The sequence below is a fragment of the Macaca mulatta genome, chromosome X (assembly GCF_049350105.2).
Source record: "Macaca mulatta isolate MMU2019108-1 chromosome X, T2T-MMU8v2.0, whole genome shotgun sequence".
In the NCBI taxonomy this organism is placed as follows: domain Eukaryota; kingdom Metazoa; phylum Chordata; class Mammalia; order Primates; family Cercopithecidae; genus Macaca; species Macaca mulatta.
The window spans coordinates 80,906,625-81,194,982 of NC_133426.1; the positions used below are offsets into that span (position 1 = coordinate 80,906,625).

General features: G+C 42.3%; 2 protein-coding genes and 4 pseudogenes across 6 annotated transcripts; 3 read left to right on the plus strand and 3 right to left on the minus strand.

The window, feature by feature from the left end:
* Positions 1–50,840: 50,840 nt before the first annotated feature.
* LOC100429938 (small ribosomal subunit protein eS6 pseudogene) lies at positions 50,841–51,633 on the minus strand (annotated as a pseudogene).
* Positions 51,634–60,312: 8,679 nt separating this feature from the next.
* Positions 60,313–67,856, plus strand: LOC100430135 (52 kDa repressor of the inhibitor of the protein kinase pseudogene; annotated as a pseudogene).
* A 23,039-nt stretch (positions 67,857–90,895) lies between these two features.
* On the plus strand, positions 90,896–91,582 carry LOC703128 (small ribosomal subunit protein eS7 pseudogene; annotated as a pseudogene). The gene has a single exon (XR_013413135.1). The product of XR_013413135.1 is annotated as a small ribosomal subunit protein eS7 pseudogene (transcript).
* A 10,306-nt stretch (positions 91,583–101,888) lies between these two features.
* SLC16A2 (solute carrier family 16 member 2) lies at positions 101,889–202,250 on the plus strand. 3 transcript variants are annotated; one of them, XM_077989443.1, is made up of 6 exons: positions 101,889–102,390; positions 188,692–188,836; positions 192,395–192,845; positions 193,785–193,928; positions 197,568–197,833; positions 199,591–202,250. In XM_077989443.1, exons 1-5 carry the CDS (start codon positions 101,967–101,969, stop codon positions 197,823–197,825), a joined length of 1,422 nt encoding a protein of 473 aa, XP_077845569.1. In that variant the 5' UTR covers positions 101,889–101,966; the 3' UTR covers positions 197,826–197,833; positions 199,591–202,250. The 3 variants fall into 3 exon arrangements, with proteins under 3 accessions (XP_077845569.1, XP_028698246.1, XP_077845570.1); XM_028842413.2 differs by having other exon boundaries at positions 197,568–197,796; positions 199,679–202,250; XM_077989444.1 differs by having other exon boundaries at positions 192,677–192,845; positions 197,568–197,796; positions 199,679–202,250.
* Positions 202,251–253,815: 51,565 nt separating this feature from the next.
* Positions 253,816–254,614, minus strand: LOC144338763 (polyadenylate-binding protein 1 pseudogene; annotated as a pseudogene).
* Positions 254,615–256,659: 2,045 nt separating this feature from the next.
* RLIM (ring finger protein, LIM domain interacting) lies at positions 256,660–285,149 on the minus strand. Of its 2 annotated transcripts, XM_015127695.3 has the most exons (5): positions 284,964–285,149; positions 283,116–283,179; positions 267,056–267,248; positions 265,487–265,570; positions 256,660–264,248 (listed from the first exon to the last, which is right to left on the minus strand). In XM_015127695.3, exons 3-5 carry the CDS (start codon positions 267,222–267,224, stop codon positions 262,627–262,629), a joined length of 1,875 nt encoding a protein of 624 aa, XP_014983181.1. In that variant the 5' UTR covers positions 267,225–267,248; positions 283,116–283,179; positions 284,964–285,149; the 3' UTR covers positions 256,660–262,626. The 2 variants fall into 2 exon arrangements, with proteins under 2 accessions (XP_014983181.1, NP_001253768.1); NM_001266839.1 differs by lacking the exon at positions 283,116–283,179 and having other exon boundaries at positions 259,597–264,248; positions 284,964–285,138.
* Positions 285,150–288,358: the final 3,209 nt, after the last annotated feature.

Here is a 288,358-nt window from a genome sequence, read left to right on the forward strand (position 1 = left end):
AGCCCCCTCTTTCTGCAGCATCTTTGTGGCTCCTGGTTGCTAGGAGCAGGCGCTTCTGTTACTAAGCAACGGGAGCCCGTTGGATTAAAACCAATTTCCTGAGCTCTCTAAAAGGGGGAGGGAGAAGAGGTGGAATACAGATGGTCTAGGGAATATCATGTTTGCCCTCAAGCTTAACTGGATGTTGGGGGTGGAGGGTGAATATGTACCAGGTACTTAGTATAAAGACTGAGAGTCAGAATGGAATTAAGATGCTGATTAGAGCAGTAATGAATGCTAATGCTGCTCCTTTGCAAAACCCCAGGAAAGGCATGTGGTCCCTGGGGGTGTTTCTAAACTCTTATTATGTCAAAAATCCTAGATGTCACCTGACTTGGCTGGACAAAACTGGGCAGAGTTCCTTCTTCAAATACAGAGGATCAATGCATTTTAAGCTCAATGGGCCCCCAAGTGTCCTGGAGTTTAACCACTTGCTGAATGACAAAGGACCCCCCACCCCCCATCTCTGCTTAGATATCCTCTTTGATGACTGGGTGCTTACTTCCTCCTGAGACAGGCCTTTCTGTATCTCCTCCCCGCCGCTCCCCCACCCCCCCACCCCCGACCTGGTGGAGTCTGGCTCTAGTCACCCAGACTGGAGTGCAGTGGCGCGATCTTGGCTCACGGCAACCTCCGCCTCCCGGGTTCAAGCAATTCTCCTGTCTCAGCCTCCCGAGTAGCTGGGATTACAGGCATGAACCCAGCTAATTTTTGTATTTTTAGTAGAAACAGGGTTTCACCATGTTGGCCAGGCTGGTCTCCAGCTCCTTACCTCGTGATCCGCCCGCCTTGGCCTCCCAAAGTGCTGGGTTACAGGAGTGAGCCACTGCGCCCGGCCCCTTTCTGTTTCTTATCAGTAGAAAGTACTTTGTTCTGTGGAATCCAAGTCAGTCTCCTTGTGGCTCCTTCCGGCAAGGAGCATTGGGAGGAAGGAGCGAGGTAAGGGGAGGAGGGCAGCCACTCCAATCTGCTTTGCTATAGAGATCTGTAACCTCTAGTTTCTGTGACCCCCCAACCTCCATCACTAGCCACCTCTCAGGGGACAAGCCAGGCTTGAAGGGTAGGACAGCCCTCACCACAGTTTGCAGGCCTCTGATCCCCTACTTTCCATTTGGTCTTTATGTGCATAGGGGTATATTGTAATCTCCTTAAAGGGTGAACTGCTACTTTTGATGAATTTGCAGAGTCCAGGACACAATTCTTGTCTCAGACTTCTTTCACTGCCTTGCTCAGACAGGGACCTCCTGGCTCAAGACCATGTCAGTGGACAGGTGTTTCTCCCTCTAGTAGGGTTTCTGTTTTCAGGAGGACTGGCTGGGTCAGGAGGAGAAGGCAATGGGTCCTCTCCATGCTAAGTACTGGTCTTTGATCCTGAAGGTCTTCAGGTCTTGGCTCCTGATTTCTGAGCAGGACTCTTTCCTGCTCTTGTGCCTGTCTCGGCTTCGGCAAGCTCAGCCCAGGTGGCAGACCACTTTTCCTCTGCGGGTACCCCACAGTGATCAAGGATACATTCAGTTTGGCTGAACAAACATTTTATATTTCTCTATAACACTTTCTACAATGTAACATATGTTTTACCTATTTATTTTGGTTCTTTTCCTTCCAACTGTGACACAGTGTCCATGAGGGATGAGATTTTTCTGTGTTTTGTTAGTTGCTGTATTTCAGTGTGTAGAACAAGTGTGGCACCTAGTAGGTGCTCAAGAAATATATGCTGAATAATGAATATATGTTTACATATGTAATTAAGCTTTTTATATTGTTGGGACTCAGAAAAAAAATACCCCAAAATGAAGGCCTCAGGTGCTGGGAAAACTGGCTATCCATATGCAGAAGAATGAAACTGAACCTCTATCTCTCGCCATATACAAAAATCAAATGAAAATGAATTAAAAACTTAACTCTTATACCTGATGTAAATGATGAGTTGATGGGTGCTGACGAGTTGATGGGTGCAGCACGCCAACATGGCACAAGTATACATATGTAACAAACCTGCACATTAGGCACATGTACCCTAGAACTTAAAGTATAATAATAATAATAATAAAAAACAAAACTTAACTCTAAGACCTCAAATTATGAAACTACTTAAAAAAAAAAAAAAAAAGCACTGGGGCCAGGCACGATGGCTCACGCCTGTAATCCCAGCACTTTGGAGGCCGAGGCAAGTGGATCACCTGGGATCAGGAGTTCAAGACCAGCCTGGCCAATATGGTGAAATCGCATCTCTACCAAAAATCCAAAAATTAGCCGGGTGTGGTGGCAGGCACCTGTAATCCCAGCTACTCCAGCGGCTGAGGCAGGAGAATAGCCTGAACCTGGGAGACGGAGGATGCAGTGAGCCGAGATTGCACCATTGCACTCCAGCCTGGACTCCATCTCCAAAACAAAACAAAACAAAAACAAACAAATGAAAAACCATTGGAGAACTCTCTGGAACATTGGACTGGGTAAAGATTTCTTTTCTTTTTTTTTTTTTTTTTTTTTTTGAGACAGATTCTCGCTCTGTCGCCCAGGCTGGAGTACAGTGGCACAATCTCGGCTCACTGCAACCTCGGCCTCCCGGGTTCAAGTGATTCTCCTACCTCAGCCTCCAGAGTAGCTGGGATTATAGGCATGAGCCACCACACCCGGCTAATTTTTTTGTATTTTAGTAAAGACAGGGTTTCACCATGTTGGTCAGGCTTGTCTCAAACTCCTGACCTCAAGTGATCCAACTGCCTCTCCCTCCCAAAGTGCGAGATTGCAGGCGTGAGCCACCATTCCCGGCCGCTGATTTTTTTGTTGTTGTTGGCCAGCTGGTCTTGAACTCCTGACCTCAGGTGATCCACCTGCCTCAGCCTCCCAAAATGCTCGGATTACAGATGTGAGCCACTGTCCCCAGCCTGATCTACCTTTTTGAGTGTAGGAGATAAGACCCCCATTCCAGAGAGGGTCGTGTCCTATACCCATAAAGAAGGTATGCTGCATAAAGAAGCCAAGAATAAGCTGAATGGACAGGCCTTGCTTGGTGTCCCCTGCCTCTCCTCAGTCTATTACTATTAGCTCACACCATTTTGGCCAATCATATTTCTACATGGCTGTCCATGCTTCATCACACCTAAGGATAAAAATATACTGTTTACCTTGGGTCTTTGGATCTGCAAGCTAATGACTCCTGCGTCACATAAAACTGTAATCAAATAAACTTGTTATGCTTTTCTCTTGTTAAACTGTCTTTTGTTATAGAAGTGTCTGCTGTGACCCTTACGATGGGGACTAAAGGTATCACACCCTTTCTGCTCCTATAGTATACCTATATGGCATGATATCCAGGCCAAATTTCTGAATGAAAGAAACAATGTACAAAACAGTATGTATTATATGGTAACTTTTGGGTAGGAGGACAAAAGAGAACTATATAAGAGAGATTTATTTTTGTAACTGCACAGGATATCATTGGGAAGATAAACCAGAAACTGGTAATACTGGTTGACTCCAGGAAGGAAAGTTAGATGACTGAAAGACAGGTATAGAATACCTACTTTTCATGATGTACCTTTTTGTGCCTTTTGAATTTTGTACCATTATCATGTATTACTTTTAAAAACATTTTTATTAAAAATGTAAGGCTTAGAAAGAACTGTAAAACCTCAGAAATAAACCTCAGAAATAAAAGCCAACTCACTGTATCATCTCCAGAAACTCCAGGCACTACTATTTGTGAGTCTGCTTCTCAGACATTAGTCATATAGACCTATGTTATGTGCCCCCTCAACTGCCGTTCTTCTAGGCAGCCTATATTTATCACTGATAACTTATAACTTGCCACTACTGTAAGTTGTTATGCTAAAACAGACAAGTTCACATTATATGCCAAACATGTCCAGCCACATTAGTTTCAATCAGCAAGACCTCATTCCATCATTCTTTCTTATCAAAAGCTTAATAACCTTTTCCCTGTCAGCAACATGAAGATATGTCTATCTTTGGTGAGATAAGCCCTCTCATTCACTGCTCTCAAGAGTGTAAATTAGTAAAGTTTTTTTCAGAAGATGGTGTATGAATATGTACTAAAGCTCAAAAATATTCATCTTCATGAACATCCACTTCTAGATAGCCTAAAAAAAAATTAGAAATGTGCATCATGTTTTATGCCTAAAGATGTTTGTCATGGGCTGGGTGCAGTGGCTCAGGCCTGTAAACCCAGCACTTTGGGAGGCTGAGGCAGGTGGATCACCTGAGGTCAAGAGTTTGAGACCAGCCGACCAATATGATGAAACCCTGTCTCTACTAAAAATACAAAAATTAGCCAGGTGTGGTGGTGTGCGACTATAGTCCCAGCTACGTGGGAGGCTGAAACAGGAGAATTACTTGAACCCAGGAGGTGGAGGTTGCAGTAAGCTGAAATCGTACCACTGCACTCCAGCCTGGGTGACAGAGCGAGTCCATCTCAAAAAAAAAAAAAAAAAAAAAAGATATTTATCATGGTGTTGCTTATAATGGGAAAATATTTGAAATCATGTAAATGTCTAACAAGAGGAAAACAGTTTTAAAGTAAATTGTGGCATGATATTCTATCATGGAGCCATTAGAAAAAAAATCAACTTTTGTGGGAAACTGGATTTAATCTAACCTTACTGAGGAATGTTGAAGGATGTGGTTAACCATATGCACTATTAAAGAAAAGCAGAGCCAAACAGTAAAGTAGTAAAAACAGATTTTATTCAGAAGTTACTGCAGTAGGAAAATAAGACCTTGATACAGAGCTGGGCTCAGTTCTGAATAAAGAAAAAGTAGGGGTTTATAACCAAGAAGCAGGGTAGGGAGTGTCACTTGGTATTTGTAAAATTTTTTTTTTTTTTTTTTTTTTTTTTTTTGAGACGGAGTCTCGCTAGCCCAGCTAACTTTTTGTATTTTTAGTAGAGACAGGGTTTCACCATATTGGCCAGGCTGGTCTCTAACTCCTGACCTTGTGATCCGCTCGCCTTGGCCTCCCAAAGTGCTGGGATTACAGGCATAAGCCACCACGCCCGGCCTGTAAAATTACTAAGAGAAGACATCCAGGGTAGAGGGAATTCTTGCTAAACTGACCTAACACATTCCTTGTTGAAGGTAGGCCATGGTGATCAGATATCAAAGTGTATGTGTTGGGGGGATTCTCTTTAAACTAAATAAGCAGGATTCTTGCTAAAATTGGGCAATGCAGGCCCAAAAAGAATGGACACTGAAGTCCAAGGTCAAGGACTAATTGACAAGAGGGCATAGAGGAGACTAACTAAAGTTTGGTCAAGGAGAGTTACATTGTCATTCCCTCTTCTTGTTTAAATAAATAAGATACATTTTCTTTACTTTGAATAATCTAAATCCATTTTGTTCATTTAGGACTAGCGAATAGTAGAGGGTATTTACTGGGTGGTCCAAATCATCATTAAACAACGGGGATTTCTCTGGGAAAAAGAAGGAAAACAGGCCAGGCACAGTGCCTCACGCTTGTCATCCCATCACTTTGGGAGGCCGAGGCAGGTGGATCACCTGAGGTCAGGAGTTTGAAACCAGCCTTGACCAACGTGGTAAAACCCCGTCTCTACTAAAAATACAAAAATTAGTTGGACGTTGTGGCATCCGCCTGTAATCCCAGCTACTAGGGAGACTGAGGCAGAAGAATCGCTTGAACCCAGGAGGCGGAGGTTGCAGTGAGCTGAGATCCCGCCATTGCACTCCAGCCTGGGCAACAACAGGGGAACTCCGTTTCAAAAAAAAAAAAAAACAAAAAAACAAAAAAACAGAACAAAAAAAAAAGGAGGAAAACAAAGACTAATGGGTGGAACAGACACTAAACTCAGTTTCTGTGTCCAGAGGGCAGCAAGTTAAGATTCCTAGATGTTGGTCTCAAAACATCTTTAGATTATGGAGTGAGGATAGCAGTGGCAATTCGATGAATTTCCTGGTTTGCAGTGTGAATGTCTTTGGTGATAGCATACATATCAATGTCACAGTCATGGTTATTTCCTAGAATAGAGCATGGAAGCATCCAGCTTTAGCTTGCAAGGCTTCTTTAAATAGTCTCGATGAAGATCTAGGCTTTTAAGTTTTAGTTCTGTCATGACAAATCAGGAGAATAGGGGAAAAAATGGAAATGTTAGTTTGGAGAATTGTAATCAGATGTTGGTGAAAACTGGAATTGATACTTTGGTAACAACTAACAAAATGTGTGATAATGGTAGGATCCGGTCTAATTCATGGAAGATAAAAACGTAGAAAGTAAAATGGAGTTTAACAAAAGGTCAAAAAAAACATAGCTCAAGGACAATGAACAGGACTATAATAACCCACAAGAGTGTGCCATAGTTTTCCATTGAAACATAAAATTTCTCTCTATAGTCACCCCTCTTCTGTTTCTTGTTTACAAAATAAGTCTGATCTCATGAGATTTGGCCATATTACTCACATAAATGAAGCAAGAATTGTAACTCACCACATAGGTCTTTTTTGGTTTGTCTTGCTGAAACTTAATAAGAAATCTTAGAATGGACTTTTAAAAGCTTCTTAAGGCTATGAAGCCAAGCCAAGATCTTGCCATTAGACTTCAACTATAATACCTATAGATTTGGGTAAATTTTTCTCTTCTTGAGGTCTCCAAAATATCCTGAGGTTCCCAGACATGCCAGGAAGTGACTTTCCTTACTCACCTGAAAGTCTGGGTGCCTTGTAAGCCAGGTAGCATGCTGATTTTTCCAAGGGGGCTTTGTAGGCACTAGTTTCATAAAGTCAACCTTAGTTTCTTAAAACTACCTGATCATAAGCTAATTCTAAGCACATCATTCTCAAATATGAGATTGCAATAAAAGTTTTGGTAATATAACCAACTTTTCCAATTGTGTCTTGTTACAAGGAGAACAGATTCTTGCTGAACTTATACAAATAACTATGTTGCCATGAACATAAAAACATTCACTAAGAGTTTCTGAATTCTGGGGGATCAGGTAGGGAGAAGTAATTGTTTCATCTTTGTTCACAAGGTATACTTTACCAAATTGCTGTAAGTTATAGATAGCTTAAGAGAAAAGAGAGAAAAGGTTTTCTTTAAATCTGGAAAACAAAACATTGAACTGGTAATGTTTCAAACAAAAAGTCATTAAAAATGATAATCATCGGCCAGGCACCGTGGCTCACACCTGTAATCCCAAAACTTTGGGAGACCAAGGCGGGCAGATCACAAGGTCAAAAGATCAAGACCATCCTGGCCAACATGGTGAAACCCTCGTCTCTACTAAAAATACAAAAATTAGCTGGGCGTGGTGGCACATGCCTGTAGTCTCAGCTACTTGGGAGGCTGAGGCAGGAGAATCGCTTAAAACCAGGAGGTGGAGGTTGCAGTGATCCGAGGTCACGCCACTGCACTCCAGCCCGGTGACAGAGTGAGACTCCATCTTAATTTTAAAAAAAAAAAAGATAATCACCCTCATCAGTTAATTCAGTCTCATGTCATTAATTATTGTTCTGCTTAATCTTGGGTTAGCAGTTTTACAAATCCATCAAGTTCTTCATTAGTCCTGGAAATTCTTACTCAATGGAATGGCATGGTCTCAAATTATCAGAGGTTTATATTTCATAGTACCTGTCTTTCTCTTGAGTTTCTTTGAAGATGAAGCATTTGTTCTATAATGCATTCACAGAAGAATCAAAGTAAAGTAAAAACTATCTGTGATGACAAAAGATTTAAAATAGTCAAAGTTAAAGGTCTGATGAGAGTTCACTTGATAAGCAAATTTAGTTATTTCTGTAGTATACAATATTTTAACATAAAAACTGGAATTGTGACTGATAACTTAATTATGCTGGACATATAATAAAGAGCAAGGGTATTGACAAATTTCTATGAACTTCATACAGTTTCTGAAACATTTATATTACTAACAGATACCCATACAAATATAAAGAAGGTTAAACACCATTAAAATTTTTTTAAATATCATTTTTATTTGACAATGCTTTCCATGTAATTTAACATATCAATAGCCTAATTAGTTTAATATTTTTCTTTTTTCTTTTTCTTTTCTATGAGAATGACTTGTTATTTTTATTTATTCATTTATTTGTTTATTTTTTTATTTTTTTGAGACAGAGTCTCACTCTGTCGCCCAGGCTGGAGTGCAGTAGTGCCATCTTGGCTCACTGCAAGCTCCGCCTCCTGGGTTCACGCCATTCTCCCGCCTTAGCCTCCCAAGTAGCTGGGACTACAGGCACCTGCCACCACGCCTGGCTAATTTTGTTTTTGTATTTTTAGCAGAGACGGGGTTTCACCGTGTTAGCCAGGATGGTCCCCATCTCCTGACCTTGTGATCCGCCCTCCTCAGCCTCCCAAAGTGCTGGGATTACAGGCGTTAGCCACCGTGCCCGGCCTTATTTTTGTTATTTTTGAGACAGGGTCTCACCATGTTGCTCAGGCTGGAGTGCAGTGGTATGATCATGACTCACTGTAGCCTCAACCTCCTGGACTCAAATGATTGTCCCACCTCAGTCTCCTGAGTAGCTGTGACTACAGGCATTCACCACCATCCTTAGCTAATTTTTTAAATGTTTGTAGAGACAGGGTCTCCCTATGTTACCCAGGCTGGTCTCAAACTCCTGGGCTCAAGTGATCCTCCTGCGTTGGCCACCCAAAGTGCTGGGATTACAGGCATGAGCCACCGTGCCCAGCCAATATCTCTCTTTTTATAAGGAGAGAGAGTAAGTCTTTTGAGATTTTTCAGAGCCCATCTGGAATATAACAAATTTAGCTGGAGGTCAAAAAGACTTCATTTAAAATTTGATTTTTGGAAGTTTGTCAAAAATATGAAAAGGTTTGAATGCTTGATTGAATAGGATCACAGATCACTATAAAGCAATACCTAGTTATCTATTTAAAATATCAAAAAATATTTTAAAGGGCTGGGCATGGTGGCTCCCGCCTGTGATTCCAGCACTTTGGGAGGCCGAGGTGAGGGGATCACCTGAGGTCAGGAGTTCGAGACCAGCCTGGCCAACATGGTGAAACCCCGTCTCTACTAAAAATACAACAATTTAGCAGGGCATGGTGGTGCATACCTGTAATCCCAGCTACTTGGGAGGCTGAGGCAGGAGAATCACTTGATCCCGGGAGGCAGAGGTTGCAGTGAGCTGAAATCGTGCCATTGCACTCTAGCCTGGGCAACAAGAGCAAAACTCCATAACAGAAAAAAAAAAAAGGAAAGAAAATGAAAAACAAATTCTAGTTTAGCATCATTGTACTATTAATACTAAAACTATTTTTTACAATAAAGTTATAAATAAATGTATTTAATCTTAGCCAGCCTTGATCACACAAGATAAGACTCCTTTTCCACAAACCTCCTACAATTTTTTAAAAATCCATTCAGCTTTTTTCCTACTCTCCTACCAGTCATTCTACTTTAAGATACTCTTCCCTTACCAAAAAACGCGACCTTTATACCTCACATATTTTGCATACAAAATTGTTTCTCTTCATCCTTATTTTTTCTCATAGTTTCATTTACATATATTGATTATAAGTTTTAATCCTTAGTATCCTAATTTTCAGTGAAAACTAGGAAGCAGGCAATTGTGAACTCATATATCAGCATCCTGTAGTAGATCAATAACTTTATGAATAGACCATTTTATAATTTCTGGAGGCATATGCTTCCTCATAGCATAACCTTTCAATGTGGCAAAGGACATGTTTATTAACAGACCCAAATATTTTCTGTCTTTTTTTTTTTTTTTTGAGATGGAGTTTTGCTCTTGTTGCCCAGGCTGGAGTGCAATGGTGCGATCTCGGCTCACCGCAACCTCTGCCTCCTGGGTTCAAGTGATTCTCCTGCCTCAGCCTCCCGAGCAGCTGGGATTACAGGGATGTGCCACTACGCCCGGCTCTATAAGCCACGTGAACGCAGTGGCTTATGCACGTGATCCCAACTACTCAGGAGGCTGAGGCAGGAGGATTCCTGGAGCCAGGAGTTCACAGCTGCAGTGAGCTATGATTGTGCCATGGCACTACAGTCTGGGTGACAGAGTGAGTCCCCATCTCTAAAAAATAAAAATAAAAAATAAAATACAAAGAGGTAAACATGAACTTTAAAAAAATATTTTCCCTTTACTTTTAAATCAAAGGTATCTATCAAGTGACTCAAAACCAAAGCCAAGCAGCTTTTTATGACTTGACCCTGAATGCAAGACTTGTCTCCAAAGAGAGTGCAAAAGATGTAGCCCTCCCAAGATTCAAAACCGCTCCCAAAGATAGCCAAAAAAAGGGGAAGATTTAGAAAACCTCCCTGACAGTTGGCAATGGTCAGGAGAATGTTAGCCACAAATGGGGAGTGCAACCCACATTTTTATCCAGCCATGTTCTTAGGCCCCCCAACTTAGCAGTTATTCACTTGCATGCATAACAACCAACAATTTGCATGCCTGAACAAGCAGAAAGCCAAGTCAAGCTCTCAGGACTCAAAATGAGAGAAACAGGAAAGTAATAGCTGTTCCTGTGTTGGAAAAGGATCAATAACTAATGGATACCTAAAACCCAAATTTAATCAGAGTCCCAATCAAAATAACTAATTTTTACAAATATTTTTCTCCTGCAAATCCGAATTTGGAAATGAAGGGAAGGGACAAAGGGAAATTTTTACCTTTCTCTCTGAACCCGGCACAACAGATCTGGAAGCGCTGACTTTGATAAGAATTCTTACTTTTCACTGACTTTTGTCAGTTTTCCCATGATCCCGTCTGCAGGCTCCAGAGCAAGCAGGGCAACCCAGTTGTATCTTCCTGGTTATGAGAAACGGTAGAGAAGGAAAAATATCTTTTCCTTTTACCCATTTTAGGTTCATTGGCTGGGGCCACTGTAACAAAAGACAGATTAACAAGAGCAAAGCATGTAAATATACTTAATATAAGTTTTATGTGACACAGAAGCCTTCACAGGGAAATGAACACCTGATGAAGCAATTAAACTTGAGTGGTTTTATGCTAGATTTGATGAAGAGTGGAGAGTTATGGAGAAATGTGATAAGACAAAGTGTAATAAGCTCAGTGTTATAAATTGGGGAAAATCGCAAGATCTGTTTGTTCAGATTACTCTCTGTGTCCCTTCGTCTTCTCAGATAAGGATGACCCTTTCCTCCTCGTATAGGGTAGGATATCTCTCACATGAAGGTATTATGACCTGCTTCAGGGAAAGGTCAAAAGTCATTCCTGTACATCTGTACAGGCTGCTTCTCAAATCCTTCAGCTTAAAATATTCAATATACCAAGGTTTCCTATTTGGGGTAGGGTGTCCTGAGCCCCACCACCTATTTACTCCATTGATATTGTCTCTTTTTTTTCTTTTTTTCTTTTTGCTGTGTCGCCCAGGCTGGAGTGCAGTGGCATGATCTCGGCTCACTGCAACCTCCACCTCCTGGGTTCAACAATTCTCATGCCTCAGCCTCCTGATACTGTGTTTTGATGCACAAAAGTTTTAAATTTTCATACAGTTAAATTTTTCTTTTTCTTTTTTTTTGCCCGTGCCTTAGAGGTCATATTCGAGAAATCATTGCCAAATCCAATATCATGAAGATATTGTTTTCTTTAAGAGTTTTATAGTTGTCTGGACGTCGTGGCTCATGCCTGTAATCCCAGCGCTTTGGGAGGCCGAGGTGGGCAGATTATGAGGTCAGGAGTTTGAGACCAGCCTGACCAATATGGTGAAACCCCTTCTCTACTTAAAATACAAAACTTAGCTGGGCATGGTGGCATGCACCTGTAATTCTAGCTACTTGGGAGGCTGAGGCGGGAGAATCGCTTGAACCCGGGAGGCAGAGGTTGCAGTGAGCCGAGATGGCACCATTGCACTTAAGGTTGTCATAGGTCTTTTCTGAGTCTGTAACTTTCCCTGGGTGTGCACAGTCACTTTCTACTTTTCCCTATGTATGCAATTGCTTTTGAATGTCCTAGTCCCCAAAAAAAGGAAAAAGGGAAAAGAGAGAAATGAAGGGTAGAGAAAAGAGAACCAGACCTTAAAATGCCCTGGAAGTCACTTTAGACAGAGTGGGAGGGACTTGAAACAATACTGGGAAGTGAAACAGCAATGGTCACCCACCTCTTTGTCTGCACCTCTGCAATTAAAAGCAGCGATTAGTGATCAGAGAGCATGAATCCCTAATATTTGGAGGACAGGGTCCATTGTTGCCTATCCCGGCTCCTACAAGCTGTGTGTAGGTTGCTCCAGAAATATTTGCACACCTGCCTGCCACGTGGCTGGGAGTAGGGGATGGGTAGTTGCTACTACGCTAAGAACTGAAATTGATTGGAATTAACCACAATTTACTATCTAAGCCTTTCCAAGGAAGTTCCAAGTATTCACAAGTCTCCAGACTTTGGAGTTTCCAGAGTTCCGAAGAGTTACATCAGACAGATTCTTCCAGTGCGATTATTGTCTATGTGGGGAGATAGGTTCCTGGGACTTTCTTTTTTTTTTTTTTTTTTTTTTTTTTGTCTGGCTCTGTTGCCCAGGCTGGAGTGCAGTGGCCTGATCTTGGATCTTGGCTCACTGCAAGCTCCCCCTCCCGGGTTCATGCCGTTCTCCTGCCTCAGCCTCCTGAGTAGCTGGGACTACAGGCACCCGCCAACACGCCTGGCTAATTTTTTTGTATTTTCAGTAGAGACAGGGTTTCACCGTGTTAGCCAGGATGGTCTTGATCTCCTGACCTCAGGATCTGCCCACCTCGGCCTCTCAAAGTTCTGGAATTACAGACGTGAACCACCACGCCCGGCCAGTTCCTGGGACTTTCTTTCTGCCATATTCCCAGAATCTCCTCATGAGGTTTTAGATGCTTATCCTCTGCAAACATAAAATCTGCCCAAGAAGTAGAACTCATAGTTCTTGCACAAACTTTTAACTTAGCCACCAATCTTGAAGTAAATATCTATACTGATAGCAAATATGCATTTGGAGTCTATCATGCTATGAAACAAATATGGAAGAATAGAGGCTTTTCTAACATCCATGTGAACTAAAATATCACATTGTAAACTAATTCTTAATCTATTAGAGTCGTCCCAGTTTCTCCAACAGATTTCTGTAATTCATTGTGGTGCACATACCAGACACAGTAAAATGTCTAAAGAAATTTAATTTGCACACCAAGCTGTGAAAAAGGCTTCTAAAGTTTTGACTGGATGACTGGATGAATTTAATCCCCATTACTTATATCCAGGGATTCCTATTCACAATTTCAGAAACGTGCAACTTCACAGGATTTAGAAAATTGGAAACCAAGGGTATCTAAGAACACCATAGGGCTTTAGGAATTATACAATAAAATTATTCCTGTACTGCAATTGTTGTATGCTTGGATGGCTTTTTCATATTGTCAACAAGCTCATTTAAACAAAGGAAATACACTGAACTCCTTGGAATCTTATCACACTTGGAATAAAGATCAAATAATTCAGGATATAATACAAAGGTATGTTGCTTGTCAGAAAAATTGTTTACAGGGGGCACATAAGGAAGCTAAGGAAGCCTATTGAAGGCATTATTACCTGGGATCCAGTAGCAAAAGGTTTTCATAGAGTTTCCGTCCTCAGAAGGTAAGAGATACTGATTAGAATAATTGTGTATGATGTCTGAATTACCAGAAGTGCTCCTATCAGCTAAAGCAGATGCTCAAACAGTGATCAAGGCCTTACTGAATTTTATCATCTCAACCTTTGGAATTCTAAATATCTGGAATCTGTTGGGAAAAGCCATTTCATTTCTATGGTAACTTAAGAGCTCTGAAAAAAAAAATGCCAGTAATTTACAATACTCCTTATTATTCCCAGTCTTATGGACAAGAATAATGAATGAAGCATATTCTAAATAATTTTTTTCAAATAAAAGTTTTCACATATTTATTAATGAACCAACCTACTAGTACAGAGCATAGAAATAAAGATAAACATAATTTTCCCAATAAAACATGTCCAACTGTCCAGATAGTGATGTTTTCAGTTTTATACAGTAAGATAATTGTGACCTTGATACAGCATAAATATGTGTGTTATCTCATGTGCAATTCCTAATAAGGGAGGAGACTACCCCTCATATTGTCTTATGCCCAATTTCTGCCTCAAAGAAAAAGTAAGAATTATTTTTTATTTTTTATTTTTTTATTATTATTATACTTTAAGTTCTAGGGTACATGTACATAACATGCAGGTTTGTTACATATGTATACATGTGCCATGTTGGTGTGCTGCACCCATCAACTCGTCAGCACCCATCAACTCGTCATTTACATCAGGTATAACTCCCAGTGCAATCCCTCCCTCCTCCCCCCAAAAACTAGGAATTAAAGAAATGACAGAAGTGAAATCAGTAGTCAGACAGCCCGGTGCTGCATTCCGGGCCTGGTAGTTAAACATTGACCCCTGACCTAACCAATTATGTTATCTATAGATTTCAGACATTGTATGGAAAAGCATTGTGAAAATCCCTGTCCTGTTCTGTTCTGTTCTGATTACTGGTGCATGCGGCCCCCAGTCACATACCCCCTGCTTGCTCAATCGATCACAACCCTCTCATGTGGACCCCCTTAGAGTTGTAAGCCCTTAAAAGGGACAGGAATTGCTCACTCAGGGAGCTTGGTTTTTGAGACGTGAGTCTGCTGATGCTCCTGGCCAAATAGAGCTCCTTCCTTCTTTAACCCGGTATCTGAAGAGTTTTGTCTGCAGCTTGTCCTGCTACACTTACAGACTAAGCTTGTTTCTTAACCAATGTATCCTCCAGGAGTTTTACTTGATTTTTATTAACAGTTTTCATCCAAATTCAGAATGGGATGATTTCATACTTGTTTCTTAGCTAGGACTCACTTGATCCTAAGTGTCTTGTGAGACGACAAGGAAAGGAATAGACTTGACTGCATATACCGTGATGGAAGAGTAAGGCCATACTCTAAAGAATTTTTTTGCTAAATAATATCAAACCACTGGCTTATGATAGCCCAGAATCTTATCACACTTTACCATTGATTTTATTAAAAATAAGGTCACCTGTTTCAGCAAGTGTGTTATTTCTCCTTTTGAGTTTTTGTTTGGAATATTTATAAACTTAGGGTTTAATTCTAACTCCTTATTAGCTACAATGAGAAACTTTATGATATCAGATACAATACTCAGAGGGTTTGCTGATTCTTTGGCCTCATTACACCATTGCATGGCCAGATCTGAAACAATCCCTCTGAGTAGGTGTGTCACTGATATCCACCAGGAAACAATGTCTATAATCAAAGTGCTCTAATGACCAGGAAATAAAGTCTATATTAAAGTGTTTCAATTACAAACTGTATGGCCACTACTGTTACATAATTGAGGTAAAGATTGCCCCCATATTGTTACTTCTTCACAGCAGGCTAGTACCTTTAGCTCAAAAGCCTAAAATTTTTACACATCCAGTTGTTTTAAATATAAATCAACTAAGCAGATTCTGGTAGATTCGCCAGTTAGAGCCAGCCTGCTTTACATACTCCACAAAACTGTACCTAACATCTGCTAGACATAGATAAGACAAACCCTGTATCTATAAAAAATCAAGCTAATGCTGACCTTTGATGCTGTCTGACCCAGAAACTCCCTGATACAGTTTGGATAAGCGTTCCTGCCCAAAGCTCATGTTCAATTGTAATCCCCAATACTGGAGGTGGGGCCTGGTTGGAGGTGATTGGATCGTGGGGTGGTTTCCAATGGTTTAGCACCATCCTCCTACTCTGCCTTGTTGTAGAGTTTTCACAAGATCTGGTTGTTTAAAAGTGTGTGGCACCTCCCCAACCCCTCTTCCTCCTGCTCCAGCCATGCAAGATGTGCTTGCTTCCCCTTCTCCTTATGGCATAACTGAAAGTCTCCTGAGCCCTCCCCAGCCATACTTCCTATGTGGCCTGCAGAACCATGAGCCAATTAAACCTCTTTATAAATTACCCAGGCTCAGGTATTTCTTTATTTCAGTGTGAGAATGGACTAACACATTCCCCATCTTGCTGCTGAGTAATATTGACTAATATACTCCCCATCTTGCTGCTGAGTAATATCACCTACACAAATAAACTCCATCTCTGATTCAGTTCTCAGCTCTCCCCTGGGAGTTCCCTTGCCCTTTCCCCTTCTGGATAATGACCCGGTACAGTTGCCTCTGGATAGTCTCCTGCTGTGAAGGACTTCCCCTCTCACCAACCTGTCCAAGTGCCACCCAAATAAAGCTTGTTATGTGCTACTGTCACCTTGTGGTCATCTTTTGTGGCTCAGCCTCAAAATCCTACAAGTGAGTTCTATAGCATCCTAGTGATCAAGCAATTGGCAAGAGGTCTATTCCCATCAATAGGACAACAAATAGGCAAATTGATCTTGGAAGGCCTTTAAGTGATTGGGATTCAATATTTTGAATACCTCTGCATCAGTTGGGCATGGCATCACTCTTTGTTGTACTTCATTCTATAGTTTTTGTGGTCTCCCTGTATACCTCATTAGCCTGGCCAAATTGTAGCACCAGTATTTCAGTGAACTCACACCATTAGAACTAACTTTTATGGTCAGAAGTGCTAAACTGCCCAGGAAAGATCAGCCAGCCCACTTGGTCCCTTGCTAGGCAGGTGCTAGAAGTTGTAAGACCCATGGTCCCAAATAGGAAAAGGAGAAGAGTTCATGTTTCTGGACCAAGGGTGGGCTGCCCCTGATCCCATAACAGCTACAGTGAAAGGAACTCCCTTGGCTCAGCTAAGGATTTGAAGTACTCTGAGATGAGAGGACATCTTTGTCCTTGGGGACCACTATGGCGGGCAAGGGAGCTAATTAATAAGGCAGATGAGTCAGATTAGGGTAGGTCACCTAAATGCACTTGGGAAAGATGCCTTTGCAAGCAGTTAGTATGCTTCTGCTGTTGTGACACAATTATGTTGTTGAGAATGTTGTCACTCTATCCTTTCCTTGGAAGGATGTTGAGATCCCTCTTGGGCTGAACTGGCTAAAGCATTTTCTTTTCTTTCTGTTTTTTTTCTTTTTCTTTCTTTCTTTTTTTTTTTTTTTTTTTTTTTGAGACAGAGTCTTGCTCTGTTGCCCAGGCTGGAGTGCAGTGGCGTGATCTCGGCTCACTGCAAGCTCCGCCTTGCAGGTTCACGCCATTCTCCTGCCTCAGCCTCCTGAGTAGCTGGGACTACAGGCACCCACCACCACACCTGGTTAATTTTTTGTATTTTTAGTAGAGGCGGGGTTTCACCGTGTAGCCAGGATGGTCTCGATCTCCTGACCTCATGATCCACCCGCCTCAGCCTCCCAAAGTGCTGGGATTACAGGCATGAGCCACCATACCCAGCCTTTTTTTTTTTTTTTTTTTTTTTTGAGACGGAGTCTCGCTCTGTCACCCAGGCTGGAGTGCAGTGGCGCAATCTCGGCTCACTGCAAGCTCCGCCTCCTGGGTTTACGCCATTCTCCTGCCTCATCCTCCTGAGTAGCTGGGACTACAGGCGCCCGCCACCGCGCCCGGCTAATTTTTTGTATTTTTAGTAGAGACGGGGTTTCACCGTGGTCTCGATCTCCTGACCTTGTGATCCGCCCGCCTTGGCCTCCCCAAGTGCTGGGATTACAGGCGTGAGCCACCGCGCCCGGCCTCCTTTTTTTTTTTTTTTTGAGACGGAGTCTCGCTCTGTCCTCCAGGCTGCAGTACAATGGCACGATCTTGGCTCACTGCAACCTCCGCCTCCCGGGTTCAAGCAATTCTCCTGCCTCACCTTCCCAAGTAGCTGGGACTGCAGGCGCATGCTGCCACGCCTGGTTAACTTTTTGTATTTTAGTAGAGACGGGGTTTCACCGTGTTGCCCAGGCTGGTCGTGAACTCCTGAGCTCAGGCAATCCGCCCGCCTTGGCCTCCCAAAGTGCTGGGATTACAGGTATGAGCCACTGTGCCTGGCCCCAGCCTTTTTTTTTTTTTAATCTTTTTTGAAACAGAGTATGGCTCTGTCACCCAGGCTGGAATGCAGTGGCAGAATCTCAGCTCACTGCAACCTCCACCTCCTGAACTTAAGCCATCCTCCCACCTCAGCCTCCTAAGTAGCTGGAACTGCAGATGCACACCACCATGCCCGGCTAATTTTTTTATTTTTTGTAGAGACAGGGTTTTGTCATGTTGCCCAGGCTGGTCTTGAACTCCTGAGCTTAAGTGATCTGCCAGCCTCAACCTCCCAAAGTTCTGGAGTTACAAACGTGAGCCACCACACCCAGCCAGTCTTCCCATTTCAAAGCCCTTTTACCTTCCATACTTGTTCTCGATCTCCGTCAGTAACAGAAACTCACTTCCACATAGGGATCCAATGGTCATGGAAGTGAACCCCTTCTGGTAGAATACCACTATTTACCACATTAACTGTGGTTTGAGCTCCAAAAAAGAAATAATGCTGACTGGCTTTGTTGTACATGGGTACCCAAATCTCTCTAATCCCCCAAATCATGTTTTAAAGAGACCTCTTACCCAACTTCTCCAAAGAGGATTAATTAAGTGGGAAATTACTTGCTTAACTATTAAAATTGGCCCACTTTCTGCTCAAAGATGTGTTTGTCCTAGTTCTTCTCCACCCTCACCCCTTTTCCCCATTAATAGAATGGACCTCCTCAGTTAGCAGGTAACCTCATGGAACAAGCTTAAGGCTTTTACACTACTGATGGGTGCTGCCCAGTGGGAATCAGTTAACCTTCCCCTATTGGTGTGGAAGGTAAATATACCATAGTACTGGCTAAGGCAAGACACTGAAGGATTATGGCCTCTCATAGCTGACTTAGTTAAAGAAAGGCACTGATTCCTACCATCTCACCTTTAAATTCTCGAATATGGGCTGTGCTTAAAACCACTACTAATGAATGGTGGCCAACTGTAGCCTAAAGAGGGTTAACAAGGCTGTTCTCTTTATTAGAGCATCCCCACCAGATATTGTTGCCTTAGTAAACAACATTCAAAACAACAAGGGTAAATCGTTTGTAGTTGTAGACTTGGCTAACATGCTCAATTCAGTAAAAATTTCACAGGAAAGTCAATCACAATGTACCCTTGCCTTTGATGGTCAACAGTACGCCTTTTCCCAGTTACCTATTGGAAACTTAAATAGCTCTGGAATTGTACAGTCTTTGCAAACAGAACCTAAATGCGTGCCCTGCATTTCCACCAGAAACTTGGCTTTGGCTGAGTTACATATATGACATCCTCCTCACTGTACTTGACCAAGACGGTCTCACAGTCCATCATAACTGTGAATAAACACCTCACTGAGAAAGGATGGGCAATTGTCTTCCATAAGGTACAAGGCCATCACAGTCTGTTAAATTTGGAGACTATATCTGGAATTTAGGAGGGCAAACTATTCCTGATCTGGTAAAGGATAACCACCTAGCACTCCAACCTCCCACATTGGTAAAGAAGGCTTAACATTTGGTATCAATGTTTGGATTTTGGTGCCAACACGTTCCTTACCTCCAATATTGGTTGGTCTCTATATATTGAGAAGCCCATAGTCTTTCATTTTTCAGTAGGGCTCTGACCAACAACATACGCTAAACTAAAGGAGGCTATTGCTTTGAAAGTTCCACCAGTGCCTTGAGAACAGGACTTAACAATCAATTTCAACCATGTCTTAGTTCATTTTGTGCTGCTATAACACAGTAACAGAGAATGGGTGATTTATAAAGAAAAGAAATTTATTTCTCATAGTTCTGGAGGCTGAGAAGTCAAGATCAAGGTGCCAGCATCAGATGAGGGCCTTATTGCTGTTATGGCAAAAGGCATCACATAGGTGAGACAGAGAGAGGGAATTAGGCAAAATTTATCCTTTTATAAGGAACATAGTCACTCTATAATGACATCAATCCATTCATGAAGGCAGAGCCCCCATGACTTAATCACCTCTTAAAGGTCCCACTTCTCAATACTGTTGCATTGGGGATTAAGTTTCTGACACATAAACTTGGGGAACACATTCAAATCATAGCAGACTACTTAAAGATTTGCCTTCTGGAGGCTCTGAACCAAATAACAAGTAAATGCTTATATACACATGGACTTTTGATGTGTGAAGCTCCCTGACTCAGCCCAAAGGTATTCACCACTAGAGAGGCAACACCTGGCGGTGTATTGAGCACTTATTGAAACTGAAGCCTTTACTGAAGCAGAGTCAATTACCATATGGATTGAGATTCCTATTTTTCCCTGGGTAATGGAAAAATCTCCCTGTAAAATTAGATCAGAAACAGAGGACTTCCTATTAAAGTAGATATGGTCTCTATAGGATAGAGCTAAACCTGTCCTTATTGGAGTGTAACAACTCCGTGAGGAAATAACCACATACCCCACCTCAGAGGTTAATGTACCATAACCTCCAGAAATACCTTCGCCTCTTGCTCAATACGGAATAAAGAGGAAGGTTAACAGTCTCAAACCAAGAACAATGGCTTGTCTTCCAATGAAGTAAGCACGGGGTATAAGGGAGCCAGACTGGATAGCTACAGCCTATGATAGGCTATGCAAATACCCTGATTTTCATAAGGGGGACAGACAAAGTGCCCAATGTGCCCTGATTTTCATAAGGGGGACAGACAAAGTGCCCAATGAGCTGAGTCATGTGCAATACTCCTAGCAATAGACAATGTCCTTGACAAACATTTTCCTAAGGTTTTTATTTTCACTGACACTTGGTTGGTGGCTAATGGGCTAACTACTTGGTCAGAACTTTGGCAAAAATCACAGCTGGAAAACACAAGGCTAAGACATTTGAGGTCAAGGGATACAAGAAACAAGCAGTCACGTTAGTTTCTGTTTTGCCCATCTTAGTGCACCATATCTTTGTTAATACCAAACAAGACACAGAGAAGTGATGATAAAATCCTAAAGCCAATGAACTAACCAGGTAATCAAAACAGGTAGGTCTCTTAAAGGAGGGAGAGTTCCCAGAACTTTGAGATGAGCCACCCCTACCCCTTCTTTTGGTGGGTACCCTAGAGGTCAGGGCATTTGGACATCATGGGGTTATGAAAATGGATTGTTAATATAGGAGCTGATGGAGTACAGAGACATTTACAAAAAGTCACTAAGGACTATACCACATGCCAGAAATGCGGACACTGGAGAAATTTACAGAGGAGGAGGGCCATATCAGATCTGGCAAATCAACTTCATTGGGCCTTTCCCTGCAATAGTAGGAGCCAATAGATATACCTTAACAATGTAGATTAGCCCTTCTATTGGCTTACTCATGTAAGGCACCAACCTCTCCTAATGTTATTGAGTGGTTAACAAAACAGTTTTTACAGACTTTGGGAGTACCACAAGTTATACAATTGGATCAGAGCTCCCACTTCACTGCAAAGGAAATGCAACAGTGGGCTTTATGAAAGAATATTGCTGAAGTTTTTCACCTGCCCTATCATCCTAGAGCAAGAGATATAGAAAGTTGCAGCCGGGCGCTTGCCTCTCGCTTGTAATCCCAGCACTTTGGGAGGCCGAGGTGGGTGGATCACGAAGTCAGGAGTTCAAGAGTAGCCTGGCCAAGATGGTGAAACCCCATCTCTATTAAAAATACAAAAAAAAAAAAAATTAGCCAGGCGTGGTGGCAGGTGCCTGTAATCCCAGCTACTCGGGAGGCTGAGGCAGAGGCTTGACCTCTGCAGGTGGAGGTTGCAGTAAGTCGAGATCACGCCACTGTACTCCAGCCTGGGTGACAGAGTGAGACTCTATCTCAAAAAAGCAAAACAAAACAAAACAAAAAACAAAGAAAGTTGTAATGGGGCAGGGTATAGTGGCTCACATTTGGAATTCCAAAATTTTTGGAAGGCTGAGACAGGAAGATTGCTTGAGCCCAGAAGTTCAAGACCATCCTGAGCAACACACTGAGACCTTGTTTCTACAAAAAAGTCCACAAATTATCTGGGCATGGTAGCATGTACCTGTGGTCCCAGCTACTAAGGAGGCTGAGGTAGGAGGATCACTTGAGCCTGGTAGATGAAGCCGCAGTGAACCCCATTGTGCTACTGCATTCCAGCCTGGGCAACAGAGTGAGACCCTATCTCAAGAAAAAAAAAAAGATGTAATGGGCTTTTAAAACAAGGATTACTGAGATATAACCATATTATTTTGAATTCAAATAAATTTTTATGCTAAGTTTTAAAAAAGCAATGGCTATTGAGAGCTTTGAGGACAGTGGTCCCGTAAATAGTTAAAAATACTATTCATAGTCTTGATTACATTAAATTCACACCCCTATGGCACAACTATTTCATATTTAAATTTACAACAAATCAGGAGACCACCAACAGAGATGTTGTAACTTCTGTTGTTGTACATACCCACACTTAATGCAACACAATTACCAGTTTTTACGGACATGGGCACCCCGACATTACCACCCACAGCAAAGGAACATTCACCTGATACTTTCACTTTTCCTTTCCTCTTCATAGAAAATGCAGAGCCTAGCCACTTCCTCTTCAGTCCCAATGAGGACCTGAAGTAAACCATCAACTCTGGAATAATCCTCAGCCCGTGCCTGCTCATCATCTAGCATAAGTGGAGAAAACCACCCACTACTGTCTGGAGAAAGAGAGACATACTCATCTGCGACTCACGTACTTTGCTCCTCTAAAGACACTATGGAACAAATCTGGATCTGCTTCCCCGGAGGTGAAATTAATTGCCCTTGGGCAATACAAAGGGGAAAAACAGATTTATTACTGCTGGCCACAGATGACTTCTAACTTTTTCATGTTCTCACTAGTGTCAACTACATGTCCATTGGTGGATCGCCTTAGTATGCCACGCGCATACCAAAGGGAGATATACAACACTGCTCAGATTGGGGACATTGAAAACCACTCCTTTGGTTATTCAGATTTGTTAATTCTACTAACATGATCACAGATATCAACACTCCAGCTAACATTCTACCTCCTATCTCTACTATTGCTGGCAACACTTATGTCAGCCAAGCCAGAGTCTATAATATTGCTGATGACCCATAGGTGCCTTCTAAGCCCTGTGAACCAATTTTTACTTCAAATCAAATGAAGCCCAATCAAGCAATTGGAACTACTGTCCACTCTCTATCAAATCTCATTTAAGAATTTCCTCATGATAGTATGCACCCAATATTGCAACTAGGAGGCTCATGATTGTTGCAATCAAATTAAAAACACTGTAATCCACAAGAAATACCAACAAACTATCTGGGATTACAGAAGTAATTATAATTCCTAATCCCTGGGATGATGATAAATGTAAACCCTACCAACAATGTATGCCCTAACAACTATTGGCCTGTTTTTCTATTAATTATTATGATCCCTCTCCTCCTCCAGTACCAGCCCCATTTATTGGGGTGGAAAGAAATTGGCACTTTACCATGAACCTTCTCTGTGATGGTTAATTTTATGTATCAGTTTGGCTGGGCCATGGTGCCTAGATATTTGGTCAAACATTATTCTGAATATTTCTCTGATGGTGTTTCTGTGCAGGTATTTTTTTTTTGGATGAGGTTAATAGTTAAATCAGTAGACTTTTGGATGGATATCAGCAAGATAGTGGAATAAGACTCTCCAGTGCTTATCTCCTGGTAGAAACATCAATTAAAACAACCATCCACACGTAAAAATACCCTCAGAAGAGCTAAGAAAACCAGGTGAGAGATTACAGTACCTGGGCGTAGCACAAAAATAAGAAAAGATACATTGAAGAGGGTAAAAGAACCAGTTTACATTACCCATGTTACCCCTCCCCTAGCTCTAGACAGCACGGCATGGAGATACCCTCTGCTTGGGGGAAGGAGAGAGAAGTGAGCACCCCACTTTGGTTTGGATCCCTGAACTGGGTCTGCCTCTGTAAAACCCAGTACCAAGCAGGCTTCCACAGATCCAGACTTCGGGCTGGTACCTATGGATTGAGCCTCCAGTCCTGGCCTGATACCAGGCAAGATCCCACAGCCTCAGGCTCCAGGCCTGCACGGTGGACTCAGTCTCCAGGTTGCTCAACCACTAGGATGACCTCAAGAGTCCCAGGCACTGAACTGCTCCTAGAACCCAGCTGGCCTCCATGGCTACAGGCTTCAGGCCCACCCCAGCACCAACTGGTCACCACATCCCTAGTTAGTTCATCAGGTCAGATTCTGTGGATACAGGATCCAGGCCCACCCAGCATCAAGCCAGCCATTGTGGCCTCAGGCATCAGGCCCACCCCAGTGTCCCCAGGCTTTGGAACCACTGTCCCTACAGCACTGGGCTAGTCCCCACGCCACAGGCCTTAAACCTACCCCAACACCAGGCTGATCCCTACAGCGTTAGTCATCAGGCAAAAAACCTGTGGACCCTGCATCCTGGCTGGCCCCTATGGACAGGCTCCAAGACCACCCAGCACCAGGCCAGCCCCTGCAGCCCCAGGCTCAAGGATGGTGCCCACTCATTGAGCCTCTAAGCCCACCCCAACACCAGGCAGGATCCTGCAGCCTGAGGCTCCAGGCCTGCCCAGTGAACTTGATCTTCGCGCCTGCAGTAGCCCTAAACTCCAGACCATCCCTAGCATGAGGCTGACCTCTATGGCCCTAGGTTTCAAGCCCACCACGGTGGCCCTGGCCCCTGCAGCTGTAGTCATCAGACCAGCACCTGTAAACTCAGCCTCTAGGATGGCTCCTGCAGATATAAAATCCAGGTCGATGCAGTGTCAAGCCAGCTCCTGCAGCCCCAGGCTTCGGGCCTGCCACAGCACCAGGTCAGTACCTCTGGCCTCAAAAACCAGGTGAGTACCTGTGGACATAGGCTCCAGGCTTGTCCAGTACCAGGCAGGTCACCATGACTCCACCCTCCATGCTGGCCCCTGCAGCCCCATGTTCTAGCAGACCCAGTGTCCAACACTGCTTTAGCAGACCCAGGATTTAGGCCTATCCCAGTAGACCCCTGCACTAGCATGGTCTCTATGACCCAGGCTCCAGGGATGACCCTATGTATCTAGGTTCCCAAGGCTTAAGGACTGAGGTCAGCCCTCGGAGACTTGGCCTATAGACCAGAATCTGTATACTCAACATCCAGGCTGGCACCAGCAGATAAATTCCAGTTTGGTTCCCATAGCTAGCCTTAGCAAGCTCCAAACACCAGACTAGCCCCCACAGACCCAGACTTCGTACTGGCCCAGCACCAGGCCAGTCCCAGGCTCCAGGCATGTTACTGTGGCCCCAGGTCCCAGAGGACCCAGGGTCCAGGCCTGCTCCAGCATACCCAGGTTCCAGATCCAACACAGCAGACCTGAGTGCCAGGCTGAACTTTATGAGTGAAGGCTCTAAGACCACCCCTTGCAGACCCAGACTCCAGGCCAGCCCCCATAGACCTAGGATCCAGACTTGCCCCATTGATTCAGGCTCTAGGACTGTCCTAGTGCCAGGCCAGCCCCATAGATTCAGGCTGCAGGCCCACCACTCCAGCAGCAGGTCAGCACCTGTGGACTCAGGCTTCAAGCTGGCTCCCATAGATACAGGTTCCAGGCTCACTGACATGAACCCAGGCCCCTGGTCATCCATGCACAACCAATCAACATTTCCACACCAGGGGACTGAGGCTTCAGGCTCAACCCTGTGGGCCCAGGTTTCAGGCCCACCCACCTACTGTCCCAGGTGCCTGGCCAGCCTGACCAAGGACTCTGATGGCAATCTTGCCATTGGACCGTGCCAGACGAACTGCCCAGAATCTCTGGGTGGGCTGAATAGTGAAGGGCCTCCCAAGATAAAGGCAGTCTGAAAAGACTGAAATAAGCCCCTACTTCCTTAAATGCACAGGCACCAAGGTAAATCAATAAGAACATGAAAAACCAAGGAGACATAATACAACCAAAAAAACACAATAATCTTCTAGCAGCTGACCTCAAAGAAATAGAGATATACAAATTGCCAGATAAAGAATTCAAAATAATTGTTTCATGAAAGCTCAGTGAAAATCCAGAAAATCGAGGGGAACAATTCAATGACGTCAGGAAAATAATAAATGACAAGAAGGAGAAATTTAACAGAGAGATTAAAATTTTACTTAAAAACCCAGAAATTCGGCCGGGCACAGTGGCTCACGCCTGTAATCCCAGCACTTTGGGAGGCCGAGGCGGGCGGATCACAAGGTCAGGAGATCGAGACCACGGTGAAACCCCGTCTCTACTAAAAATACAAAAAATTAGCCGGGCGCGGTTGTGGGCGCCTGTAGTCCCAGCTACTCAGGAGGCTGAGGCAGGAGAATGGCGTGAACCCGGGAGGCGGAGCTTGCAGTGAGCCGAGATCGCACCACTGCACTCCAGCCTGGGCGACAGAGCGAGACTCCGTCTCAAAAAAAAATAAATAAATAAATAAAAATAAAAAAAAAAAAACCCAGAAATTCTAGTGCTAAAAAATACAATAAATGACATGAAAAATGTAAAAGAACATCAACAGCAGAATAGATCAAGCAGAAGAAAGAATCTGTGAACTAAAAATCAGGTTATTTGATGAGACTGGGCTTGTTCAGGATGATATGGCTGTAGGAAATCAGGTTATTTGAAAATATACAATCAGAGGAGAAAAAAATGAATGAAACAGAATAAAGAAAGTATATAGGATTTCTGGGACAGCATTAAAGAGCAAATATTGGAGCTAAGAGTTCATAAATAAGAGAAAGACACAGGGGTCAAAAGCTTGTTTAACAAAACAATAGCAGAAAACATTCCAAATTTGGAGAAAGATGTGAATATTCAGGTACAGGAAAGGCAAAGGTCTTCAGTCCAAACAAGACTACACCAAGACATCTTATAATAAAACTGTCAATAATTAAGGACAAAAGGAGAATCCTAAAAGCAACAAGAGAAAAGAAGCAACTAAAGTATAAGGGACTTTCCTTAAAGCTAGCAGGAGACTTCTTAGCAGAGACCTCGCAGGCCAGGAGAGAATGAGATAATATATTCAAAGTATTGAAGAAAAAAACCCTGCTAGTTAGTAACACAAAAACATATGAAAGTATATGATTCACTGGTCAAAGTAAGTACATGATCATATTCAGAATAATACTGTAATGGCAGTGTGTAAATCATTTAAATCTTTAATATGAAGTTTAAAATTCAAAACTATTAAAAATAACAATAGCTACAATAATTTCTATGAGATACAACATATAAAAAAAGTAAATTGTGATGTGAAAAATTTTAAATGTCGGAAAGGATGGAGTAAAATTGTAGAGTTCTTTTTTTTTTTTTTTTTTTGAGATGGAGTCTCGCTCTGTCCCCCTGGTTGGAGTGCAGTGGCGCAATCTCGGCTCACTGCAAGCTCCGCCTCCCGGGATCATGCCATTCTCCTGCCTCAGCCTCCTGAGTAGCTGGGACTACAGGCTCCCGCCACCACGCCCGGCTAGTTTTTTTTGTATTTTTAGTAGAGACGGGGTTTCACCGTGTTAGCCAGGATGGTCTCGATCTCCTGACCTTGTGATCCACCCGCCTCGGCCTCCCAAAGTGCTGGGATTACAGGCGTGAGCCACCGCGCCCGGCTGTAGAGTTCTTTTATGCAATCACAGTAATGTTATCAACTTCAATTAGCCTGTTATAACCATAAGATGCTTTTTGTAAGCCTCATGTTAACAACAAAGCAAAAACCTATAACAGATACACAAAAGATAAAAAGTAAGGAATCAAAACATACTACTGGCCAGGCGTGGTCAGGAGTTGGAGACCAGCCTGGCCAACATAGTGAAATCCTGTCTCTACTAAAAATACGAAAAATTACCAGGGCGTGGTGACCCATGCCTGTAATCACAGCTACTCGGGAGGCTGAGGCAGGAGAATTGCTTGAACCCGGGAGGCAGAGGTTGCAGTGAGCCGAGTTTGTACCACTGCACTCCAGCCTGGGTGACAGAGCAAGACTCTGTCTCAAAAAATAAATAAATAAATAAAATAAAATAAAATAAAAATAAAAAAATAAACTACTACTACTAGAGGAAATATGTAATCACAACAAAAAAAAAGCAAGAGAGAAACAAAAGGGAAAAATCTACCAAATAATCAAAAAACAATGAACAAAATGGCAGTAGTAAGTCCTTACCTATCAACACTTACCTTGAATGTAATAGGATTAAATTTTCCTGTCAAAAGACATAGAGTGGCAGGATTAAATTTTCCTGTCAAAAGACATAGAGCGGCAGAATGAAATTTTTGCAAAACCCAGGTAAGATGGCGCGTGCCTATAGTCCCAGTTAGTTGGGAGATTGAGGCAGGAGGGTTGCTTGAGTCCAAAAGTTTGAGTCCAGCCTGGGCTACCTAGTGAGACCCCATCCCTACAAAACATAAAACATTAGCCGGGCATTGTGGCACACATCTGTCATCCCAGCTACTCAGGAGGATTGCTTGAGCCCAGCAGGTTAAGGCTGCAGTGAGCCATGATCATGCCACTGCACTCCAATCTTGGCAATAGAGTGAGACCTTGTCTCACAAAAAGAAAGAAATACATGAAAACAAAACAAAACAAACAACCAAAAGTTGTAGTTTTTTTTTTTAAATTGTACTTTAAGTTCTAGGGTACATGTGCACAACATGCAGGTTTGTTACATAGGTATACATGTGTCATGTTGGTTTGCTGCACGCATCAACTCGTCATTTACATTAGGTGTTTCCCCTAACGCTATCCCTCCCCCAGACCCCCACCCCCGACAGGCCCCGGTGTGTGATGTTTCCTGCCCTGTGTACAAGTGTTCTCATTGTTCAATTCCCACCTATGAGTGAGAACATGCGGTGTTTGTTTTTCTGTCCTTGTGATAGTTTGCTGAGAATGATGGTTTCCAGCTTCATCCATGTCCCTGCAAAAGACATTAACTCATCCTTTTCTATGGCTGCATAGTATTCCATGGTTTATATGTGCCACATTTTCTTAATCCAGTCTATCAATGATGGACATTTGGGTTGGTTCCAAGTCTTTGCTATTGTGAACAGTGCCTCAATAAACATACGTATGCGTGTGTCTTTATAGTAGCATGATTTATAATACTTTGGGTATATATCCAGTAATGGGATTGCTGGGTCAAATGGTATTTCTAGTTCTAGATCCTTGAGGAATTGCCACACTGTCTTCCACAATGGTTGAACTAATTTACACTCCCACCGACAGTGTAAAAGCATTCCATTTCTCCACGTCCTCTCCAGCATCTGCTGTGTCCTGACTTTTTAATGATCACCGTTCTCAAAAGATGTAGTTCTAAGAGGGAAGTTTATAGCAATAAACAAGTACATCAAAAAAGGAAAAAACAACACAACCTAACATTGCACATCAACAAACTAGAAAAGAAAAAGTATAAACTAAGCCCAAAGTTAGCCACAGGAAGGAAATATAAATAACAGAGCAGAAGTAAATGAAATAGAGACTATAGAAGCAATAGAAAAGATCAACAAAACTAAGAGTTTGTATTTTGAGAAGATAAAATCACCAATTTTTTTTTTTTTTTTGGAAATGGAGTTTTGCTCTTGTTGCCCAGGCTGGAGTGCAATGGTGCGATCTCGGCTCACCGCAACCTCCACCTCCTGGGTTCAAGCGATTCTCCTGCCTCATCCTGGTGAGTAGCTGGGATTACAGGCATGTGCCACCACACCCAGCTAATTTTGTAGTTTTGGTAGAGATGGGGTTTCTCCATGTTGGTCAGGCTGGTCTCAAACTCACGACCTCAGGTGATCCGCCGGCCTCGGCCTCCCAAAGTGCTGGGATTACAGGAGTGAGCCACCGCGCCCAGCCTGAAATCAACAAATTTTTAGCTAGACTAAGAGAAAAAATGAGGACTTAACTAAATTAAATCAGAAATGCTAGAGGAGACATTATAAATGATACCACAGAAATACAAAGGAGACATCTATGAACAATTATATGCCAACAAATTGGATAACCTAGAAGAAATAGATAAATTACTAGACACAGGCAACCTAACAAGACTGTATCATGAAGAAAAAAAAAAAAATCTGAAGATACCAATAATGAGTAAGGAGATTGAACCAGTAATAAAAATCTCACACCAAAGAAAAGCCCAGGACCTAATGGCTTCACTGTGGAACTCTATCAAACATTTAAGGAACTAATAACAATTCTTCTCAAATGCTTCCAAGAAAAAATGAAAAAGAGGGAACACTTCCAAACTCATTTTATAAGGCTCCCAATATAAAAGCCAGAGGACACTACACGAAAAGAAAATTATGGACTGACTGGGCACAGTCACTCACACCTGTAATTTCAGCACTTTGGGAGGCTGAGGCAGGAAGATTGTTGGAGCCCAGGTGTTTGAGACCAGCCTGGACAACATGGCAAAAACCCATCTCTACGAAAAAATACAAAAACACCTGTAGCATACACACCTGTAGTCCCAGCTACTCAGGATGCTGAGGTGGGAGGATCACCTGAGCCTGGGGAGTTTGAGGCTGCAGTGAGATGTGATTGTGCCACTGCACTCTAGCCTGGGTGACAGAGTGAGATCCTCTTTCAAATAAAAAAAAAAAGAAAAGGAGAAAGAAAATTACAGGCCAGCATCCCTGATGAATATAGATGCAAAAATCTCAGACAAAACTAGCAAACCAAATTCAACAGCACATTAAAAGGATAATCTATGATATTCAAGTGGGATTTATCCCAAGGATGGTTCAACACACACAAATCTATAAATGTGATATAGCACATTAACAGAATGATGAACAAAAACCATATGATCATCTCAACAAATGCAGAACAAGCATTTGACAAAATTCACCATTCCTTCATGATAAAAAATTATAAACAAATCAGGTGTAGAAGGAATGTACCTCAACATAATGAAGACCATATGTAACAAACCCAGAGATAACATAATACTCAATGGTAATAAGTTGAAAGTCTTTCCTCTAGATCAGTAACAAGACAAAGATGGCCACTCTTTTGTGTCTTTGTACATTATTGTAATAAAAAACCCATTGCTATGTACAAATATACAGATCTCAAATTGTAACATTAAAAAACAAAATACAATAAAGTGGCTTTATATGTTTTCCTCACTGAGACAGATATTCTGGTGAATCTAGACATTTATGATCATTAATACATAACAAGCAAGAGAAGTACAGATTTTCCAACCTCACGATCAGTAAATTCCTTTGAAAATGAAGGAAAGTATGGGTCATCAAAAGGGGAAACAGTTGGTAAGTTAGATGGCCCTGCCTACACTGTATAATGTAAGAGACACAATAAAAGCTATAAGAAACTACAGTTAAATGTTAGAAGTAAAGACAATATAGCTTTCTCAGACTTCTCCCAGTGATTATATATCTGATACATAAACATCTTCAAATGTGAAATAGTTCAATAGAGTTGCATTTGTTCCAAAATGACACTTTGCCAATGTATTAATCTGATCCATATTTTGAAGTACAATGATCTATAAAGAAATAAGAAACCCAAAAAAGAAACCATTAGTTCCAAGTCAAATTATATTAAAGGTCTATAGAAAAAATAAGCGTCGGCAGGAAACATTGGCTACATGCCAATTTTTATTTCAAAGAGTAATGCTTGCACAAATAATAGTCTTCTTTGTCTTACAAAACAAAACAAAAAATCCTAAAATTAATCTCACAAACCTAAATTAACTGAACATAGAGTAACAAAGCCAGTATTGTCATCTGCACATTAGTTTGATTAATCAAACTGCATCTTTAAAAAAACAGCATCTGCTGCTGTGCAGAACTGATAATTACTTTTCAACATATAAATGAAAAATCATTATACAGCTCTCTTTTTTTTTCCTAGAAAGATGTATACCAGGATAACCCAACAGAATTTGTTACTTGTTAAATCCCACAAAAGCTACAAGGCAACTGAGAGTTGATGGCACTTAAGGACAGCAAAGATGGCCACTCTTGCCACTTCTGTTCAGTATACTACTGGAAGTCTTAGCCAGAACAATTAGGTAAGAGAAAGGAATGCATCTAAATTAGAAAGTAGGAAGTTAAATTGTCCCTGTTTGCAGACAACATGGTCTTATTCATAGAAAACCCATATAAAAACTCTAAGAACTAATAAATGAATTCAGTAAAGCTCCAGGATATAAAATCAACATACAAAAGCAGAAGTGTTTCTATGCCTTAATAATGAACCATCCAGAAAAGAAATCAAGAAACAGTCACATTTATCATAGCATCAAAAAATACTTAGGAATAAATTTAAGGAAATGAAAGAGTTGTACACTGAAAACCATAAAACATTGATGAAAGAAACTGAGGAAGACATAAATAAATGAAAAGATATCTCATATTCATGGATTAGAAAAGTTAATACTGTTAAAATGTCCATTCTACCCAACGCAATCTGTAGACTCAATGCTCTCCCTATAAAAATGACTTAATGTCCTCCATGACATCAAAAAAAAAAAAAAAAAGAAAGAAAGAAAGGAAAAATTTCAATGACATTTTTCATAGAGATAGAAAAACAATCCCAAAATTTGTATGGAACCACAAAAGCCAAAGCAATCTTGAGCAAAAAGAACAAAGCTGAAGGCATCACAATACATGACTTCAAAATATATTACAAAGTGATAGTAATCAAAAGACATGGTACTGGCATTAGAACAGACAAATAGACCAATAGAACAGAAGAGAGATCCCCAGGAATAAATCCTCTCATTTACAGTCAGTTGATTTTTGACAAAAGTATCAAGAACACACAATAGGAAAGAAAAGCATTGGAACAACTGGATATCCACATGCGGAAGAATGAACTTAGACCCTTATCTCATACCATTCCAAGATCAACTCAAATGGATAAAAGGCTTAAATGTAAGAACTAAAACTGTAAAATGGCTAGAAGAAATCCTAGGGGAAAATCTGCATGACATTGGTATGGGCAATGATATTTTGGATATGAACCCAAAACCACAGGCAACAAAAGCAAAAATACATAAATGAGATTATATCAATGAAAAAACTTCTGCACAGGCAAAGAAACAATTGATAGAGTGAAGAGACAACCTATGAAATGAGAGAAAATATTTGCAAATCATACATCTGATCAGGGGTTAATATCCATGATATATAAGCAACTCATACAACTCAGTAGTAGGAAAACAAATAACCCAATTTAAAAATGGGCAAAGGCTCTGAATAGACATTTTTTAAAAGAAGACATACCAATGGTTAACAGGTATATGAAAAAATGCTCAAAACCACTAATCACTAGGGAAATGGAAATTAAAACCACCACGAGATATCACTTCACACCTGTTAGAATGTCTATTATCAAATAAGTTAAGTTTTGGAGAAGATATGAAGAAAAGTAAACTCTTATATACTGTTGGCGGGAATGTAAATTAATACAACCATTATGAAAAACAGTATGGAGGTTCCTCAAAAAATAAAAAATAGGGCTAGGTATGGTGGCTCATGCTAGTAATCCCAGAACTTTGGGAGGCCAAGGTGGAAAGATCACTTGAGGCCAGGAGTTTGAGACCCCCTTGGATAACAGAGTGAGACCCCCATCTCTGCAAAAATTTTAAAAATTGGCTGAACATGGTGGCACACACCTATAATCTTAGCTACTTAGGAAGCTAAGGTGGGAGGATTACTTGAGCCCAGGAGTTCAAGGCTGCAGTGAGCTATGATCATGCCACTGCACTCTAGCCTGAATAATAGAGTGAGATCCCATCTCTAAAAAGGGAAAAATAAAAATAGAACCACGTGACCCAGCAATCCTTTTTCTGGATATATACTTGAAAGAAATGAAATCAGTACCTCAATGAGATACCAGCACTCCCATGTTCATTGCAGCATTATTCACAATAGCCAAGATAAGGAATTAACCTGGTTGTCAACAGATGAATGAAGAAAATGTGGTACATATACATGAGTACTATTTAGCCTTAAAAAAAGAAGGAAATCCTGTCATTTGTGACAATATGGGTGAACCTGGAAGACATTATATTAAGTGAAATAAGCTAGATTTATATTTGTCTTTCTGTACAAAGACAAATACAACATGATCACCCTTAAATGTGGAATCTAAAAAGTTGAACTTAAAGAAATAGAAAGTAGTATGGTGATTATCAGGCACTGGGCTAGAGGGTATGGTTGGGGAGATGTTGATCAAAACATACCAAATTTCAGCTAGATAGGAAGAAGAGGTTCAAGAGATCTATTTCACAACATGGTGACCATAGTTAATAACAAGGTATTGTATTATTGAAAGTTGCTAAGAGAGTGAATTTTAAGAGTCCTCACCACAAAAATAAGTATGTGAGGTAATGAATACGTTAATTATTATGATATAGCCACTCCATAATGTATACATATTTCAAAACAACATGTTGTGCATGATAAACTATACAATTTTTATTTGTCAATTTAAAAAATAAATTAAGTTGGCCGGGAGCAGTGGCTCACGCCTGTAATCCCAGCACTTTGGGAGGCTGAGGCAGGCAGATCACGAGGTCAGGAGATCGAGACCATCCTGCCTAACATGGTGAAACCCCGCCTCTACTAAAAATACAAAAAATTAGCTGGGCGTGGTGGTGGGCACCTGTGGTCCCAGCTGCTCAGGAGGCTGAGGCAGGAGAATGGTGTGAACCTGGGAGGCGGAGCTTGCAGTGAGCTGAGATTGCGCCACTGCACTCCAGCCTGGGCGACAGAGCGAGACTCTGTCTCAAATAAAACAAATAAATAAATAAATATATAATAAAATAAAATAAATTGAAGAAATCAGTGGACTTTGACTAACGCAGATTAACATCCATAATGTGAGTGGGCCTCATCCAATCAGTTGAAGGCCTTAAGAGAGCAAAGTCTGACCTCTTCTGAGCAAGAAGGAATTCTACCAACAGATGTTGGACTGGAACTGCAACTCGTCCCTGAGGCTCCTGCCTGCCATCCTATCTCATCGAATTTTAGACTTGCCAATCCTCCAAATCACATGAACCAATTCCTTAAAATAAATCTTTCTTTCTTTTTCCATGCACACATATACACATGCATGCATACACACATACATCCTCTTGGTTCTGTTTCTCTGGAGAAACCCTGACCACTATACCCTTCCTCGACAACAGTCAGTATCCAAGGAAGGCAATGTCTACCACATATTACTTGGGCCAAAGCATTTCTAAAAAATTAGGAACAACCACCATCTTGGCAATGCTTCCCTAACCCAACCTCTCACAATATCAACTGCAAGTTTTACATAACCTTAAGTGGAAGCAAACTCTATAACAATTGCATCGCTGGCTGTTCACAGCAAACAATCATAGTTCTTAAGTGTTAAAGCAAAGCCAATTAATATAAAAAACATATTTGATCCCATGGAGAAATCCAACCTCTCTCTGGATGGAAGCTTATTTACCCAAATTGACCAACTACTTGCTTACAACTATTACAAAAATTGCTGGGTTTACCAAGACCACCATTAACAATGACTTGGAAAATATTTAAGCAAAGTGGCCACCCAATGCTACTCCTCTGGGGCACCTTATAAAGCAAATGCCCCATCTTACAGAAGACAGAAGCAGTAATCAGAAGCCTAGGAGTGAAGCTAAATTTATTGGTATAGTCACATGGCCACCTCCCAAGGGACCACCCCTGAGGCTAATAAAACTATATAAATGGCCATCCTAGAAAATTTTCCCCTAAAATGAAGGCCATGGTCTTCCACTGAAGCACAGCAATATTGCAATAAACAGGGAAGGGAATGGGCCACATGTGTAATATAATTGACGACTACTTTCCAAATCCTTACAGATCCATCTGTAAGGATCCCATGTGTGAGTGTTTCATAGTTTAAGATATAATTTGGTGTGCTGCTAAATTGACAATTTTTGTTTTGAACCATTGAGAGAATCTGTGAAACCTATTTCATGCCCATGGAAACACACTGATGCTATTTACTATTAGCAATCGGCAGGAAATCCAAGTACTGATACACACTAATTTGGGCAAGTAGAAACAGAAAGTTGCCCACCAAACCAAACTTGAACATAGTTTTGGCCACAGCAATACATAAGACAGCAAATGCAACCATGCTGGGCTTGCTTCCACCAACCTGATTTTAGTACATGTAGCATAATACCTCTCCCCTGGCCAAACACCCTTCAAAATCTCACTTACCAAGATGAACATATTCTATCATTATCCAATGACAACATCCAGAGGCTAATTTCACACAAATCTATGGTCAACGGTGAGCTGAGCTCATAACCAGTTTAGCTGATCTAGGTGCTGAGTGCAAGACAGATAACACACAAGCTTGTCTGACTCTAACATTATAAGCTCCTATTAACACAATCTGGGATTGCACTAAGTCACACAAACTTGCCTTCACAGGTATACAGATAATACAGGCAGCAGAGGGAACCTGGTGGACCTGTAAGGGAATCAGATGACTTCCCCTGCCACAAGGTTCCCTTGTCTGACCCTGGATGATATACCCCTCACTTGTGTTTGGCTCAAAATTCCAGTAGATTTCTAATGAGTAGCAACCCCCCATCCCACCCCCCTACAAAGTACTTGCCCCTACAAACTATGCTAAGTGCAACTCTCCAATGCTACAAATGAGCTTTCCCCACAGTCTCCCTGGTACTAGCGGCAACAGTATTGTTAATTTGGGGTGTTGGGGGGGTAGTGGGCAGAACAATGTTAAGTGCAGCGTACCACACAATAATTAAAAGATACACAAACAGTCATGTCCAAGAAATTATCCACACAAATTAAAGTCGCTCAGGTTGCATGGTAACTTGGTGGCCTATGGCTAAGTGTTCAGTCTCCACTAAGACCCAGTAAGGGCCTCACATGGTGTCTCACACTTGTCTCAGTACTTTGGCAGGCTGAAGCAGGAGGATCTCTTGAGGCCAGGAGTTTGAGATCAGCCTGGGCAACACAGTGAGACCTCATCTCTACAAAAGAAAAAATGTAAAAACATTAGCCAGGCATGGTGATGCACATCTGTAGTCTCAGCTACTCAGGAGGCTGAAGCTGGAGGATTGTTTGAGCCTAGGAGTTTGAGGTTATATGATCATGCCACCGCTCTCCAGCTTGGGCAACAAAGTGAGACACAGTCTCTCTTTCTCTAAAAAAAAAAAAAAAAAAAAAAAAGCCTACTAGGAAGCCAAAAACTGTTTCTCAAAAATAAAATAGTTATTCAGAGAGGATGGCAGGGCTTTGCTCCAAAATTCTAATGGCCTGAACTTGATTAATCTATAGGGGCCTTACAGAAGCTTCAAACAGCACCTTTACCTGCCACTGACCCTGCAAGTCCCACTAGATCAGCTGGATCAAGTAGCCCACATATCAGAACAGCTTGCGTGGCAGCCAAAACCTTTTGTGGAGCCTTCTCTTGGCTCCACTCGAAGCTAGCACCTTTTTAAGTTACTTGGCAAATGTGTCAGGAGTAGTACACCCAAGTGAGAAATTTGTGGCCTCCACAATCCAAAGAGGCTCACTAGGCATTGTGCCTCTTTTTTTGGATGTAGTAAGGGCCGGATGCAACAACTTATCCTTCACCTTAGAAGTGATATTTCAACATGCCTCACACCACTGGACACCTAGAAATTTCACTGAGTTGGAAGTTCTCTGAATTTTTTTCTACCCTCTGACATGCAAATGTCTCACCAAATATGTTTACAGTAGTTGCTACTTCTTGTTCACTAGGTCCAGTCTGCATAATATCATCAATGCAATGGACCAGTATGATGGCTTGTGGCAAGGAGAGGTGATCAAAGTCCTTGCAGACTGAATTATGATAGAGGGCCAGAGAGTTGACATGCCCCTGACATAGGATAGTGAAAGATGTATTGCTGGCTTTGTCAGCTGAAAGCAAACTGATTCTGGTGGTCTTTATTTTATTACTAAGTATCAATAGCTACATACCAGGTAACAGGAGATATATTAATTTGCTCATCGACAAAATCACATCTGGAACAGCAGCTGTAATTGGAGACAAATACCTGGTTAAGTTCATAATAATCCACTGTCATTCTCCAAGATTCATCTGCTTTCTGCACAAGTCAAATGGGTGAGTTGAATGGGATGTGGTGGGAATCGCTATCTTGCATCTTTCAAGTGCTTAATGTTTGTACTTATCTCTGTTAAACCTTCAGGACTGTGGTATTGCTTTTGGTTTACTGTTTTCCTATGTAGAAGCAGCTCTAGTGGCTTCCTATTGACCTTTTCTACCACAGTAGACCTCAATCTACAATCAGGAAACCAATGTGCCAACTCTGGCAGTTGCTGAGTATGTCTATTCCAATTATGCATTCTGGAACTTGGAAAATAACCACAAAATGTGTTTGGAGATCCACTGAACTCTCTGTGAGACAGAACTGAGATAAAACTACATTGATCACCTGATTTTCCCCCACTCTAATTGGTGGACTATAGTGACATTTTGGGTCTCTTGGAATGAGTGTCACTTCAGAGCCAGTGTCCAGTAATACCCAAAATGTCCGATTATTTCTTTTTCCCCAATGCATAACCACTTGATAAATGACCATAGGTTCCTTTGAGGAAGTCTATGAAAAAGAGTAACAGTATAAAGTTCTGGCAGTATAATAGGATTCTTCTTCAAGGGCTTCCCCTTCATTCAAGGGGTTCTGGGTCTGTTAACTGGCTGAAGTCTGGGAGTTGATTGGACAGTGAGTCTATGTTTTGTTGATTCAAGTTAGACATTGTTCACTCAAACTAGAATGCTCCTGCTTATACAGATCAAGGAAGAATTTATAAGACAGTCCATCTATTTCTTTTCTAGGGACATGATGATCAACCAGCCAATGCCAAAGGTCTCCGAAAGTTACACTATTTTGATTATTGCTTTGACTCCCCTGTCCATCACAGTAACCACACTCACCTTGTTTTTGGTGATTTAGTTCCACCATTTGGCCCCTGCTGCCCCAGGATCTGATTGCCTGTATTGCGTCCAGGGATCCCAGTTTAGAGGCAACAGTTCCCATTATAATTTCTGACCTAAAGAGAAAAGCAACCACAGAACTCTTCAAAGATGCTGGGGTTCCCCCTCACAAATTTATTTCTCACAATCATGTTGAAAGGTGTGTTCTCCCAATCTGGGTGAAGGGATCTTAAACAATAAGTCGACTCTAACATTCTAATCTTCCTAAGTCTTTAGATCCCTTCCTTTATAGTATACCAAGACAGTTCTATCATTTCAACTTCATTTAGTGTAGGCCACTTTTGATCCATGTTTCATCCAACCAACCAAACTGTTAGAGCCCTAACACCTTGAGCTAAAACATTCAATTCACTATTCCTGCTTAGTGGGCCTATATTAATAAAGTTAGCCTGATTCAACTTCGTATTCCTTCCAAAATTATCCCACACCCTTAATATCCACTTCCACAGATATTCCCCAGATTTCTGTCTATATAAACTGAAAAAAATCATGCAGTTGTCTTGGTGTGTAGCACACCTTTCAAGGTCTCCTGGAACTTGAGTCTAACTCTATGTCTAGAAGCAAAGAGGGGTTGTGGGTAAGTCCTGGTGAAACTCAGCAGTGCCTCAAGGAAGGTCATTGCAGGTTCTTCAGGCAAAGCAGGGTTAACCTTTTCAGACAAGACTAGAATGACTGGCAAAGAAGAGTCTGTAGAATTTAGGAGTCTGATGTCTCCAGCTTCATTGGGATCTTCTCATAGTCCCCTACTCCAATTTTCAGGATCCCATTCCTTCCCAACCAATGTCCTCTTTTTAACAGAACTTCTGCATCTTATTCCCCATTCCTCATCACACATATCCTTACAATTGCCTTTTTCCTGGATGCTAATTTGAAAACATACTACCTGATTCATTATTTTTCCATAAACCTTTGCTCTACTGGCAGAATAGAATCTTAGGTTGTGCTATGGTTTGAATGTGTCCTCTTTGAAATTCAGGTGTTGGAACTTAAAGGCAATGTGATGGTATTAAGAGGTGAGGCCTTTAAGAGAAGATTAGGTCATTGGAGCTCCTCCCTTTGTGAATGGGATTAAGTCCCTTATAAAAGAGGCTTCAAGAAGTGTTCACTTGTATGCCCTTCTGCTTTCTGCCATGTGAGGACATATTATTCCTTTCCTCTGGTAGATGCAGCAAGAAGGCCCTCATGAGACAATTGAACCTGCCAGCGTCTTGATCTTGGACTTTCCAGCCTCCAGAACTGTAAGAAAATAAATTTCTGTTCTTTATAAATTACCCAGTTTCAGGTACTCTGTTATAGAAGCACAAATGGACTAAGACGGGTTGTAAGGTGGGATATGGAGGGTACAATGTCCATCTCCAGACCCCAGTCCCCAAGCACCAACTAGAAAATTTCACAACCACTGGCCAAGTGTTCAGAGGGTTGGTGTCCATGACTGGCCAAGTGTTCAGAGGGTTGGTGTCCATGACCAAACCTTTTTCTGTTCTCTCTATGCTATATATACGTTGCAGTAGCTTGTCTAAAACACACACTCTTAGTAAGCTGGTAGGGGAAAAAAGCCATTTTTTCTCAGCCAGCAGATTATAGTTGGTACAGTAAAATTTCATTTTATAGTGAGGCCTGATTCTAAAGGGGATTCAAAATTTAAGGGAAAATGACATGTAGTCAAAATTATCCTTGAAACTCATTTATGAAGGCTCCATGTTAAAGATCTACATAATGCTTATCAGTGAGGTCAGTGTTGGAACAGATCCCTGTTTCTTCAATTAAGCAACAGATTAAGTAGCTGGCTTCTGGTTATGGCCCCTATTGCATGAAAAGTAAATATACTTAAACACCTAGTAACACACTCAAGATGATGAAATACATTACAAGAAGCACACAGAAACTGAAATCACCTGATTGAAGAGCAGGTTCAAGTCTCCCAACCTTCACTCATTCTGGGACATAGACTTACTTAGTGAAATGGTAGGCAGATTCACTCCCATTATTTATATTCTTATTTTGACATGTATGTATGATGTGACTCCACCATCAAGGGGAAGTCACAGGCCCAAAGGGTACATTTGGGGACAAGGTCAGAAAGAGCCTTTCCAGTTGGAATTCTAAAGAAATCAACAGAGAATGGAGATTAGCAAAAGGTCGTCGACCTGGAGGGATGGTGTGTGCTTATAATATTGCTACTTGAGTGTTTTCCATATTTTTATAAAGGAGACTATATGTCTTCTAAACATAATAAAAAAACACCAGGAACTTTCGACATTCAATCCGGATGATTTTGAAGCAGAAACAACTGAAATAGAATTATTTGGGTGGAGCGGGGAGTGGGATATGCAGAGAGTTGTCTTGGTTGGGTTCAACTGTAACAAGGATGAGGTAATTGTTGTGTTGTCATAACAAAACAAAAGTTTGCACAGAATCTAGAAAAAATAGAGCCCAAACCCAAGAATTTGTCATTGTTGACTAGCCCTGTACAAGGAAGAGACCATTGTGTGTAGCAACCTAAGTCTTGGATCTTAAGGAGATATATTCTCCTACACAGTGGAAACCTTTCTCAGGCTCCTTCATGCTCTGTAGCAACTACCTGCAAAGATTATCTAATCCCTTTTGCTCAGAGTCCAACTGCACGTAGCCTCTTCAGATTGCCATAATAATAGCTAACATTTTTTAAGTGTTTGCTATGTTACAGGCCTGGTTATAGTTAGGTTTGACTCAATCCACTAAACAGGCTGCTAGCCATTTTATTTCACTACTTTAACTTCCTCTTGCATTTAAATTTTGTTTTTGTTTTTGTTTTTGTTTTGAGACAGAGTCTCTCTGTTGCCCAGGCTGGAGGTCAGTGGCGCGATCTTGGCTCACTTCAACCTCCACCTCCTGGGTTCAAATGATTCTCGTGTCTTAACCTCCCAAGTAGCTGGGATTACAGGCATGTGCCACCACGCCTGGCTAATTTTTTTGTATTTTTAGTAGAGATGGGGCTTCGCCATGCTGGCCATGCTGGTCTTGAACTCCTGGCCTCAAGTGATCTGCCTGCCTCGGCCTCTCAAATTGCTGGGATTATGGGTGTGAGCTACAACACCCATCTGAGTTTAAATCTTTGTTTTCCTCACTCTTAAGGAACTGAAAACTGAGAGCAGTTACTGAGGAAGCAGAGCCTTTTGGGGTTTGTTCTCAGATGCATGCCCTCTGCTTGGCCACTGAGTAAATCCCTTTTGGAGTGGCTGTGTATTTCAGGTGACCCATTAAACTATCCCTCATTTTCTACTTCCATTCTCATAGGGGTGGGATCCCTAAAGTAAATGTGGGTTATAACTGCTGTCCCAACACTAGGGCTAACTTGATTGGCCCAAGGAGGAGCACCTGACTATTTTGAAGCTCTTTCCAGGAATTTGAAATTTCAGGGGAAACAGAGAGAGAGAGAGAGAGAGAGAGTGTAAGAAGTAAAAGAGTGACAGAGGGAGGAAGGGAGGGACTTTTTTTCCCTGTAGCTGAAGGTTAGAAAGTAAACAATACTGCCTTGGCAGTATGGGCAAACTATTTTCTCATGCTTTCTAAGGAGCAGAGAAAGCTGCTCATCACAGATGATGAAACAAGGAGAAACATAAAGAGAAGAATAAATGATATTGCCTGTTGTCCAAGTTTCTGAAGACTTTGAAGTTGCCTGTTCTAGTCCACTTCTGAGGTCCAGTAACTTGCTTAATCTTAGGTATTGTGACATACCCCAACTTACAATAAATTTTCCTATTTTGCCTGAGGTTACATTGTTCTCTGTTATTTGTAGTTGAAGACTAGTAGTACAGACACCTTATTCAGGTTGATCATTATGCCTAAATTCGTGGGCCAATTTTCTTTCCATTGTTTTTTGTCATTTCATCCAGAACAATGTCCAAGAAAGACCAATATCCTGTCTGCTTCAGTCTATTTCCAGGCCATTTCCTTCCACGGGCTGATATGCCACTGTTCAGTTATTACTCTTGCCTGCACCCAAGAGGTTGAGTCAGAGCCAAGCCACAAGTCAGTGCCAGCAAAGTAGCTGCATTTATTTCCATTCTGCAGCAGTAGATAATTTATAGATGTATTTAGCGTGAATTGAGAGAATTTGTGGAGAAAGTGGAAAGATGGGGAGTTCCAGAGTGAAAATAGACACCAAATCAGTAGAGGAATGAAACGCACTTATCTTATCTTTAGAATCTCACCCAGGGAGCTCAAAGAGGATAGAACAAGGAACACTAGGTCAGTTCTCCATATATTTGATATTGTGCTATCAAATTCTAGATCTTATTCATTCTTTCTATGTTTTTTTGTACCCATTAACCATCCCCACTTCTCCCACTAAACTCCCACTACCCTTCCCAGCCTGTGGTAGCCATCATTCTACTCTCTATCTCCATCCGTTCAATTGTTTTAATTTTAACTCCCACAAGTTGCTATGATAGGCAAAATGCTTTATGGTGCATAGGTTTGCTTCTGAGGTAGGGAGGGCAGAAATATAACAGAGCTAAAGAGTAAGCAACCAGACAAGATAGGCAGTTCAAGGCAGGGAAATGAGAGGGGAAGAAGTAATGGGGACTAGATGATAAGATGAGAGAAAAGTGAGGTAGAAAGCTCTAGAGATCAACCAGAGCATTCTAAAAGCACCAAGTTAAAAACCCGTTGACTCATTTGGAGGTCAGCCAAACCAGGCAGGGTAGCTGCATATTGTATTGATGTAGCTAGGAGAGTGAAGAGGCAGTGACTTGAGCTTTCCTGATCATTTCTGCAAGACCACACTCCCGCTCCCACACCCTCATCAACATTATTTGGATGAGCTCATTTCTCATTGCCACTGTAGCCCCTTCAACCTACATCAAACGATCCTGCATTCTATCAGAGTTCTCCACTTCCCTTTATCCCTGTTTCCAGGCAGAATATTGAGAGAAACATCATAATTGTGCTTGCAACTAATATCCATTATTACTTGATGCAAGTTTTCATATAAGTGAAATCCATATTTAATTTGGTCATTTTATCCAGGGTAAAATGTTCTATATAATCCATGAGAAATGCAAGAAAGAGCAGAGGGTCTATTCAGGCTAAATTGTTTGCAAGAAACCCATTTAAGCTAACTAAAATAAAGTGAAGTTTATTCTAAGACTATGAGTGGACTAATAGGATGGAAGGAATGGTGCAGAAATCTAAGAATAAAAGCTATAACAGAAGCCAGGTGTGATGGTACACACCTGTAGTTCCAGCTACTTGGGAAGCTGAGGCCAGAGGATCACTTGAGCTCAGAATTTCCAGGCTGCAGTACGTTATGACTGTGCCACTGCACTCCAGCCTGGGCCGCGGAGCAGACCTGGCTCGAATAATTCATTCATTCATTCATTCATTAAAAAATAACAGGTATAGACCACACCAAGATTGGAGTAAGGGATATTTTGGGCTTTAAGGTGGCCCTAGAGACTTATAACAGGAGTTTAAGGTCTTCGTTATAGTGACTTGGCTACGTTTTTAATGCATGCTTCTTTCCATTCCACTATTACTTGACTGCCTTTAATTAGTCATGATTACTAATAAATCTCTCTGTACATGGCCTATCATGACTTCTTCAGCCTCAACTGTACATCATGACCTTTTAGCTGTAATAATTCACTGTTTGTTTTTGTTGTTGTTGTCATTTTCTGTTTCATATTTTACATTTAAGAAAGAGAGAATCTGATTGATCTGATTGGGCCAGCTAATTTTTTCAAGCCAGCCCATACAGGCCAGCTTACATCCTTAGAACAAGTCTTTCTCCCTACCCTACCACAAAAATTTGGCTGTGGCAGGGGGAAGGAGGACAGGCAGAATCATATGGTAGAAAATGTGGCTATGTAGGCGGCATCGGCTTTGGGCAAGGACATTTTACTTAGAATAGAATGTGGGTAAAACTTGTACTTTAACTAATATGTCCATGAAAGAAAATTACAGAGGTCCACAAGAGCCTAAGACAGTGGCATCTAACATGAGATACAAAGAAAGAAAGTGGCTGAGGCACTGGTGCCCACAGCAAAGGAACACTGGGAGTTAATCTAAGCCTGAAAAAGGGCCTCAGATCTGTACAGTAGAAAGGCTGGGGCTCCCTTACGGGGATACTTATTGTACATCTACTTTGGGCCAGACACTTTACATTTACTCACTCATTTATCTGGTCTCATATCATCCTTAAAGAGTAATTATTATTATCATTATTATTATTTTTTGAGATGGAGTCTTGCTCCATTGCCCAGGCTGGAGTGCAATGGCATGATCTCAGCTCACTGCAACCTCTGCCTCCCAGGTTCAAGCCATTCTCCTGTCTCTACTTCCCAAGTAGCTAAGATTACAGGTGCCTGCCACCACGCCCAGCTAATTTTTGTATTTTTATTTTATTTTTTATTTTTTGAGATGGAGTCTCGCTCTGTTGCCCAGGTTGGAGTGCAGTGGCATGATCTTGGCTCGCTGCAAGCTCCACCTCCTGGGTTCACGCCATTCTCCTGCCTCAGCTTCCAGTGTAGCTGGGACTACAGGCGTCTGCCACCACGCCCGGCTAATTTTTTTTTTTTTTTTTGGTATTTTTTTTTTTTTTTTGGTAGAGACAGGGTTTCACTGTGTTAGCCGGGATGGTCTCGATCTCCTGACCTCGTGATCCGCCCGCCTTGGCCTCCCAAAGTGCTGGGATTACAGGCGTGAGCCACTGCACCCGGCCTAAAGAGTAATTATTTTTAACCAAATTGTACAAATGAAGAAACTGAAACTGGAAGAATAACAGCGAACTATCTAAACTAATGAACAAATAATTGACAGAGAAAATATATAAGCCTAGGGAGCATAAACTCTATTCTACACGTTCTTGTTAGTGAGCAGGAAGCCCCCATAGGTGGGTATAGATAGTGGTCTTCTTTGTGGAGATAGGTCCCCAACTAGAAAATCATACAAATGTCTTGGGGAGTTGAGCTAGTCTTCTGGGGTCATCTGAGTTGCCATGGGAAATTGGGCAATTCATATAAGCCCTAGCAATAAACCAGATATGGGAGGATCAGAGACTTGGGGAATGCATGCTACCAGGGAGAAGATATGTAATAACAATTATTTTTAAAAATGACTTCCTGTTTTCCCCTCCATTAACAGCTCAAAGAATCCTTCCTTTGGTAGCCTATAGGCATCAATCAAAGTCCTGGAAATCAGCCCTCAGTAATGATAATTTTATTGAATCGTGAGAGAAGGACTGAGGGAGTGGAGCACAAGCAAGTTCATTTTGGAGTTTTTCCTCCATGTTAAGGGGGAGAGGAATCCAGAAGACAATGATCCATATTCTCAGAGAGAAGCAGATCTGAGACTTCTACTTCCTCTTCCGCATGCTCTCCAAGGGGCAGGCCAGGGAGTGCGCAAGGACTGTGGCTCAGCTTCTGCTGCCCTCCATGCCTCCATCTTGGGGTTATAGTGCCACTCCCAATAGTGCTTTCATTGGGGGATAGAGTGGGCATGGGAAGAGCAGATGCCTCAATTTCCCCACCTGTAACCTGGCATAAGAGCAATTGCCTCCCACGGTTGGGGGGAAGGTCAATTGTGATGAGGGATATAGGAGCAACTGTGAACTATAATTTGTCCACCCACAGGTGTTTGGAGGGGATGTCCTGAAATGCATTTTTAATTCTTTTTATTTTTTATTTTTATTTTTGGTGGGTACATAGTAGGTGTATATAGGGTATATGGGATATTTTGATACAAGCATAAAATGTGTACTAGTCACATCAGAGTAAATGGGGTATCTCTCATCTCAACCATTTACCCTTTATGCTACAAACCAATTACACTCTTTTAGTTATTTTAAAATGTACAATTAAATTATTGTTGACTATAGTCATTCTATTGTGCTATCAAATAACAGATCTTATTCATTCTTTCTATTTTTTTGTACCCATTAACCATCCCCACTTCTCTCACCAAACTCCCACTACCCTTCCCAGCCTGTGGTAGCCATCATTCTACTCTCTATCTCCATCAGTTCAATTGTTTTAATTTTAACTCCCACAAATAAGTGAGAACATGTGAGTTTGTCTTCCTGTGCCTGGTTTATTTCACTTAACATAATGATCTCCAGTTCCATCCATGTTGTTGCAAATGACAGAACCTCATTCTTTTTTATGGCTGAATATTGCTCCATTGTGTATATGTACCACATTTTCTTTATCCATTCATCTGTTGATGGGCACTTAGGGTGCATCAAATCTTCACTACTGTAAGTAGTGCTGCAATGAAAATATATCTCTTAGATATACTAATTTTCTTTCCTTTGGGAATATGCCCAGCAGTGGGATTGTTGGATCATATAGTAGCTATATTTTTAGTTTTTTTGTGGAACCTCCAAACTGTTTTACATAGTGGTTGTACTAATTTACATTCCCACCAAGAGTGAACAAGTGATCCCTTTTCTCCAAATTATCACCAGCATGTATTATTGCCTGTCCTTTGGATAAAAGTGGGTGGATTGCCTGAGCTCAGGAGTTCGAGACCAGCCTGGGCAATACAGTGAAACCCCATCTCTAATAAAATACATAAGAAATTAGCCAGGTGTGGTGGCGTGTACCTGTAGTCCCAGCTACTTGGGAGGCTGAGGCAGAAGAATTGCTTGAACCCAGGAGGCGGAGGTTGCACTGAGCTGAGATCGCACCACTGCACTCCAGACTGGGCGACAGAGCGAGACTCCATCTCAAAAAAAAAAAAAAAAAAAAAAAAGCCATCTTAACTGGAGTGAGATGGTAGCTGATTGTGCTTTTGATTTGCATTTCTCTGATGATCAATGATGTTGAGCACATTTTCACCTACCTGTTTGCCATTTGTATTTCTTCTTTTCAGAAATGTCTATTCAGATCTTTTGTCCATTTAAAATCAGATTATTAGATTTTATTTTCTATAGAGTTGTTTGAGCTCCTTATATATTTTGGTTATTAATATCTTGTCAGATGTACAGTTTGCAAATACTGTCTTCCATTCTGTGTGTTGATTCTTCACTTTGTTGATTGTTTTCTTTGCTGTGCAGAAGCTTTTTATCTTGATGTTACCCCATTTGTCCATTTTTGTTTTGGTTGTCTATGCTTGTGGGATATTCCACAAGAAATGTTGGCCCAGACCAATGTCCTGGAGAGCTTCCTGAATGTTTTCTTGTAGTAGTTTCATAGTTTGAGGTCTTAGATTTAAGTCTTTAATCCATCTGGATTTGATTGTTTTTTGTGTGTGTGTGGGTTTTTTTGTTTGTTTGTTTGTTTTCTTTTCTTTTTGTTTTTTTGTTTTTGAGACAGAGTCTTGCTGTGTCGCCCAGGCTGGAGTGCATTGGTGCGATCTTGGCTCACTGCAACCTCCGCCTCCCGGGTTCAAGCGGTTCTCCTGCCTCAGCCTCCCGAGTAGCTAGGACTACAGGCACGTGCCACCACGCCCAGGTAATTTTTTGTATTTTTAGTAGAGACGGGGTTTCACCGTGTTAGCCAGGATGGTCTCGATCTCCTGACTTCGTGATCCACCCACCTCAGCCTCCCAAAGTGCTAGGATTACAGGTGTGAGCCACCATGCCTGGTTTGGTTTGATTTTTGTACACAGCAAGAGATAAGTGTCTAGTTTCATTCTTCTGCATATAGATATCCAGTTTGTCCAGCACCATTTATTGAAGAGACTATCCTTTCCCCAATGTATGTTGGAGCCTCTGTTGGCACCTCTGGCACCTCTGTTGAAAATGAATTTACTGTAGATGTATGTATTTGTTTCTGAGTTCTCTATTCTGTCCCATTGGTCTATACATCTATTTTTATGCCAATACTATGTTGTTTTGGTTACTATAGCTCTGTAGTACAATTTGAAGTCAGGTAATGTGATTCTTCCAGTTTTGCTCTTTTTGCTCAGGATAGCTGTGGCTTTTTTGGATCTTTTGTGGCTCCATATAAATTTTAGTATTTTTTTTTTCTGTTTCTGTTGGAGAATGTCATTGGCATTTTGATAGGGATTGCATTAAAACTGTAGATTGCTTTGGGTAGTATGGACATTTTAACAATATTGATTCTTCCAATACACGAACATGGAATATCTTTCCATTTCTTTGTGTCCTCTTCAATTTCTTGCATCAGAGTTTCATAGTTTTCATTATAGAGATCTTTCACTTCTTTGGTTAAGTTAATTCCTAGGTATTTAATTTTATTTGTAGCTATTGTAAATGAGATTATTTCTTGATTTCTTTTTCAGATTCTTTGCCATTGGCATATAGAAATGCTACTGACCTTTGTATGTTGATTTCGTATCCTGCAACTTTACTGAATTTGTTTATCAGTTCTAATGGTTTTTTGCTGGCATATTTAGGTTGTTCCCAATATGATAATATCTGTAAACAAGGATAATTTGACCTCTTCCTTTCCAATTTGGATGCCTTTATTTCTTTGTCTTCTCTGATTGCACTAGATAGGACTTCCAGTACAATGTTGAATAACAGTGCTGAAAGGGGACATCCTTGTCATTTTACAGATCTTAGAAGAAAGACTTTCCATTTTTCTCCATTCAGTATACTACCTGCAGTTCCGCTATATATGGCTTTTATTGTGTTGAGGTATGTTTCTTCACTACCCAATTTTTTAAAGGTTTGTACTATGAAAGGATGCTGAATTTTACCAAATGCTCTTTCAGTATTAATTGAAATGATCATATGATTTTTGTCCTTCATTCTGTTGATACGATGTATCACATAGATTGATTTGTGTACATTGAACCACCCCTGCATCCCTGGGATAAATCCCACTTGGTGGTGATGAACTATCTGCTCAATGTGTTGTTGAATTTGGTTTCCTAGTATTTTGTTGATGGTTTTTGCATCAATGCTCATCAGGATATTGGCCTGTAGGTTTTGTGGTGTTTTTTTGTTTTGTTTTGTTTTTGTTTTTTTCATAGTGTGTTTTGGTGCCTGATTTTGATATCGGGGTAATACTGACCTCATAGAATGGGTTTGGGAGTATTCCCTCCTCCTCTGTTTTTCAGAGTAGTTTGAGCATGATTGGTTTAGTTCTTCTTTAAATGTTTGGTAAAATTCATCAGTGAAACCATTGAGTTCCAGGCTTTGCTTTGCTGGCAGACTTTTTATTATGGTTTTGATTTTGTTACTTGTTATTGGTCTGTTCAGGTTTTGGAATTCTTTCTGATTCAATCTTGGTAGATTGTATGTGTCTAGGAATTTATCCATATCTTCTAGGTTTTCCAATTTGTTGGCATATAATTGCTCATAGTAGCCCATAATGATCCTTCTAATTTCTGCACTATTGATTGTAATGTCTTCTTCTTCATCCACGATTTTATTTATTTTGGTCTTCTCTCTCTTTTTTCCTTAGTATGGCTAAAAGTTTGTCAATTTTATTTATCTTTTCAAAAAACCAACTTTTTGTTTTGTTGATCTTTTGTATTTTTTTGATTCAATTTCATTTATTTCTGCTCTAATGTTTATTATTTCTTTTCTTCTCCTAACTATGGATTTGGTTTGCTCTTGCTTTTGTAGTTCTTTAAAATGTACCATTAGATTTTTTGTTTGAAGCTTTCTTTTTTTGATGTAGGCACTTACAGCTATAAACTTCCCTCTTAGTATTGTTTTTGTCGTGTCCCGTAAAGTTTTGGTATGTTGTGTTTCCGTTATGGTTTATTTCAATAATTTTTTTCAATTTCTTTCTTAATTTCTTCATTGATCCACTGGTCATTTAGGAGCATATAATTTAATTTCCATGTGTTTGCATAGTTTTCAAAATTCCTCTTGCTATTGATTTCTATTTTATTTCATTGTGGTCAGAGAAGCTATTTGATATAATTTCATTTTTTTGAGTCTGATCTTATTTACTTGTTACTCAAAAAATTTTATTCCTGACTGGATTCAGGCTTAGAAGTAGAAGCTCGCAGAGAGGAAAGTCTTCATCTCTTCGCAATTTGTTCTTGGCACTTCTCTTTAGCCTCCTTCATTCCCTTGGCCAAAAGTTTAGCATATTCTTCAGTCTCTTCCTTATTTTTCTTAGCACCCTGCTTCTTCAGAGCAATACATCACCATTTGTGTTGCAGGACACATGAATTAACAAGATGCTGAATCTTGGATGCTTTGGTCCTAGGTTTCTTACCTTCTTTGTTTAAGGGCTTTCTTACAACATACTGGCAGACATCATCTTCTTTAGAGAGGTTGAGAAGTTTGCAGATTCTGCTAGCTCTTTTGGGCCCCAGGCTACGAGGCACCATAGTATCAGTCAGTCCAGAAATATCCTTCTCTCCCCCCCCTTTTTTTTTTTTTTTTTTTTTTTTTTACAGTAACCAAGATGAGAACGCTCAGATTGGCATCCACAATGCAACCACAAACTGATTTTCTCTTTCTCTCTCCAGTTATCCTTGGTCTGTAACAGGAATGCCCCTCACTCAGTAGCAAGCAAGCCAACACAGCCACAGGTCAAGACACCCTGCTTCATGGGGAGACCTTGTTTGTCATTCCCACCACTGATTTGGACCACATAACCCTTTCATTCTTCACCCAGAGCATCAGCAGCAACTTCTGTGGCCATGCACTTCTCAAAAAGTATGAAGTTTGCATTCATCATCCACTTCAATGAGTTTCTGGCAGCAAGTGGCTGGGAAAGAGATGTTCAGCTTCATCTTGAAGCAGCTGAACGCCTCTGAGGCGCCACAGAAAATAGCTATAATTTCAGTTTTTAAAATGTTTTAAGACTGTTTCATGGCCTAACATAAGGTCTATCCTTGAGCATGATCCATGTGGTGAGGAGAAGAATGTGTATTCTGCAGCCATTGGCTGGAATGTCCTGTAAATATCTATTAGGTCCCTTTGGTCTATAGTACAGATTAAATCCAATATTTCCTTGTTGATTTTCTGTCTGGAAGATCTGTCCAATGCTGAAAGTGGGGTGCTGAAATCTCCAACTATTATTGTATTTGGACTTATCTCTCTCTTTAGCTGTATATATCTGGGTGTTGCAGTATTGGGTGCATAGGTGTATATATATTTAAAATTGTTATATTCTCTTGCTGAGGTGACCCCTTATAGTGATGTTCTCTGTCTCTTCATAAAGTTTTTGTTTTGAAATCTATTGTGTCTGATATAAAAATAGCTACTCCTGCTCTTTTTTGGTTTATATTTTAATGTGAACTATGGTATATCTTTTTCCATCCCTTCATTTCAGACTATGTGTGTCTTTATAGGTGAAGTATGTTTGTTTTAGGCAACATATCTTATTTTTTCATCCATTCAGCCACTCTATGTATTTCAGTTGGAGAGTTTAGTTCATTTACATTTGATGTTATTATTGATAAGTAAGGACTTTTGCTCTTTGTTTTCCGGTGGTTTTGTGGTCCTCTCTTCCTTCTTTCCTTCCTTCCTGTATTCCCTTTAGTGAAGGTGATTTTCTCAGGTGGTCTGATTTAATTTCTTGCTTTTTATTTTTAATGTATCCATAGTATGTTTTTTGATTGGAGATTACCATGAAGCTTGCCAATAATATCTTGTAACCCATTATTTTAAACTGATGACAACATAACACTAATTGCATAGTGTGAACAAGAATAATTTGACCTCTTCCTTTCCAATTTGGATGCCTTTGTTTCTTTGCCTTCTCTGATTGCCCTAGCCAGGACTTCCACTACTATGTTGAATAACAGTGCTGAAAGTAGGCATCCTTGTCATTTTCCATTCTCGCTAAAAAAGAAAAAACTAATGAAAACCCTACACTTTAATTTTGTCCTCCTGTTTTTAAGTTTATTGTGTGTGTGTGTGTGCATGTATGTGTGTGTGTGTGTGTGTGTGTATATATATATATATATATATATATTTTTTTTTTTTTTTTTTTGAGATGGCGTCTTGCTCTGTAGCCCAGGCTGGAGCAGAGTGGTGCAATCTCAGCTCACTGCAACCTCCACCTCCTGGGTCCTGGTTCAAGTAATTCCCCTGCCTCAGCCTCCTGAGTAGCTGGGATTACAGGCACGTGCCACCATGCCCAGCTAATTTTCTTTTTATATTTTTGGTAGAGACGGGGTTTCACCATGTTGGCCAGGCTGGTCTTGAACTCCTGACCTTGTGATCTGCCCACCTCAGCCTCCCAAAGTGCTGGGATTACAGACGTGAGCCAACATGCCTGGCCTATATCTTGTACTATTTATGTCTTTGAAAAGTTTCTGTGGTTATTATTTTTCTTCAGTTCATCATTTAGTCTTTCTACTCAAGATATGAGTTGTTTACACACCTCAATTACAGGGTGATACCATTCTATGTTTTTCTGTGTACTTACTATTACCAGTGAGTTTTGTACCTTCAGATGAATGCTTATTGCTCATTAACAGCCTTATCTTTTAGATTGAAGAACTTTCTTTCGCATTTCTTATAGGGCACATCTCATATTGATGAAATCCCTCAGCCTTTTTTTGGTCTCAGAAGTCTTCGTTTCTCCTTCATGTTTGAAGGACATTTTCACCAGATATACTATTGTAGGGTAAATGTTTTGATCCTTCAGCACTTTAAATGTGTCATGCTACTCTCTCCTGGCCTGTAAGACTTCCACTGGAAAATCTGCTGCCAGATATATTGGAGCTCCATGGTATGTTATTTGTTTATCTTCTCTTGCTGCTTTTAGGATCCTTTCTTTATTCCTGACCTTTGGGAATTTGTTTATTAAATATTTTGAGGTAGTCTTCTCTGGGTTAAATCTGCTTGGTGTTCTATAACCTTCTTGTACTTGAATACTGATCTCTTTCAATAGATTTGGGAAATTCTCTGTTATCCCTTTGAATAATTTTTCTACCCCTGTCTCTCTCTTTACCTCCTCTTTAAGGCCAATAACTTCTAATTTGCCCTTTTAAGGCTACTTTCTAGATCTTGTAGGCATGCCTCATTCTTTTTATTCTTTTTTCTTTTGTCTCCTCTGACTGTGTATTTTCAAATAGCCCATCTTCAAGCTCACTAATTCCTTCTTCTGCTTGATCAATTCTGCTATTAAAAGACCCTGATGCATTCTTCAGCATGCCAGTTGCATTTTTTAGCTCCAGAATTTCTGCTTGACTCTTTTTAAATTATTTTAATCTCTTTGTTAAATTTACCTGATAGGATTTCGAATTCCTTATCTGTGTTATCTTGAATTTCTTTGACTTTCCTCAACACAGTTATTTTGAATTATCTGTTTGAATTATCTGTCCCTGGTGCCTTATTTAGTTTGTTTGGTGAGGTCGTGTTTTCCTAGATGGTCTTGATGCTTTTAGATGTTCATTGGTGTGTAGGCAGTGAAGAGTTAATATCTATCATAGTCTTCACAGTCTGGGCTTGTTTGTACCTGTCTTTCTTGGGAAGACTTTCCAGGTGTTCAAAGAGATTTGAGGGTTTTAATCTATATTTTTGGTCTCTGCAGTCATATTTATATTAGGAAGCACTGTAAGCCCAGTAATGCTGTGGTTCTTGTAGCCTCATAAAGGTACCACCTTAGTGGTCTTGGATACGATTCTGAAGAATTCTCTGGATTACCAGGCAGAGACTTTTGTTCTATTCCCTTACTTTCTCCCAAACAAATGGAATCTCTCTGTTTGTGCTGAGCTGGTTGGAGCTAGTGGAGGAGTGATACAAGTACCTCTGTGACCACCAGCATTGAATCTGCTGGGTCAGACCTGAAGGCAGCATGGTACTGAGTCTTGCCCAAGGCCCACAATAACCACTGCATTGCTACCACTGTTGGGTCCAGAGATGCTGTCTGGGAGCCAGGGCCTGGAGTCAGAAACTTTAGGAATCTACCTGGTTCTCTATTCTACTGCAGCTGAGTTGGCACTCAAACCACAGGACAAAGTCCCTCCCACTCTTTCCTCCCCTTTCCACAAGCAGAGAACTCTCTCACCATGGCCACCACCACCTTAGGCCTGTGGTGAGTACTCCCTGGCTTCCACTTAAGTTCACCAAAGGTCTAAGAGTTCTTCAGTCAGTTTGTGGTGAATGCCTCCAGGCCTGAGATACTCCTTTCATGGCAGTGGGCTCCCCTCAGGCCCAGGGCAGGTCCAGACATGCCATACCAGAATCACAGCCTAAAATCGGAGACCCCAAACAGGCTCTTGGTGTGTGGCTGAGCTGGCACCTAAGCTGCAAGAGAGCCAAAGTCCTCTTTACTCTTGTTTCCTCTTTTCTCAAACAGAAGGAGTGTCTCCCTGATACAGCTTGTATCTGTGTCCCCACCCAAATTTCATGTCGAGTTGTAATCCCCAATGTTAGAGGTGAGACCTGGTAGGAGGTGACTGGAACATGGGAGTAGGTTCTAATGGTTTAGCACCATCCCCCTAGTGCTGTTCTTGATAGAGTTCTCACGAGAATTGGTTATTTAAAATTGTGTAGCACCTCCCCTCTCTCTCTCTCTTCCTCCTGCTCCAGCCATGTGAGAAGTGCTGGTTCTCCCTTCACCTTTTGCCATTATTTTAAGTTTCCTGAGGCCTCCCCAGAAGCCGAGCAGATGACCAGCATCGTGCTTCCTGTACAACCTGTGGAAATATGAGCCAATTAAACCTCTTTTTCTTTGTAAATTACCCAGTCTCTGGTATTTCTCTATAGCAGTGTAAGAACTAACTAATACAAAAAATTGGTACCAAGGAGTGGGACATTTCTATAAAGATTCCTGAAAATGTGGAAGCAGCTTTGGAACTGCTGCTGGTAATGGGCAGAGGTTAGAAGTGTGGAGGGCTCAGAAGAAGACAGGAGGATGAGGGAGAATTTGAAACTTCCTAGAGACTTGTTAAATTGTTGTGACCGAAATGCTGATAGTGATATGGACAATGAAGACCAGGCTGAGGAGGACTCAGATGGAGATGAGGAACTTATTGAGAACTGGAGCAATGGTCACTTTTGTTATGCTTTGCAAAGAACTTGGAGGCATTGTGCCCCTGCTCTAGGGATCTGTGGAACTTTGAGCTTGAGAGTGATGATTTAGGGTATCTGGCAGAATAAATTTATAAGCAGCAAAGCATTCAAGATGTGACCTGGCTGCTTCTAACTACCTATGTTCAAATGTGTGAGCAAACAAATAATGTAAAACTGGAACTTATATTTAAAAGGGAAGCAGAGCATAAAAGTTTGGAAAATCAGCAGCCTGGCCATGTGGTGGAAAAACAAAGCCATTTTCAGGGGAGGAACTCAAGCAGGTTACAGAAATTTGCATAACTCAAAGGAAAGCAAATACTGGTAACCAAGACAATGGGAAAAAGGCTTCCAAGGAATTTCAGAGTCCTTTGTGGTAGCACTTCTCATCACAGGTCCAGAGACCTAGGAGAGAAGAATAGTTTCATGGGCTAGGCACAGGGGTCTTGTGTACTGTGCAGCCTTGGGACACTGCTCCTTCCATCCCAGCTGCTCCAGCTCCAGCCATGGTTGAGAGGGTCCCAGATACAACTTGGACTGCTGCACCAGAGGGTGTAAGCCATAAGCCTTGGCAGTTTCCACATGGTGTTAAGCCTTCAGGTGTGCACAGTACAAGAGTTGAGGCTTAGGAGGCTCCCCCTAGATTTCAGAAGATGTTTGGAAAAGCCTGGGTGTCCAGGCAGAAGCCTGGTGCAGAGGCAGAGCCCTCATGGAGAGCCTTTGCTAGGGTAGTGCAGAGGGGAAATGTGGGGTTGGAGCCTCCACACAGAGTCCCCACTAGGGCACTGCATAGTGGAGCTGTGAGAAGAGGGCCATCATCTTCCAGACCCCAGAATAGTAGATCTACTGACAACTTGCACCATGTGCCTGGAAAAGCTGCAGATATTCAATGCCAGCCCATTAGAGCAGCTGTGTGGGCTATACCCTGCAAAGCCTCAGGGGTGGAGCTGCCCAAGGTCTTGGGAGCCCAGCCCTTGCACCACTATACCCTGGATGCAAGACATGGAGTCAAAGGAGATTATTTTGGAGCTTTAAGATTTAATGGCTGCCCTGCTAAGTTTTGGACTTGCATGGAGCTTATAGCCCCCATTTTTTTGGTTGATTTTTGCCTTTCGGAATGGGAGTATTTATCCAATGCCTGTAGCCCCATTGTTTCTTGGGAGTAACTAACTTGTTTTTCATTTTACAGGCTCATAAGCAGAAGGGACTTGCCTTGTCTCAGATGAGACTTTGGACTATGGACTTTTGAGTCAATGCTGAAATGAGTTAAGACTTTGGGGGACTGTCAGGAAGGCATGATTGTATTTTGAAATGTGAGAAGGACATGACATTTTGGAGGGGCCAGGGGCAGAATGACATGGTTTGGATCTGTGTTCCCACCCAAATCTCATGTTGAAATGTAATCCCCAATGTTGGAGGTGAGGCCTGGTGGGAGGTGACTGGAACATTGGAGTGGTTTCTAATGGTGTAGCACCATCTCCCCCAGTGCTGTTCTTGTGATAGAGTTCTCATGAGATCTGGTTGTTTAAAAGTGTGTAGCACGTCTCCCCTCCCCTCTTCCTCCTGCTTTTGCCATGTGAGAAGTGCTGGCTCCCCCTTTGACTTCTGCCATGCTTTTAAGTTTCCTGATGCCTCCCCAGAAGCTGAGCAGATGGCCAGCATCATGCTTCCTGTACAGCCTGCAGAATCATGAGCCAATTAAACCTCTCCTTTATAAACTACCCAGACTCAGTTATTTATAGCAGTGTGAGAATGGACTAATACACTCCCTGTAACCACCACAGCCTGGAACGTGCTGGGTTATGCCTGAAGCCAGCATATTTCTGAGTCTTCCCCAAAGTCCATGGTAAGTATTACCAGGATATCACTACTGATTATTCAGAGCCCAAGAGCTCTTCAGTTAGCAGGTGATTAATCTTGCCAGGACTGTGTCTTTCCCTTCAAGGCAGCCATTCCCTTCTGGCCCAGGGTGTGTCTAGAAATGTCATCTGGTAGCCAGGGCCTGGAATGGAGGCCTCAGGACTCTGCCCAGTGCCCTTTCCTACTGTGGCTGAGCTCATATCTAAGTTGCAAAACAAAGCCCTCTTTACTCTTTCCTCTCTTCTCTTTAAGCTGAGGGAAGGAGTCTCTCCTGGAGCTGTAAGCTGCCCTGCCTGGTGTTGTGGCCTAGACTGTCATTCAAGTTTATTTAGGATGCTAGAGCAGTTTATCCCATTGTGGTGGGGCTTGCCAGAATTCTGGTTCCAACCACTGGGATGGGTGATTCCCCTCTGGCTAGGGCTGGTATAAATGCTCCCTCTATGGGTGCCAGCTGAGTTGTGCCCAGTGTTGCTTTCTACTGTGAGAGGACAGCACTGAGTTCTAATGTAAGTCCCACAATCACTGCACTCTCCCTTTCCCAAGTACACATATTCTCTCTCCACACCATACTGTCACTGCCAGGAGATGAGAGAGATGTAGTGTCTACAACTGACGACTGCCTTTCTTACCCTCTTCTGGGCCTCTTTCAGTGATATGAAGCTAAAACCAGGTACTGTGATCACTCACCTGATGATTGATTCTTATGAAGGGACTTTTATTGTGTGGATAGTTGTTTAATTTGGTTTTTCTGTGGGGAGGACAATCAATGGAGGCTTCTGTTTAACCATCTTGCTCCTCCTCTTCCTCCTCTTTCTTTTCCTCCTCCTCCTCCTTCTCCTCCTCCGCCTCCTCCTCCTCCTTCTTCTTCTCTTTTGAGATGGAGTTTCACTCTTGTTGCCCAGGCTGGAGTGCAGTGGCACGGTCTCAGCTCATAGCAACCTCCAACTCCCAGGTTCAAGCTTTTCTCTTGCCTCAGACTCCTGAGTAGCTGGGACTACAGGTACGTGTGACCATATCCAGCAAATTTTTGTATTTTTAGTAGAGACGGGGTTTCACCATGTTGGCCAGGCTGGTCTTGAACTCCTGACCTCAAGTGATCCACTTGCCTTGGCCTCCCAAAGTGCTGGAATTACAGGCATGAGCCACTGTGCCCAGCCGTTCTGCCTCCTTCTTACTGGGCTTGTGTTTATTGGGAGGTTTTATGATTTCTGATTCAGTCTTCTTACTAGTTATTGATATGTTAATATTTTCTATTCATGATTCAGTCTTGGTAGGTTGTGTGTTTCTATGAATTTATCTATTTCTAGTTTGTTCAATTTGTTGGTATACAACTGCTCATAGTATATTTTTAACTGTCATTTAAATTTCTTTGGCATCAGTTGTAATGTTCCATTTTTTTCATTTCTGATTTTAGTTATTTGAATCTTCTCTTTTTTTCTTAGTTAATATAGCTAAAAGTTTTTTCTTTCTTTCTTTTTTTTTTTTTTTTTGGTACAGACAGAGTCTTGCTATGTTGTCCAGGCTGGTCTCAAACTCCTGACCTCAAGCAATCCTCCCACCTTGGCCTCCCAAAGTGCTGGGATTACAGGTGTGTGCCACCATGACTGGCCTAAGGATTTGTCAATTTTGTTGCTCTTGTTAAAACAACTCTTAGTTTCATTGATGCATTCTATTCTCTATTCTCTTTATCTCTGATTAATCTTTATTATTCCCTTCCTTCTGCTAGCTTTGTATTTAGATTGTTATTGTTTTCCTGGTTCCCTGAAGTATAAAGTAAGGTTGTTGATTTGAGATGTTTCTTTTTATAATGTATGTGTTTACACATATAAACTTGACACTTAGCTTTTGCTGCATCCCATAAGTTTTGATGTGTAATATTCTCATGTTCATTTGTCTCAAGGTATTTTCTAATTTCCCGCATGACATCCTTTCTGGCCCATTGACTGTACATGAATGTGTTATTATTTATTAAAATATATTTTAAGCCTTTTTTAAAAGAATGTGTTATTTAAATTCCACATATTTGTGGATTTTCCAGTTTTCATTCTTCTATTCATTTCTGGTTTTATTTCATTGTGATTGGAAGATATATTTTGCATAATTTCAATCTTTTTGAATTCGTTAAGATTTGTTTTGTGGTCTAACGTGAAGTCTTTCCTAGAGAAGGTCCCATGTTCATATTCTGTTCTTTTTGGGTGGACTGTTCTATATGTCTGTTAGGTCCAACAGGTCTACAGTTTTGTTCGGGTCCTTTATTTTCTTAATGACTTTTTGTCTAGTTGCTCTATCTGTTCATTATTAAAAGTAAGGTATCAAAGTCTCCTATTACTATTACTATTTTGCTGTCTATTTTTCATATTTTTTGCTGTCTCTTTTCTTGTTTAATTCTGTCAAAGTTTATATATTTAGGAGCTCTGATGTTTGTTGCATGAATATTTATAATTTTTTTTGATGAATTGTCTCTTTTATTACTATATAATGTCCTTATAACAGTTTTTGACTTAAAGCTTATTTTGTCTGATATTAGTACAGTCATCCTGCTCTGTTTGGTTACCATTTTTATGTAGTATCTTTTTCCATCCTTTCACTTTAAGTCTATGCATGTCCTTAGATCTAAGGTGAGTCTCCTATAGATAGCAAACAGGTGGATCCTGATTTTTTATCCATTCAGCCAACGTATGTATTTTGGGGAGTTTAATCCACTTACATTTAAAGTAATTACTGATAGAGAAGTACTTCTTATTGCCATTTTGTTGTTTTCTGTATGTTTTGTCCCTTTGCCCTCCTTTCTTCTCTTACTGCCTTCCTTCATGTTTCACTGTTTTTTTTTTCTTATAGTGACCTGCTTGATTTCCTTCTCATTTCCTTTTGTATATATTCTATAAGTATTTTCTTTGTGATTACCATTGCAACTACATAAAATGTTTTAAAGTTATAACATTCTATTTCAAGCTGACAACAACTTAACAACAAAAACTTTACTCCTTTACAGCGTCACTCCCCTATTTTATATTATTGATGTCACAAATTACATTTTTAAAGATATGGGCTCTCACTCTGTCACCCTGGCTGGGAGTACAGGTGTGCATCACCATTCCTGGTTAATGCTTTTTAACTGAATTTGCTTCATAGAGATGGGGTCTCACTATGTTGCCCAGGCTGGTCTCAAGCTTCTGGCCTCAAGCAGTTCTCCAACTTTGACCTCCCAAAGTGCTGACATTACATGCGTGAGCCACCATGCCTGGCCATGTTTACTGTATGTCTTATTACGGGCTGAATTGTGGTTCCTCAACATTTATATGTTGAAAGCCTAACCCCCAGTACCTCAGATTATAACTGTATTTGCAATAGGGCCTTTGGGGTAAGTAAGTAAAAATGAGGCTATTAGGGTGGGCTCTGATCGAATCTGACTGATGTCCTTATTAGACTAAGACACACTGAGAGACACCAGGATGTGCATGCATAGAGAAAAGACCATGCGAGGATGCAACGGGAAGGAAGCCATCTGCAAGACAAGAAGAAAGGACTTAGGAGAAACTAAACCTGCTAACACCTTGATCTTGAACTTCTAGACTCTGTAAGTGTGAGGAAACACAATTCTGTTGTTTAAACCACCCTTTATGTTATATTTTGTTATGGCAGCCCTAGCATACTAATATGTGTCTTTTATATATATAGTATTTTATATATATAGTATTTTATATATACATATATATTTATATGCCCTAGCATACTAATACATTATCTTTTTTGTTTCTCACTTCCTCCATTAGTGCTTCCTTTTGTGATTAATTGATTTTTTTGTTAGTGTACCATTTGAATCCCTCTTTGTTTCTTTTTCTGTGTATTTTCAGTTTTTTCCTTGGTGATTATCCTGGGGATTACAATTGCTGTCTTAACTTTGTAACACTCAACTTTGAATTAATACTTAGCTTCAATAGTACTAGAAAACTCTGACCCCTTACAGCTCTGTCTCTCTTTTATGTTGTTATTGTCACAAATTACACCTTTATACATTGTGTACCCATTAGCATAACTTTAAAATTATTATTTTATATCTTTGTCCTTTAAATTCTACGGAATAAAATGGTTACAAACCAAATAAGCACTACTACTGGCTTTTTATACTTACCTATTATATTAGGTAGCTAGGGCTGTCATAACAAAGAATCACTGACTGAGTGGCTTAAACAATAAAAATTTATTTTCCAATAGTTATAGAGAATAGAAGTCCTGGATCTAGGTGTCGACCAGGTTAGTTCCTTTAGCAGCCTCTCTCCTTGGCTTGTAGATGGCCATCTTCTCCCTGTGTCTTTGCATAGTTTTTCTTCTGTTGGTATCTGTATTCTAATCTCTGCTTCCTATAAGGATACTAGTCATATGGGATTAAGTCCAACTCCAATGACCTTATTTTAACTTAATTACTTCTTAAATACTCTTTCTCCAAATATAGTCACATCCTGAAGTACTGGAAGCCAGGACTTTAATACATAAATTTTGGTGGACACAATTCAGTCAATAACACTTGTGTATCTACCTTTACCATTGTTCTTTATTTCTTTGGCTATCCTTGAATTACTTTCTGTTTTCCTTTTATTTCAGTCTGGAAGACTCTCTTTGGCTTTTTTTTTTTTTTTTTTTTGAGACGGAGTCTCGCTTTGTCGCCTGGGCTGGAGTGCAGTGGCCGGATCTCAGCTCACTGCAAGCTCCGCCTCCCGGGTTTACGCCATTCTCCTGCCTCAGCCTCCCGAGTAGCTGGGAATACAGGCGTCCGCCAACTCACCCGGCTAGTTTTTTGTATTTTTTAGTAGAGACGGGGTTTCACCGTGTTAGCCAGGATGGTCTCGATCTCCTGACCTCGTGATCCACCCGTCTCGGCCTCCCAAAGTGCTGGGATTACAGGCTTGAGCCACCGCGCCCGGGTCTCTTTGGCATTTTTAAAAAATAAATCTTATTGTGTATTCAGGTTTAAAACATGTTATAGAATACATGTAGATAGTAAAATAGTTACTGTGGTGAAGCAAATTAACATATTTATCATCTCACATAGTTACTTCTTTTGTGACAAGAACAGCTAAACTCTACTTAGTTGACAAGAATCTTTAACACAATTTTATTAACTACAGTCCTAATGTGGTATGTTAAAACTCTAGACTTGTTCATCCTACATATCTGCTACTTTGTATCCCTTGACCTACTTTTTCCTGTTTCTTCCCTATCCCTACCCATGGTAACCACTGTTTCATTCTCTCTGTACTATATATTTGACTTTTAAAAAATAGAGTGCACAATATAAATAAGATTATGCTATATTTTTCTTTCTTTATCTGGCTTATTTTACTTAGCATCATGTCCTCCAGGTCCATCCATTTTGTGGCAAATGGCAGTATCTCCTTTTTAAAGGCTGAATAATATTTCATTATATATGTGGGTTTGTATAAATAAGTTCACACACATATCTATATACATATATACACATTTTCTTTATCCATTTGTCCATTGATGGACGCTTATGTTGTATCCATATTGTGGCTATTGTGAATAATGCTTCAATGACTTGAGAGTGCAGATATCTTTACAAGATGGTGATTTCATCTCCTTTCAGTATATACCCAGAAGAAGGATTGGCTCTAGTGTTTGTTGTAGGACATGTCTACTAGTGATAAATATAATCAGTTTTTGTTTATCTAGAAATGTCTTAACTTTTCCTTCATTTTTCTTTCTGAAATGTACCCTTTAGTAGAAATATATTATTATAATTTCTACACAAAAACTAGGTTCCTTGCTTTTCTAAATGGTGAGTCAAGTTCATTTTCCATCTAGCCAATTGTGTTCAGCAAAGAAATATTAAACAGGGTGAAATTCAAAGTGGATCTTGTGGCACAGTGGATAAGGACAAGACAGTTGTGGTCAAATAAATCTGGAGTTGAGTTCCAGGTCTACCAGTTATTTAGGGTGTGACCCAGAATGGCTTCTTCCATTTTTCAAAAACAATAGACTTTACTTTTTAGAACAGTTTTAGGTTCACAGCAAAACTGAATGAAAAGTACAGGGAGATCCCACATACTCCTTCTCACACACATGCATAGCCTCCCTCACTATCAACGTTCCACACCAGAAGTGGTATATGTATTTCAAATTGATGAACCAACCTTTACACACCATTATCACTCAAAGTCCATAGTTTAAATTTTCATTCTTGATTTTTTTTTTTTTTTTTGAGACGGAGTCTCACGCTGTTGCCCAGGCTGGAGTGCAGTGGCGCGATCTCGGCTCACTGCAAGCTCCACCTCCTGGGTTCACGCCATTCTCCTGCCTCAGCCTCCTGAGTAGCTAGGACTACAGGCGCCCGCCACCGCGCCCGGCTAATTTTTTGTATTTTTAGTAGAGACGGGGTTTCACTGTGGTCTCGATCTCCTGACCTTGTGATCCTCCCGCCTCGGCCTCCCAAAGTGCTGGGATTACAGGCTTGAGCCACCGCGCCCGGCTCATTCTTGATTTTGTACATTCTATGGGCTTTGACAAATGTATACACTACTATAGCATCATACAGAATGAGTGTTGAATTTTCTCAAATGATTTTTCTGCATCTATGGATATGATCATACAATTTTTTCTTTTTAGCCTATAGATGTGATGGATTACGTCAATTGATTTTCAAATGTTGAACTAGCCTTGCATACATGGAATAAATCACACATGGTCAAGGTGCATAATTTTTATTCATTATGGATATTTACTAATATTTTGATGGGGATTTTTTGCATCTACATTCATGAGATGTTGGCCTGTAGTTTTCTTTTCTTTCTTTTTTTTTTTTTTTTTTTTTTTTTTTTTGAGAGAAAGTCTAGCTCTTGTCCCCCAGGCTAGAGTGCAATGGCACGATCTCGGCTCACTGCAACCTCTGCCTCCCAGGTTCAAGCGATTCTGCTACCTCAGCCTCCTGAGTAGCTGGGATTACAGGTGCCTGCCACCACGCCTGGCTAAATCTTGTATTTTTTTTTTTTTTTTTGAGACAGAGTGTCGCTGTGTTGCCCAGGCTGGAGTGCAGTGGCCGGATCTCGGCTCACTGCAAGCTCCGCCTTCCAGGTTCACGCCATTCTCCTGCCTCCGCCTCCCGAGCAGCTGGGACTACAGGCGCCCGCCACCTCGCCCGGCTAGTTTTTTGTATTTTTTTAGTAATGGGGTTTTGCCATGTTGGCCAGGCTGGTCTCGACCTCCTGACCTCCAGGTGATCCGCCCGCCTAGGCCTCCCAAAGTGCTGGGATTACAGGCTTGAGCCACCGCACCCAGCCGGTTTTCTTTTCTTGTAATATCTTCATATGGTTTTGGTTCTTCGGTAATGGTGGTCTCATAGAATAAATTAGGAAGTGTTCCCTCTGCTTCTACCTCCTGGAAGAGACTGTAGAGAGTTTATATAATTTCTTCCTTAAATGTTTGGTATAATTCACCAGTGACCCCTAGTGCCATCTGTTTGGGAAGGTTATTAATTACTGATTCAGTCCCCTCCACAGCCCCGATGGGCAGGCGGACTGCCCTGAGGCAAACTTCTGCGCTGCCCACAAGTGCACGCGGAAGAGCACGCAGTACAACCTGGCCTTCTTCAGGTTCCCTTGGGCCCCGGCCAGATGCCAGAAGTGGGTGGAGAATTGTAGGAGAGCAGACTTAGAAGATAAAACACCTGATCAGCTAAATAAACATTATCGATTACGTGCCAAAGATTTTGAGACCTCCATGATCTGCCGAACTAGTCCTTATAGGACACTTCTTCGAGATAATGCAATACTAACAATATTTGACCTTACCAGTCATTTGAACAACCCACATAGTAGACACAGAAAACGAATAAAAGAACTGAGTGAAGACAAAATCAGGACACTGAAACAGAAAAAAAATTGATGAAACTTCTGAGCAGGAACAAAAACATAAATAAACCAACAATAGCAATGCTCAGAACCCCAGTGAAGAAGAGGGTGAAGGGCAAGAATGAGGACATTTTACCTCTAACCCTTGAAGAGAAAGAAAACAAAGAATACCTAAAATCTCTATTTGAAATATTGATTCTGATGGGAAAGCAAAACATACCTCTGGATGGACATGAGGCTGACATAATCCCAGAAGGTCTCTTTACTCCAAATAACTTTCAGGCATTGCTGGAGTGCCGAATAAATTCTGGTGAAGAGGTTCTGAGAAAGCTGTTTGAGACAACAGCAGTTAACACGTTGTTTTGTTAAAAAAAAACAGCAGAGGCAGATGCTAGAGATCTGTGAGAGCTGTATTCGAGAAGAAACTCACAGGGAAGTGAGAGACTCACACTTCTTTTCCATTATCGGTGATGATGTAGTGGACATAGCAGGGGAAGAGCACCTACCTGTGTTGGTGAGGTTTGTTGATGAATCTCATAACCTAAGAGAGGAATTTATAGGCTTCCTGCCTTATGAAACCGATACAGAAATTTTGGCTGTGAAGTTTCACACTATGATAACTGAGAAGTGGGGATTCAATATGGGGTATTGTCGTGGCCAGGCTTACATTGTGTCTAGCAGATTTTCTTCTTCTTTTTTCTTTTTCTTTTTTTTTCTTTTTATTTTATTTTTTATTTTTATTTTTATTTTTTGAGACGGAGTCTCTCTCTGTCGCCCAGGCTGGAGTGCAGTGGCGCAATCTTGGCTCACTGCAAGCTCCGCCTTCCGGGTTCGCGCCATTCTCCTGCCTGAGCCTCCCGAGTAGTTGGGACTATAGGTGCCCGCCACCGCGCCCAGCTAATTTTTTGTATTTTTAGTAGAGATGGGGTTTTGCCATGTTAGGCAGGATGGTCTCGATCTCCTGACCTCGTGATCCGCCTGCCTCAGTCTCCCGAAGTGCTGGGATTACAGGCGTGAGCCACCTCGCCCCGCGGATTTTCTTCCAAAATGAAAGTTGTTGCCTCTAGACGTTTAGAGAAAGATCCCCACGCTATCTACACACTCTGCTCTTCCTGTGCCTTAAATATGTGGTTGGCAAAATCAGTACCTGTTATGGGAGTATCTGTTGCATTAGGAACAATTGAGGAAGTTTGTTCTTTTTTCCATCGATCACCACAACTGCTTTTAGAACTTCACAATGTAATTTCTTTTTCAGAACAGTAAAGAAAGGGGTAAAGAGCTGAAGGAAATCTGCCATTCTCAGTGAGAAATATTAGATGGAATAACTGTATAGCTGGCCAAGCATTTGTACTCTGCAGCGCAGTAACAGATTTTAATTTCATTGTTACTATTGTTGTTCTTAAAAATATCCTTTTATAAGAGCCTTTGGGAAAAATCTCCAGGGGCAAACCTCTGATGTCTTCTTTACAGGCGGTAGCTTGACTGCAGTACTGCATTCACTCAACGAAGTGATGGAAAATGTTGAAGTTTATAATGAATTTTGGTTTGAGGAAGCCACAAATTTGGCAACCAAACTTGATATTCAAATGAAACTCCCTGGGAAATTCCGCAGGGCTCACCAGGAATCTCAGTTAACCTCTGAGAGTTACTGTAAAGAAACCCTAAGTGTCCCAACAGTGGAGCACATTATTCAGGAACTTAAAGATATATTCTCAGAACAGCACCTCAAAGCTCTTAAATGTTTATCTCTGGTATCCTCAGTCATGGGACAACTGAAATTCAACACATCGGAGGAACACTATGCTGATGTGTACAGAAGCGACTTACCCAATTCCGACACACTGTCAGCTGAGCTTCATTGTTGGAGAATCAAATGGAAACACAGGGGGAAAGATACAGAGCTTCCATCCACCATCCATGAAGCCCTCCACCTTCCTGACATGAAGTTTTTTCCTAATGTGTATGCGTTGCTGAAGGTCCTGTGTATTCTTCCTGTGATGAAGGTTGAGAATGAGCAGTATGAAAATGGATGAAAGCTTCTTAAAGCATATTTGAGGATCATTTTGACAGACCAAATGTTGAGTAACTTGGCTTTGCTTAACATAAATTTTGATATAAAACATGATCTGGATTTAATGGTGGACACATATATTAAACTCTACACAAGTAAGTCAGGGTTTCCCACAGATAATTCTGAAACCATGGAAAACACCTAAGAGACTTTTAAAAATAGGCTTTCTTATATTTGATATTTGGAAGAAAAGTCATACAGTGTATGTAGGTCACTTAATCACTAAATATCTTTGCCTATAGGGCTCCACTGAATACCTTAGCCATTGATAATCTACCTGTTTAAATGTCCCTGTTTGAACTCTCATACTTTGAAGACCTACCTGTTCTTCCAGAAGAGAACATTGAAAGTGCCACGCTTCCTTCTGTGTGATCTCTGTTGACAGCACTCTGGAATTGTTTTAGTTAAGTCATTTTAGACATAGCATTTATTGTCACTGTGGATCTCTACTTGTTGGGCATTATGAATTCTTTGAAGAAATATATTTTGAAGAGGTGTGGGAGGAAGGAATACATTTTATAAAATGTTATAGTGAAGCCCACAATTGACGTTTGACTAATAGGAGTTTTAAGTATGCTAAAAATCTATATTGGACAGTTACAAGAAATTACTGGAGAAAAGCTTGTGAGCTCACCAAACAATGATTTCAGTGTAGATTTTGTCTTTCTTGAACTTAAAGGAACAAATAACAAAGTTTGAATGGAAGAGCCTGCCGTTCTTCCACATCTCATTGTTGCTGCTTACATTCCTTTGTGGAGCCTACATCTTCCTAAGCTTTTAGCAGGTATATGTTGAACACTTCTGTTTCATGGTTAAGAGAGAATCAGAGGCCATGGATACTGACAACTGATTTGTCTGTTTTTTTTTCTGTCTTTTTCCACGACTCTTATCTACTGCCTCATCTTGATTTATAAGAAAAACCTGGAAAACCTACAAAACTAAGTGTTGTGGTTTATCTAGAAAAATATGGAAAATATTGGTGTTATTTTTGGTGAGGAAAATCAATTTTGTATAGTTTATTTCAACCTAAATAAAATGTGAATTTTGCTTAAAAATTATTGATTCAATTTCTTTAATAGAGACAGGTCTAGTCAGATAGTTTATTTCTTCTCCTGTGAGTTTTTGCAGATTGTGTTGTACAAAGAATTAGTTCATTTCATCTAGGTTATCAAATTTGTGGGCATAAGCTGCTCATAATATTCCTTTTTTTTTTTTAACTCTCTCTAGACCTTTATAATACTACTACTAACTATAGTAGTATCTAATTTTACTAGGGCACAAAAACTCACAAATTCAACTTTTTCTTTCTTTTAACTTTAATTTTAAGTTCAGGAGTATATGTGCAGGTTTGTTATATAGGTAAACTTGTATCACGGGGGTTTGTTGTACAGATTATTTCATCATCCAGGTATTAAGCCTAGTGACCATTAGTTATTTTTCCTGATCTTCTCCCTCCTCCCATCCTCCACCCTCTGATAGGCCCCAGTGTCTATTATTCCCCTCTGTGTCCATGTGTTCTCATAATTTAGCTCTCATTTATAAGTGAGAACACGTGGTATTTGGTTTTCTGTTCCTGCATTAGTTTGCTAAGGATAATGACCTCCAGCTCCATCCATGTTTTTGCAAAGGACATGATCTCATTCCTCTTTATGGCTGCATGGTATCCCATGGTGTCTATGTACCACATTTTCTTAATCCAGTCTGCCATTGATAGGCATTTAGGTTGATTCCATGTCTTTGGTCTTGTGAATGGTGCTGCAATGTACATACACATGCATGTGTCTTTATGATAGAATGATTTATATCCCTTTGGGTATATACCCAGTGATGGGATTGTTAGGTCAAATGGTGGTTCTGTCTTTAGGTCTTTGAGGAAAAACCATACTGTTTTCCACAATGGTTGAACTAATTTACACTCCCACTAATGGTATATAAGCATTCCTTTATCTCTGCAACCTCACCAGAATCAGTTATTATTATTTTTTGACTTTTTAATAATATCCATGGGCTGGGCATTGTGGCTCATACCTGTAATCCTTTGGGAGCCTGAGGAAGGCAGATCACTTGAGATCAGGAGGTCAAGACCAGCCTGGTCAACATGGTGAAACCCCATCTCTACTAAAAATATAAAAATTGGCCAGGCGTGGTGGCTCATGCCTGTAATCTCAGCACTTTGGGAGGCCAAGGCGGGTGCATCACCTGAGGTCGGGAGTTCGAGACCAGCCTGACCAACATGGAGAAACCCCATCTCTACTAAAAATACAAAAAATTAGCTGGGCGTGGTGCCACATGCCTGTAATCCCAGCTACTTGAGAGGCTGAGGCAGGAGAATCCCTTGAACCTGGGAGGTGGAGGTTGTGGTGAGCTGAGATCATGACATTGTACTCCAGCCTGGGCAATAAGAGAGAAACTCTGTCTCAAAAAGCATAAAAATAAAAATTAGCCTGGTGTGGTGGCAGGCACCTGTAATCCCAGCTACTCAGGAGGCTGAGGCAGGAGAATCACTTGAACCTGGGAAGCAGAAGTTGCAGTGAGCTGAGGTCATGCCACAACACTCCAGCCTGGGTGACAGAGTGAGACTCCATCTCATAATAATAATAATAATAATGGTCAGGTGCGGTAGCTCACGCCTGTAATCCCAGCACTTTGGGAGGCCAAGGTGGGCGGATCACGAGGTCAGGAGATTGAGACCATCCTGGCTAACACGGTGAAACCCTGTCTCTACTAAAAATACAAAAAATTAGCTGGGCGTGGTGGTGGGTGCCTGTAGTCCCAGGTACTCGGGAGGCTGAGGCAGGAGAATGGTGTGAACTCAGGAGGTGGAGCTTGCAGTGAGCTGAGATGGCACCACTGCACTCCAGCCTGGGCAACTGAGTGAGACTCCATCTCAAAATAATAATAATATTAATAATAATAATAATAATAATAGTAGCCATTCTCACTGGTGTAAGGTGGTATCTCATTGTGGTTTTGATTTGCATTTCTCTAATGATCAGTGATGTTGAGCTTTTCTTCATATGCTTGTAGGTCATACGTATGTCTTCTTTCCAAAAGTGTCTGTTCATGTCCTTTGCCCACTTTTTAATGGGGTTGTTTATTTTTTCCTTGTAAATTTGTTTAAGTTCCTTACAGATGCTGGATATTAGATCTTTGTCAGCTGCATAGTTTGCAAAAATTTTCTCCCATTCTGTAGGTTGTCTGTTTACTCTGTTGATAGTTTCCTCGGCTGTGCAGAAATTCTTTAGTTTAATTAGATCCCATTTGTCAATTTTTCCTTTTGTTGCAGTTGCTTTTGGCGTCTTCATCATGAAATCTTTGCCTGTTCCTATGTCCAGAATGCTATTGCCTAGGTTGTCTTCTAGGGTTTTTATAGTTTTGGCTTTTAAGTCTTTAATCCCTCTTGAGTTAATTTTTGTATATGGTGTAAGGAAGTGGTCCAGTTTCAATCTCCTGAATATTGTTAGGCAGTTATACCAGCACCATTTATTGACTAGGGAATCCTTGCCCCATTGCTCATTTTTAAATTTTAATTGAATTTTAATTTTTTTTTTCTGAGGTAGGGTTTTATTCTGTAGCCCAGGCTGGAGTGCAGTGGTGCAATCATGGCTCGCTGCAGCCTTGACCTCCCAGGCACAAGCAGTGCTCCTGCCTCAGCCTCCTGAGTAGCTGTGTGCCACCATGCCCAACTAAGTTTTGAATTTTTGTAGAGATGGGGTATTCTCATGTTGCTCAGGCTGGTCCATTGCTTGTTTTTGTCAGCTTTGTCAAAGATCAGATAGTTGCAGCTATGTGGCCTCATTTCTGGGTTCTCTATTCTGTCCCATTAGTCTACGCGTCTGTTTTTGTACCAGTACCATGCTATTTTGCTTACCATAGCCCTGTATTACAGCTTAAAGTTGGGTAGCATGATGCCTCCAGCTTTGTTCTTTTTGCTTAGGATTACCTTGGCTATTTGGTCTCTTTTTTGATTCCACATGAATTTTTTGTTGTTGTTGTTGTTTTGAGATGGAGTTTCACTCTTGTCACCCAGGCTATAGTGCAATGGTGCAATCTCGGCTCACTGCAACCTTCGCCTCCTGGGTTAAAGCGATTCTCCTGCCGCAGCCTCATGAGTAGCTGGGATTACAGACACCTGCCACCATGCCCAGGTAATTTTTGTATTTTTAGTAGAGATGGGGTTTCACCACGTTGGCCCGGCTGGTCTCAAACTCCTGACCTCAGGTGATCTGCCCACCTCAGAGTCCCAAAGTGCTGGGATTACAGGTGTGAGCCACCTTGCCCAACCCATATGAATTTTAAAATAATTTTTCTAGTACTGTGATGAATGTCATTGGTAGTTTAACAGGAATAGCATTGAATCTATAAATTGCTTTGGGCAGTATGACCATTTTAGCGATATTGATTCTTCCTATCCATGAGTATGGAATGTTTTTCCATTTGTTTGTGTCATCTCTGATTTCTTTGAGCGGTGTTTTGTCGTTCTCTTCGTAGAGATTTTTCACCTCCCTGGTTAGCTGTATTCCTAGGTATTTTATTCTTTTTGTGGCAATTGTGAGTGGGAATACATTCCTGACTTGGCTCTTGGCTTGACTGTTGTTGGTGTATAGGAGTGTTAGTGAATTTTGCACATTAACTTTGTATCCCAAGACTTTGCTGAAGTTGTTAATCAATGTAAGGAGCTTTTGGGCCAAGACTATGGGACTTTTTCTAGATATAGAATCATGTTATCTGCAAACAGGGATAGTTTGACTTCATCTCTTCCTATTTGGGTGCTCTTTATTTCTTTCTCTTGCCTGATTGCCCTAGCCAAGACTTCCAACACTATGTTGAATAGGAGTGGTGGGAGAGAGCATCCTTGTCTTGTGCCAGTTTTCAAGGGGAATGCTTCCAGCTTTTGCCCTTTCAGTGTGATCTTGGCTGTTGGTCTGTCATAGATGACTCTTATTTTGAGGTATGTCACTTCAATACCTAGTTTGTTCAGAGTTTTTAACATGAAAGGGTGTTGAATTTTATCAAAAGCCTTTTCAGTTCTGTATCTATTGAATCTATTGAAATAATCATGTGGTTTTTGTCTTTAGTTCTATTTATGTGATGAATCATATTTATTTATTTATTTATTGAGATGGAATCTCACTTTGTTGCCCAGGCTGGAGTGCAGTGGCGTGATGTTGGTTCACTACAACCTCCGCCTCCTAGGTTCAAGCAATTCTCGTGCCTCAGCCTCCTTAGTAGCTGGGATTACAGGTGCTCACCACCATGCCTGGCTGATTTTTTTGTATCTTCAGTAGGGACGGGGTTTCACCATGTTGGCCAGGCTGGTCTCGAACTCCTGATTTCAGGTGATCTGCCCACAACAGCCTCCCAAAGAATATCGTCTGCTGCAATGAATGTTCCATGTGAGCTTGAGAAGAATGTGTATCTTGCTGTTGTTGGATGAAGTAGTCTGTAGATGTCAATTACACCTATTTGATGATGCTCTTGGTTCAAGTACGTCCTTATTGATTTTTGACCTGCTGGATCAGTCTATTACTGATCGAGGGATGTTAAAGTCTGTAACTATAATAGTAGATCATCTATTTCACCTTGCAGTTCCATCAGTTTTTGACTCACATATTTTGGTGCTCTGCTATTAGGCACATACACATCAAGGACTGTTATTTCTTCTTGGAGAATTGACCCCTTTATCACCCTTCATCATGCTGTAATGCCTCTCATTATTCCTGACAATGTCCCTTGTCCCTTGGTTTGAAGTTGGCTGTGTCTGAAATTAATGTAGATATCCAAGATTTCTTTTTATTAGTTTTAGCATGATATATATTTCTTTATTCCTTTACTTTTAATTTGTCTGTCTTTATGTTTCAGGTGGATTTCTTGTAAACAACATATAGTTGGGTCTCGTTTTTCTTTGTCCACTCCAAGTCTCATTGTTGTGATGATATTTGTTTATTTATCTGCCTATTTATTTATTTAAGAGATGGGGTCTTGCTATGTTGCCCAGGCTGGAGTGCATTGGCTGTTCACAGGTACAATCCCAGTACTGATCAGCACAGAAGTTTTGACCTCCTCCATTTCCAACCCGGGTCATTTCATCCCTCCTTAGGCAATCTGGTGGTCCCCTACTCCTGGGAGGTCACCATATTGATAGCAAACTTAGTGCAGACATTCAATCACCGTGCACACTATAGATCAGAACTCCTGGGCTCAAGGGATCCTCCTGCCTCAGCCTCCCAAGTAGCTGGGACTGCAGGCACATGTTACTGCACCTGGCTGTTGTGATGATTAAAGTGACTATTACTATATAGCTGGATTAATATTTATGATATTTGTTACTATTTTTAGTTTTTTACCCTTGTTCTTTGTTTCTATTTTTGTCTTCCAGTCTTTTTCTGCCTTTGATAGTTTTAACTGAGCATTTTATACTATTCCATTTTTGCTCCTTTCTTAGCATATCAATTATATTTCTTTTTAAAAAAAATTTTAATGGTTACCCTACAGTTTACAATATACATTTACAACTAAGCCAAGTCCTCATTCAAATAATATACCACTTCATGGGTAGTGTAAGTACCTTATAAAAAGGATTCCTAATTCTTCCCCCCCATCCCTTGTATCATTGTTGTCATTCGTTTCACTTATGCATAAAGAATAAACATTGTGAACATTTTTGCTATTATTGTGAACAGTTTTTGTTAGATCAATTAAGAATGAGAAAAAGAAAAGTTTTTATTTTAACATCACTTATTCCCTTGCTAATGTTCTTCCTTTGTTTATGTAGATCCAAATTTATAACCTGTATAATTTTTGTTCTTTCTGAGTCTCTTTTCTTCTAAGGAAGGTTTACCAGCAACAAATTCCCTCAATTTTTGTTTTTCTGAGAAAGTCTTTATTTCTTTTTCAGTTATGAAGAATAGTTTTATTGGATACAGAATTTGAGGTTGACGGTTTTTTCCCAGCATTTTAAATATTTCATCCTACTCTGTTCTTGCATGGTTTCTGAAGAAAAATCTAATGTAATTCTTTTTTTTTTTTTTTTTTTTTTTTTTTTTTTTGAGACTGAGTCTCGCTCTGTCACCCAGGCTGGAGAGCAGTGGCGAGATCTCGGCTCACTGCAAGCTCTGCCTCCCGGGTTCATGCCATTCTCCTGCCTCAGCCTCCCGAGTAGCTGGGACTACAGGCGCCCACCACGACGCCCGGATAATTTGTTGTATTTTTAGTAGAGACAGGGTTTCACCGTGTTAGCCAGGAAGGTCTCGATCTCCTGACCTCGTGATCCACCTGCCTCGGCCTCCCAAAGGGCTGGGATTACAGGCGTGAGCCACCGCACCCGGCCAAATCTAATGTAATTCTTATCCTTGTTCTCCTATGGTAAAGATTCTTTCAAAAACATTTTTCGGTCTTTGATTTTCTGCAGTTTGAATGTTAAATGCCTACATGTAGATTTTTGGGCATTTATCTGGCTTGGTATTCTCTGAGTTTCCTAGGGTGGAGTTTGTTATCTTACATTAATTTGGGGGAATGTTTAGTCACTATTGCTTCAGATATTTCTCCTGTTTCTTTCTCTCTTTCTCTTCCTTTTTGTATCCTCATTATGCATATGTACACCCTTTATACTTGTCCCACAGTCCTTAGGTATTCTGTTCTGTGTTGTTTTTCATTATTTTTTCTCTTTGTTTTTCAGTTTGGGAAATTTCTATTACCATATCCTCAAGTTCACAGATTTCTCAGTTATGTCCAGTCTACTACTGAACCCATCAAATGCATTATTCACTTCTATTACAGTATTTTTTTGTTTCTAGCATTCCTTTTTTATTCATTTCTAGATTTTAATCTTTGGTTACATTACTCATCTGTTTTTGCATGTTTACTTTTTCCATTAGAGCCCTTAGCGTATTAATTATAGTTATTTAAAAATTTCATATCTGAGTCTGGTTCTGATGCTTGCTCTGTATCTTTAAACTGCAGGGACTTTTGCCTTTTAGTATGACATAATTTTTTATTGAGAACTGGAGATGATGTACTCTTTAAAAAAAATTGTGTGTAAATAGCCCTTGAGTGATGTGGTGGTAAGATGTGGGAAGAGGTGAATCATTCTGTGGACCTATGATTATATCTCAGTCTTTCAGTGAAATTCTTCCCCTGGACTGTGACCTTCCCAAATGCTTCTCAGGTTTTTCCTTCCCTCTGCAGGTCAGAAAGCCCAAAGGGTTATGGTGTTGGGTATTTCTCTCTCCCCAGGCTAGTCAGGCTCTTACAAAATTTTAGTAGGTTATATTCTGCTGAAATATTTGCTCTTGAAGGCAGGACTTGTTATGAAGAACAGAATATTCTGGGCATATTTCAAAATGGCTATTTTCATCCTTCCCCTATAGGAATCAGATGGGGATTTTTCTTCAGTTTTAACTGTGAGACTTTGGTAAGGCTCCTTGAGGTAAGACTAGTGAAAGTGTAGGGTCCCCCTAAACTGGGGTCTCAATGTGGACAAGTTTGAGAATTAAAAATTGTCATTGAATTTTCTCACTGAACCTCCAGCAATTCACCAATTAAAGTTTAGCATTTCCTACCCATGGGTGCTGGTTCACACGAAGGTTTCAGTGTGAGGGTTTCTGTAATTTGTATCTGTCAGTCTTTCCAATTTGGGGGCAGCATTTTGCCCCATGACCTCAATTCTCTGAGGAACCTAAGAATTGTTGGTTTTTAGTTTGTTCTACTTTTTAATAGTTTTTTATTTGTTTGTTTCTCAGCTTCTCAGCCTCAGTCTGAGCTCAGTAGTAGACTGGACATGACTGAGGAATCTGTGAGCTTGAGGATATGGTAATAGAAATTTCCCAAACTGAAAAACAAAGAGAAAAAATAATGAAAAACAACACAGAACAGAATACCTAAGGACTGTGGGACAACTATAAAGGGTGTACATATGCATAATGAGGGTATAAAAAGGAAGAGAAAGAGAGAAAGAAACAGGAGAAATATCTGAAGCAATAGTGACTAAACATTCCCCCAAATTAATGTAAGATAACAAACTCCACCCTAGGAAACTCAGAGAATACCAAGCCAGATAAATGCCCAAAAATCTACATGTAGGCATTTAACATTCAAGCTGAAGAAAATCAAAGCTCTTGTCCCCTAGACTTGAGTGTAATGGCTCGATCTCAGCTCACTGCAACCTCCGCCACCCAGGTTCAAATGATTCTCCTGCCTCTGCCTCCCAAGTAGCTGGGATTAATGCACCTGCCACCACACCTGGCTAATTTTTGTATTTTTTAGTAGAGACAGGGTTTCACCATGTTGGCCAGGCTGGTCTCGAACTCCTGACCTCAGGTGATTCTCCCGCCTTGGCCTCCCAAAGTGCTGAGATTCCAGGCTTGAGCCACTGCGCCTGGCCTACTTTTTAATTGTTTTAATTAAGACAAAGTGATAACTTCTAAGCTCCTTACAGACTGGACTGGAAACTGGAAGTCATTTTTATCTTCCTTCTTCTTCTATTTTTTTTTTTTCTTGAGATGGAGTCTCACTCTGTGGCCTATACTGAAGTGCAGTGGCATAATCTCAGCTCACTGCAACCTCCACCTCCCAGGATCAAACGATTCTCATGCCTCAGCTCCTGAGTAGCTGGGATTACAGGTGTGTGCCACCATGCCTGGCTAATTTTTTTGTACTTTTAGTAGAGATGGGGTTTCTCTATGTTGGCCGAGCTGCTCTCAAACTCCTGGCCTCAAGTGGTCTGCCTGCCTTGGCCTCCCAAAGTGCTGGGATTACAGGCGTGAGCCACCACACCTGGCCTTTTCTTAATTTTTAAAGTATAGTTTTGCTGGATATAGAATTCTTGTTTGATTTTTTTTTTTCTTTCAGCACTTTAAATATGCTACCTAATTGCCTTCTGACCTCTGTGATCTCTGATGAAAAACTGACTGTTAATATTATGGAAAATCCCTTTTATGTTTTGACTCACTTTGTTTTGTTTGTGTGTTTTCAAGAGTGTCTCTTTGCCTTTGGCTTTTGACAGTTTTATTAAAATGTGTGTCTGTGCAGATTTTTTTGAGTTTATCCTTCTTGGACTTCTTGAACTTCTTGGATGTGTAGACTCATGTCTTTCCTCAAATTTGGGAAGTTCATGGTCATTATTTCTTCAGATATTTTCTCTACCTCTTTCTTGCTCTCTTCTTTTCCTGGGACCTTCTTCTCGGGCTATATGTAGGTATCTGACATGTCCCTTAGGGTCTGTTTATCTTTCTTCATTCTTTTTTTTCTACTCTCCAGACTAGATAATCTCAATTGACCTAACAAGTTAACTTATTTTTCTGCCTGTTCAAATCTGATGTTGAACCTCTCCAGTGAATCTTTCATTACAGTTACTGTATTTTTTTTTTGAGACAGAGTCTTGCTCTGTCACCCAGGCTAGAGTGCAGTGGTACAATCACAGCTTACTGCAACCTCTGCCTCCCAGGTTCAAGTGATTTTCGTGTCTCAACCTCCCAAGTAGCTGGGGTCACAGGCGTGTGACACCACACCCAGCTAATTTTTGTATTTTTAGTAGAGATGGAGTTTTGCCATGTTGGCCAGGCTGGTCTCGAACTCTTGGCCTGAAGCAATCCACCCTCCTCAGCCTCCCAAAGTGCTGGAATTACAGGTATGAGGCACCTTGCTCAGCCTGTTTTTTTTGTTGTTTTGTTTTTTGTTTTTTTTTTTTTTTGAGACAAGGTCTCACCTTATTACCCAGGCTGGAGTGCAGTGGCGTGATCATGGCTCACTGCAGCCTTGACCTACCAAGTTCAGGTGATTCTCCCACCCTCAGCCTCCTGGGTAACTGGGACTACAGGTGTGTGCCACCATGCCTGGCTAATTTTTTGTAATTTTTGTAGAGACAGGGTTTTGTCATGTTGCCCAGGCTGGTCTCAAACTCCTGGGCTCAAGCAATCTGCCTGCCTCAGCCTCCCAAAGTGCTGGAATTACAGGCGTGAGCAACCATGCCTGGCCAATTTGTATTTTTTAGATTCACAATTTATATTTGGTTTCTTTTTATAATTTCTCTATCTTTATCAACGGTCTCTATTTGTTGAGAAATCATTCTCCTGATTTCTTTCAGTTCTTTGTCCGTGGTTTCCTTGATCTCTTTGAGCATATTAAGAATGTAGGTCTAAAATCTTTGTCTACTTAAAAATAAAAAAACCATAAAATCATATGGCTATAGCCATTCCCACACTTACATTTCAAACATACTACGGCCACTTACATGTAAAATACTATATTATAATCAAATTGCATCCATCACATACATGTATGCCCCATAAACTTCAACTACACTAGGGCACAAGCTGATGACTAAAGAAAGAAAATATCATTACAAAGTGGCATTTGCTTAGGGAGACTGAGGCCATAAAATTGGGAGTGTGCTGGAGTTTCTACCATGACAGTATGCATGACCAAGAGGAAAAGCTGCCTTGCATTTTGTGCGGCATTGGTGAGGCTCTCTGTCTTCAAGGTCCAGTGGAGCATACCAGTTTCAGCATTGGGTGTGTAGATTTCCAGCACTATTAGTACTATAGAAGTTGAACTGTGTAGTAAGTTGGATTTGGGTAAATTTTCTATTTTATTTGTTTTATAAACTTAAAATATGCCAAAGTTTACACAGTCCTATAAAATTTTGTATATACATCCAACAGAAGGAGGAAATGTTACTCTTTTAGATTTTACCTTCAGGGTTTTTAAAAATATAAATGAAATTATTATGGTTAAAGTGCAAAAATATAAATAAAGTCTTTGTCTAGTAAGTCCAATGTGTATGCTTCTTCATGGACATTTTCTATTAATTTCTCTTTTGTTTCTTTGCATGCTTCATTTTTTTTTTTTTTTTTTTTTTTTTTTTTGAGACGGAGTCTCGCTCTGTCACCCGGGCTGGAGTGCAGTGGCGCTATCTCGGCTCACTGCAAGCTCCGCCTCCCGGGTTCACGCCATTCTCCTGCCTCAGCCTCCGAAGTAGCTGGGACTACAGGCGCCCGCCGCCTCGCCCGGCTAATTTTTTGCATTTTTAGTAGAGACAGGGTTTCACCGTGTTAGCCAGGATGGTCTCGATCTCCTGACCTCGTGATCCGCCCGCCTCGGCCTCCCAAAGTGCTGGGATTACAGGCGTGAGCCACCGCGCCCGGCCTTTCATTTTTTTTTTTTTTGAAAACTGGACATTTTGGGTATTATAAAATGACAACTCTGGAAACCAGATTCTTATCCCTCCCCAAGGTTTGTCTCTGTTGGCTATTGTGGGCTGTCATTGTATGCTTCTTTAGTGACTTTCCCAAACTACTTTAGTATTTTTTGTTGTATGTGACCACTGAGTTCTTTGTTCTAGTAGCCTACTGTTTGGCTGGTGTTTTGACAGAGTTCCCTTAAATGCCTAGGCTAAGAAATGAAAAAAAAAGAAAAGAAAAGAAAAGAAAAACAATCCTATTCAACAAATGGTTCTACAAGCCACATGTAGAAGAATGAAACTGGGTCCTCATCTCTCACCTTATACAAAAATCAACTCAAGGTGGATCGAAGACTTAAATCTAAGACCTAAAACCATAAAAATTCTAGAAGATAACATCAGAAAAACTCTTCTAGACATTGGCTTAGACAAAGAATTCATGACCAAGAACCCAATAGCAAATGTAACAAAAACAAAGATAAATAAATGGAATCTAATTAAACTAAAAAGCTTCTGCACAACAAAAGAAATTATCAGTAAACAGACAACCCATAGAGTAGGAGAAAATATTCGCAAACTATGTAGCTGACAAAAGATTAACATCCAGAATCTGCAAGGAACTCAAACCAGCAAGGAAAAAACAACCCCATCAAAAAGTGGGCAAAGGACATGAATAGACAATTCTCAACAGAAAATATGCAAATGGCCAACAAACATATGAAAAATGCTCAACATCACTATCAGAGAAATGCAAATTAAAACCACAATGTGATATCACTTTACTCCTGCAAGAATGGTCATAATTTAAAAATAAAATAAATAGATGTTGGTGTGGATGTAGTGAAAAGGGAACACTTTCGCAATGCTGGTGGGAATGTAAACTAGTACAACCACTATGAAAAACAGTGCAGAGATTCCTTAAGGAGCTAAAAGCAGAACTACCATTTGATCCATCAATCCCATTACTGGGTATCTATCCAGAGGAAACGAAGTCATTGTATGGAAAAGACACTTGCACACACATGTTTATAGCAGCACAATTTGCAGTTGCAAAAATATGGAACCAACCTAAATGCCCATCAACGAACAAGTTGATAAAGAAAATGTGGTATATATACACCATGGAATATTACTTAGCTATAAAAAGAAATGAAATAATGGCATTTGCAGCAACATGGATGGAGTTGGAGACCATTATTTTAAGTGAAGTAACTCAGGAATGGAAAACCAAATACTGTATGTTCTCACTAAACTATGAGGATGCAAAGGCATAAGAATGATATAATGGACTTTGGGGACTAGGGGAATGGTGGAGGTCGGGTGAAGGATAAAAGACTACACACATTGTAAACAGTGTACACTGCTTGGGTGATGGGTGCACAAAAATCTCAGAAATCACCACTAAAGAACTTCTCCATGTAACCAAAAACTACCCATTGCCCCAAAACTACTGAAATAAAAATTAAAAAAGAAAAACCAAAAAAACAAGAAAGGGAAGAGTACTATCCCAATCTCTACATATTGGCCCTAACTCTGCCTCGGCTTTCCCTTCCTACATATGTGGAGCCTGAAGGCCTGCCTGAGGTGAAAGCTTAGGTTCTTCTCCGGTCTTTTCAAGCATGTGTCCTCCCCTGGGAGTGCATGTGGCTTTAATGATTCCCTGGTGTACACAGGAGCATTTAAAAATTCTTCTTCCCATACACATCTTCTGTCCCAATCTCTTCTTTCCCAGGCTTCTAGGTCTGTATATCATTTGTCTCAAGTGTTATCCCTCACCCCAGGCTGCTGTAGCCAATACCCGTGCCTTTAAATACTTTCAGTAACTGCCTCCCTGGAAGCCACTGGAGCCCTGCAAACACTCTTTAGTCAGGTGAAACTAAGGAAACCTTCCTAACAGTTTTTGAGGGAGCCTCCAGGCAGGTGGAGGCCCATACCACGATTCTTTGAGAGTAAGGTTCATATTGCTCCCTCTGGCACTAGCAACTTGCACCAGGAGTGCCATCTACTGTCCTCACAGCCACTGCTGATCTGGGGCATGGGGAATGATAAATGTGTGATTTAAAATGCAACACTCTCTTACCACAAAGCAACGTCTTTCTTCACCAAGTATTCCCCTTGTTGTAAGTTTTTGACTAGATTCCAGCTTCCTTCAAAAGCTGATTCTGCTAGTTTTTCTAGCTCATTAGTTTCTTTTTAGGAGGAACGTAGACCTGGAGTTTCCTACTTTATTATTTTTGGTGGCTGATATACCCTAATCTTGAAAACACCTTGCTAGCCAAAGCAAAGAGTTATGAGTGCTACATGAAGCCTGAAATGGCTTCGGAATTTCCAAAGAGACAGTTTTTAAGGGTGGCAGGGGGTACTGGTTGGAGGAAGGGACTAGGGAATGATTTTTCAAGATATGTTTGCAAAAGCACATTACATAAATTTGAGAAAACACCAACTGTCGATATCATGGATATGTAAGTACTAATGTAAATTATGAGAGGAGGTGTTAAAACCTTCCCAGACCCCTCTTGGTGCTGTTGAACTAGCAAGTGGTTATTTGTTTGGAAATCTGCTTCTGAGACTACAGGTCAGGATGGGAAAATGAACCTGATGAGCCACCAATAGCCCCTTCTTGAGAGGACTTGGGAGTTAAGCAAACTGATCTGAATTTGGGGTTATGCCCAGAATTTACTGAGCCTTTTTCTATCATTCTGCTTTTGGGTTGAAGAAGGAGTATAGCCTGGTCAGGTATAATGGCCAGAACCATAGAGGGTTTTTAGGTTCATCCTCCTTTCCCCCTACCTACAAACTCACAGTCTCTGAGGCTGGTTGAGAAAAACCATGCTCTGGAATAGGTTGCCCTAAATGGATACCAATCTAGACCCAAAGGAACACTCTATCCATACCCCTTGATGCCTTTGGCCACTAGGGGGCAGCTGGACTCTGGAGACTATTACCCCACCCACACCCTTAAGAGTAACTTTGAAGGGCAGCTTCCTAATTTCTCCCCGTAACTTTGCCTGGAGTCTGTAGTGGACTGCAGGAAAGTGAGCAGCTTTCCATATCACTTGACTTAGAGTCATCAAGTTACCCCTCAGGCCAGAAGAACACCCAAGACGTGCTGTGGTGATTTAGAGTCTTAGAATGTCAGCACTGGAGGGACCTTCAGGATTTCCTGGGCCAAGGTTTTGGGGGTTCTTTTTGTTTCAGGGGATTTGTGTGTGTGTGTGTGTGTGTGCGCGCGTGTGATGGGGTCTCGCTGTGTCACCCAGGCTGGAGTGCAATGGCATGATCTCGGCTCACTGCAGCCTCGACCTCCAGGGCTCATGCGATCCTCCTGTCTCGACATCCCAAAGTGCTGGGATTATAGGCATGAGCCACCACGCCTGCTGCAAATGTTTTTTTAGCCACAAATTTCTTTCTTCAAATTAAAAGTGCATGGTGGCCCCACGCTTGTAATCCCAGCTACTTGGTAGGTTGAGGCAGGAGGATCGCTTGAACCTGGGAAGCGGAGTTTGCGGTGAGCCAAGATCGCACCACTGCACTCCAGCCTGGATGACAGAGTGAGACTCCGTCTCAAAAAAAGAAAAAAAAAAAGTTTAATTTGTGGCATTGGGAGGCCCTGGGCTCAACCCTGCTCTGAAGGGATGTTTCAGAATTCAAAAGCAGTGTTGCCTAACTTTCAGTTCTGCCCAAAGCTCCCATATGATTTTTATATCTATATCTACCAGCCAGCGTGTTGTAGGGGCCAAGGGAAAGCTTCCCCTTTGCCCTCTGAAGGCCCGCAGAAAAATCAACTGAAAAAAGGTAGGTTAATAGGAGGAAAGACATATGATTTACTAACGTGTAAGCATCACAGAGTGATTGCCCAACTCCCCCACTGGGGTGCAGAAGCTTGTATACCATCTTGAGGTTACAGAAAGAATGGGGCCCAGAGAATGGCCAAAAGAGGTAATGGTGGTAAATCAGTTTATAATGGCGAAATAGGTTATCGGAGGGAGAGAAGAGGAAGCCTGTCTAGCAAAAGTGTTCTCATTATGTAGATGAAACCTAACAGGTAGCAACCTCCAGAGAGAATAGATGGTAAATGTTTCTTTCGGATCTTTAAGGTGTCAGACTCTCAGTCTTTCCTAGATCTGGACAAGGGAAGGCCTGGCTGCATCAATGTAGATTCTCTACAAGTGCAAATCTCCCCCACAAAGGACAGCTTTGCGGGGCTACTTCTATTTGCTGGCCCCCTGACGGCCATCTCAAAATGTGTCAAAGAAATATATTTTGGGGTAAAATATTTTTAGTTCCTTCAGTGTTCATATTTAATATGTTTCTTTAAATTGACTCATTTTTTTCTTAAATAAATTCAGCCTCATCCTATGTAACATCACAGACTTAATGTTTTTGGTATATTTTTTTCTAATTCATATTAAAAATATATCCACAGCTATTGTAATTTAAAATTTGCTTCTGGCAAGAAGTTGTCTAATGTCCTTGTGTCACACTTTGAGAAATGATACTCTCTGGTACCAAAGAGCACAGTTGGAAAAGTACTTAACCGAGTTCACTTTATTTTCAGGTGAACACACCAAGAGATCCAGAAAGAGTAAGGGACTCACTCAAGGTCACTCAGTCAATGACAGTGGCAGTACTGGGATTTAAATCCAAGTCTACTGACTCCTAGCTCTTTAATCCTTTCGCTGTATTAAATTCTAAGGGCCTTAGGAAGCTCCTTCACCACCCAGACTACAATTGGAAGGAAGGAAAGAAGAAAGGAAGGGAGGGGAGGGAGAAAAGAACTATTTGCTTAGTGAATTGAAGCTGGTACAGAAGCTGTAGCTTAGGACGGCCAAGGTAAGATGTGGGGTAGAATGATTTCCCATGTCTCTTTGGACCAAAGTACTTATAAGGCTCCATCTTTCAAAGCCTAGGCTCATTTGCTTATACACACAACATGAACTTATTAGAGCACCCATCATGTGCCTGGGCACACAGAAAGGAGCTCACAATCCAGTGGTAAAACAGCTCAGCAAATAGCTGATTAGCTTGTAGTGGAGGAGGGAAGGACAGTAGGCATAAGCCCTACCCTACACAAGTTCAGCAGCCCTAGTCCAAAGGCTCGATTTTCTCTTCTCTCAAGTATGGGAACTGACAGGTGTTAAATACCCTTCAGAGTCTGGGGGTGGCAACCCACTGCCAGCCAGAGGTCGTGGCCATGAAGTCCTTTGCTTTATTTTTTTTTTAACTACTGACAATTGTCACCAATGCCCCCATCCTGGTCCATCATCTCATATGCAAACACAGAACCCACCCTCCAAAGGGGAATGGGCAAATTGAATATGGCCAGAAACTTAACCCCAACAGTACTGAGCTTTGGGCTGTGGTTCCTCCCGACCTCCTCTTCTTCCCAGACTTGTTTATGAAGCACTTCAAATAGAAAGTGTTGGAAATAGGTTTGTAACCACTTAGTGTTGTCTGATTCTTTTTTTTTTTTTTTTGAGATAGGATTTCGCTCTGTTGCCCAGGCTGGAGTGCAGTGGTGCGATCTCAGCTCATTGCAACCTCTGCCTCCTGGGTTCAAGCGATTCTCTTGCCTCTGCCTCCCAAATAGCTGGGATTACAGGCGCACACCACCAGACCCAGCTAATTTTTGTACTTTTAGTAGAGATGGGGTTTCACCATGTTGGCCAGGCTGGTCTCAAACTCCTGACCCCGAGTGATCTGCCTGCCTTGGCTTCCCAAAGTGCTGGGATTACAGGCGTGAGCCACCATGCCCAGACAGTGTTGTCTGATTGTGGTAGCTCTATTTGACTTCCCCTAGTTGGGTGAGGAACAGGAGACCCATTGCCACCTGCTTCACACATGTGGTGCTTCCCCAGGTATCTGGACACATGAACTTTGTTGCTGGTTGGTTGCTTCTAGTAGGGCCCCGAGGGCTATTTTTACCACCATCTCTGCCCCACACCTACGAAACAGAAACCCAGAAGCCCCTAAAGTTAAATCTTCTAATGCAAAGAAGGCTGGAAATATTGTTTCTTTCCCGAGTACCCGCTGGATTTGACCCCTCCCAGCCTGGCAAGTGTTCTCCCAGAGGGAGTTTTACTGATTGAGATAACAGGTTTGTCTTTGCCCCCATGACAAAACTGGTACTCATGAGGCAATGAGCAGGGGAAGAGGCGGACAAGCCACATCAGCACAAGATTAATCTTCAACTGTGCCTACCTCTCCCTTTAACATCCTTCTACAAGTTTGTAGTTTTCTCCCTTGTTCCTTCCCACTCCGTCCCCATCCACGGAGCCCTCAAGTACCCCCTACCCTAAACAACCTGAAAAATTCAATTGTGGTAGAAAAACTTCTGGATGGAGATAAGAAAACCTGGGTTCAAGTATTAGCTTTTCCACCTACTAGCCAAGTAATGTGGAACAAAATAATCTCACCTCTCTGAGCCTCAATTTCCCCTCTGTGAATAGGCATGGTAATCCCTGACCTGCTTACCTCGGAAAATTGCTATACAGATCCAAAGGATACTGGCTATGAAATTGCTTTATGAAGAAACAATCACAATGCACATGTGAAAGACTGAGTGAGTGACCCACATTTGAAGAGTGGTATTTTGAAAGAGAATAACTTGAGGAAGAAGCCATTAATGCAGCATTTTAAATACAGGGTAAGAATAAGATCTATGGTGGAGGCTTGGGCCACTTTGTCAACTTTCTTATTCACTTAATAAACCAATTATTAAACATCTACTAGGTGTTAGGCACTCTTATAGATACTGGGGATAAAAATCCCTGCCCTCATGGAGCTGACATTCTAAGAGCATGGCAGGGGCCTAAGAAAAACAGTCCCTGTCCCTCCAGCCTAAGAAACAGTCTAATGTCCAGTTCAGAGCCTCAGGGCTACAGAAAAGCCTTCAGTGATTTGATTTTTCCCTTTTGCACAAAATCTGTTTCAGCATTAATTTGACAATATGAACAATTTGCTGAGGCCCTTTGCAGATCCAAAGTAATGTATGGCATGTATTCAACAACAAGCATTTCATTCAACAAATTTCTTGCTTCTTTCTTTCTTTCTTTTTTTTTTTTTTTTGAGATGGAGTTTCACTTTTGTTGCCCAGGCTGGAGTGCAATGGCGTGATCTCGGCTTACCACAACCTCCACCTCTTGGGTTCAAGTGATTCTCCTGCCTCAGCCTCCCTAGTAGCTGGGATTACAGGCATGTGCCACCACATCCGGCTAATTTTGTGTTTTTAGTAGACACGGGGTTTCTCCATGTTGGTCAGGCTGCTCTCAAACTCCTGACCTTAGGTGATCCGCCTGCCTTGGCCTCCCAAAGTGCTGGGATTACAGGCATGAGCCACCACGCCTGGCCTTCATTCAACAAATGTTTATTGAGTACCTACTATGCGCTTATCACTCTGTAAATGTGGGGATAATGAATAGAAAAGGTATACAGAATTAAACAAGGTCGAGTTTCAGCCCTTAAAGAGCTCCCATACCAGAAAGAAATAATTACAAAGAGATCGGCCCCATGACACAAAGCGGGGGTTGCTCTAACAAATATTCTAACCCAGTAATGAGTGAAAATAGATGCCTAGTAAGTGAAATATTACAATTAGTGAGAAGTGCTTATGTGAGCTCTGAGGAGATACTTATATGGCCTAGGATATGGAGAAAGCTTCAATGATAAGGTGACATTTGTGTAGGACCTTGAAAGTAGAATAGATTTTTAGTAAATAAAAAGGGAGGTGAACGGTAAAAAAGTAAAAAAATGACAATTCCAAGAGGATAACTAAATGTTTGATAAATACATGAAAAGATACTCAACCTTTTAATCAGGGAAATGCCACACTGTCATCTGCTACCAGCATAGATAAAATGAAAAAGACAATACCAAGTATTACCAAGGATGCGAAGCAACTACTAGTGAGGGTACATATTGAACTAATCACTTTAGAAAACTGTCAACATCTACTAAAATGCAGATATGCATGCCTTATGACTTAGTTGTTCTACTCCTAAATATACATCCATATGTATATTTATGCATACATGTGTACAACATACATGCATTGTTGTACAAATGCATACATATGTACAACAAAAGACGTGTTTATAGCTGCACCATTCATTACAGTCAAACACTGGAAACAACACAAATGTCCGTGTCCATGTAGTACATTCCTTCAATGAAAAATATGCAGCAATCAAAATGTATGAACTACTGCTAGACACGACATGGATGACTCTCATAAACTTAATATTGAGGGAAAGAAGCCAGACACAAAAGATTACACAATGTTTGATTCCATATATAAAGCATAAAAATTGATACAACTAATCTATGCTATTAGGATAAGGAGGATGGTTACTGTTGCAACAGAAGAGGTTGTAACTGTAAGTAGGCAGGAAGGCGGCTTCTAGGATGCTGGTAATGCTACATTTCTTGATATGTTTGCTGGGATATAGGGATTGATTAAATGGGAGTGTTCCATTTGTGAAAATTGAGTGAGCTTACATATCCACTTTTCTATTTTTTTTTTTTTTTTTTTTTTTTTTGAGACGGAGTCTTGCTCTGTCACCCAGGCTGGAGTGCAGTGGCCAGATCTCAGCTCACTGCAAGCTCCGCCTCCCGGGTTCACGCCATTCTCCTGCCTCAGCCTCCCGAGTAGCTGGGACTACAGGCGCCCGCCACCTCGCCCGGCTAGTTTTTTGTATTTTTTAGTAGAGACGGGGTTTCACCGTGTTAGCCAGGATGGTCTCGATCTCCTGACCTCGTGATCCGCCCGTCTCGGCCTCCCAAAGTGCTGGGATTACAGGCTTGAGCCACCGCGCCCGGCCTGAGCCACCGCGCCCGGCCCATATCCACTTTTCTAAATAAAAGAGCTAGAAATAAAAAAGTAAGGAGCGAAAACAATCAAATGGGGAAATGTAAGTCTTTTCAGCAAATGGTACAAGAATAACAGGCTATCCATATGAACAAAATGAACCTCAACTGTTACCTTAAACCATATAGGAAAATTAATTTGAGATGGAACATAAGCCCAACATAAAAGCCCAGACATAAAATCTGAAGTCATAAAGCTTTGAGAGGAAAACATAGGAGCATATGACTTGGGAATAGGCAGATTTCTGTATTTTATTTTATTTTATGTTATTTTATGTTTAGTAGAGACAGTCTTGCTATGTTGCCCAGGCTGGTCTCAAACTCCTGGGCTCAGGTGATCCTCCCTCCTTGGCCTCCCAAATTTCTGGGATTACAGGTGTGAACCACCACACCTGGCCGAAGATTTCTTAAACAAGTCACACCCAAACAAGAAAAATTAAAAGACTAAATTAGACTTCTTTAAAATTTAAAATGTCTGCTCATCAGAAGACATTGTCAAGAAAATTACTATTGAGTTTGAGAGTTCTTTATATACAAATTATTTGTCTGATATATGGTTTGTAAATACTGTATTGTCTCCTCACATAATTTTACTCATGTATTTGTGTGCTCTATGTCACTTTCTATCCTGTATTTTAACTTTTTTTGAGACAGAGTCTCACTCTGTTGCCCAGGCTGGAGTGCACTGGTGCAATCTCTGCTCACCGCAAGCTCTGCTTCCTGGGTTCAAGCAATTCTCCTGCCTCAGATTCCCGAGTAGCTGGGATTACAGGCACCTGCCATCATGCCCAGCTAATTTTTGTATTTTCAGTAGAGACGGGGTTTCCCCATGTTGGTCAGGCTGGTCTTGAACTCCTGACCTCAGGTGATCTGCCCGCCTCGGCCTCCCAAAGTGCTGGGATTACAGGTGTGAGCCACCGCACCCAGCCCTTGTATTTTAATATTAAATATATTTCTTCTAAAATAGACAAACAATAGACTGAGAGAAAATTTTTGTAAAACATATCTGACAAAGGAATGGTATCAAGTATATGTACAACTCAATAATATAAAACAAACAACCCAATTTTAAAATGCACAAAATATTTGAACAGATGCTTCAAAAAAGATGTATGAATGGCGGGCCAATAAGGATATGAAAAAAAATACTTAACGTTATAAGTCATCAGGGAACTGCAAGTTAGAATCACTACACCCCACTAGAATGACTACATTTAGTTTTAAAAATGAAAATACTATGCATTAGTGAGGATGTGGAGTAACTAGAACACTTATGTATTGCTGGTGGGAGTGTGAAGTGGAACATCTTTTTAATTGGTTCTGGCAGTTTCTTACATAGTTAAACATACACCTTAACCTATGACCTGATGGTTCCAGCTCAAAAGAAAACAAATGCAAAAGAAATGAAAATATGTCCATTAAAAGACTTGCATATAAATGTTCTTAGCAGCTTTATTTTTAATAGGCCCAAACTAGAAACAACTCAAACGTCCATCAATTGGTGAATGGATAAACAAATACAATGGAATTGTATTCAGCACAACATGGATTAACCTCAAAAACATTATTCTGTGAAGGATCTCAGACTCAAAATGCTACCTACCTACTGTATAATTCCATTTATATGGAACACACACAACTAATACATAGTGGTTCTCTCTGTAGGATGAGGTGAGGGTGAATTTGACTGAGAAGGGGCATGAGAGAAGTTTCTGAGGATGATGGTAATGTTTAATACCTTGACAGGGGTTTGGGTTATATAGGTGTATGCATTTGTCAAAATTCAGCAAATATTCCCTTAAGATTGTGTATTTCAGGCTGGACGCGGTGGCTTATGCCTGTAAACCCAGCACTTTGGGAGGCCAAGGCAGGCAGATCACCTGAGGTCAGCAGTTCCAGACCAGCCTGGCCAACATGGCAAAAACCCATCTCTACTGAAAATACAAAAATTAGCCAGGCGTGGCAGCGTGCACCTGTAATCCCAGCTACTCAGGAGGTTGAGGGAGGAGAATTGCTTGAAACCGGAAGGTGGAGGTTGCAGTGAGCAGAGATAGTGCCACTGCACTCCAGCCTGGGCAACAGAGCAAAACTCAGTCTCAAAATAAATAAATAAATAAATAAATTGTATTTCAGTGTATGTAAATTTTAGCTCAAAAGAAAACAAATGCAAAAAATGGAACTCTAGTTAACAATATACATACACTCTTCCTAAGCCAGCGCTCAGCAAGGAGAAGACTATGTTCAGTTCAAGGGCCAAGATCGTGAAGCCCAATGGCGAGAAGCCGGACGAGTTGGAATCCGGCATCTCCCAGGCTCTTCTGGAGCTGGAGATGAACTTGGACCTCAAGGCTCAGCTAAGGAAGCTGAATATTACTGCAGTCAAGGAAATTGAAGTTGGTGTTGGTTGGAAAGCTATCATAATCTTTGTTCCCGTTCCTCAGCTGAAATCTTTCCAGAAAATCCAAGTCTGGCTAGTACACGAATTGAAGAAAAAGTTCAATGGGAAGCATATTTTCTTTATCGCTCAGAGGAGAATTCTGCCTAAGCCAACTCAAAAAAGCTGTACAAAAAATAAGCAAAAGCATCCCAGGAGTTGTACTCTGACAGCTGTGCATGATGCCATCCTTGAGGACTTGGTCTTCCCAAGCGAAATTGTGGGCAAGAGAATCCGTGTGAAACTGGATGGCAGCCACCTCATAAAGGTTCACTGGGACAAAGCACAGCAGAACAATGTGGAACACAAGGCTGAAACCTTTTCTGGTGTCTATAAGAAGCTCATTGGCAAGGATGTTAATTTTGAATTCCCAGAGTTTCAATTGTAAACAAAAAATGATTAAATAAAATATATATTCACAGTAAAAAAAATACATAAGTATTGGGGGAGGGATGTGTGCTGATATCTTCAACTTACTTTGAAATGTATAAAAAATAAGTGGCTGGATCAATGGAAAGGTGGATAGATGGACAGATATGTGATGAAGCAAATATGGGAATTTTTTTTTTTTTAATTGAGAAGGAGTCTTGCTCCGTCACCCAGGCTGGAGTGCAATGACACGATCTCGGCTCACTGCAACCTCCGCCTCCTAGGTTCAAGCAATTCTCCTGCCTCAGCCTCCCAAGAAGCTGGGATTACAGGCATGTGCCACCATGCTCTGCTAATTTTTGTATTTTTTAGTAGAGGAGGGGTTTCACCATCTTGTTGGCCAGGCTGGTCTCGAATGCCTGACCTCAGATGATCTGCCCACTTCGGCCTCCCACGGTGCTGGGATTACAGGCATAAGCCACCTCGCCCAGCCAGGAAATTGTTAATGGTAGAATCCAGTGGTGAGTATATGAGTGATCACTGTAAATTTCTTTTAATTTGTTGCAGAGGCAGAGGGAGCAGTTAAGAAAAAGAAGACCAAGTAGACTTGGGGACAGTGACGTGGGAGAGAGCTCTGGGAGACTTGGGCTTAAATCTCATTATGGGAGGTAGTCTAGGAACCAATTGGAGAGTTTAACAGTGTCAGGATAATTAGGGTCCCAAGGTGGCACAAGAGTTCGTACTTTACCCTCTCAACAGTGAAAAATCATCTTAGATTTTTAAGCTGTATATGACGTAATAGGAGGCAGTATGGCATGGAGAAATGTAGGCAGTTAGGAGCTAAGGAGACAAAGGTTCTGGTCCCATTCACAGTATGTCCTTGGGTGAGTCAATTAATATCTCTAGGTTTCAACAAAATGTACTCTTCTTCCTTTGTCCCCTCCTCCATCCAAAAAGAGGCCCTGGAAAAACTAAGTTTAATTAGGCACAGAAGGAACTTTGTAATTATATACCGAAGGAGAAAAATAAACTACCTCCTCCTTGTCCCTCCGCTCCACGCGACTCTCTTGCCCCTGCCCCTTGCCCCCTTGCCCGGATCCATTTGAATGATTTTTCTTGCCCTTTAACTGGCTTTCCTCATCTGCAGGATCAGCAAGTTGGACTTGAAACATGGCCCTTGGGACAGAGCATACTAGTTACTCTACTCCAGCTCAGCTACTGATACCTGATTCTAGATTTAAGGCCCAGCAATGTTTCATTCTTCTAGCTCTTGCTGTCTAGAAACTTACTGTGCAAGGGTCTTGGGGTTCCTCAGGCCCTAGGTCTGTGGCTGTCTTAGAGCCAGAGAAGTCACCCTTAAAGAGGTGGGCCAGGGTCTGAGAATGCAGGCACACAAAGTACACACACTACTAGCCTTTCCTCAGCTATCCTGAGCCCCACCGTGCCCCATCCCCAGGTCTCCCCTCATTGTTCCCTCCTATGGCCTGTTTAGCAGTTAGTGTCTACCGAAGACCTGGTACCAGGGGAGTTATCTTTCTGGATGTATATAATGACTGGTCTTTTTATTTAGACTGTGACTTCTTAGAAGGCCAAATGAGTGGGAAATAGGCAAAAGGGTATTGTAAGGCCAGGATACTTCCTAAATTGAAAAAAAAAAAAATCCTGCCAAATGCAATACCCCAAAGCTTTTACTAAAAGAAACCTCTCCAGATGGTGAGGGACTCCAGATTTTATCATATCTCTGGCACTTCACTTTCCCCATGAAGTTTCTCACTGGCTATTCTCCTTTAACTGCCTGGCCCCGGCATGGGCACAGAACCTCGTGCTCCTTAGAACAGATAAGACTAAGCTGAGGCCGGGCGCAGCGACTCACGCCTGTAATCCCAGCATTTTGGGAGGCCGAGGCGGGCGGATCACGAGGTCAGGAGATCGAGACCATCCTGGCTAACATGGTGAAACCCCGTCTCTACTAAAAATACAAAAAATTAGCTAGGTGTGGTGGTGGTCACCTGTAGTCCCAGCCACTCAGGAGGTGGAAGCAGGAGAATGGTGTGAACCTGGGACGTGGAGCTTGCAGTGAGCCGAGATTGCACCACTGCACTCCAGTCTGGGAGACAGAGCGAAACTCTGTCTCAGGAAAGAAAAAGAAAAAAAGAAAAGACTAAGCTGAAACACTAAATAAGACATTAGTAAAGAGAAGGCGATAACAGAAGGCAAATGAACACTAATAGCATTACAGAGCTAGATAACCTGGCTTCAAAGATAAGGCCTGCTCTCTGGGGCTAGCAAGTCCTGGTGTATAATAGGTGCCGAATACATATTTGTTAAATAAATAAATAACTATCCACAGTGGAAATCACACACTTCCTGCCCTCAAGGAGCTTAAGTTCTAGTGGGGAGACGTGTCAAAAGGGGCATTTTAATATAATTGTATAAGTGCTGTAATAGAGAAGTATAATGGTTAAAATCACAGACTCTGAACCCAGACTGCTATAGTGTGAATCGTAGGTCCTTGGGAAAATTATTTAACTTTTTTCCTTGTCAATTTCCTCATTTATAAAATGATGTCCCTAGCTCATATATATGTCTGTATGTTGTATCACTTTCCACAATGATTTGAGGTAATTACAAGGAAAAGTGTAGATAATTTAGATGTAACGTTAAGTAAATCCTTTTCCCTCTTTAGGCTTCAGTTTTCCCATCTGTAAAATGAGGAGTTTGGACTTTGTAGAAGGTTCCTTCCAGCTCTGATGCACTATTTTAGATTTTGGAATTGGACCAATGCCAAAGAACATACCGGGTTTTCTTTTCTCTTTTCAATAAAAGCTATCTTCAAACTATCTTATTGCTAACATTTATTGAGCACCTACTACATGATGGGTGCTGTACTAGGTGCTTTCCATACTTTACTTCTAATCCTCACAACAAACCTAAAAGATAGGCCTCATCTCTATTGTTTCTCGATGAAGAAACCAGGGCTTTATTACATCAAGTAGTGACATCAATTTATTTATCTACATATTGAACACCTCCTTTGTATAAGGCATCATGTTAAATGCTAAGGATACAAAAGCAAATAATGCTGATTCTATGCCCAAGGTCAGTCTATCAGAAGAGATTGAGATGTAGCAAGGGCAAAGCCCATCTTTATACTGCATCGTAACCATGTACCCAAGACACCTCTGTTCCAGTCCTACAAGGGTTCCACTTTTCAGAATGGGGAAATTCTTAGCACAATATTTAGCACATAATCAGCTTTCAATAAATATCTCTTAAATTATTTTTTATTTTTTATTTTTATTTTTATTTTTTTGAGATGGAGTCTCACTCTGCCACCCAGGCTGGAGGTGCAGTGGTGCGATCTCGGCTCACTGCAAGCTCTGCCTCCCGGGTTCACGCCATTCTCCTGCCTCAGCCTCCTGAGTGGCTGTGACTACAGGCGCCCACCACCACGCCCAGCTAATTTTTTGGATTTTTTTAGTAGAGATGTGGTTTCACCATGTTACCGAGGATGATCTCGATCTCCTGACCTCGTGATCCGCCCGCCTCGGCCTCCCAAAGTGCTGGGATTACAGGCCTGAGCCACCGCACCCGGCTGAAATTATTTTTTGAAATGAATTAATAAAAGGCTAAAATAATATTCATTAAATTTCTCCCTTGGATAGGGTCAAGAAACCAATACATCACACATTTTCTCTCACTTCAAGCTCTGCTGTTCTATACTACCCTCAGAGGGTTAAGTATTTTCTATCTCTTTCTTTTCCATAATGCTCCTGCTGCTTCCGTCATCTTTCCCCCTCTATGCCTGCTCTAATAATAGACAAACTATTAAGCAGACTGCTTCCTTGGCATTCAGGAAGCAGGCTCCATGCACATAGCCAATTGATTTGTTTTTAATGTACCTATTATTATGAATAGGCTTCTGGCTCAAGCTGAAATCCGGCTATGTCCAATATCCTTTACCCTCCATGCTTCCACTTTGGCCATCTAAAGGTGTTGACATTCGAATCCATTTCCCAGTAACGTGGGTTCCTATCAGTACTCTTCCTGATTACAGGTAACAAAACCAAAGCCTTCTCTGCCTTTGGACTTCTTTTGCCACTATCAGAGCATCCTGGCTCCTTCTCACAATCCATCCCACTTGGCTCTTGAATCCAAGGTGATGCTGTGTCATCAGAACTCTTAAGTTACTCTTATAAAGATGAATCAATAAAAGGAGTAAAGGATAGAAAGATTATGTACTCACCTTCTTGAGAATGCTCTCATCATCCCTTCTCAAGTAGTTAGAATGATTTAGGGACAGGGCAGGGAGATGATGTGAATGATCTAGTGAATTCCATTCCAGCCAGAAAATCCTATTGGAGAATAGGAGACGCCCAAAGCAAAGATGTGCCTTTTGCCTAAAATAGAGAACTTCAGGGATAGAAAGGACTTTCAGAGGTCATCTGGTCCATGGAATCCCAAGCACTAATCTGCATACCCATGACAGTCTGTGACATTTTCATCAGTGTGCTGACACCCACGAGAAAAATTGTTATCAACTGACATATCTTGAGAAAGGCTTTTCTGAGTAAAAGACTGTTCTTTCCATACTTTCTAGATTTTGATGTTAAAATATCATTTCAGTAATAACATGATAGTGAAGAAACATGTCTTTACATGCCAGAAAGTTGGCATTACGTTGGTCCCCAAAGTTTCTGGAGAAACTTTAGAGAAATTTTACTGATCTTTCAGATTGAAATTTTGGGGAAGCATTGTTTTGGTTTTCTGGTTTCCAAACCTGGCAGTGCATTAATATTACTAGGGGCCTTGTCCAAACTATGTATTCCTGGGTCTCACCCCAAGATATTCCAATTCAGCAAGGGTAGAGTAGGACCTAGTAGCTGGTGCTTTTAGAAAAGTCTCTAGGGGATTTTTATGTGCAACCAGGTTAGGGAACCACTGCTCTGCTTTACCCTCTAAAGTGAATAATCAAGGGCATAAGTAATTGGAATGATTCCATTGCGGGCTCATTTCTGTTAGAGACAGAAGGAAAGCACATTCTGTAACCTGCAATATGAATGAGAGACATCTGCTAGGGTTTTTCCAAGGTCCACAGTCAGACAAGTAAAATAATGTAAAGGGCTACAGAAACCATGCCTTACTTACTTGTGAGCATGAGCCAAGCTGATTAATCTACACATGGTAGTAGTATTCTCTAAAGATCTGTTGTTGATGATGTTTATTTATCAAGCATGATTTAGAGATTTATAGAGGAAACTTCATGCATCTTAAGACACTAGCCCTATTTCTACAACTTTACTCTCAACCTTGTCTCATCTTTTATATACTTCTATCTCAAAATGTCTTCACCCAATTTAGTAGAGTTACATTCAATAAATGGCAGTTATAATTATTAGTAGTTTCTACTACAATGTAAGCTCCATGAGGACAAGAACCATTGTACGTCCCCAGTGCCTAATATAGTGAATGGTACACATAGTTGCTTGATAACTATTTGGGAAATGAATGGCTGAGTGGTATGAGAAAGGCAAGTGACATGCTTCCTCAGTTCAAGACTAACTCTGCTATCTGTTTTGTTTAACCTACTCTGGAGAGTCAAGAAAGGTATAGAATCTCAACTGGAAGATAGTTAAGGGAATGGTTGGTGAAGGCTGAGAGACCAGCAGGTGCCCATAAGTCATGAAATGGTGGCTAACCAGTGTGTTGTAGCATGGTATGAAAGGGAGAAAAGGATGGGAAGAAAATGACAGGGAGTAATGCTAGAGTGGTTGAATATGAGCCTATCAGAAACAGGCACAATGTCTTTTATGTTTGTGTTTAGTATACAGTACAGAGCCTGACACATAGAGGTTCTCAGTAAATGATGAATGAATGAATGAATGAATGAATGAATGAATGAACAAATGAGGTTGGTCCCAAAGCACAAAGGACCTTTCATGCCTGGCTGAGGAATTTAAACTTGAAAGTCAAACGGAGAATCATTGAAGATTTGTAAAGTAGAGGAGTGTCATGATTAAAATAGTATTTTAGAGTTATAATTGACAGGATTGTTTGGGGGCCAGGGGGAAAGAGACAGGAGGCCACAGGCACTTCAGAACTAATTCAGCTCCTAATTCCCAATCTCCATTAACACTATACCATCCTTTCCTTTACTCAAGCAAAAAACGTCAGTTTCTTCCCTTTCTCTCATTACACAAATCTTTTCTGTCAACTCTACCATAACAATAATGGACAGAGATATCCCTTTGTCTCCATTTCCATAGTCAGTGCCCTATTTCAGATGATCAGCATTTTTTTTTTCTTTTTTTGAGACAGAGTCTTACTCTGTCATTCAGGCTGGGGTGCAGTGGCTTGATCTCGGCTCACTGCAACCTCTCCCTCCTGGGTTTAAGCCATTCTCCTGCCTCAGCCTCCACCATGCCCTGCTAGTTTTTGTATTTTTAGTAGAGACGGGGTTTCACCATGTTGGCCAGGCTGGTCTCGAACTCCTGACCTCAAGTGATATACCCACCTCGGTCTCCCAAAGTGCTGGGATTATAGGCATGAGCCACTGTGCCCACTCCAGATCATCAACTTTTTTTTTTTTTTTTTTTACTTAGTCTATTGGTTCATTTCCTTACATCTTATCTTTCCATGCCATCATCTAAACCAGCAGTCGCCAACGTTTTTGGCATCAGGGACCGGTTTCGTGGGAGACAATTTTTCCACGAAAATTGTCCCAGGGGTTGAGGGGGATGGTTTCAGGATGAAACCATTCCACCTCAGATCATCAAGCATTAGTTAGATTCTCACAAGGAATGCGCAACGTAGATCCCTTGCATGTGTAATTCACAATAGGGTACGCACTCCTATGAGAATCTAATGCTGAGGCAGATCTGACAGGAGGCAGAGCTCAGGTGGTAATGCTTGCTTGCTTGCCGCTCACCTGGTTCCTAACAGGCCATGGACCTGGTATCAGTCTGTGGCCCGGGGGTTGGGGACCCCTGATCTAAACTATCACCACAATGTTCTTTCTAAGATGCAGTTCTGATGTTATTCTCCTACTCAAAAATCTTCAGTGGTGATCTTGCATTATATATCAATAATAAAGCCTTTACCTCTTAGCATGGCATTTAATAACTCTGCAAAGTAGTTTGTAGATAAACTGAGGCTCAGAAAGGGAAAACAAATTGCTTAGGATCATACAGGCATGCAGTGGTAGAACCAAGGTTAAAACCCTGGTCTCCTGATGCCAGTGATTTAGCTATTATAAAGCACCTTCTAAAGAGGGGAGAAATGGCAGGTATTGCATATGTTACTAGAATGGTGAAATGGCAGTTACATAATTCTGTCTTCTGGGTGGGGCACATACTTTGAAACTCACACAAATGAGCAAAGATCCCTGTTCTACCTCTTACTAGCTTTGTAGACTTAAAACAAGTAACTTAGTCTCTTGGAGCCTGTTTCCTCATTTATAAAATGGGAACAAACCATCCCAATCTTATAGTAATGTTATGAAGATTATATAAGATCTCATATATAAAGGGCCTACCACAGTGCTAGATTCATAGGAGATTCTCAGTGAGGGTCATCACCCACCCATACTCCCATTCCAGTGATCTAAAAACCAGTTTAAATAGTGAGGGAAGTAGAATTAAGATAGTAGGAATCTAGATGGGTGCAAGATTCCAGGGTCTATTCCTAGTTCTGGGGTTGGAAATAACTATTTTTAGGGTCTCAATCAGGTTCTCTGCAAGTGGATACCAAACTAGTGCTCTCCTGGGGCAACAGGTGGTCATATGTATGGTGAGACCCCTGATCAAAAAGCAAACCTTAAGCCCTGGTGCTTGTCACTTCTCATAGCTGAAGCATTATGGATTTTTATTAAAATGCAAATGTTTCCTAGGAGAGGCAGACGCCATACATATTAACTTTCTGGCCTGATTAGCCTTCACTTCCCTCTTTCTGTGAGTAGAGTCTATGGCTCTGTGCTTTGAGCTCAAGGCATGCTCTGATGTAGGGGACCACCTTCCCCCACCCTTGGCCTTTTAAAATCCTACTCAGCATTCCAGGCCTTGCTGGAACGGTGGCTCACACCTGTAATCCCAACACTTTGGGAGGCCGAAGCAGGTGGATCACTTGAGGTCAGGAGTTTGAGACCAGCTTGACCAACATGGTGAAACCCCGTCTCTACTAAAAATACAAAAATTAGCGGGCGTGGTGGAGCACGACTGTAATCCCAGCTACTTGGGAGGCTGAGGCAGAAGAATCGCTTGAACCAGGGAGCGGCGGTGGCAGTGAGTCGAGATCATGCCACTGCACTCCAGCCTGGGCTACAGAGCGAGACTCTGTCTCAAAAAGAAAAAAAATTTCCAAGCCCATCTTGAACATCACCTCCTCCAGAAGCCCACCGTGATAGTTCTGCCAGATCCTGCCTTCCTTCCTCTGTGATAGTTCAGCCAGATTCTGCCTTCCCTCCTTTGTCTCCTCCCAGGGAGCCTGAAATCTTAGAGTCCTTTGGTGAAACAGGGAGCATGAAGTTTCGTTATATGGAGACCTGCCTTGAATTCTAGCTTGTCCTTGACTTGGCCCATTATCTTAGGCTAATAAATGCCTTGACCTCGTTGCGCCTCAGTTTTCGTGCAAAAAAAAGCAGGCAATAATAAACCTTAGGGCAATAAGGGACGTGCTCTATTTGGGCGATGCCTTCCCTGCTGAGTAGTGTGGCCCTGTGATTTGTGAATTTGACTGATTCCTCTTATATGGCGCCGCAAGTCCCTCAAGACATCTATATCCTTCCTCTCAGCTGGGCCAGCCCTCAGGTGCTTAATGACTGTATTTACAGGCATCTAGCTCAGCCACGCATCCCCGGAGCTGCATCACCTCTGGCTATGCAGTCTTTCACTTATCAGGAGTGTTAATGAGATGCAGGGTAGAAAGGTCTTGCCACTCGCCCGCCCGCTCGTGGAAGCCGAGTAGATTGGTAACCACACCACGACTTCACGTTTACTGCATTAGACGCGCAGACCCTTAGGGGAGGCAGGGCTTCCCGGTATCGCCGAGCGGGCCCTGAGTGCAGAGGCTGGGCGCCCCTGCACACCCCTGCTGAGAGCCTGGCCACCCGAAAGACAGATCCCCCACCTTTCCTTCTTCCTGACCCGGCGCGCTTCCTGGGGAACAAACTCTCCCTTACCCTCAGCGGGGCTGGGGCCTCAGTCTGCGACATACAGTGGGACTCCTAGGTCTGCATGCCTGAGGTGGGCGGAAGGGGGCGGTGGGTGCTGGGAAGACATCCGTCCGCTTGCAGCTCCGCTGAGTCTCCAGCACCTGAAAAGCCGCGGCCAAGGCCCGAGGGACCAGCCCAGCCGAGATATTGGGGGCGGGGCAGCCCAAACCCAAACTGGCGGCTGGACCCGGCTCCAACTCGTCCCTCCCCAGTCCGGGACAGAGAGTCGGGAGGAGCTTGAACTGAGCTTCGGCTCCCGACTGGGCCTGGGCCCGGCTCCCACTGGTGCCACTGCACCTCCCTCCCTTCCTGGCCCAGCTCCTGGCCCACACTCGGCCCTGGCCCGGCCCAGACCCGGCCCTCTGCGGCTCCTCTGGGCTCCAGGTTGGCGCAAACAAAGCCCTGATTGACTGCCCGGAGGGGCGGGCCTCGCTGCATGGCCGCCTCCTCCCCTCCCAGGCCGCCAGGGATTTGCCGGGAAGGGCGGGGGCAGGGGTAGACTCCCGGGGGTGCGCAGGACCGCAGGGGGCCGAGTCCTCTGGCTCAAGAAGATTGTGTTCACCCGCTGTCCGAGGCCCAGGCTGTCCCCTCAGGTCGTCCTCCTCAAGTCCAAGGAGGGACATGGGAGCTCCTGAGGGCAGGGTGGGGTTCCTCGCAGGCCAGCTGTCGTCCTAGGGTCCCCGGGGCCACCTCAGTTGCGGGCTGCTTGTGAGGAAGGAGGGAATGGGAGCAAAGAACAGGAGGGGTCTCCCCGAGGCTAGGGGTTGATCAATGTCGGTTCTAGAGCTTGCGGGGAAAAAGAGGACAGGAGAACAGGATAGTTTGTGCTCTTTCTTTCCATTTTAACTTTTCCTCTAACGGGCGTCCGGGCAAGAACAGGGTTCAGTAGTTTGGGAAGGGAGCTCGGAGAGGCAGTGGCGGCTGGAGTAGGTAGGCGAGTAAAAGGAGGAGGAAGGGCTGGGGAGAAGAGCGAGGCTCTAGCGGCTGCCTGTTGAGGGAGGAAGAGGTGGGGGGTGTGGAGGAGGGGGAGGAGAGAGAGATGACATGGGGAGAGGAGGAGGGGGTTGGACGTGGGAGGAGGAGGAGAGGGCTCGAGGGACCGTCTGTCGCGGGACGGGCTGGCCAGCTGGGGCGCGGAGCCTGGAGGAGGAGGCAGCGCCAGCGGCAGCAGCAGCCCTCCGAGCAGCAGCAGTTGCAGCAGCAGAAACAAGTACCAGCCACACAGCGGCTCCTCTGGCCCAAGCAGCCACAGTCCCCCGGCCGCGATGGCGCTGCAAAGCCAGGCGAGCGAGGAAGCAAAGGGGCCCTGGCAGGAGGCAGACCAGGAACGGCCGGAGCCGGTGGGTAGCCCAGAACCGGAGCCTGAGCCCGAGCCTGAGCCCGAGCCCGTGCCGGTGCCCCCGCCCGAGCCCCAGCCGGAGCCCCAGCCCCTACCGGACCCCGCACCTCTGCCGGAGCTGGAGTTTGAGTCCGAGCGGGTGCACGAACCCGAGCCCACGCCTACGGTGGAGACCCGCGGCACCGCGCGCGGCTTCCAGCCTCCCGAAGGTGGCTTCGGCTGGGTGGTGGTGTTCGCTGCCACCTGGTGCAACGGCTCCATCTTCGGCATCCATAACTCTGTCGGGATCCTCTACTCCATGCTGCTAGAGGAGGAAAAGGAAAAAAATCGCCAAGTGGAGTTCCAAGCAGGTGAGTGGCCCCGCACACCCCACTTGGCATTTTGGGCAAAGGTGGCTGCTCCCGCTGTCACCGACCCCATACCTCCCGGTCCAAGGCGCCCCTCCAATGCACTTCTCCGACTCCTCCCCTTACCCCTTGCCCCTTGCCCCTTTCCCCTTTCCCATGACTCTGCTAGGGTGCGGGTTGCGGGGCTCTGGGCAGCCTCGACTGGGGAGACTAGGTGCAAGGCTTCCCGGGGGTACGAACTGGGACATTCATTGATCATTGGCAAGCAATGGACTTTTTTGGCCCTGGGACAAATCCAGATGCACCTTTCGGGTTTGTTTAAGGTACCTTTGCCCGTGTGTGCTGGGGGAAAATATTTGCAGGACTTTTTTTTTTTTTTTTTTTTTTTTTGGAGGTGGGGAGAAGTCATGAGGAGAGGAAAGTTGAGAGGCGGGGCGGGGTCTGAGAGAAGCACTGTAACGCGGATCTCCGCAGCAGCCCCCCACCCCCACCCCCCGGTTCCTTTGGGGAAGCGGAGGTGTTTTCTGTTAAAAACACTTTAGGAATCCTGATGACTATGAGCGAAGAGTCAAACACATGGCAGGCGTGCGTGTCTGTAGGAGAGAAAGGGAGGGAGGGAGTTAGAGTGGGGGTGTGCGTGCTTCTCTGGCTGCTGCAGTTACGGCCCAGCCGTGCCCGGCAGTCCTCTGCCGCCCGGCGGGAGTGAACGGATCTCCGTGCCCTATGAGCCGAGCCCCAAAGCGGGTGGGGAGGCGGTCTCCGCAGTCTCCTGCCAGAGAGGCGTGAGGCGGCAGGCAGACTGGGCCCTGCTGCTCACTCCGCACCGCCCCCAACCTCAGCCCTGCCTTTCCCCGCACCCCGCGCCTCTCTGCTACCGGTGGGGTGCCTCGTTCGGCCTACAGCCTGAATGCCAGACCCGCCACTCCAGCTTTCGCCTGGGGCTGACTTGATCTCAGAGTTGGGGGGCATAGCCCTCGCTCTCCAGGCCAGTGGACGCAAGACCCCAGGCGTGCGCGCTCTTCGCATTGAGGCCGCCTGTGAGCTGGGAGAAGTCAGAGGAACCATCTCGCTTTCCCAGCAAAGCCGCTGGCGAAATCCCTCAGCAGTTCTGGTGAGGGACTCAGACGAAGACGGGGGATTGGGATGCCCTCTCTGGCAAGGCTTGCTCCCTCTCGTGGCTCCTCAGGACAGCTCGACTCTTGCCACCAGCTCCAACTTCACAACTCAGAATATGTGGCTTTTCGTAGTGTTGCCCTAGGATTGAGGGGTTCCTTCCTCTCGCCAACCTCCACGTATTTCTCCTGCCATTTGAGGGGACCTGGGAATTACTAAGTGAACATAGAAACCTTGAATTCTGTAGTGTCCACCTGTGGATTCCCTGGGCCTTCTCCCACCAATTTCAACTGAGGACTTGTGGTTTTAGTTTGCAGCTTTGCTGGACTTCCCTGGCGGAAGGGGCTTTGGGGATCTTGGTGCCTCAGACCTTGTTGATTCATTGGCACAGCAGCAGTGTGCAGGCCCCGCTGAAGATAGTTCAAGTGTGCGTCAGTGGCTGTCAAAGGAAGTCTCTTGACTACCCAGGCCCACTGTGATGCTGGAGTGGAGGGGTCCTGGGCCAGTGTAGAGCAACTTCTGCAGGGAAGATGGCTGCCACACTCACCCCTGGGATCACCTTTTTTCCTGTTTTGATGCAGTTCAGGGGCCCTTGGGAAAGCAGGCAGTGTAGGGACTCATGCTGTTGCCTAGGTTACCGCCAAGGGCACCTGCTGAGCATTGCCCTGTGGTTGAAGGCAGGCTGTTGGCCTTCAGGATCAGTGAGTGGCAAAGTCTGAGTGAAACTTGATGAGAAGCAGTAGAGGCTAGGCTGAAGCTAGGCCCTGGCATTTATATGGTGTGAGGAGGCCTAGATCTGTGATCTTAGGAGTGTATAATAAAACTTGGAAAAACCACTATTTTACCAGGAAGAGGCTCACTGCTGGGGAACAGACTTCAAAGTAGGTGATCATAGGGGACTCAGGGGGAGGGCTGGCTGGGACTTTCCGGTCAAGACCTCACAGTGCAGCTAGAGGGTGGGGGTGGTAGTGGGGGTGCAGTGGGATATGCAGAGGTGTGGCTAGTGCATACTCTGACACAGACCAGGTCCACTGAGGGGCTGAGGTCACTGGTTTAAAGTATAGTGAGTATAGGTCAGGAAGAAACAGAAAGGAATTTGGTATGTCCCTAGGGTCTCAAAATACTTTGACTTGGGTCCTTGCTGTAGTGTATCTTGAACTCACTGACATTATTTTTGATACTAGAGGCTCTCAGGGATACCACAGCTTTTATTTCGGAAAAGTCAGGAACACTCTACCACATTATGGAGCTCCTAGAAAATCTCATCCTCAGTACTACCTTTCTTGAGCCCTTCAACTTTCCCAAGCAACCATTCAGATCCTGAGATTCTGAATGTGTCTTTGCCTGAAGACACTTTCTGCTGTTTACTCAAAATTTTCCCAGCCATCTGTGCCACAGCACTGGTGTCTCAAAGGGATAGAAGAAGCTAATCGAAGTTTGTATCATTTTTATCAGCCAGTATTTGTCCAATAGCCATTCTGGGAGAAACAGAATGTACACCCCCACACTCAAAGAATTTGGTGTGTAGTCCATTTTTATTAATGTTTGACATGACTTCCATCTCTAAAAGTCTATGAATTTAGTGTTTGGAGGCACCTCGTAACCCAATTTCTCTTTGACTAGGCCTAATATCTTCACAGACCTAAAGCTGTGTTGATTGGCTTAATGGGCGGAAGGTCCTGCAGATGATTGGGATTGTTGTGAGGAAGCCCCACAGAAAGGTAGTTTTTTGTACTTTATTTTTAGAGATGGGATCTTGCTCTGTTGCCCAGGCTGGAGTGCAGTGGCACAGTCATATTTCACTACACCCTCAAATTCCTGGGCGCAAGCAATCCTCCCACATCAGCCTCTCAAGTAGCTAGAACTACAGGCATGCACCACCACCCCCGGCTAATTTTTATTTGTTATTATTTTTTAAAAAAACAGACTCTTGCTGTGTTGCCCAGGCTGGTCTCAAACTCCTGGCCTCGAGCAATCCTACTGCCTCAGCCTCCCAAGTAGCTGGGAAGAAAGGTAGTTTTGATGTTTGAGGAACAGCTCCACATCAGAGTGCCTCTGGGCATGGGAAAAAGCCACAGAAATTAGAAGGGAAATGGGATTCAGGCCTTACTAGAGCATACAATGTGCAGTTTTTGTGGATCCTTTGATGTATGCAGTTTTGTGGTGTCACCAGCTGTATATCTTGTCCCCTCTCTTCACCAGTTTTGGAGGAAAGCCAACTTTCCCTGGGTCCTAGGCTTGGGTGGATTGGCAGGCAAAAGGTTCCTGAGAGGGAGGCAAGTAATCAAAGTCTGGTTTAGTGAAAAAAGAGAAAAGATCAGGAGGGAAATGAACCTGTATTTCTTGCCAAGATCATGGGAAATTTGGGAGTTCCCCAACCCAGACCAAATAGCAGACAGGACAGGAGACAACCAGGCAATTCTGTGGAAAGTAGAGGCCCAAGCATAGCTTCCTAGGGTGGTAGGGGGGCCTTTTTGGAGAAAAGAGGGGAAAGAGAAGCAAGATGCCATTGGTTGTAGGCCCCAGCTCAATATTGGGAGCCTAAGTGAGTTGGAGCTGCAATAGGGTTAGGATTGGGAGTTCAGAAGACAAGGAAGAACAAGCCAGAGTTGCTAACATTGGCTCTATGCTTAAGTCTTTTTAAAAGTACTCCAGAGTAAAACTTGACTGCCAGTCCACCATTGAGCCATAAAATATGGAAGGCATTTTTTTGTTGTTGTTGGGCAGTTTATAAGCATGGTCCTTGTAAGCTCCCAAGGGGAGTCAAGGCTGAGGCTTTCATTACCAGAGAAAGGGACAATGGTCAGGAAGGTTCACTACTAGGCACAAGATAGTTCAGGCTGATGCTCCACTCTGATGGAAACAGAATTTTCTAGGCATAGGGAAGAATGATACACACTGCCTTTGGGTGAACCAAGGGTCCCAAGGATGGGTGGGGCCAGGTAGAGCAGGCTGTCTTTCTCCTTCCCACCTTAGGGATTCATTGCTCAGTGTCTCACTGGACTGTAACACTAAATTGCTGACTTTGGGAGCAAAGTATATTTTGAGCAAATCTGCCCATCTCTTGACTTCAGCTGAAGGCTCTTGACTACTGTCCAGCAGAGCTAGATCAGGTTGGCTTAGCACCTGCTGTGGTGCTTCAAGCCACACAGCCCTTGGCCAGGCATCTCTCAAGTTGTTCCCCTGCCTCCTTTCCAACCAAACGGGATCTTGAACTATGACCATGACTCATACTGAAAGGGATGAGAATAAGAGATTGGGTCATTTGGAGGCCAACCAGGAGGATGCTTGTTTGAGTTGGGGTAGCTGGTTGAGGCTGGATGCCTGGCTCACTGTCCAGTGGCCTCAAATGCTCATTCTAAGTCTAAAAAAGCAAGACCCAGGGCCAAATCTGGACTCCCCAAAGCTGGCGGTCTCAGTGATACCAACTAGGCAGTAACTATGACTTACACAACTTGTGCCCCTAACTTGTTCTGTGACTTTGGACAGGCACTTCACCTCTCTGTATCTCAGTTTATCTATCTATAAAATGAGAGGGTTTGACTAAATAAACTTTCTATCCTTCTAAAATTACGTGATATCTTATTCTTTACTATTCATATGTCATACATTTTGACTCATTTAAGCAAATAAAAGTTTGTTAAGCTGCCTGAATGACAGTGAGGATGGGTTGGGAGAAGATTGGGAAAGCAAGGAAAAGCCATCATTTCCCCACGTCATTTGTATTTAAAGACTATGGGGCTGCCCATGGGTATAGATGTGTTTAAAATTTACCCATTCCTTTTTACTCAGTATGTAAGGGCAACCCTGCATGTGGAGCTGCTTCTTCTAGAGTGTCCTGGTTGGTATGGAGCTGGGTCTCCAAGAGAACTCCCTCAATTTGGCCTGCTACAGGCAAGCAGGGTGGGTCTGTATGCTGCTGTTTTCCAGCATTTGAACCTGTTCCTCAAAAGCATTAAATTATAAACATTTCCTCAAGCCTCAGTTTGGACCCCTCTTCTGAAATTTAATTTCTCACAGCACAGTCTTATTTCTCAGAAATGCATAGTCAGTGTGACCTTGATTTGCTGTTACTTCCAGCTAGCAGAGGAAACGGATTCCTAGATGGGGTTCCCTTCAGAGGTCTTCAAACAGGGCATTTTGTTAGCTGGCTCAGGGCCACTGCCTGGATCCTGCTGTGGTGGGGTTGGGAAAGGTTGCTACTGTGATCCTGGAGAAGGCCCCATTAGATGTCCACAATCCCAGGGTCAATTGTAGGATCAGGGCTTAACTGAGAGTGTGCTTAGGGAAGTAGTAGGCACAGAAGTCTCTTTCCTTTTCCTTGGATGTCATTGGCAGTATTGCCTCAAGCCCATGAAGAGTAAACAAGCAGCTGGACTGTCAACATTTGTAGAATTACATAAAGCATGCCATCTCAACCTTTCGAGCAGAGCAGTTTCCCAGGAAGATGCACTGCTTTTCCCACCAGCCTCATTTTATGGTTTTGTTGCATTTTGAAAAGGTAAAAACTATTCTTTTCAGATTGTGTGAACTATGGAGTGGGACGTCCTGTCTTGAAAGGAGTTGTCTCACCTGAGATTGAATGATTGAACCCTAGAGAAAAGGCTTTGTTCTACACATACACACATGTGTGCACGTGCACACACATACATACACATCCTATGCCCTATACCCTAAGCCATAGATTATGAATATTCTATCTGAAATAAGTCATTTCTCATCTGTTCATGGAATTAGGTGTACCAGAGGCTTCTATAAAGATTATGCTGGGGCCGGGTGCGGTGGCTCAAGCCTGTAATCCCAGCACTCTGGGAGGCCGAGGCAGGTGGATCAGGAGGTCAGGAGATCGAGACCATCCTGGCTAACACAGTGAAACCCCGTCTCTACTAAAAAATACAAAAAACTAGCCGGGCGAGGTGGCGGGCGCCTGTAGTCCCAGCTACTTGGGACGCTGAGGCAGGAGAATGGCGTAAACCCGGGAGATGGAGCTTGCAGTGAGCTGAGATCTGGTCACTGCACTCCAGCCCGGGTGACAGAGCAAGACTCCGTCTCAAAAAAAAATAAAAAATAATAAATAAATTTAAAAAATAAAGGCTGGGCGCAGTGGCTCACGCCTGTAATCCCAGCACTTTGGGAGGCCGAGGCGGGCGGATCACAAGGTCAGGAGATCGAGACCATGGTGAAACCCCGTCTCTACTAAAAATACAAAAAATTAGCCGGGCGCGGTGGCGGGCGCCTGTAGTCCCAGCTACTCAGGAGGCTGAGGCAGGAGAATGGCGTGAACCTGGGAGGCGGAGCTTGCAGTGAGCCGAGATCGGGCCACTGCACTCCAGCCTGGGTGACAGCGTGAGACTCCGTCTCAAAAAAAAAAAAAAAAAAGATTATGCTGTACTAGTGCAAAGGAACCAGACTAAGAAGCTTGCTAGGTGAGGGTGATGAAGAGTATGGCCAGCCTGGGTTGTACCTCTTGAGTTGGACCCATTTGCAACTCCCCAGCAGTGGGACTGGGAAACTTTATTGCAAGTTTTTTTCTGCCTTCATCCTCCTGTATCTCTCCCAGTATTCAAAGATTACTGGGAAGCGGGTTTAGGCAACCCCAGCTCTCTCTGGCTTTAGGGGTGACAGAAGACTAAACCTAGGGGGATTTCATCACCTGCCTGAAGTTGGGTGCTACGGTAGATAATGTGAAATCGCTTGACACCTCCTTGTGGGTGGGGAATGTGGCCTGTTTGGGTGGCTTGAGGAAGTGCAGCCTCTTCACCCTAGGAGTCTCACCCTCTTTTATCCTCTGCTTCGCTCCAGTTTCCAGCATTGGTGGGAGAAGGGATGAAATTGGCTGTCCCAATCACATATTTTCTCAGCTTCTCCTACTTCCACAATGCATTTTTTATCATGTTTGCTATATGTGCCATACCCTTTTCTCCCAGTATTGTTCTCTCTCTTCTTTTTCTTCCTACTGCTCAGTTACAGGAACAATTGGGGTTTGGGATGTTGTATAGGCCCAACTCCTGCCAGAGTCACAGGCCCACTCCTACACATCCTACAGAGGCCTCCCTTCCCCCTTTCCCCTTCCTTTCCTCTCTTACTTTCCATTTTCTGGGTGAAGGGTGACTTTTGATGGAGCACTCAAGAGTGTGGAAGCCATTACCTCTGGATTTTTTGCATTAAGATAGCTGCTATGACACCCTTTTTGTCACTTCCACACCTCTTTCCACAGCCCTAGTAACCCAGCTCAGGAGATAGTATTGTAGAAAGTCTTACTCAATAATATTCAACAAATGTCCTCATTACTTGTGTTCCTTTCTTTTCAAATCCTGACTATCATTGTCCCCCATCTCCTGGGCCAACTGAACTTCCAGAGATTTCATATTGGTTTTTGGTAGCTTCAGTGTTTCTGGTTCATTCTGTTTTGAGCCCCCGACATCTATTTTCTTGCCAAAACTGCTGCACAATTGGTTGTAGAGGGGTCAGAGAAGGGAGAAGACAGACATTTAAGTCCTAACTAGAGTCAAAAGTGCCTTTACAGGAAGACTGCTCCAGCCCAGGAGGTTGAGGCTACAGTGAGCCATGATCACACCACTGCACTTGTCTCAAAAACAAAAAGAAAGAAAAAGAAAAAAATAAGCCGGGCCCAGTGACTCAAGCCTGCAATCCCAGCATTTTGGGAGGCTGAGGCAGGAAGATCACTTGAGTCCAGGAGTTTGAGGCCAGCCTGGGCAACAAAGGGATACCCTGTCTCTACAAATTTTTTTTTTTAATCTAGCCTGGCATAGTGGCACATGCCTGTAGTCCCAGGTATTTGGAAGGCTGAGATACTAGGATCACTTGAGCCCAGGTAGTTGAGGTTGCAATGAGCCATGATCACACCACTGCACTCCAGCCTGGGTGACAAGTGAGACCCTGTCCAAAAAAAAAAAAAAAGTGCCTTCAGGGAGGGTGGAGCTGGAGGAGCGAAGCTCCCAGTTTAGTTGCTGTTCTGCTTTTACACAGCTGAAGGGGAAAAGAAAGGGAAATGTTGCCAAACAAGCAGTGCCCACACCATCTTTTTCCTCAACTTAACCCATGGATCTGCTCACCCACCCGCTTATCCAGACTGGAAGGATATATGCATGCACTCATGTGTCCAGACCTATGTGTGTGTGTGTACAGCAGGGTGTGCGATGTCTGTCCAAGCCAATTAGCACAGTTACTTAGAATATGGTGCCTATGAGACTGAGGTCACAGGTTCAGTCACTTGTTCAAGTAACTGAGCTTCATACAAAGAAAAGAGCTATTCCTTTGTTCATGGCCCATGTCACTTGTGTGGAGCTGTCACTAATGCTAGGGGAGACCAGGTAGAAGAATAGAGATGACTTCTTATAAGCCTTCCCTGCTACTGGGAAAAAAATGTGAAGCACACAGCCTAATGATGGCTGCTCTGCTGCATTCCACGGTGGAGTTTTGCTGACATTTACCTCCTTACATCTGCCTAATATTCACTCTAATAAGTATAATAATAGTGGTGGTAGTAATAGTAATAATAATTGCTAACATTTATTTTACATTTAGCAATTAAGTCTGTGCAAGGCACTATACTAAGCACTTTACATGTACCAACTCATTTTAGTTCTCAACAACCTTATGAGGTAGGTACCATTATTTCCTCTATTTCACAGATAAAGAGAAACACACAAATTAAGTAACTTGCTCAAACTCATAGCAGATAATGGCTGAGCCAGGATTTGGACCCAAACAGTCTGAGTTTAGAACTCTTGCTTTTAGACCTTACCTAAGACATAGTGAAGATGTAGGGGGCAACTACCAAGGGAGTTGCAGTTTTTCATTCCTGTACCTTCCGGCATCCTTATGACTCAAGGATAAAAAGAGATGACCAAGAAGGGGTTAATAAATCAAAAGATTGATAGTTTCATGATACATGGCATACTCCTCTAACTACCCAGTTTACTCTACCCAGATTTGTACGCAAAGGGTCATAATTCTTGAGTCCCAAAAGTCCATAGAAACTCTCTTCAAAATGCAAATCAAAACCGCAATGAGATACCATCTCACACCAGTCAGAGTGACTATTATTAAAAAGTCAAAAAATAGGCCGGGCGCGGTGGCTCACGCCTGTAATCCCAGCACTTTGGGAGGCCGAGGCGGGCGGATCACAAGGTCAGGAGATCGAGACCATCCTGGCTAACACTGTGAAACCCCGTCTCTACTAAAAATGCAAAAAATTAGCCGGGCGAGGCGGCGGGCGCCTGTAGTCCCAGCTACTCGGGAGGCTGAGGCAGGAGAATGGCGTGAACCCGGGAGGCGGAGCTTGCAGTGAGCCGAGATCGCGCCACTGCACTCCAGCCTGGGCGACTAAGCGAGACTCTGTCTCAAAAAAAAAAAAAAAAAAAAAAAAAAAAAAAAAAAAAAAAAAAAAAAAAAAAAAAAGTCAAAAAATAACAGATACTGGTAAGGTTGTGTAGAAAAAGGAACATTTATACACTGTTGGTGGAAATGTGAATTAGTTCAGCTGGAAACAGTTTGGAGTTTGCTGTTGTTGTTGTTGTTGTTGTTGTTGTTTTGAGACAGTGTCTCACTGTCGCTCAGGCTAGAGTGCAGTGGCGCGATCTCAGCTCATTGCAGCCTTGACCTTCCAGACTCAAGGGATCTTCCCACATCGGCCTCCCAAGTAGCTGGGACTACAGGTGCACACGACCATACCCAGCTAATTTTTGTATTTTTTGTAGAGATAGGGTTTCTTCATGTTGCCCAGGCTGATCTCAAACTCTTGGACTCAAGCCATCCACCCTCCTTGGCCTCCCAAAGTGCTGAGATTACAGGTGTGTGCCACTGCACCCAGCCTCAGTTTAAAACAGAACTACCGTTTGACCCAGAAATCCCATTACTGGGTTCATAGCCAAAGGAAAACAAATCATTCTACCAAAAATGACACATCCCTATGTATGTTCTTTGCAGCACTATTTACAGTAGCAAAGACATGGAATCAACCTAGGTGCTCATCAATGGTGGATCAGATAAACCAATTGTGGTAGATATACAACATGAAATATTATGCAGTCATAAAAAGAATGAAATTATGTCATTTGCAACAACATGGATGCAGCCAGAGACCATTATCTTAAGTGAATTAACAAACAGAAAACCAAATACTGCATGTTCTCACTTATAAGTGAGAGCAAAACATTGAGTATACATGGACATAAAGATGGGAACAATAGACACTGGAGACTACTAGATGGGGAAGGTTGGGAAGGGGATGAGAGTTTAAAAACTACCTATCAGGTACCATGCTCGCTACCTGGGTGACATGATCATTCATACGCCAAACCTCAGCAACGTGCAATTTACCCATGTAACAAACCTGCACATGTACACCTGAACCTAAAATAAAAGTGGAAAAAGAAACTGTCTCTTCTTGTTTAGCCCTGAACAAGTCACATAACTTTCTGGGCTTCAGTATTCTTATCTACAAAATAAGACAAACAGTATCTACTTTAATAAGACTATGAAGGGTCAAATGAAAGTGTGAGTATGTGAAAGATCTTTATAAATTACGAAGTGGTTATTATTAATATTATTATCCTTTTCCAGCCTCTAAAAACAGAGTCCCTATACATTTCTCTAAATGTTTCTCTAAGTATTTCCTCCCCATCTCCCACCTTCCCACTCCATATTTTCCATCTCCCCACTGTATTCTTCTGCAATTTGACCCCTGTGTCCTGTAGCTAAATACTAGCTGTTTTCTTTGTTCCTCAGTTCTCTGAGAGCCCAGGGAGAGGAGGGGCCAGATCCTAGGTCATATACATTCAAGGAAGCAAGGCATGTTGAAATATTTACAGCACTTGGCAGGAGCTCACAAACCTCCCTACAAGTCAAGGACTGAGTTTTTTTAGTAGGAGTTGCTAGGGGTTGGGGGCAGATGGTGGGGTGGAGTTAGGGTGTCACTTCCTCCCGAGGATCTCTCACAGAGCCTCTGTTCTCCTGCAGGTAATGAAGAATAAGGAAAGGGATATTTAGGGTCAGAAGGTCTGGGCCAGGGGACATCAAGCATAGAAGGAGCTTTGCTCCTTTGTATTCAGCTTTGGAGTGGGCCAGTTTCCTTGTGTTCTAAACAGGATAGCCCCAGAGAACAGAGGCCACAGAATTGTGGCCTTCACAAAGAAGGACTGCAAAAGCAGTTTTGATTAAGCATTTCAATGGCCACTAAGGGAGTTTTCATTAAGACAAGCTAGTAGGCAAATCAGAACAAAAATGTTTTGCTTTTTTGTTGCAAACAACAAAACAAAATTCCTAAACCCGTCTTTAAGACTAAGATTTCAAGTATACTAGGACTCACCATATTGATTTTCAGTAATTTAAATGCCTTCTGATCTGGAAGGCATTTTAGAGATCACATAATCTTACTCCCTCTGGTTCCCATCTTAAAGGTGGAAAACAGACCTGGAAATACGTGACTTTAATCAGCACTGTGGGTAGACGCTTGTAATAGAGGTTGGTTTGTCAGAGGACTGGGGAATAAGGGGTAGGCTGCTGTCACATTAGGAGTTCCCCAACTCAATCACTGGCATTCTTCTTCCCTTTCTCTCTCCCTGAACTTTTCAAAGTCAATCCCCAGGCACTACTTTGTGGAAAGAGATGGAGACAAAATTCAAAAGGTATGATGGTGAAAAGTCTCTTTCCCAGTCCTATCTCCCAGCCACCCTGTTTCCCTCCCTAAAGGCCACCAGTGTTATCTGGTGTGTCCCTTCAGAGATACTCTGTATACGTACAAGTAATTGTGTGTGTGCACACATGTGTGTGTATACTCTACCCTTAATACTTTCAAGTTTTACTATAAAGAGCACACAGGCCAGACGTGGTAGCTCACACCTGTAATCCCAGAACTTTGAGAGGCCGAGGTGGGTGGATCACTTGAGGTCAGGAGGTTCAAGACCAGCCTAGCCAAAATGGTGAAATCCTGTCTCTACTAAAAAATATAGAAACTAGCCGGGCACGATGGTGTGCACCTGTAATCCCAGCTACTTGGGAGGCTGAGGCAGGAGAATTGCTTGAACCCAGGAAGCGGAGGTTGCAATGAGCTGAGATTGTGCCACTGCACTCCAGCCTTGGCAACACAGTGAGACTCTGTCTCAAAAAAAAAAAAAAAAAAGTACCCGTGCAGATTTCTTACGTGGGTAAATTATGTGATGCTGAGGCTTGGGGTCTTAATGATCCTATCATCCAAGCCATAAGCATAGTACACAGCAAGTGGTCCTTCAGCCCATGCACCCCTCCCTCCCCTGTCTAGTGATCCCCACTGTCGATTGTTCCCATCTTTACAATCATGTGTATTCAATGTTTAGCTCACACTTATAAGAACATGTGGTGTGCCCTACTTTTAAAGTACAAATGGTAGGCTACCATCCACCTTATCCTCCAGCTTGCTTTTCATACTTCGAACTATATTTTGGTACATTAAGTTCATAAAGTTTTCACTTTTTTAATGATTGTACCATATTCCATTTTATGGCCATATCACAATTTATTTAATAAACACCTTACATTCAGGCTGTTACTAACCTTTGACTATGGGGCTTTAGTGTCAAACAGTGCTAGATTCTGCTTACTTTCCGAATGACTTGCCTTGACAAAGTTTTTAAACTTCTTGGAGTCTAAGCTTTCTCATACATAAAATAAGTATAATAATACCATCTGTCATTGCTGGTGTGGAGATTAAATGAGATGAGGCATGTAAAACATCTAGCATACAGCCTGGCATGTACTAGGTGTTCACTAAGTGTTTGTGCTCTCCCTGCTCACAAGCCCTCCCTATACCTTCCACCTCCAATTCAATTAATATTGGTTCAATTCAAGTCAATAGGTCTTTGTTCTATGTTAGGCTGGACCTTGGATGCACCAGAGAAGGAAAAGGGTCCCTCAAGAAGTATATGATTCCTTTGAGAAGACATAACACACCAAACAACTACAGTTGTGCTAAGTAGTTAAAAAAAAAGTGTGTATATTACACTGAATGCAATTTTCATGTGGTGATCTGGAAAAAGAGAAATGATTGTGAGGGCATGAGGCATCAAGGCCCTGGTAGAGTTGGAATTTGAAATAGGATTTAGCTAAGTGGAGAATTGGGCAGTGGCAGAGTCGGGGCTGAGAATTGGACAGTTCGGCTGTTGCTTGGATTCTGGGTCTTTGCCCTCTGGCAGCCTAGTGAGTCACTGTTCCCCATTAGGCCTTACCCAGCAGGTGGGGTGGAGTGGCATGAGGAGAGGAAAATACTGAGGACATTTGGGGAGAAGGACATGGGGAGGGGGGATGTTTGGGCACTGGGCCACAGAATGAGGTGCCTACAGATGGTTTGTGGCACAGCCCACTCAGCCCACACCACCTGCTCTTCCATGTCAGCCACCCAAGTGCATTTCTAAGAGGTCCAAGGAAAAGAAGAGCATAAGTAGCAGCAGCTCTCAACCCCTCACTCTGTGTCCCAAACAGGTCCCCAGACCCGTAAGCCCTAGGAGAGGAAAGAATATTGAATGATAATAATCCCCTCTGTGTGTGGGATATTGTAGTTTACATCTTAGTTTGCATTGATACTTGCAACAGAGGCAGTTATGAAATAAAATACCCAATTGAATTTCATTATGTGCCAACATCTTTGGTCACATCAAGTGCTATGTTGGGAGTTTCTGGAAAATGAAAAGTCAATGTGGTTTGTATTAGTTAGGGAAAAGTTCACTGCAGTGAAGGACTGTATAGAGATTCATATTCCCACTTTACGGTTGCAGAAAGTGGATAGCATTTTCATTGAGGGCAAGTGAGTGCCCTGAGGTAATACATTTAATATTTAACAGATTGAGCCCAGGAGTTTGAGGCTGCAGTGAGCTCTAATGATGCCACTGCACCCTAGCCTGGACAAAAGAGCAAGATCCCATCTCTAATATTGGATCTGGGACTACAACCCAGGCTTCCCAATTCCATGTTCTATTGGGGGAAGAAATGTAGAAGCTACCTGAAAGGTGTAATAAAATTTTTCCTAAACTTAGTAGTAGCTTAAAGTTTAAGTGTATGGGTAAGAAGCAGTATAGTATGATGAAACAAAGAACTGAGAGTCTAAAAGTTCAGGGGCTCATGAAAGGAAAGATCTGGGCATAAATAATGCCTGCTGGCTGGGATCAAGAAAGAGCACTGGACTAAGAGTCAGGAGACCTGGGTTCTTGTTCTGGCTCTGTTACTGGTTATTTTTCTGACCCTGCCAAGTCCCTTCTCCTTTCTCAATTTCAAATTTCTCCACTTATGAATTGGGAAAGTTGAATTTCCCAGAGACTTCGTGACACTTAGAACCAATGGTACCTGTAAACCAAGGAGGCCTTGGGAGCTTCCTGACAAGGGGCTGAGGGTGATGGAGAGTGGTGAGGTCGTGAGTGGAAGAGAACTTCTCTGATGAAAATGGAAAACAGATCCTCTCAAATTTGAGCAAAGGTGAGTTTTGGAAAGGGTATCTATCTCATAGTCTCTATCCTATATCCTTGGAGAATTCTATCCAAGAGAGGGGAAAAAGAAAGTGTGTGTGTGTGTGTGCGTGCGTGCGCATGTGCAAGTGAGCAAGAATCTCAATGCGAAGCTGATATTTGGTGGGACAGATTGTGATATGCTGAGTCAATATCTCTGGAAATCTCTCTTTAATAATCTCCACTTTAAGATCACTTTTCTAAGATGTTGGTTTTACTTTTAGAAAGGGGTTTGTGTCTTATGGGTAAGATACTATTGAAAGTCCCCCTTTCATGGAGCCCACTTGAGTGAGCCATGCTGTCTGGATTAATCCTGGCTCCACCATTCATTAGCTGTATGTTGTGGTAAGGCACTTAAACTCTCTGTGCCTCTATTTCCTCATCTGTAACAGGAAGATAGCAAGAGTACTTACCGTGTAGAGTTGTTAAATGAGTTGATATCTGTATCTATATATGTATCTTCAGCTAGCTAGCTTAGAACAGTGCCCGGCATATGCAAAGTACTATGTAAATGTTTCCTATTCTTATTATCTACTGAGTAGACTACACCTCATGCATCTATACAGCTGCGTTTCACAGTGCAAGTATGACCCCCAAGTGAGCCCAAAGGAGCTCAGTATTACCCAGTCAGAAATTTAGGGGGTTGGGGCTTGCTTATCAAGGTACCTTATCAAGGCTGTTCTGATGTTGGCCACACCTAGGACCAGATTAAGATCTTTAGAGGTTCTAAATACTGTTTTACTGACGGCCAAATTCTGAAATAATTAAATCTATGTTTTTCTCATTTGATGGTGGTCCTGCTTCACTGGTGCCCTAAGCTCATGCTCATCCATCTATTGGATAATCCTGTACTGGCCACGCCAGCCTGTATGCTCCTCCCTATGCTCTGGAGGGAACCAATGACTAAGAGGGGCCTACACATTCACAAAGAACAGTTTTGAACCCAAGCAGCTCCATCCACAGCGGGGTGCCCTGCATCCCAGCTTCTGAGAGCTTAACCTGCCAAGCCTCGTGACCTTCTTGCCGGTTGGGACCTCCCATCCTGTTACTTGGAAGGATGGTTTATCTTCTGGGGCCAGGGGAAGAGAAGGACAAATGCCTGGAAGTCCAAATAAGGTCCCCTGCAGGAAGCTCTAAATATTAGCAAGTTAAAGTTCTAGTGACAAGTTCAGATGACTGAACATGGTCATGATACAAAAGAGGAATGTGTGAGGCTCTTTTGCCTCCACATGACAAGGAGATCAAGCTTCTCCCCTGAACCCTAACTTGTTCAAGGATTTCAGATCAGTGTTCCTGGAAAACTTGGAGTCACTATCAGTATCTTCATTACCCTACACATCTTGGCCAGGTTCTAACCATCCAAATGGTGAAGAGTACAGTTTTATGTTCCAAGAGCCAGTGTTTTTTGCCTTAACCTAGATATTTTGCCTATGGAAAAACTAGTCAAAAGCAAGGTTTCCTTAGATCCACTGACCAAATAGCTGCAGGGACCTGGTGGCCTGGATAAGGGAGGTCAGCAGGACTCCAGACAGGTTTATGCTGCCTTGCCCAGGGATGTCGCCACTTACATTCAGGCCTGCCTTCCTCACAGAATATCTCAAACATGGAAAGCTCAAGTGAAACCGGTCAGACCAGATGTTGACAGCCTGCAGCTTTTAGGAAGAGAAGATAGATAGATCCACAGGCAGCCAGAAGAGAGAATAGGGAGGTAAAAAACCTAGTGTTCCAGCTCCTAATCACAGGACCCCCACCCCCATCACACACCTATGGGCTCCAGCATATCACTTGCTTAAGAAGGCAATGGCTCATCTGTGTCCCATGAGTACATCTGGTTATTATCTTCAGGTGAGACCACCCAACCTAAAGGCTACTTTCCAGGCCATGGCTCAACAGAGACTAACATTTGCCTTGAGGCTCTCTTTTTAAAAATGGAATCTGTTTTTAGCACTAACGGAAAAGTTGGCCTTGGAGTGGGCAGTCATAAAGAAGACCCCAATGTTCAACTCTCCTTTGCCTCACTTTTCCACATGCTTTGTGGTATAGGGTAAGGCACAAGATCTTATAACAGACAGACCAGTGTTAGAGTCCTGGATTTGCCATTTACCTGATCTGCAATCTTGACCAAGTCTGAGCCTCACTCCCTATCTGTGAAAAAGGGACAACGGGAGCATCATAATCCCTACCTCACAGTCTTATGATGAGGTTCAAATGAAAAGATGGATGTGAAAGCCCTTTGAAAACAGCTTTGAATTATCATCATGATTACCACATACATAAGTTTATCTGTAGACTTGCACATGTGCTTATGCATGTATAGCCAGATTGATATACCACCCATGACACACACATGCATAAGCAACCACTTATATGTACAAAACTACACATACATCTGATCTTAAGCCTGAACTCATGACATAGACAATTAAAAGTGCATACACATACACATTTATCCACGTGGATATCCTTTCTCCTTCTCTCACACACATATACTCACACAGACAAATGTATATGTATCTCTGTAAGTGTGTGCGTGCATATGTGCATACATCTACAGCCTCATAGCTATATACGTGAGTGTACCATACCCTTCAGCTTCTCCCTAGACAATCCAGTTTTCTGGGGGTCTGACAAAGGCCCTGTTTGTAAATTCCTCCACTTGATACTGATAATATCCCTTTTGCCCTTGCTGACGCTTCTTCTCTGCCTCCACTTTGTTTGCAGAGTAGCACAGCTGCTGCAAAAATTCAAGCTGTAGTATGTGACATACACATGTCTGGAGAACATGGATCCTTGTCCAGTTGCTCTTTGAATAGCACTACGATTCTAGCCTGCACAACATATTTATAGCCATGTTTGCAAAGAGCTGACAGCATTTTCAGACTTTTTTCAAAACGTTGTTAATCCAGCCACAAAAATAGTCACTGGCCCACATGCCCCAAAGCTAAAAGAAATTGGGCAGCATGCCTAATGAAAATTAGTCACAGAGCCTCAATGAAGTTGAAGTTGAATCAAGCTCTCTCTCTCTCTCTCTATCTGGCTAGCTCTTTCTTTTATTTTCCTTCCTTCCTTCCTTCCTTCCTTCCTTCCTTCCTTCCTTCCTTCCTTCCTTCCTTCCTTCCTCCCTTCCTTCCTTTTTTTTGAGACAGGGCTCACTCTGTCCCCCAGGCTGGAGTGCAGTGGTGTGATCATGGTTTACTGCAGCCTTGATCACCTGGGCTCAGGTGATCCTTCCACCTCAACCTCCTTGTGTAGCTGGGACTACAGACATACACCACCATGCCTGGCTAATTTTCTTTTTTTCTTTTTTTTTTTTTCTTTTTTTTTTTTGTAGAGATGAGGTCTCACTGGTCTCAAACTCTTAGGTTCAAGTGATCCTCCTGCCTCAGCCTCCCAAAGTGTTGGGATTACAGGTGTCACCCACCACACCCAGCCTCACTCTTGCGCTCTCTCTCTCTTTTCCCTTCCTGCCCTCTCTTTGCCACTGCTTTTTATTCTAAGGATCTCTAAGCCTAGGGTGTGTGTGGTAGCGGAGTGGGGGTGGTACCATGAAGTATATTTGCTTCAAAGAGGTGCTGGGGTCATTAGAGCCTAATGTTTTGGAGAGACAGGGAGGAGGAAGAGGGAAAAAAGAGGGAAAAGTAAGGGTATTGAGGATTATAAACAAGAGGAACATAGTTGGGGCATTAAATGAGGTGAGACAAAAAGGAGAAAAGTTACACCCACTTTGAGGCCAACTAGAATTTTGGTGGCTGGATAACTTCTCAAACCAAATGGCAGAGTCCTTCAGCCTCCCCTCAATCACTAGAATGTGGGCTAGAAAATTGTTTTGCTTATTTGCAAGGTTGGAACAAAAAAGAATTCTTAGTGATAGAGCTGAAAAGTTAAGCATGGTTAGAGAGCAAGATGGTTTCTCAGGAAGAGAGAGGCCTGGGCTTCATGTAATAGGCTCATCTTAGATGGCCCAGCCATGACCAGGGTGAGGAGGGTTTTAGAGAGGGAGTAGGATTATCATATCATTTATTGTCCAAATTGGGACACTTTTGAGGGTGAAAGAGAACACTATTAATATTTTTGTTGGAACCACAGGCATAAACTAGAATTGTCCCAGGAAAACCAAGATGTGTGTTCACTGTAAGTTTAGAACAAATTGCTCCAGCTTGCCAGGAAAGGGCAAACTATAAGGGCTCCTCGCAAGACGTCTTTTAAAAAGGTGCGTATGTGTTTTGTTTTGTTTTGTTTGTGTGTATATGTGTGTGTGTGTGTTGGTTTGGGCAGTAGAGAGTAGGGCAGGGAGATTATTCAGCTTTTTCAGCCTTGGGACTGGAGATTGTTTACTCTGAATATAAATTTCTTTTTCTTTCTTTCTTTTTTTTTTTTTTACTGCTGTACATAAATATGTAATGGAGCTCTTAGCCAAGTGTGTTTATTTCCTGGTCAACTTCAGAAGAGAAGAGAAGAGAGAGAGAGTCAACTGTGGTGTGTGGTTTTGTGTATTGTGTGTATGTGTTTGTGTCAAAGCTGTGAAAGTATGTATGTATATGAATGGGATTATAAGTATATCCAACTGTGTGTAACTATGGGCATGCATGTAGATGTGGATGTGTGTGGACGTGAACATGGATGTGGTAAGAATAAATGAGGGTGTGTGTGTGTGTTTGTGTGTGTGTGTGTGCACCTGCATGAGCATGGATAGGGTAGAGTCAGGTCTGACCCCTGGTTCACTGAGTTGTGGACTCCTTAACTTTCAAAGCAATCACATAGACGACCACTTCATTTTACACGTGAGGTAAAAGGCATGTGTAACGAGACCTACACACTTTGTTTTTTTTTTTTTTTTGAGACGGAGTCTGTCTTTGTTGCCCAGGCTGCAGTGCAGTGGCACGATCTCAGCTCACTGCAAGCTCCACCTCCTGGGTTTTTTTTTTTTTTTTTTGAGACGGAGTCTTTCTCTGTCGACCAGGCTAGAGTGCAGTGGCATGGTCTCGGCTCACTGCAAGCTCCGCCTCCCCAGTTCATACCATTCTCCTGCCTCAGCCTCCGGAGTAGTTGGGATTACAGGTGTTCGCCACCACGCCTGGCTAATTTTTGTATTTTTAGTAGAGACGGGGTTTCACCATGTTGGCCAGGCTGGTCTCGAACTCCTGACCTCAGGTAATCCACCTGCCTTGGCCTTCCAAAGTGCTGGGATTACAGGCATGAGCCACCACACCAGGCAGAGAGCTACACACTTTTACAATTTGCTTGGCAGTGATTGAGAGTATACTAGCAGCAGTCACAATAATCCTGATTGGGAACCAGCTGCTAATCCATGCATTGGAATAAAAGCCCAATATTTATTTAAGGTTTCTGCAAACAATGGGTGCTTGTCAAGGTGGAGTGAGGGAGCTGCCTAAGAGTAAGCTTGAGGTGTCTATAGGCCTAGACTTGAGCAGAAGGAGATTTGACAAATGGCTGATCCACCAGGCCTGTCTCCCTGAAGGACCATGTCCAGCAGTGGAAACTTTCCAGGGCTTTGAATATATTCAACTCTCCACCTCACCAACACCACCACCTAGAGATGTGGTTTGCCTTGGAGACAAACCTTGATCTCTATTAGAGATCCACTAGAGGCCTTCACAGGATGCAGGCCAGACATAAGCTGAAAGTGTCCCCAGACTGGGCAATAAGAGACAGGAAAGCCTCCCCTCACCTCCAGTCTCTGACCTTCCTGTACCTGTCCTCATCACTTCAGGTTCTGGGGCAGGGGAAATGGCTAGAGATGCCCCAGGAGTGTCAGGGTTGGCTGTTGAAATGGGAATTTGCAGCTGGGCGTGGGCATGCCTGTAATCCCAGCACTTTGGGAGGCCGAGGTGGGTGGATCACCTGAGGTCGAGAGTTCAAGACCAGCCTGACCAACATGGAGAAACCCCATCTCTACTAAAAATACAAAATTAGCCGGGCGTAGTGGCGCATGCCTGTAATCCCAGCTACTCAGGAGGCTGAGGCAAGAGAATCGCTTGAACCCAGGAGTCAGAGGTTATGGTGAGCCGAGATCACGCCATTGCACTCCAGCCTGGGCAACAAGAGTGAAATTCCATCCCCCCCAAAAAAGAAAAAATAAATAAAAGAAATGGGAATTTGTGCCCCCAGGAGAAGGGTAGGTGGCAGCCATTAGCTTCATTAGTGTTGGCCGAGGAATTGGTCATGCAAGTTAGAGTAGCCCATTGCTAATGAAGCTGAAATCCAAAACCACTGTTCATTTCTCATCTGAACAAATTCATCTTGCTTGAACCTCTGTTTGGGATGTACCCATTTGTCTGACCAGTCACGCAAAAGATGAGACAAAGGAGTGTGGGGTACTGCAGCATAACTCTGAGAAAATAGTCCAGGTCTCATGCCCTAGTGATACACCAGTTCAGGTTCAGCCAATATTTATTGAGCATTTACTATGTACCTAACATGATGTTAGACTTTTACGTGTATTAATTATTTCATTGAATCCTTACAATAGCCCTGTGAAGTAGGATTAGTCCCATTAAGACACTCCAAGAGAGCCGGACACGGTGGCTCACTCCTGTAATCCCAGCACTTTGGGAGGCCAAGGAGGGTGGATCATGAGGTCAGGAGTTCAAGACCAGCCCGGCCAATATGGTGAAAGCCCGTCTCTACTAAAAATACAAAAAAATTAGCCGGGCGCGGTGGCACGCGCCTGTAGTCCCAGCTACTCGGGAGGCTGAAGCAGGAGAATCACTTGAACCCAGGAGGTGGAGGTTGCAGTGAGCTGAGATTGTGCTACTGCACTCCAGCATGGGCAATAGAGGGAGACTTCGTCAAAAAAAAAAAAAAAAAAAAAAAAAGAAAAGACACTCCAAGAGGTGAAGTGGCTTGCTCAAAGTAAAACAGCTGGGAGTGGGGAATTGAGAATTCAGTCTTAACTCTGCTTGACTAAAAGAAATTACTGAGAGCCTACTGCTTGCTAGACATTATGCTAAAATGTTTCCATGGGTTATCTCACTTAGGCTTCAAAATAGCTTTATGAGGGGATATTTCTCCCTTTTTTTTTTTTCCACACATTAGAATATTGAGGAACAGAAATGTTAAGTGACTCATTCAAGGTCAAATGCTAGTATTCACAGTAGATCCAGGATTCAAATACAGACCTGTGACTCTCAAGCCTAGGGTCATCTCTTCCTTGCTCCTCTGAATATCTGATTCCATATCTAGATGATTCCTAAGGCCCCTTCCAGCTTTGACATTCCAGAGGTCAGCAACTCTATGGTAATCCTTCCCCATGAACTCAAGCAGCCTTGGGTCCCTTGGCTGTAATCTGCCATTCTCTCCTTCCCACTAGGCTCTCTCCATGTGTGGTGTAGAAGAAGAGTGGGCGAGTGGCTCCCAGTCAGCTTGGGCTGAGTTGGCCTGGGGATCTGACTCAGCTGCCTCACTCCTGGCCCCAGGACCCAGGTGAGGTACTTCTGTAACAGTATCCAGAAGGTGCTCTGGGTTCTAGGCCTGGGCCCTGTAACTATCTCCTTCCTGAGAAAAACAGGAAATATCTCCTTAAATTGGCAAATGAGAAATTCCTGCAAAATGGGCCCAGAGAAACCACTCCATTCCTTGTGTGATTGTGCCTGTGTTTGTGTGCATCCTTCTGTGAGTGCATTATACAGCTAGGAGGACTTGCAGACAGAGGCTAACCTTGATTCTGCATTGTCCACGGCCCTCCTGGGTGGGCTGAGATGAATATTTCTTCCCCTGCCCATCCCATCATACCTTTTCCTCTTGGAAGCTGCTGATGGATTTTCTATCCCTTTCTGCATCTTGAGCAGAAGAGGAAGGCAGCTTGGCTCACAAAGTAATACTGACCAGAGTCTGGTACCAGGTGTGTATGTGTGTGCATGTGTGTCTGGGGGCAGGGGCAGGAGGAGGTGGTGGTATTAGGCTGGCTCCAGCAGAGCACTGCTTAGGGTCTGGAATAAGCTAAGTTGCTTGTGGAGGCAACATCTGAGGGAAAGGAGTTTCCCTGGGAGACCCCTGAGTAGCACTTAGAAAATTAATATGGGGAAGGGGCTGTGGTTCAGATACAAAAACCACTCCTTCTTCATCTTCCCTCATCCTCATGCTCTCTGTATTCCCTCTCCATACTGCCTCCCTCTTCAATCCTGGCTGTCCTGGCACCAGATCCTGCCCCTGACTCCTCTACCCCTGTTATTTGTTACAGGGGAAGGAGCACACCACCAGGAATCAGAAAGCTTGGGTTCTACCACTATCTGCAAATTTTACCACTATCTCCCTCCCTGACTTTAGGAAAGGTGCTTTACTGCCCTGAACCTCAGTTCTCTCATTTGTAAAGACCAGCCTGGTTTTTAAAGTTTGACACAGGGTTAAATGGGGAAAATATATGGAAAAAACATCTAGGAGATTTCTGTTGCTTGTTTTGAAGATCAGATGAGAGAATGACCTTGAAATACTTGGTGAGCCCTAAAGTACTGTTCAAAAAGGAGGAGTTGTTATTGTAAATATTCCCTACTACCTGACTGCCCTTCCATATACACAATAATGCAAATTTACTCAACCTGGTTAATGTCCTGTCCGCCTCCACTGTTTGCTGTAAGGACGAGGTGATCATTTGCTTCCGTAATGTCTATGTCCATGACAGAGAATCACACAGGATTCTCACAGAGTCCTCTTTCCTCTTCCATGGACAAACATAGCTGGGCTTTTCTGCACAGGAAGGCCTTGTCATCACACCCACAGGAGCAGTGACAACCTCAAATCTATGCAAACCAGTAAGAGAGATCTATTTGGGAAGATGCAACTTGTCTCTGGATATTATTATTAGCCTATTATTTCAGATAAGGAAATTGAAGCGAAGAGAAGTGAAGTAAAGGGCACATAGATAATAAGTGGCAAGTTCTAAGTTGCGTGTGTGTGTGTGAGTGCGTGCACATGTGTGCATGCATTGAGGTGGGTAGGAAGTTTTTCTGGAAGCATATGAGAGGCAAGGGATCTGGATTCGCTATTAAGATAACCATCAGTCTCCACGAATCAAATAAAACCAGGCAGCAAGCCTAATAAAAATTAGGCAATGGATCAAAAAGATACTGACTGTGCACTACCTTTCTGCCTCCTTCTCTATTCGACTTGTGTTCCTGCAAGAAGATTTATTTCATTTCACTATATATAGCACATTTTGCTAGATGCTATGATAGGAGTGGGTTAAGGGGAGATAGAGAACGATGTCTCATGTCTGTATGTCTTATGTTATACTCAGTTGTTAGCTCTTACTGTTAGAGCTAACAATTGAGTATAATGCTTTATAAGGAGAGATATAGTGGTTCTAGCACCTAACACAATACACTATACATCATCAGTGCTTGATAAATTTGTATTGAAATGAAATGAGGGCCAGGAGTGGGAGAACATGGGCATGTTTCGGGAAAGGCATTGTGGGCGAGAGGGGCCAAGTGGTTCATGCCTCTCACTCCAGGCATGCTGGGCAAAGCCAGGATCCACTGCTGACTTCTCAGACCTTATTTGCAAGGCTGCTTTAACGGTGTTTTGTGTTTGGGTTTGTTTTCTGACATCATTGTTCTTAGCAACCAAGGTCAGATTTTTAGCTTTTCCTTTGACTGCTAACCATGCCCCTCTGCCTAAGAAATCCCACAGGAAACCTCCAAGCTTCACTTTGCTCCTAGACACCTGGCAAATGACTCTCCTACTTCCTTGCCCTGTCTACAGACTCTGATTTTAGTTGTGGGGGCCAAGATTTTTTTGCCCCCTCCTCTTCCCCTGGGACCAATCAGGTTTCTGAACTCCAGGGTAGAGCCACACTCTCACTGATCCTCTGTCCAATTCTAGAATTCCCAAAGCATGGTCTGCCTCATCTGTGCTCCAGGTGCAACTGGGCAGGATAAATTTCTCACACATTGGTCCTGTCCTTCCCTGGGAAGCCTGGCCTTCCAACTACCACTTAGCTAAGTCAATTCTCTGCTTTAAGCCTGGGCACGGTTGCTCACATGTGTAATCCTAGGACTTTGGGAGGCTGAGGGTTGAGCCCAGGAGTTTGAGAACAGCCTGGGCAACATGGTGAAACCCCATCTCTGCAAAAAAAAAATACAAAAATTAGCCAGGTATCAGCACATGCCTGTAGTTCCACCTACTTAGGAGGCTGAGGTGGAAAGATCTCTTGAGCTGGGAGATCGAGGCTGCAGTGAGCCATGATCGTACCACTGCACTCTAGCCTGGGTGACAGAGTAAGACCCTGTTTCAAAACAAACAAACAAACAAACAAAACAAAAAAACAACCAAATAAACAAACCAAAATTCTCTGCTTTGTTCCCCTTCATGAGAAAAGCTGGCAAGGTGAACAGACTTCTCTCTTGCTAGCCCACTGCCATCTTTGGATAGGTCAGGCAGATAGAATCTTGAGTTCCAGTAGATTCTGCCACATAATTATCCAGGATTCAATAATTTAAGCTTACCTACCTCTTATGCAAAGACCAGGGTACTGATGAAGTAAACTTGCAGCAGAAGAAAATTAAGAAAAAGAAAGAACTTCTCAACTTAGGATTCTAAAGCACTGTGACAGATACAGTGCTCCTTAAGCCTTTGGGTTCAACCTTCTGCCTCTGGCCACGCCAGAGAGATGAAGTTCTCTGTGGGAAGTTCAAATTTTGGCCTAAGGCCTGGGTGAAGATGAGGATGACAGAATGACGGAGTTACCTGTTTGCAACAGAGAATGCATTCCTCCCCACCCTGTCCTGCCCCAACATGTAATTGAATATCTTTCCTTTTGCCACCCCTCAACAGGCTTTTGCCCTTCTCTTCCTAAATAAGGTTATTAAGTTATTGACTTATTCAAATAAAAGATTGTCCAATATTAAAGAGACATTAAGTATGTTCTTTGAGTCTGAACACGTGGTCAATTTCAATCTTTGTGAGTTTTCACAGAGGCCCACTAACTCCCTGTGTGAAAAAAGTACCCAGACGTAAGTCATATGAAGGGAGTCGCATGATAAAAAGCTTTTTGGAGGCCTGGTGTAGTGGCTCATGCCTGTAATCCCAATACTTTGGGAAGCTGAGGTGGGAGGATCACTTGAGGCCAGGAGTTCAAGAGCAGCCTGGGCAACATAGCGAGACCCTGTCTCTACAAAAAAAATGTAAAAAGTAGCCAGGCATGGTGGCTCACACACCGTAGTCCTAGCTACACAGGAGGCTGGGGTGGGAGCATTACTTGAGCCCAGGAATTCAAGGCTGTAGTGAGCTATGAAGGCACCATTGCACTCCAGCCTGGGCAACAGAGTGAGAACCTGTTTCTGTGTATTTAAAAAAAAAAAAAAAAAAAAAAGGCCAAGCACAGTGGCTCATGCCTGCAATCCCAGCACTTTGGGAAGCTGAGGTGGGTGGATTTCTTGAGGCCAGAAGTTCAAGAACAGCCTAGCCAACATGACAAAACCCCATCTCTACTAAAAATACAAAAATGAGCCAGGCATGATGGTGCATGCCTGTAATTTCAGCTACTTGGGAGGCTGAGGTGGGAGAATCACTTGAACCTGGGAGGCGGAGGTTGCAGTGAGCTGAGATCCCACCACTGCACTCCAGCCTGGGCGACAGAGTGAGACTCTGTCTCAAACAAACAAACAAACACACTAAAAAACCTTTTGGACAGTGACAGTGACATTGATATGATAAAGTACTTGGTCCAAACCTGCCATACAGGGCTAGAAAGTTCTCAGCAGTCATCCACCCCAACAGTTCCCAACCCTAGCTGACTATCAAAATCATGTAAGGAGTATGTTGAACATACAGCTTCCCTGGGACTCATGAAACCTACTGAATCAGAATTACTGAGTTAAGGCCCCAAAGTCTGTATTTCAAACAATCTCATCAGGTGATTCTGATAATAGGACAGATTTGGGAACTATTTGTCTAGTTGAATCCTTTGGATTTTTTTTTTTTTTTTTTAAATGAGGAAAGCAGCCTCAAAGGGGCAGGAGCCTACAGCAAAGTGGCCAGACGGGAAAGTAAGGGCAGAGCACGTCTGCCTTGCTTCTCATCATCTCCTCTTTGCATAGAACACCTATATTATGTTCTCTCACCCTTTCTGATCAATTACTTGTCCTTCCATGTCTCTAGAACTGTGAGTACTTTGATGGTAGGACCATGTCAGATCCATCTCTGAGGACTCAGTCCTTGAGCTTGATCCTTAAAGCTAGGCTCCCAACTTACTAGGCAGGTATACATTCTTAGACCCTATGCCTCTGTTTCCAGGGACTATGGGTTGGGGCAGGAGTCATAGTGTCCCCTTTCCTTCAAAAAGCAAGGCAGGCTGCAAAGTTTGAAGTATGTGTGCTGACAGATCTGTCCAGAGCTGTGTGGGAGCTGTGTGGGAGGCCAGTTTTTGTGCCGAGGGAGCTGGAATGTCCAGTGGCACCAGGTTACCTGAAGCTTGGGCTGGGGCTGAGTGTTGATCTCAGGGGAATTTTGGCGTCATTCCCATTACTATCGCTGGCAGCAGCCTTACGGGCAAGGATAATGGCATGCTTTGAAGAATGCCGCAAATGTCAATTACCCAGCATTGAGACAGCCCCTAGGAGTTGTTCTTTCATGCCCACATCTTTAGCTGTGCTTATCACTCTCATAGCACTGTGTTTCACCCTGCCTAATTGTGCAGGCCTGTCCGGAGCCTTGGTCTTCTGTTCTTGGAGCCAGGATAGGAAGTAGAATAAAAAGATGGCTGTGGGTGGCAAGGCAGGACTAACTGTTCGGTAGTTTGCATTTTTGTGCGTTGAGATGAGCTTGTGCCAAACTGGGGAGGGAAGTATGAAAGAAGCATTGACTGTCATTAGACCTGGGTTCTTACCTGTCATGTTCATTTGCTGTATGGCTGTGGACTAGGCCCTTACTCCTCTAAGCCTCCATTTCTGCACCTGTGCAATGAGTAGCTTGGACTCACAACCTTTCTGTTCTAATTGAGTGATGCTTATTTAAGGCCAAGCTGGAGGGTCAGGGGTGGGTACCTAATGAGTGATGCTCATTCCCTGCCCTAATTCATCGCATATCTTGAATCCAGTCTTGGAAAAGATATGTTGTTAGCCCCAAAGTCTCAAGATATAACCTCCAAAGCAACTTGCATAGTATATTTGCACCCTGCTGTGCTGGCTTTGTGCCGACAATGTCTCAACACAGCCTGGCTCCACTGCACTCTGGTTATGTCAACTTCTCAAAGGCAGTCAGATGCAATTGAAGACTGCTTTTCCCACTGGATGTGGGAGCCTGACAATGTAACTAACTCTGCTTTTCAGGGTCTCCTCCCTGGTCCTCTCTTGTTCAGCTCTGCAGCATCTGTGGGGCTTCTCAGTGCATTGACTCCTTTAGCCACATACCCCTCTAAGTAGGTTACCTACTGGCACTGGCTCAGTGCCAGCAGGCTGTGGTTTCTCTGACTGGAAAGGCCTTGATTCATCCTTGTTATGCGGAACTCTTTTAAGTTTGGCAGCTGTTTTACTCTGGGAATTTCTCCTCTGCCTAACCCTTCTCCCCTCAACAACCTTCCTTCCCTTCTTCCTTCCCACCTCCCTCAAAATCCCCTAGGGATAATGGGATGATCTTTGTCTTGAAACAGGGCACCACAGACTACCAGGAAGATCCATCCTTCCTTCACCACTACTGACAGCAACAAGGCTAACTTGGGGAATTTTAGCAACGCTCAAAGCCATGACTAATAAATAGATAATTTAAGCAAAACTCATGCACTTGCTATGCTAGCAAGCATCAAGACAAGTCCTTTAGTCACCTCCTTCCAACCAAATTGCTTTCCCTAAGCCCTTTCTATTGATAAATTATGGACCCTCCACCCCCATTATATGCCCCAGGGCCTAGCACAAGGGCTGGTAGGCACATAATAGATGCTCAATAAATACTTGTTGAATGAATAATGGCTGAACAGATGAAGACTAAACATACCTAAAAGCTAAAGGAAATAATGCTAGCTGAGTCAGGAGACCTGGATCAGCCACTAATCCATCTTGTAACCTTGAGTATGTTCCTCTCTTTGGGTCTAAGTCTCTTCCTCTGTAGGATTTTGCACTGAACTCAGTGATCCTTTAGGGGTCTTCCATTTCTGGCAGTTCATAATTCTGTGATCCATACTCTTGTACCAAATATCACTTGGCGCCACCACCCCCACCCAAAAAAGTAAAAGAAACTTCCATCTAGTCATCAGATAGTATTGGGATCATGTTGATAGGGAAAAGAATATAACTTGGGGTTTTGGAACAAGCCAATATCAGAGAAGCTACTGCTTCTCATTATGCCAATGGGGATTGCTGATTAGGTCTCATTCTTATGACTTAAAGGCACAACATTTAAAGTCCTCCGCTCCTTGCCTCCTCTGCCTTGTCTTTGATGTCCCATGAGAAGTATGTTGACCAAACAATGTCCCCTGGGCTCTGGTAGTGGTTGGAGTCAGTAGGCTGTTGGAGATCTGGGAGTCCTAGTCATTGCAGAACAAAATTCTTGTCCACTGTTATAAGCACATAGGTCTTGATTTTAAAAGTCTTATGCAATCATAAAAATATACACAGACCAACCTTCCTGGGATTAAAGGGAACTAGGCAGAAAACCAGAAAAGGTAACAATCTCTCTTAGTTGGCCTTTCCCTTCTCGTCTCTCTGAATTGGGTTTCCATGGGGCCCTATGGGTAAAGCATATGAACTTTAAATACTTTTTTAAAAAACTTAAAACGACATTTAAGAGACCTTCAATATTGGAAATCTTTTATTCTCTGATTCAAAATATGTAATCAGTAGACAGGTGGTTTGTTTTGTGTGTGTTCTTTTAGTGTGATGAGTCAGGCTGAAGCTGGGATTGGGCAGTGACTATGTGAGTATGTGGTAAATTTCAGAGGGCAAGTGCTATTTCAGGAAAGGCAAGCATATTTATCAGACAAAGAATGTATGAAGCCTAAAACATGTGTTCAATAATTTGAGAAACTGGTCACTCATACCTCCCTCCTCCTTAACACATACAGTTAGGCTTCATGATCAAACATCAGATTTAGGCTAGATAATCTTTGAGGTTTGTTCCAGTTCTGATGTTTTTTCTCTGACTGTGTGCGATTATTCAGACTTGCAAGTGCACTTTTCCAATGAATCCCCTGTGGTTACTTTCAATGTTTTATTCCAGGCAAGGAACAAATGACTGTAAAGTGGCTAAACCTCAGTAGGCTTGGCCATAAAGTAATATGGAAAATTGATAGTTAGTGATGGGCCATGAACTATGAAGTAGGGAGAACCCTTTGGATCCTCAAGACCCAATAGCTCAAAAATAGATCAAGAAGGAAGTGTGAACATGAGGGAAAATTGCTTATAGTGATGTGCCTATTTGCATTGAAATGTCATCCCCTGGGGGGGTCCCCCCACCTGTCATGGGACAAATGTCTTATAGGAGAATGTGACAGCAAATGTGCCACACTGATCAAATGCTTTTGGCATACTTGAGCCTTCCTGGTGTTATAAATAGGAGGGAATGAGCCTGGATTTAAATATGTCATGCTTTCAGAAAGAGAAGGGATATACTACCATTAGTAAGGGGCTTAGAGGATCCTATAGTTAAGAACCAAAGAGGCCCTCTATTTCGAGAAGGGAAAAGTTCAATGACCCTGTCCACTATCAGAGCACAATACGAGCTAAATTACTAGCAGTGGGTTGGTCCTTAACCCCTTTGGATTATAGTGAAATGATGATAATAGAGTTGGCAAGCCCCCAAGGCACCCTCCAGACTGGACATGCATTGAGGTTGGGTCAGCCAGTTTCCACCACACTTCCAATTGCCAGTGTACTCTCCTCCTTGAAGCATTACCACTACACTCTCAGCAGGGTGGATTTGGGAAGTGGCCTGGAGGATGGCAGGCCTTCCCTCTCATCCTGCTGGGAATAGTCTTGTCTGTGTCCATTCTAGGAAAGAGAAGCAGAGAGATGCCCATGGCTCAGGTACCCTGTTGAATCGGAGGGTGAGCAGTGAGCAACACAGAAGAGTGAAGGCCTAGAGCATGTGGGGACTTCAAAGGTTATCTGGTAAAATGTTTTCAAAAATGTCCATTATAACCCATGAAATTAATTTAGAAGGTCACAATAGGCATTTTAAAAATAATATGCATTAGAAAATTTCAGAGTTTGTCACGCAGAGTAGGGATAATTAGTTTTGTGAAATTTGCTTGAGGTATATATGAAGATTATATATATAGTTTTAAATATATATCAGTTATATATGTGTACATTTTACATCATGACACATACATGACATATACATATACATTATTGCATATATAACTATACACAGATATATAAATATACACAGGTCTTCCTTCACTAATGGTCACTGACATAGTTTCAAGTGTCCTCAGTTTACAGTTCACTCTCCTCTGGACACAGTCAAGTTGATTCTAAAGTATGGGGTCCCAGAACCTCAGTAGCCCTTCAAGGTATAGTCTACTCAGAGCAGAGGAAAACATGACTATCTCCTCATTTGTTCTGACCAAGTACATTTTGAACAAGTCAGTTCAAGATTTCCAATAAGGTAGAATCTCACAACTTGATACTCATTGAACTTACAGTTGCCTAAAACTCCTAGGTATCTCTCACACATGTCACTGCTAAGCCCGAGCTTCCTTATCCTACTGCTGTGCAGGTTGCTTTTGTTTTTTTGTTTGTTTGTTTGTTTTGTTTTGTTTTGTTTTATTTTGTTTTGAGACAGGGTCTCTCTCTGCCGCCCAGGCTGGAGTGCAGTGGTACGATCTTGGCTTACTTCCGCCTCCTGGGTTCAAGCGATTCTCATGCCTCAGCCTCCTGAATAGCTGGGATAACAGGTGCCATGCCTGGCTAATTTTTTAATTTTTGGTAGAGAAGGGGTGTCACTATGTTGGCCAGGTTGGTCTCGAATTCCTGACCTCAAGTGATCCACTCACCTCAGCCTCCCAAAGTGCTGGGATTACAAGCATGAGTCACCATGCCCGGCGGCAGGTTGCTTTTTAATCCTAGTACAGAAATTGTCATTTATCTTTGTTAGAGTTTACCTTTCACCTTGACTCACCTTTTTAAAATCCATTTACACATCCCATCCATGACCACCTCTATGCTTATGTAAATCTGGTTTCATTGGCTCAGAGGGAGCTGCATTTAAACCCCACATAGCTCTTTCTCAGAAGGTCATATTTATTTTTTTCAGACCATTCCCTTTAAAAAAAAAACTGGTTTTTTTCTATTTATTTATTTAGAAATAGGGTCTCACTATGTTTCCCAGCTTGGAGTGCAGTGGCTATTTATAGGCACAATCCCACTATTGATTAGCATGGGAGTTTTGACCTGCTCCATTTCTGACCTGGGCAGGTTCACCCCACCTTAGGCAACCCAGTGGTTCCCCGCTCCTGGGAGGTCACCATAACGATTCCAAACTTAATGCAGACACCCAATCGGCACCAAGTGATCTTCACATGCCTCCCAAGTAACTGGGACCATAGGCATGTGCCACTGTGCCTGGCTTTTAACTATTTTTTTATTGATACATAATAATTGTACATATTTATGGGGTACTTGTGATATTTTGATATATGCATACAATGTGTAATGATCAAATCAGGGTAATTAGGTCACCTAAGACATTTATCATTTCTTCCTATTGGGGACAGACCATTCCTTTTATTGCTCATCTACTATTTTTCTGACTACCACGATGCCCCCATTCAAGCTAAGCCAGTGTCCTCTCTGTTTTCTTTCCTGTACCCAAGACACAATTCTACCACTGGGCTTTTGACTACACTAAGCCTTCACTTATGATACCCTCTTTGCCATAATCTGTCTTTCATGACCCAACTTAAGTCATTATATCCTCCATGATTCTTTATTCAGTAGCTCTAGATCATATTGATCTATCCTCTGGATTTGTAAATTTCAACTGTATTTCTTGTATATTGCATCACATTTAGTTTTGTATAAGAATATATATATATATTCTTATAAAAAATACATATAAATGTCTTATTATCTGCATTGTAAGTGCATGGCCGAGTCACACAAGTGGGCACTCCAAAACCAGAATGCCTGGGTTTGAATTCAGATGTACAATTCTATAATTTAGTAGTTGCGTGTACTTGTGCAAATTACTTAATCTCTGTATGTCTCAGTTTCTTCAAAATCAGGATAGCAATAGTATGTGTTGCATAGGTTTGCTTGGTGTTTAAGGGAATTGATATATCTGAAGTACTTCAAACAGTGCCTGACACATATAAACACTCAATAAATATTAACTATGATTATGATTATATACTATATACTTTCATATATTTTATCTCGGGGGATGTTAGAGCAGGGATTGTCATCCCTGTTTTACAGATGAGTAACTAAAGTTTGAAAGGTTAAGTGACAGTGTAAGGTTACATAAGTGAGCTGTCTCAGGGTTATGTAACTATAAAGTAGAAAATACTAAAGGCAAAAGACCCCTAGGAATTTAGAAGCTCTTCTGGCTGGGGAGGGTAGGGAAGGCTTGCTGATGTCGATGAAGAAGCAATGAAGAAGGGGCAGGATAGGGTCAGCCTTGGTAAGTGCCCGTCCAGAAATTTTAGTCAGAGAGGGCTCAAGTGGAGTAAGGTGTAGTGGAGGAGGTAGGGTGTGGATCCTCCTACATTTCGCTTCCAGTATAGAGGGCATGGTCAGAGGCAAGAGGAGAAAAAATCTGAAGAGGAGACATCTGGGCATGGCAGCCACGTGGGGAGCAGTAAGTAGTAGTTTTGTGGTATGTGCAGGAGTATAGTGTGTGGGAGACAGAGGAGAGCCTGCAGTGGCAAGACAAGGCTTTGGGCCTGTGTTCCAAAATACCTATTCACAAAATCCATGAATATTTGGCTACTGCTCTGGGCCCTTAGAATCCTTGGTTGATTCGCTCTGGCAACTTTATCAGATGAACCAGCTGACCTCTTTGAATGGTACCCACTGTTCACTCAGTTGTGTTAGGCTGTGGGGAACTGAAGAGAAGGAAGAAGCAAGGTCTCTTTCCCAAGGAAGTCCCAGTCTAGGTAATTGACTATAGTTGATTATGTGTGAGTTATGGTTGTTGCATGGAGAAATTAATATTTCATGGACTGTGTTCTAATTCATAAGTAGGGCTATCAGGGAGAGACAAGAAGTAGATAAAGAAACTGCCAGGTGGCAGGAGGGCACTGGCTAGGGAAAAGAAAGTGCAGAGAAGGGAGGTTAAGAGTTGGATTGAAGGTGAGAGAAGACATTTTGCTTCCTTCCCAACTGGGCAGCTAGCCATCCTTAGAGTCCAGTGTGTGGGCCAAGATTCTTGACCAGGCCCGAGCTTGGAAAATGGTGAATTGAAATATGAATTTCCATGTACCTTTCTACCTTAGTTCCCTGGGTCTTCATCTGCCCAGAGGAGATAAAAAGAATGAATAAGAGAGCAGTTGAGGTGATTTCAACTCCGTGGGATGCTGCTGCAGACACACTTGAGCTGTCATTATTATGGGATGAGAAAACTGGATGTCAAATTAAAATTATTATCACTGTGCAACTACTATTACTACTACTACTACTACTACTACTACTACTACTACTACTACTACTAAGAATAATAATAAACTCATGTGATGCTGCCAGCATTCTAAAGAGCCTACCTTTGGGCCCTGCCCCTGCTTCATGGGCTCAAAATTGAGGAGAACCTGAAGACTGTTTCCATGCCTTTCAATCATGGATCTGCATAGGCAATTTCTTAGGACTAGCCCTTCCTAGTGAGCTGGGTTAGAAGTGCTCTTTTGCAACCCCCTGCAAGCCAAGCCTTGTCTGTGCAAAGCCACCGGGTCCCTTCTGTCTGATAAATTTCTAGAATGTTAAAGTACTTAGAAGGACCCTTAGAGGCCATCAAGTCTGACTCCTTTATTATACTGATAGAGATCTGAGGGTTCAGAGAGAAACAGGGACGTGACTAGGGTCACACAGTAATCCAGTGGCAGAAACGGCCCTAATCCAGGTCTCCCAGCTGACAAGCCAGCATGCACTTTCCACAGTATCCATTTCTCTCTACTTCCCATCCCTCTATCTCCACCAATTTCAGTCACTTGAGTTGTTACTGGTGGTTCTCAGCCCCAGTAGCCCATCAAAATCCTCTGGGGAGCTTAAAAAAATACTGATGTCCTGGCCCTGCCCCAGACCAACCGAATCATTGTCTCTGAGAGATTGAGTGATTTTTTTTTATTATATTTTAAGTTCTAGGGTACATGTGCACAACATGCAGGTTTGTTACATATGTATACATGTCCATCAATGATGGAGTGATATTTTTAAAAGCTCCCTAGGTGATTCTAATGTACAGTCAAGATCAAGGATCACCGTTCAGGAGAAAATTAGCATCATGTCTATGAGGAGACATAAAGGACAGACTCCCAATGAAGCAGACTTCCCAGCCTCCATTTACTTTGGGCCACTCTGCACCTCAGTAGGTCCCCAAACTCTAGTATGTGGAGGACGTAGGATTCTGAAAGTATGAATTTCAGGGTCACCAATGCTGTCCTGGAGCTCCATTGACCCTCTTGTCATTGCCTTTCCCCTCATGCTAGCTCAGCAGTATTTTATTTCCAGACTTTTTACTTTTTCTTTACCCATCACAAAGGCCTCTGAGGAGACTGCCTGCCTCCAGTAGGCACAAACAATTTGCCCCAGCTTCTGCCTTTTTTGGGAGACACACACACACACACAGACACATACACAAGGAATGTCTCCTCTTTGGCTTCTTCCAGGGGGCTTGTACTGAGTATCTAGAACCACCTGCCAGCCCCCATTCCATCTGCTTGCCATTCCCACACATAAAGCTTGCCTCCTAAGAACCAGTCTTTGAGAGACAGCCAGCACAAAGCAGAGAGAAGGGAGGCACTGGGCACTGGGACGCCTAATGCTGTTCAGCATTTTGCCTCTTGTCTTGCTAGCTATGGGCCCATAGTTATGTATAAACTTGACTTGCCCAAGGATGAGTAAGTACAGATGTGTACCTTTTTCCACACCACCAGTGGTCTTTCTTTTTTCAGAATATAGGATTCACTGAAATATTCCACAAAACTAAACATTAGTCGTACTAAAGAAACAAAACATCCTCTTCAACGCATTACATAAACCTGCCCTCAAATAATCAGGCTAGAGGGGATTATCAATAATGTTTGGCAATATATAGTCACTTTGTTTTTTTAAGTGGCCTCCCCCTCATCCTAGCTTTATTGGCGCATAATTGACAATTAAAATTGTATATATTTAAGTTATACAAAGTCATGATTTTATATACATATACAGTCTGAAATTTACCACAGCCAAGTTAATTAACACATCCATCACCTCAAATAGTATTGTTTTGGTGTGGTGCAAACACTTAAGATTTACATTGTTTTGTTTTTTTTTTTTTTTTTTTTTTTTTTTTGAGACGGAGTTTCGCTCTTGTTGCCCAGGCTGGAGTGCAATGCGCTATCTCAGCTCACTGCAACCTCCACCTCCTGAGTTCAAGCGATTCTCCTTCCTCAGCCTCCCAAGTAGCTGGGATTACAGGCATGCACCACCACACCTGGCTAATTTTGTATTTTTAGTAGAGACAGGCTTACTCCATGTTGGTCAGGCTGGTCTTGAACTCCCGACCTCAGATGATCCACCCGCCTCAGCCTCCCAAAGTGCTGGGATTACAGGCATGAGCCACCATACCTGGCAAGATTTACACTTAACAAATTTCAAGTACACAATACAGTACTATTAACTACAGTCACCATGCTGTACATTAGACCTCCAGAACTTGTTTTATAACTGAAATTTTGTACCCTTTAGCCAATATTTCCCCATTCCCCACAACCACCAGCCTTCAGTAACCACCATTCTAAACTCTGCTTCTATTAGTTTAACTTTTTTAGATTTCACACATAAGTGAGATCATACAGTATTTGTGGTCGTTTGATGCCCTCCCTTGGTAAGATATTTAATCTTCCCTCTACCTCTTTCCATCTATGACTCAGTGTTCAGGAATTTCCTTGTTAAATCTCCTGGACTGGTGTTCTATGGGCTTTAAAATGTAAAATCAAAACTAGAGGAATAAAGAAATCCCTTTGGGCCAGTGTTGTGAAAGAATAACTTATTCTGTTCAGTGCAGTGGGTGGTGGATGGACTGGAGTGCCCAGAAAGCCCAGCTGGATCCCCTTAAGCCAGTTATAGACCTCTGCTCTGGCCTTTACCTGTAACTGAGCCATGACTCTGGTCTTGATCAACTGTGTTATTTAGCAGGGTGTGGTGGCCCTCAGCATGCATATGTACGTGTGTGTGTGTGTGTGTGTGTATCTCAAGAGTGTTCCCTGCCTCCTATCAAGTCTAGAAACTGAGAGGTATCCTGGGAAGAAGAGGCTGAGACCAGTGCCGCCTCAGGGCTGGAGTTGAGCTGAAGTCATGGCTGTCAGCAGACAGAAATGCCAACTAGTGGTGGCCTCCAGTGCAGGCCTCCTCTTGCAGGGAGAGGCTGTACCCCTGCCAGTCCCTGGAGTTTTGGAAGAGAAAACACTCATTGAAGGACAGAGTTTGAGTTCCCCCTCCCCACTGGGGCTCTGCCACTTAGAACTGTGTGACTCTGGGCAAGTGGCTTAGATACACTCTGTTTTCTCAGTCATCAAGCAGGTACACTTAATACCTATCAGTGCAGTTGTGTGTAGTAACGCAGGTTAAATATATAAAGGGGAGGTGCTCAAGAAAATGTTAGTTTCCTAACCCTTCCCTATCCTAGTCCCAATAGTCACACCCACTGTGGGAAGAAAATGATTGCATCTGACACTCTCTCCAACTCCTACCCCACCTCCTTGGCCTTTCTCCAGAATCGGGTGATTAAGAAGATAGAAAAGATAAGGAATATCTGGAGCACATAAGGGTCCATACATTCAGGGTACCTGTAAGGGCTTCTGGAGTATAATGACTTTGGTCAACAACTAGCATGGGTGGCATGAGCATGTTAGCCCATAACAGAACAAGTACTGGGATGTCAGGGCTGTGGAAGGAAAGAACCAAGACTCAAGGTGGTCTGACTTCAATGCATCAAGCAGAGGCTTACTGGTCCCTGTCCTCTCCTGTTCTCCTTTTTAAAGACTAAAGGTCCCTGTGGGTATGGGGAAGGCAGCTGCATCTGAGAAAAGAAGTAATACAGTAGAAGCTAAAGATGGAGTTCTGTGGCACCCATGAGAATGTTCCTGGAAGACTCCCAACTACAGGGAGCATAATTGACCAGGGGTCTTGGCTGCTGCACTCTGAAATCATCCCAGCATTGTACTGAGGTCACACCTGCTACATGGCCAAGATACTAAGATACTAAGGTGGGCCTGTTCTTGGGAGACACAGAACTCCTCTGAATGCCAACTGACCTTGGTTTCATGAATGAATGATGGTGTTGCCAAACTTTCCTTAGAGTGCAGGGCAGACTAGGAAGCTTCCATCCAACCTTCCCTGATCCTCTCTTTCACTCAGGGTCAGACTTACATTGCAGTCTCACGTCTTTCCTAGCTTTCGCAGACTTCCTCTCTATCTGCTGTCATTTCTCTTAATAAATCCCTGCATATGCAATCCCATTTTATTATCTACTTCTCTGAGGTCCCAGACTAACACAAATTCTGACCAACATGAAATCAAATGTATTGGCCTAGAGCCTGGCCTGTACCCAGGGTCTAGACTTGGGCCCACTTTTAGAAAACATTCAACAGGTTTTTGTTTGTTTGTTTGTTTGTTTGTTTTTTGAGACGGAGAGTCTCACTCTGTCTTCCAGGCTGGAGTGCAGTGGTGCGATCTCGGCTCACTGCAAGCTCCATCTCTCAGGTTCACACCATTCTCCTGCCTCAGCCTCCTGAGTAGCTGGGACTACAGGCGCCCGCCACCACACCCAACTAGGTCTTTTGTATTTTTAGTAGAGACGGGGTTTCACCGTGTTAGCCAGGATGATCTCGATCTCCTGACCTCGTGATCCACCTGCCTCTGCCTTCCAAAATGCTGGGATTACAGGCATGAGCCACTGTACCCGGCCAACATTCAGCAGGTTTCTAAACATTGGAGAAATATCCCTAAAGTTTGGAAAGACTTCGTGAGTGGTATAAATGTATTGCCCTGCTTTACTCTGAATGAATATCTCAGACAAATAAGTTTCTTTTATTTAATGTACCAACTCAGTGTCTTATATGCCTTCTTATGGAAGATATTTCTTTAATCTAACTATAGTATTTCCCAGGAAGCACTCATTTTCTCCTGTTCTCCATTTTGGACTGAGAGTCAGAGAAATCTAGCTCCAGGTTTGCCAGTGGCAAACCGTGTCATATTGGACAAGTCCCTGTACTCTCTGTAACCTTCCCTTTCTGAACCTCAGCTCTTATTTTTTTGTGACTACCACTTTTTCTGTTTCCTCAGTACCATTCCTCAGAACCAGTGTTCAAGTTTTCCTAAAGGACATTGGTATGTTAGCAAAGGGGAGAGAGAGAGAGAGTGTGTGTGTGTGCGTGTGTGTCTGTCTGTCTGTGAAAAAGAGGGAAAGAGGGAGAGGGAGAGGAAGAATTGGAGAGAAGGAAAGAAGCGGAGGGAGAGAGAGGGTGAAAGACATGTCTGTGCAGCTTATTCCCAGCTCTGCTTGGCGGTTCCCTCACACGCAGTGCTAGGCAACACACATGGTGACCTACTTTTGCAAGAAGGTTCTTTTTTGGAGTTACAGTCTTCTTTACCTTCCTCCTTTGCCTGGGATGGGTCTGCCACTAAACAGCAGCTATAGATGTAAGGAACAGAGGATTGGTGGCTCTGGTATCATTACCAAATTTTAAAAATTGTAAGGATGAAAAGCATTCCAGCTCTTAGCTTTGTGTTACCAGAAACCACTCCAGAGATTTGAAACTTAATCACTTACAACTCCTCCTAGGAGGAATTCAGGCTTAATCCCATCTCCATCGCCATCTAGAGAGGCCAGGATGCTTTGTTCCAAGCCCCTGAATCCCTCAAATCTAACCTTGTCCCCTGCTGTGGCCACCACTCTCTCCTATTTCTTTGGAGTGTCTCCTGAGCCTTTCAGCCCAGTCCAGGCCAGCTCCTTAATAACTGCCCCTCCCTGTGAACTCCTTCCTCCTGCCTCCTCTTCCCTCCAGTGGCAGAAATCCCACCTCTGTTGGCCCAGCGTCTTTGAAGAGGGTCCTGAGATGCCCCTCGGAGTTTGGGTAGAGCCCTTGCAGGCATCCAGAGAACAACTGGAATCAAGGCCCTTTGTGCTTTCTGGTTCCCAAGCTCCTTTGGGGCTTGAGGTTCTCTTCATTAGCAGTGGATCTGAAGTATTTGTTTCTCGAGTAGCCTGACTGCTAGTGTTTCACCTAGAGTTTTTGGTTATAGTTTGGTGTTTGTTTGTTTGTTTGTTTGTTTGTTTTTGAGATGGAGTCTCGCCTTGTCACCCAGGCTGGAGTGCAATGGCACGATCATGGCTCACTGCAACCTCCGCCTCCTGGGTTCAAACGATTCTCCTGCCTCAGCCTCCCGAGTAGCTGGGATTACAGGCACCTGCCACCATGCCCAGCTAATTTTTGTATTTTCAGTAGAGATGGGGTTTCACCATGTTGGCCAGACTGGTCTCGAACTCCTGACCTCGTGATCCGCCCATCTCGGCCTCCCAAAGTGCTGGGATTACAGGTGTGAGCCACCGCGCCCAGCAGGTTTGGTGTTCTTACCCAGCATCTCACAACTTCTGTACTGAGCCTTCTATAGATCTTTGAAAAATGGGCTTCTCCAGAAGGTAGGGGGAAGGTTCACAGCCCTGGGAGACCGTGACCAAAGGGAAACAGGATTGAACGGGACAGAAGAGTAATTGTGCTTAGGACTAGTGTAGCAGAAATTCATTAGGGGGCTCAAGACATCTGTGAAAAAACTGAAGCAAAAATCCCATCAAAATAAAAGCCCTTCAGAAACACTGCCCACAGACTCAACAAAGGAATCTGGCCTGAGAAGCCCAAAACACTTGGGCCACCAACTTCTGCTTCTTTCTTGTGAGACCACATGCAGGTCTCTTCATCTCTTTATGGTTCAATTTACCCACTTATAAAATGAGGGGCCTGGACTCTATCATCTTTTGGGATAGTGAAAAGGTAGCTTGCCTGGGAAAGAAGAGATATGCACAACTCTAGAGATTCTTCAGATTTTTCCAAGGACTACTGCAGAGGGAGAGGATGGGAGGGACAAAATAAGTGAGAAAAAAAAATCAGTGGAGTTTTCAGTAGGCTGACAAGTGCCTCCATCACATCAGAGCATTCCTGCTTTTATATTCTTTATGCAATGGACTTCAGTATAAAATTGCAATTGGAAAGGAAAGGGGGTTCCATGGATTTAGAAAGGTTTTAACTTTCTAACTTCTAGCTGCAAGTGAATCTGAAAAAGTAAGAGTGTAGTTTTTATAGCTTTTGTAATGATGATAGAAATAGAGAAGAGGGTTGAAAATAAGAATATTGAGTTAGTTCAACAGGATCCACTGCAATTAATATTTTTTGCTCTAAATCTGATTACTTTTTAGAGCTTATTAAGGCGTAACTGATGTACAATAAACTGCACATATTTAAAGTACATTATTTGGTCAATTTTGACAAATGTGTACATTCATGAAATCATTGCAGTAATCTAGATAATGAGCATGTACATCATCCTCAAAAGTTTCTTCATGTCCTTTTTTAGTTCATCCCTCCCTCTACCACCATCCTCCGGCAATTACTGATCTGCTTTCTGTAACTGTAGATTAATTGGCATTTTTAGAATTATTTATATGTGGAATTATACAGCATTTACTCTTTTTGTCTAGAGATTTTCCACTTAGCATAATTATTTTGAGATTCAGAATAAGGTGTGTATCAACATTTTAATTCTTTGTATTGCTAAGTAGTATTACATTATGTTGATAACACAGTTTGTCTTATCTAATTACCTGTTGATGGGCAGTTGGGTTGTTTACAGTTTGGGGCTGTTACAAATAAAGCTGTTCTGAACATTTATGTACAAGTTGTTTACAAGTACTTTTAAAATTTAACTAATGACTTCCATTTTCAAAATGTTTCCAGCAGAAACTGACTTGGGAAATGTTGCATTTGTGTGTCTCTTTGTACTCAAGCTATTTTTTGGCAGTTTTTGTTGTTGTTATTTTATATCCTTTGATGTTATTACACACTGTTGATCCTACAGTTGCACCTCCCCAAGCATTGTGAATAGGTTTCTGAAAGCCTGTGTAAGAAGAATTTCAGTTGAATAATGTAAGACTTGTATAAGGAGTTTTCTTGAGGGGGACTGAAAGGCAAAAGCCCTTGTAAATATTTTATATTTACTAAAACAAACCACTAAATATAATACCAAATAAAGATGGTATTAATTTCCTTTTAAACCCACTGGCCTAGACAAAGGCTAGAGTCTTCACCCAGCTAGGGGTGACTGGAAGTCCATAAGTGGACAAAAGACACAACTCTAAAATATTCTGTTTCAGACCTAGGCTAGGTGTGGTGGCCTGTAATACCAGCACTTTGGGAGGAGGCTGAGGTGGGAGGATCACTTGAGGCCAGGAGTTTGAGACCAGTCTGGGCAACATAGCAAGATCCCATCTCAACAACAGCAACAAACAGACCTATTGCTCCTCCATGGAGCCAGGGAACATGGCAACACAGAGGATTCCCATCTCTAGTACTGGGCTGGCCTATGGCCAGCAAACAGCTGTTGTTTCAGGAAAGGGGTTCAGAGAGAAATTGCATGGTTCAGAAAAACTGTTAATGAAACAGGATATGAGGTCCATCTCATGTCTTTCTTCCAGTAATGCCCAAAGAAATGGCCATACTTGTATTTCACTCTTATTTTATTTTATATTTCCTTAATAAAATTTTAAAAGGTTTCATGGGGCTATTTGGAAACCAAGGATGACTCTTTAGGCCATGAGGAGAGTGTGGCATGAGATTTTGCCACAGTATGGAAAGGAGAAGCCTGGAATGAGGAACCAAGCACAAAAGCTTTGTCCTGGGATCTGGAGTTCCTGCAAGTGTCCTTGAGAATGAACTACTGCAGAGAAAAGCAGGGGCAGAACCCTTCAGAGAGCATTGGCTCATCAGCTGCTACAACCTGATGAGCCAATCAGGTTCTTGCAGCTCTTGTCCACCCTTCACACTCTTTACCTGAGCCTCAAGGCCAGCTTGAGCAATATTTCGCTCTTCTGGGCTCTTCTGGGCTGCCCAGGGAGTTGGGGGTGGTGCTGAGCCCATTTTGTGGCTTGGAGACAGTGTGTGTGCACCAGGGTAGTCCCCACTAGAAGGCAGGAAAGAGCTGGAGAGGGTTGGAGAGAGGCCCAGTAAGAAGCATGCTGCAATTTTCTTCCACAACCAACCCCCAAATTGGGGTGACAATTCCAGGGAAATGGGATGCATTGTTCTCTACTTGCTGCTAGCCTCTGGGCGATGAACAAAGTAGTAAATTGGCCCTGTGAGGGAGGGGACACAAGGGGGAGGTGGTGGAGGATATGGGGACCAGGAGCCCCTGGGGCTGACTGATCTGCTTACAAACATCAGAACTTCCCCTCTGTGACCCTCCCAGCCCCCAGGGAATGAGAACTGTTTTGCTCTCCTAGATCAGAAGGAACAAGATGTCCTTATCTGGTGGGAGAGGGCTGGTCAATACCACCTCCAAGGAGAGAAGAGAAGGGAACCAAGAGAACTGCAAGCCCAGCAGGAGGCATCATTCTTGGGGAAAGCCTAGAAAGAAGCAGGCAGGCTCCATCCCAGGCCCCCAGGGTTTCAGGAGTCCGGATGGGCGGTGGATTCAGACTCCATACTCTCCCACCAATGCTTCAAAGCCCTGGTGCTTGTGGCTGGTATGAATTTTTTGCTTTTATTGTGTTTATGAGCTTTTTCTAGACCTGGCTTCTAAAAAGCTATGAAAGCCAAACAGCTGCTCAGGCTACAGCATTCTCCACCCCCTTTCCTGACTCCCTATTTGCCATTCCTCTGATCTTCCTTGAGCACCTGCTTTACTGTGGGAGAATAGCCATCCCTCGGTATATGTGGGAGATTAGTTTCAGGACCCCTTGCAAACATCAAAATCCATAGATGCTCATGTCTCATGTCCTTTATAAAAAATGGTGTAGTATTTGCATATAACCTATACACATCCTCTCATAAACTTTATATCACTCTAGATTACTTATGATACCTAATACAATGTAAATGCTATGCAAATAGTTGTTATACTATATTATTTAAAGAGTAATGACAAAATCTGTACATGTTTAGCACAGACACAGTCATCCATTTTTTGTCAAACATTTTCGATCTGCTGTTGGTTAAACCCACTGATGCAGAACCCACTGATAAGGAGGCAAAAGATTCTGTCTGGGGTCTGCTGCAGACCCATGCTTCTTCCAGGGCTCTCAGTCTCTGTGACTTTCCTCATCTTAAAGTTGCCCTTTTGTGTCTGGTAAAAACAACGTTGCCCTTCCCTGAATTAATTTACCAACCTTGGTCCAGAAGCCCATGGCTTTGTCACAATATTCAATACTTAGTGATGCGGCCCTAGAGAGGTTTTAGACCTTCAGTCAAGGTTCTGGTATTTTTGATCTGATTCTACCTACCCAGATCATTTTATGGCCACAGAACCAAATGGAGCTAGACACTTTTCTGGCACAACTGGTGAGTTTTGTTCAATTCAACAAACCTTTCTTGAGCACCATGTCACCATATACCCAGATAGCGCTCAGCCAGAGAGAGAGGTATAAAGCCCTTTAAGGGCCCACCCCTCTCCTCCATCTTCCTGCCTTTTCCTGCCTTTCTGCTCTTCTTCTGCCCACATAGGCTCAGCTCTATCTAGAGAAAGCTAAGCTGGAAAGTGGTAAGGGGCCTTAGATATAATCTTTTCAGAACCCCTCATGATATAGACAGAGAAAGCAAGACCCAGAAGAGTAAGAAATTTGACCTAGGCTACACAGCAGATTAGCGGTAGAGCTTGGAGTTGGGGGTCTAAGGCTAAGGGGGGCTTCTAAAACAAAGAGAATCTCCCAAGTTAGTATGTGCATTGGGGTGGATGTGGGAACATGTGAAAAGCAGGTCAAGACCCATAACCTAGACTTTGTGGCCAATCTAGGGTTGGTTTGAAGGTTACTTTGTAGGGTCCTAGCACTCCCGCCCAAAGTACGTCTCAGAAACAGAAATGGTACCTCTGGGTAATTCTTTTGGAGCTTGAAGGCTGTGCACATTTAGTTTTCAAAAAATAAAATCCTAGTATAGGCAAAGCCTTGTAGGAACAAAGCCCTGAGGGAGGCAGCTCAGAAAAGACAATTAAGAAAACCCCCAGGGAGAGCCTTTGTAACTACATAGTACACAAAATTCTACCAGTTTGAAAAAGGTATTCTTGCCTCCTTCCATATATTCTACAGACTGATTGTTGTCAGGCATGCTCCATGACATAGAAATCTGACTTTGTCAATGCCCAGCCCAGAAACCAGTCATGAATCCCATAGTCCTGGTGAGATTAGATTCAAACTCCTGGCCATGCCATTCAAGTTCTTGGGCAACTTTCCCAGGATCATCTTTTCCCACCCAACTCTTACCTAAACCACCCACACATACCTTCTTCATTCACACCATATCATTCACATTTCAAGTCTCCAAACCACTGTTCATGCTGTTCCATCAGCTTGAAATGCCTTTCTCTACTTTTTGATTATTAGATTATCCTTCAGGGCTCAACTCAAAGATCACCCTCTATTCTGTTAAACTTTTAAAAAAATAGCTTTATTGAGGCAAAATTTATTTGCCACACAATTAACCCAACTAAAGTATACAATTCAGTGGTCTTTAGTAAATTCACAGACTTTATAACCATTACCACAATCAATTTTAGAACATTGTCATCACCCGCAAAGAAACAGGTACCCTTTAGGCATCCCTACCACCACAATCTCCCCATCACCCCCTCACAGACCTTGGCAAATACTAATCCACTTTCTGTTTCTATAAATGTGCATGTTCTAGACATTTCATATAAGTGGAATTATATAATAAATGGTCTTTTGACTGACTTTTTTTCACTTAGCATAATGTTTTCAAGGTTCTTCTATATCATAGCATGTATTAGCAACAAATTTCTTTTTATGGCTGAATAATAGCTATTGTATGGATAAACTGTACCACATTTTGTTTATGCACTTACAAATTCTTGGACATTTCGGTTGTTTCTACTTTTTGGCTATTATGACTAATGCTGCTAGGAGAAGTCCTGTACAAGTTTTTAAATTAGATGAACATTTTTATTTGTCTTGGTTATATACCTAACAGCAGAATTGTTGGATGATATGGTACCTCAATTTTTTTAAATTTTCAGTTTAATTTTTATGTATACATAATAGTTGCACTATTTATGGGGTACACATGATATTTTGATACAAGCATACAATCTATAATGAGCAAATCAAGGTAACTGGGAAATCCATCACCTTAAACATTTATCATTTATTTGTGTTAAGAACATTCTAATTCCATTCTTCTAGTTATTTGGAAATACACAATATTTTTTTTAACTATAGGCACCCTATTGTGCTACCAAACACTAGATCTTACTCCTTCTATCTAACTATATTTTTGTAACCATTAGCCAACCCTTCTTTACCCCCACTCCCCATTACCCTTCCCAGCCTCTGGTAACCATCACTCTACCCTTTACTTTCGTGAAACCAATCAACCTTTTTAACTCCTATATATGAATAAGAACATGCAACATTTGTCTTTCTGTGCTTGGCTTATTACACTTAATAGAATGACTTCCAGTTCTATTCATGTTGCTGCAAGTGACAGGATTTCATTCTTTTTTATGCCTGAGTAATATTCCATTGTGTATATGTTATCACATTTTCTTTATCCATTCACCTGTTGATGGGTACTTAGGTTGATTCGATGTCTTAGCTATTGCATATAGTGCTGCAACAAACATGGGAGTGCAGACATCTCTTGGATATACTGATTTTTCTTCTTTTGGATATATACCCAGCAGTGGGAATGCTGGATCATATGGTGGTAACTTTATGTTTAATATTTTAAGGAACTGCCAAAATGTTTTGCAAAACAGCTAACCCATTTTACATTCCTACAAACAACACATGAAGATTTCAATTTCTGTACATCCTCACCAACACTTATTTTTTGTATTTTTTTTTTTATAGCTATCCTAGTGGTTGTGAAGTGGTATCTCATTTTGGTTTTGATTTGCAGTTCCTTGGTGAATAAGATGTTAGGTATCTTTTCACGTGCTCATTGGCCATTTGTATATCTTCTTTAAAGAAATGTCTATTGAAACCCTTGGCCTGTTTTTTGTTTTTAAAGACGATTTTAGGGCAGTTTTAGGTTTGTAGCAAAATTGAGCAGAAGGTGCAGACATTTCCTGTATACCCGCTACCCCCCAGCACGCACAGCACCTCCACTATTAACTCCTTCACCAGAATAGTACTTTTGTTACAATTGATGAACCTACATTGACACATCACTGTTACCCAAAGTTCATAATTTACATTAGGTTCACTCTTGGTGTACATTCTGTAAGTTTTGTCAAATATATAATAACATGTGTCTACCATTTTAGTATCATACAGACTAGTTCCACTGCTCTGAAAAGTCCCTGTGCTTTACCTATTCATCTCACCATCCCCTGGCAACCACTGATCCTTTTATCCTCCATAGTTTTGCTTTTTCCAGAATATCATCTGATTGGAATCAGACAGTATGGAGGTTTTTCAGATTGGTGTCTTTCACTTAATAATATGCACTTAAGATTCCTCTATGTGTTTTCATGACCTGATAGCCAATTTCTTTTGAGTGCTGAACAATACTCCACTGTCTAGATGTACCAGAGTTTATTCATTCACCTACCAAAAGAAATCTTGGTTGCTTCCAAGTTTTGGCAATTATGAATAAAACTGCTATAAACAATAATGTGCAGGTTTTTGTGTGTGTGTGTGGACATAGGTTTTTGACCCACTTGGGTAAATACCAAGGAGCACAATTGCTGGATTGTATCATAAGAGCATGTTTAGCTTTGTAAGAAACTGCCAGACTGTCCTCCAAAGTGGGTGTACCATTTTGCATTCCCACCAGCACTAAATGAGAGTTCCTGTTGCTTCACATCATCACCAGCATTTGGTGTTGTCAGTGTTTTGGATTTTGGTTATTCTAATACGTGTGTAGTGGTATCTCGTTGTTTCCATCTGCAATTCCCTCATGACATATGATACTGAGCATCTTTTCATATGCATATTCACCATCCATATATATTTTCTGGTGAAGTGTTCATTTAGATTTGCCTTTTAAAATATCAAGTTATGTATTTTCTTTTTGTTGAATTTTAAGAGTTCTTTGTATATATTATTAACAATTCTTTATCAGATATGTCATTTGCAAATATTTTCTCCCAATCTTCTCATTCACTTGATAGTGTCTTTCACAGAGCAGAAATTCTTAATTTTAATGAAGTCCAGTTTACAAATTGTAACTTTTATGAATTGCGCCTTTGTTGTTATATATAAAAAATTACTACCCAAGGTCACTGAAATTTTCTTTTATATTATCTTCTAGGAATTTCAGAGTTTTGCATTTTACATTTAGGTCTATGATTAGTTTTGTGTGAATTTTTGTGAAGGGTGTAAGCTCTGTGTTGTTACTGTTATTTTAGGATTAGGAATGAATGACAGTTATAATCCTGTGACCTCATTTCTCTGATGGCTCTAAGAACAGTGGTTTATTTTTCAGTTTGTTTAGCTTTTTATTTGTTGTTAAGACAGAATGATAACTTCCAAGCTCTTTACATGCCAGACTGGAAAACCTTTGCCCATTTGTAAATGTTATTTGTCTTTTTATTGTTGAATTATTCGAGTTTTAAATATATATTCTGAATACTCAACCCTTATCAGATAAATGATTTGAAAATATTTTCTCTCATTCTGTGTGTTGTCTTTTCACTTTCTTACTGGTATCGCTTGAAGTACAAGTTTTTCATTGTTTTATTGTGGTGAAATATACAGAACACAAAATTTATAATTTTAACCATTTTAATTGTACATTTCAGTGGCACTAAGTACATTTACGTTCTTGTGCAGGTATCACCACCATCCATCTCCAGTACTTTTTCATCTTCCCAAACTGAAACTCTGTATCTTTTAAACAATTACTCTCCATTTTCTCTTCTTCTCAGTCCTTGGCAACCACCATTCTACTTTCTGTCCCTATGGATTTGATGACTCTAGGTACATCATGTAAATGGAATCAGACAGTACTTACTTGTCTTTTTGTAACTGGCTTATTTCACTTAGCATAATGTCTTCCAGGTTCACCTATGTTGTAGCATGTGTCAGAATTTCCTTCCTTTTTAAGGGTGAATAATATTTCATTGTATATACACACATAGATGCATACATATGTATACATATACATTTTGTTTATCCAATCATCCATCAGTGGACATTTGGGTTGTTCCCACCTTTTGGCTATTGTGAATGATGCTGCTCTGAACTTTAGTGGACAAATGTCTGTTTGAGTCCCTGATTTCAATTATTTTGGGTATATACCCAGAAATATGTTTTTAATTTTTATGAACTCCAATTTATCTAGTTTTTTTTTGTTGGTTGTGCTTTTAAATTATTTCTAAAAGACTACTGCCTATTCTATTTACTTCTATGCTTTCTTCTAGGACTTCTATATTTTTAATTCTTATATGTAGGTATGTACTTCATTTTGAGCTAATTTCTATATATGGTGTCACGCAGGAATTCAACTTCATTCTTTTGTATGTGAATATCTAGTTGACCCATCACCATTTGCTGAAAAGACTGTTTTATCTGTATTGAATTATCTTGGCACCCTTGCTAATAATCAATTCACAGTAAACATAAAGGGATTTTTTAATGGACTCTCAATTTTGTTTCATTAATCTGTATGTTCATTCTTATGCAAGTACCACACGGTTTTCATTACTGTACCTTTGTAGTAGATGTGAAATTAGGAAGTGTGAATCTTCCAACTTTGTTGTTCATTTTTCTTCTTTCTTTTTTTTTATTAAAAAGACATTTATTCAGCATCATAATCAGACTATTACATTTAGCAATTAACAGCATGGGTGCAAAAAAAAAAAAAACTACATTAAAACCCTTGGTTGGAATGCTTTTCACTTTCCACAGAACAGAAACTAAAATAACCTGTTATACAATTAGTCACAAATACAATCCTTGAGTTTTTTTCCCATACATTGAGTATTTGTCTAAAACATGTCTGCTTTGTAGCAGTTAGGCCCTGCCACCACTGTGCTTGGCTAAATTCACAAATCCATTGTAACCTGTAGCTTCCCTGCCACTTCTCTGGCTCTCCTCTCCTGCTAAGCTTTGTGTCCTAATTAAAATCTGCCACTGCCACAGCTATGGCTACTACTGGAACCACCATAGCCACCTTGGTTTTGTGGTTTGGCAAAGTATTGGCCTCCACCACCATAGGGGCCAGAGCTTCTGCCTCCAAAGTTTCATGGGTCCAAAATTTGAAGACTGATTGTTGTAATTGCCAAAATCATTGTAGCTTCCACCACCTCCAAAATTGCTTCCATCATTACCAAATCCATTATAGCCATCCCCACTGCCACCATAACCACCACCACCACGGCTGCCACCAAAGCCACCACCACCACTGAAGTTTTCTCCACGACCACCACCTCCATGACTGTGACCAAAGTTTCCAGAACCACTTCCACCTCTGGCTGGATGAAGCACTAGCCATCTCTTGCTTTGACAGGACTTTCCTAACTTCACAGTTGTGGCCATTCACACTATGGTATTTATGAATGACAATCTTATCCACGGAGTCATTGTTGTCAAATGTTACAAAGGCAAAACCCCTTTTCTTGCCACTGCCTCGGTCAGTCATGATTTCAATCACTTCAATTTTTCCATACTATTCAAAATAATCTCTTAGTTGATGTTCTTCAGTGTCTTCTTTAATGCCACCAACAAATATCTTTTTCAAAGTTAAGTGGGCACCTGGTCTTTGAGAATCTTCTCTTGAGACAGCTCTTTTTGGTTCCACAACTCTTCCATCCACCTTGTGTGGCCTTGCATTCATGGCTGCATCCATCTCCCCCATGGTGTCATATGTGACAAACCCAAAGCCCCTGGAGGGCTTGGTGTTTGGATCACTCATTACCACACAGTCTGTGAGCATTCCCCATTGTTCAAAATGGCTCAACCATTTTGAGCCATTTTCAGGTTGTTTCAAAGCTCAACCCTCCAATGAAGAGCTTCCTCAGCTGTTCGGGCTCTTTAGGAGACACTGACTTAGACATGATGGCAGGGAGAAGACAGACTATAATGATGCTTCCTCAGCGGCGTCCATGGGCAGAAAGCCGTTGTTCATTTTTCAAGATTGTTTTTGCTATTCTAGTTCTCTTGCACTTTCATACAAATCTTAGGATCAGTTTGTCAATTTCTGCAAAGAAAATGCAGCCAGGGTTTTTACAGGGATATTGTTGAATCTTTAGGTAAATTTACAGAGATTGCCATCTTAATAATATTAAGTCTTCTGATCCATGAAAATGTAATGTTTCCACTTATTTAGATATTTTTTAATTTCCTCCAACAATATTTTGTAGCTTTCAGAGTATAAGTTTTATACTTCTTTTGTTAAATTTATTCCTAAGTAGTGTATACTTTTTGATGCTTTTGTAAATGGACTTGTTTTAATTTTATTTGAAAATTGTTTATTGCTGGTATATAGAAATATAATTCATCTTTGTATATTGATTTTCTATCTTGTAACTTTGCTAAACTAAGTTATTAGTTCTAGTAGGTGTTTTTGCAGATTCCTTAGTCTTTTCTATATAAAAGATCATGTCATCTGCAAACAGAGGTAGTTTTATTTTTTTCCTTTTCCAATCTAGATGGCTTTTATTTCTTTTTCTTGTCTAAATGTCCTGGTTGAAACCTCAAGTACAGTGCTGAATAATAGATATGATGACAGCAAACATTCTTGTCTTGTTGTTGATCTTACGGGGGAAGCAGTCTTTCAGCAGTAAGTATGATATTAGCCTTGAGATTTTCATAGATGACCTTTATCATATTGAAAAAATTCCCTTCTATTCCTAGTTTGTTGAATGTTTTTATTGTGAAAGAATGTTATATTTTGTCAAATACTTTCTCTACATCTCTTGAAATAATCATGTGATCTTCTTTGTCTTTTATTCTATTGAGATGGTGTATTACATTGGTGGATTATCAAATGTTAACTCAACTTTACATTCCTGGGATAAACCCCATTTGGTCATGATTTATAATTTTTTCTATATGTAACTGGAGTTAATTTCCTAGATTTTGTCAATGATTTTATTTTTGCATGGATTTTCTTAAAAGATATCGGTCTGTAGTATTCTCTTCTTGTGATATCTTTGGCTGACTTCACAGGATGAGTTGGGAAATGTTCCCTCCTGTTCTAGAAGAGTTTGTGAAGAATTGGTATAATTATTTTCTAAATATTCGGTAAAATTCACCAGTGAAGACATTTGAGTTGGGGGTTTATTTAAGGGGAGCAGAGTATTTTAATTACTAATTCTATCTTTTTACTTGTTACAGTTAAATTCAGATTTTCTGTTTCTTGCATGGATTTTGGCAGTTTCTGTCTTTATAGAAATTTTTCCATTTCATTTAAGTAATTTAATTCAGTAGCACACAATTGTTCATAGTATTTCTTTATGTTCCTTTTATTTCTGTAAAGTTAGTACTGATATCTCCTCTTCATTCTTAATTTTACTAATTTGCATCTTCTCATTATTTTTCTCGTTAAGTCTAATTAAAGGTTTGCCAGTTCTGTGGATCTTTTCACAAAACCAACTTATGATTTCATTTGATTTTCTCCGTTGTTTTTTGCTCTATTTTATTTGTTCCTGTGAAGTTTTTATTATTGCCTTCCTTCTGCTTGCTTTGGGTTTAGTCTGCTCTTCTTTTTCTAGTTTCTTTAGTTGGAATATTAGGTTACTGATTTGAGATGTTTTTAATTTTTTTTATTGAGATAAAATTCATAGACCATAAAATTCACCCTTTAAAAGTGTACAATTCAGTGTTTTAAATGTATTTTCAATATCTTGCAACCATTACCATGATCTAATTCCACAACATTTCAAAACCGCCAAAATAAACCCTGTAACTAATAGCCGTTTCTCCCTTAGTGCCCCAGACCGTAGCTCCTAATGACCAATATCTACTCTCTGTATCTCTGAATTTTCCTATTCTGGATATTTCATATAAAATATTTTTGGTTGACAGTTTTTTCCTTTCATCATTTTGAATATGTCATCCCTCTATGCCTTTTAGCTTCTATTCTTTCTGGTAGAAGTCAGCCATAAATCTTATTGGAATTCCTCTTATACATGATAACTAATTTTCTCTTGCTGCTTTTAAAGTTTCTCTTGGTTTTTGGCTTCTGACATTTTGATATGGTGTTTCTGAAGTGTTTCTCCTTATGTTTATCCTATTTGTTATTTGTAGAGCTTCTTAGAGGTGTAGATTAATAACTTTCTTCAAATTTTGAAAGTTTTTCTTATTTTTGAATATTTTCTTCTGTTTATTTCTCTCTCTTCTCTTTTGGAATTCCATCGCATGTATATTGGTGTGCTTAATAATGCCCCACATTTCTCTGAGTCTCTGTTCATTATTCACCATTCTGTGTCCTCAATCTTCTTCAATTTGCACAATACGTATTGATCTATCTTCAAGTTTGCTAACTTTATTTCCTGTCTACTGTTGATCTCTTCTATGAAACTTTTTGTTTCAGTTATTGTATTTTTCAACACTAGACTTTCTTAATTTTGATCTCTTTATTGATTTTCTATTTGATGAAAAGAATTTCTCACAAATTCTTTTAGTTTTTTTTTTTTTTTCTTAGACAGGGTCTCCCTGGGTCACGCAGGGTGGAGTGCAGTGGTACAGTCTTGCCTCACTGCAGTCTTGACTTCCTGGGCTCAACTGATTCTCCCATCTCAGCCTCCCAAGTAGCTGGGACCACAGCCATCTGCCTCCACAAACAGTTAATTTTAGCTAATTTTATTTTTTGTAGAGATGGGCACTGTGTTGCCCAGGCTGGTCTTGAACTCCTGGACTCAAGTGATCCTCCTGCTTTGGCCTCTGAAAAGTGCTGGAATTACAGGCATGAGCCACCCTGCCTGACTCTTTCAGTTCTTTAAGCATAGCTTCCTTTAGGTCTTTGAACATATTTATAGTAGCTGCTTTGTCCTCTAAGTTCAGCATCTGGCGTAGTTCAGTGAAGTCTATTTCCCTGCAGCATACAGCCTCTGTGTCACTCCTCAGAGGTCACAGTCTTGGGCATGTACACAGTATCTACCACCAGTGATACTGTGATTTTAACTGGGCTCTCTGTCTCCTTACCTAAGATCCTCTTTGAGTTTCTGGATGATCTATCTCTAATAATATCACAACCAGCCTATTAGCCTCCACTTCTTAATTCCATTAGTGTTTTTAAACAATGCCGTGGGATACAAATGTTTCCACATTAAAATTGCGTCTTTTCAAGTCTTCAAGGCTTGCGCAGACCCTAAAAGGGTTTTTCTTAGTTTTTTCTCTGGTTCTCTCTGTTAAACTTCTAGCTGGTGAACCATTCTGCAGCTACTACTAGAATCGTAGAACTTCTGGTGCCCTCTTGATTGCTCACCACCAAGATTGTTGTTGTTCCTGATAATACCATAGACAAAAACTTCTTCACTCTCTTTTCCAAATAAAGATAGACTCCTTGGGGAGAGCTAAGGAGCTCTCCATTCTTAAAACTCATCTCACCTCATGGACAGAATCTCTGCTGTACTACACTAGACATTAGAGGTAGGAAGAGCAGCTTCTTTCTTCCAGAATGACACCCCTGCTGTATGAGCAGGGTGCTGGGCAGGAATGGTAGCTATGGCTTTTCTCAACTTGTTTTTTCTAGCATTGAACATGCACCCTATGAGTGAGCTGGGGCAGAGTGATCAGAGACACAATATTATTGGCCCACCATGCTTGAGGTAGAGATTCCATTTTACCAATGGGGACTGGGGGAAGGGCTTCCCACTCCTCTTGGCCTCACCTAAGTGGAATAAAACTTCTGCAACATGGAGCTCGGTATTAGACGATGAGAGATTCCAGCAGACTACCCTCCTAAAGTCAAACTGTTGCCCTGTACTAGGAGCTAGAGGAAGAGAGAGCTCCATGTTACTGACTACACCCAACTAGAATAGAATTTCCATCATGCTAAACTAGGGGGTAGGGGTGTGTTGATGAAAAGAGTCAAACTCTGTAAAATATTTGAAGATATTTATTCTGAGCCAAATATGAGTGACCACAACCTGTGACACAGCCCTCAGAAGGTCTTGAGAACATGTGCCCAAGATGGTGAAAGTGCTGTTTAGTTTTGTTCATTTTGGAGGGGCATAAAACATCAATCAAATACATTTAGGATATACCTTGGTTTGGTTCAGAAAGGCGAAACAACTTGAAGTTGGGGCTTCCAGGCTATAGGCAAATTTTTAAATTTCCTAGTTGACAATTGGTTGAGTTTGTTTAAGAACCTGGGATCAATAGAAAGGAAATGTTTGGGTTAAGATAAAGGATTGTGGAGACCAAAGTTTTATTGTGCAGAGGAAGCTTTTAGCTAGCAGGCTTCAGAGAGAATAGGTTGTAAAATGTTTCTTATCGGACTTAAAGTCTGTGTTGATATTAATACCAGAGAGATATAATGAGGCATGTTCGACTCCCATTTCCCATCATGGCCTGAAACAGTCTCTTAGGTTAAATTTTAAAAGAGTCCTGGCTGAGGAGGAAGTCCGTTCAGATGGTTGGGGAGCTTAGAATTTTATTTTTGGTTTACATTTTCCCCTTTTTGGTCAAGATTGGGCAGAGGAAACATTAAAGACCAGCAAATCTTTATTTTATCCCATAGCGTTGTCAGGGTGGCATGGCTGCCTGCACCAGGTCCATCCTGTCCCTTTGTGGGGCTCCTTATGGCCCAGGGCCTTAAGAGTCAAAAGACTTATAGCCGATTAATTGTTCTAGGCCAGATAGGAATGGATGTGGACAGGCATTTATTACCTCTTAAAATTCTTATTTTGGCCGGGTGCAGTAGCTCAGGCCTATAATCCCAGCAATTTGGGAGGCCGAGGCGGGCAGATCACCTGAGGTTGGGAGTTTGAGTCCAGCCTGACCAACATGGAGAAACCTCGGCTCTACTAAAAATACAAAATTATCCGGGTGCAGTGGCGCATGCCTGTAATCCCAGCTACTCAGGGGGCTTAGGCAGGAGAATTGCTTGAACCTGGAAAGCGGAGGTTGCAGTGAGCCGAGATCGGGCCATTGCACTCCAGCCTGAGCAACGAGAGTGAAACACCATCTCAAATAAATATATATATATATATATATATATAAATATATATATATATATATTTTTTTTTTTAAGGAAAAAGCCAACAAACAAAAAAAGGCAAAGTTACAAAACTGACTTATTTTTAACTTCTATGTGTTGAGCTACAGTAAGCTTAGTTTTAGTTACAGACTTTTAGTAATTCGCTAAAGAAAACATAAGCATTGTTCTAGAAAAACATAGATGGATATCTATATCTATATCTATATCTGTATCTATATCTATCTTTGCAACTTGTAACTGGGAGTATTATACCCAGGAGGCCCTGTCACAAGGTATCTTTATCCTAATGTTACCAGGGGATCTTTGTTCTTAGAGCTCCCAAGATGGTGGCGGGCTGCTCCCAAGATGGGGCGGCCGCTCCCAAGATGGCAGCAAGCCTTTTGTTCTATGACCTGGGGTTCTTGGCCTCATGGATTCCAAAGAATGCAACCTTGGGCCATGCGGTGAGTGTTATAGCTCTATTAGAAGCCGTGGGTCCTGGAAAAGAACTGTGGAACCCAGCGAGTAGTGTTCACCTCGATTAGGACGAAACCGGGCACTTAGCCATGCAGGAACAATGGCGAGCCTCTAGCCCGATCCGGAGCAACAGTGGGCGCCTGGCTGGATCAGAAGCACAGCAGACACCCTGCCAGATCTGGAGGGGTGGAAGTCAGTGGTGGGTCTGCGATGGTGGCAAACAGCATTGGTGGACGACGAGCAAAAGCTCAGCTTGAGCCGTAACAAACACAGACCAGAAGAGTGTGCAGTTGCAAGATTTAATAGAGTGAAAACAGAGCTCCCATACAATGGGTGGGGACCCAAAAGGGGTTGCCCACTCCCAGCTCGAATGCCTGGGGTTTATATCCCAATCATTGTCCCTCCTGCTGTGCTCTCAGATGATAGATGATTTGACTATTTCTTTACCTCCTGCTTTTGGCCTAATTGGTATTTTAGTGAGCCCTCTTTACTACCTGATTGGTCAGGTGTGAGCTGAGTTACAAGCCCCTTGTTTAAAAGTGAGTGCAGTCACCTTCCCCAGCTAGGCTTAGGAATTCTTAGTCAGCCTAGGAAATCCAGCTAGTCCTGTCTCTCACTGTCAGTAAATATTTTTCTTTAATTCTGTAGGAAGCAGAAAATTATTTATGGTTGGGGTGGATGCAAATGTGACACATAATAGTTTAGAAGGCTTGTTTTATCAGCTGTTTAGGCATCCTTGTATCCTCTTTGATTTGGAGGGTGTGACCTTGACCTAATTTTATCCCTCAAAACTGGCCCTTAAAATTCCATGTGCTCATCATCACTGGCCATCAGAGAAATGCAAATCAAAACCACAATGAGATACCATCTCACACCAGTTAGAATGGCAATCATTAAAAAGTCAGGAAACCACAAGTGCTGGAGAGGATGTGGAGAAATAGGAACACTTTTACACTGTTGGTGGGACTATAAACTAGTTCAACCATTGTGGAAGACAGTGTGGCAATTCCTCAAGGATCTAGAACTAGAAATACCATTTGACCCAGTCATCCCATTACTGGGGATATACCCAAAGGATTACAGATCATGCTGCTGTAAAGACACATGCACACGTATGTTTATTGCTGCACTATTCACAATAGCAAAGACTTGGAAACAACCCAAATGTCCATCAATGACAGACTGGATTAAGAAAATGTGGCACATATACACCATGAAATACTATGCAGCCATAAAAAAGGATGAGTTCATGTCCTTTGTAGGGACATGGATGAAGCTGGAAGCCATCATTCTGACCAAACTATCACAAGGACAGAAAACCAAACACCACATGTTCTCACTCATAGGTAGGCATTGAACAATGAGAACACTTGGACACAGGGTGGGGAACACCACACACCGGGGCCTGTTGTAGGGTGAGGAGGAGGGGGAGGGATAGTATTAGGAGATATACCTAATGTAAATGATGAGTTAATGGGTGCAGCACACCAACATGGCACATGTATACATATGTAACAAACTGCACGTTGTGCACGTGTACCCTAGAACTTAAAGTACAATAATAATAATAATAAATTACACTAAAAAAAAATTTCATGTGCCCACCTCTTCCATGACAGTTCCTGGGCCTAGAGGGAGGGTGCTTGTATAGTGTTAGCAGCTGGACATTTGCAGTGAATAACAGATCCGGGCCCAGTGGAATACCAAATGAGGGAGAAGCATCTCTGGTCTTTAGAATACAATGATTTTGGTTTCCTTGGAAATAAAACAAGGAGAGATAAGTAACATTTATAGTTTGACAATTAAAAGAGTATTTGTGTGTCAGAACAGAAAAAGAGACCTATTATATCAGGGTACCAACTAAAAATATGAAGAAAAATTATAATCTGGTACTCTCTAGGATTATTGTAGCCAAGAAATAATCCATGATTCAATCTGCACTTTAAAAAAAAGTTAGGGTTGAAAGTTTTACACTTTCCTTTGAAACAATTTTCCTAGCCCCCCTACTCTTTTTTGTCTATTAAAGATAAATTGTAGTAAGACCAATTTGTGTGCAAAGTAAGTTTTAGGCTTATTATACTTGGCCTGATTATTTACATAAAATGCAGCAAGAATTTATTGTCCATATAGGTTTTAGGTTGGCTTTGCTGGAACTTTACCTAAAAATATACTATTTTAGTTAAAGTTTTGGTAAAATAACAGGTGTCTCCAATTGTTCTGTTTTAAAGGACTTTTATTGAATGTATGCAAATAAGTATATTGTTATAAAATCACAATCTGAATTTTGGGAAACTTAGAAAGGTACATCTGGTTACAAAAACATACTTCACCCAGATAACTCAAAAGAAAAAAAATTTTCGACTCTTCTTTAATCAGAGCAGCAGCTTTCAAACAAGATGTTTGTTTATCTTGGAAATGCCATTCAGAAGCCAAATAGTTCATGAGAGCTGTCTATCAAGAACTGTAAAATCTAACAACTCCTCACAGAGTTAGAATTAGTAGTCCTAGGAAAGAGGCTCCCTTCTTATCAGTAACACCTCTTTATATTCCCAGGTAGCAAGATTCTATGTAAACCATTTTTATTTTATTATGGAACTCGTTTGGGCAACATTATCTCCATTAAAATAGGGATAGCTTCAGTTAACATTCCAGATTCAGACAGTAAATGCCCCTCTAATGGAAATTCTCTAGTTTAGTCATTGTCATTGGGAAGTACTCACAGTCTTTTGCCATTACCCCCAGGAAATGCTCCACGAAGGGCTTTAAAGTGGAGGATTTGTCTGGACTAGCACTCCAACTTCTATACTTTGTGGACTTAGGCAATTTTACTAGTTCCCATTTAGTGTGTCCAATTACCATTTCTCAAAAGAGGAGATTTACATGCCTTCAGTTTATAGTAGAAAACGGGAAACATCCCCCAGTCAGATGCAGTACCCATTTAGGTAAAGGGGTTGCAACTACGTTACATAAAGCTTGTTTAAACATCTTAAATTTTGTAATTCTATTAACCTGTAGGTTTTTATGTTCTGGTCCCAGGAACTTTATTTTATTTTATTTTATTTTACCCTGAGATCATTGTTCCCAGCAGAGAGTTGCATTTGTAAGACCCATTGAGGGACAACAAATTCTATAAGGCTTCTCAAACTGTTCTATGATTCTGTGGGAGGGGCACCCATGTAAAAAGGGGTCCCTTAACCCCCAAATTTACCATGACCTGGGTAACAGGCCTGTTCGGTGGGAGGATATCCCAGTCATTATAAAGCTAGTTCCACATGGCTACCATATGAAACATATTAACTGATTCATCTGGGGTGCTCTACTTGGTGTTTTATAGGGAGAGCTGGGTAGTCCCCTTTACAGGGCAAACAGACCTTACAGTGGCATTTATCTGGCCCACTACACTGATCATTCTCTCAGAAATAACCCCCTGTGCATTCGGATCACATATACTTATCAGTGATTGTTTAATAGTGAGTTGTGGGTCCTGCATTAACCCAAACAAGCTCTTAGTTTCTGCAGCATTTAAAATTAAGGATTTTGTCCTTAAAGTGGTTATTTTTACAATCCACTAAAGATTTTTTTTAAGAAGTAGATGATACCAATTTACAAAATGGAACAGTCCCTTTACATTATACTCTCTGATTTTAAAAGTGACTTGGTTTTGCCCTTCCTCCACATCGACTTTTTGGTAGCCACAGGTCTCAGAGTTAACTTTTGTTGCCCTGGCATAATTGTTGGGGTTTTTTTTCCGTTCAGTTTTATCTGTATAATTTTTCCTTCATTTTAAAGCAACTCTTAAATAGTTTAGAAACAAACACATTTTTTAAAGAAAAATCAACATCCTTGTGTTTTATAAACTTCACCAAAAACATATTTTATGCATTTACTATTTTAACTTGTAGTAACCAAAATTCCCAGTGAAAATTCTCAGTTATGTTTTAACATAACATGACTTTCAGATTTTAAATTACTGGAGAGAGTTGAGATTAAATTTACCAAAATAATTTTACCAAAGATTACCAAAGTCATGTGAATTAAAAGGCATCTGAGCTAGCCTCTACCAGTCTAATAAGCACTTACTTTCAAAAAAATGACTTGATTAGAGCTCTTCCGTGTAGTTTGGTAGTGAAATGTTACTTCTGTATGACACATATAAAGATAGAGATATAACAGGCATGCGGAATAAAAAGACAGGTCCAAAATATATTTTATTTGCCTGTTTTTAAAAAAATTATCTTCCTTACTTTAGGTAATTAATAAAAGTTACAGGAGCCAACAAAAGGTGAAGGAGAGAGCTATTATCCAAGGCCTTTTTAAAAGAGAAAGAGTTGAACCTTTGAGATGTTTCCTGAAGACTTTTAAACAGACAGATTATAGAACTTAAGAACTAAAAACTTCTTGCATTAAGAATAAGTCAATATTTTAAATAAAATCTTGTTTTAACCAATTATTTAGTTTTGCATTAGTGTATATTAGTGTATATATTTTTAATACCAAAGACTCATCTCTAGAAAGACTATTATAATTTCTTCTTAATCGTAGTCAACTAAATTATACAACCCTTTTCTTTAAACAAAATTCCTTTTTACTAACATTATTACGACTTGCATAGACTATTCACAACATGTTTGGATTTTCTGTTTTGTCCTACATGTCTCTCTTTCTTTTTTTTTTTTTTTTTTTTTTTTTTTGAGACGGAGTCTCGCTCTGTCACCCAGGCTGGAGTGCAGTGGCCGGATCTCAGCTCACTGCAAGCTCCGCCTCCCGGGTTCACGCCATTCTCCTGCCTCAGCCTCCCCAGTAGCTGGGACTACAGGCGCCTGCCACCTCGCCCGGCTAAGTTTTTGTATTTTTAGTAGAGACGGGGTTTCACTGTGTTAGCCAGGATGGTCTCGATCTCCTGACCTCGTGATCCGCCCATCTCGGCCTCCCAAAGTGCTAGGATTACAGGCTTGAGCCACCTCGCCTGGCCTCTTTCTTGAACAACCCAGTAATTTTATTTTAGGACAAAAATTCACCACACAATCTTCTTTTTTTTTTTTTTTTTTGAGACGGAGTCTCTCTCTGTCCCCCAGGCAGGAGTGCAGTGGCGTGATCTCGGCTCACTGCAAGTTCCGCCTGCCGCGTTCACGCCATTCTCTTGCCTCAGCCTCCCAAGTAGCTGGGAGTACAGGTGCCTGCCACCATGCCCAGCTAGTTTTTGTATTTTTAGTAGAGATGGCGTTTCACCATGTTAGCCAGGACGCTCTCGATCTCCTGACCTTGTGATCTACCTGTCTCGGCCTCCCGAAGTGCTGGGTTTACAGGCGTGAACCACCACACCCGGTCTCACCACGCAAGATTCTTATGTAAAATTACTTTCATTTTTACCTTCTTTACTGAAAAATACCTCTTTATATCTTTAACTTTCTTTCCATCTGTTATTTTCTGGTTCCTTTTACCTTGTTTTATACATAACCCTTAAATAAACTTAGAATTAGATGAAGATATTTACCTTTATATAAGAACACTTTAGGCCGGGCGCGGTGGCTCAAGCCTGTAATCCCAGCACTTTGGGAGGCCGAGATGGGCGGATCACAAGGTCAGGAGATCAAGACCATCCTGGCTAACACAGTGAAACCCCGTCTCTACTAAAAAATACAAAAATCTAGCCGGGCGAGGTGGCGGGCGCCTGTAGTCCCAGCTACTGGGGAGGCTGAGGCAGGAGAATGGCGTAAACCTGGGAGGCGGAGCTTGCAGTGAGCTGAGATCTGGCCACTGCACTCCAGCCTGGGCGACAGAGGGAGACTCCGCCTCAAAAAAAAAAAAAAAAAAAGAACACTTTAAAAAATGTTTTACTATAGTTTTTAAATTGGAAATGACTCAGATACTTAATATTTATTAATAACCTTAGATCCTAAATTATATGACGTTTGTTTACAAGCATTTCTTTCATTATCTTTACCTGATTGGTTGATTGATTTAATAGTTTACCTAGATTATTTACAAAAACTGTGACAGTCATTCCTTAAGTTACTTCCCAGTTAACCTTTTTGATAGCTGTGAATTTCAGGTGTTTCCTTAAGTAACAACCTTAGGGTTAAATATAAGGGTATTTTTACCAATAACTCAGGATTTAGCTGTTTTCATTCAACCAGCAATATTCCATCTTACTTATCAAAAATTATACAAGCAAAGATCATTCTGTCTTTGACTGGGTTTTATAGTTTTATAACGCTTATAACTAATCGTGTATTCTGGAGGAATAAGCATGAAAGCACTTGATCAATAAACACAAACAAAATTGCTAACAATTCTTAAAACATTTCTAATGTTATTTTACCAATAATTTTAAAGCCAACTTATTTATTAAAGATTTTACTCAAGTGATATGAACTTCAAAAAGCATTTGACTAGTCTTTTTTGATAAAATATTTTATTTAAGCATTTGTTTTCTTTAAGCCAATTAATTAGAGCACTTTTATATATTTTTAGTAGTGGAACATTGTTTACACAACATATAAATACATAGATGTATTAGGCATGCCAATAGAAGTACATCTTATAGATTCATAAGACCTCACTGTTTCCTAACTTAGACTTTTAAATTCTTGATAACCTGTTTCATCAACCTAGACAGTTGTCAGCTAAATAGCCCTACATTTGCCTATTAAAGGAAACAACTCTTAGGTGAAAAATCAAATAGCAAAATTTACATCTCAAGGTACCAAGAGAGAAAGCCTGATGTGCTAGAGGAAAATTAAAACAGATTTAATTTGCCAATTAAACATAAAATTATAGAAGTCTATTATAAAGGTCTTTTAAAATACATATTCACATACATACACACACAAACACACACACACACAAAGATCCTATGGCTTTTACTTCAGAACTTTAGCCATGAAATAAATACAAATTCTCTGGATTGCAATGAAAAAAAAAATAGTTAGATCCAAGTAGTGGTTGTTATCTCAGTAGAAAGGTAACAGCAGATTTAAAGCAGGCAGAAAAGAAAATAGAGGAAAAGAGAACTTAGGAACTTTACAGTTTGCAGATTGACCTTAGGATTCTTTTTCCTTAACATAAATGTGCACAACGACCATACTATTTTCATTTTACATAAACTTTAGCAAGTAGAGGTGCCATAAAACCAATGGAGTGCCCCAAAGGGGTTAATTCTTGTTTTCTCCTCATTCTTAGATTATTTGTTTCCCACACTTTTTTTTTCTTTTTTTTAAAAAGAAAGGAGGAACTGAGCTGTGGCCTGGGGCTTGTGTGGAGTGGGTTGAAGTGGGCTGCTTGCAGGCAGGACTTCACAGTGTGTCACCACTGAGTCATTGTGCCCTCTTACTTATCTCAGTTTTCCTCTCTGGAGGTCTAAGCCCCTCCAGGAGGGCTCAAATCGTGGAGTGACCAGCTCCTATAGGTGTTTCCTGAATAAGCCTTTTTTTTTTTTTTTTTTTTTGAGACGGAGTCTCGCTCTGTCGCCCAGGCTGGAGTGCAGTGGCGCGATCTCGGCTCACTGCAAGCTCCGCCTCCCGGGTTCATGCCATTCTCCTGCCTCAGCCTCCCGAGTAGCTGGGACTACAGGCGCCCACAGCCGCGCCTGGCTAATTTTTTGTATTTTTAGTAGAGACGGGGTTTCACCGTGGTCTCGATCTCCTGACCTTGTGATCTGCCCGCCTCGGCCTCCCAAAGTGCTGGGATTACAGGCGTGAGCCACCGCGCCCGGCCAATAAGCCTTTTTTAAAACTAATTTTGTTGGGGATTCCCTGTAGGACCACTGCACATCATGGGGGTTAACCCCCACCAGACACTCCCATGAGGCCCCTGGTCACCCAGGGGCACCTTTTACCTGGGAGAAGCAAAAGTATTTTCTCTTCAACAGTTTCTCATTTACCTATAAAAACAACAGTATAATTTATCATGCAAATGCACACAGACAAGCCAAATTAAGATTAATTTTGGGAGAAAATGCAATGGAGAAGATTATTTAGAATGCACCTCTGAACTGGAAGTAGGATCTTTAAACAACTTCCTAGGAGAAAAATTAAAAAGCTCTGAATAAATCAAGTACCATTAACCAAAGGGAGGGTCAAGGCTCAGGAGGACTTACCAGTTCCACCAGAGGAGAAGCTTGAAGTCAGGGAGGCTTCAATGGGCCTCTGCTGGTACCTTAGCTCTGGGTTTGGGCAACTTCCTTCATGGTCCTGAGTCTTCCCTGAGGTCCCACGTTGGGTGCCAAATTATTGTCAATGAAAAGAGTCAAACTGTAAAATATTTGAAGAGACTTATTCTGAGCCAAATATAAATGACCAGGGCCCGTGACACAGGCCTCAGAAGGTCTTGAGAACATTTGTCCAAGATGGTCTGGGTGCAGTTTGGTTTTGTACATTTTAGAGGGGCATGAAACATCAATCAAATACATTTAAGATATACATTGGTTTGGTTCAGAAAGGTGAAACAACTTGAAGCTAGGGCTTTCAGGCTATAGGTAAATTTTTAAATTTCCTGGTTGGCAATTGTGCTTAAGGACTTGTGATCAATAGAAAGGAAATGTTTGGGCTAAGATAAAGGATTGTGGAGACCAAAGTTTAATTGTGCAGAGGAAGCTTTTAGCTAGCAGGCTTCAGAGAGAATACATTGTAAATGTTTCTTATCAGACTTAAAGTCTGTGTTGATGTTAATACCAGATAGGTATAATGAGGCATGTTCGACTCCCGCTTCCCATGGTGACCTGAAACAGTCTCTCAGATTAAATTCTAAAAGAGCCCTGACTGAGGAGGAAGTCCATTCAGATGGTTGGGGAGCGTTAGAATTTTATTTTTGGTTTACAGATGGGAGCAGGTTATGGCTCAAATACCAGAGACTCTTGCTATTCTTACCGAGACTTATTAGAGTTTCTTGAATAAATGTTCCTTCATTTGCTGTAGACAATTAGGACAATTTCCAGAAAGTTTGAGTAGTTGATATTTAAATGAATTTTGCCAGTTGCAGTTTTTCCTTTTGGGTCCACAGGGCTCCTCATACTCCTTAACCCAAAAACACTGCCCTGGGACAGGATGTCCCTACATAAACAGGACAGTGGCAGAAGCCTGGAATATTTAAGGCCCAAATTGGGTCTACACATTCTTGGCAAATGTATCTATCCTAGTGACTTGCCATTTAAAAAGGCTAAACACAAGGTGGGACACAGGGGATCAGAAGGGAGCAAGTGAGGCCACCCCCGCCCACCCCTTACTCCCTAACCTGAGTCTCTCCCCAAGAGATGAATAGAGGTGGTGGGAGGGGGACTCATAGAAGAGAGAGGCTACAGCTCTCTATAGCAAAGCAGACTGGAGTAGCTCCATTTGTCCCCTAGGCAAGGAGCCTCAGGGAGGCTGACTTGGGTTTCACAATCAAAAGTGCATTCTAAGGGTAAAGTACATAAAGGGCTGCCTCAGGAAGAAGTGAACTCCCTGTCATCACTGAGGTTATCTAAGTAAAAGGTACAGGGCCACATGTCCAGGACCCTCTATCATTCATCTAGAGTTAGAATCCGAGGACCCTTGGGAGACCATTGACCCTAAAATGCATTGATCCTGTGTTTGGAGAAGGAACTCTGCCCAGCTTTGTCTAGCCAAGTCAGGTGATTCCCAGGATTTTTGACATAATAAGAGTTCAGAAACACCCCAGGGACCACAGGCCTTTCCTGGGGTTTTGCAAAAGAGCAGAATTAGCATTCATTACTCATTCATTACTGCTCTAATCAGCATCTTAATTGCCAGTCTTACTCTCAGTCTTTATACTGAGTACTTGGTGCATATTCACTCCCCACCCACGACATTCAGCTAAGCTTGGGGGCAAACATGAGATTCCCTAGACCATCTGCATTCCACCTTCTCTCCCTCCTGCTTTTAGAGAGCTCAGGAAATTGGTTTTAATCCAACAGGCTCCCGTTGCTTAGTAACAGAAGCGCCTGCTCCTAGCAACCAGGAGCCTCAAAGATGCTGCAGAAAGAGGGGGCTGTCTGGGCCCTGCTCTTGCTCAGCTATAGACAGCTGGCCTCCCCGATGTTTTCCTCATTCAGCACAGACACTCTGTCTCAGATGCCTGTTCTTGAAAAGCTGATCTCTGGGGCAGCTGCTGACCTCACCCCACAACCAGACTGCCTGGAGTCCCTCTGAATCCCACCTCCCAGGCCACCAGGAGGCAGCTCATGATCACAACAGGGTGGCTCTGGGACGTGCCCTCACTGAACAGGGACAGAGGTAACCAGCTGTGTTGGTTTCTTAAGTCTGGCCTGGTGGGTGAGAGTAGGGTGTGCCACACAGGCTCCTATAACCCTGGGTGAGAGCAGTTCCTCCCCAGGGTGGTGGTTGGGAAGCATGTTGTAATCCAGTCCATTTGAGCGTGAAGAGAGGCAAGAGACCATATAAGATAATTCCCTCCTAGAGATCAGGAAACTGAGAGTCAGGACAGGCTCGGGCCCACACAGCCTTCGGTGACAGCCGGGTCTGAAGCAATGCCAGAACGTGGGGCTCCCCAACCTAGTCAGCACCCACGAGACTGCCAGCCCACTGTGCAGCGCCAGAGGCTTCTGCTTCCCCTCTCCGAAGGACAGGAAGAACACGTTTCTCCACTGCCTAAGAAGACCCCTGCCCTCTTGCCTTCTGGGATGGCCCCAGTTCAGGGTGATCACCAATGCAGATTTTTCCATTTGACGAGCTGCTTTCCTAGAATTGTTGAAATAATAAGAGTTTAGAAGTACCCAGGAGAGGTCTGTCCAGAGCTCTCTGTGGACTGGTGCTAATTGGCATCTTCCTTAGTCACAGATCTCCCTGACCTTCACAGGAGGTGCAGGTGCGTGCATTCCCTCTCCGTCTCTCTGGGGCTTCAAGCTCTGAAAGTGGGGCTGTTCCCTAGGAGTAAACCACGGAAAGTGGGGGTTGTGAGGACCTTACCCCCATTCCCTTCCCCTCACCCCTGGGCCAGACTCTCAGGCGGGAACAAGCCTTCCGACTGTGAGCTTCTTTCTTGCTTCTCCCCTCCCTCTCCCCTTTCTTCCTACCAAGAAAAGGGCTTCTGGTCTCTGCCTTCCATTGCCTGGCAACCAAACCAGCTGCCACAGGCTGAGAGGAGCAGCACAGATGCTGCTCAATGAGGGGCTGAAATGAGGGGGCACAGTTGCTGTCTCCAGTCACAAGCACCCATCGGCAATGGCGCTGGTGCTCACAAATTGGATACAAGGCTTTTCTTATATTTGCCAGTGTTATGTGTATTTGAAAAGTCTTCCAAAGGACAGTCATGCCACAGTTGGGTAAACTCCACCATTCGCTATTTCATATTTAAAACATATCGTTATGGAAAATTTCAAGCCTATACACAAGTGGAAGGGCATAGTGAGCCCTTCTATACACAGCATCCAGCTTCAGCAATTATCAGCGCCAGGCCAGTCACACATCATTGGATCCATAAGTATTTCAGTATGGAGCTCTAAAAGATAAGGACCCCTTTCAGCATAACTACAGTGTCGCTACAACACCTAAAGTAATTAGTAATCATTTCATAATATCATCAAATACCCAGGGAATGTCTAAACTTTAAATGTTTCATGTCTCATCAATGTTACGGAGGGTTTATGTTATTGTGTTTTTTCCACTTTATTGTAGTCAGGATGTAAATAAAGTCCACACATTAATCTACGAGTTCCTCCTCAGGAATATCCTGAAATTACAAGGAACTAGGATTGTCCTGGAAACCATTGATCTGCAGGCTCTTCCTGAGACCCCTGTGAGCTCCACTTTGAGTTACAGAAGGTATCGTTAGTTCCCAAATATTGAGATGAGACTGAGATTCAAGACAGTGAAATGAGGAGCTCAGTGTCACCCAGCTACTGAGGGACTGGGTCAGGTTGTTAACTCATATCAGGAGTCCAAACTCCTATGTGTGCCGTGATGACCACACTCTGACACCCCTACCTGCCCTACCTCCAGAAAGGTGAGGGAAGCCTTTAGGAAGGGGGCAGTAAAGGCCTCCACCACTCCTGCCCCTACCCTCATACTAGTCCAGGTCCTACCCGGGATCTGTCAAGACCAGTGCAATCCCACCTTCTGTGATCTCCCTGGCCCATTTCTCTCCTCTCAGGTGACTGCCCTTGCGTGTGTGTACCTCAGTCTCCCCCTCACCCAGAAGAAGCCTTGATTCCTAAATATCTGTGCCCCACACCCCAGGTGAGCCCTTTGGAAGCAGCTCCTCAAAGATGTGCTGACTGCACGAGTGAGGGGCCTTCTGTGTGTGTGTGTGTGTGTGTGTGTGTGTGTGTGTGTGTGTGTGGCAGGGGAGTGTGCACTGCAAGTACAGGAAAGTCTTTGGGGAGAGATCCCAGACCCCAGTCAGGGAGCCAGCCATCAGACACCCCAGAGTGACGTGTCCTTCTTGTCCTCAGCAGGGGCAAGGGAGGGTCCAGGCAACATCCTGGGCCTGAGCATCCTGAGGACAGGGTCTTTGGCCTCACCTCTCCCTCCCATAGGCCTTTTACCCTCTGGGGGCCACAAGAAGTTCTCATCTGTACAGCAAAGACACTTGAGAAAATCAGCCGGGCTGTCCTGTGGTTGAAGGAAGCCTCTCAGCTTGGAGTAATGGAAACTGATCTGGCCAGAGAGTCCTAGCATCAGGTCTTGGTCTCTGCTCTTACATTATGCAGCTCCGTGACCCCGGGCAGGGACCTTCTTTTGTGGGTCTCAGTTTTCTTATCTATACAATGAAGGGGCTGGACCAGCTGCTCTCTGGGGGCCCACTAGCTTCCAGGTTTCTATAATCTCCAGGAAAAGGAGACCCATACTTTCCTTGGTAAATGGTTTCTGGTCTTAATTACATTTACTGTCAGGAAGGTCTTCCTGCCTGTTTCCTTCTGTCTCTGAGCCTTCTTTCCTTTGGCCAAGGCCCTTGTCTAGATAAGTATGTTTATTGTCCCAGAAGTGCCTGGGCGGGCAACAGACATTTTCCTCCCCACAATTCAAGTTACCATGGAGGAAGAGTGGGGTCTAGACCCCGCCAAGTCCCTGCTCCCGATCCCCAAGCTGTTCAGGAGGGGGCAGTGTTCAGGCCACAGGTAAATGAGAGATCATGGAACCGACTGGCTCCTTGCTCTTCAAGGAGCCCAACTCCCCGATCTTCCAGATAAGGAAGCAGGAACTTTCCCCAGGAAACACAGAGCCGGAGAAGGGAATAGCTGGGGACCCCTCAGGAGGGATCTTTCCTGGGCAAGGGTGGAGATGGTGAAGAGGAGAGTCAGTCACCTAAGGAGCAGAGTTGGGGCATTAACTAAAACCAGTTTATCAAACACATCCTCAGGGAGCTCCTGGGGCCTCCTCAGGGAAAAGAGAAAACACACACACACCCACCCCACAGGAGAAGAGATTACAAGCATATCTGACTACCAGGTACCTGAGATGGGACTCTTACTTGACCATCCCACCCAGGGGCCATGAGTCTCCCAGCAGCTTCATGTATTCGACAAATGGTGACTGAATTACTGGACATCAAACAGTAAACAAGAGGGACATGGTCTCAGCCCTCTCTCTCAGGAACTTGCAGCCTAGCTTGGCAGGGGGCAGGTGCTCAAGAGAGGATTCTGACCCAGGGAGCTACCCCAGGCTGAAGTAAGCCAGGGCACTGTGGGAACCCAGAACAGCCCATCTCAGGTGCTCAAGAACCATCCTGTGCTGCAGGCTGTGTCCTGGTGAAGCTCAATTAGACCCTCTGCTTTGTCACAAGGACAGAGAACTATCTGTGTCCTGGGTTCTTGCCTTGGTATACCAAAAGAATCGGATCACACCTGGGCTTGGAGAATGAATGCAAGGTTTTAGTGAGTGGAGGTGGCTCTCAGCAGATGGGGGAAGCCAGAAGGAGCTAGAGTGGGAGGGTTTTCCCCTGGAGTTGGGCCGCTCAGTGGCCTGGGCTCTCCTCTGAGTGTCCCAGCCAAACTCCGTGTTGTTCTGCTGGTCAGGGCTGGTCAGGGCCTGCCGGTATGCCACTGCCTGTCGGTGCATTCCTCTGGACTTCCAGCTACCGATGTGTTCCTCTGCTGATGTGCTCCTCTCTGTGTTTAGCTGCCTGTGTCTTTTTCTGCTGATCTGCTCCCGTGACGTCCCGCAGCTTGTGCCTGCTAGGGTCTCAGGGTTCTTATAGGCACAGGATAGGGGCATGGCAGGCCAGGGGCGGTCTTGGGAAATGCAACATTTGGGCAGGTAAACAAAAATGCCTGTCCTCTCTTAGGTCCATAGGCACAGGTCCGGGGTGGAGCCTTAGCCAGGGACGAGGCCCTTAACCCCTTGTATCATTTAAAGGGTCCACACTCTTTCCTTCTCAGCACTTCCATATCACTGGCTGTGCTCATTTCTGGGGGAGTCAGTTCTGGTTGCTTAGAGATGGTAGCCTTAGGGAGCAATTGGTCTCCCCTCTTCAGGACAAAGAAGGTTGAGGATGTGGATGACCTTCCAGCGCTTTTTGTCATCTCAGCGAGAATTGGGCAGTTTCTGGGGCTTGGAGTAGAGCTGAGGCTACCCTACTTTAGACTAGGGGTTCTCAAAGTTTTTTGGTTTTGGTTCTCAACTTTTTGGGGTTGGTACCCCAAAGCTCATGGTTAAAGCTTCAGTAGTTTTTCCAAGCAGAAATTGCATATTGAAACTGGATGCCCTTTCTCTTGCTGGCTGTGGGGATGTAAAGTATGGGCTGTAGGGCCTCAGATAATGGCACAATTTCTGTCAATTGTTATGTAAAATATTTTCTTCTCCTCCCTGCTGATGCAGAGGGCCAAAATGTTACCTTCTTCAAACCAGTGTCTGTGATTTAGCTTTCATTGACATTGATAATGAACATAAAGGTCCCTGAGCAAGGCTGCCCCTTTTGTACATCCTTGCTGCTCTTCTCCTATGTATGGGGGTGGGGGGTGGAAAGACACTGGAAGGAAGGGGGAATGAATGAGAAAATGTCCTGTGGATTCTATATTTAATGTGTTCAGTGACATGCAGAGACGTTTAAGTGGGATTTTTGTAACCACCTTTGCAAAATGATGACAGTAAGAGAAATCTGACATAGCTGAGTCCATCTTGCTTCTCACCTCCAAGCAGTCCTTGGTCACTCCTGGGTATAGGCCAAGCTAACTTTGGGAGGAATTTAGTTTATGGTTTAACCTTAAAGCAAGGATGATAATAGCCTTTCCCAAAACTAAGCAGCCTTTGTAAAACTAATGAAAGGCCACAAGGTTAGGATTATGAGGAGCCTGACTTCTGCTAAGATGTAGGGTATAGTTAGACAATAACCAACCATTGTTCTGGAGGTCACAAGATTTGTAACTTCTCCAATTATTCCTGTGGATAACATCACTATTGTAGAACCTAAGATTGGTCTTCTGAGATATTTTTCAGACTTTTACATTCTGACAACCAACCGACTCCACCAGAAGTGGACTCGAGACTCATGACCTAACTGATCCTGTGCAACCCCCTCAACCAGAGGCAGTCTCAGCACATGACCATAGTTTTCCACACCTCTATGATTGGATCCCAAATCAGTCAGCAGCATGCATTCTCTAGTCCCCTGTCCACCAAACTATCCTTGGAAAAACTCTAACCTCTGAGCCTTTGGGGAGACTGATTTGAGTAATAACTCTGTCTTCTGCATGGCTGACCTTGTGTTAATAAAGCTTATTTCTCTACGGCAATAGCATGGTCTCAGTGAACTGGTTTTGTCTGTGTAATGGGCAGGAAGAACCCACTGGTTGAGTGCACTTTCAAGGAAATACTAAGGAAATGCCTTATTTTAGCTGCCTGGTGAGTCCCATTGTTTGGGTTTCTGGGTCTTCCTCTTTTCAAGGCTGGTTTGTAAATCCTGAGCTATTGAGGGGCTGTATGTTTTCTCAAAAGAGCAGATGGGCCCTCTGGTCCCCGGCATGACCCCCTCCTTCACTGACTCTTCATCCACCTGGGGGTTTTTGCTCTTGGCTACTGGGTCAGGTAAGAGGCCTGTGCCCATGGAAAACAGTGGGTCTCCAGTCCTTTGGGGTTCAGGGTTCCACCTCCCTTCTCTCTCCTAAGCCAGACTCCACCCCAGTCAGACTTTGGATGAGGGAGAAGGCACAAGCATGGTGGCATTGGCAACAAATCTCTTTGGAATCAAATTTTAGTCAGGCTCTTCTAAGTCCTCTTCTTGACTGTATCTGGACCTTGCCCTCATCCTTGCCACACCTGCATAGCCCCAATTTGCAGTAATCCGGCAAAGTCACTTCAGAGAGAATCCCCTCATTCTTAATATCTAATTACTCTAGCCTGCTCTCAGAAAGAGTCCTGTTTGGTCAATCTAACAAGAATCCTCCCTATCCTTGATGTCTCTTATCAATTGCACCCCCTGGCTGCACCCGTCACTACTCTTCTCCTTGACCAAGCATTCCCAGCCCCACAGAATTCAATATTCAGCTCTTCCTCAATATTCAGAATTGGGCCCAGTTCCATACTGAGGTTTTCTTCTCTTGTAATAGTTTCTTTTTTCTTTTCTTTCTTTCTTTGTTTTTTTTTTTTTTTTTTTCCAGATAGAGTTTCACTCTGTCACCCAGGCTGGAGTTCAGTGGCCCAATCTCAGCTCACTGCAACCTCCACTTCCCAGGTTAAAGCAATGATTGTGCCTCAGCCACCCAAGTAGCTGGGATTGCAAGCATGCGCCACCACATCTGGCTAAGTTTTGTACTTTTCGTAGAGATGGGGTTTTGCCATGTTGGCCGGGCTAGTCTCAACCTCTGGGCCTCAAGTGATCTGCCCACCTTGGCCTCCCAAAGTGCTGGGATTACAGGTGTGAGCCGCCACACCCCATCGTCTCTTGTAATAGTTTTTGAATAAAATATTTTTCGCTGGTATTATCCAAAAAACCACCAGGATGGCTACATAGTGGAAAGGACAACTTTATTAGCAATATCGGTCTGCAAGCTGGGAAGAGAAAGTCTCCAGCAAAGAGAGAGCTCAAAGGCACTCTCTCTCCAAAGAACGGAAGGACAGATTGGGTCTTATGCCTCACAGGACTGGTATTTTACATATTCAGTAGGTTTGAGGGGAAAGCTATACATATTTATGAGAGGAGCCAAGCGCATGCACATTGGCTAAACATATATGTAACATACATCCCGTGTTCAATGTGGGGTGAGGTATTGGCATTAAAATGAGGTAGAATTTGGCTTTTTATGTCAAAATTTAAATTATGGGACACAAGACAGTTTGTGCACATTCTCCATAAACTGGCTAAAACTGGCGTAAGGTCTGCCCCACCCCCATCAGACTTTGGATGAGGGAGGAAACACGGGTATGGTGACATCCTGTCCCTTATTTCTCAGAGCTGATAATTGAGGTCCAGGGAACACAGGGCACTTGACCCTCTTCCAGGACCAGAAAGCTGGAAACTCCTGTATTACTCAGTTGCTAGTAATTTAAAACAGTGCTTATTGCAGGGCTATTATCTGGAATAGAATGTACATTTTTAAAAATTTTTCCATGAGTTATTGGGGTACAGGTGGTATTTGGTTACCTGAGTAATTTCTTTAGTGGTGATTTGTGAGATTTTGGTGCACCCATCACCCAAGCAGTATACACTGCACCATATATATAGTCTTTTATTCCTCGCTCCCCTCCTTCCCCCGAAGTCCCCAAAGTCCATTGTGTCATTCTTATGCCTTTGTATCCTTATCGCTTAGCTCGCACATATCAGTGAGAACATACGATGTTTAGTTTTCCAAAAGGTACAAGTTTTTATGAATCTCTCAGAGGCAATTATCAACCTCAATGTAATTCTGAGCTTCCCCCTTGCACCCTGTTTACTTTGTTTCACAATTGGACAAAATGAGTTCTAGAGAACAAAGGTCATTTGCACAAAGTTCTACAGCAATCAATTGCAGAACTTAAAGTAAGGTTCTCTTAATAATAGGTTTCCTTTATAAATAGAATGACTGGATATTCCAGTTTATAAATATTGTCCCATTCTAATTATTAAAATTAAAAGTCCTTCTCAAAATTAGCATGGTACATATAATAAAATATGTTTCCCCCCTATTTATATGTCATTAATTTTTCTTCATATATTAGATTGGTGCAAAAGTAATTGCAGTTTTCGCCATTGTGAGTAATGGCAAAACTGCAATTACTTTTGCACCAACCTATATTGCTCCATATAGTCTTTATGATAACCCTACAATGTGACAATTTCTCTCTCCTTTTTTTTTTTTTTTTTGTGACGGAGTCTTGCTCTGTCGCCCGGGGGGAGTGCAGTGGCGCAATCTCAGCTTACTGCAAGCTCCGCCTCCCGAGTTCACACCATTCTCCTGCCTCAGCCTCCCGAGTAGCTGGGCTACAGGCGCCCACCACCACGCTCGGCTAATTTTTTTGTATTTTTAGTAGAGATGGAGTTTCACCGTGTTAGCCAGGATGGTCTCAATCTCCTGACCTCGTGATCCACCCACCTCGGCCTCCCAAAGTGCTGGGATTACAGGCATGAGCCACCACGCCCGGCCCAATTTCTCCCATTTTACAGAGTAGGAAATTACATTTGAAACATTTTAGTTACCTGCCTGAAGAAATATAAATGGTAATATAAATGGTAAATGGTGAGCCAGGCTTCTGATTCAGGTTTTGTGGTTCTAGAACTGGGCACTCAGTTGCCATATTATTCTTTAGTGTCGACCAAACTCTCCCCAGAGAGACCTGTAGTATGACCAGAACAGTTTGGCCTCTACTTGTGCCCCAGTGGACATGATATTTACCTGAGATTGGCAGACAGTACAGAGAACAAAGAGCCTAAGGTGGGAGGAGGGCAGAAGGCTTACAATCCCCAGGCCTGGTGATGAAAAGACTTTTCAGAGGCAACTGATGACAAAACACTAGCCAGTTTCATGGGGAGGTTGTAGAAGATGTAACTATAACCCTGGAGCAGGTAGGGCATGGAACAAGAACCCAGTGCTGCCACTGCTGTTTCTGATGGGCCCCACCTCTGCGCCAGCAAAAGTTACCACGTGGACACCATTAGCCAGAGCCCAGACCAACCCCTGGCCCACTGCATGGAAAGTGCCTCTGGGGTATTCCATGCCTCAGGCCTAAGGGTACGGCCTCAGCAACTCTCTTCAAAGTGTTCCCCCAAATCCTGTCTGCCCTCCACAGGGACGGGAGGGTACAGAAAACATTTTTGGGGTCCTGTGTTCAAGCACTATCTGGGATCTAGGTATAGGCTTAAGCATTAGGAGATATACTTAATGTAAATGATGAATTAATGGGTGCAGTACACCAACATGGCACATGTGTACATATTAACAAACCTGCACATTGTGCACATGTACCTTGGAACTTAAAGTATAATAATAATAATAAAGAATATATTAACTTGAGCATAAAAAAAAAAACCTTGTAGTCCTTCTCAGCTATCACCTCTCCCCTCTGCAGACAGACTCTTGTCTCTTTTGATATCTTAAATCTTTGTGTAGTAGAAAAATACAGTGTGTTACTTTAGGTTCTGGTACTAACAGATTTGTGACTTTGGGTGATATCATTTAAACTTCCTGGGCCTCAGTTCCTCCACATGTAAAATGAGGAGGTTAGTCTAGACGTGCACTGTGTTGTTACTGCAAACTCTTGTGTATGTGATTCAGTCTTACCTCTGCTACCATTCAGTAGGTCCCCAGACCAGGCTCCTTCCTACCCTCCCTAAAAAATTCAGACACCAGCCTCGTCAGTGGCAGCTTCCAGTCCTGCCTCCATACCCTTGTGGATATAATAACCACAGTCATAGTTTTACATTCCACTAGGACTTGTGTGGGTTCTCCAGTACCTAAAGGTCCAAGTGCATTTCTTGACCTTGTCATTCAAAGATCTCTACACTCAGGAGTTGGTGGAAGGCTCACAACATGTTTATTTTGTGAGGTTCTCTGGATATATGTAAATGAAGAAATGCCAAAATACAGTCTCAAAAATTGTGGTACTTTTGAAATACTTACTTTTAACAACTAAACATTGTAACACATATCATGGAAATACAATGCAATAGATGGCATTCACAAGATAATTACAGGATAAAGTCTATACTAGAGATCTTTTGTGAATGAGAACTCTAGCCAGATGGTCCCTCTAACCTTCTTCTGCTACTCTTCTCATTCCCCACAATGGACCCTGACAATCGACAATAATAGTTGATCCAATCCATTGCCTCTCAAACCTGGCAGTGCCCTCGTATTACCCACATGGTGCAGATGCAGCTAGTCAAGCATGGTCCACGGGCTGGCATTTGGGATCACCAAACAGGCTTCCTTTACATGTGTGTTAGCCTTCTGCTTGGACTGGCCAGATCTTTGGATTACATTACTCCATAGTCACTATAACCCCTGCACTAGCCCCAAATCCTGGCAGGTTCTTAGTGTTGATTTCAGAGCTGAGGACCTGGGTGGAAATGTGTTTGTAACCTTTCCTGTACTCCTAATCTCTCCCCACCCTCTTTAGAGCCATGTAGTTACCAAAGTAAATGGGCTTAGAGTGTCTGAGTGCTGGAAGAAAGAGCTTTTCAACACAGTGTTTGTCAGAAAATGGAAAAAGGTTTGGAAGAAGCTTCCCTGAGCAAGAGTGTTTCATCTATTCACTGGACAGACAGTTATGTAGCACTTAACTCTGGGCCCTGCCCAAGGCCAGGGAAATAATTAATAAATGAAGCTCAGCTGGAGGTCACTCTTCTGGTGAGCCACAGAGATAAGGGCTCCTGTTATCTCAGTCCCCAAAGAAGAACAGAGTGTTGGGTTTCTTCCCTCTGGAGCTCCCCAGCTGATCCCTGAAGTGCCTTCACCTACATCCTCCTTTTAAATATGTTTCACCAATTCTTTCAGTCATCTGACTAATGTGTGCTCACCACCTGGCTGGATGTGCCAGCATAAGTCATCACAGTCCAGAGCTGCCTGCTACCTACTGCACACTGTCCCCATGCCGTACCAACACCATTCCAACTATCCCATTTCTCCAAACTAGATGTAGACACATCACCATGTTCTGGGAACTCTGAAGAGGTATGATGATGGGGCAGAAGCAGATGAATATTTCTGGCAACACAGAATCCAACTCATGGTGCCATTCTCTCCACTCAGCACTGGGTATAGCAGTTGGATAGCTTAGCCTTAGAACCTGGCCTCTTAATCCTATTTGCTATTCTTTCACTGTACTGTGCATCTTGTCAGGAAGTAGAGGCTCTTGAATAGAGCCATCTCTGCCCCTGTGTCACTCACCTTATCTCTCTTCCTATCTACCCTTGACCTAGCTTTGACCCTTATTTGACTTTGCACCATCATTCCCTCATTTGAGCTTTTGTTAGTTCCCCACAATAACAGGAATTTATGAAAGCTTGTAATGTATTTGGAGAGTTTGGCTCTTGGAGTACCCCATCTCTCTCTTACAACTAAGAGGAGGATAGCTCAGAGAGCTTGGCTTTCAGCAGCCAAGGAGTGAGGAATCTGGTCTCACACCTGAATTATTTTCTGAGCAGTCTGCTATACTACAAAGACATTAGCCTGAGTGTCTGGGTAAGGAGCCAAGGCACTAATTGAGTATTTGATTAAAAAGACTTTGAGGATGAGGAAGTTCGAGGGCCAACAGATCCAGGATAGTGCTGGAAAAGCAGAGTTCTGGCCTTGTGCTGCCCAGGTCCAACAGAAATCTAGTTAGATATGGGTGCTTTGAGGAGGAAAGTAGGGGTGCCTGCTGAATACAGACATATGTTCACTTAGATACAGGCCTTTTGGGGCCAAGTCTCACTCCATGATACCATAGGAGAGGGGTAGGCCTTGTTACTGCTGAGAGGGGAAGGTTAAGGTTGAAAATAACTCTGGGAAACACTGAGGAAAAGTGTGAATGGTATAATAATTATATCATTGAATTATATGAATTATAATAGTTCATCCTCAAAATCCAAGGATCTGTTGAACACAAAATTTATTAGTCAGGAATCAGATACTTGCTCAGCACTTATGCACTGTGGGTTAAAAATAATGCTTTCTGCCTGATGGAATGTTATAGGGTTCCACCTCTGATTTTACCAAGTCTGTTTAGAAAGATAAGTCTGTACATTGCCTGTTGAAATCCACCCAACTCTCCCACATATCTAGCTGCTTCACTGAAATCTCTTTGTCTTCCCCATGTAAGAGCAGGGGTAATTATAGGGAAGAAAAGAAACTCCTAGCTTTGAGTCCAAGAATTGTTAGAATTCTAGAAAGCCTCTACCTACTCTTTGCATTTTCCAAAATGGGAAACTGAGTATAAGAAAGGCAAAGGATAACCAATAACACCCAATAACACCTATCTATTATCAATATGGTTATAATTGTCATCATAATTGTTATCATGACTATTAGTTCTTCTTTTTTAATATGGTCATTGCTTGATTATTTTTCTCTTACTAAAATTTTTTGATAACCTATCCCACTAACAGTCCCTTAAGTCACTTCTCTTATATAATGCTATTCTTCTTCAGTCACAATCTAGTTATTAGATTACCTTTCTCTCCCTTTATAGAAAATTTTCTCTCACTTGGAGTTTCTGACCTCTCTGAAAATCTTTAAATAAAAAATTTCATTCTGGCCTTGAACCATGAGGTTCATAAATTTTATTACCCTACTTTTAAAAAAAATGTGTTCCCTACTCTACTGTGAGATCCTTGAAGTCAAATACCATATGTCACTCATTTAACATCTTGAATGCCTATGGGATAGACATGTATCTGGGCCAGAGAGAATGTTAAATAACTGTTGAATAAATTAATATAACATATGAATTACTTCATTTTTAAATATATACATTTAGTATTAAAAACTATATTAAGGCACTTTTCTCTATAATTCCAATGAAGTACAGCTAAAAATGGTGGACTTTATATCTAAAACAAATGTAACAAGATTGAAAAGTGGAGAGAAGAAGGCAGATGGGCTAGGAAACTTGGGATCTAAGGAAAAAACATAACAGAAAACCTGAGTTTTCTTTTTGCTTCACATATCTTAGACCTGGAGCTGAAGAAGCCAGCAACTAAGAAATGCCAATGGAAGCAGACAAAAAAAAAAAAAGTTTGATTTGTCTAGCCAAAAGACAGGAAAAGGGGCAGCCTAGCAAAACAAAAAACCTTTAAACAATAACCCCTCTACTCCAGCCAAACACCATGGGGAAAAATGCACCCCACTTGCCCTTTGCCAACAAAGGCCTACTGGGGAGCCAAGACTTCTATGCTCACCCAGCTGTAACGAGGTGCTCCAACCTTCCCCCCTCCCATGCTGAGGTGGTGTCAGAGAAAACTTAGTAGGGAGCCAGGAATTTCTTCCCCTCTCAGCAGTAACAAGGCCTACCCCTCCCCCATGGTGTCAGTAGAGACCACATAGGGAGCCTGGACTTTCACCCTTGCAGAGTATAACCTCCAACCACCTCTCCCACTCCCGGCAAGGTGCCAAGGTGGTGTCAGTGAAAGCCAAGTAGGAAACTGGGACTTTCACCATCACTCACTGAGGTAAGACCACATGGGAAACAGTAACAAGGAACTCCTACTCCTCCCAACCAAGAAGATATCAAAAGAAGCCTAGTAGGGATCTTGAATACCCACCCCTGCTCAGCAATAACAAGGTACCCTTCCTTCTCAGAGTGTCAATAGAAGCTAAGCATGGAACCTGGACTTCCAACCCCATCTGGTAGTAACGAAGTGGTCCCTCAATGGCACAGTATCAGAAGAGGCCTGCTAAAACACAAGATTTAAATAAGATCCAGAGTCTCATATCTAAAATTCCCAGAATACAATAGAAAATCATGAATCACACCAAGGACCAGGGAAATCTTGACTTCAACAAGAAAAGACTATCAACTGACACTAACATGAAGATGACACAGAAATTGAATTATTTGGCAAGGATTTTAAAGCAGCTATCAAAAAATGTTTTAACATATCATTACAAGCATACTTGGAACAAATAAAAAAATATTAAGTCTCAGCAGATAAATAGAAGATATAAAGATGAAATAAATGGAAAATTTTGGAGCTGAAAAATATAGAACCAAAAATAAAATAAGCCCACTGGATGGGCCCCACAGCAGACGAGAGAAGACAGAAGAGGAATCAGTGAACTTGAAGGCAGAACAATAAATAATTATCCAATCTGAACCACAGAGAGAAAATAGATTGAAACAAATGGAAAGAGCCTCAGATGCCTGTGAGGTTATAACAAAATATTTAACATTTCTGTCATCAGAGGAGTCCCAGAAGAGGAAGAAGGCAGGGCTGAAAAGGTACTTGAAGAAATAATTGCTGAAAACTTCCCAAATCTGGTAAAAACATAAGACTGTAGATTTAAGAAACTGAGCAAATCCCAAAGAGAATAAACTCAAAGAACTCTATGACACATCATAGTCAAACTTTCAAAAACTAAACACACACACATGCACATGCATGCACACACACACACACACATCTTGAAAACAGTAAGAGAGAAATGACACCTTAACTCTAGGGGAAAAACAATTAAAATGACAGAAGATTTCTCATCAGAAACCATGGAAGGCAAAGTGCTGAAATAAAAACTCTCTTAGCTCAGAACTGTATATCCAGTGAAAATGTCCTTCAGGAATGAATGAGGAAATCAATACATTCTCAAATGAAGGAAAACTAAGAGAATTTGTCACAACAGACCTACCCTAAAAGAATAGTAAAGGAAATTATTTAACCAGAAAAGAAACAATAGAAGAAGGAATCTTGGAACATCAGAAAGAAAGAACAGTGGAAAAAGTAAAATTATAAGTAAATACAACAGATATTATAATTGATTTATTATAATAAAATAGATTTCTTCTCCTTTTGCATTGTTTTCTTTTTCTTTCTGTCACCCAGGCTGGAGTGCAGTGGCACAACCATGGCTCACTGCAGCAGCCTCAACTTCCTGGGCTCAGGTGATCCTCCCACCTCAGCCTCCTGAGTAGCTGGGACTACAGGTGTGCACCACATGCCCAGCTAATTTTTTGTAGAGATGGAGTTTTGCCATGTTACCCACGCTGGTCTCAAACTCCTAGACTCAAGTGATCTGCCCACCTTGGCCTCCCAAAGTGCTGAGATTACAGGCATGAGCCATTGTGCCTGGCCCCTTTTGTGTTTTCTAAATTAGGTTTAACAGTTGAAGAAAAATTATAATAATGCCTAATGTGATTATTAATAGATGTAGAGGAAATATTTAAGACAATTTTATTATAAATGGGGGAGGGTGAGGAGACATAAGGGAGGTTAGGTTTCTACACTCCTCTCAAACTAGTAAAATGTTGACACCAATAACGGATACATATGATGTGATACCATTATATACATATAATGTGATTTATTTGAGTACATTTTTCAGTGGCCACTAAAAAAGGTATACACTTAAAAGCACAATAAAGAAAGTGGAATTCTAAAAACTTTTAAAGTAACCCACAGGCAGGCAGGATAAAAGAAAACAGAGAAAGTAAAAACAGAAAACAAACAGTAAACAAAGATAAAATTGCCCTAATGTATCAATGAGTACAACAAATGTAAATGATCTATACGTATCAGTTCAAAGACAGAGATTGGCAGAGTGGATAGAAAAAAAAAATCGTGACACAGCTATATGTTGTCTACAAGAAACTCACTTCAAATATGTATTTCCAGGGAATTATGCTGGCTAAAAAAAAGAAAGTCAATTTCAAAAGGCTACACATTGTATGATTCCATTTATATAACTTTCTTCAAATTCATGATTGCTAGGAGTTATGGGTGGTGGGGAAGTGGGCTGAGTGTGACTGTAACACAAAGGAGATCTTTGTGGTGATGAAATAGTTCTGTATCTTTATTACAATGGTGGTTTCAGGAATCTACCCATGATTAAATGATATAGAACTATATGCACATATTGTGCCACTCCCAATTTTCTGGTTTTGATATCATACTATAGTTATATAAAGGGAAAGTCGGTGAAGAGTTCAAGGTACCGCTCTGGACTATCTTGGCTATTTCCTGTGAATCTATAATTATTTCACAACTTAAAATGTTTTTTTTTTAAATCAAACAGATTAATTTTTAAAAGCTATATCAAACATAATATAAACTTTCTTTGACTGTACAAAAAATTCCTTATAAGAATAATCATCAGTTTTCATTATATCATAGACATTCAGAAGGGCCAAGTAATAGTGAGTTCTAGTTATAAAATGTCAGTAAAATGATTTGCTAAATTTAATTATTTTTTTCTCTTTGACAATACAACTGAGCTACTTTTTTACTCTGGCCGGAATAAAGATACATATATCATAAATGAGATCTTGCACTGGCACTTTCTGCTTTCCTGCCTTCTCCCTGCCTTTAAAAATAACATCAGATTTATTGAGATATAATTACATATGGTAATATTCACCCTTTGTATATGCTCAGTTCTGTGAATTTTGACAAAAGAATACCACCACCATAATCAAGATATATAACATATAAAGCTTAGGAAAGAGAGACTCAAGATGAAACTTGATAACATTTTCATTACCCCCAAAAAGTTTCTTCTGGCCCTTCTGTAGTTAATTGTCTCCCTCATCCCTCTTCCTGGCACCTACTGATTTGTTTTTCTGTCCCCATAATTTTGTCTTTTCCAGAATTTCCTGTAAGTGGAAGGAATAATTTGAGTCGTTTACTTAGCATAACGCCTTTGAGATTGTTCAAGTTTCAGTAGTTCATTCCTGTCTATTGCTGTGTTGTATTCCATTGTATTAATGTGTATTCATTTGTTTATCCATTCACCAGTTGAAGTACATTTGGGTTGTTTCCAGATTTGGGCAATTATGAAAACAAGCTAGTGTAACCATCTAGGTACAGGTTTTCGTGTGAACATAAGTTTTCATTCATCTTGAGCTAATATCTGGCAGTGGGTTTTCAGGATCATGGTAAATGTATGCCTAACTTCACAGGAAGCTGCCAACCTGTTTTCCAAAGTGAGTACTGTTTTGCATTGCCACCAGCAGCGTATTACATTTCCAGTACCTCCATATCCTCCCCAGTACTAGGTATTATCATTTTTTAAAAGCCTTTCTTTGCTGGGCACCATGGCTTATGCCTATAATCCCAGCATTTTTGGAGACTGAGGCAGGTGGATCACTTGAGGCCAGGAGTTTGAGACCAGCTTGGCCATCATGGTGAAACCTCGTCTCTACTAAAAATACAAAAAATTAGTTAGGCATGGTGGCGTGAGTCTGTAATTCCAGCTACCCAGGAGGCTGAGGCACGAGAATTGCTTGAACCTGGGAGGCAGAGGTGGCAGTGAACCAAGATTGTGCCTCTGCACTTCAGCCTGGAGACAGAATTTTACTCTGTCTCAAAAAAAAAAAAAAAAAAAAAAAAAGAAAAAGAAAAGAAAAAACCCTTTCTTGGTAAGGGCTGTCTCATTGTGGTTTTAATATGTGTTTCTCAACTGATTAGTGATGTTGAGCATCTTTTTATATGCTTAATTACTATTCATATCATAAATGTATGTGCACATGTGTAATTGTGTAATCTCTGTTCTTTTGCCCATATTTTAAGTTAGATTGTTTGCTTTATTATTGAGTTGTGAGACTCAACTCACTCTTGTATGGTGGATACCAGCCTATTGTCAGATTTTGTGTGCTGCAAAATTTTTCCGTCTGTGGCTTGCCTTTTCATTTTCATAACTATTTTTGAAAAGCAGAAGTTTTCAATTTTGATCAAGTCTAATATATCAAATATTTTCTTTTATGGATCATACTTTTTGTGAATATCTACAAAATCTTTGCCTAACCAAAGGCCAGGAAGATTTTTTTCCTATATGTTCTTCTAGAAGTTTTATAGTTTTAAGTTTTACATTAAGTCTATGATCCATTTTGCATTGATTTTTAAACATGATGTGATTATTGATATTTATAAAGTTCTCTTATACATATAATTATATTTGATTTTTTTTTTCTTGAGACAGAGTCTCACTCTATCACCCAGGCTGGAGTGCAGTGGCGTGATCTCGGCTCACTGCAAGCTCCGCTTCCTGGGTTCAGGCGATTCTCCTGCCTCAGCCTCCTGAGTAGCTGGAACTACAGGCACCCGCCACCACACCCAGCTAATTTTTTATATTTTGAGTAGAGATGGGGTTTCACTGTGTTAGCCAGGATGGTCTTGATCTCCTGACCTCGTGATCCGCCCGCCCTGGCCTCCCAAAGTTCTGGGATTACAGGCGTGAGCCACCGCACCCGGCCCTGATCTTCATCAGATCACGAGGTCAGAATATTGAGACCATCCTGGCCAACACGGTGAAACCCTGTCTCTACTAAAAATACAAAAAAAAAAAATTAGCCGGGGGTGGTGGCGGGCGCCTGTAGCCCCAGCTACTCAGGAAGCTGAGGCAGGAGAATGGCAAGAACCCAGGAGGCGGACCTTGCAGTGAGCAGAGATTGGGCCACTGCACTCCAGCCTGGGCAACAAAGCGAGACAACGTCTCAAAAAAAGAAAAAAAGAAAAAGAAATGTTTGAGGCAGGTGCAAGCAGAAATTTTAATCTCCATTTCAGATGAGAAAACTGAGGATTAGAGAAATGCTGTGTGACTTCTCAAGATCTCACAGCTGATAGGAGATGAAATGGCAAGGTAAGAGGTAAAATTGTGATAAAAAGTTAAGGTCTCCTGCTGTCCCAGGCTAGTACTTTTGAAGCCAGGCAGAGAGGGCTCAGGGTAGGGCTCCAACAAAGTAAAGATTCCCAATGGGAAGCTGAGCAACCTATTTGGCACTGAGGTAAGAGACACAGCCAGTTGACTAGCCCCAGACTGACTTCCTTTGGCCCACTGGGGCTCCACAATTGGAGACAGCCAGAAGTTGGCCCAGTGCCTAGCTCATGTGTCACTCAATGAATGCTCTTTGAGGATGATGATGAAGAGTTGGAAGTGTTCAAAGGAGAGTTCTGAAATTAATTTCCGAGTTAGAAATTAAAGCTAAGAGGAAAAGTTAAGGGAACTAAGATTATTTGGCGGAGAAAAGAGGCTCAAGATGACACTTGATAACAGCCTTCAGACAAAAAAAAAAAAAAAAAAAGCTTGAACTTTCCTTCTGAGGGCTGAGCAAAGGGAAACGGACTGGAAGAATCTAAGTAAAAGGGCAAGTTCCTTTCTCCTTAGTGAGGATTGTTATAGACACTTAAGAGCCTTTAGAAACAGGATAACATCTTCTTGAGTTTGAAGTCAGGAATTTGCCAAACATGGGCTCTGATGACGGATTTCAGCTTGAGGGTTACATGACTCTCTTGCACAGTGGCCTTAGAAATCTTTAGGTGGCCCATGAACCTGCCTTGTATCCTAGTACAATTCCAGGAGGCTTTTGTCTGTGGCCTTCTCTGCTCCTTAGTCTTATCATCTTCACAGGGTTGTTCTAATGTGGGAGACAAGCCTGACCTTAGCTCCTGAAAGCTTAACCCCAATGTTTTTTGCCCGTGAAGCCAAGTGGCTTAGAACCTAAGGCTATAGATTTGGCTTAGCATCCCCGGAAAGGCCTGAAATATCGACTAGTCCAAATCTTACCCCAGTGATAGAATCCCCTGTTTCGTATCTAGTCTCTTCTTGCAAAACTCTCTGATCATTGGGGACTAGCAAGCTGGCAATGCAGACCAATGCAATGCCCCCTGTGAAAGGCCAGAGAAGAAGAGCTGAGATACCAGCAGTACCACTAGGCACTACACTAAGCTAAAGTGTCTTTGTGCTTGTTTTCTCTGCAGCATGGGTAGGAGCCCTCGCGATGGGTATGATCTTCTTCTGTTCTCCCATTGTGAGTATATTCACTGACCGTTTGGGCTGCCGAATCACAGCAACCGCGGGGGCTGCCGTTGCTTTCATTGGCCTCCATACCAGCTCCTTCACCAGGTAAGGCTAGGAGTTGGTGGTTATTTCCCCAAGGCTGAGGGTTGGTTTTTTCTGGGCTTTAGCTAGGGTTACTTTTCTCACTGCAGAATCCCGTGGCCGTGGCCATGTAGGGCCCTAAAAGATCCTGCACCCTGGATTCAGAATCCAGTGAACTCATTTAGGTAGGTTCCCCAGGACACATTGGTAGGAAGTATCCCCAGAGAGGACCCAAGAGTTCCAAAGTGGTAAGAGTACTCTAAGCCTGATAGTTCATAGAGCTGGGCCCAAGTCCAGTTTTGGCCACTGAATGGCAATAGAACAACTGATGAGTACCATTGCTCTCTCTGTGCCTCAATTTCTACATCTGTAACAGGAGGGGATTTGACCATATGGTCTTTTTACGTCTCTTTCAACTCTGCTATTCGATTCCCCTTCAGTGTGCCACACATCTCACGACCTCACTTTCCATCCCAAGGCTGAGCTTCTCAAGTGAGCCCATGTGAACACCTAGCACAGGATTCCCAAAGGAATCTTATGCTGAAAAAGAGGTCAACTGAGCCCAAGGATGTTTAGCATTTCTGACTCTTTTCCAGATAGCTCAGGCTGCTGACATATGGATGATTTGGGACAGAAAATGATTTACATCATGGGCATCAGAAGGATGATTAGCAATATCCCTCACTGAGATACAAACCCAGAACCCAGCTACCCAGCTAGGCCTGGGCTAAATGGAAACCCTAGTCCCACTGGTTCCACTGGCAGAACTTGGCAGTGTCAGGTGAGAAGCAGGCTCTAGGTTCATTTTCTGCTTTCTTTTCTGCCAGCCTGAAGAAGAATGTGTGTAGGGTAAGGGAAAATAAATACCCTATACCACAGCCTGAGGAATACGGAATTCCTAAAGAACTCTGTTGACTTTCTGCTAAAGACACTTTGGAAGTTATGGCACCTCCTACTTCCAATCTGCTTGGGCCATTGTAGGGGAATGCCAGCCTGGAAACATGGAAATGAGAAATGGCCATGGTGACATGTCTAGGATGAGGTCAGAGCTAACTTGTCAGAGATGTGCTTTCTGAGCTGAGTTACCCAGAAAAGCACCATGGCTCTCTAGGCCTAAGGTTCCACTCACAGTAGAGAATGATAATTGTGTTTTGCCTTAACTGGGCCCTGTGAGGTAAGCCAACTTTCTTTATGACTTGAGCATTTCCAGCTGCCCAGCCTACCCTCCAGCAGAGCTTGGATTTGGTCTGCAGTCATTTCTTGGCTTCGTCCCATCCAACTGGGACAGAAAAGGGAAAATCCATGTCCTGCCTGGAAACTACTCAGCACTCCCAGGGCAGCAGCTCCAAACCTTTTCAGAACCCCTCTGGTGGTCAGCCTCATTCACCCCCAGCAAGCTGGTGCCTGGCTCCTTGTGGGGAGGAGCTAGGCTTCAGAAGCAGCTCCAGTCTCAGCACTACACAGCAAAGGTCTGTTTTTTAAGACCAAGCAGAGCAAAGTGTAAACGAATTAGCAACATATGGATCCCATTTCCCTTCCAATCCACATGGGCTCAATTACAGGAGGGGAAGGAGCTCAGATGTGGTGTTTTCTTCTGGCACGCTTCTGTAGGCACATTGGAGTAGGCGTTCTGTTCTCCAGCCCCTAACCTTCTTCTCTACCCGCTTTGTTCTTTCTGTAAGAGGATCTTCAGAGCCAAGAAACTTTCTGGATGGCTTCACATCCAGTGGAAAAATGGTTCTGCTCATGGTTAGAGCTCCAAATCATCCTTCCTGTTGTCTCACTCAGGGCTCTGAGTTCCTCCGAATGACATGGAATGGGGCAGGATGCAGACAGGGCTGGTGGGGCTTTGGAAAACCCAAACAATGGGTCTCCAGTCCTGGGGCCCAGCTAGAAGTAGATCCACCACACAGCACCCTAAACCAAATCCTATGTTTTGCCCCCACTGGCCCCTTCCCTGAAGGTCTAACACAAGGCCCCTTGGATAAGGCCCCCAAGCCAGGCCAATCTCATAGGGTACTTACAATCTAATGGGTACAGGTCCAAAGGAACCCGACAGAAGAGGAGCAGTTGGCTTAGCTATGTGTTCCAAGCAGAGACAACCCTTTCAAAACCAAATCCTTGCTCATGTCCAGTGAATACCAGCAGATGGAAAGCAATAATGATAGCTATCTTAGAATCATAGGTGCTAGCACCACATCTTCTCTGTAGCTTAGGCCCAGTCCTTTAGTATGAGGACTGGGTCTATCTCCAGAGAAGAACCGCCTGACCAAGAAGAGTATTAGGTAATTTAGTGGCCAGATAAGAACTACTGCAAAATATATTGAGGCATCAAAAAGAAAACAAAATTCTTTACTAAGTTGTGCCAATATTATCTGGGGGCATATGGCTGGCCAAGCTGACCTTCCTATTGCCTTTCCCTTTCTGACCCTTTACTTTATGTTTCAGAGGCGTATGGCCACAGCAGGGCCTATGAGTTTTAAGCTAGGACCTGTCTTACTTGGCCAGGCCCACAAATTCTTTGAGGCTCCACTTCCTGTCAAGGAGCCAGGCTACTCTAGGGAACAAATCTAAACCATATCCAGAAACAAAGGCAGGACTCTAAAAGTTAAAGAGACTCCTACCGAATGATCCCCACGGAGATCATCCAGGGCCTAGTGTAAAGGGTCTTGGGATAAGCAGACCTTCGGCAGGGTTGAGGAGAGCGTATGTCTCAGAAGATCATCAGCCATTCTCTGAAATATTAATGGCCTTAGCATGGAGAAAGACACTGAAGAGTCCCATGGAAGGTTTCAATCTTCCAGGATTTTGATTCTTGCAGACCTTTGTTGCTACCTGGGATAAAGCTTTGGCCACCACCAATAGTAAAGTGAGACTATTCTCTCTAAGACAATGACTCCCTGTAGCCCCTCATCCAGCTTTTATATGGGCTAGTTCTGGCTTTCCTTTGAACAGTCCTCTTTGATGGGGTGCTGTGAGTCATGCTAGAGTCACACAGACCTGGATTCAAGTCCAAGTTTTGCTGATTCCCAGTTACGTTACCTTGGGCCAATTATTTTACCTCTCTGAGCCTCTGCTTCCCCATCTGCAACACAGGGATCAGAAGGCCCTCTTCTTTGTCTGCTCTGAGGGTCAGTGGCAAGTGGGGCTGTGGGTTAAGGGTGGAGGAATGAGGCCAGGCGCGGTGGCTCAAGCCTGTAATCCCAGCACTTTGGGAGGCCGAGACGGGCGGATCACGAGGTCAGGAGATCGAGACCATCCTGGCTAACACAGTGAAACCCCGTCTCTACTAAAAAAATACAAAAAAAAAACTAGCTGGGCGATGTGGCGGGCGCCTGTAGTCCCAGCTACTTGGGAGGCTGAGGCAGGAGAATGGCGTAAACCCGGGAGGCGGAGCTTGCAGTGAGCTGAGATCCGGCCACTGCACTCCAGCCTGGGCGACAGAACGAGACTCCGTCTCAAAAAAAAAAAAAAAAAAAAAAAAAAAAGGTGGAGGAATGGAAGTCTCAGGAAGCTGACAGGGGAGGGCAGGTAGATTGCTGGTCAGGCTGCTGAGGACAGCTCTTGGTGTTTCTCCCACAGCTCCCTAAGCCTGCGCTACTTCACCTACGGGATTCTCTTTGGTTGTGGCTGTTCCTTCGCCTTTCAGCCATCCCTCGTCATCCTGGGCCACTACTTTCAACGCCGCCTGGGTCTGGCCAATGGTGTGGTGTCTGCTGGGAGTAGCATTTTCTCCATGTCCTTCCCCTTCCTCATCAGAATGCTGGGGGATAAGATCAAGCTGGCCCAAACCTTCCAGGTGCTGAGTACCTTCATGTTTGTTCTTATGCTGCTTTCACTCACCTACCGGCCCCTCCTGCCCAGCTCCCAGGACACCCCAAGCAAGAGAGGTGTCCGCACCCTGCACCAGCGCTTTCTGGCTCAGCTCAGGAAGTACTTCAACATGCGAGTGTTCCGCCAACGCACTTACCGCATCTGGGCCTTCGGGATTGCTGCTGCTGCCCTTGGCTACTTTGTTCCCTATGTACACCTGGTGAGGAATACCAGGGTGGGCCCACCCCACCTGGCCCCAAGAAGCTACCCTCAACCTGCCTAGATTCCAGAGGGTGGGGGTGGGAGACATTGAAAGGGCAGAGCTGGGACCTTTGGGAAAAGAAACAAAATATTGGTTGGAGAGATCTAGAGAGGGAAAAAGAGAGGCTGAGGGAAGACCTTAGTGGAAAATGGGGGCAATTCCACAGGGGGAAGCCCATGGACCATGGCTTCTCCCACAGTAAAAATTTAGATAGATTTTGAGGAGATACGCATTGCCAGGATGCAGGAGACCGGCCTGGGTGACCCAAGACAGGATTCTGTGGAATGCTGGTCTTTGTGGTCAAATGATTTTGTTTAGGAAGTAACATATACTGGATCTCTCTAACTTCATAATGTGTAGTAATCCCTTAAAGGGACTAAAAAAAATTTGTAGGAAAGAAACCCATTCAGCTTTGTTTAACTAACCATCCACCAAACTTATGCAGCTACAGAACTGTTGGTTGTAGTCCAGCTGTTATCCTCCACAGGCTTCATGTTTCTTAAAACAGACTTTGGAAGAGTTGCCTGGAAGTTGGTGGATTCTTCTCCCTTGGTGATTTGATGTTGCCTTAGGCTGTCAGTTTGGGGTAAGGGAATGGGGAGATAGTAGAGAAACCCTTGGATTTTCTCAATCATTTAGGCTATTTTCTGTCCTGCTGGGGCTTAGAAGGGGCGTGGATGTACCCACCCTCCTCAGCTGTTGCTCAGAAGTCCAGAATCCAGAGAACCAAGGGATAAGCAGCCAGAGAGCTTGTCATGGAGGTAGGGCTACAGGAGAGCGGGTTTCTGTCCTGCTTCAGGAAAGTAACCAGTAGAGGATTCTGGATACACCTACAGTTAACCAGTCAGCTCCTCTTTCTCCTCCTGTTTCTGGGGGTCCTTGTGCTATGCTTTTCAGATGAAGTACGTGGAAGAGGAGTTCTCAGAAATCAAGGAGACCTGGGTGCTCTTGGTGTGTATTGGGGCTACCTCAGGCCTTGGGCGTCTTGTGTCAGGCCACATCAGTGACTCCATCCCTGGACTTAAGAAGATCTACTTGCAGGTGAGTGTGACCACCTGTCCACTGTGAGGAGAAACAGCCTGCCACAAATGCAAGGTTATCCACAGCCTTTGGTATAGAATGGTAGCTTGTTGTGTAGCATGGGAAAGTCAATCAAATTTCACCTGCTTTTAAACAAAGAAAATCATCCTCGTTCTGCCTCTTTTACCAAGATTGAGTGAGGATTCTGTGAGAGCAGTGTATACGGAACCTATTAGAACACATGTAAAGGAAGATTTTATTAATAATGGCTCTCCATGCTCCAAGGCTATTTTCTGTGTGAACTAGGCTCTGGTCCGGTCTGAATACAGGCCACTGTTCAGGCTGTCAGTCTTTGTCTACCTGGCAGCAGTATTGCCTTTCTTACCTGACTTATGATCCTGCAGGTGGGTTTATGAAGACGTACCCAAGTGCAGAACCCTGTGAAGGGGCAAAGATAGCCCCCAAAATCAAGTAGTCACAAATAATCTATCAGGAAGGTGATTGAGTTCTGACTCATTTATCTCCTGGGAAAGCCCTAAAAGCACTTGCAAGGGGTCCTGGCTACACTCACAGTGGTGATTTCTCTGTCTATGATAGCCCCAAGTGCTCTCCTAAGTACCCTCAAATATCTTGGATGAAAATATGATTAACTTTTCCTTAACTTTTTTGCTGTTAGATTGCAAGAGTTGGTAAATCTGCTTTGTCAGAGGCAGGGTTGCTTTTAAGGTCCATCCAATCCAACCTCATTACAATGGTGGAGAAACAGAGGGAAAGGCTCACGCAGACAGTAGTAGGAGAGCTGAACTCCTATGCAACACACTTCTTTTTTTTTTGTTGTTTTTTTTTTTGTTTTTTTTTTTTTTTGAGACGGAGTCTCGCGCTGTCACCCAGGCTGGAGTGCAGTGGCCGGATCTCAGCTCACTGCAAGCTCCGCCTCCCGGGTTCACGCCATTCTCCTGCCTCAGCCTCCCGAGTAGCTGGGACTACAGGCGTCCGCCACCTCGGCCGGCTAGTTTTTTTGTATTTTTTAGTAGAGACGGGGTTTCACCGTGTTAACCAGGATGGTCTCGATCTCCTGACCTCGTGATCCGCCCGTCTCGGCCTCCCAAAGTGCTGGGATTACAGGCTTTAGCCACCGCGCCCGGCCGCAACACACTTCTTATATTCTACCTTGCCCTAAGTGATGGCACAGCCAAGTCTCAGAGATAAGTGACTTGACTAAGTCAAACCAAGAGATAATCTTGTGATTGAGATAAACCAATTGAAATTTTGAATTCCTGTGCAAATATCAGCAAGTGCTTTATCTGGGTAGCTATTTGCATAGTAGTATGTGTGGCTTTCCCAGCCTCACCCACATGACACCCCTGTGAGTCTTCCCTGCCAGTATTAGCAGCTCCAAGATGCCAAAGAGTTCTGGAAATCAGGGTAATCTGGCATTGGGCCAGGGCTTTATCTTGAGAAGAGACAGCAGCCCTTGCCTAGTCATATAACTCATGTGATTCTTATCACAGTCCCTAGGAGAAAGGTAGAGCCTCAGCAGCTTTTGCTTTCTGTTACACAGTTGGAGTTCCAAGGGACAGGGAGGCATTAGCCAGTTAGAGGCCAAGATAGGCTTAGGACCCAGTGCCTCTGCTGACCACCCACCCACTGCTCCTGCCCCTTTTCCTTACTCTTACTTCACTGAGTTTTACCACTTACAATAATATAAAATAATCTTAGAACATTATAGCTGAAACGTATCTTCATCAACTAGTAGTTCAACTTCCTCATTTTACAAATTCAGTGTCTTGGGCCAAGAGCACAAGACAATGGATGAACTTCTTTCTCTTGAGTTTGTTAAGATACTCCATCACAGGAATTTGCCTCCCTCTCTCCCTGCATGTAATGCAGGAGTACAGGCCTGGGGGAGGAAAGGAGTGTACACACCTTCAGGTTCTGAAGAGCTATCTACTAGACTCTGTGGCTCCTACGGTTGGTAAAGACAGGCACATGTCTCTGGCATCAAGCCCCTGGACAGTCTGCTGGAAAGGAAATAGTGACAGGCTGCAGGACAGCCTCACTTTGTGCCAGTTCTTGAGGCCTGTTTCTCACGTCCAAGAGGGATTTTAAATTTCTGAATCTTGAGGCCTGTTTCTCACGTCCAAGAGGGATTTCAAATTTCTGAACCTTGGCAAAGCCTCATGGAGGATGTTTAACAGACAGCTAGATACAATAGGTAATACTTAGACCTGATTAAAATCAGTTAATAGGGTTCTTTGTGTTATATAATGGTATTAACTTTCAATTTCCATAATGGGCTTTATTGATAGGTGTGTCTGGTTTTATCTTATTGTTGTGTGTGAATCTCTTAAAGGAGAAGCTCAGGTACTGGGGTTCTTATTCCTAGCTTCTGCCTAGCTACCTCAAAACTGCCTGGGCAAAGTTCAAAGTCTCCCAACAAAAAGATGTCCTCAGATGGCATTATCCTCTCCAAAAACCAACTGATCAACCTAACAAACCCACTGCCAGCAACAACATAGAAAATCTTTAGGGCACCAAATAGCCATGTCCCCCACTCCTTCCGTATGTTCTTGGCTAAGTTGGCTTGCTGGTGTGAACTATTGGAAAATCCTTGGGCCTATTAAGGCCTTGATAAAGAGATCAGATCTTAGCCCTGACCCTGGGATGACCTGGCTCTGACCTAGCTCTACTGGCTGCAGGGGGTTGGCAGCAGCGGGATGGGGGCGGGGTTCTTTTCTCTGCCTGCAGCCCAGGTCTTCAGTCTAGCTGGCCAACACAGGTTGCAAATGAAGACCAGCTGTGTTTGCAGTGGCCCTTTTCTCTGTGGAGAAGGAAAAAAAAAAAAACCTCTGGAAAGGCAGTTTTTTCATTTTGGAGTCATTTTGCTTAGCCCAAAGAAAGCCCAGTGGCTAGTCAGTGTTCCTGGGCTGGCTTCATTCTCCCTAGACACACACCTTCCCAGTGGCTTGGTTCTCGTAAAAGGTTCCTTTTTTGCCTTCTCAGGGTGTCCAGTTGCCCAGAGGCCCCCAGAGCCATGTGTCTGAGATGTCTGAGCTAGGCAGTGCAGTCCATGTCCTAAAGCATAGGAACCTGGGTGAACGTCCCAATAGTTTCCTTTATGCCAAGCTATTTTATAAAATCAGCCCCCACAAAAATGGGCACTGGCTCCTTCCCCATTTCAAGAAGCTGTGCCTTCCACTTACAACCCCATCTGATCATCATGCAAGCCATCCTCATGCCCTCCCTTCCCTCTTTCCATACTTTACTTGGATCTGAGAACACCAGTATGGCCTGATCCCAGACCCTGATCCCTGGGTAAGCCAAATACAGGCTCAGAAAGCAGAAACAACAATTCCTTTTATCTTAGGGTCTAGTGCAAAGACAAACTTCTTGAGGCCAGGGGCCAAGTATCCCCCAACTTTTTTTTTTTTTTAATCCCGACAGAATCACAGTTAAGTAGGGCCTTTCTTGGACTTTGAATCCCTCAGTGCAAGACTTAGAAAGGGCCTAACTATTCAGTCCAACTGCTCTCTCTGTTGACACCCTCTCCTTCCCATCACCCCATTGTATAGATGGAGGAAATGAAGACTTGAGAAAGGAGATGTGATGCTATGTGGTCTTGGCTGGCCAGCACGTGACCTCAGGCCCTTGTTTCTCCAGGTCCTTTCCTTCCTGCTCCTGGGCCTGATGTCCATGATGATTCCCCTGTGCCGGGACTTCGGGGGCCTTATCGTCGTCTGTCTTTTCCTGGGCCTTTGCGATGGCTTCTTCATCACCATAATGGCCCCCATTGCATTTGAGCTGGTGGGCCCAATGCAGGCCTCACAGGCCATTGGCTACCTCCTGGGCATGATGGCCCTGCCAATGATTGCTGGGCCCCCCATTGCAGGTGAGACTGATATTCCAGGGAGGGCATGAATTAGGGAGTCCTGTTTTCCCTGGATACTGGCTCTCCTGAGCACCTCTTCAGGCCCCTTTTCCTCTTATCCTCTATTTAAACAGCTTTGTCAGAGTGCATGAAACCCCTTATCACTACTGGTGGAAGAGATTAAACACATGCACGGATCCATTCTGAGGGATGAATTTTCCATGGCGGTATATCTGTTTCAATAGGGTTTTATCTCAGACAGCATGGATCCTTCCAGGGGGGTGGAGAGAAAAATGAGTTTGGCCTTCCGACGATTCCACTGATCTAGTATCCTCTCACTCTCTCCACAGGCATGTGATTATTTGCAAGGTTGGGTAGGAAAAGAAGAGAAAGCAATCTCTGGTTTTATTAAAACCTAGGGACATCCTCCTCCTCCTCTGCTGGCTTCTGAACTGAGCCTATAGAAGATATTTGATTAAAGTAACACACCAGAATTAAGCCAGTGAGGCTCACCTTCAGCAGGAAGTGTTGACTTGCCATCTTTCAGCACTCCTGGTTTCTCCCTTCATTTTCCCAGAAGGGCACTGTTGGTATCCCAGGGAACAGGGAACAGAAAACCAATGACAAGGGAACTCCATTTCTTTTCCTTTTTTTTTTTTTTTTTGAGACAGAGTCTTGCTCTGTCACCAGGCTGGAGTGCAGTGGTGCGATCTCAGCTATCTCAGCTCATTGCAACCTCCGCCTCCCAGATTCAAGCGATTCTCCTGCCTCAGTCTCCCAAGTAGCTGGGAGTACAGGTGCGTGCCACCACGCCCAGCTAATTTTTTGTATTTTTAGTAGAGACGGGGTTTCACTGTGTTAGCCAGGATGGTCTCGATCTCCTGACCTCGTGATCCACCCACCTTGGCCTCCCAAAGTGCTGGGATTACAGGTGTGAGCCACTGTGCCTGGCAACTCTGTTTCTTTTCTATAGGATTTATTGCAAACATTGATTCATGCATTAGCTTCTCCTAGGCTGGTGAGGTGGGTTAATTCAACAAATATTCTTTGAACACAAATTATGTACAAGGTGATATGAGGGCACTGTGTGACAGTGGCAAAAGCTTTCACTCAGGCTCCCGGGCAACAGCCACACTACCCATTGGGGGAAGGGGGCCTCTACTCACCTCCTGATCCAAACAGTGCCCCAGAATCCACATTTCTTTCCAATTTGCTTAACTCCTGAGTAAGCAAAAGGCCAAGGGCCTTTTTGCCTTTCCTGAATACTGTTTCTGGGCTCTGAGGTACTATGAGGTACCACACATTAGCTTCTGGAAATGAGTAGGGAAGGCCTTGCATCTCATGTCAAACATATCCTTGGTTTGGCAGCTTGGAGAAAACCAGAGGGGATAACCATATATGTAACTGAAAGGAACACATATAGCCTCTTGCTAGGACAAATGGAACTTCAGAGAAGGGTCACTTCAGAGAAAAGGAAAATAAGAACTCATCTGAAATGTACCACAGGAACCATTTGTTGGGTGGGCGGGGGTACGGGGCTGGGAAATATCACTGTGGACCAAGACAATACTTGGCCATCTTCTGTGGAGTTCTTTTAAACTAGGTTTCCTCCTAACTCTGTAACTAGGTGTGACTAGAACTTAGACTGATGAAAGTCATAAATGGAGAAACTTTAAGAGAAGCTTCATTAGCTCCTTTCATAATGAGCATTCACTCAAGGGCCTGCAGCCCCAGTGCCTTCGGGAGGAGTCACCTGCCCTTGAAGTTGAGGGAGCTCCTGAGTCAAGGCAATACAGGCCAAGATTATCTGGATAGGCACTGTGAGGGCCCCTAGAAGGGGCTGAGAGCACCTTTGGACAGTAGGGCAAAGCTGAGCTTGACTTGTCTCTCTTGACTGTTTCAGGCCTGCTCCGAAACTGTTTTGGGGACTACCATGTGGCCTTCTACTTTGCCGGTGTGCCCCCCATCATCGGGGCTGTAATCCTCTTCTTCGTCCCTCTGATGCATCAAAGGATGTTCAAGAAAGAGCAGAGAGATTCCAGCAAGGATAAGATGTTGGCCCCTGATCCAGACCCCAATGGGGAGCTACTGCCAGGCTCCCCCAATCCTGAGGAACCAATCTAATGCCTTTCTTGCCGTTGTGTGCTCTTTCCCAGCTCTTCCCCTTCATCCCACCCTGCTCAGCATTTACATTTTTGCCACCAGCACACTTGTTCCCAGACCTGCGCACACAGCATTTCAGCCACCTGACAATCTCCTTGGAGCCAAAGCTCCAGATGTTCCAAACTCATTAACTAAATTCTCCCCAGAATGCCTTTAAATTTGACAGGTCTTTTCTCCTCCCAGGATCTGGGAAAGCTTGGGGTCACCCCCTGGCCTTTGGAATCTCTCCATATACTTTCTAAGCCCTGGAGGAGGAGGAGGATGGGACCTCCTGGCCCCAGCTTGTTAGTCACCCACTATAATCAACTGCCAAAGGTGCTACCATGTCCCCAGGAGCTTAATAGGGTAGGCCCAAGTCTCTGTTTGCTGAGGAGGTCATTGCCATCCATATTTGGGAGCCACTGGGTGGAGGGGCAGGGAGGTAAAATGAGACAAGTAGCCTTGGTTAGCCTTAGAGTTGCTGATGGCTGTGGCTTCCAAGAACTGGGTACAGGCAGCGCCCTTATCGTTTGATTGGTTAACAGTCTGCTCCCCTCTTCCCTTCCTTCTTTTTTTTTCCTCTACTGACTTCTCTCCATACTCTTTCCCCTCTATTTCTTTGTATGCCTGTCATAGACACATGGGTGCTTGGAGAAAGGAGAGACCTGGAACTTGGGCCAATCAACCTTACCTTGGCCCAGTCCACTCCTAACACTAGCATCAGTCCCAGTCATCTCAGGCTGAGCCATATCTCACTTTTTGGCTCAAGCTATATAATCCCACACTGGAAGGGTAGAATAATATATAGGGAAGAAACCTTAAACACCACAGTGTTCCATGTTCCAGTCACTGATTTTTACAAATTTTACAGACCAAGGCATTAACCTCGATGCCCTCCCAGCTCCCCATTCTTGTATACACATGGCAAAATGTGAAGAAACTCCTTTTATCTCAGCAGGCAGAGGGGGACTGATGACACGAGCTGCCATGGTGGGAGGAGGGGCAGTGGACCAGCCCCATCTCTCAGTTTTCATGACAGGTCTATATTTCCACCTGGGCCAGGCCAGAAAAGGGACTATTTAAGAAAAAAACCCAACTCCCAGCCTGGATCCCAAAAAGGTACAGGCAGCAGTTGCACATAGGGTTGGACAATTTCTTTTGGGAAGGTGAAGCCATCCTAGCCTTTACCACCCAATGTGTCTCCCATGCTGGGCAGGCATCCTACGCCACTTTGCTTAGAGGGCATTAAAGGTGCCATGAAAGGTAGACTCTGAACCACTTTGATCCCTCTGAAGTAGGTGACTGATGCTTCCTTATGCCCAGGCTCTGGCAACAATCTTACTGAAGAACATTCCCAGTGCCCCTGGCTAGGGGCAGAGGGCACTGCCAGGCTGTGTTCAGTTAGCACAGCTCACCTCATTAGGAGCTCAGCCTCTCTCCTCACTCTGCCTCTGTGTCTCTTTTTCCCCTCTCTGAGCCTTTGTCTATTGTGTTCCTGTCACCCACCCTGTCACCATTTTTGCCAAGCATTCCTGGCTGTCACTTGGAGCCAACAGTAACTTGCCACCCTAAGCCAGGGTCATCCCAGGGCCAGGAGGATGAGGTTGTCCTGAGGGGCTCCAAAGAAGACAATAGTTCCCACTCATGATTTTCCGTTACAAACAGGCAGCTGGGGCATGGTTGGCCACCGATGATTTCATTCAAGGCCAAAGTCCTGAGCCCCCTCCGCTGGTCCCAGTCCAGCTCTTATCAACTCCCCAAAGGAAAACTGACTGGTTCTTAGCTCTGTGGGTAGGAAGGGGCCCTAGAAAGGGCCTAGTTCCTATCCTGTCAGTTCTAACAGTAGTGGAACAGGATAATCTGGGCCCTAGGAGCCCTATAACTCCCAGGAGAGACCACTGAAAATTCTGGAGCAACAATGCCCCTGCTTCCATTCCTCCCCGCCTCACTCTCACTGAGTCACCAGAGGGTGATTCTGCAGGACCTCTTTTGTTGCTCAAGGTGCAGATAGCTCTTAAGAATCAGGCAGTCGTCCTCTTCTCTCCAGATGAAGGAAAGACATTCATAGGTCCCAAATCTGCCCATTCAGATGTCACATAACATGGTGGGGTATCAATTTACTTCTTCCACACATGTGGATGTGCACATGTGAGCTTGTGTGCTTTTGGAGAGAATGTTGATTGGCAAAAGCAGCATAGTATTAATATTTAGAGTAGGATGCAGCCTCTGATGCACCACAGTTAAATCTAGAAGGAATAAAATTTCAGAGCTCAAGACATGGGACATTTAAATCCTCAAGGAGTTTGGAACAAAATAAACAGATCTAAAAATTCGGTTTGGGTATGTATGTTGCCTACAAGGGAGAAATAGTCTTAACCTGATTAATAGCAGGAAGTTTGACTTCAGAGCTGAAGTCTCATTTCAAATCAAATTTCTGCCAGATTCTATGCTCTCTGTGAGAGCAGAAATTAGAAAAAGAGCTATATAGGGGTTTGGAGTTGGTCAACAATTTGAGATTGGATTTTTAAGCTCTGAAGTGGAAAAGCGGTTACTTCACAAAATGAAAATGTGCTTACTTGCTGAGATGGACTGGAGGCCCCACCAAGGCCACAGCCTTGCTACAAATGTGCCATACTGAAAACTGGCATTAACAATAATCCTATTCGGTTCTCCTTCCCTCTCCCTTATGTTATTTATGGGGAACCTAAAGGGACTTACATGGCTGGCTGACACAGCCTGGCAGTGACAGAGCCTGGAATTAAGGATGATGCAGGAGACAGGCCTGTAAGAATGACAAAGCTGAGAGTAACCTTAAAGTCTCCCTTGTCCATACTCTGCATTGAATTTAAGTGGAGAGACTGAGGCCTAGAGGTAGAAGAGACTGCAATAGGTTCACACAGTTCATCAGTGACACAACAAGATGAGACTTGAACTCATGTCATTGACTCTTCCAATACAGTTTACACCCCTGGTTTTACAGATGAAGAAACTGGCTCTAGGAGGGATAAATTACTTGCCCACTTCATTCAACAACTGTGTACCAAACCCATTTCCGTAAGTGTGTCAGCAGGACCAGCTCTGAGCAAAAATGAAAGTTTAGCAAAGTTTAACTTTTAGCATACCCCATGTCTTCATGATTACTCTCACCCGCAACTGACACATACTTTTGGTATTCTGTCTCCCAGTCACTCCAGACCTTCATGCAATCTTGGCTTGGAGACCTGGTTTCACCTACTGTCCCTCCACCTCCAGCAACCCAAGAGGTACAAAAAAGTCCATCTCCAAATGGCCACACACTGGGCAGGGCAGGGGCAAAGAGAAGTGACTGGTTTCCTGTTGGAAGAAGGTGGTTTACCACCCAGCTCTTGGCTATTGTTTCTCCTCGGACTCAGTGTAGACACCCTCAGGCTGGTTTCCTCATCTCCTCCCACTGAGGCTAATTACTCTGTCCCATTGCAGGGCCCCAGGCTCTCCCATCTAAGGTCTGCCCCGCCCCCACCCCCCAGCCCCTTCCCCAGCAACTCCAAGGGCCCAGTCTGTGTTTGATCACTCAGGATTATTAGATTTCAAAGCTGTGGAATCCCATAATTTTTATGAGCATATGCTCTCCTCCAGGGCCTTTTCAGGTCTGAAAAGGCAGCCAGCAGCTCCCTGCTACTTCTCCACAGTAGCAGTGCAGGCCAGCTGACAAGGATTACAAATCCCTAGTGTCTCATAGCTGGCGCCTAGATAGGGTGGGTGACAGGTAGAATAAGAGCCCTTGAAGCAAGTTCAGAAATTCTAATAAGCCGAAATGCAGCAGAGACTGCAGAGGCACAAGGAAAGGGATTAGATACCCAACTCCTGCAGGGGTTCAGGAGGCTGTGCTTCAGAGTCCCTTTGATTCCTGCCTTTCAGCTCTCTCTAGCGGTCACCAAGCGCAAAGTTACATGCCTGGCTTTCAAGCCATTGAAGCAGTCTTTTCTAGAGACCTGCTGCGTGTCAGACACTCTGCTAGAATCCGGGAACTTCAGAATGAAAGGAACATAAGTAGAAAAAACAGAAGAACACAAAGAGTTTGTACTACCTAACTTCCAAGATACGCTTTTCTTCTCTGGGCGCCAGTGCCCAGAGAGTACCGACCTTAGCGCCAAAATTCGGTCCTCTCTGAGGCAGAGCAGGAGCCACCACGCCCCCAGTGAAATGGAGGCGGCAGGAATCCCACCCCCAACCCCCCTTCCTCTCCCCACGACTGTCCTCCCGGGGGCGAGAGTCGCCCGGAAGAACTACCCGCGCCTCGGCGTTGGTTTCCTGCTGAGCCCCAGCCGGATAAAATTAGTCGATTGCTCACACTAACAAGTGTCAGAGTTCGCGTCCAGCTGAAGGGGGGGGGACAGCAGCACTGGGCCGGGCCGCACTCCCGCCCCGGCCTGTCAGACCAGCGGACAGACAGCACCTGTCGTGGGACTCCTCGTTCCCTCACTCCTGCCAGAGCCTGTGGCCCCGCCGCAGAGGCCGGGGACTACAGACCGGCGGGACTACACTTGGGAGCATCTTTCCCCAACTCTCGTCCCCGCAGAGACCGCGCCGAGCCCACATGCAAAATATGAATACACTGAATGCCAGGGGAGGGGAAAAGAAGGTTGCACTTCTACTCTCCTTTCCCACCACACACCCACCCTCCACTGACCTCGCCACGACTGGGCCCTGGCATCAGGGCCTGGGGGTGCTAATCGACACTATTTCCCGCCAGGTACCCATGCCCACTCCACACTCCGGGACTGCCTGGGGATGGAGATGGCCCTGGCGGTAGCTCCTGGTCCTGCCGTTGGCCTCCGGCCTCCTTGGGCGGGGACGCGGAGAATGGGGTTGGCTCCTCCCCCTCTGCGGGTCTCCAACCATTTCCCCATTTGGGAGGAGTAATAACGCGGGAGCCCCTCCACGGAAATGCATCTGCCCCTGCTACTCAGACGGGAATCCGCCCGCCCAGTACAACCGCCCTTCCCGCCTAGGGGAAGGGGGCGGGAAGACCTAGCTTCGGGCCCTGCCAACTGCCAGCAAGTCAGACGGACAGACAGCAGCTGCCGCGTGTCCGAGCTCAGCTCCTCCTCGATTCTCCGCCCTCTACCTCCCTGCTCGCGCCACCGACACCAGGGGCCGTAGCGGCGACGGCGCCCCACCCCCAGCGCTCGGTCCGGAGCCCTTGAGGTGATCCAGGCTGGGCCTGTCGAGGATCCCTTACAAGCGGCGGCCCCCTATTCTCTCCCGACCAGCCTCGTCCCTAGCGTCCCAAGGGCGGGATCAGGCCGCTGCTAGCGAAAGACCTACAGGAGCCCAGACTCGAGGCCCATCAGGATGCAGAGACTGAGGGCGGGTTCGGCCTCCAGGAAGCGCTCCCCCCGGGGCAGCCATCCTCCTCCGCCCTCCTCTGCAACCTCCAACCCCGGAAGGCCCTGCGGGGCCTCCCGCTCCACACAGTGGGTCAGCCCAGTGGGGCTGCTTTCTGCCAAAGACTTGGCCCACCCTTCAAGCGCACCTTACCCCAGTCTCCATAAAAACTCTTTCGAACTCCGGGGAATCAACCATGCTGGTGGGAGCTCCCAGCTCAGGCCTACTCCCCAGTCTCACAGTTCCTGATCACACAGGGGAGTAAGCGGGATTTCCTAGGCTTCAGAACCGTCCTCCAATCCTGGACGGAGCCTCAAGAGTGGTGAGAAGGACCAGATTGACTCGAAAGCCGCCCTCCTCAGTTTGCTCCTCTCCTACACTCCTCTACCCTAGTTTCCACCGACCTGCTTCCTTCTACGCTTGCTTAGTGTGGGGTGAAGGAGAGGATGGACAACCACCTTCACTCCTCCCCCCAACTTTTACATACACCCTCTGTACCCTAAGGTGGAGTCTCCTGGGAGGTGGGCAGCCTCGCAGATCCTTCTGCCTTAAGGCCTTGCAAAGGCAGAGTTTTCTCCAGTCAGTCTGGGATCTTCCAGCTCCCTGCCGCATTTGCCACCTCCTCCCACACTCCTTTCATCCTTCCCCGCAGCATATCTGGACATAGACCACCCCTCGACCCCGCAAAAAACAAACAAACAAACAAAAAACATTGAGAAATCTCCTCCAAACACCTGTGTGTGGACAAATTACAGTCCACAGTTATATATCCCTCATCCCTATATCCCTCATCACAATTGACCCTCCCCGCAACCATGGGAGGCGACTGCTCTTATGCCGAGTTATAGTTGGGGGATTGAGGCCCTGGGAGTAACTGAATATGGGTTTTGAAGGCCTCTGCAAGGCCCTTTCCACCCTCCTTCACAGAAAGTAAGGAAGTGAGCAAATCTCTCATTTTCCCTGACTCCAGAAAACCTGCTTGCTGCTCCTGGAGTCAGCACCTGCTCCTCCCTTGTCCACTCTATCCCCCAATGAAGGCGCTATTTGGGCGCTATTTGGGGCACTACAGCCCCAAGATGGAGGCATGGAGTGCAGCAGAAGCCGAGCCACAGTCCTTGTGCACCCCCTGGACTTCCCCAAGGAGTGCATGTGGAAGAGGAAGTCTGCCTTTCTCTGGGAGTATGGGTCATTGTCTTCTAGGTTCCTCTCCCCCTTAACATGGAGGAAAAACTCCAAAATGAGCTTGCTTGTGCTCCACTCCCTCAGTCCTTCTCTCATGATTCAATAAAATTATCATCACTGAGGGCTAATTTCCAGGGCTTTGCTTGATGCCCACAGGCCACCAAAGGAAGAATTCTTTGGACTGGTTATTTGGGGACGGGAGGATGAGGAGCAGCTCCTGGGAGGCTCTGTTCTCATGAGAAAGGATTTGCATGTCTAAGAGGTCAACACAGTTAGTCCAGGGCTTCCTCTCTTCCAGACTTCCAGCCCTGCATCAAGCTACAGAGAGGAAATGGCAAAGAGCAGCAACTATTATGCAAAAAGGTAAGGGAGCTCCCAAGATAGCCCCTGGGAAAAGAAAGGGGAAGAACATGTCTAAACCCCTGCCCACAAGTGGGCATGGTGGCTCACGCCTGTAATCCCAGCACTTTGGGAGGCCGAGGCGGGCAGATCACCCAAGGTCAGGAGTTCGAGACCAGCCTGACCAACATGGAGAAACCCTGTCTCTACTAAAAATACAAAAAATAAATTAGCCAGGCGTGGTGGCGCATGCCTGTAATCCAAGCTACTCAGGAGGCTGAGGCAGGAGAATCACTTGAACCTGGGAGGCGAAGGTTGTGGTGAGCCGAGATTGCACCATTGCACTCCAGCCTGGGCAACAAGAGCAAAACTCCATCTCAAAATAAATAAATAAATAAATAAATAAACACCTGCCCACACACCTCAGTGAGGTGAACTTGTTCTGTATATGCCTCCCAAATGTGGCCTTTACCCTCCACCTCAACTTGTCTGGTCCCAGTTGAGAGACTCTTCATATCCACAAGGGAGTTTGGTGTTTTCTAGCAGCCCCTACCCCTCAGTACCACATTTTTGGTGGTCTCTAACTTTCCAGATCCCAGTAAGTTCTAGCCTAAGCCTTTCCTTCAGGGTGAATAGCTTCAAGCATCCAAGCCTGGTCCCTCCAAGATGACGACTCACTTGTCATCCACAAATGGTTGGGCCTAGAAAACAGGAGGAGTCGTTTCAGGGAAAGTCGAGTTCCATGCAAAGCTAGTTCCTTTCAGTAGTTCAGTAAATAGTTGTAACTGATGAAATCCAGAAACACTTTTAATATGTTGACAAAGCACAGGAGCTTCAAACCAACATACCTTATTCACCTTTGTCTATCCAACTGATTTCTTCACAGATTTTGGTTAATATCCATATAATATGTTTGTTTCTTATGTATTTTCTTCTACAAACCATCAGAGGCTGCTAAATGTTTGGAAAACAATATAGGCTTTACCCCAATAAAATGAATTGGAAGAATTCCCAATATCATTGCTTTAGTTTGGGGTTTTGTTGTTGCTTCTATTCTGTTCAGCAAATGGAAACACGATGTTGAGTCTGAAACTTCCAGACAAAGCTGGGAGGCCCAAAAAAAAGAAAAACCAGAGAAAGAAAGATGGAGATGAGCTCACAGAAACAGGAACACAGGCATGACCACAAACCAGCAATGCATCAACTTTTGATCAAGGTCCTTTATGCAGTCTAAGGGTGGCAAAGGCACATTATAGAAAAGCCTTGGTTGGGCGTGGTGGCTCACGCCTGTAATTGCAGCACTTTGGGAGGCCGAGGCAGGTGGATCAGTTGATGTCAGGAGTTTGAGACCAGTCTGGCCAACATGGTGAAACCCTGTCTCTACTAAAAATACACAAATTAGATGGGCATGATGGCTCGTGCCTGTAATCCCAGCTACTCACTAGGCTAAGGCAGAAGAATCGCTTGAACCCAGGAGGTGAGCCAAGATTGCACCACTGCACCCCAGCCTGGGCAACAGAGCTAGGCTCCGTCCCAAAAAAGAAAAAGAAAAAAGAAAAGCCTGGTCTGTTCACTACTCTATAACCTGCATAGTAAGAAGCTCAACTGATGGTTGCCAGGGATTCCTTTCTGGAACTACCTGCTCATTACATTTTCCTGGAAACATGACCTACATGACCTTGGTGATATCATTGCTGCTTCCCATATAGTAAGTCTAATTTCCTAGACACGCCCAATGAAGGATCAATAGAAGGAGTTTATGCTCTGTTGTTTGTGGGATGAAGCTATCTCACCTAATCACCCTAAGTTCTTGGTTGGTATAGTGAGCTCCATGGAGAATTTACCATTTCAGGGAGTTTTGTTAGGTGAGCTTTACCTGTGTTTCATCCTTGTGTCTTGAGTGACCACTGTTCCAGAGATTACTGACATTTCACCATGCACTTGAGGTGAGAGCATTATCCTCAGCCTCACTGTCAACCTACCTCTCCTTCTTGCTAAAGCTGGGAGCACACCCAAGATTCCCTAGGGCCCAGCTCACCGTTTGCTTTGGGATATAGCCCTCTCGAAAACTTCAAATTTTGAGATGGGGGCAGCGGTAAAACAGAGAAACTTGAAGGGGAATAAAGCCATCTATGCCTAGCTGATCAACAGCTCTGCAGTTTCCTTTTTTATATGTTGGAAGTAAATGCTTGAATAATTGGTTATTTTGGCTCGACATTTTATTGCACCTTTAAAGAAGGATGTGTGCTTGAGATTGGGTGGGTGTGGCATGAGTGATCTGGCAGTATACAGGTTGTGGGTGGAAGAGCTTAAGAACATACTTGTTTCTCTTATTCTGTGATCCTATGCCTTAGGGCTGTACTTTTTCCTTCTGATTAGCTTTCTGGGAGATGCTGAGTTGAATACAGAATGAATTTACATCGTGGGTTGCTCTGACTAGAGTGGTTTAATACAGAAATGAGCAGGGACTATGGATGTAGGGGTGGAAGGAGAGGTGAATCTAATTTTCCATATGAATCTGCATCATTTGTGCAATAGAACTGTACTTATGTCTGGATCACTGTCTTGACAAGGCTGGAATGAATGTAAAATGATCTAAGAAAGAGACTGCTATAACCATGGGGTTAATTTAGGAATAGAGAAGGAACATACTCAGTGTTTTAGCAGCTGGAAAGTGTGGAGAGGGAGGGACCGAGGTTCCAGGAAACATACCCTTAATTGCAACCTCCTCATTTCCACCAAGAGCCTCAATTTCATATGCTCTATCCTACTGACCTTCCCATTCACCTCAGGTCTCATATTTCACAATCATGGTATTAAATACCTTTTCCCTTCTTGGCTGTATCACACTTATTTCTCATAATTCCCAGATTATATGACGAAAAAAAGCCAGGGATTTTGGAGAAGACTGCTATGTAAACTTAAATGACCAGTGGCCCTAAACACCTGTGGAATCCAGCTAAGGACCAATGTCAGGCGGAAAAGAGCCTCATGACCCCCTCAGGCCCTTTTCTCTTTCCCATAGGATGGAGCAAACTATATGTTTAGAACAACAGAAGCTGCTGAGCCTAGGACTGAGAGGACTGCCACAGGCTGGGAGACTGCCAAGCCTTTGGTCATGGCCACAGACCAGGGAAGAGACAAAACTGAGGGACAGGCTGCTAGTTCCTGACATTAATGTCATGGTCACTCTCTCCCATAATATAAACACTTGTTAAAAATTTCAGATAGTAAAAATAAAGAGTATTTCCTTCATACGCTCCTGACCCTTAATACTCCTGCAAGAGGTGACTGCCAAGAACACTCCAGCCCATGCTCCCTGCAGAGACAGATATTTAGATGTGTAAGTATAGATGCATAGAAACATATTTTTCTTTTCATCTTCCTTATTTGAAGTTATATTCTACCTTGCACCTAAGGAAAGACCCGTAGTAGGTTCCTCCCATATTAGGAACATTCATAGTATCTCTGCAAAGTCTGCCCCAAACAGACTCTTCCTGCCCCAAACATAGGCCTCTGCTCTGTGGGACCTCTGCTCAGCTTTGGCCAGGCATAGCCCAGGCAGCTCTGCTCATCCATGCACATTCTGAACTTGAAGGGACCATCTACTCTATCAACCCTAGGAAGCTCCTGATAGCACATAGACTCACCACTTCCTCCACGGAGAATATTCAAGTCAGTCACCTTACCGGTCATTGAAAAGGACATAGAGGACTCACTTCATCCCTCACAAACCTGATTTGTGCTGATCTCTTATAAGGAAAGCAGGAATCATTTTGACCTAGAAGACTGGATTCCCAGAAACATTAACCCTTAGCCCAGAAAAGGCCAGCAGACTGGTGGGTTTGCTCTTCTCCTTCTCTAGTTGGGCCTGAGAGTGGCCAAGAGATGAAGTTTACTAGCCTGTTAACCTGGCACATGATACCTGGGAGCTGGTCCTCCTGCTGTCTCCCAAAGGACTGTGGAAAATCAGAGCTTTTCTGGGGCTGCTTGTATCCAAAGGACTCTACTGGAAGCGATCTTCTCCTGGAAGAGGCTTGAAAAATTCAAGTCCTGCAACCTGCTGCAAAGGCTCAGCATACCATCTTGGGCAACTGGCATGGAGTGACACACAGATCCCCACCTAGGATTCAGTTCCCAAAAATGAATCTTATCGTTCCCAGATTGTGAAAGCAAGGGGAGCAGTTGGATAGTCTTAAGCAAAAAAGTGACAGGATGGGATAATATATCCTTTCGATGCGAAGGCACTGGGGGGCTGCAGAACTCCCACCCCCACCACCAACACTAATCAATAATGAAGAGCCAGGGCTGTTACACCAGTGAGCTTTATTTCACTGTAGAATAAATAGTTATTTTCCTGATTATAACTAGTACATGTAAATCATTTTAAAAATTCAAACAACTTAGGAATGTATGTGGATAAAAATAGAGAACATTTAAAATTTTTCTACCTTGAGGTGACTGCAATTAATTTTCTGCTGACTGTGGTAGGCAGAATTTTGATCCCCATGATCTTCACTCGCTGGGGTTACTCACATGAATATGTTCCATCACATGGCAAAAAGGACCTTGCAGATGTGATTAAAGCAACTAACCTGTTGACCTTAAGATCCGGCAATTATTCTGGATTATACAGGTGGACCTCATGTGATCACATGAGCCCTTAAAAGCAGAGAATAGGAACAGAAAAGAAAGTCAGATTTAGGCCGAGTGTGGTAGCTCAGGCTTAGTAATTTCAGCACTTTGGGAGGCCGGGGCAGGAGCATCACTTGAGCCCAGGAGACCAGCGTGGGCAGTATAGCAAGACCCCTATCAATAAAGAAAAAAAAAAGTAAGATTTGAAGTGTGAGGACTTGACATGCCATTGCTGGTTTGAAGATGTGAGTGCCGTGTGAAAAGAAATACATGCAGTCTGAAGTTCTTAGGAGAAATGCCCTAGCTGACAGCTGGTGAGAAATGGAAACCTCAGTCCTACAAGAAATTAAATTCTTTTTTTTTTTTTTTTTTTTTTTTTTTTTTTTTTTTTTTGAGACGGAGTTTCGCTCTTGTTGCCCAGGCTGGAGTGCAATGGTGTGATCTCGGCTCACCGCAACCTCCGCCTCTTTGGTTCAAGCGATTCTCCTACCTCAGCCTCCCGAGTAGCTGGGATTACAGGCATGTACCACCATGCCCAGCTAATTTTGTATTTTTAGTAGAGATGGGGTTTCTCCATGTTGGTTAGGCTGGTCTTGAACTCCCCACCTCAGGTGATCCAACCGCCTCGGCCTCCCAAAGTGCTGGAATTATAGGAGTGAATCACCACACCTGGCCAAGAAATTAAATTCTGCCAACAACCTGAGTGAACTTGGAAGCAGATTCTTTTCCAGAGCCTGCAGAAAGGAATTGCATCCCAGATTACATTTTGATCGCATCTTTGTGAGACCCTAAGCAGAGAACCCAGTTAAGCCATGATATTCCTGGACTTCTGACCCATTAAAACTGTGAGATAATGAGTATTAAGATGCTACATTTATGCTTATACGTTATGGCAGCAATATAGTGACAGAAATAAAGTGACAATCCTTTAATACATCTCTTCTTCCATGCATATACACACTAACACAAATACATACTAAATTTATGTATAATTAACTTGTACATTGGGTTTTTGTGAACCAGCTTCTTCCTACACTATCACCTTTGTCCCCTTTAACCAATTATTAGTAATTTCAGGTTCATAATTTTCTACCTTTGTTTTTGGTGAAACCCTTATATCTCTGTGATATGGTGATATAACAAGGAATATATGTTTTGTCTCCTGTCCCTGTTGCTGGCACAGAGTTCCTAAAATTCTTCTAATTCCCTGAGTAATAGGAGTGTTAGGAACATTTTTGTTCAAATAACATTTTGTGGCCAGGTGTGGTGGCTCATGCCTGTAATCCCAGCTCTTTGGGAGACGAAGGCGGGCAAATCATGAAGTCAAGAGATCGAGACCATCCCGGCCAACATGGTGAAACCCCATCTCTAGTAAAAATACAAAAATTAGCTGGGCGTGTTGATGTGCGCCTGTAGTCCCAGCTACTCAGGAGGCCCAGGCAGGGGAATCACTTGAACCCGGGAGGCAGAGGTGGCAGTGAGCCAGGATTGCGCCATTGCACTCCAGCCTGGTGGCAGAGAGAGAGACTCCATCTCAAAAAAAAGAAAAAAAAAGAACATTTTGTTTTTGTTTTTGATCCTGACTTCTGACACAGAGCTCCTAATTCTTGGAATTTTCTGAGTGATAAGAATGTCTTTTGTTTTGATGAGGCAAGTTTTGGTGGGCTTTTGCATGGGGACTAGTCACCAGAAAGACCAAGCTGTGATAAAAAGCTTGGAACTTTCAACTCTATCTCCTATCCTCTGGGAAGGGGAGAGGGGCTGGAAAATGAGGTAATAATAGATCATGGCTATGTGTCGAAGCTTCCATACAAGTCCCTAAACTATGGTGTTCGGAAAGCTTTCTAGGTTGGCATTCAGAAAACTTCATGCCTGTGTGATGAAGCTTTTATAAAAGTCCTTAAACTATAGTATTCAGAAAGCTCCTAGGTTCACAAAGCTTCTGAAGTGTTCAGAAAGCTCTGAGGCATCTACATGCCAGGAGGTAGCACATCACAAATTTACAAGGACAGAAGCTCTACACTCAGGACCCTTCCGGACCCCACCCTATATATTTTTTCATTGGCTGTTCATCTGTATCTTGTTTTATATCCTTTGTTAAATAATAAACCAGTAAATGTAAGCAAGTGTCTCTGTGAGTTCTGTGAGCTCTCCTAGCAAATTATCCAACCCAAGTCAGGGGTCATAGGATACCCAATTTAAAGCTAGTCAGTCAGAAGTGCAAGTGACAACCTGGGACTTGTAATTGGCATCTGAAGCAGGGAGGATTCTTGTGGGACTGTGCCCTTAACCTGTGGGGTTAAGGGGTGGAGTGGGATGGGATAGGATGGGATGGGAGGGGATGGGAGGGGATGGGAGGCGATGGGATGGGATGGGATGGGATGGGATGGGATGGGATGGGATGGATGGGATGGGATGGGATGGGATGGAATGAGATGGAATAAGATGGAATGGAATGGATCCAGCTGGTGTCTGCAGAGAATAAGAACATTTGTCAATGTGGGAAAACCCTCATAATTGGTGGCCAGAAGTGTTATGTGTTTAGTGTGTGTAGTATAAGCGGAAAAGAAAACCTTTTGTTTTTATCTGTTATACAAACCCCAACACTCAGCAAATCAATTCACCTGCTGCAGGTATTCAATCAATGATCAATGAATAAATAATGCAATGGGCATTGTGCTTAGTTTGTTAGGCTTTTATTTTCTCTATATTATTGGACAATTAAGGCAATCCATGATATATCCATCAATTTTGTAGAAAAACTGAAATAAAAGAGAAAAGTTATCTTTATACATTTTTCCTTTATTTATTTGGGATCAAACTATTTTTTGGTGATTTTTTTTTGCACATTTCCAAGAAGCAGTCTATTTTAATACCATATAATCTATTCCAGATCATACTATGAGACAGAAGGTTTCAAAAAATAATTCCCTAATCTTAACCTTAGCCCTAAATCTAACCCTAGTTCTAACCCTAAGCCTAACCCCAACACCAACCCCAGCTCTAATCCTAATGCTAAACCCTAAACCAGACTCTGATCACAACCCTGACTCCAACTCCACCAGTAACAAGCCGTGACAGGCTATGTCCAGCCATTACTGATCTTGACCATTCATGACTGACTTTGACTGGTCTTGATCATCCATGACTGGTAGACTGGCTGTCACCAGCTCTGACTGGCCTTAACTGGTCTTGACTGGCCCTGACCAGCTGTGACTGGCTTGGACCTACTGTGACCATCCTTGACCAGCCATGACTAGCTTTGGCTTGTCTTGACCAGCTGTGGCTAGATTTGATCAGTCTTCACTGGCTGTGACTGGCTTTGATGCCCTGGACCAGTTTTAACCAGCTGTGACCAGCCTTAACCAGTTTTGACTGGCTTAGACCAGCCATGACCAGCTTTGGCTGGTCTTTGCCAGTTGTGACTACTGTGACTGGCTTTTACCAGTCTGAACATGTTGTAACCAGCCATGGCTTGTCTTGGTCAGCCATGACTGGCTATGACCAGCTTTGATTACAACTGACTGGTTTTGATCAGCTTAGACCAGCTATGACCAGCTTTGACCAGTCATGACAGAGCTTACCCAGTTTTGACTGGCTTACACTGGCCATGACCAGCTTTGACTGGTCGTGACTGGCCTTCATGAGCCATAACTGGCTTTGACTAGAATTGACCAGTTTTTACCAGCCATGACTGGTCTTGACCACACGTGACTGGGTTTGACTGGTCATGACTGGCTTTGGCCAGAATTGGCTGATTTTGATGGCTTAGACCAGCTGTGTCCAGCTTTGACCTGTATTTACTGGCTGTGACTGGCTTTGACTGGCCTGGACCAGTTTTAACCAGCCATGACTGGTCTTAACCAACTGTGATTGGCTTTTGCTACCTGTGACCAGCTTTGATTGGCTATGACTGGCCTGGACCAACTGTGACTGGCTTTGGCCTATCTTGACTAGCCATGACCAGCTTTGGCCAGCTATGACTGGCTTTGACTAACCATGCTGGATTTGGCCTGTCTTGACCAGCCATGACTGGCTTTGACTGGCCTTGACCAGCCATAATTAGACTTCACCAGCTGTGACTGACAATAACCAGTTGTGACTAGCTTTCACAAACTTCAACTGGTCTTAAATGGTCATGACTAACCTTGACTGGAGTTGACTGGCTTTTCCCAGAGTCGACCAGCCATGACCAGCTTTGACTAGTTTTGACTGGTCTTGAACACCTTTGACTGACGTTGACCAGTCTTTACAGGCTTTGGCTGGCTTAGACTGACCTTGATGGGTCTTCACTTTTTTTTTTTTTTTTTTTTTTTTTTTACCAGATTTGACCCGGCATGACTGGCCTTGACTGGCAGTATCTGGTCACGATCCTGCTGCTTCCTGCCCAACCAAGCTCCTGGGACTCCGGGGCTGCACAACACTGTGGGGGTAGATGGAGGAGAGCAGAATGGTGAGGGTGCACCCGGGAGAGCTCACTGGTGGGGTTATACCAGAAGGGCCTTAGAGATCACTTCCTCTTGCAGATGGAGAAATAGGCCCTGTGGGTGTGGACTCAACTATCAGAGCAGGTGGCAGTGGAGAGAGGCAAAGATACCTGCATGACAGGAGTAAGCTGGGGTGAGTGCAAATTTGTGCACTTTTCTCCTCCCTGAGACTTTCAGCTCCACAGAGCAGCCTCTGAAATACATGTAAATACTTGGTGATCCACAATCCAGACAAGAGTGGAAGGACCAAAGAAGGAGAAGACCAGGTGGAAATGTAGTAGAGAGGCAAGGTGTTAGCCTGGAGGGATGCTAGTTAACCACAAGGTAATGATGAGAGAAGGGAAGGAAATAGTGAAACAATCCCAACCCTCACTGTAGCTGTAGCCAAAACCCTAACCCTAGCTTTTTGTTTTGTTTTGTTTTGTTTTGTTTTCTGAGACAAGGTCTCACTTTGTCACCAAGGCTGGAGTGCAGTGTCGTGATCTTGGCTCACTGCAGCCTCGACCTCCCAGGTTCAAGTGATCCTCCTCCTGCCTCAGCCCCCCAGGTAGCTGAGACTACAGGTCTACACCACCATGCATGGCTAATTTTTATTTTATTTTATTTTATTTTATTTTATTTTATTTTATTTTATTTTATTTTATTTATTTTGAGACAGAGTCTCACTCTGTCACCCAGGCTGGAGTGCAGTGGCACGATCTTGGCTCACTGTAACCTCCGCCTCCTGGGTTCAAGCAATTCTCATGCCTCAGCCTCCCAAGTTGCTGGGGTTACAGGTGTGCACCACCACTCTTGGCTAATTTTTGAATTTTTAGTAGAGACGGGGTTTCACCATGTTGGCAAGACTAGTCTCAAACTCCTGGCCTCAAGAGTCTCAAATTTCTTGGTCTCCCAAAGTACTGGGATTACAGGTGTGAGCTATCTCACATGGCCCCAGCTAATTTTTTGTATTTAGGTTGGTACAAAAGTAATCGCGGATTTTGCCATTAAAAGTAATATTTTTTTGGTACAGATAGTGTTTTACCATGTTGCCCAGGTTGGTCTTGAACTCCTGGACTCAAGCAATCCACCCACCTCAGCTTCCCAAAGTGCCAGGATTACAGACCTGAGCCACTGCACCTGGCCTTTAGCCTTATCCCCTTAACCCCTAAACCCTGACCCTAGCCCTAGCCCCAGCCTCAACCCTAAGCCTAACCCTAATTCTAAACCTCAAACCTGTTTATCCCTTAACCCCTAAAATCTAAATCCTAACCTTCTAATCCTAAACAGCCTAAATACTATATCCAACCCCAATCCCAGATCAAACCAAACATATCAAACAAAGGGATGACATCACAAGAACAGAAAACTACAGAACAATATCCCTTCTAATAATAGATGTAGTAAACCTTAACAAAATAATAGTAATATGAAACTACAGTCATCCCTCAGTATCCATGGGGGATTGGTTCCCGGACCCCTACCAATACCAAAATCCACATGCGCTCAAGTCCTATAGTGAGCCCTGTGAAATCTGTGGATACAAAAAGTTGACCCTCCATATATGTGGGCTTCACATCCCACGAATACTATGTTTTTGATCCTTGTTTGGTTATGGATGTGGAATCTGCTAATAAGGAGAGCTGAATGTATTTTTCAAGCCCTGTGGCCAGTGGGAAACCATTGCCGAAGTTAAATCAGAAGAGTGACATGGGCTGGGTGCTGTGGTTCACACCTATAATTCCAGCACTTTGGGAGGCCAAGGCAGGTGGATCACCTGAGGTCGAGAGTTCTAGACCTGCCTGACCAATATAGAGAAACCTCGTCTCTACTAAAAATACAAAAATTAGCCAGGCATGGTGGCACATTCCTGTGATCCCAGCTACTCGGGAGGCTGAGGCAGGAGATTCGCTTGAACCCGGGAGGCAGAGGTTGTGGTAAGCCAAGATCACGCCATTGCACTCCAGCCTGGGCAACAAGAGCGAAACTCCGTTAAAAAAAAAAAAGTGACATGAGATTTATGTTTGTGGATCAGTATTTTGCCATTATCAAGTTGAGTTCACCAACAGTGGGCAGGTGAATCTGTGCTCCTCCCGGTGGACTACACTGAGGAGACGTAGCATCAGGCCAGGGTGTTTCTGCCAAGAATGCAGGGTGTGTGTCTGCTCAGGAGGAAACACTGGGCAAATCTAGTTTGGAGTCATCTCTGCTCTTTAGATCTACCAAGGTTGTGAAACTGAGGGACAGTTTCAGGAACAGTTCCAGAAAAAGAAAACTGGAGCTGAATGGAAAAAGACATTTTTTCTCCCAGTTGGGGCAGGTGGTAAGGTGAAATGGGTCTGCAGATTGGAATGTCAGGTAGAAATCTGGTACTTCCTGATTTGGGGATTATGTGATGGTTACCTAGGAGAGTATCCCTGCTTTGGGTAAAATATACTGGAGTATTTTGTGTGAAATTGGGAATCTGATACAGCAATAACCACTGGGGAATCTAAGAGAAAGGATAAACAGTACTTTGTACTGCTGTTGCAGGTTTTCTACAAGTATGAAATTATTGGGAAGTAAACTACTTTTTAAAACAACCACGTCAATATCATGTCAGTAAAGCAGAGACAATATCAAACTTTGTTATAGAGGCTAAGCCTGACCCAAATCCACATCAGCCAAAGCTGTGAAACCAATTGCTCTTGTAAGAGTCTGAATGTTATATTAGTATTAAGAGGCCACTGTGTGGACATAATGTTAGTGGACACTATACCTTGGTTGTGGAGAAGAACCTTGAGGTGTGGTGGAAACAGCAGGATTTTTGATTTCCAATTTTCCACATGAAGCCCTTCCTCTCCTGGGTACTCTGAAGACCTACTGCCCCTCAGTAGTCACGGCTGCGAGCAGGAAGGTTTTTACGCACCATTGACGTTGTCTCCAGTTGTCCCAAAGCGAGACGGTGCCCCATTAGGTCTGTGCTGAGGAAAACGAAACTCTTGTGTTTGAAGTTGGCTTGGTGCTGAACTCCGCAAGTGGAACACAGGGCGCATCATGGGGTCAGAAAAGGCGGGTTCGCGCGCCCCCTGCTGGCCACCAGAGACAGTGCGTGAGTCTCAGCACTCACTGTGTAGCGGTAGCCGTGCGCCCCCTCCTGGCTGTCCTGCTGAATCAATTAAATTCAATTAAATCCCAGCCCTTTGGGAGACAGAGGCAGGTGGATCACCAGAAGTATGGAGTTCGAGACCAGCCTGGCCAAAATGGTGCAATCCCGTCTCTACTAAAAATACAAAATTAGCTGGCCGTGGTGGTGCGCGCCTGTAATCCCAGCTACCCCGGAGGCTGAGGCAAAAGAATCGCTTGAACCCGAGAGGTGGAGGTTGCAGTGAGCCGAGATGGTGCCACTGCACTCCATCCCGGGCAACAAAGTGAGACTCCATCTCAAATTAAAAAAAAAAGTAAATGTGCAGATTATTCAGTGCCGTAATTTTGGAAATGCAAACTATAATGGAGCCCACTATCCTGGTTTTTAACAAAAATGCTGCAGGAACAAGTCATTTGAAACCATATGGAATGAAATAAACATAGATACAAACTTTAAAATTTATGCAAGAATTTACTCAGAATAGTCCGTAGACAAATTAGAAATGCAAAAGTATCAAAAATCTAGAAGAAAACATAGAAGAAAATCTATGTGACCTTGGGTTTGGTGATGAGATTTAACATACAATGCCAAGAGCTGATCCACACACAAAAGTTAATAATATGGATATTATAGTATTAAAAATGTTATACATGTCTGTGATAGACCATGTTCAAAGAATGAAAGCACAAGTCACAGACAGGACAAAATATTTGTAAAATACATATCTGAGAAAGGATTGGTATTCAAAATACTCACAGAACTCTCAAAACTCAAAAATAAGACAAACAACCCAATTAAAAATGGGTAAGATATAGATACCTCGCCAAAGAAGATATGCAGATGGCAAAGAAGCATACAGAAAGATGCTCAATATCACATATCATTAGGGAATTGCAAATTACAACAATGAGATAGCACTGCCAGGCGCAAGTGGCTCACGCCTGTAATCCTAACACTTTGGGAGGCCAAGGTGGGTAGATAACTTGAGGTCAGGGGTTCGAGACCAGCCTGGCCAACATGGTGAAACCTCGTCTCTACTAAAAATACAAAAATTGTTCGGGCGCGGTGGCACTTGCATGTAATCCCAGCTACTCGGGAGGCTGAGGCAGGAGAATTGCTTGAACCCGGGAAGTGGAGGTTGCAGTGAGCCGAGATCACGCTACTGCACTCCAGCCTGGGAAACAGAGTGTGACTCGGTCTAGAAAAACAAAAAAACAAGCGAACAATGAGACAGCACTGCACACCTGTTGAAACTGCTATTTACTAGACCTGCTGAACTAAAACAATGACAAACCATAAATTTTCATTCATTGCTTGTGGAATGCATAACGATACAGCCACTTGGGAAGACAGTGTGAGACTAGAATATGCCACCACAAAATATGATTGTAGAACACTAGAATATGCCACTCAAAAATATGCCTTTTTTGGCATAAGGATTATTTTGAGCCGATTGTTTTGAGAAACTGCAGATGCAAGAGAAGCTCTGAATACAGAATAGAAGTTACCCTTTTATAAGGGAAATTTACATCTATAAAGAAAATCTTCATTTGCAAGGGTGTCTCTCCCTCAGTACCAAGAAAAAAGAATGACTAAATCATGAGAGATTCTTATCCATAGGGAAGACATTAACTTATATCTGCATAACAAACATTACCCTTGTTTACTGTCCTTTTCCTGGTTACCTCCCCATTACCGCACCACCCCCCACCCCCACCTCTCTTTGTTTCAGTTGAACAAATTCATTTTTACTCATTGTACTCATTTTTCCTTGGGTGTCTCCCATGCGGTTTTTCTTTTTCTTTTTCTTTTCTTTTCTTTTTTTTTGAGACAGAGTCTCGCTCTGTTGCCCAGGCTGGAGTACAATGGCGTCATCTCGGCTCGCCGCAACCTCTGCCTCCTGGGTTCAAGTGATTCTCCTTCCTCAGTCTCCTGAGTAGCTGGGATTACAGGCATGTGCCACCATGACCGTCTAATTTTGTGTATACACATATATATACACATATACATATACATATACGTGTGTGTGTGTGTGTATATATATATATATATATATATATATATATTTTTTTTTTTTTTTTTAGTAGAGATGGGGTTTCTCCATGTTGGTCAGGTTGGTCTCAAACTCCCGACCTCAGGTGATCCACCCACCTCGGCCTCCCAAAGTGCTGGGATTACAGGCATGAGCCGCCACACTCAGCCATTTTTGTATTTTTAGTAGAGTTGGGGTTTCACCATGTTGACCAGGCTGGTCTCAAACTCCTGACCTAAAGTGATCCACCTGCCTCGGCCTCCAAAAGTGCTGGGATTACAGGTGTGAGCCGCCGCACCTGGCTTTCATGTGTGTATTTTTAAAAAAGTATTCAATTATACTTATTCAAGTATGGTAAAGAAGACTTTATTCAGGACCATTGTGATAGGTACAAGAACCACTGCAATGGGGTCTTGCAGTGGGGGAGAGAGATTGGGCTCAACTCCAAATACAGCATGCGCCAGTGGGACTTTATAGCCAAGGACCAGGATGGAAGTCAGAGGATGGAAAATTACTAAGAGGAAATCAGGGGTTAAAGGTATCAACATGCTGGGTGCAGTGGCTCATGCCTGTAATTCCCGCACTTTGGGAGGCCAAGGCAGGCAAATCACGAGGTCAGGAGATTGAGACCATCCCGGCCAACCTGGTGAAACCCTCTCTCTACTAAAAATACAACAATTAGCTAGGTGTGGTGGCAAGCGCCTGTAATCCCAGCTACTTGGGATGCTGAGGCATGAGAATCACCTGAACCCAGGAGGCAGAGGTTGCAGTGAGCCGAGATGGCGCCACTGCACTCCAGCTTGGGCAACAGAGTGAGACTCCATCTCAAAAATAAATAAATAAATAAATGAAAATAAAAGTATCATTATACTGCCAGCTTACAGATGAGATGGACTCTGTGGCTGAGATGAGAGAATTGAGAGAAAATTAAGTGGCCACAGTGAGCCACGGTGGCTCACACCCATAATCCCAACAGCACAGGAGGCTGAGGTGGGAGGATGACTTGAGCCCACGAGTTCAAGACCAACCTGGGCAAAACAGTGACAACCTGTTTCTACAAAAATAAAAAATTACCCAGACACGGTGGCACACACCTGTAGTCCTAGCTATGTACTCAGGAGGCTGTTGCAGGAGGATTGCTTGAACCCAGGAGTTAAGGCTGCAGTAAGTTATGATCATGCCACAGCACTCTGGCCTGGATGACAGAGCAAGACTCTGTCTCTAAAAAAGAAAAAAAGTAAGCCACCATAGCAAGGAAAAGGGTTTAGTCATGTACTCCTACACTGTTAATTACTATAAGGTTTGTTAAATGCCATAATGTTTTCCTTCCTACAAGTAGGCAGGAACAAGTTCTAACAAAACACTGCCCAACTGACCCCTGTGGACTGCCTGACACCAGCCAACTGGGACACGTCTGCCTTGAGGATCCTGCCAGTAGCACCAACTGGACAGATCAACCTTACAAAAATTCCTTCCTGATAAACAGCTAAAGACCCTAAACCAGTTCCAGTCAGTTTACAGAGACTGTGCACAAAATGTCTTTGTGTCCTATAGTTCACCTGTTGACTTAAAAAGGCAAATTCCACCTTGTTGGGATAGAAGGTATCTGAGTTATCAGTGGCAAATCTGTACAGGTCTGCAGCAACTTCAGTTCTTGCCTCTTCAGATGAAAGAATTCAACTGAGGGGCATAAGGCAGAAAAAGAGACTGAGGCAAGTTTCAGAGCAGAAGTGGAAGTTTATTAAAAAAGCTTTAGAGCAGGAAAGAAAGTACACTTGGAAGAGACCCAAGCAAGCAACTTGAAGGACAAATGCAGCGTTTGACCTTGATGCTAGGACTTTATATGCTGGCCCCCTTTGGCATCTTATACCCCTTTCCCATGATTCTTCCCTAAGGGTGGGCTACCCGCATGCGCAATGCCCTCCTTATGCTTGGGAAGTGAGCATGCACAGTGTGTTTAGGAAGTTGTATGCATGCCCATCTGAGGCTTTCTTCCCTTTTCTGGTGGAATCCACCATTTTGTCTCTTAATGCCCAGGCTCACTCACCCAACTCCTGAGATTTTACTGGAAGCCAATTACCAATCTCAAGTGTTTTTATCTGTTTGGGAAGTTGCCTCTCCCTGGCACTTGTGTTCAATTAATACTTTAGTGTGACAGCTGTGGATCATCAGGAGATTGTCTCTCCCTGGCACCAGCTGCCAAATTGTCATTTTTAGAGAGGCAGTGTGGTACTGCTAAGCCATCACCTGGAGGTTGCCTGACATTCCTGGTGGGTTGAGGGGAGAGCCCTCTCCTGCCCTGCTTATGCCTAACTACCTGTAACAACCTCATTTTAATGTTAAAGCCCCATCCCAAAGTGAACATAATATGTATATTACATATATGTTAACTCACTGCACATGTGCTTGACTTTCCCTGTAAACTAAATTTATAGATATAACCCAAACCTGATGAATATACATGTAAGACAAGTCCTGGAAGGCTTAAATGCTGCTGTTTCCTTCCCTTCTGTAGAATGCATACTCACAGTTTCCCCGGAGGCTACATTCTCCATTCTGCAGACTGTTGCTCTGAAAATCAAAGTTTTCTCATTTTTTCTTCCTCTGTAGATCTCATGATCATTTTGTTAACATTTCTGGTGATGAGAATAGGATCCAAAGTGGCCCCCAATTTCTTTTCCTCTACTGCCTCAATCAATGCCTAGGTGCCAGCAAGGATGCCGTAAGGTCCGGTTGTATTCTGGCCATGGTAGGAAAGAGTTGGGTAAACATTCTTGTAATCCAAGATGTTCTCCTTTTAGGTTGAGATCTAGGAGGTTTTACTTTCTTTAAATAAGGCGATCCATCTTGTTTGCAGGTAGACCTTAATGCTTGTGTACTAAGCAGGAACACCTGCTCTAAAGTTGACTTTAGGTCACACTCTAAAGTTGACTTCTTTAGGTGAGTGCTATGAGTAGTTCACCCACTACAGTAATGGTCACTGGCCAGTCACCATTGGGAACTCCAGCAGCCTATATGTTTAAAACTATGGGAAAAACTCTTGTGAATATTTAGGATCCTGGATGCAAATAACCCGGGATTACTCAAAGCTTTGTTGGGAACAACTGGGAACTTTTGATATGCCTAAGTTAGTCTATCTACATGCACAATTAGAGCAGAGAGGATTCTGGACCTCTCAAAAGCAATGGGAGGCCTCTCTTCTTTTATTTCTTTTCTCTTCTCTTCTCTTTCTTACTTTTTTTTTTTTTTTTTTGGACGGAGTTTGGCTCTTGTTGCCCAGGCTGGAGTGCAATGGTGCAATCTTGGCTCACTACAACCTCTGCCTCCCAGGTTCAAGCGAATCTCCTGCCTCAGCCTCCCGAGTAGCTTGGATTGCAGGCAAGCACCACCATGCTCAGCTAATTTTGTATTTTTAGTGGAGATGGAGTTTCTCCATGTTGGTCAGGCTGGTCTCGAACTCCCGACCTCAGGTGATCCACCCACTTCAACATCCCAAAGTGCTGGGATTACAGGTGTGAGCCACTGCACCTGGCCTGGGAGGCCTTTTTCAACTGGTATTAGGCAAACTCTAAAAAAATAGTTAGAAATAATGAATAAGATCTACTATTTCATAGCACAATAGAGTGACTACAGTCAATAATAACTTAACTGTACATTTTATTTATTATTATTATTTTTTATTTTATTTTATTTTATTTTTTTTATCATTATTATACTTTAAGTTCTAGGGTACATGTGCATAACGTGCAGGTTTGTTACATATGTATACTTGTGCCATGTTGCTGTGCTGCACCCATCAACTCGTAAGCACCCATACACTTGTCATTTGCATCAGGTATAACTCCCAATGCAATCCCTCCCCCCTTCCCCTTCCCCCCTCCCCATGATAGGCCCCGGTGTGTGATGTTCCCCTTCCCAAGTCCAAGTGATCTCATTGTTCAGTTCCCACCTATGAGTGAGAACATGCGGTGTTTGGTTTTCTGTTCCTGTGATAGTTTGCTAAGAATGATGGTTTCCAGCTGCATCCATGTCCCTACAAAGGACACAAACTCATCCTTTTTTATGGCTGCATAGTATTCCATGGTGTATATGTGCCACATTTTCTTAATCCAGTCTGTCACTGATGGACATTTGGGTGGATTCCAAGTCTTTGCTATTGTGAATAGTGCTGCAATAAACATACCTGTGCATGTGTCTTTACAGCAGCATGATTTATAATCCTTTGGGTATATACCCAGGAATGGGATGGCTGGGTCATATGGTACATCTAGTTCTAGATCCTTGAGGAATCGCCATACTGTTTTCCATAATGGTTGAACTAGTTTACAATCCCACCAACAGTGTAAAAGTGTTCCTATTTCTCCACATCCTCTCCAGCACCTGTTGTTTCCTGACTTTTTAATGATCGCCATTCTAACTGGTGTGAGATGGTATCTCATTGTGGTTTTGATTTGCATTTCTCTGATGGCCAGTGATGATGAGCATTTTTTCATGTGTCTGTTGGCTGTATGAATGTCTTCTTTTGAGAAATGTCTGTTCATATCCTTTGCCCACTTTTTGATGGGGTTGTTTGTATTTTTCTTGTAAATTTGTTTGAGTTCTTTGTAGGTTCTGGATATTAGCCCTTTGTCAGATGAGTAGATTGCAAAAATTTCTCCCATTCTGTAGGTTGCCTGTTCACTCTGATGGTAGTTTCTTTTGCTGTGCAGAAGCTCTTTAGTTTAATTAGATCCCATTTGTCAATTTTCGCTTTTGCTGCCATTGCTTTTGGTGTTTTAGACATGAAGTCTTTGCCCATGCCTATGTCCTGAATGGTACTACCTAGGTTTTCCTCTAGGGTTTTTATGGTATTAGGTCTAACATTTAAGTCTCTAATCCATCTTGAATTAATTTTTGTATAAGGAGTAAGGAAAGGATCCAGTTTCAGCTTTCTACTTATGGCTAACCAATTTTCCCAGCACCATTTATTAAATAGGGAATCCTTTCCCCATTTCTTGTTTCTCTCAGGATTGTCAAAGATCAGATGGCTGTAGATGTGTGGTATTATTTCTGAGGACTCTGTTCTGTTCCATTGGTCTATATCTCTGTTTTGGTACCAGTACCATGCTGTTTTGGTTACTGTAGCCTTGTAGTAGAGTTTGAAGTCAGGTAGCGTGATGCCTCCAGCTTTGTTCTTTTGACTTAGGATTGTCTTGGCAATGCGGGCTCTTTTTTGGTTCCATATGAACTTTAAAGCAGTTTTTTCCAATTCTGTGAAGAAACTCATTGGTAGCTTGATGGGGATGGCATTGAATCTATAAATAACCTTGGGCAGTATGGCCATTTTCACGATATTGATTCTTCCTATCCATGAGCATGGTATGTTCTTCCATTTGTTTGTGTCCTCTTTTATTTCACTGAGCAGTGGTTTGTAGTTCTTCTTGAAGAGGTCCTTTACATCCCTTGTCAGTTGGATTCCTAGGTATTTTATTCTCTTTGAAGCAATTGTGAATGGAAGTTCATTCATGATTTGGCTCTCTGTTTGTCTGTTACTGGTGTATAAGAATGCTTGTGATTTTTGCACATTAATTTTGTATCCTGAGACTTTGCTGAAGTTGCTTATCAGCTTAAGGAGATTTTGGGCTGAGACAATGGGGTTTTCTAAATATACAATCATGTCATCTGCAAACAGGGACAATTTGACTTCTTCTTTTCCTAACTGAATACCCTTGATTTCTTTCTCTTGCCTGATTGCCCTAGCCAGAACTTCCAACACTAAGTTGAATAGGAGTGGTGAGAGAGGGCATCCCTGTCTTGTGCCAGTTTTCAAAGGGAATTTTTCCAGTTTTTGCCCATTCAGTATGATATTGGCTGTGGGTTTGTCATAAATGGCTCTTATTATTTTGAGGTACGTTCCATCAATACCGAATTTATTGAGCGTTTTTAGCATGAAGGGCTGTTGAATTTTGTCAAAAGCCTTTTCTGCATCAATTGAGATAATCATGTGGTTCTTGTCTTTGGTTCTGTTTATATGCTGGATTATGTTTATTGATTTGCTAATGTTGAACCAGCCTTGCATCCCAGGGATGAGCCCACTTGATCATGGTGGATAAGCTTTTTGATGTGCTGCTGAATCCGGTTTGCCAGTATTTTATTGAGGATTTTTGCATCGATGTTCATCAGAGATATTGGTCTAAAATTCTCTTTTTTTGTTGTGTCTCTGCCAGGCTTTGGTATCAGGATGATGTTGGCCTCAAAAAATGAGTTAGGGAGGATTCCCTCTTTTTCTATTGATTGGAATAGTTTCAGAAGGAATGGTACCAGCTCCTCCTTGTACCTCTGGTAGAATTCAGCTGTGAATCCATCTGGTCCTGGACTTTTTTTGGTTGGTAGGCTATTAATTATTGCCTCAATTTCAGAGCCTGCTATTGGTCTATTCAGGGATTCAACTTCTTCCTGGTTTAGTCTTGGAAGAGTGTAAGTGTCCAGGAAATTATGCATTTCTTCTAGATTTTCTAGTTTATTTGCGTAGAGGTGTTTATAGTATTCTCTGATGGTAGTTTGTATTTCTGTGGGGTTGGTGGTGATATCCCCTTTATCATTTTTTATTGCATCTATTTGATTCTTCTCTCTTTTCTTCTTTATTAATCTTGCTAGCGGTCTGTCAATTTTGTTGATCTTTTCAAAAAACCAACTCCTGGATTCATTGATTTTTTGGAGGGTTTTTTGTATCTCTATCTCCTTCAGTTCTGCTCTGATCTTAGTTATTTCTTGCCTTCTGCTAGCTTTTGAATGTGTTTGCTCTTGCTTCTCTAGTTCTTTTAATTGTGATGTTAAAGTGTCAATTTTAGATCTTTCCTGCTTTCTCTTGTGGGCATTTAGTGCTATAAATTTCCCTCTACACACTGCTTTAAATGTGTCCCAGAGATTCTGGTATGTTGTATGTTTGTTCTCATTGGTTTCAAAGAACATCTTTATTTCTGCCTTCATTTCGTTATGTACCCAGTAGTCATTCAGGAGCAGGTTGTTCAGTTTCCATGTAGTTGAGCAGTTTTGATTGAGTTTCTTAGTCCTGAGTTCTAGTTTGATTGCACTGTGGTCTGAGAGACAGTTTGTTATAATTTCTGTTCTTGTACATTTGCTGAGGAGTGCTTTACTTCCAATTATGTGGTCAATTTTGGAATAAGTGCGATGTGGTGCTGAGAAGAATGTATATTCTGTTGATTTGGGGTGGAGAGTTCTATAGATGTCTATTAGGTCTGCTTGCTGCAGAGATGAGTTCAATTCCTGGATATCCTTGTTAACTTTCTGTCTCGTTGATCTGTCTCATGTTGACAGTGGAGTGTTGAAGTCTCCCATTATTATTGTATGGGAGTCTAAGTCTCTTTGTAAGTCTCTAAGGACTTGCTTTATGAATCTGGGTGCTCCTGTATTGGGTGCATATATATTTAGGATAGTTAGCTCTTCCTGTTGAATTGATCCCTTTACCATTATGTAATGGCCTTCTTTGTCTCTTTTGATCTTTGATGGTTTAAAGTCTGTTTTATCAAAGACTAGTATTGCAACCCCTGCTTTTTTTTATTCTCCATTTGCTTGGTAAATCTTCCTCCATCCCTTTATTTTGAGTCTATGTATGTCTCTGCATGTGAGATGGGTCTCCTGAATACAGCAGACTGATGGGTCTTGACTCTTTATCCAGTTTGCCAGTCTGTGTCTTTTAATTGGAGCATTTAGTCCATTTACATTTAAGGTTAATATTGTTATGTGTGAACTTGATCCTGCCATTATGATATTAACTGGTTATTTTGCTTGTTAGTTGATGCAGTTTCTTCCTAGCCTCGATGGTCTTTACATTTTGGCATGTTTTTGCAGTGGCTGGTACCGGTTGTTCCTTTCCATGTTTAGTGCTTCCTTCAGGGTCTCTTGTAAGGCAGGCCTAGTGGTGACAAAATCTCTAAGCATTTACTTATCTGTAAAGGATTTTATTTCTCCTTCACTTATGAAACCTAGTTTGGCTGGATATGAAATTCTGGGTTTAAAATTCTTTTCTTTAAGAATGTTGAATATTGGCCCCCACTCTCTTCTGGCTTGTAGAGTTTCTGCCGAGAGATCTGCTATTAGTCTGATGGGCTTCCCTTTGTGGGTAACCCGACCTTTCTCTCTGGCTGCCCTTAAGATTTTTTCCTTCATTTCAACTTTGGTGAATCTGGCAATTATGTGTCTTGGAGTTGCTCTTCTCGAGGAGTATCTTTGTGGCGTTCTCTGTATTTCCTGGATTTGAATGTTGGCCTGCCCTACTAGGTTGGGGAAGTTCTCCTGGATGATATCCTGAAGAGTGTTTTCCAACTTGGTTCCATTTTCCCCCTCACTTTCAGGCACCCCAATCAGACGTAGATTTGGTCTTTTTACATAATCCCATACTTCTTGCAGGCTTTGTTCATTTCTTTTTCTTCTTTTTTCTTTTGGTTTCTCTTCTCGCTTCATTTCATTCATTTGATCCTCAATCGCTGATACTCTTTCTTCCAGTTGATCGAGTAGGTTACTGAAGCTTGTGCATTTGTCACGTATTTCTCGTGTCATGGTTTTCATCTCTTTCATTTCGTTTAGGACCTTCTCTGCATTAATTACTCTAGCCATCAATTCTTCTACTTTTTTTTTAAGAGTTTTAGTTTCTTTGCGCTGGGTACGTAATTCCTCCTTTAGCTCTGAGAAGTTTGATGGACTGAAGCCTTCTTCTCTCATCTCGTCAAAGTCGTTCTCCGTCCAGCTTTGATCCGTTGCTGGCGATGAGCTGCGCTCCTTTGCCAGGGGAGATGCGCTCTTATTTTTTGAATTTCCAGCTTTTCTGCCCTGCTTTTTCCCCATCTTTGTGGTTTTATCTGCCTCTGGTCTTTGATGATGGTGACGTACTGATGGGGTTTTGGTGTAGGTGTCCTTCCTGTTTGATAGTTTTCCTTCTAACAGTCAGGACCCTCAGCTGTAGGTCTGTTGGAGATTGCTTGAGGTCCACTCCAGACCCTGTTTGCCTGGGTATCAGCAGCAGAGGCTGCAGAAGATAGAATATTGCTGAACAGCGAGTGTACCTGTCTGATTCTTGCTTTGGAAGCTTCCTCTCAGGGGTGTACTCCACCCTGTGATGTGTGGGGTGTCAGACTGCCCCTAGTCGGGGATGTCTCCCAGTTAGGCTACTCAGGGGTCAGGGACCCACTTGAGCAGGCAGTCTGTCCCTTCTCAGATTTCAACCTCTGTGTTGGGAGATCCACTGCTCTCTTCAAAGCTGTCAGACAGAGTCATTTGCATCTGCAGAGGTTTCTGCTGCTTTTGTTGTTGTGTAGCTGTGCCCTGTCCCCAGAGGTGGAGTCTACAGAGACAGGCAGGTTTCCTTGAGCTGCTATGAGCTCCACCCAGTTTGAGCTTCCCAGCGGCTTTGTTTACCTACTTAAGCCTAAGCAATGGTGGGCGCCCCTCCCCCAGCCTCGCTGCTGCCTTGCGGTTAAATTGCAGACTGCTGTGCTAGCAATGAGGGAGGCTCCATGGGTGTGGGACCCTCCCGGCCAGGTGTGGGATATAATCTCTTGGAGTGCCCCTTTCCTTAAAGCGCAGTATTGGGGTGGGAGTTACCCGATTTTCCAGGTGTTGTGTGTCTCAGTTCCCCTGGCTAGGAAAAGGGATTCCCTTCCCCCTTGTGCTTCCCAGGTGAGGTGATACCTCGCCCTGCTTCAGCTCTCGCTGGTCGGGCTGCAGCAGCTGACCAGCACCGATTGTCCGGCACTCCCTAGTGAGATGAACCCAGTACCTCAGTTGAAAATGCAGAAATCACCGGTCTTCTGTGTCGCTCGCGCTGGGAGTTGGAGACTGGAGCTGTTCCTATTCGGCCATCTTGCTCCGCGCCACATTTTAAAATAAAGAGTATAGTTGGATTGTTTGTAACTCAAAGGATAAATTGCTTGAGGGGATAGATGCCCCATTCTCCATGATGTTCTTATTTCACATTGTGTGTCTGTATCAAAACATATACTCCATAAAGTTATACACCTACTATGTACCCATAAAAATTTTAAAAAGAAAAAAGAAAAAAAAATGGAGTCTCTAGTTACCTCCTTGAAAGAGACTAATTCAAAATTTAATCAGTGTCTTCAAAAGCTTGAAAATCTACATCAGGCCCTAAATCTAGAACTGAAAAGAACTCTGTACCCTCTTGTTACCCTCCTTGCACTCTGTCAAGGCCACTTCCACCTTAGTCCTTGTTGCTGCCACTCTCTTCTGTTTCTGAACTGCCTTTCTTCTCCTTGCCTTCTATTCCGGAACTGCCCTCTCTGTTGACTCTGCAACCCCTTTGGTTGCACCTTTTAAAGTGATTGATAACTCTACAGGTGGTCACACTACTTCTTTCTACAGACTTGCTGTAGTTCAAACACCATTTCTACTTGATTACAAATGTATGCCAGCTAGGACTTCCTGATGTCTACCAGTTAATCCACATACTAGTGGGAAATACCTTAATGCAAGAATAGATGTATTTATCTAACTGGGATAGACCCTAAGAAGATTTCATCTTACTGGGGAAACAGCCTACAAGACAGTGGGAAAATTCAGTGAGAAAATTCAGTGAGAAAAACTTAACCAAATTGGTTAAGTCTATCAATCCTACCAGGAGGAAATCGAAGACCCAAAAAAGGTCAGAGTTGAAATAGTGGAGAACTTCAGGTCCAGTGATTTTCAAACTGTGCTCTGTGAATCTTTGGAGGATTTACAGAGGTACAGCAAGGTTCAATGAATATCTGGGAAAACAATAGATTGTGGAGTGCTGGGCCTTTCTTCCTTCTCTTCAATCAGAATAATGGTTTTAACACTGAAAAAAAAAATGATTCTGTTGTTTGAAATTTAAAACATTTTTTAAAGTTATGTCAAATCAAGACTTAGACTTCTGGAAAGACTGATTATATGTATTTTTTCTTATTCCTCCCATGAAGAACGGCTTAAAATGCTGAATATTTAATATAAAACAAACCTAAAATGATTCTGAAAGGTGGAGAGAAAAAAGCAGACCAGCTAAAAGCCTCAGAACTTAAGTACTGAGTGCCCTGAGGTAAGTGCCCTGATTTTTTAGCTTTTTTTTTTTTTTTTTTTTCCTCATAGATCTCAGACGTGGTGCTGGAGAAGCCAGCAACCCAGAAATGTGAATGGGTACAGACATAAAAAGCCCAATAAAATCTTGCTCTCTCTAGCCAAATAACCAGGAAAGGGGCAGCCTAGCAAGATAGAAAACTTTTACACAATAGCTGCTCTACTCTAGCCAAACACCATGGATAAAACTGTGATTCCACTCCCACCCCAGCCAGCAAAAGTGAGGCAGAAAGCTGAGATAACCATTTTCATCTTCCTGTAACATACCACCCTTCCTTTCCATCACCAGGGTAGCATTACAGAAGTGAAATCGCCATTGCAAAATTATAACTGAGACAGTGAAAGAGATCCAACCTAACCAACTCCATCTTACTTCTTTTTTTTTTTTTTTTTTTTTGAGACGGAGTCTCGCTCTGTAGCCCAGGCTGGAGTGCAGTGGCCGGATCTCAGCTCACTGCAAGCTCCGCCTCCCGGGTTCACGCCATTCTCCGGCCTCAGCCTCCCGAGTAGCTGGGACTACAGGCGCCCGCCACCTCGCCCGGCTAGTTTTTTGTATTTCTTAGTAGAGACGGGGTTTCACCGTGTTATCCAGGATGGTCTCGATCTCCTGACCTCGTGATCCACCCGTCTCGGCCTCCCAAAGTGCTGGGATTACAGGCTTGAGCCACCGCGCCCGGCCTCCATCTTACTTCTAACCACCAAGCTGTCCTTGTTCATTCCTGGGTGTAGGCCGAGGTAACTTTGGGAGGACCTTAGTTTATAGTCTATACTTTGAAACAAACATGATAACAGCCCTTTTCCAAAACAAACCCCCTTCTTGCCTGGGGACTAGACTGCCTTTGTAGGACCAACAAATTAGCCAAAAGATTAGAAATTATGGTTTAGGGGTCATGCAGCTGGAGGCTACAAGACTCTGACCCTCCCCAGATTGATCCTGGGATAACATCAGTATTGTAAAATCTAAGATCAGTGCTTTTTTGCACTTGGTGGATTTTTTTTTTTTTTTTTTTTTTTTTTGCACTTGATGGATCAGCTGACACCACTCAGATCAATAAACTGGTTCATCTGATCTCGTAACCCCACCCAGGAACTGACCCAGTGCAAGAGGACAGTTTTAACTCCCTACAGTTTCATCTCCGAGCCAACCAATCAGCACTCCTGACTCACTGGCCCCTACCCACCAAATTATCCTTAAAAACTCCAATCCCCAAATGCCGGGGGAGACTGATTTGAGTAAGAACAAAACTCCGGTTTCCCACACAGCCAGTGCTGCATGAATTACTCTTTTTCTATTGCAATTTTCCTATCTTGATAAATTGGGTCTGTCTAGGGAACAGGCAAGGTGAACTCACTGGGCAGTTACAGAAGACTATGTAGAGAGCCCAGACTTTCATCCCAGCCAAAATTATAACAGTGAGAAAATTATGACAGTGGAAGCGATCTCATCTAACCTTTAACCTCTTGCCTTTAACCTCCAGACTTTCCTTGATCATTCCTGGATGTGGGCCAAGTTTGGGAGAAATTTATAGTTTAAATGATAATAGCCCTTTGCCAAACTAACCACCTTTATAAAACTAATAAAAGTCCACAAGATTAGGATTATGAAAGGGCCCTGAATTCTAAGATGTAGGTTTAAATGATTACCAGCCATTGTTCTGGAGGTCACAAGATTTGTAACTTCCCCGCTTACCCCTGTAAATAACATCACTATTGAAGAACCTAAGATTGGCCTTTTGGTATGTCTTTTTAGACTTTTGCATTTCTGATGACCAGATGACTTCACTCAGACCCACAACTCATGACTGAACTGGTCCTGTGGCCCCCACCCAGAAGCAGACTCAGTGACAAAGGACCATTTTCCACACTCCTATAATTGCATCTCCAACTAATCAGCAGCACCCATTGCCTAGCCCCCTGCCTGCCAAACTTTTTTTTTTAAACCCTAGCCTCTAAATTTTGGGAGAGGCAGATTTGAGTAGTAATAAAACTCTGGTCTTCCATTTAGGTGGCTCTACATGTTTTAAAGTATTTCTCTATTGTAGTTCCTCTGTCTTGATAAATTAATCTATCTGGGCAGCAGGCAAGTTGAACCTGTCAGGTGGTTACAAATTGGGGGCTCATCTGGGATAGCCCTTTCAGGTACCACCCACAGTTTGGCAGCCCCTCACTGGCAATTGATCCAGAGGCCATGCAAGGTGCTGCTTAGTTCTCTTGGACTAAGGGCTGCCTCTGATGCTGTCTCTACCAGTTGGGTGCTGTTGACCCGTAATGCATGGATCTGATTGCAATGAGAAAATAGTTCCTGGAAGATGTCTTTTAACCTGAGTTGATGAATATTCCAAAATACAATATACTGAGACACCAACTGGGGTAGCCAAGGGAGTGCTGGCATCACCCCTCCCCTAACTCCAGGCTACACAGCCTGCAGCTCCAAAAGAGACCCCTTCCTTCTGCTTGAGGAGAGGAGAGGGAAGAGAGGTGAGGAGAGGAGAGGGAAGAGTAGGGAGGACTTTATCTTGCATCTTGGATGCCAGCTCAGCAACAGTAGGATAGGGCACCAGTCAGAGACATGAGGCCTCCATTCCAGGACCTAGCTGCAAAATGACATTTATAGACACACCTTGGGCCAGAAGGGAACCTGTTGCCCTGAAGGACAGAACCTAGTCCTGCCAGCATTTGTCACCTGCTAACTGAAGAGCCCTTGGGCCTTGAATAACCAGCAGCGACAGCCAGGTACTACATCGAGGGCCTTGGGTGAGCCTGAGACTTGCTAGCTTCAGGTGAGACTCAGCACATTATCAGCTGTAGTGGCTATGGGCCAAACTCCTGCTTGAGAAAAGCAGATGGAAAAACAAAGGGGACTTTGTCTTGTACCTTAGATACCAGCACAGCAACAGGAGCTTAGAGTAAAAAGCGGGCCCCAGGACTCCCCGATTCCCGTACTCGACTCGGATGGCATTTCTGGGACCTGCCTTGGGCCAGAGAGGAGCCCACTGCCCAGGGCAGGCAGCGTTCACGACAAGCTGACATAAGAGACCTTGGGCCTTAAGGGAATATTGGCAATAGTCTGGCAGTACTCCTCATGGCCTGGGGTGGTAGTGGTTAGGGTGTGAGACTCCTCTGCCTTTAGAAAGGGGAGGGAAAAGTGGAAAAGTCTGGGTTGTGTGGTTTGAGTACCAGGTCAGCTGCAATAGAGTAGAACACCACATAGACTTCTAAAGTTTTTGACTCCAGTCCCTGACTCGAGATGGCACTTCTGGACTCACCCGGGGATTGGGGGACCTGCCACCCTGAAGGAAATGATATAGGCCTGGCTAGCTTTGCCACCTGCTGATTGTAGTGCCCCAGGGCCTTGAGCAAACACAGGCAGTAGCCATGGAGTGGTTACAGGCTTGAGCAAACATAGGCAGTAGCCAGGGAGTGGTTTTAGCAGGCCTTGGGTGAGATCCAGTGCTGTGCTGGCTTCAGGTCTGACCCAGTGCAGTCACGGTGGTGGTGGCCACATGGGTGCTTGTGTCACTCCACCCCCAGCTTTAGGTAGCTCAGAACAGAGAGAGACTCTATGTTTGCTAGAAAGTAAGGGAAGGAAACAAGAATATCTGCCTGGTAACTCAAATAATTCTCACAAATCTGGTCCAAGACCATCAAGATGGTACCTCTACAAGTCTGCAAGAACTGCAGTGTTACTAGGCTTGGGGTTCCCTCTACAGCAGATACAGCTTAGATCACAATACCTAAGTCCTTTCAAATATCTGAAAAGCCATCCCAAAAAGTACAGCTAAAAAATAAGCCCAGACAGTGAAGACTACAATAAATATCTAACCTTTGAATGTCCAGACACTGAAGAACATATACTAGCACCACCACCACCCAGGAAAACATGACCTCACTAAATGAACTAAATAAGGCACCAGGTACCAATCTCGGAGAATCGGAGAGGTGTGACCTCAAACCAAAAAACATACAAAGGATACACAAAAAATAAAAAGCAAACTATTAAAACATACCATCAAAGAAAATCACTTCAGTAAAAGGAAGGCAGAAAGGAGAGAAAGAAGGAAGAGAAGACCATTAAACAATTAGAAAACAAATAATAAAATGGTAAGAGTAAGTCCTTACTTATCAATAATAACATTGAATATAAATAGACTAAACTCTGCAACCAAAATACATAGAGTAGGTGAATGGATGAAAAAACAAGACCCCTTAATCTATTGCCTACAAGAAATACACTTCACCTATAAAGACACGAATAGGGCTGTGCACAGTGGCTCACACCTGTAATCCCAGCACTTTGGGAGGCTGAGGTGGGCAGATCACCTGAGATTGGGAGTTCGAGACCAGCCTGACCAACATGGAGAAACCCCGTCTCTACTAAAAATACAAAATTAGCCGGGCATGGTGGCACATGCCTGCAATCCAAGCTACTCAGGAGGCTGAGGCAGGAGAATTGCTTGAACCTGGGAGGCGGAGGTTGCGGTGAGCTAAGATTGCGCCATTGCACTCCAGCCTGGACAACAAGAGCGAAACTCTGTCTCAAAAAAAAAAAAAAAAAAAAAAAAAAAACAAACAAAAAAAAAAAAAACAGACACACATAGACTGAAAATAAAGGGATGGAAAAAGATATTCCATGCCAATGGAAACCAAAAAAGAGCAGGAGTCACTACGCTTATATGAGACAAAATAAATTTCAAGAAGAAAAAACTATAAGAAGAGACAAGAGCACTATATAATGATAAAGGGATCAATTCAGCAAGAGGATGTAACAATTGTAAATAATATGCAACCAACACTGGAGCACCCAGATATACGAAGCAAATACTATTAGTGCTAAGCAGAGAGATAGGCCCCAATACAATAATAGTTGGAGACTTCAACACTGTACTTTCAGCATTGGACAGATTTTCCAGACAGAAAATCAACAAAGAAGCATCAGACTTAATCTGCAATATAGATCAAATGGATCTAACAGATATTTACAGAACATTTTTTCTAAGAGGTATAGAACAAACCTTTTCCTCAGCACATGGATTATTCTCAAAGATAGACCATATGTTAGGTCACAAAACAAGTCTTAAAACATTCAAAAACTTGAAATAATATTAAGCATCTTCTCTGACCATAATGGAATACAACTAGAACTTTAAAACAAAAACAAAAACAAAAAAAAACTGGGGCCAGGTGCAGTGGCTTATGCCTGTAATCCCAGCACTTTAGGAGGCTGAGGTGGGAGGATCACAAGGTCAGGAGTTTGAGACCAGCCTGGCCAACATGGTGAAACCCCGTCTCTACTAAAATACAAAAATTAGTGGGGCATGGTGGCAGGCACCTGTAATTCCAGCTATGCATGAGGCTGAGGCAGGAGAATGGCTTGAACCCGGGAGGTGGAGGTTGCAGTGAGCTGAGATCATGCCACTGCACTCCAGCCTAGGTGACAGAGAGAGACTCTGTTTAAAAAAAAAAAAAAAAAAAAGTGGAATTTTGGCAAGGCAACTATATGAATACATGGCAATTAAACAATATGCTTCTGAATGAACAGTGAGTCAATGAAGAAGTTAAGAAGGACATTGAAAAATTTCTTGAAACATATAATAATGGAAACACAACATACCAAAACCTATGGGATACAGTAAAAGCAGTACTCAGAGGGGATTCTATAGCTATAAGTACCTATATCAAAAAAAGAGGAAAAACTTCCAATAAACAATCTAATAATGCCTTTTAAAGAACTAGAAAAGCAAGAGCAAACCAAAGCCAAAATTAGTAGATGAAAAGAAATAATAAAGATCAGAGCAGAAATAGATATAATAAAATAAAATAGAAATAAAAATAATACAAAAGGTCAATGAAACAAAAAGTTGATTTTTAGAAAAGTTAAACAAAACTGACAAACTTTTAGCCAGACTAACTCAGAAAAAGAAGAAAATCCCAATACATTAAATCAGAAATGAAAAGGGAGACATTACAACTGATAATACAGAAATTCAAAGGATCATGAGTGGCTACTACAAGCAACTACATGCCAATAAATAGGAAAATCTAGAAAAAAGGGACAAATTCCTAGATACATACAACCTACCAAGATTGTAAACGCAAGAAATCCAAATCCTGAACAGACCAATAACAAGTAATGAAAACAAAGCCATAATAAAAAGTCTCCCAGTAAAGAAAAACCTGGAACCCAATGGCTTCACTGTTGTATTCTACCAAACATTTAAAGAATAACTAATACCAATCCTACTCAAACTATTTTGAAAAGTAGAGGAGGAAGGAATACTTCCAAACTCATTCTTCAAGGCCAGTACTACTCTGATGCCCAAACCAGACAAAGACATGTTAAAAAAAAAAAAAAAAAAAAAAACAAAAACTACAGGCCACTATCTCTGATGAATATTGATGCAAATATCCTCAACAAAATATTAGCAAACTGAGTTCAACAACACATTACAAAGATCATTCATCCTGACCAAGTGGGATTTATCCCAGGGATACAAGGATGGTTCAACATACACAAATCAATCAATGTGATACATCATATAAATAGAATTAAGGGTAAAAATCATATGATCATTTCAATGAATGCTGAAAAAGCATTTGATAAAATTCAACATCCTTTATAATAAAAATCCTCAAAAAAACTTGGGATAGAAGGAACATACCTAAACATAATAAAAGCCATATACAACAGACCCACAGCTAGTATCATACCAAATGGGGAAAAACTGAAAGCCTTTTGTCTGTGATCTGTAACACTACAAGGATGCCCACTGTTATTCAACATAGTACTAGAAGTCCTAGCTAGAACAATCAGACAAGAGAAAGATATCAACAAATTAAGAATCCTATGATCTTTTTTCAGTTATATGATCCTACCAATTGGTGCAGAAGAAGCATTTGACGAAATCCAACACCTATTCATGATTTAAAAAAAACAACAACCAAACAACTTGCAGCAAGTTAGGAATGAAGAGGGACTACTTCAACATGATAAAGAGCATCTACAAATACAAATCCACTCCCACCACTCTTATTTACAGAGTATTGGAAGTTCTAGCCAAAACAAGAAAGCAAGGAATATAAATAAGTTGTATATAGATTGGAAAGGAATAAATAAAACTATTTGGTGATGACATGATGGTCTACATAGAAAATGCCCAGAAATATACCAAAACCTTATAGAACTAGTAAGTTCAGCCTCAGTATATAATATCAACACACCAACATACAAAAATCAATCACATTTCTATAAACTATCAATGAATTTGCAGAAATTGAAGTTGAAAATGCAATAGCATTTCTAATCACTACAATGAAAATGAAATACTTAGATGCACACTTAACAAAATGTACAGTGGATCTCTGCTGAAAATTTCAAAATACTGATGAAAGAAATCAAGGAAGACATATATAATTGGAAAGATATTCTGTGTTCATAGACTGAAAGACTCAACAAAGATGTCAATTTGGGAAAAATTGACATATACTATCATTCTGCTATTTGCAGAAGAATAAAGTGGGAGGAATCACTCCATCTGATTTTTTTTTTTTTCTTTTTAGAGACAAAATCTTGCTGTGTTGTCCAGGTTGGCCTTGAACTCCTGGGCTTAAGGGATCCTCTTGTCTCAGCTTCCCAAATAGCTGGGATTACAGACATTCAACACTGTGCCCAGCTCCATGTGATTTTAAGACTTATTATTGTTATAGTAATTAAGACTGTGTGGTATTGGTAGAGGAACAGATGTATAGAACAATGGAATAGAATAGAGAAGCTTGACATAGTATGGCACACAAGTATGACCAACTGATTTTTCACAAATTATTTGATTGAGAAATGATAAACTTTTTAACAAATGGTGCTGGAGTAATTGGCTATCCATAGGCAAAAAGAAAAAAAATAAATTCAAAAGGGATCATAGACTTAAATGTAAAATGTAAAACTACAACACTTTTAAAAGAAAACAGGAGAAAATCTTCAGGACCTAGAGCTTGGAGAGGAGTTTCTTAGACATGACACCAAAAGCACAATTCACAGTAAAGATAATAAATTGGACTTCAAAAGTAAAAACTTTTGTTTTGCAAAGGAATTTGTTAAGATGATAAAAAGACAAGCAACACCGGGAGAAAATATTTGCAAATCACATACCTAACAAAAAACTCATATCCAGAATATTGAAAAAAAAAAAAAAAAAAAAGAAAAACCTCAAACAACCCAATTTAAAAATGGGCAAAAGACATAAAGACACATTTCATTAAAGACAATATATGTATGGCACATAATCACATGAAAAGACGTTCAAGGCTGGGCACAGTGGCTCACACCTGTAATACCAGCACTTTGGGAAGCTGAGGTGGGAGGATTGTTTGAGCCCAGGAGTCCAAGACCAGCCTGGGAAACATGGCGAAATGCCTTCTCAAGAGGATCACTTGAGCCTGGGAAGTCAAGGCTGCAGTGATCCATAATCGTGCCACTGCACTCCAGCCTGGGTAATGGATGGAGTGACACCCTGTCTCAATAAAAGAAAAGAAAAGAAAAGACAAAAGAAAAGAAAAGAAAGAAAAAAGAAGAAAAAAGAAAAAGTTCAACATTACTTGCATTAGGGAAATGCAAATGAAGGTTACTACACATTCATTAGAACAGCTAAATAATGGTTATAAAATATTACCAAATAGCCGGGCGCGGTGGCTCAAGCCTGTAATCCCAGCACTTTGGGAGGCTGAGATGGGCGGATCACGAGGTCAGGAGATCGAGACCATCCTGGCTAACACAGTGAAACCCCGTCTCTACTAAAAATACAAAAAACTAGCCGGGCGAGGTGGCGGGCGCCTGTAGTCCCAGCTACTCGGGAGGCTGAGGCAGGAGAATGGTGTAAACCCGAGAGGCAGAGCTTGCAGTGAGCTGAGATCCGGCCACTGCACTCCAGCCCCAGCGGCAGAGCGAGACTCTGTCTCAAAAAAAATAAATAAATAAATAAATTAATTAATTAATTAAAATAAAATATTACCAAATAATACCAAATGCTGGTGAGATCATGGAGAAATTATCTCTTTCATACATTGCTGTGGGAATGTAAAATGTTACAGCCACTGTGGAAAATAGTTTGCCAGTTTTTAAAAAAGCTAATTATGTATTACCACACAACCCAAAACTGTACTCCTGGGCATTTATCTCTGAGGAGTAAAAACCTATGTCCTCACAAAACCTCTACATGATTATTCATGGAATTATTTGTAATATCAAAAAGCTGGAAGCAACCAGAAAGTCCTATAACAGGTGAATGGTTAAACATTGTGGTACATACACACAATGAAACACTACTCAGCAATAAAAAGGAAGAGACGATTGATACATGCAACAACTTGGATGGGTCTCAAGGGCATTAGGCTAATGACAAAAAGCCAGTCTTAACAAGTCACAGAGTGTGTGATTCCTTTTATATAACATTCTCAGAATGACAAAATGATGGAGATAGAGGAATTAGTGATTGCCAGGGGTTGGAAAGTGGTGGGGGTGAAGCAGGTATGAGTATGAATATAAATTGGTAGGTAAGGGAGATCTTTGAGGATGATGGAATAGTTATGTATCTTCATAGCTATGGTGGCTGTAAGGATTTAAACACTATAAGATAGCATAGAACTACCACACACACATTGTACCAGTATCAATTTCCTGGTTATGATATTGTATTATAGTTACTTAAGATGTAGCCATTGGGGGAAACTGGGTGGAGGGCATACATTACCTCTCTACTATCTCTCCAAATTCCTGTGAATTTATAATTATTTCAGTTGGGTGCGGTGGCTCAGGCCTGTAATCCCAGCTCTTTGGGAGGCCGAGATGGGCGGATCATGAGGTCAGGAGTTTGAGACCAGCCTGACCAACATGGTGAAACCCCATCTCTACTAAAAATACATAAATTAGCTGGGCATAGTGGTGCACCTGTAACCCCAGCTACTTGGGAGCCTGAGACAGGAGAATCACTTGAACCTGGGAGGCGGAGGTTGCAGTGAGCCAAGATCGTGCCATTGTACTCTAGCCTGGGCGACAGAGCGAGACTCCATCTCAATTAAAAAAAGAGAGAGAGAAGAACTTATAATTATTTGAAAGTAAAAAATAAATAAATAAAACATTGAATTAGCTGGAAAATAATTAGGCCAAATCCCTTATTTCACAAACAGGGTCACTGGGATGCCAAAAGGGCAGATGACTGGCCCAATGTTACACAACTATTAGGGCAGTACTGAGACTTTGCAACCTTTATTACTGTCCTAAGATCTAACCTTCTTCTTTGGAGCTCTCAAAACTCAACAACTTTCACCAATGTACTTTCCAGCATCAACTTGCCCACACTTCCATCACATTCCCTTACATCAAAATTCTTCTAGCTCTTCTTGTTGGTCAGATTTCCCTTGAGAGTTCTACTTTTCTACTGGATTTTCCACTTCTAGGTAGCTCAACATTTTTTTTAGCAGTCATATACTTAAATATATATTACTAGAGTAGATTTTCTTCCTCTTCTTCTTCTTCTTTTTTTTTTTTTTTTGAGACAGAGTCTTGCTCTGTCACCCAGACTGGAGTGCAATGGCGTGATCTCGGCTCACTGCAACCTCCACCTCCCAGGTTCAAGCGATTCTTCTGCCTCAGCCTCCTGAGTAGCTGGGACTACAGGCACCCACCACCACGCTGGGCTAACTTTTGTATTTTTAGTAGAGGTGGGGTTTCACCATTTTGGCGAGGCTGGTCTCAAACTCCTGACCTCAAGTGATCCACCCATCTCGGCCTCCCAAAGTTTTGGGATTACAGGCATGAGCCACCGTGCCTGGCCTAGGGTAGATTTTCTTTTCTTTTTTCTTCTTTTTTTTTTTTTTAGACAGAGCCTGGTTCTATTGCCCAGGCTGGAGTGCAATGGCGCAATCTCGGCTCACTGCAACCTCCGCCTCCCAGGTTCAAGTGATTCTCCTGCTTCAGCCTCCTGAGTAGCTGGGATTACAGGCACCTGCCATCATGCCCAGCTAATTTTTGTATTTTTGTAGAGATGGGGTTTCACCATGTTGGCCAGGCTGGTCTTGAACTCCTGACCTCAGGTGATCTGTCCGCCTTGGCCTCCCAAAGTGGTGGGATTACAGGCATGAGCCACTGCGTCCGGCCCTAGGGTAGATTTTCTAACCTCTCCTCCTGTTTTTATTTTTTATTTTTTGAGATGGAGCCCGATCTCCACTCACTACAACCCTCACCTCCCAGGTTCAAGCAATTCTTCTGCCTCAGCCTCCCGAGTAGCCGGGATTACAGGCACCTGCCACTGGCAAATTTTTGTGTTTTTAGTAGAGATGGGGTTTCACCATCTCTACTGGTCTTGAACACCTGACCTCAAGTGATCTGCCCCCCGGGCCTCCCAAAGTATTAGGATTATAGGCGTGAGACACTAAGCTGGGCCTCCACTCCTAACTCTTTACAGGAAGCCTTCAGTTCTGGCTCAGTCATGTTCAAGATTTCATAGACACTTCTTGCCTATTTCATGATCCTCTCTGTTGAGAAATGGCCCACTCATTAGCTAGGCCTAGCAGTTCAAGTCCACTGCTGAACACTACATAGTGACACCTATTGAGATGGAAGATATTCCATGTATCTAAAGTGCCTGCAGAATATTCTGGTTGAGATATTCAACAAACGACTACGAAAAACTAAAGTTCCAGGGAGGGATCACGTCTAGAGATACAGATTTATGAGTCATTGGTGTAAACCATCAGGAAATTTCTTCTGTAATCAAAAGAAAAACAATTTGACTTAAAGGAACAATACTATGGGGTTGGTAAAGTTGAACAGTATTGGAGAAGAATGAAGGGTCTAATACTGCTTTTTTTCTCAGCTATAATCTCTGATGGCTGAAGTCTTGAAACATCCTGCGCATGTTGAGGAAAAGTTAGCAGGGTTTTGTGTGGTGGATGACGTAATACGAGGAGGGGTGCCCTCTGGATGAATGGCCTCCGTGGTTTTTTTGCAGGTTATCTCTGACCTAGGAATAGCTTCACTCCTTTCAGAAGAACAAAGGAAAATCTCAGTTTAACTCAGACCTTGAGATGCTGATTAAAAATAGAAGGTTCCTAGAAACAGAGTCTAAAAGGTTGATAGGCTGGGTGTGGTGGCCCATGCCTGTAATCCCAACACTTTGGGAGGCTGAGGCAGGAGGATTGCTTGAGGCCAAGAGTTAAGAGACCAGCCTGGACAACATAGCAAGCCCTTGTCTCTACTAAAAATTAAAAAATAAAAAATAGCCAGGCTTGGTGGTGTGTGACTGTAGTCCCAGCTATTTGGGAGGCTGAGGCAGGAGGATTGCTTGAGCCCAGGAGGTCAAGGCTGCAGTGAGCTATGATCTCATCATTGCACTCCAGCCTGGGCAACAGAGCAAGATATTGCCTCAATAAAAATTTTTCAAAAGATTGACAAAGAATACCTGGGAGCTGCCATTCCTAGCAAAGAGGACCTTCAAATTAAAGGACCTCCAATTACAGGAAAATTCTAGGCAAGATTCTGAGAGTCCCTGGTTCCTGAGAAGAGTTTTCCTTGGGCTTAAAAATCTACACTTTTCACATTTCTTTCCCTTCTCAATCTTTTCTAGCTGTATCCAAAATTTCTTTTTTAGCGTCACTCAACATGTATTGAATCTTTGTCAAGACACATGCACATTTTAAAAGAACCTTTGTAAGATTTTGTGTGTGTGTATGCCAATTATCCTATTTCACCAGCATATTTTTTTTGTTTGGTTTTATGCCTGATATATCTAATTATTTGCCTATCTAGTTCCTGTTGTAGCCTCTAAACAGCAGCTAGATGTTGAGCAAAAAAGGTTGCCATAGCAACAAATGTTCAGCCATTGATTTGTTGCTTCGCAGGCAATTAGGTGTAATCCTAGTATACCTACCTAGTAAAGCAAGGACTTGTTATATGAGCTTTTTTGTTTACTTCGTACTGTCTCACAATGGACAAGTATTATTCTAGAGCACCTGTGTCTGTCTCCTTGCCTGTCATCTTCACACAAACCTGGTAAAATTTCTTGGATATCCAAAGATCATTGGCCAATGTATTTATCTTTTTTTTTTTTTTTTTTTTAAGAGATAGAGTCTTGCTTTGTTGCCCAGGCTGGAGTCTAGTGGTGTGATCATAGCTCACTACAGCCTCAAACTTCTGGGCTCAAGTGATCCTCTGCCTCAGCCTCCCAGGTAGCTGGGATTAGACATGTGATGTGCCACCACACCCGGCTATTTATTTTTTTGTAGAGACAAGGTCTTTCTATGCTGCCCAGGCTAGGCTTGAACTCCTGGCCTCAAGTGATCCTTCCTCCTTGGCCTCCCAAAGCACTGGAATTACAGGTGTGAGCCACTGTGTCCAGCTTGTTTTCATCTTTATTGAAGCTGGTGTCCCAGTTCACACACTCAGTCTTTGAAAAATGTCTGAAAATCTTTGAAAAATGTCTGAAAATCACGACCTCACAGCCACTGGAGGTTGGCCCAGCTACCTCCTCCCTTGCTGGGTAGTACTGATTTTCTACCTTATTAATTATAGTTCAATATAATGTCTCTACCATTAAAGTGTTAGGAAATTTACATATGTGATCCCTAAGCATCCCAACAAAGTAGGCGTCATTACTCCCACTTTGCAGAATTGGGAGTAATTGAGACTCAGAGAAGGTAAGTGTGTTACCTAAAACCATACAGCTTGTAAAAGGACTATGAATCTAAGCCTGACTGGCTCCTAAACCTTTATTCTTCTCACTACAAATTTAGGTCCCCACTTCAACTCTCCATGGACCATTTGCTCAATAGATTATCACTCATTTCTGTAAAGGTCTTGGACCCTTATATTGCCTCTTAAACAAAGTTCCTGGGGCCATATGTCCTTATCCAGACACATTCTAATAATTCAGTTGGATCTCCAGATGAATAGATTGTTTGAAGGAACAAAGATAGAGGGAAGTTTGAGGGGGGTTGAGCAGGGAAGCCCCCAGGAGTTAACTTTCCTAAGTGAGTGTCCTAAATAGGACTAAAGCCCATATCATAGCAACTCAGGAGGCCATTATCTCTTTTCACACCAACTGAACTAGGGCCTCTTCCCAAAACTTGTTGTTTAGCCTGAGAAGACACCTCTGCAGATGAGTCAGGCTCCATGGGCACTCACCTGCAACCCTAAAAATCCCTAGACTTCGCTGGGATCCAGAGGGAATGTGGCTAGGAAATCACCATCAGATCCACCCCAACAATTAGTGGCATGAAAGAGAGATGAGGTAGGACTGTAAGATGGACCTAATTATCTAGACTAGAGAAGCAATGTTTGCTATCAAAACAAGCAGAAAAGGAGCTAATTTCCATGTAGATTGGCCTCCTATGCTGGCCTCCTATGCTCAGTAATTGTCTTTCCTTTAGCTCCCATAGCTGCCCCAGAACTTGTGTACCTATGTCTGAAACCCAGAACTAAGAACCTGGATGCCAAGATTGGGACCCCATATCCCCACAATAACTGGAAACAGCTAATCCAGTCTCCCATTTTTCTGCCACCAATTGAGTCAGGATGATTTGCAGTGTAGGAAGCTGGATTGGGTGACTGGGCATATTAGCTGTTCCAAAATATATGTTAAATTTACTTGTTGAATTTAGGTTACCCATCAGTAAAATCACTAACAAGTAAAGAAATCACCAAGAGGCATCTAATGAAAAGGATTTGTGTAATCAGCTCTTTAAAAAATTAAGAACTCAGCTGTCCCTTTTCTTCATTATCTGGACAACCCTTATCCCTACAGTTATTAGTGAACAAACAAAATAATGCTGGCCCAGTTATCAGGGAGAAACTTGTTTTGTTTAATTTGTGATATTGGGTCCTATCTGATAATTTTCTCAGTGATGGCAGAAAAAGGTCATTCAGGTCGGCTGTGGTGGCTCACGCCTGTAATCCTAGCACTTTGGGATGTCAAGGTGGAAGGATTGCTTGAGCTCAGGAATTTGAGAGCAGCCTGAGCAAAAGGGCAAGACTCCGTCTTAACTTTTTTTTTTTTTTAAGGTCATTCAAACCAGATTAGATTAAAATAACACGAAAAGCCACATCACTGTTTATATGGATCTCACAAGCTGAGTTTCTTAGGAAAGGAAGGAAACCTGGAAAGAGAAGTCAAAAGCCGTCTCTGCAAGGCAGAGCCGTCTCCAGGGTACTGTGTACCCAGCTTCCCTGCACTTCCACCTGGGGAAGGAAAGGATAGGTATGGGAAAGTCTTCTGCTGTGGTGTTGTGCAGTGGCCCTAGAGTCAGATCTGTCTTCTAGCCCTGATTTTGCCACTTAGTATTATTTAAGTAAGAGTATTTCACTCCTATGATTAAGACTCTCCAACAGCTTCTCATCTCAGAATGAAATTTTATCTCCCTTCCTTGGACTATACAACCTTTATGAACCAGCCCTGCCTTATCTCGTACTGCTTCCCCACTTTAACACTGCCCCTTTTCCTCCTTCCAGATAATGAGCTGAGTTCATTCCCTGGGGTTGGAAGGTTCTGCCTCCATCTATTCATTCAGGTCTCAGCTTGTGATCAACTCCTCAGGTTTTCTCCAACGACCCTATCGCATCTCAGTCACAATCACATCACCCCATTTTCTTTTCTTCCCAGCATTAATGCACTATCTGAATTTGTATTTACAAAAATATTATCTGCCTATCCCTATTAGAATGCAACCTCCATGATGGCAGGGGTCTTGGTCTTGTTGACCACAGTACCCCTTGTACTTGGAACAGTGCTTGAGACATAGATTCCTAGTATTTATTTATTTATTTATTTATTTATTTATTTATTTATTTATGTATTTATGTAAAGACAGGATCTCACTATGTGGTGTAGGCTGGTCTTGAACTCCTGGCCTCAAGCAATTCTCCCACTTCAGCCCCCCAAAGTGTTGTGATTACAAGCATGAGCCACTGTGCCCAGCTTAAATATTTTCTTGAATGATCAATACTGGCAGTGGGACCTGGAGCATGTCACTTAACCTCTGATTCTGTTATAAAATGCAAATATCCAATTGCTCCCAAATTGTTATGAATAACACATTAAGAGGACAAATGTAAAAAGGCCTGGCAGCTAATAAGCATTCAACATATTTTGGTATATGACCTACTCATCAATCTGTAACCATCTCTCTATCTCCCCCTCCCTTTCAAGGACACGCTGGCAGTTCATGTTAACCTTTCAGTGGGAGCAAAGAGTGTGTAGTAGAGTGGTGGTGACCGGAGAGGGTGGATGGTATAAATTGCAGTATACTTTCCTGTGAGTCTCATGGTACCTCTTTGGAACAGTTATAGGTAGATATTTGAGTCATCCACAAAGATGTCAGAGTCAGGAATCTAGCCCACTCATTTCTAGGCTTTGGTTTATAAGCTGAAATTTTGGAACACGAAATAAGGCCTAAGTCAGGTCTAGTTTATATATGCTGGGCAGTTAACTTATAAGGTATTAAAAAACTAAACATACCGGCCAGCTGTCGTGGCTCACGCCTGTAATCCCAGCACTTTGGGAGGCTGAGGCCGGTGGATCACCTGATGTCAGGAGTTTGAGGCCAGCTTGGCCAACATGGCGAAACCCCGTCTCTACTAAAAATACAAAAATTACCCTGGTGTGGTAGTGCGGGCCTGTAATCCCAGCAACTTGGGAGGCTGAGGCAGGAGAATCACTTGAACCCAAGAGGTGGAGGTTGCAGTGAGCCAAGATCACACCACTGCACTCCAGCCTGGGCAACAGAGTGAGACTCTCTCTCTCTCAAAAAAAAAAAAAAAAAAAAAAAAAAAATCAACCATACCAATAACAATACTGAAGGGAACATCTTGGGGTAGGTTAGAAGCAAAGAACCAAATGTCCTCTCCAGCTTTTTTTTTCCCTGCAGGTGGTTTTGACCTGTCTTTAAAAGACAGAGAAAGGGTTCAGTCAGGGCCCATGTCTGTACAAGGGCTATTAAACAGCACCTATACTAAAATGAAGCTTGGAATGTAATTTCTATTTAGCAGATCAGACTGAGTGATTTTCCTGTTTAAATACATAGATGCTTCTGGTCCCCAAAAGTGGGGAAAGGGGATTAATTCAGATGCTGAAGAAGATAACTTCTCAGTGCCTACTGCAGCAAGGAAAAAAAAAGATAGCGTCATTATTAGGGGAAAGTTTCTTTTCCATCAGAACGATTGGGCAGAATTTGGGCTTAGTTGATTGTTGAGTTGGTCTCCCGTTTTAGGAGCAATCTTGTACCTGCGTGCCAACAGACACTGTTCCATTATTTTGTTTCTTCCAGGAAAGGGGAGGGCCAAGGCAAAACAGAATGAATGAATTTTCCTGAATTTTTACCTTCAATCTAGATCGGGCTACACCCAAGATTATAAAAAGAAAGAGAAAGGAAAGAAAGAAAGAAAGGAAAGAAAGAAAGAAAGAAAGAAAGAAAGAAAGAAAAGAAAGAAAAAGAAAGAAAGAAAGAAAGAAAGAAAGGGGAAGGAAAGGAAAGGAAAAAAAGAAAGAAAGAAAGAAAGAAAGAAAGAAAGAGAAAGAAAGAGAAAAAGAGAAAGACTGAGTGATGTGCTTCTCTGGCATCTTCCAAGTAAGCAGTTGGAATCATGTACTACAGACAGGTTGGAGTTACCCACGCTAGAAACCAACATCTGTCCTCTACTACTAAGTAGGGTTTCAGATTATTTTGTTTGTTTTATATAGAGACGGGGTCTCACTATGTTGCCAAAGATGGTCTCAAACTCCTGGCCTCAAGTGATCCTCCTGCCTCGGCCTCCCAAATTGCTGGGATTATAGGTATGAGCCACCATGCCCGGCTGGTTTTCAGATTCTTAAATAAAAAGGCCACAGAAAGTGTTATGTTACACTCACACAGAAAGCACAAACTAAGTCAAACGAATCATCTTTCTCCAAAACCTCAACTCCAAAGGCTCTTTCTTCAGAGGACTGTTAATATTTCACTCCATGTTGCCAAACAAAACAAAACAAAACACACTTTCAGAAATGGCATTAGAGACTTGGTGTTGGAAAATACTTGCTTTCATTCTGATCTGGCAGCCCTTTATTCTCATATTGTCAACTTTTCTCCTTCCACCCCAGAAAACTAACTTAAAACTCACTTAAACATATGGTATCACTTAGTACTTAACTACAAAGTGGAAACAGATGGTAAATCCAGGTTAGCTGTTCCTAACAAATGCCAGGAATATTCAAATACAGCTATTTCAGATGAACTGCTTGGAAGTTATTTATTTGTATTATTTTAACATATATTACGAACTGAACTAAGAGAAGCTCTATGTAAAAGTTTGGGTGCTCATTCCTGCAATAAATAAACAACTGCTATTTATCGGCCGCTATATAATGCTGCAGTTGAGGTAGGCTTTCCTAACTTCTAATCACAGGATCCTCAGCCAGCCAAGTTCTTTTGCTTTTGCTAATTCTTAATAGATTTCAAACTTTGGTAGGGAGTGTATGTATATATGTATTTGTTTTTGAAATGGAGTCTCACTCTGTTGCCCAGGCTTGAGGACAGTGGCGCAGTCTCGGCTTGCTGCACCCTCCGCCTCCCAGGTTCAAGCAATTCTCCTGCCTCAGCTTCCCGAGTAGTTGGGATTACAGGCGCACGCCACCATGCCCGGCTAATTTTTTTTTTTGGTATCTTTAGTAGGGATGGATTTTCACCGTGTTGGCCAGGCTGGTCTCAAACTCCTGACCTCAGATGATCTACCCGCCTCAGTCTCCCAAAGTACTGGGATTACAGGCATGAGTCACTGCGCCCAGCTGGGAGTGTATTCTTTTAACCGCAAAAGGGAAGGGGACTGGGCACAGTGGCTCACACCTGTAATCCCAGCACTTTGGGAAGCTGAGGTGGGTTGATTATGTGAGGTCAGGAGTCCGAGATCAGCCTGGCCAACATGGTGACACCCCGTCTCTACTAAAAATACAAAAATTAGCCTGGTGTGGTGGCACACGCCTGTAGTCCTAGCTACTAGGGAGGCTGAAGCAGGAGGATCGCTTGAACCCGGGAGGCGGAGGTTGCAGTGAGCCAAGATCACACCATTGCATGCCAGCTTGGGCAAGAGTGAGACTCTGTCTCAAAAAAATTTAATTTTTTTTTTTTTAAAGGGAAGGAGAAAGGTGGAAGCCTTGTAAGCCTGGACAGTTTTGATGCACAATTAAAAGAATGAGGCTTTAGTTCTGGCGTGGTGTACTTGAGCAGGTAAGATGTGCCTATGCACATTCATGAGCGAACTTTTAAAAGTCAACCCCATTTGCATCCTACTTACCTTAATCACATTCCTCCATATTGTTCTAGAGCTGCACTGTTCAGTATGGTAGTCACTAGCCACTTGTGGTTATTAAGCATTTGGAATGTGCCTTGTCCAAATTGAAATGTATTATAAGTGTAAAATACACACCAGAATTTGAAAACTCAGTATGAAAAAAATACAAATATTCCACTAATAATTTTTATATTGATTACATGTTTAAATATTTACTGGGTTAAATGAAAACATTATTAAAATTAGTATCTTTACACATTACCTTTTGTAATGTGGTTGCCAGAAAATTTAACACTACATGTGGTGATGCATTATATTCTACTGGACAGTGCTATTCTAGAGCATTTGGTGCATATAGAAGACAAATTGTGAATTTTAAGAAGTAGGAACACCACAGTTACCAACACTGTCCACTGAGAAACTCAGCAATATTTTAGACTTCAGGTCCCCACCCTACCTAAGACACAGGGAAGAGAAACCACAGACCAGCAGAATGCCAAGAACGTATTAATAGTAGGAGCACAATACACATTTATCTCCTGAGGAAACAAGAAAACAAACGAGATTCAGATGAGCCCTTATTCACCCATAAACTTTACTCCTCAAACACACACCAGATCTAGCAGTTACAACATATTTGAATGGAGATGGATAATTACAGTATGTACATTTCTTAAGGTTTTGGTACTATGTTATCTATTTTTTGTTTTTGAGACAGAGTCTTGCTGTTTCCCAGGCTGGGGTGCTGTGGCGTGATCTCAGTTCACTGCAACCTCCACCTCCTGGGTTCAAGCGATTCTCCTGCCTCAGCCTCCCGAGTAGCTGGGACTACAGGCACACATCACCTCACCTGGATGTTTTTGAATGTTTAGTAGAGATGGGATTTCACCATGTTAGTGAGGCTGGTCTCAAACAACTGACCTCAGGTGATCCGCTCACCTTAGCCTCCCCAGGTGCCGGGGTTATAGTCGTGAACCACTGTGCCCAGCCTACTATTTTATCTATTTACATGTCTCCTCACTAAATGCTGGTTCTTTGTGGGTGGGGATTGTCTTTCTCCCTGTGCTTCAAATGTTGAAGGAGCTGTAATAATCTTTTCAAAGTACTACCCTCAGCAGCCATTTACTTACTCTAAATACTACTAAACTGATTATTTGGAAATGCTTTGTTTGCTATTGCTTTTAGAGTGCATAGTACATTTCTGAATATGCTTAAGGATGGCAAATCTCCATTCATCCAGAAAAAAAAAGATAATTCTTGGAAACAGCAAATTCATCTCAAGGGTAGCAAATAAAGTGAACAAATTGAATACGGTTGCTTTTTGCAGTGGTTCATAAAGTTGTTTCTAAAAGCTATTTAAACGAGTTCTAAATATCTTCTCAGCAATAAAGTTCTTGGAATGCTGATGGCTGCCCAAGGCAACTAACTTTAAAGTGCATTTACTTGCATACTAATAAACTGGCTGGCATACACACACACACACACACACACACACATATATACACACATATGTGTATGTATATATGTGCATATGTATGTGTATATGTGTATATATATACATATACGTGTATATCTACACACACGTATATGTATACATATATATGCATATAAATACACATATATATGCATATATATACATATATATTTATATTTTGTTTGAGATGGTCTCACTCTGTCACCAGGCTGGAGTGTAGTGGCACTATCTCGGCTCACTGCAACCTCTGCCTCCCAGGTTCAAGCGATTTTCCTGCTTCAGCCTCCCGAGTAGCTGGGACTACAGGTGTGTGCCACCACATTCTGCTAATTTGTGTATTTTTAGTAGAGGTGGGGTTTCACCATGCTGGCCAGGAGGGTCTCGATCTCTTGACCTTGTGATTTGCCTGCCTCGGCCTCCCAAAGTGATGGGATTACAGATGTGAGCCACTGCACCCAGCAGGGTATATTTTTAAAAAGCTGCATTTCAATCTTTCTAGTCATTTAATATTTCAAATTGTCATAATTGGGGCCAAGAGCACATGTAATAAGGGGCTGAGATAACCGTTTAACAATTTCCCAATTTTTTTTTCCACTGTTTAAGGAATTTTTATTAAAGCAAGAATTTTATAATCCAAATTACGTTTCCTTGCTGAGTTATCAATTATGTTACTTAAAACAGAACTGACATTTTGAGCTATTCCACAGTAAAGAATTACAAAATTAAAGAAAGGAATGCTTTAAATTTTTGTACTTTGCTGAAAATTCTTTTTCCCAGGGTGTATAAAACATTAATTTTTTATATTTTACTTTGTTGTGTGTGTTTTTTTTTAATCATGGACTAGCATTATGTTTGCTAGACCTGGCATTTGCTCGGTACATAAGGCTGTTTCCTTTCCTTTTTTATTTTATATTTTGCAATTTTTTCCCATAATATTTAAGTTTTTCGATGTTTAGATATTTTTCTTCGATGAAGCCAAGTTTCTTTTCGTGGTCCCTGATCAATTTTAAACAGTTAGAACACCGGTGGTACTGTTAACTGCTTTCTGGGCAGGCTCTTTAGCTTGGTGGGCTTGTAGTACAGCTACAGCTTCATCAACCTTAGAATGGAGTGACTCTGGAGACTCAAGCATATGAAGAAGTTCTGAATTACCAATCTCCAACAACATGCCAGTGATTTTACCAGCAAAAGTATGGTGCATGGCTTGAATAAGAGGAAACAGCCGTTCACCCAACATTTGCTTTTACTCTTGAGGAGGGGCAGATGCCAACATGGAAGCAATCAAATGTTCCTGACCTTGTACATGAATAAGCAGACTGTTGCATTGTAACTTGTGGCTGTGCATTAAGATGTTGCTGAGTATTGCGAACTCCCGCATCATGTTTATACTGTGGAACGGTGTGCAGAGCAGGAGTAGCTGCAGCAGCTGCAGCTGCAGGACGTGGACCCATTGTCTGTGTTGATGAATTCCCCAAATTTTTATTCCAGCCTATTTTGAGACTTCTGGAAATAAAACACCTCGATACCATTTGCCCTAGGGCTGATTACAAGGTACACTTAAACTGCTAAAATGATAGTTCATGTTATTCACAGTGCTAAGGTGTGTGTATCTGGTAATGCCCAGTGCTTTACTGAATTTACAGTATATTACCATTAATCCTCCAAAAAAAAAAAAAAAAATTGCAGCCGGGCGCGATGGCTCACGCCTGTAATACCACTACTTTGGGAGGCTGAGGCGGGCAGATCATGGGATCAGGGGTTCGAGACCAGCCTGGCCAACACGGTAAAACCCTGTCTCTACTAAAAATACAAAAATAAGCTGGGCGTGGTAGTAGGCGCCTGTAATCCCAGCTACTCGGGAGGCTGAGGCAGGAGAATCGTTTGAACCCAGAGGCGGAGGTTGCAGTGAGCCGAGATCACACCATTGCACTCCAGCCTGGGCAACAGGGCGAGACTCTGTCTCAAAAAAACAAACAAACAAAAACCGATTTGGCCTTTTTTTTCTTGGCAAACCAGCCAAAACTGATGTTTATTCTAAGAAATTACACCTCATAAGCAGTCTAGTCTAGGGCTTGGGATAAATATTACATATAGTAGTGGGATTAAGAGCACAAGGAAGATAACTCTGCATCAAAGATGATTGCAAATAATCTGCTACTTACTATGTGACCTGGGCAAATTACCAAACATCTGTATCTCAGCTGCATTACCTATAAAATGGGTGGCATACTTTCACCTCAGTCACTGTGATGATTAAATAATTTATATAGAGTACTTAATACAATGTCTAACAGCAACCAGAAAAATTTAGCTAATTCAAATATAGTTATTAGTAATCCATAAAAGGTCTTATGGTTAAATCTTGTCTAAATTCAAAGACCTCAAATAAACTGGACTTGCTTTCTTATTTTTTAAAATGACCATTATAAGAGTTCAGTTTATAATCCACCCAGATTTATCGAATCCTCTCTTCTAGGTATCTGGGGCCTTTTTTTTTGAGACAAGGTTTCGCTGTCACTCGGGCTGGAGTGCAACAGCGTGATCACAGCTCACTGCAGCCTTGACTTCCCGGGCTCAAGTGATTCTACCACCTCAGCCTCCCGAGTAGCTGGGACCACAGCCATGCACCACCACACCTGGCTAATTTATGTCTGGATCCTTTTCACTGACCTAAGATGCCTGTGCTTTGGCTTCACCGTCTACAGCACAAACTTTTTGGTGGTGGTACTGAGTTTCAAATAATAAAATCATGAATGACACTAAACTTAAAACCCGGGAAGGTCATGAGTTGAAGAGCTGACTACATCAAAACTATCCTAAGAAACTGAGTTATGATGCCAATGACAGATGGCTCTGCTATAGTTTCAGAGGAAATGAAACTATAAAAAAAATACACCAGGTATCACAATGAGATGATTTACTTGAAACAAGGAAATCTTAGTGGCTTAAGCAATATGTTTAAGAGGTTGAAGATAGGGCCAGGGGCAGTGGCTCACGCCTGTAATCCCAGCACTTTGGAAGGCCGAGGCGGGCGGATCACGAGGTCAGGAGACTGAGACCATCCTGGCTAACACAGTGAAACCCCGTCTCTACTAAAAATACAAAAAATTAGCCGAACGTCATGGTGGGCGCCTGTAGTCCCGCTACTCGGAAGGCTGAGGCAGGAGAATGGCGTGAACCCGAGAGGCGGAGCTGGCAGTGAGCCGAGATCCCGCCACTGCTCTCTAGCCTGGGCGACAGAGTGACTCCGTCTCAAAAAAAAAAAAAAAAAAAAAAGAGGTTGAAGATAGAAATGGAAGACAGAAGTACAAACACATGTGCACATCTACAAGTTTTTGTATATATAGAGGGCAAGCAAGGGAGGTGTCAGAGCAATGGCAAGAATACAAGAAACAGCAAAGATGCACCTACTTAAAATGTCATTCACATAAATCTTTCCAGGATCCTTGTATTGGAATATAGTCTTTTATTTTACCACTCAACGATTAAGCCATTCAACTACACAACACAGATAAAACAGAAGTTATAACATATAAACCAGTACCTGCCCACACTTATAGCAGTGAAAGGAATAAAAACCAAGGTTGCACTGTAATTCCATTTGATTCTAAAAATCAAGTCTATTTGACATTGGTTTGAAGCAACAGAACCTTTATAGCAGATTCCCCTTTTTAAAGAAAAACCCAAGGAGAGATGATCAAGCACAAATGATCACTTCATGCATTTTATTGATAGTCTATATTTTAAATCTGCAGTATGACATCTTACATAGGGAAAAAAGCTTCTTCCTAAAAGATAACTATTAATAATCAAACCAGCTTTAATATGATTGACCTTTCAAGGTCTTGTTTTGCATTAAACAAGTTAACTTTTAGCAGGTGTAAAGCACTGTACAAAAGAAAACTGTGTACATTCTCAAAATTTAATACAGGGCTTCCCAACCAGGAGTCTGCTGGATAGATATTGGAGAAGGGTGTTATGTTCAGGTTTAAATTGAAAGAAAATGAGAAACCAGATAAAGCAAACCAACCAAATTAACTTCACTTTGTGCTGCTCTCTGCTTTTTTGAGTCTCTCCCGAAGGTCAGGAAGCCCTGGTGTAACAATCACTTTAGTCTTTACAGAACATACATCTATGTGCTTTGTGTCCAAAGACATAAAGGCAGCCTTTGTTACTGTTCCCCCTCCAAATCCCTTCAGGTTCTTATAAGCTTCAGAAAGCTTTCCAAGATTGCTGCCCTGTTCTTTGTATGAATCCAAGTAAACAACTATACCAAAGCAGCTCTTCCTGGGAGAAGATAAAACAGGCACAGATACATCAATAAGCCAACTGCGTACCTACTCAACTTGATACCTGATCACATGGCCCTACATCCTTAAAAGCAGCACCAGGGACAAACGGAGCTATCAAGAGGTAAAATCCAAACACTGGACAGTTAAAACACATACAAACCAGTTAAAAGAACATTAGTAATGGGGCACTAAATAGAGTTAAGGCTGGACAGCTGGTTCACCCATATCTTGGTATTGAAATAATTCTGCATGATGAAGAACTTATAGAGGAACCTTGAAATCAAGAGGCACCATGGTATGACAGGGTTCACTTTCACTGCATGTCTTTAAGATATCTACTACTCAGCCCAACTGACCATAAAGCAGCTTGTGGAACTTTAATAAACAAATCCTAATAAAAATAAATATCTCACTAATTTTTAGAGTGTTGGAGGGTATGCCTAGTTCCTTCAGATTTGATCAAGACATGAGAATTATAAAACCAATACAAACTGTTCTGTGATTATCACTTGACAGTTCTAACACTGTTAAACAGTTCAATTCCATGCTGTAGCCTTTAAGATACAAACTGGGGTTACTTAAATGAGATCACTCACTTGTTAGAGGAGTATCAGATAAATTTTAGAACTGTTCCAGTTAAGGAAAATAATTCTTAATTTCATAATCCTAAAAATTTTTGCAGGGCAGGTACTTAACTCACAGCTGTTTTAGTTGATTAAAAAATCTGATTTAAAAATAAGTGAGGCTGGGTGCAGGGGCTCATGCCTATAATCCCAGCACTTTGGGAAAATGAGGCAGGCGAATTGCCTGAGCCCAGGAGTTCAAGAACAGCCTGGACAAGATGGCGAGACCCCATCTCCACAAAAAATTAGCCAGGTGATGTGGTGCATGCCTGTAGTCCCAGCTACTTGGAAGGCTGAGGTGGGAGAATCACCCGAGCCCAGGAAGTCAAGGCTGCAGTGAGCCGTGACCATGCCACTGCACTCCAGGCTGGGTGACAGAGCAAGACCCTGTCTCAAAAAGTAAAAAATAAAATAAAATAAAAATAAATAAGTGACATACTAGTTCCTCTGATCTTTTACTTTTTTCCAAATGAAGTATGCTGTCAATTTACATTTTTCATGTTTTTTCAAAAGCACACAATTTACTAGTTAATTCAATGAATTACAATACTGTTATTGAATATAAACATACTGAAGAATTAAAGGAAAAAAAAACACACCTGACACTTTAACATGTGCCTTAACAATCTTGCATACGAAGGTACAGAATACTTCAGAAAGTAACAATCAGCATAGTCTTATAAGACTAGGAGAATAAAAGTGCCCTGCAAACATGGCTTCTATGTACTTAATATGATAAAACATGTGACAGGGAAGCCTGTAAGGTAAAACTTAAAAAAAAAAAATCAAATAAGGCAGATTATAAATTTTTTTGTTCGCAAAAGAACAAAGGAGAAAAGGGGAAGAATAAAAACATTCTCCATCTTTAAAAGAAAAAATATTAACCACAAGGTGCCACTATATTTTAGCAAGCTGTAAAAATGGCCTTTTAAGAGGAATTTTGCAATCTTTACCTCCCTATCATATGGGTATTTTGGGAACTGACTGAAAGTCATGGCTGATGCTTGACCCATTTCATGTCATGGACGCTCGGGAAGCAGGTAGTTAAATACAAAGCATATTATGTGACAACCCTCCATAAATATAATTTGAGACACTGACACTAGGAGAGGATACTTGGCACAGAAAAGACATGTTATTCCAGGGGAGGGGGACACATTACTTGAGGCAACACTTACAGCCAACCAGTTTCCTATCTTAAGGTTTGGATGAATTCCAATAATCATTTTAAAAAACTGTGTGTGTACACACACACATATTTTATTTCCTGGTGAAGGTTTTCTTATGAACTGTACAATTACCTACATTCCAACACTAATGTGAACACTTTTCTCAATCCCCACCTCCATTAACACCATTGAGGTATAACTTACATGTTCTTTTTAGAGCAATATTCCAAATTAACAAGGTGGCTTATCTTCTATAGTGCTGATAGAAAGTCTGCAAACTTTTAACTTACCTTGCTCAACTTTGTTTCTAATAGTACTAATAAACCTCAACTTTGACCGCACATGGTGGCTTATGCCTGTAATCCCAGCATTTTGGGAGACTGAGGCAGGCAGATCACTTCAGGTCAGGAGTTCAAGACCAGCCTGGCCAATATGGTGAAATCCCCATCTCTATTAAAAATACAAAAACTAGCCAGGTGTGGTGGCACGCACCTGTAATCCCAGCTACTCGGGAGGCTGAGGCAGGAGAATTGCTTGAACCCAGGAGGTGGAGGTTGCAGTGAACCGAGATCGCTCCATTGCACTTCATCCTGGGTGACCAAGTGAGACTCTGTCTCAAAAAACAAAACAAAACAAAAAAACCTCAACTTTGTCAGCTGCTCAGTTAAAACACTTCAAACATTTCAGACTAGTAAGTGAATTTTTAAAAACATCTGAAATATTCAAGAAAATTTGGGTTTTGGTACTTTTCCCTATGCTTTGAACAATGTGAACTCCCAACATTGTTTATCCTTGTTCCTCTTACTGCATGAAGTTCAAACTAGGTCTTAAAGACAACATTTCTGTACTTAAGAAAAAGTGCAAAGACAGAAAATGAAATATAAGGTGTTCTGCAAGAAATGTTCCCTCGAGAATGGTGATTGGATGTTGGTGGGGGGAAAACGATTTTTGTTCTCCACCGTAATCTGACACCTACGAATGACCTTGTCTTCAATGTCCACAACACCAGTAAGCATGTAATAATCATGGACATCGCAAGATTAAAAAATTAAGTAGCAAATTCCACTAAAATACTTGTATTCATTCTATACAATCGAATGGAAATCCGTGAGTGCTATTGAAAAAGGTGTTCACATGCACATGTCCAATATGTGCATTCCACTGAAGGCTACAAGCTTAAAATTCTATTTCCAGTGTTTATGAATAGCTTCAATATCTACATTCATAGCCAGCATTCTGCTTGAGTTACCTCTTACTTTAATACTTCACAAATCAGTTGTACATCTTGGGAGGTTAGGAAGGTATCTGTTGTCAATAACTTTCTCTTATGCTTAGAATGTGCTGCAATTGTTTTTAAACTATTTAAAATGAACGCCCCTATAATAATGAAACACTTTATGCCAAGAAGAAAACTGATTTGTTTTTAGCCAATCAAGACTACCCTGCAGATCTGAAAACTGTAGATTACATCCTTAGGAAAGGAGAAAAGGAGGCTCACAAATATAAAGGAATCCTGACTTTACACGGACACGTTTTTAAAAAGATAAAATGTATTACATAAGCGCCATAAACAGTGAAATCTGCTTATAAAAAAAATAAGTGAAGCTTTGTTTGGACATTATTTCCTTGCAAGAGCAGTACATATCCTTAGTAAACAACTACCATATTTACAAGTTAATTTCCTTGATACTTAGGTAGGATTGAAAGCCAGAAGAAATCATGAAAGAGTGAGCTTTGAAATAATCTTTACAGCTAAGTTGATAACAGTGAAGGTAGCCAGACAATTCCTAAAGCAGACTTGTTTATTTTGTAGAGTATCTGACTATGTCTGGGTAGCTAGCTTGCTTTGATAAAGGCCAAGGACAAGTTCAATCCCTATTTTGGCCTGTTAAAGCTTTTCCCAGAAGAATAAATACCTGCTCCATAGTCATTCTAATCCTAACCCCAGCTAGCCTCAAAAAAGAAACTAGGCAAGAGGACTGGGGTTATCATGAAGTTACTCCTACTACTAAGAAACCAACATAAAGTGCATGTCCATAGATAGTGAGTCAGCAGTCTCATTTTCATATATGGGCAGCACAATTAAAACTTGAATTTCAAATAACCCAACATGACTCACTTTCAACAAAGGATAAAAATCCCTTAATCTTCAACTGGTCTTTAAATTCGAGATGTTAGGTCTGTGTTAAGAGATAGTAATGAAATATTATCAAGTGTGCAATGGTACCTTAAATGACAAATCTCAAAAATAACACAAATTCAAGACTTTCCTATTAACACACACATGTGTACCAACTGCATTTCATATGCTACAAGTGGTTTTATAGTCTCTTTCCTCCATCTTTTCATTTTTGAGGAGCAGACTTGTAAAAACATCAATTTAACTTGTGCTAGGTGGTAGTGGTTTGTTTTTCTTAAACCAGAACTCTGCCAAATTTGCTGATCTTCTGCTTCGTCTACTCAGGTAGAATACCAGGTCAAGCTGCTGCTGCGGCTGCTCTCACCATATGAAACCAGTTTGTGTCTGCATTATTACCGTCTTCAGGAAAACTTTTAAATCCTCCAGAGCCGTTTTCTTTATTCCTCCCATCTTTCACTTCCTGCCTAAATCCAAGTTAAATTATACGATTTCCACTGGTCTTCAACACAGTTTGATTCTGCACTGTCCTTTCCTTTGCATGTCACAGTAGCTGTTCACATACATTAAATATTATAGATATGTTCTGCTCTTGACATCTACACACTTACAAAAGCAGCTTTGTACTTTGTTTGGTGTGTTTGTTACTATGTTGGCTCACAAAAAGCAGTTTTCTCAGTTCTAAGCATGGTACTTTACAATTTTTAATGCATTCATACAACAGTGCATTGGAAAAGTACTGAGCCTCTACAAAATAGCTTTACATTTTTAAACAAATGAATGTGATTTTTTTTTCACTTACACAAGCATAGGCTTTTTAATATTTCCACAAGATAAATATCTCAATTAAACTATAAGCTCACTCTACAGTGTGCCACAGTGATGGGCTTAGGAGACAGTTGTACACTTAGAAGATCCTAACCTTAGTGTTATTTACACTGACATGTCCAGTATCACCAAGTCTGAAAGGTGAACAAACAATATTCAGAATGTGGCTGAATTTGTGTCAACTAATAACTAGGAATGGTATAGCTTTAATCACTTATGAAACACATACTGTAACTTAGTCTAAACTGGTAATTTCCTTCGCTCCTCTCTCTTATGGCGTGGGAAAATTTAAAGATCAACATGAAACAGGAGCCATTGCTAAGGCAGATCTTTTAAGATAACAAAGGAAAAATTAACGAGTGTATATGATAAATTAACAGTAACAGTGATGCTACCAATTTAACTGGTACAGAAATCAGATTTTTAGGTCCTAAAACGTGACTTTTAAAATACTTCCTTTTATTCTGGAACAAAAACTGGAGAAAGGACAATGATTCCTTCAGAAAGCAATGACTCAATTCAGGTTGTTACTTTACATTTAAGTACCACTCAAAAAGTGGACATAAAAGCAAGTGATTCCTATTTGCCCATCACTATATCAGCTACATAGCTGAGAGTTCAGATCTTAATTACACAACACTTTCTCTGTTCCCAGAAGCTAAGACTGCTCTGCGACAAATAGGACAGGTAGAATTCTCAGATAACCAGCGATCGATGCAGTGGACATGGTACTCATGGGAACAAGGTAGTTTACGAAGTTTGTTGCCTTCTGTATATTCTGTAATGCAAACACTACAGGTTTTTAATGCATCATTTTCACCAAAACTTCTCATTGCCAAGTTGTCAATCTGTTCTTTGGTGAGTCCTCTAGGCTGGTCATCATCATCCTCATTTAAGAGGAAAAACTGAGCCAGGCTAAGGAAGGGCAAAGAGCCACTTTCATCAAATGTGACTGGGGCCCTATGTCGACCCTCTCGCCTGGCACCTGATGAGCCTGATGATGAGCTTCCTTCATTACTGCCTTCAAATAAATCTGAGCTAGCTTCTGAACTTTCACCACCGGAACTGGAACTAGGACTGGAACTGGAACTCGAACTGGAACTCGAACTGGAACTCGAACTGGAGCTCGAACTGGAACCAGAACTACTACCACCACCAGAACCCCCTCTTCCACTCCGTGACTCTGCCCTTTCCATATTTCGATTGGGGACTGAGCCAGTAGGCTCTGAGTCGCTATCACTGTACATAAAATAGCTTAACTCACCAAAACCTGTCATTATCTGCCTTAACATGGTCTGAATTGCAACAGATGTAGTCTCACTTAAACCAGTATTTAAGATTCTACGAATGGGAATTCTGATGGTACTGACATAGGTTCTCACACCTGCCCGCTCAGAACGTGAAAACGTACGCCTAAAACCTCCTCGTTCACTTTCATAGGTGACAGTGTTGTTTGGCGTCTGAGACCTAGATCGAGTTCTGCTGGCTATGCTATCTCTCTGCCGATATTCTCCAGGACGAACTCTTCTTACTTGAAGATCAAGGACTATGGTTGGAGGTCTCTGTCCTGATCCTGTAGATTCACCATTGGCAGCTGTGTCCGAAGAACCTGCTCCTTGAGAGGCATTTCTTGTTCCAGAAGCTGCAAAAAGACCTCTACTTAGCAACTCAGGCCCAGATATTTGCTGTCTCAATGTCACATGGTGCCGGGTTCTAGAACTTCCCTCCGTCTCATTTACCAAAGGATGTTCAAAAGTCTGAGATGAGATACTATGATGAGATCTTCGTGGAATTTCACTCATTGGATGCAGAGGTGACCTACTTCTCTCAGCTCTTGCTCTGGTTCTCCGATGGTCTGGGCTCCTGCTTCTTGCCCTCCTCTGACCTCTGGTAGGTGGGACCTCTGTTAATGCTTCAGTTGAATTTCGTTCTGATCTAGATGGCCTTGCAGATGTTGATTCAGATCGTGGGTTTTCCACTTGCCTTTGGCTGTTGTTTTCCACATTTTCTCCACTAGAACGTCTTGCAGATGGCTCATTTTCATTCTCTGAATTTTGGCTCCCATTATTACGATTAACATTTATCTCTAAACTGAATCTGAAATCACCACTGTTTGGATTAGTCCGGCTCACCGCTCTCCAAGATTGGTTTCCTCTTTGTCCACTTCTTGTTGTATTTCCAGTTTGTCTGACAGAGTTTAGCCAGTCTATTATAGAGTCACCATTAGACACATCATCTGAAGAGTCTCCTCCTGTTCAAAACAAAGGAGGGGGAGAGGGAGAAAAAGGAACTACTAAAATGAGGACAATCATATAATAAGTGCTCTAAAACTCTGCATTAAAGAATTTAAAGATTCGGAACACATTTCATAATTACAGATTTTTACAAACTACACTGCATAAACTTATAAGGCAAGAAAATTCTAATTCCATTTGAAAAGAGCAATCTATATTAGAGAAATTTAGAGAATTATTTGATTTTTAAAGGGAATCTAGAGGAAGTCTGTTTCCAGTATTTTATCATATAAAGGCCAAGCATACCACTGTGGGATGGCCAGAAGACATTTTTTCAGTCCTCTGCCAAAACACTAATGTAATCAGACTAGGTAAGGAGACAGTGTTTAAAGAATAGTCACATTTAGTTCAAGCTACATTTCTGTCAAATTTTTATTAGTCTACATACTGTGCCTTCGATAACATTTGAGGTTGTTTTAAAATACAGGACTACTTATTGTAGCCATAAGAAAAATACAAACAAGATTTATAGGTTTAAAAGCATTTGCATATTTCTTAAAGTTACCAAGGTTTTCAATGGACATGAAATTAAAGATCAGATCAAATAAGTAGTCTGAACCTTGCATAGCACATACACTGGCATGCTCAAGAACCAAATTATTATCGTAGCCTCTCAGGTTACACAGTCAAAATCCCTACTCGACACTGGGAGGGAAACACCAGACCTGAGATTAGAGCAAGATTTCTCAACAGTGGTACTACTTGACATTTTAAGCCAGTTAATTCTGTGTCATGGGGGCTGTGTTGTGCATTATGGCATGTCAGGATGTTTGGCAGCATTCCTGCCCTCTACACAAATGTCTCCAGACGTTGCTAATGTCCCACATGGGACAAAATTATATCTCATTAGGAGCCACTGGGTTTAGACATTTCTTTTTGCTGGTGAAGAACTCGCATGTTTATAAAGAAGGAATTAAGTAGGAATAAATTTCAATGGAGGTGAAAAACAAACAAAATCACATTTAAATAGGCCATTTCTCACTGTGTTCCAATTAACATAAACATCCCAAAGGTGAGATAGAAAAAAAATGCTGACATTCTAAGTATAAGAAAATGTCAGTTTTCTTTTTATGAGCAGTTACTTAGCACCAAATTAATTTGTGCCAAATTTGGATAATCTTTGGCTGACATTTACTATTACAAAGCTCCTATCATTCTATCATCTATCCACCTCCCCACCAAAACCAAAATATACCTCTATTTTCATCTGAGTTTTGCGGTGGTGGGCCTTCTTTAATTTGCTGTAGTCTTCTCAGCAACTCTTCCTCAGTACTTTCACCTGAAATTTAACACCACAGGGCAAAAATGACATTAGGGGTATGACAATCAAATACTTTATCAGTGACTCATAGTAATCTGACACAAGATGATTAGGAAAAAATCATATTTTTAAAAGTTAAGAGAAAACGTAAAAAAAAAAAAAAAAAAAAAAAAAAGAAAGAAAAAAGAAAACCAGTGGTTCCCAACTCTCTGAGAGAAAAACCAAGGAGTAGGTAGGACCCGGGAAAAATTCACTTCTTTGGAAACATATTACAAGCAATTTACAAAGTTCTTTTGCATATAAGATCTAACTTTTAAAAATTGCAACTCTAGGCCAGGCATGGTGGCTCACGCCTGTACTCCCAGCACTTTGGGAGGCCGAGGCAACTGGATCACCAGAGGTCAGGAGTTCATGACCAGCCTGGCCAACATGGCAAAACCCCATCTCTACTAAAAATACAAAAATTAGGCAGGCGTGGTGGTGGGCGCCTGTAATCCCAGCTACTTAGGAGACTGAGGAGCAGGGTCACTTGAACCTGGGAGGCAGAGGTTGCAGTGAGCCGGGACTGCACCACTGCACTCCAGCCTGGGCGATGGAGCAAGACTCCGCTTAAAAAAAAAAAAAAAAAAAGGCAAAGGCAATTCTAAGCTGGGCACACAGTGGTACTGCATCTGTAGTGCCAGCTTGTTAGGTTGGGAGACTCAGGCAGAAGAATCCCTTGAGTCCAGCCAGGGCAACATAATGAGACCCTGTCTTAAAAGTAAATAAGTAAATAATTTTTAAGAATTGAAGCTTTGAGAGGAAGATATTGTTATCTGCATTTTAAAATGAAGAAACAGACTGAGTGATAGACTGGCTTGCCAGAAGCCACATCAAACAGCAGGGCCAGAACTCCAACTAAGGCATTCTGATTCAAGCCTGGTACTGTTGGCTCAAAACACACTCCCTCTCTTAAAAGTCATGCAAAAACCTTACCTTTTAAAATCTAAGCAATTACTCAAAGGTAAGTAGAATTAAACAGAAATGAGAAGGAAGACAGACACTGAGTTTTAACTAGGATCAAATGGGACTTCGTGGGGTAAAAGATAATCAAGCACAAACTTCTAATTGCTATGTTACCCAAGGCTAGCTCTGGAGTATTACAACTGGGACATATTCAAAAAATCAGAGATTTAACAAAATAGAATAAGTCTTTCCTAAAACCTAAGTTCCCATTAGCTATTCTACACTTGGATTTTTATCTAGTAAGTTAGATAAAGCTAACTAAGAACACTAAAAATTCATATTATAATTCATAAGTTAAAAATCTCTCTGATATAGTATAATTCCAAACATGAGTAAATACAATCAGGTAATAAATACAGCAATAAATGTCATTCCATATCCCTTATATTAAATAATATTTCATAATGGCTAAAGAAATGGATTTTTAAAACAGGTTCAGGTATTTTTTTTTAAACCAGCAATTTACATTTATAAATCCTTAAATATATGTAAGCATACCTGGGGTGCCTAGCAAATTGTTATCTCTCATAAGCCTATAATCTTCTTCACTCAGGTTATTTACAAATTGATAGAAAGCTTCTTCCCGATCCAATCGGTCCATCTGACTTCTGCGCTGTGCTGCAGACTGATCACCACTTCCTTTGTCGTTAGAATCTGAGTTTTCCATATTGATGAACAAGTAGAAAATTACCTGAAAAGAGAAAGGAGACTAATCTTGAAAATAAAAGTCACTATGCATTCTATACAACAGTTTTAATTACGTAAAAATCCAGAATGTAGGTCTAGACGTGGATTTTCAGACCTCAAATGAAATTTCCTAACAAAAACTCCTAAAAAGCACTGTTATATTAAGAGTAGGTCAACGGTTGGCAAACTACAGCCCTTGAGCCAGACAGGGTTGGCGAACTAAAGCCCTTGGGCCAAATCCAGACATACTGTGGTATTTTTTGTGTTTTTTTTTTGAGATGGAGCCTTGCTCTCTCAACCAGGCTAGAGTGCAGTGGTGTGATCTCAGCTTATTGCAACCTCCACATCCCAGGTTCAAGTGATTCTCTGCCTCAGCCTCCCGAAGTAGCTGGGACGACAGGCACCTGCCACCGCACCCAACTAATTTTTGTATTTTTAGTAGAGACAGGGTTTCACCATGTTGGCCAGTCTGGTCTCAACCTCCTGACCTCAAGTGACCCGCCCTCCTTGGCCTCCCAAAGTGCTGGGATTACAGGTATGAGCCACTGCACCCAGCCTCATGCTGCATATTTTTATTCTCCTTGCAATCTAAGAATGGTTTTTATATACTAACTTGTGACATACAAAATTCACATTTTAGTGTTCATAAAGTTTTATTGGAACACAGTCATACACATTCATTTACATGTTATCTATGTCTGCTTCTGTGCTATAATGGCAGAGTTGAGCAGTTTTGAGACTGTATGTGGCACTTCCATTGCTTTGGACTGCTGCTCTGTGCACTCCAAGTTGCAATGATGTAGTTATAACGACAGCATTTCAAGTGCTTTCATACTGTGACATTAAAAAAAACTGAGTACACGCTCATCATCTCAAACAAAGAGAAAAGTGGACTCTGAATGTCATGCTTAAAGGTGCAGCAGAGGATGGATTTTTCAAAAATCAGATTAGATGGCAAAGAATGCATGATTATGCAAAAAAGACTATATACTAAATACAATATATACTGACACTATTAAACACTAGTGACAATATTCCCAATTCACAGGAAAGCTACAGTTTAAAAAGTTAGAAAATTTAAAGTGAAATCTCATCACAAAATATTTCTTCACAAAAATAAAAATGAGGCTTCAGTCAAAGTAAATTTCCAAGCGGCTCATTTATTGGCTAAGCAAGGAAAGCTGTTTATTGATGGTGAGTTAGTGAAATTATGTTTGAGTGCAGAAGCTGAAGAACTGTGTCCAGAGAAAATAAATGTAATATTGGAATTTTGTTGAGTATAGTGGTCCAAAAAGTTGGGAATATTGAAAGCAACGTCACTAATCAACTGAAAAATAAGGTAAATGATGGAGTGGTTCTCTCTTTGGCTCTTGATTTGTTGACAAAATGTAACTGATACTACTTAAAAGTTATTGTTTATTCAAAGAACCAAGTGTTGATTATTCAAGGAGTTTGAACTGCAGAACTAGCCTCTATGTGTAGTCTACATGAAATAATCATAGGTGAGAATATTTTCAAAGCTGAGAAAACTCTAATTCAGCACAATCTGAAGCAGAATCTGATAATAAGATATGTTACTACTGGAACGGTAAAAATACATATGGAATGGAAAAAGATCTAGTTGGACAAATTTACCAAGTTTATGAAAATGTAAGGTACTTAACATTTATGGTTATTTATTTTATTACTCATCAGCAGGTGATCTGAAGAAAATATTTCAATCTATCATATTACTGAACCGGTAGCACTAATGATGAACTTCTCTCTTACAAACTCTGGTTTAAGTTCAAGTTCCATGAATTTTTGTCAGAAATCTTGTCTTGCTCTACCACACAGCATTTTGATGGGCTAATATTGGTAAAGTTTTATTGTGACTTGTTGTGCTCAAGGCAAAGATGGAATTTTTTTTCTGCGTGAGAACTGCTCTCAGTTACTATTATCAAACAATGAATAGCTTGGAAAATTAGTGTTTCCTGCAGACCTGATAATGTTTCTTAATGAATTCATCCTAAAACAACAAAGCAAAAAACACTTATATATGAAACTTACACTGTGGTAAAGCCATTTCAACAATAACATTTGTATCACATGTAATGTCAAGCTGTTTTATATACTTCATGTGCTGACAAAGTAATGACAGCTCCATTCCCATACAAATTTGTAACACATACATTTTCTGAGCTCAAGCTACAATTCCAGAAGTGTTTTGCAGACCCCAATGTAAGCACAAAATAAATTTCCTTATTTCAAAATCCATTTAACTGTGCAACTGAGGAGCTTCCATCTAACTCTCAACTGGAAGTGGAAGTGGTATCTCTGCAGTGGTAATATGCCAAAAGGTAAATATTAAAATCATCTGGCTAGGTGTGGTGGCTCACACCTGTAATCTCAGCACTTTGGGAGGCCGAGGTAGGAGGATCACTTGAGCCTAGCAGTTCAAGACCAGCTTGGGCAACATAGTGAGACCCCATCTTCATAAAAAATTAAAAGATAAAAGATCGCCGGGCATGGTGGCTCACACCTGTAATCCCAGCACTTTGGGAGGCCGAGGTAGGCGGATCATGAGGTCAGGAGATGGATACCATCCTGGCTAATACGGTGAAACCCCGCCTCTACTGAAAATACAAAAAATTAGCTGGGTGTGGTGGCAGGCGCCTGTAGTCCCAGCTACTCGGGAGGCTGAGGCAGGAGAATGGCGTGAACTCGGGAGGCGGAGCTTGCAGTGAGCAGAGATCGTGCCACTGCACTCCAGCCTGGGTGACAGAGCGAGACTCCATCTGAAAAAAAAAACAAAAACAACAACAACAAAAAACCCATAAAAAATCTAACAAAATTCTGTAGATACCTTCTAAAAGATGAATACACTTCACTAAAATCATACACTTGTGGATTGCTTAAGATAATAATACCTATATGTAGGAAAAGATACTTTCAAATATTAAATATTTAAGTTAGCCATAAATGAACATTTGCAAATGACTAATAAGGAAGACTAGCTATGAATCCCAATTAAGCAAAATGTTACCCTCAAAAGAGTGTCATTCTTCTCATTAGTAAACCTATCTCACAAAACACTGTACTCAGTGTTATTACATTTTGAATTTTACCAGGAAAAACTGAGAATTTTGTTTCTTTCTTTTTTTGTGTAAGTAACAATATGCTCAATTTTGCTTTTTGATCTGCAAAGCCTAAAATATTATACTATCTGGCCTTTTACAGAAAAAGTATGCCAACTCCTGTTCTAGGTAATACATAAACTTAGCCAAAAATTCTTATTTGTCATTCACTATTTGTACGAGTTTAAGGAAACCAGAATATTGGCAGACATTCCACACATATTCATCAATTAACTGCACACAAAAAAACAATGGTAGTCAACAATCTAAAATACAGGGAGACTACAAACAAAAATGTTCATCCTGATTCTTCCCCTTACAACCCCAGATTCCCCTTACGTTCCCCACAAACACAACTAAATTCCATGAACATATGTGCTACTGACCGAATGTTCCCCTCAAATTCACATTGAAATCCTAAACCCCAACATGTGAATGTCCCCCTCAAATTCACATGTTGAAATCCTAAACCCCAAGATGAATATATTAGGAGGTTGGGCCTTTGGTCATAAGGATTGGGCCGTCATGAATGAGATTTACGCCTTTATAAAACAGTCCCCAGAGAGTTCCTTTGTCCTTTTGCCATGTGAGGTTAAAGTGAGAAGACAGCTGTCTATGAGGAATTGGGCTCTCAACAGATATCAAATCTGCTGGCACCCTGATCTTGGATTTTCCAGTCTCCAGAACTGTGAAAGATATGTTTTTGTTGTTTATAAGCCACTCAGTTTACGATAGTCTATTACAGCAGCCTGAACAGACTAGGACAACATGAAAATTTGACTTATGGAAAAAGGGCAGTCTATATTGGTACTATGACTTAACCCCACATACACCCACACACAACACCTGAAGTGCCAGAATGTTCACAAATCAATTCTAAAGAGAAAAGTAAGTCAAGTCTTACTCCAGATATAAAAACACAAAGAAGCCTGTCTTGTCAAACCCTGCCTCCTTGCTAAGCCTAAACAGATTTTAGTCTAGACATGGGCATACCTAGATCTCCACTGTTTTCCTTAGATCATTATTCTTAGAACTATCCTATCATTGTTTAATTAAGATGAGCATGTCAAGAAACGTGGTGGTGGTGGTGGGGGGAGATCACAATATTTTTGGAGTTTAATCTCATAATTGAGATTGCTTAATTGTAGTAAGATTATACTATATACATTTCTGACAAATGCTTACTTTATAATACTTGAAACTTTGACGCTTAAATAAAACACACACAAAAAACAGGCACTAAAAAATACAAAAAAAAAAAAAAAAAGTAAAGGAAGCCAAGTTTTCCCACATGAATCTCAGGTAATACAACTTGGTATTGGAAATGGTAAAGGCAGCTGATTTTTAAAAATACAGAAGAGCACAAAGAAAAAAAAAAGTCAGCCATAATTTCTCAAATTTGCTAAGAACATTTAACCAATGTTCTTAATAAAGCAGTTAGTAGTTTGAACGCTAATGCATGAAAGTTAAGACAAAATTCACTTGTGTAGGATACGTAAATAGTTCTGAAAATAGCTGCAGGGTTAAAAGGCTTGAAAAATATAAATCTTCCAAAGAAGGCAAAGATATCTGGTTAAGTTCTGACATGTGAAGGACATGAATCAAAGAAAAGAGAAAACTCACATGCCAAGGACAGTTACAGCAGTGGCACAAAGTCTTAATAATGGTATCAGGGGGCTGGGTGCAGTGGCTCACACCTGTAATCCCACCACTCTGGGAGGCCGAGGCAGGTGGATCACCTAAGGTCAGGAGTTTGAGACCAGCCTGGTCAACATGGTGAAACCCTGTCTCTACTAGAAAAAAAAAAAAAAAATTAAAAATAAAAAGAGCTTGGTGTGGTGACCCATGCGTGTAATCCCAGCTACTTGGGAGGCTGAGGCAGGAGAATCATTTGAACCTGGGAGATGGGGGTTGCAGTGAGCCGAGATCATGCCACTGCACTCCAGCCTGGGCGACAAGAACGAAACTCCGTCTCAAAGGAAAAAAAAAAAAGTTATCAGGGAGGTAAAAGCCCAGAAGGAACAGAAACTTGCAAAAATATGCGAAAGACTTAAAACACTGAATGTGAAGCAAGAAAGGGGTCTTGTACTGAGTATGGAGGGGGGTGTATCAGATATATTCACAGAAGACAGAAGAGTCACTCAACTTCCATTTTGTTTCTATTTTATTCAACAATGAGAATCATCTAACTGGAAAGAGTGGAAAAAATAACTTTTCAAAGAAAATCAAAAGCCAACAATGCATAATTTCTAATGACAATCTTTTTGAGATGTCATAGAGAACAGGAGAGATGCTAAATGATCCAATCTTCAAAAAAAGTGAGATCTATAAACTACAGAGCAGTAAAATCTAACAATACATCTAGGGGAAAATTCTGCAAATACATTATCAGATAAACTACAAACATGTAGAAGACAGTATGTTCACAAGAAGTGGAGTTCACTGCTGGTAAACTTAAAAAAATACAAAAAAATCCCCGAAAAGATTAACCTTATTTGCATTACATAGGGATGGTTCCAAACCTTGGCTTGCACATTAGAATTACTTAGGGAACTTTCTCTGGGGTTGGTTAGACATGGATATTTTTTAAATTTCACAGGTAATTCTATTTTGAAAGTCAGGGATGAGAATCTCTTTGATAGGTACATCAGGATAACATTGCTGACTTACTGACTTGATTTCTGCACAGGATCTGAGCTTTTTCTTCCTATTATGAAGAAATATAGATCAGTGTAATAGGAATTATCTGGAAATCTTGTTAAAATACAGATTCTGATTCAGTAGATTGGGGTAGGGCCTGAGATTCTGCATTTTTATTAAGCCTCCAGGTGATGTTGATGCTGAACCTAGAATCATACACTCTTTGAGTAGTAAGGAGCTTGATGACAATACAATTAAACAGATTAACAGTTGTTGAATACCACCCTCGAAGATTATGAAGCAATGTTAACTTGCAAACAGCCCTATAAACTTTAGCATTTTTAAATGAACCAGTTGGATGAATCTGCCCAAGACATGGTAAACAAATCCATAAACAACTCGAAGCTGTGAGTTAGCACGAATTATCAGTGGATTCCTAGGATGGGCTGAAATAAAAACAATGGTAAATATCCTACCTCAGACACTTTAATGAAGGGCCCATAGTAAAAGTATACAGTCGGGGAAGAACCTGTCTTGGCAGTTCACATGAAAGATACCTCAAGTTTTTGGTTAACACAAGCTCAATAAAAAGCCTGTCTGACCTGGCTACAAAACCTATGAGAATCACAAGTTGCTTTCATAGAATGGTGTTCAAATAAAAGCAGGTAACAGCCCCACTGAAACTTGCTGTTCAGAGTACATGTAGAAGGCCGGACATGGTGGCTCACACCTGTAATCCTAGCACTTTGGGAGGCAGAGTTGGGCGGATCATTTGAGGTCAGGAGTTTGAGACTAGCCTGACCAACATGGCAAAACCCAGTCTCTACTAAAAAAAATACCAAAAAAATTAGCTGGGCATGGTGATGCATGCCTGTAGTCCCAGCTACTCGGGAGGCTGAAGCAGGAGAATCGCTTGAACCTGGGAGGCAGAGGTTGCTGTGGGCCAAGATTGCATCACTGCACTCCAGCATGGGCAACAGAGCGAGATCCCGTCTCAAAAACAAAAGCAGACTACATGTAGAGTAAGTGAAACACTAGTGAGAAGCCTGGGAGCATCACAAAAGAAATGGATGAATTACCTGGAGGTACTTAGCCTGCAGAAAGACTAAAAATGGACACAATTACCATCTTCAAATATTTAGAGAGGAATAACATGAAAGAGAGCGCAACCACAGGGTTAAATTAGAGTCAATAGTTAAAGACATGTGGAAGCAAATAATTCTTCCTTTCAGTAAAACAATCTAACAAAATTGTCAAAAAAAGAGAGATGCTACCAGTCTCTTGAAGCAAGCAAACTATCTGTCTCCAGAGATAATCAAGCAGAAGCTGGATATTAAAAAAACAATTCATTATTAGGTGAGAGCCAGAAGAGACTGATTCCAAAAGACCATTTGGACTAAAATGCTATTCAGGGTAGTGAAGTCTCTTGGTCTTCTATTCTGGGCTTAGGGTCATAGTAAGCTACATACTCCAGTGACACAAAATTACAACATTTTCTTAGCAACACCAATCCGCTTAGGTTGCCTCTACCCCATACTCCCCTTCCCCGACATACCTTGTGCTTTACTACTGTCACAATGTACTGCTATTCCCCTCAGCCCCCTCTTAGCCTCTCCCTATTTCACCTACCCTTCAAGATCCAATGAGATATTCCCTCCTAAGGAGCTATTACTATCTCAGCTAGCAATTTTTCCATCCATCTCTGCATATAGCACTTGTCTATGCTACTAGAGTGGCACTTCCTGCCTTCCATAATGTTTTATATTTTTGAAGTGTATGTGTCTTCTCTTCCCAAGTAATTTCTTTTAGGGAATGAACCAGAATTACAGTCCCTTAAAAACTGCCAAATGCCACTAGCACAGTGCCTTGCATATTGTGGATATTTAAATGACTGAAAGTAATCCAATGTGAACACTGAGTTCATTTCCCTTAGTAATCTGTCTGAAACAGCACGGTCCAAAAGAGATACAATTTGAACCATATACGTAATTTTTTAAAATGTCAAGCAGCTGCTTTAAGAGTAAAAACATGTGAAATTAATCTTAGTAACGTATCTTCTTGACTCAACATAACCAAAAAAAATCATTTCAGCTGACTGCGGTGGCTCACGCCTGTAATCCCACCACTTTGGGAGGCCGAGGCAGGCTGATCACAAGGTCAGGAGTTCTGAGACCAGCCTGGCCAATATAGCAAAACCCCATCTCTACTAAAAATACAAAAATTAGCCGGACCTGGTAGCAGGCGCCTATAGTCCCAGCTACTCCTACTCTGGAGGCTAAGGCAGGAGAATTGCTTGAACCCAAGAGGTGGAGGTTGCAGTAAGCCGAGATCAAGCCACTGCACTCCAGCCTGGGTGACAGAGTAAGACTCTGTCTCAAAAAAAAAAAAAAAAAAAAAAGAAAGAAAAAAAATCATTTCAACATATCAACATAAAAAAAATCATTTAGATGTTTTACATTAAAAAATACTGTCTTTGAAACCTGGTGTGTGTTTTACACTTAAAGCCTATCACAAGTTGGATGCTAAATTTTCAAAAGATAAAATGGAATGTAGTTCTAAAGTTGTGTTTCGTGGAAAAACATTTTACACTTCTTCAGTTTTTTAAACTTAAAATTAAAAAAACCTTAAAATTTCCGTTTCACTAGTCTACTAGTCTTATTTCAAGTGTCTAACAGTCACACAGTGGTTAGTGGCTACCATATTGGGCAGCATAACTTTAAAGTATTTCTTTGTAAGACAGAGAAATCCCAAATAGGGAGAGTTTTAAATGTGACCAATATATTGTTCATGCTCTACAAACCCACTATTTGCATCCCCTTTATGTTTTCCAAAAATAAAACAATAAGGTTCAATACCTTACAATGTTCAATACTCATGGGATAGATAAGTCTTTCCTATGCTCATGAATCTTCAAGATTCATTCTTGACCTTTTAGAATTTCTACTATTTCCTACATGGAAACTAGAGACAAAACACCTCCATTCAAAATTTTCCTGACACTGTAATTTCAGAGATTTCTGAATCCTAAACAGCTCCTGCTTGATGAGCTTGGATTTCATTCCATGAAAGAGGGATTTCTAAATTTTATTTAATTCAAAATTTAAATGAGACACACTCATAAAGCAACATGTGAACAAATCCAAATCACTACCTCTTCAATAATAATAATATGCTGCTGTCTCCTTTCCCCCTACCCTTCCATATATATGCCAGAGACAATCAAGGAAAATATTTTCCCCATGATATTCCTGCAACACACTTATTTCAAAGATTCCATCCTTTCTGCATTAACTTAGCATTTCCCATGGACCGGAATCGGGGGTCAAGACATTTCAGCACTGGCAAGGCACTCCTTCCCTTAAAAGGGAATTTAAAGAGTAAGCTATGGCTACAATACCTGCAGAGGTCCCCTGGACTAGAGGTAATTACATTTGCAAAGAAAATGGAAATCAAGAATTCAGGCAATGCTCTCAAATGCCTTGTAAAATAATTTTACTCTCACACACCCAATGAGCCCCGTCTTATTTTAAGCACTCCTTCACTAAGTGGCATAAAAAAAAAGAAATGGAATAAATCTAAAAACCACAAATTCTGCCCCAGGTAGATGTAATCTGCCACTATTGTTTACTAAGTGCAAACAAACATTTTAAAGTTTAGGCATGCCAAAAATATCAGGAAACCATAGTCCAAATGATCAAATACAGCTCTATCTCCATTTTGGGTGTGAAAATATTAGTGAAGAATAACATATTAACAAAACAGGTCTCCAGATTCTACTTTACAGTAAGTAACACTGTGGTACATTTCTAGTTTAAGTAGTAAGAGGAAAAAAAGAATCCTTATACATCCCTGGGATCTTTCAACATCACTGTAAAAGAGAAGGTCATAAATCTATTTCTTATCTCACATAAGTCAGAAATTTTGACTTCAGCATATGATTAGCATCAGCTGTTTTTCTACAAAGATTACCAGTGAAACATACAGTAATTTAGACAATGAAATATAATTGTTTTGAAGTCACTTAGGTCTCTCTCTGGCTATAAGCAATACTCATCACCCTGTATTTACACAGCCCATACACCTGTATTTCATTTAATCTTCACAATAATCCCATGAAGTAAGAATCACCACCTCTACAGGTGAGAAACAGAAGCACAGAGAAAGAAAGTGATTTACCAAAAACCATGTGGCTAGTAAATGGAAAGGGCCAGTAATTAAATCCAGGTCTCTGCATTCCAAATCCAGTCAACTTTTCACTAAGATAACCGCCCTCCAACATAACCCAAGACTCTATACTTTAAAACACATTCCTTCCTTCAATCCCAATAGGGATGACTAAACTATTCTATGAGCTTTTTATAGCATGTTCACTCCCTGTATGAAAAATTCCAAAATGACAAAACACCTTTTATAAGCAGCACAAACCTAGATGGACTTATTTTTAAATAAGTCAACTTTTAGTAATTTTTAAAAATACAGTTGCTCCTTAGATAAACAGCATATTTTATTAAGCTTATTTCTTTTACAGTACTGTGTGCCAATATATCCAAATCCATTCCTGGAAACAAGAAACCAAATTAGAAATTCTGCCCAATCATTTCAAAGAGCTACTCATCTGGTCAATGAATGGGATTGTATCAGGTAAATTTAATTCTGGGGAGGAAAGGCCAGCAAGAACACCAAGCCTGAGATTTATTTAAAACAGATTTTATTCACCTTGAGAATTTTAAAGTATTGTTAATAATCCCAACTTCTTCTAGTCATTATTATTATATATTAATATAAATTGTGCAAATGACTTTCTGATTACTGCTAAATGTAATATCTCATTTAATTCTTCTAATCCATGCACACCAAACTAAAAATTTAATTGTTATAATGTTAAGCAAAAAGTCATTTAAAACATATTGTTCAGTACTAACAGGTCAGGAGACCTGGTGCTAAGCATAAACACAGGCATGTTATATTTGATGGACACACTATAGTACCCAATTAAGGAGACTTAAGGCATCCAAAAATACCATTAATAAAACACACCTTACAAAACTAAATTCTGAAACGCCAAGTGAAATGCTTGTGTAAAAACCAATTTTAAAAAGTCAGTCATCTTGGCTGGGCATGGTGCCGGCCGAGTGTGGTGGCCCACACCTGTAATCCCAGCACTTTGGGAGGTCGAGGTTGGCGGATCGCTTGAGCCCAGGAGTTCAAGACCAGCCTGGGCAACATGGTGAAACCCTGTCTCTACCAAAGATACAAAAACTTAGTTAGGCAGGGTAACGCCCATCTGTGGTCCCAGCTACTTGGGACCTGATGTGGCTGAGGTGGGAGGATTGCTTGAGCTTGGGGGCAGAGGTTGCAGTGAGCTCAGATTACGCCACAGCACTCCAGTCTGGGTGACAGAGTGAGACTCCATATCAAAATTTAAAAAGTCACCTGGAAGAAATTACCTCTTTTTTTTTTTTTTTTTTTTTTTAAAAGGGGTGGGTGGGAGGGAGGAATTAAGGTAACCTAACATCAAGTAACTACTAAATCGTGTTGAATATGTTCACCTTGTGCATGTGTTCATTCAAGCTCCAAATTCTATAATAAAGTTCTAAAGCAGGACATGCCAATGTTTTAAAAATTACAGGTATGAACACAAAAATGTGTCACACTGACAAGAGAAGGGCAATCCATTTTGTTTGCAACAGAGCTTCATTAAGAACCTCATAAAGGAGGCCAAGCACAGAGGCTCATGCCTGTAATCCCAGCACTTTGGGAGGCTGAGGCAGGCGGATCACCTGAGGTCAGGAGTTCAAGACCAGCCTGACCAACATGGTGAAACCCTGTCTCTACAAAAATACAAAAACTTGCCAGGCATGATGGTGGCTGCCTGTAATCCCAGCTACTCGGGAGGCTGAGGCGGGAGAATCGCTTGAACCTGGGAGGTGGAGGTTGCAGTGAGCAGAGATCGTGCCATTGCACTCCAGCCTGGGTGACAGAGCAAGACTCCGTCTCAAAAACAAACAACAACAACAAAAAAACCACGCACCACAAACACACACACACACACAAAACCCAAAAAAGAACCTCATAAAGGAGATAAGAACTAATAACATGTGATCTGTGTCAATGAAGAAAATGTTAAATACCATCACCAAAATGAAAAATACTTTATTCAGTTTTTTAAAAGTTAAATCACAAAGAACTGCTGAATTTCAGGCCAGAAAACAAAAGTACCATCATGTACGTAGGCACCAAAAGTGTTGGGGATTCTTCATATATAGAATGTTTAATTCAAATGCTACGGCATTTGTAACAGACAAGTATTTGATAACAACCAGGTATCTTTTTTTATTCTACACATGGGTAGCAGGGTGAAATTCAGCTCTGTGAAAGGAAAAAAGACACACTGAAATCTAGTCTTGGCTATAACTTGGTTATGTGGATTTGGCCAATTCATTTAACCTCTTGTGCCACAGAATCCCCACCAATATTAGAGTATTGGATTAAACCATCTGCAACGTACTTTCCAGTTCTATGTATCTGTGACTGTAAATAAGATATAACCTAGGCCACATTTCGATATTAAGAAAAATTAGGTTTAGGAAACAGCACAAATAACTAGGACATAAGCTTATAAGCTCTGCTTTTCTCACTACCATTTCACTCAATGTACTTCTACCTCCACTTATGTGGTTATCTTAACTTGTTGAAAAGAAATATAAAGCATTCTTAAAAAAAAAAAAAGAACAGGAAGGGTTAATGTCTCACTGACTTTCCTTATTGCATGATACCTCTCACCAACTAAACAATTTGTTGATAATTTCCAAGAGTGGTCTATCAGAAAATGCTACCAAGGCATCCACCACTGCTCATGCTACTATAGCAATAAGAGATTCTGAATGGCAGTTAGCTTAGCCTCCATTTACATTCTTCTATCTTTACCACTTGAAAAGGACAGAGAAAAACTAAAAGGACTCAGGAATGTTCCTCATGTACCTACCGACTTGCAGCTCAAACAACTTTTACGAAAACCCTCTAAAACAGTTAAACTGAAAGAGTGTTAAGAACTTCAGTAAATCAAAAGACTGAAGACCATGCCAAATTCTGTCGATCTACAGGATCAAGTTAATTAAAAAAGGAAACCATTATGACATTTCATCTCAGTCAAATACTTTAATCTAGACAGTGAATTTAATCTTCAATTACCCATTTTATGTTCTTTTATTATCGAGCTATGCCACTAAATTAAAATTTGGTCTTATCCATAAACTCATTTTGACTTGCTTCTCTCATTATTCCTAAGAAGTCAAAAAGAAAATGACTCAAAAACCCAGAGTGCATGTGTTTAAGTTATTAATGTAAAAATCACTGATAACTGACAATGCTGGTGTTCATCAGTAACTAAGGCACTATTTTAAGGACCTAAGATTTTTCCATCAAAAATCAAGTTTTTAAAGAGTGAAGCCAATTTTTAAAATTAAAATCACTTAACTAAAAAATACTATCTATACCAATCAGTTATATTATTTGAGGAAATAATTTTGTATTTAAGACCAACCATGATGACAATTGTCCTTCCTGAACTAGTATACCTATGTCCAGAAGAGTAATGGTTTACACTTGTACTGAAGCAATTAGTAATATGGCTCTCCCTTTCACTCTCAAAAGTGTCCCAGTTTAGATAATTCATACGGTCTTAGTTATAATCAGCACTAAAGGGAACTTTTATTCGTCAATAAAACATGAAAATTGTAGTTAACACCTTTCTTCCTACAGTCAAGGGATATCAGAAGGGACCTTTTGTCATTCCAGAAAAAAATTTAAAACATCAAACACAAATACCTCCTTTCTCCCAGGAAGTAACATGTTCACCATCATGGAAACACCATTAGCCTGTCAAATGTTTTAATAGCAACCCAACCTGTAGTTGCAAAATTACTGCAAGAAATTCACGAATCTATATAATGCACCAAGTGCTCTCCGCCTACAGATTATTTGTCTCACAAATATGTAGGTGCTATTATGACTAATGAGATTAAACTCTTGGATTGGGGGCTGGGCGCAGTGGCTCACACTTGGGGAGGCTGAGGCAGGTGGATCACCTGAGGTCAGGAGTTCAAGACCAGCTTGGCCAACACAGTGAAACTTCTTCTCCAGCAAAAATACAAAAGTTAGCCAGGCGTGGTGGCACATGCCTGTAATCCCAGCTACTTGGGAGGCTGAGGCAGGAGAATCGCTTGAACCAGGGAGGCGGAGGCTGCAGTGAGCCAAGATCACGCGACTGCACTCCAGCCTGGGCGACAGAGCAAAACTTGTCCTGCCCTTCCCCCAAACCAAAAAAACCAAAAAACAAAAAAACCCACCTTGGGTTGGAGCATTAAAATATAAGAAAATCTAGAGCAAAAATACCAACTATATATTTCAGGAGAAAAACCACAAGTTCATAAATATATTCCCCCAAGTGAGGTGTATTTTAAAAATACCTCAATTGATGAAAAGAGAAATGAATTGCTGGATTATCTGGGAAACTTTCATGTTTGAGGTTGAGAAAAAAAAATGAAAGAAAAATAGACACAGAAGTGTTATTGCTTTCTTATATTGGACATCAGAATTTCAATTTATTATGTAAACTAGATACTTTCTGAAATCAATGGGCCATAGGTTTTGGAAATCTTTGTGTTAAAGAAAAACTTGTCCAGTTCTATGCAGTGGCACAAAATTCTAGGACCTCATTGGTTTGGGTTTGACAGAAGACTTTTTATTTTCTGATTGGTCATCCACTCTATTTTAAATGAAGAGAACAGGAGGAGGCTGGTTGGTGATTTGCTCTATTTCTGATCCACCATGGCCATGGAAAAATTAATGTACACATAATGTAATTCCATAAAGGCAGATGCCTCATTTGACCTACTATATTATTTAAGGTTCACTACATGTTCACTAACCTCAAAGATATGCAACCAGCCTAATATTTCCGGATCATTTCATTATTAAGCTATTTCTTAAAATAATTTCTGATTTTAAATTAAGTTTATCAAATTATATACAAAGAGCTATCTATTTAACATCTATCAACGAGCCCATCCAATTACAAGGCCTGCAAAATAGAACAATAAATATTTGTAAACATGCATAATAGCTGAAACAGGAATGTAACAGACAAAAAGGGGGGATTGCTGGATAATCTTTAAGTGTTAATAAAAGTTTCTGATGCAACATAACCTACAGACTTTTTTACTACAACCTTTCATTTTCATTGAATTTCCTATCTAATTAGACAGCAATCAAACCTAGAAGCATAATGTCACACAGGCCTGGGATAAAATGAGGGCTCTACCACTTAAAGCTATTTAACTGAGGACAAATTATACTTAACCTCTTTGGGTTTTTGGTTTCCTCTATAAAACAGTTAACATTCTCATAAGGCTTTGTTGTGAGGATTATAAAATAATGCATGTAAAGCACATGGCCTAGCATCACAGGCCTTCAGCAGAAGTTGGTTATGAATTTAGGCTAAGTATCCACCCAGTTTGTCTGGGACAATCAAGGTTTGCACCTGTTGTCCAGGAATTATTAATGTTCCTTTTGTTCTTAAAAGTGTCTTGGTTAGGGCAATAAATTATGTGGTTACCCTAATGACAATGATAATAATAATGAAAGGAGTTAATACCAATTAAGAGTATCATGTATCAATTATGAATTTTTGAATCTCAAAGGAAAAAAATCAACCACCAAAGTAATGTAAGATCATACTCTTGTAAGCTATTCTACTGATATTTCATTTAGTTATCCAATGAACATTTAAATGTTATTTTACTTATATTCATGCCATTCCAACAATTATATAAGACAACAAATATTTTTGTTGTTCTATACAGGTATTGGTAAATCTCAGACATTAAAGAGTCAAATGCACAGATAAAGCACTGGTGAGTTCCAGGTATCCAGAAACATTACCCTTTTAATTCCCAGTGAAAAGTACCCATTCTTATCATGAAGAATACCCAACACCATCTAACATCTACCAATGAGCCCATCGAATCACAGGGCCTGCAAAATAGAACAATAAATATTTGTAAACATGCATTCTACACATAAATCATCAGGAGACGCAACAAAAAATAAATTACCTGACTGTTATGACATAGTATTGAAATACAATAAACTGGATTTTAGTTTTCTTCACACTCTGCTCTAGAAAAAAAAAGAATCCATTATTCTTCCTCTTTTAAAAGATACATATTTTCTTTGAATCAGACACAACCTAAAAAAAACAAAAAACAATACAGACACACCACAACCCAACCTCACTCAATGCTAGTATTAGGGCATTTGGTGAGAGCAAGAAGGTCAGAGGGGACCAGGAGTTAGATAAAACATGTCTTTTAAGACTGAGAGACAATTTACGTTTCATTATAAGCTTAAAATAGGCCTTTCTTATCATATCAGTAATTATTTTCAGATTCTGATAGTCACTTTCAAGAACTTATCGGGCACATTACACTAGCCTAAGGTAGGGACTAAAGTATTAAAATTCATCAGAACATCATGGGCTAAAAAATCTTTGTAACATTTTTCAGTAAGTGGAGAGTGTCCTAAAATCAAGTTTTAAAAAGTGGATTGGTATTTCTACCTACCTAAGCTATATTTTTACAGTTTAGAAAAGTCACGGGGAGGGGGAGGGGCTATAATTGTGCCAGTCTTCCAGGGAAGACACAATGTACCTAATGGGGTGATAAGTAGTTACTTTGTCTATAATCACGAAGAGTGAAAGAAATGATTAGTAGCAGTAGGTTTATTATTTCTTCCCCCTTTCAATCAGTCCAAAGCACTGCGGTTAATTCTGATTCAGGAAATGCGGGCTCCTTATTTCTGGCAAAAAATCATTGTGGGGTCTTGCAAATGGTAGATGACAATCTGATATAACTGCTTCCTCTTGCCCCAAAATGAAAAAAAAATGACCTCAATAACAGGACTGCTAGGCCTCACATTCCCAGACTAACCTGTGGAATAAGTATGGTGAAACTGTCTAGGGAAGGAACGTGGCTGTCTCCTCCATCTTGAAATTAATCAGCATAAGGGAAAAAGGGACCGAGTATTCAGGAAGCAGAAGCCCAACCGGTTAATACTAGTTACTAAGCTATGGCGTGCGTGGCAGGTACCGCCTGCAGAAGCAGAGACCCCTTAGACTTTTTTTTTTTTTTAAACGGGGGAGGGATTGGGTTGTTGGTGGATTAAACAGAAATTAACTTGAAAATAATTTGGCCTAATTCCATCCCTTACCCAGGAGAAAACAACAAACACCTAACGGCTTTTCCCTCTCTTTTGCAGGGGATCCTTCCAGTGATACCTGGCAAAGGATATGCCAGGGTTATTCGAGCAAGACCACATTTGCCTCAGATCCTCAGGGAAGATGTCATCGCGGCCCCAGGGGGCGCCTAATTGGTAATACCCTGCAGAAGGGCACAAAACGAGGTTTTGCAAATCTGGGGAAATCTAAAGGCCCAGGAGTTCCCAGCATCTCACTTGGGGCAGCCTGATTTTTTACTTCCCTTTTCCCAAACCCAAGCCCGCCATGAAAAACGCGGGGAGGTCAGGGAAGCCTCCAGAGAACAGAGAAGAAAAAGCCTGAGACGCTCTAAGATTCTGATGCCTGAGGCCGAAACTCGAAAACCGCCTCCCCTGATTTCCTAAGGCTCGGGAGGGCCTGGGCTGCAGCTCGCGCGGCCACGGAGAGGAAGTACTACCCACCTTCTTCCCCTTCAAAGAGCCTGTCGACTATACCACTCAACTAAAATGGCAGCGGCGACTACGCCACGGAGCCCCCCGCAGCAACGGGCCTGGGGTCCGGAGGCGGCGCTGAGCCTCTGCCACGACGCGTCACTCGGGCCATTTTGAGAGAACGCGGCAGCCGCGGCTCCGCTGTCTTCCTCTCGCTCTACATCCATTTCTCACAGGATTCCCAAGTCTTCACTTACTAGGTTTTAGGGTCAGGATCCGACTCGGTTGGTTCGGCCGCCGCCGCCGAGGCTGCTCCGCACCTCCCTGGCCGCCGCTCTCAAGCCCGCTCCAATGAGTAGCTGGTTGAGACCCGCCTCTAGCCCAGCGCCTGCTCGGAGACGTTGCTCAGGCAGCCATTATCTTCCCCATTGTTACCAAGCAGCGACAGGAAACGACTGCCCACAACAGGAAGTGATGATGCCGCGTCCCGGCACCGCAGCCCCACTCCCAGCCTATTAGCCAATCCCAGTCGATTCCTCGAAAAGGCTCCGCGGGAGGAGGAGGGGGACGGCAGACGACGCGGCGGTTTGGAAAAGGAAAGCTGTTATGACGCCCACCATGTGACAGGCCCCACCCTCCTCCGCCATTTTGAATTGTGGCGAGAAATTTGCGTTGTGAGAATTGTGGGAACCTTCGCTTTCCCATTTTGAAAACTGAAGGACGTCACTGTCTGACTGCTTGAAGACATTTTCAGAGAGTGAGAAATGTGATATTAGTCTAACCTGACATCACATCAGTTCACACAATCCGTCCAGACCAGTTCATACAGTAGCCTACGTTTTATTCAACATGTATTTACTGAATGCCAACTGTATGTCAAACGCCATTGTAGCTGCTTAGGAAATTAAAATAGACCAAAATTTAGAAAGAAAACAGGCCGGGCGCGGTGGCTCACGCCTGTAATCCTAGCAGTTTGGGAGGCTGAAGCGGGCGGATCACCTGAGGTCAGGAGTGCGAGGCCAGCCTGGCCAACACGAAACCCACTCTCTACTGAAAATACCGAAAGTAGCCGTGGTGGCCGCGCCTGTAATCCCTGCTACTCGGGAGGCTGAGGCAGGAGAATAGCTGACCCCCGGAGGCGGAGGTTGCAGTGAGCCAAGATCACACCACTGCACTCCAGTCTGGGTGACAGAGCAAGGCTCTGTCTCAAAAAAAAAAAAAAAAGGAAATATCAAAATCCCAGTTCTTGAGTCTTTATAATTTACTGAGGGCCGGGGACAATAATTTAGAAACAAACAAATATATATACATATATATACACACACAAAAATAAATAAATATAAATAAATATATATATATATATATATATATATATATATATATATATATATATATATATATAATGTTAGTGGTAAATACCAAGGAGAAAAATCAAGGAGAAGGGGGACGGAAGAGTTCCTTTAAGGGGCAAACGGATTCGCGATGTTTAAAAGACTGATAACTTTGAGGCGGTAACTGTAAAAGTATTCGAAAAAGGGCGGTGATTGTAAAAGGGTGGGAAAATCTGATAACGTTGGAATTTGTAAAAGGGCAGTTAAAGAAGGCCTTTCTTCGGTAGTAATGCCTGAAAGAATTGAGGGAACGCGCCACACAGCATGCCACTCCCATTGTCACAGTTAAAGGAAAACCTTACCCAAGTTTTTAGGTTCTTTTCCTTTTCCCAATTTTTCTGTTTTCCAATAGCATGCCAGCTATGCTGGCTTTCTTACTGTTTTTCCAGCAAAGCTAACTTCTTCCTACCTCAACTACTTTACCTTTGCTGGAATATTTTATTTTCATATCTTTGCTTTCATCATCCAAGCCTCACAATTATTACCTTCCTAGAGAAGCCTTCCCTGACCACCCTACATAAAATAACTTCTTCCTGAAGGCGGAAAAGGGTCTGAGGAAAAAAAAAGAAAAAAGGAATAACGATTTGTCCCATCTCCTTACCTGCTTACTTTTCTTATAAAACACTTAATCTGAAAGTATGTTATTTATTTGTTTACTTCACCCTTTCTGAGAAGTAAACCTCTCTGTTTTGTTCACTTTTGTGTCCCCAGCGACCACACAGTAAGCCCTCAAAATACTTTGGGAGAATTACCCCCTCAGCTTGATGGATGTTATATCAGCCTGGAATATAAGTATTTCACTCCAAGCAGTTAAAACAATATCCCTCATACTTACCTGCCCAACTCCCTAGAAGACTCATTGATATTGTCATTTTTGGCAGAGGGATACATGATTTAGGTGCTGTGTATCTACTCAGATTATTGTCTTATTTTACATAATCATGTACTAGAACGTTTACCTAGAACGTGTAAAATGAATTCTTCAGTAGCCTGCAATTGCCATTAAGCCTGATATTCTGATTATGGCAATAACATTAGCCACTCCTTAACGTATTCTTGAGGCTTATGTGGCTTAATGTAAAATATAACATCACAAAAGAAGTGGAATAAAATATAGGTTACTATTTATGTTTCCTTCCTCCCTCCCTCCCTCCCTCCCTCCCTTCCTTCCTTCCTTCCTTTCTTTTCTTTTCTTTCTTTCTTTCTTTTTTTTTTTTTTGGAGTCTTGCTTTGTTGCCCAGGCTGGAGTGCAGTGGCATGATTTTAGCTCACTGCAACCTCCCTCTCCTGGGTTCAAGCGATTCTCCTGCCTCAGCCTCCCCAGTAACTGGGATTACAGGTGTACGCCACCATGGCCAGCTAACTTTTGTATTTTTAGTAGAGACGGAGTTTCACCATGTTGGCCAGCCTGGTATCAAACTCCTGACTTCATGATCCGCCTGCCTGGGCCTCCCAAAGTGCTGGGATTACAGGCGTGAGACACTACTCCGGCCTAGGTTCATATTTCTATAGCCTTGGGGATGCAGAAGCACTTTCGAAATACAACACAAAATCCATAATGGGAAAGACTATTAAGTACAACTTCATAAATAAAAGTAAACCTTCTAAATGTCAAAATACAAGGTTAGTAAAGTTAAAAGACAAATGATAAACTGAAAAAAATCATTTCAAAATGACATATTACAGCCAGGGGGTAATATCTTTACTTAATAAAAAGATAAATGAAACACTAGCAAAAATGTTACATATGAAATAAACACATATGGCTAATATTAGCCTATAAAGAGTTGTTAAACATTGATTTTTAAAAAGATAAATACCGGCCGGGTGCGGTGGCTAACGCCTGTAATCCCAGCACTTTGGGAGGCCGAGGCGGGCGGATCACAAGGTCAGAGATCAAGACCAGCCTGGCCAATATGGTGAAACCCCGTCTCTACTTTAAAAAGTACAAAAATTAGCTGGGCATGGTGGCAGGCACCTATAATCCCAGCTACTTGGGAGGCTGAGACAGGAAAATCCCTTGAACCCGGGAGGGGGAGGTTGCAGTGAGCCAAGATTGCGCCATTGCACTCCAGCCTGGGCAACAAGAGTGAAAATCTGTCTCAGAAAAACCAAACCAAAACAAAAAAATTTAATGAACTAAAAATTTTTTTTTAAATTCCTTTTTTTGGCCTATCAGAATGTCAAGGATAAAAAAATTGATAATATTAATTGTTGATGAAGATCCTATGAAATGGGCGCATTTGTATCGCCAGTGGGAC

Bases quoted from the DNA above. Each gene is read 5' to 3' on its own strand.
- SLC16A2 (XM_028842413.2), top strand. From the start codon at position 101,967: ATGGCGCTGCAAAGCCAGGCGAGCGAGGAAGCAAAGGGGCCCTGGCAG. The intron at 188,837-192,394 runs GTAAGGCTAGGA...TTTCTCCCACAG, and splicing joins CATACCAGCTCCTTCACCAG to CTCCCTAAGCCTGCGCTACT. The intron at 192,846-193,784 runs GTGAGGAATACC...TATGCTTTTCAG, and splicing joins TTGTTCCCTATGTACACCTG to ATGAAGTACGTGGAAGAGGA.
- RLIM (XM_015127695.3), bottom strand. From the start codon at position 267,224: ATGGAAAACTCAGATTCTAACGACAAAGGAAGTGGTGATCAGTCTGCA. The intron at 265,571-267,055 runs GTATGCTTACAT...GTTAAATTTCAG, and splicing joins CAATTTGCTAGGCACCCCAG to GTGAAAGTACTGAGGAAGAG. The intron at 264,249-265,486 runs GTATATTTTGGT...TGTTTTGAACAG, and splicing joins AAACTCAGATGAAAATAGAG to GAGGAGACTCTTCAGATGAT.